Raw genomic sequence first — 288,358 nt, 5'->3', positions numbered from 1 at the left:
ATTAATATTATGGTGATTACACCGTATCCATAGATTAATTTTTTAAATATTGAACCCATCAGAAAAAAAATTTGCGGTCAGGTATGGTTTGTAACTGAAGGAGTATAAATGGAGACTTCCTTAGAAGAAACCTGATAGTTGTTCTTTGTCCCCAGTTGACCTCATCTCTTCCTCATCCTGCTGGCTGGGTAGTGGGTATAATGGCTGGAGCTGAAACTACCATCTTGGGCCATGAGCTAATCTGGAGAATGAAGGTCACTCATGGCAGAGAAATAAAAGTGAAGAAATGTGGCTCTTTGAGAGCTTGGTAGAGCACAGCTTGATTCATACGGGTTGACAGTGTGGTGGAGGGCTGTGACCTGGGCTTTTTGTTGTTTTGCCTTGGCCTGCCCACCCCCAGCCTGTTGCATGAGACAAAACTAATTTATATTATGCTTAAACTTCTCTTATCCGGGGCCTGTGTCACACAGCAGAACATAATCCTACCAATACTTTAAGTTCAATCTGCTTCCCATAAGTCATAAGAGCTGCCACATACACAGAGAGGCCACAAAATGAAATAAGAAAACAGTCTGTGTCTAGGGACCTAAAGGTCTTTGTTGTTCCCTTTTCAATATTTGGAGCTGAAAGGGGAGCCAGTGCAATCATTCCAGTTTGTCCTAACTGGGATTTCATTTCTCTCTTCCTTTTTCATCATTTTTTTAAATGTCACGATCCTTGATGAGGCAAAAACAACATGAAAAGAAGACTGAACTCAGGCTATAATGACATGTGTGACATGTGCAGAAGGAAGTGAACAGATCTAGATGAAAAGTACCAGTGGGTGGTGGTTCTGCATTGTGAAAGTCCAGGTGGACAGGCTAGCCCAGACCCCAGGTAAGACCCCAAGGCTAGCCCAGACCCCAGGCAAGGTGGAGTGAAGTGACATCAGAGACAGAAGCAGGGCAGCCTCACCTAAAAAGGGTTGAGCTCCTGTGCATGGAGGGAAAGAGAAAGAAAGATGAATCTTCAGAACAAAACCTCGATTCCTCCCGGCCCGTGGAAGTCCATGAGAACTGCTTTGTGTACTTTTTAATCCTAGTACCTCCTTAGAGGTGCTTTGTTTTGGAGAAGGAAAGACCATTCCACACTATGTTAAATTCATTTGGAATTCTAACCAGTTAATCCCAGCACACACATGAAAGGTGCTTAGACTTGGACCCGAGCAAATCGAGACACCTTTGTGACAGTGCAGGGTAGGGTATTGCTGACAGCCTGCCCAGCATCCCCTGCCTGTCTCCTCATTACCATGTGGCCCTTGAACTGTTCATTCAGGAATATCTTGCTCTCTTGTCCATCCCGTGAGCCTCAGGGAGGCTGACCCACCCCAGCTCATCTCTGCTCAAAGGGACTCCCATCTTCCTCACCTGTGATTGGGTTGAGTGTAGACATGTGACCCAACTGAGGCCAAGGACACTGTAAGAGGCATATTTCCTGGGGTTTATGAGCAATGTCCTCCTTGCTCCTCTGGGAGAGATTCCAGAAGTGACCCTGTTTCTCCTGGTAGACAGGAACAAAGTCTCCTCTCCTAGACTGTGGAGAGCAGAGCAGAGAGGAAAGAGCCTGGGGACTTCCTCAGATGGCTGAATCATCTGCTCCTGCAGCCCACTCTGCCTCTAGCCTTCCAGTTACACGAGCTCACAATGTGCTGCAGGTTAGCCTATGGGAAACTGGAGCAACGTCAGCTTGATTCATACGGGTTGACAATGTGGTGGAGGGCTGTGATCTGGGTTTTTTTTGTTTTGCTATTGCTGCAATTATCATCATTTGTATGTTTTTAAAACTACATGTACCAAGAATGCCCAGTATCATGTTTGACACGCGCCTGATACCCACCACCATGCATGTCATGCAAGAGAGAGCATTAAAAGGAGGTGATTCTTTAAGGATCACAAATGGGTTGGATTCTGAAAATATAATGCTGCTAAAAAATAATGTATAAAAATATTCATGAGTGCTTATCCTCAAGATGATAAACCACTAAGATGATTTTCACCCCAGACCACAGATTTCTCTGGCTCCATCACAGCTACTTACTTAAAATTATCTTTTTCTGTGACCTTTTCGAGTCAGTCCAGCCAACCACAACCTATAATAAAATTGTGAAAAGATAAAAGCTATGGTCACACTTTCAGTTTGATTGTGGTTGTTATGTACAACGCAAGTGCGCAAGGGATACTCAAGACACAGAATGAGAAAAGTGCAACTCACTTCTCCAAATTCACCATCTCCCAGGGTTTTTTTTAATGTTACCCTTCCGCTTGAGCTCCACTCCCTGTGTATGATGCCATGGAGACACAAAGAATATCATCGTTTGTTTTAGTTCTAAGATCCAGACGAGGAGAATTTTTGGGGAAAGTTTTAATGTTTAACATTTTGACTATATTCCTATTTCCCATAGATTGCCCAATATAATCCCTAATCTAATCCTTATGGATTTTTCTTAAAAGGGAAAAAATAAGAGTTTGGTGAGAATGCTGGTCTCGCCAATGTGTCCATGCACAGCAGCCGGGCGCTGGACTCACTCCAATAGAAGGAGAGAGACTGCATTCAACATAGATGCAAAGTGCTCCAGACACTCATGTTTATCTGTGCTTTGCATGAATAAGGACAGCAGCTTGCAAATGGTGGCAGAGAGGCCGCATCGCAGATCGGCTGCCACGGCACCAACACGCTCCCCTGAAGTCCCTGTGAAATATGCCTTCAGTCACTAATTTTACACTTGAGAGGCAGAGCTGTGAACAGCTCAGAGCACATAATTCTCTTGTTCGTAACAGTTTCCTTAACCTTCAGACCTATTACGTCTTTTTTTTTTTTTCTGGACATCTTTTCAAAATTAAAATGTTCAGTTCCATCAAGGTCAAGTACCGGGTTTGCTTTTACTTAATCATCTCTTTAATTTTATGATTTTACAAATAGCAGATATTTTCTTTTGCCTTCAGATCTTCTGCAAAGCTTTCTCTGGCTCTGTTGCATTTTTTAAACAGCAAAAGGAATCTCTGGCATGCTCTGCATTCATTATTCCCTCTCCTGCAGCTTTCTAAATAATGCAGTTACTTTGCATGCTTCTGCAGGGAGCATGGAATATATTTGAAATGCTCTGTTAAGATATGCTTTTCATCTCCCTTAAAATCATAAAATGAGTTTTCTTCTCTGGGTTTTGCAGACCTAAGAAATAATTTTCTTTTCTAGAATGAGTTGCAAGATGCAGGGGAGGGTCCTTTGGGACACAGGGGAGCTGAATCTAAGTTGACCAAACCAGTCAAATTGACAGATCATCAGGCGTTGCTCCAAAGAGGGGATCTTGTAAGAATTTTGATGGCCAGATTCAGAAATCCCAGACAGGTTTGTACCTGGGATTGGAGTCTGATTGCTCCTGGTATTGGCTGATGTGGTACTTTTCCATCAGTGACTCAGTTCAGGTGGGATGACTCTTCAGATCAGAGAATATTAAGATTGCATGGTTCCTTAGATACATTTAAAAGGTACCGGTTTGTTTCTGGTTTAAACTGGGTTGTTAGAATCCTTAAACAAGTCATTGTTCACATTCACATTCTATAGTGAGAATTCTAGAAGTGAGATGAGTTTGATATCAGAAAATTAATACCATTCATCCTAAACTTTAATTCCCAGAACAATTCTTTTCAGGCCTCAGAATGTGGTGAGCCTGGAGGTCCCTGGATGAAGACGGGAGCTTTGAGTTCTGTACTTGTTTCCTGTGGCTGTTACAAATCACCACAGACTGAGTGGCTTAAAACAATAGAAACTTAAGCTCTCGTGATTCTGGAGGCCAGAAGTCCAGAATCAAGGCGTTAGCAGGGTTGTGCTCCCTCCAGAGACTCCAGAAGAACATCTGTGCCCTGCCTCTTCCCACTTCTGGTGGCCACTGGCTTTCCTTGGCTTGCGATTGCCTTGCTTTAGCTCCCTTGAGGATTTTAGACCATTGCTCTCCTAAAACCTTGCACCTTGGTAATGGATCAGTTCTTCACTCATCAAGCACTTAACAAGCACCCGATATATACCAGCACCAAGAAGGAGAGAACAGTCAGGCTAGGTGGTAGGGAGAAGACTGGGGGTCTTCACAAAGCCGAAGCTCTGTTATTTCCAACAGCACCTCCAGACCATAAACATTCCCTGGCTCATACTAGGCACTCCTACTAGGAAATATTTGCTATTGAGACACCTCCAAGAGGTGTAGGGATTCAAACGCTGGAAACAATGACAATGCTGGTGGCTCTGAATGCATTGCACAGGGTGCTGTTTTTATTCTAAAGAGAAATTGGCTCCATCAGAGATCTGAATGTGGGTCAGAGCCCAGACTAGTTCTGAGGAAAATACCAATGACTAACCCTAGGTGAAGAAAGATGTTCAACATCATGGAAACAAACAAACAGGAAATGTGAGTCCAAGCAACAATAAATTCCTTTGTCAATGTTTGAAATGGAGCAACGTATACACTTTTGTTGAATTCAGATATTCTAATGGTACATATAAATCTGTGGGCAATCTTAATTTTTTAAAAAGTTACTAATAGTAGCAGCTAACATTTGTTGAAAATTAATAAAAGTAGTGCATTGTTTTATCAATTATGTATTACCTATGATTCATTTAACCTCCACAGGAAACCATCAATGTAAGTTTTATTATTATCCACACTGACTGATGAAGAAATTGGGGATCACTCTCCCTAAATCACTTACCTATTGAATGCCAAAGTGGAATTTGAACCTAGGCAGTCCACAACAAAATCTGAGCTCTTAACCACAGTGCTATGAAAGGTACCAAAATATAACAAAACTCTTAAGGAATTTAGCAGAAGTGGATACAAAGGAGAATGTCAACAAATAAATTGAAAACTCTAAAATACAGCTAAAAGGACATTTTAGAACCAAGAAATTCAGTGCCTGAAATCAGAATTTCTTTAATAAGCATAATAGGGGGGTCGAAATAGAAGCAGGATCACTGAACCTAAAGTCAGGTTGGTAGAAATTATTCACACTGAAGCAGAGAAAGAAAAAATTGAATTTTTTTCTAAAAAGAAGAGAGTCTATAAGGCTTGTGGAACAATATTAAACAGTCTAATATATGTGTCACTGAAGATTCAGAAGAAAAAGAAGCAATAGAGAAGAAGTGATATTGGCTGTTAGAATGGCTGAAATCTGCCTAGAATTGATTAAAGATAGGAAGCCACAGGGTCAAGAAATTCTGTGAACACCAGGTAGGATAAATATAAAGGAAATCATACCTAGGTACATTATAATCAAACTTGTAAAAATTAAAGGTAAAAAGAAAATATTAAAAACAGCTAAAGACAACATGATCTTCAGCAGAAAAATCAAAATGATGGCTGACATCTTTCAGAAACAATGGAAGTTGTAAGGCAAAGAATAATTTTTAAATGCTGGGAGTTAAAAACAACAACAAAATCACCAGCGTAGGTTTCTATACCCAGCAAGAACAGTCTTTAAAAATGAATACAAAAGAAAGACATTTTCAAACAAACATAAGCAGAGAGAACCTGTCACCAATAGACCTACAGTTCAAGTAATTATAAAGGAAGTGCTTCAGGCAAAATTATCCCATATAAAAGCACAAATCTAAGGAGAGGAATAAAGAGCAACAGGAGGATAAATATATCGGTAAATATAAAATACTACTTAAAATCAATTAAATATTGACAAAGTAATAATGTATTGTAAGATTTGTGACATATGTAGAAGAAATTATGACATTAACAACAGAATAGACAAGAGAGGTATGCGGAATTATATTGCTGTAAAGTTCTTATTTGGTACATGAATGAATATAAGACTAATTTAAGATTAATTGCAATACTAAGAATATATATTGTAGGCTGTAGAGCAACCACAAAAATATTATTTAAAAAGACAATAGAAGACACACAATGGAGTAAGAAAAACATTTGATTAATCAAAAGAAGACAGAAAAGGAGGACCGAAGGAACAAAGAATAGAGACAAACCAAATACTTCACCTAAAAAATAGAGATCAGACAATATTAAAATAAACCAACAAAAATCTAGTTCCAACTACAAGCTATTTATAAGAAACATACATTACTCAGAAATAAAAAGGAACAACTGATAAACCCAACATCAAAGAATCTCAAAGCCATGATGTTAGACAAAAGAGTACCTGTTTATGATTTCATTTATATGAACTTCAAGAGCTGGCAAAAAATTATCTTTGATCACACATTATCATAGAAGTCAGAAAGGTAGTAATCTGGGGGGATGTGACTGAATGTAAATGGTCACAAGGGACTTGAATGTTTAATAGTGAAGCAAGTGTGTATCTTGACCTGAGTGGGGGTTACAAAGATGACTATGTGTTTTAAAACTCAGCAAGCTGTATATTTAAAATCTGTGCACTTATTGTATGCAAATTTTACTTTATAAAATGTATATACATGCATATATGTGTGTGTGCACATACACACACACAAACCTTTCTCATCACTTTCACTGTACCACTGTCCCAGGACCCAGAGGCTGAGATGGGGGTTAGCCAGTAGGGTTTACTGGAGGAGTTTCCAGAATAGCACCTGTGAGGAAGGGAAGGCTGGAGGTTTGGGCTGCACTGAGAGGCGTCAGCATATCCCACTGCAGCCCTAGGGCTGGGATAGCTCTGGAGAGTTGTGCCCAGTTAAGGACGGGGAGTTGGGTCTTTGCACCCAAGTGAACCAACCAGTCATAAGATGTGGGCTACCTCTGGGCAGAGGGTGAAACCTAGTTCATGGCAACTTCTTTCAAATGAGGACAACTCCCAGGTATGAGCTGTCAGCAGCCAGCATTCCTGGCCATTCCTGGCCCCCAGAGGATGAGTGCTGTGGACCTGAAGGAGAGATGGGGAGGCATACTTCAGAGTCCACTGCAACCACGCTGGTCTCAGCCACCAGGCCTGCTTCCCTAAACAGATGCCCCAGCCCCTTGCCGGGCTCCAGGTGTCCCCTCTGGTCCTCATATGACTGTTCATCCTGCCAGGGATTGTTTAAGACGAGGTATCAACATGCCGTCAGATTTTATCCCCACTGGATTCCCTTCAATATCTGCCCATCACATCTAGAATGAAATTCTTTACTCTGGCTGCCATCTCTGCCTGGTCACTCCACTCCAGCCACACCCCAGCCTCATGGCTTTTGTGCAGAAGATGGTGACTGGCTCGTCCTGTTTGCCTGGGACATCCTGGCATTAGCACTGAAAGCCCCACATTCTGGGAATCTGCTCAGTCCCAGGCAAACTCATCCCAGTGATGTGCTCATCCCCGACCCGGGATGTTCGGTCATCAGGAGAGTTGCCGATGAGTTGGATGCGAGCACCGTGGCCTGGAGCAGGGGCGGGGGAGCCCCGACTGCCCTGAGGACACCCAAGGAGGAGCCGGCCCACCTGCCACAAAGCCCAGCCTCTGGCAGAAGTAGACCCAGAGCTTAACTCCCCCATTCCCAGGAGACTGCTCCCAGAAAGCCCAGGGCCTATAGGTGCAGGAAGGGGGATGTGTTCCTGTGGTCAGCGGTGATTAGAAAGGCATGCCGGGGTGTGACTGCGGATGATTTACCCAAAAGGTGTGTGGTTCCCTCTCTCCCGCAGTGCATTCCATTCCATTCCCCGAGGGCCTGGGGAGCCTGGATGTGTCAGAACTCGCTTCTCCTCAAGCCTAACCTGGCTAGCATGTCCAGGCCAGACGATTCTCTAAAACGTGCCTGCCAGCTGTCCCAGAGCCAGCTTTTCTGGGTGTGAGCCTTACAGCCTCTGATATTTGGAAAGAAAGAAAATGGGGTGGGGAGTTAGGGAGATGAGACAAATCCTCCTCTGACTTCTCTACTTCAAAGTAACTCCAAAACAGGAAGCCTCAGCCAGAGCATCTTAATAACAGGTTCTACTGGTATTTTGCACAGGGTAATTTTCACTGTGTGGAACTGTCAGAGATACTCTAGGGTATTTAGTGAATCTGGCTCACGTCCAATAGAGATCAGTCATTCTCCCCTTTCCTTAGCCTCTCTAACAACCCAAAACATCCCCACTCATTTCCACTTCCCCCAGTTTGCATGCAAATCTACACTCAGAGTGCCTTCAAACCTCGGTGGGGGTGTGGAGGGGGACACAGTCCCAGCGGCATTACTGTCTAGGGGAGGCTCTTTGCAGGGTGCCAAGCCATTTAGTTCTGAGTTCTGATGCCTGTCAGAGAGTCCCATTAAACCCTCACCATCTCTGCAAAGAGAACGGGATGCTATTTACTGAGCACTCAGCATCCCAAAATTAGACAGTTATAAGAAAATGTGAAGAAGGGAGAGAAGGATTCATGGTTTCCAGCCAGCAAGTATTCTCGGAGCGCTTACTCTGTGCCAGGCACAGTGCCCAGCGTGGGCAATGCAAAGAACAGAAGTCACGCCAGACTCAGGAAGCTCACGGTCTGGTCAACAGAGAAAAGTCACCCCCTGCGGCCACAGTCATGAGGGAGAGCCCTGTGACCACCATGTGGTGTTCCTAAATGTGCACGTTGGGGGACACTGTGGGTCCTTTCATCTAATGCATCTTGGACAGTCCCTTGATAATTGAATGGAAAGAATATTATTAGATAGTAAAGGTAGGAAGAATTCGTATTTTGTCTCAGACATATAAATATGAGTGTATATTGTCTTGTGATGTAAAAAATTTCATATTGTGGCTTACGGGCCAAAAAAAACCTTAGAAACACAAGGAAAAGAGCTGCAGTGTGACAGGCTACTTTTCCAGTAATTGATCTTAAAACAGGTATAAAAATGCATCATGAATCAGACACTCAAGCTCAGATTTTGGAAAAATTTGCAGGCATAGAGCAAAACTATACATGCCACATCTGCTTAGACGGTGCCCCAACAAGCCTGGGAGGTGGCAGGATGGGATTGTTCTTCACGTTGCAAAGATGAGGAAAGTGAAGACTTAGCCAGACTGAGAGCCTGTCTGGAGGTCACCCAGAGAGGACAGAGCCCCTGGACGAGGTCCCACAGCCCCTGACCTAGCAGGGTCCTGCCATACAAGCTGCCACGCGGGAATGAAGCTTCACCCACATTGCACCATCTTCAGGTCCCTCTGCAACAAGTCAGTGAAGAGGATTCTATCAAGCTTCAGAAAAGAGACCCCTCCGCCCCACCAAGATTTCATGGGCACAAACTCCCAGCACTCCTCTCACGCGAGAAAGTCTTCCTACTGCAACTGCCAACACTTTCCTTTAACGCTGTTGATGGCCAGCTCCCAAGACACCACCAGGTTTGAGCTCAGGATGTGACAGGGAAGCAAATCTTCCAGGTTTTTGTCCCACCACACCCTGTAGCCGATCAGTCTTCAGATTAAAGAGCCAAAAGAAAAAAGAAAGAAATGTTAGGATTCCTTCCAGAAAAGAAAAGCCAAATAAAATGAGTAGATGGAAATACCGTCCTGGCTAGGGGTGGTAAGCAGAGGCCCCCACTGTTATGTTCCATTCCCTGTATACAGGTATGTGTGGAAGGGGACCCTTTCCACACTGCCACCTCTCCTGTCAGTGTCCCTCTGGGACCACACGACCATGGCTTGTTGATTTGGGGCGTCTGCATTGAGTGGGTTCTGGGGGCTGAGCTGAGCCTTGGGCACAGATAACTTTGCTCTTGCTGGGAGGCCAACAGGCTCCACGACTGCCTGTGTCATGTGTGTCCATGGCGTGTGTGCGTGTGGCAGTGCACCTGGGTCAGGGGCACAGCTTCAGGGTCCCCCTCATTTCCTCTGTCAAACAAGCAGGTTGGACTAAGCAAGTTTAAAGATTCTCCCAGGGCACGGTGCTCATCCTGCAGGCATTGCTGAGCACATGCTCTGAGCCAGGCACGATCCAGGCCCTAGGGAGGCAGCTGTGATCCCAGTCCTGCCCCCACAGCCATTGAGCTTGTGGTGGGAGACAGACAATGAGCAGGAAATAAGGCAACACCCGAGATAAGTCCAAAGAGTGAACAGTGCTGGGAAGAAATGAAACCAGGCTAAAGTGACAGCGTATCAGGTGTGGGTGGGCTTGGATGGGCACAGGGGAATGAGGAGGGGACATTCGAACTGAGTCCCGAAGACGGAAAAGGAGCACATCGCAGGAGGGGTCAGGGAGGGGTGCCCAGCAGACGCAGCAGCGGGGTGGCATCCGAGTTAGAGCCAAGCCTGCCCTTCCCAGTGGGTGCTGCCTGACCCATGCACAACCATTCTTCTCCCTGTCCCCATACAAAGTCCCTGCAGCTGCAGCCAGGGGTCAGTTGGGGGACCGCATAGAATAGCAGCTAAGAGTGCCAACAGCTTGGCACCAAGCTGCCTGGGTTCAAATCTCAGCACTACCACTTACCAATTAACTTAATTCCTGCTCTGGGCCTGTTTCCCTAATTAGAAATGGGGATGGTAATAACAGAACTATTGAGAGGATCACATGAATAAACCTTCACACAGCCCTCGGCCCAGGGCCGGCACACAGCAGGATTTGAGTGGCTGGACACAGAGTCAGCGGATTGGGCACTTTTAAACTAGCCCACATTCAAACCAGGCCTCTGGAGCATCTTTCAGGATGAAACTGTTCCCTTTCATAATGAAATGGGCAGGGCAATTAGTGCTCAGACTTGCACACATCTGTATTCTGTCTTGACACCAAATGATCTTCCAGAAAGTCAGGGCTTGCCCTCAGACTGGGGACAGCTTGTCTTTGCTGGAGATATGGGTGGGCTATTACCATAATTATTTCCAGGATATGGGAAAGGGTCGATGGGCCACGGGACCTAACAACAAGAAGGACCTTTTGGGGACTGTCACAGTGGTTATAAGACAGGGCTCTGAGGCCAGACCTGAGTCACCACTTACCAGTTGTGTGACCTTGAGCAAGTTTCTTAATCTGGGTAAGCCTCAGTTTCTTCATCTGTAAAATGAGGATAATAATCATAGTGTTTGTGAGGAACAAGTCTCCAAATTCCATCCATTCAGATAACATATCACAGGAATGTGGGTTGTCATTGTCATTATCCAGGATGAGGACCGTCTGAAATCCTCAGTGCTGCTGAGGTTTGTAGAGAGGACCTCAGAGGCCGTAGAAGGACAGCGTGCTAATGGCAGTGATCACAGGGGCCCAGAGAGAAGCCACCAAACTACCACGTCCCCTACCCAATGCCCACAGCCAAGAAGGAGGCACATTTCCCTGCTCCGGTCACACAGCACTTTTGGGGGACTCGTGCCTGTTGCTGTGGTGGGGCCTCTCCACCTCACAGACTCCAGGGACTGCCCCCAGCCAGCTTCTTGCCTTGTCAGTCTTCTCTTTCATCGTGATCTCGTGTGCTCTGTCCTGCTGGAGTCCTCATCCCAAAGTTCCCAGTGCACGGTCCTCCGCAAACCTCAGGCTGTTCCCCTGCGGCCCTCAGAAAGTCGCCCTTTCCAGACGATCTGCACAGAAGCCCGGCAGTGTTGAGAGACTGCCAACTGAGTGCTGCCTTTGGTCCCTGCCACAAACTCTGGGATATACAGAAAAGCCCCCCAGATTGTGTGAGGATTCTACAGCAGCTGGAAAATACCCAGTGATTAAACCAAGATGTTAAAATCAATACGCAAGGGATGTGATTAAAAGACAAGCATAGTTGGTACCAGAACATCATTCTTAATTGAGCCTGTGCCTATACTTTTACATTCGACAAGGAAATTGATAACAATGTGATAAACCTTCAAGAAAAATTAATTACCCCAGCTGCTGGCCCCGCCCTGTGCTCTCTGTTTCACCTGCACTCTCCCGCTCCTCACCCACCTTTAGAGGGGTCCCCAAGCTGCCAATTACCCATGTGCGGGGCTGGAATGTCACAGGGTCGTCCGATCATGACACAGAAAGAGTCATCAGGACTCGAGGGAGGCTCTGAGAAAAAGCAATCAGTGGAAATACAGAGGTGGAGGTGAAGATCCATCAGCCGCTCTCCCACCCTGCTGCTGCCCTGCCCAGGACCCCCACCCCAACCTTCCTGCAGGAGGCAGACACCAGCCCTGGGAGCCAGCCTGGGCTGTCATGCTGCACGGACACCAAGAAGCAGGTGCAGAGGGAACAAGCATGGGGGTCAAAGGGGTGGGGAGAGGGCAGTGAGCAGGGAACACCGACGGGCCACCAGCAGGGCTGTGAGCATCCGTCTCTGCAGTGACCACAGGGCGACAATGTGACAGAAGTCAGCCTGTTGATGAGCATAGGCTCCCTCCTCAGAGATCTCCACAAGCAGTGGGTCTGAGCAGTGGGTCCAGGAAGCAGCAGGCCAGCTCCTGAGGCCACTTGGGGGCTTGGTCACCTGCTTCACAGCCCCTGCTGCCCTGGGACTCCACGGCTCCGTCCCCAGCACCAGCGCTCCCGCCTCTCCAGCTCCCCCTGCCCTTGCCTTGCGCCCTGTCTCCTGCAACCCCCACCCCAGCGCGGCCCTGTGCCCAGCCTCAGCCGGGCGCCCCTGGGGACTGGGGGCCCTCAGAGAAGGTGGTGCTTACATGAGCCCCCGCACCTGACCCCTGGGATCCCGGCCTGCAGGAGAGGGGACCTGGCGCTGCGCCCTCCCACCACAGCCACCTTCCCCTGCAGGAGGAGCAGCAGCAGGGAAGGCCCCAGGCTGGGCAGGGCGCTGCTGCTTCCCAAACATCCCCCACCCCCAGAGGAGCCGCCTGCCCTCAGCTGTGTCCACGCGGCTGAAAGCCGGCAGATAATAGACGCCTGTGAACTTGTTGCATCCTGCCCCGATTTCAGTCTTTAAAGGTAATTTGCAAGAAATAATTTGCCGGATTGAGTGGCTGCCAGGAATCCCGGCTGATGGGCGTTTCTCTTGGAAGCTGATTTCAGGCTCGGGAGGCAGACTGGGGCGGGGGGGGCTCCTTGGTCTCAGTGGGCCCGGCAGGCTGCAGGGAGCACAGGCCGGTTTAATGGATGTTTATGGAAGCCCGCAGGAGGCCGTAGCTGAGCATGCCCCTCCTAATTAAAGGACAGCGGCCAGTTGTTCCCAATCAGAGCTTACAAATCCCAGGGAGCATATGGGAGCAGGTCAGATGCCAAAATCTGGCACCTGCCACCTGGCATTCTTCAGAAATGACCCTTTAAGGAGGGACAGCCATTGTGAGGGAGATGGTTCCTGTGGGATCTCCTCCCACCTCCAGAGGGGTCAGTCCTGCCCGCAGGGGCCAGAGGACAATGTCCTGAACCTGCCCCTGCCCTGGCCCAGGGGAGCTGGGGGCTTGGCAAGGCGGGGAGGGGATGCCACAGATGCAAAGACTACTGGCCTGGGGGCTAGGGTGATGCCGGGGTTCTTGTTCACAAAGCTGAAGAATGAGCTTCACACTCAAGGTAGGAGAGCAAGGTACAGGCTTTTATTTAGAGATAAAGTGAGAGAATAGAGCTCCTGGCTCAAACCAGGAGGGGACAAGAGAGCCCGCGGTGGTGCGTTGTCTAGGGGTTTTATAGGCAGTTGAGGATTTTTCGAGAACATGGAAAAAACTTAGGGGTGTGGACTTGTTAAGTGGTCCCTGAATATTAAAGATTAACTTAATGTAATGAATTTCCTGCCTTGATTTCTCTCTGGGACACCAGCGCCTGGGTCTGGGAGCACATCAAAAGGCTGCCCGCCCAGCCCCCAAGGTGGGCTGAGGTATTGTCAACTTGCTAAAGAATCTTGCCTCTTGAACTTCCTGGGTGTTAAAATGCAATCTTATCTTTAAGATGGAATTCTTCCTGCCTTTCACCCTGTCGTCTACAGCTGGGTCTGCATGATAAGTTAGTTGCCCAGTTTGCAAAATCACCTCGTCTGATCTGAAGGAGGAAAGACAGCACATAGGCCTGGGCCTTTTAGTGCTAAAGTGAATCTTACACAGGGCTGCACATGCTTAGCATAATAAAACATGTGCTACTCTTCTTTATCTGGGGAACATTAACTGATCTCACTGAAGAATGATTCTACAACTTAATGTTTAACATAGAGTTTCAGTAGGGACTTCTTTGCCCATTGTTACATTGCTCTGACTGCAAATATGCTGCCTTGCTTTTTCCGGAGGCCCTCACCCTATTCTGTCTACATCCACGGTCCCTGTCTCAACGGGACTCCTGCAGAGGCAGGGAGGAGGGCTGGCCCACAGGAAGTGCTGTCTCCAGCCAGTGCAGGCCATGCGGAATATGGGCCCCGTGTTGCCCGATCTCCCAGCAGCCAGGGCAACTCCAGGAAAACAGAGGTTCTGCCCACCCCAGGGCTGTGAGCTGCGTCAGGCCTGGGCCACATCCTGTCACACCTCTGGAACTCCGCCTCCTCCCAGCCAGACAGCCCTCCTCAGCCCCCAGGTGGAGCAGAGTGAACTCCACCGCCTGAACAGCATTAGCCAGGGGGCAGTCAGTCACGTCTGTCCCGCTGCAGTGGGCCTAATTCTGGGGAGAAGCCCCCATCTCGTTGTGTCCGTAACCCCCACACCACCCAGCCCAGCACCACACAGGCTCTTGACGCTCACAGCATTCTAGGGTGATTGTTTCTCTCCATGGAACAGAGAGAAATAATGGACTCATGGCCCAAAAACAGTTAGCAGACATATCTTGTTCGCCCTTCTTGAAATTTCTTGAGAAATGTGAATCCAGTGTCAACATATAAAATCTTCAAAGAGATTTTACTTGAGAATCCAATTCCTTGATTCTCTTGAGGTCTCAGGAGATGGGGCCATTCAGGCCCACAATCTCTCATAGTAGCAGTTGGCGGGGCAAATTCATGGCTACCCAGTTAGCTGGGCTTGTGCTTGCGGCTTGCCGCAGTCTCCACCCCTCCCCACTGTCTCCCAACACAGAGGCCCAGGATCTGCCACCCAAACTCCTGTGCTGTGCTGTCCATATGCCATGTGCTGGCTGTGTGACCTGGGCAGGCTCCTCTCCCTCCCTGGGTGTTTCCCTTCTATGATGGAGGCGAATAAGCCCCACCTCACAGGGTGGGGATGGGCTGTCGATGTCCAGATCCTGCTTGGAGCACCTCTGGCCAGCAGCGGTCCCCCAGGAAGTGCTGGCTGGTGGCTGGTGGGGTCCACCCTCCTCACTCTTTGTTGCTTGCTAGGCCCAGCTGGGCATTGGGGTTTGAGATCCTGCCACGGATGGAGGAACCGAATTTGGCCATTCCCACCCAGCCTGTCTCAGCCTCCACCTCTTCCTCCCCAGCCTGCCACCCACTGCGTTCCACACCCAGAGGCCTGCCAGGCGGAGTCCGGGATTCCCACAATCCTGATCACCACCAGTCCCTGCAGACCCGGTGACGTGTTCTGTTTTTCTCCCGTGTTTTGTACCGGATGTTCATCCCCATTCCAGCAATTTCAGGACTGCCCGGGAGAGTTAATCACATTTGCAAGTGTGTTCTTGCCTCTTTCCCTCAGTGGGACAATTTAGAATTCACTAGACGTAACACACTTTGGGATTAATATACCATGTTAACTGGTCTGAAAGCAATCAGCGATTGTAATCCAATTACTATTGGCTGTATTTTTCATGATATTTTTGCCCCCAATCTCATCCCAGCTGTGTGTCAAACTCACCACACACACACACACACACACACACACACACACAGAGCAAGTGTAATTCCGTGCCTCACTGCCCCCCATCACAGTGGGTGTACGGAACAGTGAACAGTTGATCTGCATGAAATAATGGGAGAGACCCTGTGAGCCCCGGAGCTTTTAAACTCACAAACAGGTATCAGGCTGGTTGCCATGGAGAGCAGGTGGCCCGCCGCCAGGGCAGCCCTCAGCACTTGAGGCCTCCTCTGATTAGCAGGGTCACACAGGGCTCTGCGAGGAGGCAGAGGCATGGCCTGGCATTTTAATGGCACCTGACCTGCTGTGTCTGTGTGTAGGAGCCTGTGCCGCTGTGGGTGTGAGGGAGTGTATGGGGGTGTGTGCCTGTGTGCCTTTGTGTGTGAGTTTGCATGCACGTGTGTCCAGGCCCCACGTGCACGAATGGGATGAAAACTGCATGGCCAGGGACCCGCAGGACAAGGGGCATATTCCAACCGAGTCCTTAAGCTCAAGGGGCCACTGAAGGGACAGCTTGTGTTTCTGAGCCAGGCATCTGCTGACCCCCAGGAGGAAAGCTGCCCCTCCCGGCTCACAGATGTCACCTCCCTGCCCTTCCCTCCCGCCACAGTCACCCACCGCCTGCCCTCTCCTCCTTCCTCCCCCTCCAATGAATTGTGTCCCCCAAAAAGGCATGTTGTGTTCTTACTTCTTTCCATCAGTGGGAAGGAAATCTATCCTCTAGCACCTATAAATGTAACCTCATTTGAAAAAGGGGTCTTTGCAGAGGTAATCAAGTTAAGCAGTCACACCGGGTTCCAGTCGGTCCTAATCCAATGTGACTGGTGTCCTTAGAGGAAGAGGAAAGTCCAGACACACACACACAGAGCACACCTGAAGAAGGAGGCAGAGATGCGAGCGACGCTAGCCAGGGCAGGCCAAGGCTCCCTGGCTGCCACCGAAGCGAGAGGCATGGGCTGCTTTGCCTCAGAGCCTGCCAGAGAAACCACCCGGCCGGCCCCTTGACTTTGGACTTCAGACTTCAGACTTCCTGGACTGGGAGAAAATTAATTTCTGTTGTTTCAAACTGCTCAGTTTGTGCTTATTTGTTGCGGCAGCCACAGGAAACCAATACAAACCGGATGCCAAGATTTAAAAATCAGGAAATTCCCTATTAAAATGAGGGTTTTTTAGGCTTTCCCCATAAAGAAATACCTGTCCACAGTTGGCTTGTCTTCTCCAGTGAGTGAAATGAGCTGAATTGGGTCACTACAATGAGCTGCCCCTGTGGATGGGGCACCACCTTCCCATGTGCCACAGACCCCACCCAGCTTAAGAGTTCAGGTAAGGACTGGGGCCAAGCACCCTGCTCGGCATCAGGAGCTGGCAGTGAGGAAGATGGCTGTGTCCTCCGCCTCACAGACAACAAACAGATAAACAGATAAATGCGTGCTGTCCAGAATCACTTCACATTAAGGACTTGAGGGGATTAGAGCACATGGAAGGGCTGGGAAGTCAGGGGGAGGCACTCTATGAGATGCGGTAGTCAGGGAGGGCTGCTGGGAGGCAGAGAAATGTGTGCAGAGGGCTGAACACACTGAGTGACAGACCACACACACTACTAGAGGAAGAGGGTCCAGGTAGAGGAAATAGCAAGTGGAAGGGCCCAGCAGTGGGAATGACCAGTATGGCCAGAGTAGACAGACGTAGAACATAGAGCAAGAGAGAAGGAAGCCAGACAGTCACCGAGGCCCAGATCGCGTGGGCCCTTCCAGGCAGGGTGAGGAGTGCTGTTCCCTTCCGACCGGGAGAAGAAGCCCTTGGAAGATCCTGAGCAGGAGAGTGACGTGATCTGATTCACCTTTACCAAAAACACTCCCATGCCTCCCTCGTGATTTTTGGAATCGTTACGTTCCATCTGCATCCTCACCTACTCATAATTTACCTTTACCTCAGTTACTTTCTTAACTCAAATACATTTTTAAAGGAAATTTGATATTCCACTACTGCAAATAAAAAAGGACTGTCATTTGCCATAAATAGAGGAGAATCCATAAAAACTAATATAATGAAAAAGAACAGTGATATCACAACACTCTCTAGCTGCAGGCTGCTGAGGCTGGAAGCCTGTTCCCCCCTGTCTGACCAGGGGATGGTTGGAAGGCACTAAAGAGAACCGAGACTTTGTCACTGAACCATCAGAGGGACCGAGGGAGACTCCGGGAGGGGGTACAGGCTGCACTGACGGATCCCTGGTGGTAATGTCGGCTCAGGAGCCACCCCAAATCACCTCACCTGTCTTTGGAAGGCACCTCTCACTCTGGGGAAACACCACTCTGAAATATATTCTCAATTCAACATTTAAGATCATCAAGGGTCAAAATCATAAGGTGTTCGTCCTTGCTTCCTCAGCACCTGGCAGCACATGCTTCACAGCTAGTTGCTGATCCCCTTACTACAAAAGTCATAGAGACAATGTGTGCGGGTTTCGTTTTGTTTTCTTTGGGGTGATTTGGCTGTTTGGTTTTCTTTCTTGCATACTTCTCCAGGAGATAACTGTGGTCTACAGGAGGAGGACAGCAGTTCTGCATAGCTTTTACTTTTCCCAAAGACCCCAGGGTTATAATTGCTGCTGTAGCAGCCGCATCCCACTGCCCTGGTCCACACCTGCTCCCTTCAGTCAACTGTCCACCAGGCAGCCAGAGGAGTCTTTGTAAAGTATGAAGATTGTGTCCCTGCTCTGCTCAAACATCCGTGACACCCGTCACATTTAGAATAAAACCCACCCTCTCATCATAGCCCACAAAGCTGCTCCCTCGGCTGCCCTCTCCAATCTGTCCCATCTCTGTGCTCCAGCCACAGGGACCTTCTCTCTGACCTTTGAACTTGCCAGGCCCTTTTCTACCTCAGGGCATTTGCACTGTCAGTTCCCTTTGCTGTGAACACTCTTCCCAGATTTTTTACATAGTTCATTTCTTCTCATCCTTCAGGCCTCAAAGGTCAGCTCCTCAGAGAGGCCCCCTTCTGTGCATGATTTAAGTAGCCCCCACCAGGGTCACAGTCAACTCCATGCCCCATTTATTTCCTTCATGGCACATACCCCTGCCTGCAAGTGTCTTGTTCGTTTGCAAGCGCACATCTTGACTGTCACCTGCACTAGCATGTAAGCTCCGTAAGGATGGGTACATGTGTGTCTTGTGCCCTGACAAATCCCAGTGCCAAGCACAGTGCCTGGCATTGTACTCAAGCTGTGCTTCTTGAATATTCACTTTGGAGAAGGGAGCCAGTGCGGTCTGTCCAGGTTTTCTGGGTCACAGCCAGATGGGGCTTTGAAGGAAAACCTTTGGCAACAGGCAAGCAGACCCCAGGCATGGTGATTCTTCAAGGAGCTTAGACAGCAGCAGTGACCACTACCCAGAGGATCAGCCTGAGGGGGCCAAGTGTCCTGCAGGCCTTTTGCTCTCTGGACACCCCAAAAGAAACCAGCCCAGATTATAGGAACCTTTCCTCATTAGTTACAAATGTCCTCTTGTGAGATCCCATAAACTCCTCCACTACATATTCTGGAGGCACACACAACCACCCATCTGGCCAACGCTGTGGTGCCCACTCTGCGCCAGGCAGTGCCCTCAGCTCTGGGCTGCAGGGAGGTCCCTGGTGCCCTGGAGCTTCAAGTTCTATGGGAGAAGAGTATACCCAGAGGAATAAATATGAGCCGTAACACAATAATTTCCAAAGTATTAAACCTTCATCAATGTGCTCGAAGGTGTCACTGGGTAGCACCGGGTAGTCTGAGCTCTGGAGGGCAGGACGTGGTGCTGGGATCGGACAATGATGAAGGGAAAGCAAGCGTTAAAATGAGTTCAGGCGGGATGGGCTGGGAGTGACCTTCCGTAGCGGAGGTAGGAGGCTGCCGGGGGTGTGAGCGGTGACTGGGTAGAGCTACAGGAGACAAGGCCGGGCAGCTGACAGGACTCACCATGTCGGGTGACATCACCCACACTCAGGAAGCCAAGTTTTACCCAGCGTGTCCTGGGAGGATTTTAGTTCGGGAAACTTAAAGCATCCATCTGGCTACAGCATTGGGAAGTCACGCAGTGGGACACGAGAGGAATCCAGGGACCCGTGAGGAGACAGCAGCATCGACCAGGTGTGGCCTGGGCCAGGTGGTGACAGGGGAATGGCAGACAGAGAGGGCTGATCTTCGGGACTGTGTGCTACTCAGTTTGCAACCTTTGGCCCCATTTCATTTCTGCACTCAATGCCCTCTGGGACAGCCTATCATCAGCCTGGTGGCCACTATGAAACCTCCTCCTCTTCACCGTCTCTCCTGCAGACCAAATAGCACACACAAGTGAGTTATCATCACCTCTTTTAACAACGTAGCAGCCCTCTGCTGAGCTCTGAAAGGCTTTGAAATTGCAGATGCATTTAAATGCTTCACGCTTTCCTAAGCTTTGTTAATCACTGTTTTCCTCCGAAACATGAAATGGGGTTAGAAGGGGTGTTCACTTGAAATTGCCTGTGTGTAACAAATGTCAGAACATTTCTGAAGCTGCTCACTATAGAGAAATCTTTTTAGAAGGCACAGCCCAGTGACTGGCATTTAAGGAGGCGTGTTAGTTTTCCGTTAGGTGTAACAACTTACCACATACTTAGTGGCTTAAAACAACACATGGCTGTGATCAGTTTCTGTGAGCCAGGAACATGGGCATGGCTTAGCTGGCTCCTCTTTTCCAGGGTCTCTTCCAGGCTGGGGTCAGGGGCTCATCTGAAGGCTCAGCTGGGAAAGGGTTTGCCCCCAAGTTCACAGGGTTGCTTTCAGAAGTCATTTCCTTGCAGGCCTTAGACCGAGGGCCTCAGTTCCTAGCTGGCTATTGTACAGAGGTCACCTTCATTGACGCTAGTCTCTCCAGCATGACAGCTTGCTTCATCAAAACAAGGGAAAGAATCTGCTAGCAAGACAAAAGTCACACACCCATGGACATGACATCCCATTACATTTGCCATATTCTATTGTTCAGCATCAAGTCATAGGTCCCACCCACCCATGAGGGGAAGGTATTATCACACAGGGGCATGAATACCAGGAGACAGGGGTCACTGGAGGCCATCCTAGAGGTTGTCTGCCACAGTCCACTGTGGTAAGCACCTTGTAAGATGCCCCAGGAGATCCCCATCTGGTACTCACTGCCCTGAATAGCCCCTCCCCATCAGTCATAGTGCTTCTAACCAATGGAAAACCTCAACATTGATGGCATGTCAATTCATGATTAGGTCACATAACATAGTGACTTGCATCTTGCTGGCAGACTTTCTCCTTTACTAGATTTGATGAGGCAAGTTGCCGTGTTGGGAGGAACCCATGTGGCTAGGAACTGAGGGCAGCCTCCAGCCAGCAGCCAGCTAGGAACTAAGGCCCTGGCGAAATGACCCCAAAGGAGCCGAGTCCTGCCCAGAACCATGTGAGGAGCTTGGTAGTGGATCTTTCCCCTGTTGAGACTTCAGATGAGACCCAGTCCCGGCTGACCCCTTCCAAGAGACCCTGAGCAAAGGACCCAAAAAAGCAGTGCCCAGATTCCTGACACACAGAAACTGTGAAATAATGAAAAGGGTATTGTTTACGCTGCAAAGTTTATGAGACTTTGTTGCTGAGCAACAGATAACTAATAGACTGGGTACTCAATGATCATCACTGAATAACCGACTGAACACATAACTGAGCAGGAAATGCTGTGTGTGTTTGGTAAAGTGTGACCAGCAAAACACTAAGGTTGATTTCCCTCCTTGCTCCAGGGCCACTGAGCAGAGCCCTGTCATCTGAGATCACCCCAGACCCCTCAACCTGCCATGGCCAGAGCAGCCATGGACGAATCCAGAGCTTATGGGCCATAGTGTGGAACTCTCCAGAACTGCCCTCTCCACACACACACACAGTTCACTCAGGTTGAGCAGCAAAGGGACAGAGGATGGCCTGACCCACTCCCCTCCCCTGGGAGCGGCTAGCGTAAGGGGGCTTGCAGCCCACACAGGGTTAATGGTCCCAGCCTCCAAGACACCCTGAGGCCTCCTTGGCTGCTGGGTGGTCAGACCAGGCACCTGTAAGAAGGTGTGACTCATTTTCACTTAATTGAAAATCCACACCATCAAAGAGCCCTGATGCTCGGTGGCCCTTTCTTCCCTCACCAGTGACCATTAACCTTTAAAAGATACTTTATGAGCCATTTGCTGTCCTAGTTCTCTGAGATAACATGTAATGAGGCTTATAAATGGGCCAGTCTCAGGAGGAGGTGAACGTGAGAAGTGCCACAGATGAGAGGTCGGGCAGAGCAGGGCCTGGGCCACCCAGCCCCATGGAGAGGATGCATCAGCAGCCACCCTAGAGCCCAGCTCTCAGGCACGGGACTCTGGGCTGGCCAAGGCCAAGCCACTTGTTCAAGAAGTGAGTTCAACTGAGACAACAGTCACAGAAATAAATGAGATGCTGTCACTCCTGTGGTCAAAGTCCTCCACCACCCCTAACACAGAATAGAGGCCAAGTCCTTACAGTAGCCTAGGGGCTGCCTGACTCAGCCCCCCTCACTGCTCTGGTGCCCCTGGCCCTCTACCCCTCACTCTCCTCTCAGGCGGTACTGACCTCCTGGCTTTACCCAGAAATACCAAGTCCACATCCACATTCACCCCAGGGCCTTTGCACAGCCTTTCCCTTTGCTGGGAAGCCCCCACACAGAGCTCAGGGTGGCTCCCTCCTTGCTGCTTTCTCAGGGAGCCTCCCAGGTGCCACCTGCAAATCAGTGCCCCCACCACGTCCTCTACATTCACTGTCCACCTCCCTGCTTCCTTCCCACCAAAGCACTGACGGGGCCCCCACACACTGGTCCTTTCCTTATCTACACATCAGCCTTCATCTCCCTGCGTCAGGATGTGCGCTCCATGAGGCAGGGATCGTTCTGCTGTGTCCCCAGTACCTAGAAGGGTCCCGCACACAGCGGGTCCCACACACAGCGGGCACTGCGTAAATATCCGTGGAATGGGTGAGTGAGCGGACGGATGCACGAGTGAATGAGAGCGGACTGGAAGGACACCGCCCTGGGGCTTGGAAGAGCTTGCTCATTACGGGGCTGCAGTTCTAGAATCCACATCCCTCCATTTGCTGAAGGGAAAGGCCATCACAAACTATCAGGTGGGACAGCCCGGTGCCCAGGGCCTCATGGCAGCAAACTGGCTGCCTGACACCCCCCACCCCACCCCAGCCCCCAGGCAAAGGGCAGAGGCGGGAGGAGGGAAGGAGCATCCGAGAAGCCGCTGCTCACCCGGAAGCCGCGTGCGGCTGGCGGAGTTTGCGGGGGCATCTTGCTCGCTGTCGTCCTCACTCTGCCTGGAGTCCTCTCCCCACAGGCCTGCCCAGGGCCGCTCCTCCCGCATCTGGGGCTCAGCTCAAATGCCCCCTCCTCGGAGAACCCTCCCTGACCTCCAGACCCAGCGTGACCCCCTCCCTCACGCCGCTGTGGTTTATTTTCCTCCATGCTCTAAATCACCCTCCAAAATTCTCACACTCGCTCGTTTATTAACTTGCTTATTCTCCGTCAGCCCCAGGGAGGCCGTCAGCCCGGGGACGGGGACCTTGCCTGTCTTGGCCTCTGCTGAAGCCCCACGCCTAGTTCAGGATCCAACACACAGCAGGTGCTCGATAAACACTGTGGAATGGATGGTCCGGGGAAACCAAGTGTATGCACTCTCTGGGGATTTATAAAATATACTGGAAATTTTCATTCCTCTAAGAACTTGCAAGTGCCATTTGCCATCCTCTCAGGTAGGCTGGGTGTTGCCTGACATTAAATAGTTTTGCAGGCAGGAGGGTGGCCCAGTCAATCCACCAAACCTTCAGGCTTTCTGTTCTTCAATAAGCATGGTACATGTCTTTCTTTTGAACCTGTCCCCGGAGCCCTCAGTAAAGACGAAACACAGCAATCATTTGCCTTTTCTTTTTCCTCCATTAGCACACAACTGGATCTTCTTAAAAGAGGGTTCAGCATCTGAAGCCCCTCCTCCACCTTGGGAGGCATGTGGTGCTGCATTCAAGGGGCATGGGTCATCCAGGAGGCCCAAAGCCCAGGCCACCTACCCAGGTCACAGCACAGGCTCAGCCCTCGTGCCGCCAGCACCCCTGTGATGTAAGAAGGGTGATGAAGCGACCCCTGAGGTCCTCACCAGCTTTGGCCTTCCCTACTCATGCGGGTCCCAGATGGGGTTGGGGACGGGGAATTGTGCTGGGCAGCCTCCTGGAGTGGATGCTGGTGCTCTGGCCTCACCTACTCCTATGGACAAGGCCCAGCCCATCTCCTGGGAGTATTTAACTCACTCTGAGTCCCAGTGATCTACCCCCACAGCAAACCCTTCCCATGCACTCCAGCTGCCCAGGCCCCAAGGATGCCCAGGCTCCTGCACCTCCATGCCTCGTGCCCTGCCGCCCCATTTCCTGCTGGTCAGTTCCTCTCATCCTCACCTCACAATTCGCCATGGATTCTGTTGCTGCAACCTCAGAACCCCGAGTGACGGACTCCCGACCTTCCACCCAGGACAGCTCACCGAGTCTTCCTGGCAGGTCCTTCCTGGCATTTCATGGATGACAGCACATCTCCAGGTAACCACGGGACCTCAAAGCCCTGAGAAGCATCTGGATCTTCAGGAGGGAGCCCCCCAGGGGGACCCCGTGGAGCCCTGCGGGGACCCGAAGAACAGGCCAGGTCGGGTGTCACTCAGGCCTTGGCATGTTGATTAGGTTCATGGCTTACACTCCCCCTCCCTAAAATCTCCCGCCAACAGGCAGCCCCTGCCTCTGCCGTTCACGCCCTGGGTCATTCAGTTGTGACCAGAGAGCAGGCCAGGCTGGCCTCACGGCTCTGCACAGGAGCAAGTGTGGTAGGAAGGGGAGGGCACGTTGATGTGTATGTGATCCCGGGTGTGGAAAAGGTCAGGAGCTTGAGTCCCCTGGGGCTGACAACTGCGCCAGGAAAACCGTCCCTTGGAACATTAAATTAAACACTTACAGAACACTGTCCTCAGCAGGGATTGGATTCCCGTCGCTGGGGTCACTTCACGCATCAGCAGCACGAAATGAGTCAGATACACTCTGCTCCCCCCACTTTCTGAGCCTCATGCTCCTTGGCCAGATGTCCCCTGGGACCCTGGGACGTTGAGGGGCCAGCACAGAGCTTGACAGGGTTTGGGTGGTTTTAATCGGAGTGGTAAATTGCAAACGATCGAGGAACTGGGCTGTGTTGGGAGGCTGTGTTGGCCAAGTCCCTTGTGAATTAAATCATTCAACAGATGAAATGGGAAAATCCTCCTCATCCCCCTTTGGAATGAGCCATGAAATAGGCTCTGGGATCGGCCTACAGCGAGAAGCACTTGCCAGGGCTTGACGCCCATACCCTCTGAGGAGGTGTCCGAAGACGGGCACCAGTAAGACACGGTGCTTGGGACGACCCTTCACAATGCGCAGTAGGTGAGGCTGTGTCCAGAGGCACCCCAAACTCAGGAGGTTGGAAGGGGCAGTCTGCAAGCCTGTGGGTGCCCAATAACCACCTGATAACAGGGGCAGTGGCCCTACTTGGAGCCAAATTCCATAGCCCCCCCTTCAGGGAGCAGGTTTGGATTCTGGGACAGAGCAATGGGTCAGTTCTCCAGGTGAGCACTGGACCTTGTGAGACGGGGCAGCTGGGTACAGATGACCCCTGGTGGGATGGGGGCTGGTTTCCTCATTGACTTGAAGGCACATTCCAATCTTCCGTGAGAAGCTCGGACCCAGGGCTGGCTGGTCCCAGCAATGAATTCTCTGCAAATTGAAAGAACAACACAGCACATCGAACCAGATGTGCATGAACACACTTCAACATGTCCTACTCTGTGCCTGTGAGGTGAGGGTCTAGTGACATGGGCACGGCACACCCAGCAGGGGGGGTTTCAGGTGGGAAATGCCACCTCCCAAAATAAGGTCTGGGAGACAAAGCCAAGGGCCTTTGCTCTCAGGTGACAGACCCGCCCCTCCCTGACCGGATCCTCTGTGGGGTCAGGGCCACTCTATGTCTGGCTGCAGCTCTTCCCCAGAGTCGGCCAGGGAGGTACATGCTCATGTCTGCAGGCTTCATGTCTAACCCCCAGCTCTCCTTGAACCATGGAAAGTCGATTCACATTCCCTACTCACCAAAAATGCCCCCAATTATTGTAAGCTACTGATTAAAAATAATGAATATTTTAGAAATATTATTTTTATATGAGTTTCTTAATAAAAATGTGGACACTACTTGATCACCCAGTGGCCCATTATGCACCAGAGAGATGAATGGTACCCTGGGCTTCTCTCTTGTTCCTCTAAAGAACAAGTGATATAGAGTTAAAACTACATGAGCTTTGGAATCAGACTGCCATGGGTTCAAATCCCAGCTCTGACAGTTTCTGTGTGACTTTCAGCAAATTATTTAACTCATCTGGACTTTAGTCTCCTCATCCATAAAATGGGTGCAATACCTACCACATAGGTTGACACAATAGTAAAGGAAATGTACGGGTAGGACACCTCACGCTACACCTGGCACATACATTTTCTTCTTTCCCTGCACTTGGCAGGGACACCACCATACAGGCCTTCACAGCACACTAGGCAGCTGGTGATTCTGGTGATACCATCAGGCCTCTGAGGGAGGCATTAAAAGCCATCATCTTAGGTAATCTTCCTTTTCTCCTTTATTCCTAACACTGGTGATTTAGAGACAGCATAAATGGGGATGTTTGTTAGAGGTACTAAACACTGTCTGTCACAAGTTCCTGATGATTGAAATGGACATAAATCTTAACTATTCTCAGGGGGAAATATGTGATCAGATAGTGTTAGTGACAGATGACATTCATTGAGCACTTATGTGTGCTGCAGGGCACATACAGTAGCTCATTAATCCTCACAACCACACTTTGAGGTCAATATTATTATCAGACCCGTTTTACAGATGAAGAAACTAAGGTAGACCCTGAAGAACTTAGTGGAGATGGCAGAGCTGCACGTGGCAGAGCTGAGACCCGAGCCCATGTGCTCTGACTCCAGAGCCTGTGTATTTCATCTCTGAGCTCCGTGAAAGCAGCGCAGGAGCCACACTTCTGCAGAGCTGACCCAGCCCCCCAGCTGGTCTTCATTTCAGCCACACTAAAGTCACCCTCACGTGGGTCTCAAAGACTCTAAAGTGTTATCCCTGGAAATAGTCAGGAAGAGGGTGCCATGGCATGAAGGGCAAAGATCTGCCCATCAGGGGGCACTCAGAGAAGGGGTACTTGCAGGGAGTCTGATTAGGAGTCATGCTCCCCCAATACCGCATTCTCCACGAGCAAGTAGGGGATGAGCGCTGAGTCCTCCAGACCAGAAGGGGCACCACAGTCACACATCCCATGAATAACAAGGCTGGGGACATGCTGGGTTTGCTCACCAATACCTGTCACAGCTCCTGGGTCCTGATTCCAGCTTTGGAAAAGCCACCCCTCTCCAACTCTCCATCTCTGGGGTCTGGATGGACATGACCAGGCCTGGTCCATTGGGGTCTGCTTCTCTTGGCCATTGCAATTGATTCAAGGAGGAACACATGAGAATATGTGTCCAAACAAAACTCAATCAAAGGGTTGTTGGAACAAATGGAAAAGGGGCTCCCTTTCCACTGGGTCAGCAGGGCTGGGAGAAGGTAAGCCTGGGCTTCTGCCTGCAAATGAAACCAGCACCCAAGAAAATTAGACTTGAAAGGTGCAGAGAAAGGTCCTGATGACATTTTTTAAGCACCTGGATACAGCAATACCTGAAGTCAGTTGCCTCTGAACCCTTCAGTTATGTGAGCCTTTATATTCTTCTTGTTTTTTGTTTGTTTAAGCAGATTTGAATTGAGATTCTTTATTTACTACCCAGAGTCCTGACTAAATTCTTACATTATTAAGGGTTGGCCAGGCACATTGCATTTGAAAACTCTTGCTTAAATCAAATACAATTTGATTGGCTTGTGAAAGCAAAATCCTTCTGGAGGTTGGTCTGTGTGCTGCTTTTCCCACAAAAGCAAAATTAATAGCCTCTGACAAATATCATGTATCAGCTCCTACCATGAAAGGAGAATCTCTGCAGAGAGCATAAGCCCTGGGCGTCTCCTGAAAGAGACCACCTTCTACAAAGGTGGTGAGTTTTTCTCCCCCAACTAAGGATTGCAGAGTTTCAAAGGACAGATCTGCTAAGAGTTGACACAGAGGGTAACCATTTCTTCTGGCAGCAGGAGGGTGGGCTGAGGGGAGGGGGGTATCCTCAACAGATGGCCAGGCGGCCACAGTGCAACCAAAACTCTTGTCAGAGAGTGACAGACACCCTCCTGGGCACAGACACCGACTTGGGCACAGTGGGCTTCCTCAAGCCCCACAGACTGGATGAGATGGGGAGGATCGGGCAGGAACCGCAGGAATCCGTGGGGCCAAGAGACAGCATGTCACACTGGACTGGCTGATCAGGATGCTGCCCCGGGAGAAGGGACCTCCCTCCATGCCCCCTGCTTTCCTTCATTTGTTCAAAACAAAATCCATGAAAGAATGTGTGACAGACCAACCTTAGAGCAGTACCCACCCTCAGGAAAGCAGGGGGACAGAAGGAGGGACTCCCCCTCAGCTCTCCTGGCAGGAGGTGTCACCACGAATTGTCCCCAACGTTTCCCCACGGGGGAGAGGTGATTCCCAAAAGGAAGGCTGGCAGCGGAAGTAGGTCATGGGTAGCCAGAAACAACCCCTGTCCCCTATGTGGCACTTGGGATGGGACCACAGTGAGCCTTGAGTGCTGAACTAATGACTCAGCTTCTCTCTACAGGCAGGTGGGGCAGGAGACACATGGCGGATCTTAATGGAAAACGCAGCTCTCAGGATGCTGGATTCCTACTGAATTATTGCAGGGCTGTTCTCGTGGGACTGTTTATTTTTACAATGAATATTCATTACTTTCATAATAAAAATGATTTTTCATTTAGAAAAGAAAAAAGCTACAGTTTCTGAGTGTAGCAACCAGAAGTTGAGGCTAATGGGTACAAATGCCTCCAATCAAGTCACCTCCACTTTCTGTCCCCCCTGCGGCTCCAGCACCGTGCTCGGGGACCGGAGGGGTCGGCACAGTGGGTGTCATGGAAACACCGCCTGCAGGTGCCCAGCTGGGCTCTCTGGCTCACTGCCGACCGTCCCTTAAACTGCCCATAATGAGATCAGCTCAGGAGCGAGCGACATTTGCCCTGTGCAGACACAGTCAGCATGCACGTCTCGTGTCATTTGTCAGGTTGCCATTTCCCCCACAGCAGCCTCTACCTTCAGCCCATCAGGCTCTGTGCTGAGTGGCATGGTAGCAGGGCCTCCCCCAGTCCCTGAAGAACAGCACAAGCCGGTCAATGTGATCAGGCCGACTGTGCCCTCACCCTCCAGGGGCTCCTTCCCCCAGGGAGGGCGTGGTGGTGCCCCAGCTGTGTGCAGCGCCAGCCTCTATGGCCACCCTCTCCTCAGGTCCTCAGGAAACCCTTACCCGTCCTCGATGGTCAGCCCGGGAGGTACCGTGGGGACATGTGATCCTGGGCTTGCATCTCCATCCTCTGGGAGAACTTCACTCAGAGTGGCCTGGCCGTGCCCCCTGGCCTTGGGTTTCTTGAGACATCCCTGCACCCCATCACCCAGCAGAGCAAATCTCACAACTCCCAAAGCTGCACACAGCTGGGAAAATGCATCAATAGTGACAAGGTAAGGTTGTGTGTACTCATTCCTACTTGAAAACATTGGCCTGGGATTGAGGGGAGAAATGGGATGTGCTCAAGTGCTGGCTCAGAGGCAGCGGCTGTGACAGCCTCTCCCCGGGCTAAGTGCGGAGGGTGGGAGGAAGGAAGATGGGGAGGGAGAAGGGGGAGAGACTGTCCCCGTGCACCTGTCCACTCCACCCCAACAAGGGGGGGGCAACACACGGAGGAGGGTGAGAGGCTGCAGTTCAGTGAAGACCTGAAGGTTCTGCCTCCACATTGCCTTCCCCAAGGCCATAATAAAGACATGAAATTCCGGTAACTTTTCCTGCAAAGTCTAACATCAAGAATCATGTTCTCATCCTTCCCTAGCCAAGGTTGCTTTGTAACTGCATTAGTTTGTTCATTTATTCATGCCACAGATTTATTGAAAGTCTGTTGTGTGCTAGAAATCGTGCAAGTGCTTGAGATGCAGTCATGAAAAATAGAGCCCAAATGTCTGCCCTTAAGAGCATATTTTTTAGTAGAGGGAAATTGGCAAACAACAATGTAAACTGTAAGGGATGTGTTACCAGACGCATGTTACGTGTCATCAGATGTTTTTACTTCACCTGTCTCCCACTGCAGACACTGACTCCCTGTAAGTCCACAGGATTCCATTGAGTTCTGATCACATCCTATGCACCCCACCAGCAAGGGAGGGATCCCCCCAAAAACAGTACAAAATGGCTAAACACATGATACCTGACACTGGGCAGCTGAGATTGACAGTGGTTTATTAGTCACATATATCCAAAGCCCGGGGTGTCAGACACTTCACCTCATGCAGATCCACATGGGGGCTGCACTAGGGAACAGAATGAGCCATCAGGGGGAGTGGTAGGCAGGCTTGGTAGTAACGAAAGGATGAGGTGGCCCCTAGGTCCCAGGGGATGATGTGACTGTCTTGTTTGGATAATTCCACAGGCTTGTGGGAAAGTGAAAACGGTCAGGTTGAAGATCAGGTAGAGGAAATAGCCTCTGATAGGGGAACAGCCAGGTGGAAAGATTTCCCACTGGGTGGAGGGCATATCTGATAGCGCAGGGGACTCATGGTTAGGCCTCTGAGGCCCCATGAAGCTCCAAGGTGTCCAGGCAGTACTTAATAGGGCGCCTTCATTTCAGGGCTTACACCACACATTGTCTGAGACCAGCACCCCAAGTTTCTTGATCCTTCCACCAATTCTGGACTCAGATAAGGGGCCATAACAAGTGCGGGATCTGGCTTCCTCAACCACTGTGGGAGGAGCCAGGCAAAGGAAGCCGCGGTGATGGGCACAGTACGGCCCTGGAGATGGAACTCTGACCACCCAGGGACAGGGGAGAAGAGAGACCGGCAGTGACTGGCCTCTCCTTGCCTTCTTCTGGACTCCCTTGAGGAGCAGATCTCTGCACAGCTGGCCTGGAGAGAGTCCACGGGATAAGGTGACTGGCCGCGTCTCTGTGAGGCAGCCACCAGCTCGGTGATTGCTGCTCAGTCTCCCACACCTCACTTACCTCTTTCTCGCTCTTGATGTCCTGGGGCTGCACCTCCCACTAAAGCATTAGATCTCCAGGTTGGCCTCAGGCTCTTCTTTAGGAGCCCTGGACCAAAGTTCCCTCATCCTGGTCACTGGAGAAGACTGTGAGGCAGATAGGAATGAGGCAGTGGAGAAAAACAAAGCAGAGAAGTAGGGTTTCAGCCTCATTTCCCACTGAGTCACGTGACAACGGGAGTCCAGGGGACAAAGGATGCCCCAGGAGTCCTGGCTGCATGCAGAAACCAGCTTTAATGGGAATAGAAAGTATCACGCGATTAATTCTGAAGGTCTCAGGATAGAATATGGGGTGAGCTTGTATATTTAGGGAAAAGAGAGTAGAGATATTTCTAGGGTCACACAGAGTTGTGGGTCTTCCTACTGGCTTTTGTCAGTGGAGGTGTGGGCCAGGAAAGGGGTGGTCTTATCTGGAGGCCAAGGTGCTCCTAGATAACCTGTTGGCTCCTGCTAATGGGGATGTGAATTTGGAGAGAGGTAGTCCTTCTCAGAATGAAAATGTTTGCACCTACAGGGGCAGGTTTAGACCCCATAGAGGCCAGCTACTGTTGGTCACCTCCACAACAGCAAGGACATGGTGGTCTCCCGTTTCTGCTTTCTCTGCCTCGGTGAACTGACTGTGTCCTCAGCTTGTGCCCTCATACAAGGTGGCTGCAACATTGCTTGACTTCTCATCCTCTCCCTCATAACAATAGCAAAGAAAATATGAAAGAGAGAGTTACTTCTCACATGTCTCTTTAAGTAAGGGAACCCAGAACCCACCCACCAAAAAGACTCCCAACTTACATCTCATCAGCTAAACATGATTCAGGATGTCCCCCCAAACCAATCACTGGACAGGGAAATGAGATTGGCTTAGACATATTACAATTCATCCTCTGGTGCTTGAGAGCACATTTCTTCCCAACATCTGAGCAAAATCGGGGTTCTGTTTGAGAGGAAGAAAATACCTGGCTATTGGTGTCTGCACTTAGCCAATGAGCTGTGAATTACAATGGCTCAGCCAAGTGTCCCACGAACAAATGAGTAATGCAATTGCAAAAAAAACCATAAAGGTTCCATACATAATTCAGAGTCCTTTCTTTGGAATTTTTGGGCAGTTAAAAATTTGATGTTCCATTAAAGACTGTGATTCCTACCCAACTCATTTTTGAATTCAAGGCTTCATTCTCCCCAGGATACATATGGACATTCTGAGATCAAGACTCTCTTCTTGGAACACCAGCAGAAGCAGGTTCTCTCATTTCCATCTCTTTTATATTGCACTGGGCAACACCGAAGAACGTCAAAAGGAGTGTGTAGTTTATAGATGAGGAAACTGAGACCCAGGGAGGGCAGATGGTCTGCCCAGCCCACAGTGATAGCAGGGGTGGGGCATGAACACATGCTCTTTGGCTCAAGGAATTTCAATGATGCTTTTTCCACTAAGTGTTGGCATGGATCTTGGGGTTCATTCACAAGACAGGATGCAAAAACTACGGCGGGATCTACAAGCTGTGCCTGGGTATGATGCTTCCAAAAAGTGCCTTTTTAACCTGGATTGTCTGGAATATCGGCCCTGCCTTCTCTTTCGCAGTCTATGCTGGTTCTCAGGAACACCTGGGCATGGATTCACATCCGCATCAAAGCCCTCTGTTTGTTCTCTTCTCCTGTTGGAAGGAGAGCAAACCAGAGGATATTTAGTCACCTGTTTCCACTCTCTGGTTCCATGGTAGTAATTTGACTATACAGGGTATTTAATAGTTCACCATCACAAAGAGTCAATTTCATACATGAATGAGTCACTGTCAAATGACAGAAGGAGGGAGGGATACTGTGTTTTCCTGACACCTTTTAAATGTTCTCTTATTTCATACTTATACAGATCGGGGACCATAGATTATGCTGACAAGCTCATCAATTATCTGCTACTCACCAAAATATCAAGGTCTCGTTTCCTTGATGGGGTAGTTGATGCTGACTGCAGAAGATGTCCATGAACTTGAAATTGTTTCACTTGTTGTTTACCTACCAGGTACCTTGACCTTAAGACCTTCCTACTCCACACAGAGGAACAGATGACGTGCATAGTGGGAGTATTGTCGAGGCACATAAATTAGAGCAATCAGAGTGAGAAGGAGGGAAGGGAAGGAAGCATTACTAATTGGAGCATCATTACGGGGCTTGTGAGGAGCTGACACGGTGTCAACAGCAAAACCCCAGAAGTGACAGGCAGAAGTGACTGTATTTGGAGCCAGAGGTCATTAACATGGGCAATGGACGGGCTCTGTGACTGAGGGGAGGGAAATTTGCTCCGACATGCAGCAGCATGTTGAAGCGGGTCCTTTATTATTTTCCAGGAGCCGTAATTTCCAGATGATGACTCAGGGATCCTTTAAGGACGATAATTGATTACCTGACAAAGAATGTGTAGCATTTCCTCCTCACAATGGAAGAGGAAAAAACCAACCACCCAGCTCTTTTGAGCAGAAAAGGGGCATTTTTCAGAGAAAACATTGCAAAGTTTGTAACAATGAGAGCCTGAGGAAACACAAATACATCTCACCTTCTTGACAAATAAAGTTTAATTAAGAGGCTCTTCGTGCTAGAAAATGGTCTTGCCTGTGCCATGCAGGGCCAAGTGACGGCTGAGGAAGAGAGTATCATTGAAATACAGCTGTGTGTTGCTCCCTTGATTATTCATAAACGTCCCTGTGACAGAATTTCACTGCTTCACCTTTTTAATATAATTCTCTATTTTTCTCACTCCAAATGCTACTGTGTTACTTGAGAAATAGTTAATTCATCCCACAATAAGCACAGATGAAACAGAGAGGCCTGGGTTTATCCCCTCAAGGAATTTTAATAATTAAATATTTTTGCAGGGGTGCAAACAGTGAGCACTGAAGGTACTTGCAGAGACGCGCCTGTGTCTCCCAGTTCCCCACCTGCAGCCCTGGCGGAATCTGAACTTCCCAGGCACCTGGGGCGTGCCCACCAACACTCCCAAAGCCAGGTACTCCCATTCTGGCCCCTCCACCAGCCCCTCCATCGGCCCTGTGGCTCCGGACACGTCCTGAGCCCTCTCCGAGAAGCCCTGCCTCAGACTCGGTCCCCAGAACGAGACGCCCTTGCTGACCTGACTCTCAGACCCCTGCCGCCCAGGCTAGTGTTCCTTGGTGAATATTTCCTGACATCCTTTTTGACTTGCTCCTGTGGTGTGACCAAGGCCCTAAAACAGAAGTCTCCCGTGCCACCCAGGTTCTTAGCAATATGAAACAGGCTATGTAGAGAAGGAGAAGGAAAACAAAGAGGTCCAGACTAGGAGAACATCCATTATAACCAGGAACATCCAAAGACACAAATCTGATGCCCATCACACCCCTGCTTCAATCCTTCCAGAAGTTGCCCACAGCTCTTAGGATGGAACCCAAACTTCAGGGGTTCCCTGCCCTTCACTAGTCCCACTGCCCACCACTCACCCCTGTTTCTACTTGATCCTGGCCACACTGGCCTCTCCCCATACCAGGCTCCCAGCACCTCAGGGCCTTTGCACATGCTGTTCCCTCACCCTGCAATGTTTCCCCACTCCTCCACAATCCCTCACCGAGTCACCTGCAGCTCACCTATCAAGTCTCAGATAAAATATCACCTCCTTGGGAGACTCTTTTATGTCTCTCTTCACCCCCACACCCTGGCTGAGGGCTCAAGGCAGGTCCCCTACAGCCCCTCTCATGATACTACATGTCTTTCCTTTTCAGCAAAGACTGTATATTATGACACATGGTCTTCCTTACCTGTGGATGATTCAAACAGATAAAAAGGCAATTTGAGGCAAATCTAATTCAATTGGGTGCAAAGTTTCACAGAAAATGTTTGGGGATGTATTTAAAAAATATTTACCTGGGATTTACTTTAGGCCAGGCACCGACCTCAGTATGCTACATATACTAATTCAATCACTTGATCCTCTATACCATAGGTACAGTTGTTAGCCCCAACTTACAGATGATGATACTGAGGCACAGGAAGGTTACCCTGCTAGTGATTGACACAGAGTTCCTGGTCTCATCTACCTTTTCTGAATGAAAGGTTTTATCTAGAATGAAACTAAATTTGATGGAATATAAGTTATGTCATATTTAACAGATTTTAGGTTATAGTGGCAAATATGCCCTGATTCTTAGAGTAATCAAAGAATGAATCAAGTACTAATTTCCTGCATAATTTTCCTGACAAAATTGTAGCACAGTCCATGTTCTTCCTCCAGGTTTGATTTTTGCAGCCTGATCAAAGGAGAGTCATTTTATAAAAGCTGCAAGAGCTGCTGGAGCCTCCCCAGGGACCTCTCCTAATCTGTCAAAGTCCTCATTCTCTCATGAAGGTCCTGCCTCATCCTCTCCCTGCTGGTTTCCCTTCACCAGTGTTAATTGCTCTGAGTCCACCAGGTCCCCATTGTCTGTGACTTTGTGGGTGATTCATAGAATGCTCTCTGTTGTATGGCAAGGTGCACAAGCTCACCCACAATCCCCTGGCTCCCCCAACCAATGTCTGTTGTGAGACCCCCTGGTGGGGACCTGCCTGTCACTCACATGTAATGGGATGTGGAGGACAACCAGCTTTTAGAGAACGTTCCAGAATTTAACTAACTGGTATCTGGGAAACAGCCACAGTAGAGTTTACATCATGGAAATCAACAATTGCTAAAATCAGCGTTTATTTGTCTTTCTGAAGCCCAGTTTACCAACACGCCAGTGCAGTTACATCTCATGCACACCCTGAATTTGGGGAGGAAACTCTGTTATCAAATGTGGGGCACCCCTCCAATGGATCCATAGCCAGACCCCAGCTCTTTTCACCAGAAGGGGATCATGAGCCCTGAGGCTACCGTACGGAGACAATTTCCGCTCCTCAGCACACATCTACTAACAGTGCCACATGGCTTTGTTCTGGGACATACATTCACTCTTCACATGGATATCTGTGGGGCACTCACCACGTGGGAGGATCTGTCCTGGGTGCTGAAATGATTTGCCTCAGGAGCGTTAGGGTGCCCGGGTAATTCAAAGAGGTTAGGCATGTGATTCTGGCCAGGTACACCTAACCAGACGAAGAAAGGGGTGTTACAGTCTGTAATGAATTGGCCTATCCTTTGTGGGCCAGGCACACAGAAAAAGAGGAGAGTGAACAGTCAGTGCTCCACTCCAGCTCAAGCAAAACATCCCAAACCATTGGGTGCCCTCACTGTGGCAGAGAAATGGGTGTGGGTGCAGTTCTCTGGTCAATTGTCCCTTAAACTGTCCGCAGGAATGCACCCTCAGTCCCAGGTTCCCAGAGAGAGAACCACGTAACCACACACCAGTCAGCAGGGAGACTGGCAGGACCCTCTCCCCAGTTTTCCCCTCACTCCCTCATCCCCAGCACTGCCCCCAGCTTCCCAGTCCCTAGGACTGTCCACCCAGCCCAGAGGTGCCACCTCTTTTGTGTGGCCAAGTGGTCAGTCACTCCCACCCAGTCTGGGACCACCAGTGGCGTGGGAGGGGAGGACAGGAGCCCCTTGGGATGATGTCACCTCAGGAAGCAGCTTTGAAAAGTGGGTCCCATCCCCTTGTGAGGCTCCAGCTGTCAGCAAACCCTCAGCTGCCTCAGTCTGCTTTGCTCACTCCGTGTCCATCTCTGACCGACCTGTTACCTGAATCTTAAGAGATGCACCCCAGGAGATGTGAATGCAGGACTCAGATCTGTTACATCTGTCAGACAATTTGATTAATATCCCCTTGTTCCATGCTGCCCCCGATTTTTTCATCGGACCTGCAGCACGCCTAACACATCGTAGCCCTGAATAAACATTGTCCTTAAGGCACAGCAGAAACTGGTTCAGGAAGGGCTGCTGACTCTGACCTTGGAGTGGGAACCATCTCAGATGCTTAAAATAAGCAAGGTGATTCCTGCTTTCATTTTAATTCATTCATCAAAGATATTCTTTTCTTTCTGAGACATTGATTTGGTTCCTTTTTTAGTGTCTTAGTCCATGTGGGAAGCAAACAGTATGTTGCCTGAATGGGGAATGTAGTTAGCAGAGCCGCCTTAATTGGGTAATTTGCTGACATCCCTGCTGGAGTGCAATCAGAACGTGTCTTCACGAACTCGGCTTCAGTTAGCGACAGGGTCCTTTCCCTCACAGCTGCAGGTGGCATGGAGGGGCAGGGCTGTGAAGGGTGGTCGGTATCCCCGCCCATTCACACCAAGTAAAACATCCTGATTTTCAAGCACCAGCCTCTATGGCCACACAGAAGGAAGAAGCCTGCATGTGTCATAGGAGTCTCAGGAGCTTTTCAAATCGAGAAAGAAGCTCCTTAGTTTCTGCCCATGGAGTTTGAATCCCTTGGAGCACGGTTCAGAGGCTGTGCCCAGACCAGACCCACCACCCACTCATGGGCTCACCCCACAGGCCATGTCCCCAGAGGGCTCCCTTCCTGCTGTGATGCCAAGGGGTGGAGCCACCTGATGGGGAAGGGCCCACCGGGGCAGCGTCCTGGGCACGTGTACCAAGCAGAGGGGACGTTACCTGCTTTCTGGGACCTGCCCTCTGGAGTAGGGTCCAGCTGAGCAGAGAGGTCCACATGTCTCTACCGACATTTCAAACACAAAGGACACACCTCTTCATGCTGCTTTATATGAAAAACAGATAAACTGTGGTCAGGATTTAAAAAATCTCTATCTTAGAGTAGCTTTTGGCGCTCTCTTCTAACTTCTTACTATGGCAGTAGACAGAATGCTTGCATTGAGCTTTACCTCATGCCAGGCCCTTTGGAGACATGGAGACAGAACCTTGGCCTTCAAGGATAGAGACAATGCTCAGTAGTCTGTGTCCTTGAGAGTCTCAAGCATTTGGACAATCTGCAAATGATTACTGCAGATGATTGCAACGTCTACACCAAAGGGAAAAAAGAAAAATAGATATATTTGTTGTTTTCTTCTCCTGATCAAATCATGTGGTCTAATTTTAAAAAAATCTTTCGCTAAAGGGGTGCACTCAGGAGCAATTTGTGGGCTCTTGATCGTCCCATCAAGTGAGATGGCCGGGGTAATTGGGACTATTACTATCACAGCTGCCATCAGGATCCGTGGCTGAGACAACATCAAAGGGCATCTCTCTGGATGCCAAGCATCAGCCAAGCAGCCACTGAAAAGGAGCTTTCATCAGCACGTCTGAGCCCTCTGCAGTGCCATTGTGGTTGAGGAAACCAACTTGGCCACAAAGAGCAGCAGCAGCTTCAGAACTAGCCCCAAAAGCAGCAGGAGTCAGGTCTGCAAAACAGTGGAGTCAGATCACGTGGTCTCGAATTTGGGCTCTTTAAGGACTGTAAATATCCAGCTCAGCAGCCTAAGAGGTGGATCTCTAAGGTTTCATTCATTCATTCCACACATATGTCAGGAGGGCCAAGTATGTGCCAGGCACATTCAGATCCCTGGGGAAACAGCTAAGCACAGGACAGATAGGACCCTGGCTTTGGGAGCTCATGATCTACAGAGGGAGACAGATGACTGGTGACAGCCTAGGACAGTAAGTACAGCACACAGCCGGTGCCTCCTGCCCCCTCATTCCTCACCATTTTGCCCCAAGGTGGCTTCTTACTGCTCCTGAGGCTCTCCCTCAGGGGTCTCCAGCTGCAGGGGACTGCAGGGCTGGGAGTTGACATCCTGGGAAGCAGTCCTCAGAGAAGGCCAGAGGGGAGCTGGCAGAACATTCCCCAGCTGCCTCACCCCAGCACATCCCCTGTGAGGCTTGTCCCACACCCTCTCCCACAGGCCCCTATGGTGGACACCTGCTCAGTACCCCACCAGATCAGCCTGATGGTCCTTCTTCCTGTTTCCCTGCCTCCTCCTACCAGAGCTCCCTGGGATCAGCTCCAGATAAACCACTGAACTCACACCCCCACTCTCAGTTGGCTTCTGGAAGAATCCAGCCTAAGGCCCTATGTGAAGCATAAAGTGGTCAGATGGCAATGAGTGCCCTGCAGAAAGACAGAGACAGGAAGGGGCAGGGGTAGTCACGGAGGGCTGTGGTTGTACAGAGAGCAGTCAGAAGGGGCCCACTGAGGAGGTGATGGGGGAGCAAGTGCCCGGGAGGTGAGGGAGCAAGCTGGGTGAACATCTGGGAGAAAAACAGGGTGGGGGGAGCGGGGAGCAGAGCAAATGTGAAGACCCCAAGGAAGTGTCTGTCCTGTCCTGAGAAGAGCAAGAGGCCAGTGTGGGAGAAGCAGGCAGAGGGCGAACCACAAGCAAAAAACTCTCTTTACTAGATAAGTGGCCAAGTGCTTTTCAAGTATATCCACCCCATGGAATATTGCACAGCCATTATAAAGAATAACTCTAATTGAGAGCTATACAAGATGACTTTAAAGTATTTCTATTTATAAAGGAATTGAGTGACAAAATCAAGATGCAGAAAAATGTTAGTTGTAGGTTTATCAACATGTAATGGGTCTAGCTTGGTTACTTTTACTATTGATATCTGCTTTCTATTTCATCAACTTCAGCTCCTTATCTTAATTCTACTTATCTGGGGTTTCCTTTGATCTTTTTATCTAATGTCTTAAGGTGGAATCTTAGGTCATTGATTTTTGACCTTATTTAATTCTCACTTAATATATGCATTTAATGCTATAAATCTTCCTCTTTACACTGCTTTAGCTGAATCCCTCAATTTTTGAGGTTATACTTTCATTATCATCCAGCAAAATTTCCTTTTCAAATAAATTTATTTGGAAAAAATACTGAGTCTATTCAGAATAAAACAAAAAGTAAATAATAACTCAATTGGTAGATAAATATGTCCAAATGTATGATGGAAAAACGAAAACTACTGAGGCTTGGACACAATATTGTAGCATTAATTAGAAAAATATTTTTGCCTCAAAATTTGTTAAAGAAGTCAAAAAGCAACTAATCTCCATCTCTCAAAAGTAAAACCAAAAGCTAGTTGAGAATCCCAGTTAAGATACTGGGTGTTGTGGGTTTTTATTTGGCCACCTTCTTGTCTGTTTGCATTTACTAGCTGCCCAACCCCCTACACTTTTATCCACATACTTTTTCTTCCTTTAATAACAGAACTCCTGTTGTTAGCAGGCACATGACTGCCCAAAATTAGAACTACAGTTCCCAACCTCCTTGGCCAGGTGAGTAAGTGCTGCCCAATGGAATGTGAATACAGCTGAGGCGTGGCCCTATCAGGCTGTGCCCATGAAGGGAAGGGTGTGGCTTTTCCCTCTTCTCACTTTGAAATGCAGATGCATGTGGGACATCAGGACCCAGTGAATAAAGCCAATGGCCTAGGCAGAGAGGAGCAAAAACACAGAGGGAGCCTGGGCTCCTGACAGCTTCAAGGGCCAGAGCTGCCATACCAGCTTAGCTGCTTACATGAGTGAGAACTGAGCTTCTATTTTGTATAAGCCATGGTCTGTATCACAGTAGCCAAAACTAACTCCTAACCAATGCAAAGCCCATACACACTGGACTAAGACCTACAGACATTCTGATTCAGGCTGTCAAGAGTGGACCTGTCAGGACATTTTCCACAAAAAAACAAATTCAGGGAAGAACATGTTTTAAACATAACCTATGGCAAAAATAGAAGGAGCTGATTTTGTGGGTAGAAAAATTGAGTCCTAGACAGATGAAATAAATCATTCACCAAAGTTAGAAGCAAATTTTGCTACTAAAGTGTGCATGTTAGCTGTCTATCCCCGATGGTAAGGGACAGGCCACATCCAGTCAGGTTATATGTTGTGACCAGCCTATAACTCATTGGCCTGTAGAGCTGGTTTTCAACATTGAAAACGAGAAGGTTCCACAATCAATATGTGTATCAAATCATCACACTGAATACTTCAAATACCTTATGATTTTAGTTGTACTTCAATGAGGCTGAAAAAGAAAGATTTCACATAAAAATCTAGATTTCCAGTTTCCTCCAAAAAATAAAAAATACAGCAAACTGGATGTACCTTCCATTGGGTAACTTAACCTGAGCAAGTCCCAGCCACCCTCACTGGGCTAGGCTGTGAGGTTGAACTCGCCACATTTCTCAACATCCTCTGTTAGCCCTTGACAACGAAGCTGAGCCATCACTATTTATCATCTCTTAGACTGATGGGCTTTTTTTTCCAACATAAAAACAAATCTTTCTTCCCATCTCTCCACCAAAAACAACAGAACAAAAAGATAAAAAGAGCCAGATGCTTCATGAAAAATAACGCTTATTTCTTTGTAGAAATGGATTCCCTATGTATTAACTATACAAACAAATACAACTGTGTTTAAAAATGCACTCAACCCTCCTCCCTCACACCACTCCTACCTGGCCCTGCAGGCGAGAGAGTTATGACCCTGCTCATACAGTCCCTGGGTGCGACCTCTGTTCTCTCCTGTGCTGCCCTGAGAAGAGCAGGGTTCCGGGGGCCCCCTTCATTCAGGACCGACCCGCTCACATTGTCCAGATGACGTCATCGCTGCAGGAGCCCAGTCTCTATTCGGAGGTGTTTGCCTCTTCTCTGTTTTCTTCTTAGACCCAGGAGGCACCCCAAGCTATGTTTGCTTCCCCAACAAGTTCACACAAACAGCCTGTTTTGCAACTGCAGAGGCACATGCTACCTTAATTACGCGGTTGCTATTGAAACACTCGAGTGACAGACAAAACCCTTCATTGGGAGGAAAATTAATTGTACACAAACAAGAACACATTTCATCTTGAATTAAATTCCTCAACGCTCCCTGGGCGGAGAGCTCCGCCTGTTTCTGCCCTGGTCGGCGTCGTCCCCTCGGCCGTGGGAGGCCTCCCTGGCGGTGGGCCCGGCCTGAGGCCCCAGGCTCTCTCCGGAGCCGCCCCTCCCGGTCCTTGCCCTGCCCTCGTGGGGTTCCCGGGGGCTCCGGCCCGACGCCCGCCCGCCGCAGCCCCAGCGCGAAGCCTGCGGGTCACCCGACCCGCTCCTCCCGCGGGCGCATCCGAGGAGGCCGACGGCCGGCCGTGACCGTGGCGCAAGGCCGTGAGCGGGGCCCGAGGGGGCGAGTGCTCGCTGCAGCGCGGCGCCCAGGCCCCCCAGCTTCCCCGGCCCTAAAACAGGGACCCGCTGCGGCAGGTGCGACCCGGCGGGAGGAAAGTGCTGCCTGGTCCTACCCCGGGATGCGCCTGCGCCCGCTGCCCAGCTAACCCGCCCGACAGCCCGGGGGTTGTGCCCGGAGGACTACGTCCCGCGCTCGTCTGGAGGAGGAGGGGGTCACCAGCACCCAGACCCGCCCGCTGCGGGGAGATAGCCCCTGACCTCAAAACTCGCTGCTCACTTAGAACTTAAGCCACCGCCCTAGGGAGGAAAGAAGGTCCATCCGCCCAGGATTCCCCAGTCCCAGTCACGCTTAGGTGTTACAGACAGAAAACAACTCGATTTTCATCTCTGCACTGGAAACATCTCAGTAACACTCTCTCTTGAATCTGGGAGCGAAGTGCATTTCAAGGCTGCCAGAATTCAGGACACACTTCCAGAATGTTCTATCATCCTAATGACCCAACTATCAGGACATGCATCAGAGTCCCAGCATTAGTAGCAGAGGACAGCCCCCACCTCACCTCCACCATCCACAGGAGCCTGGGAAATGCAGGTTTTAGCTCTGGGGCCTCTGCAGCCCAGGATACCGGCTGGACAGGTGGGCAGGGAAGCGAGGGCCCACCCATGTTCATCATATACTCCACTGGGCTGGAACTTCCGCTGCCCTTGACACAGGCCAGGCTCACCCTGGTACAGTCATTAGGTGTGCAGTGTCTGGGCACAGCATCTTCACACAAGTCTTCTTCAGTCTTAGGATACAAGGAGAAGCCCTGAGGTCAACCACATGGCCAGGGGCGAGGACAGGTTAGCTGGACTCCTCCCTCCCGGCTTCCATGCCAAGGCCACCATCTCTCTTTTGATTGGTTTCCCATAGAGCTCAACATAAGATACTCCTTAACAGCAAGGGCTCGGGGTCTAAAACGAAGTTTGAAAATTACCAATCTACATCACCCTCTTAATAGAAAAGCTGCTTAGTTGCAGCACATGGTTTCTGAAACTACAGTAGGGTCCCCACAAAGTTGATTTGGGGCCCTTGAGACTTGATCCCTGTTGTTTTAAGACTATTTGATGTGTATTCGAAAAACTGAGCATATCAAATTCATAATTTCACTGATATTATTGCCTATGCTAAATAAAAGGAGTTTTTCCCCAAGCAAATTGATTTAAAAGAAAAACATTCCTACAATTTTTAGAGATAGTGTATGCAAATAATGCCTGGGAGCCCAGGGGCTGGGATGCACACCCTCCCGCTACCACTCACCAGCCATGTGACTTGGGCACACTGAAGGGCCTCTGGGCCCCGAGCTCCTCATGGTAACATTGGAGGCTGCGGTGGCTCTATGGTTCCTTCTCCCTCACGTCCAAACACAGGGTGGTTGGGTCATGGATTCCAGAGGCAGTGCCTGGACCAGGCTGCTCCATAGTTCCTGCTGCCCAGACCTCCTGGCGTGGCCCTGGAAGTGTCCTTTCCACACCTGGCCCCCCGCCCTCCCTGTGCCTGAGAGCACCCTGTAGTGCTGTCCCCCAAATCCCTGTTTGTGTTGAGTTGGACACCTGTCACTTCAAAAGCCTTAAGGGATATAAATGGCTCTGGAACATCCTCCTGGGTCCTTGTCCACATCAAGTTCCCCTGGCCCTGCTGGCTGTACCTGTGTATGTCCTCTTCCTCCTCCAACTGGGGTCTCCTCCCTCACTTTCCCTGCCCAGCCCAGCTCACCTGTGGGCTCCTCTCCGGAGACCTCCCTGAGCTCCATATTCTGGGCAGCCGCTCACCTGGGTAGGCACACCTGAGCAACTCTGTCCAGCTCGGACCTGCCTCCCCTCAGAGCTGACCGGCCGCATCAGTGCTCTGGATGCAGTCATTGCACCCAGTTCGGGGCTGGTGGGACACAAGATGATGCCCTCTACTGATGGGGACAGGGGAGCAGGCTAGACAGCCCACTGTGGCTCAGTCGGCCCCATATGCTCCATCTTCCTGTTACTAACATACTATTTTCCTGTTGATATGGACAGTCTTTGGGTTTGCAGCAGGTAGTTCGGGCATTTTCCAGCACATAAGTAGCCATGAGAAGACTTTCATGACACATGTTGGATATTAAAGCTCACATTTTATGGTTAGAGAGGTAAATATCAGAGCTCCTGCACTGCTGAGCTTTGTTTTCCACCATTAGAACATTCTAAAGAATGTCTGGAAGCTTAAAGAATCAGCAAATATATTCTTGATTGCAAATTAATTCATCATAAATCCTAATGTTTTGAGCGTATCTCCATAGGAACTATGGAGAATGACCTTGGATTTGTTCTTGACTCCTCTGTCCCTCCCACATCATTTTCAATTGATCAGCAAATCTTGCTCACTCTATTTTCAAAATATACCCTGAATCCAGCCCCTTCTGCTCCCCCTGTCCCAGCCTGGACCAGGCGCATTCTTCTCTCACCTGGATTCTTGTGCCACCTCCTCACTGGTCCCGTCTCCATCTGCCCCTACAGGCCGTTTTGCACATGCTAGCCCCAGGCTAGCTCATCCCACCACTCATCCTGTTAAAACCTTCTCTGGATCATGTCCCTCCTCTTCCCAAAGGCTCCAGCCACACTTTTGTCAAACCCAAGCCCCTCACTATGGCCTACAAAGCCCTGCACCTGGTCTGGAATCTTCTTAAATTTCTAACTGTATCCCTGGCCTCATTTTTCACTGCTCCTCCCCATGTTCACAGCCACTCAGGTCCTGTCCTTGCTTGGATGCTCTTCCCAGACGTCCCCATGACCTGCATCTTAGCTCAGCTGTGACTTTGTCACATCCCTCACTGTCTATCAGGGTGAGATTCATCACAGTTTTCCTAGAACATTCCCAGTTTTAGCCCTGGAAACCCTGCATCCCAGGAAAGCCCTCAGCCCTGCACAAACCAGAACCAAGGGTCACCTATGGTCTGTCTCCATCCTGCATGCTGCTCTCTTTCCCTTTGCCCCTCCAGGTCCTTGGTCCACCCTCTCAATCCTGCTTTGTACCCCTAAGGCTGACCTCTAGAACTGCCTCACCCAGGCTCACAGGGCCTCTGCCTTCCTCTGGAAATTTGGCTAATGGAAAAGACAGGCTGAAGGTCAGACGGCAGGGAAGCAGGTAAGCCAAGATGTCAATTTCCTGCGGTCCCACACTGCTGGCCTAGTTTCAGCAGTGGTCCTGCCCCCTTTAACCATCTATCCACGAAACTCTTCAATCACCTGCAGTTGGGCTATTTGTTTCCTGCCACTCATTCCCTGACTGATACACCTAGCTACTTTTTCTCTTCACTGCAGTTATCACTGCCTGAAACACTAGAGGACCTCATCAAATCTACAATGCCATCAGGTATAAGATGCACCACTATTTTACATACCACAAAGAAATAAAGCCCAGTGACAACTGAATTAACAGTTGTCACACAATGTTCCTAATAAGATACATTGACTATAGATATGAAAATGTGAAACCAAACCATGTGTTCCTGAGCTAACAAAATATATTACCAATTTATTTGCCTGCACTAGAGTGTAAGCTTTCTGAGGGCAGGGACGTCATCTCTTTTCTTCCCTGTTGCATTCCAAAGGCTCATGGCAGGGGCTCAGGAAAGGCTTTGGATCGAGGCATGACGCTTAGCCTCACCTTGGCACTCTTGTCCTTAGGATGTAAGCCTTGCACTAACCATGCTGAGCCCCTGGCCAAGCACTTACCACCCTCCTGCAGCAGTCGGGAAATGTCCTATCTCCCCTCCCCAGTGAGCCTTCCTCCCCAGCGTTTGCTCCAGGGGCCTGACTGAGGTGGGGGCTTTTCAGAGCTTGAGCCCAAGGTCACCTTGAGCTTTGCCCTTCCCCAGGCCCAGTGCTACTCCTGGTTAACTTTCCTGCAGACTAGGATCTATGAGGGCCAAAGACTCAGAGAAATGAGATGGAAATGTGTGAGGGGCCCACAGCGATTTGTGGAGGTGACATTCATTCCCATGACTTTATTAATGGGATTTTTCATATGGAGTCTCCTCCAGCTTGATGCGGAAGAACTTAGTCTTCTTCCTTCCATTTTCTTTGCCAGCCTGCAGAGAGACTGTGCGTAAGTCACACCAGCACATTGAACTGAGTGCCCATACCAAGGAGATGGCATCTCTTCCACGTCTGTCTGGTGGAGCTAAAGGCTATGCATGCAGTCTACAGACCTCCCCCACGCAAAACTTCAAGTAATGCTTTCCATAAAGGCATAATGATCATTATGTTATTTCACCTTAAAAATGCAAGATGGGGTCAAATAAGGCTTTTAATAGGAATGAAAAATATGGGGATGTCAGACAGAAAGGAGGCACAAGGCAAGGGAGGTGGGAAGATGGGGAGCTCTGAGCAGAGCTGAGGATGGGAAGGGTTGGGGATGAGGTCCGGGGTGCGGGCCAGTGAGGAGGAAGCCCAGCACCACTAAGAGAATTAAGATTGCCCCATGCCAGGAGACATGCAAGGCATTTTTCAAGGACCCAAGGAGCAAGAGATCCTTAAGTTACCAGAGCCTCTAAGACACAGTGGGAATAATTTCATGAGAGGCCCTGATACAGCATAAAGTCTAAACTACTACTTTATGTGGCTGTTCACAGTGGGGAGGATGAGGAAGTGGTTGCCCAAAATAGAAGATAACCAAAATATGTGGCCTTTTTTAACAGAGGAAAAATATGTGTGTCTATGTGTGTAGATAATGAAAGAGCAAGAACAAGAAAAATACAGAAGCGGAGGAATGAGGAAACAAAGGACCACAGTGAGCTGGAATTTAGGGGATTCGTCTCCTGTTCATCACTGGAGTTTCCAACAGTTAAGCTCGAAAAGCCATCTTGGGCCTGCGCTTGGGGCAGCCGTTACCTACCTGCAGGTCCCAGCACATGCTCTCAGGGAGCCAGTGCGAGGCCATCTGTGCTGTCCTCTGTCCTGCAGTCCCCACTGGCTGCAGAAAATCCCCCCAACCACTGCTCCAGGATGGGTGCAAGGCTTCCTATGCCCTGCCCAGCTCTCTTCTACTTCAGAGCTTCAAAAACTTCAGCGCTGAGATCACTTCACAAGACAAACAGAGGTGGCATCGAGGAACGTTGCATCCTATACTGATTCTGTTTCAGTTCCTCTGATTACCCCAAGGACCACATCTTGATTCGGTGCTGATATGCCCTTAGCGCCTCTCTAAGCCTCGCTTATTATCCTCTGCAACACAGAAAGAACCGGCCCCCCGCTTAGTGCAGAATGCAACACCTCTGTTTAGGTTTATTGTCTTTATGTCTATGCTTACCACCCTTTTGCAGCAAGACATGCTTGTTTTCCAACTACTCTGCTGATATAGTTTTCCTTTCAAATACAAGTTTTTTAGTGAAAACAAAAAATGGGTTTGTTTAAAGAAAAATATTGAGTGAGTCAGAGATCAGCAAACTACAGCCTGCAGGCTGACTACCTGTTATTGTGAATCCAGTTTTACGCACATATTGCCATGCTGATTTCCATCTGTATTGTGTCTGGCTGAGCTGCTTTCTCCATACAGTGGCAAAGTGGAGAAGCTGCAACAGAAACCACATGCTCACAGAACCTAACAGAGTTCCTCTCTGGACCTTCACAGAAAACATTTGCCCACACCTGATATAAGAGATTGTCCTGGTGGTGTGTGGCCATGGGAAAGCAGAGACAGTGGCCTGCGAATGATTTAAACCATGAACAGTGAGCAATGGGAAGGAGCCTAGACCCCAGGGTGAGAGCACCCGTGAATCCTAACTCCCTAGCTTACCATGAAGTCTCTTCTCCGGAACCAGCCTCAGCTTCTCCATCTGTAAAATGGGAAAACAGGCCCACAGAATGGGGCCCTTGTGCAGAGTAATGAGATACGTGGAAAAGACACAGGCCACATGCCTGGCATAGAGCAGAGAGGGGGTGGGCATGACCATTATTACCCATGTAGGTGGGGAGAAAACAGATCAATCAGATGCCAGCTGGAATCACAGTTGGTAAGGACAAGAACATCCATAAAGTGGGGAAATTATGCCAAGAAGTCACTCGGGCTTAGAAAATGTGGATCAAAACTTGAAAAAAGGCAACAAAGGAATAGCTACTCAGACATAAACCAGAACATGGCAGTGTGACCTGGAGGGAGGAGGCAGTCGGTGGGGTCGCTAAGCAACACCTCCTGAAGCTGGAGTTGGCAGAAATGGCCAGAGACCAGGGCATCAACACAAACAACTCCCTGTGTCGCTCCAGCATCACCATTAAAATGTGACCATCAGAGCTGCACCCGGATGGGGAATTTAGGGGAGCGAGGACAAGGAGGAGCCTCTGGCTGCGTGGACGAAGGACTCCTGCAGAAGTGAGAGGAGCGTGGACGGCAGGCAGGGTGCAGACCTGGGGCTCAACAGCGGCCGAAGGGAGGGCGGGAGGAGCTGGAAATCACCAGCTCCGTGATGGGGGACATCCTGGGGGTGGCCTTGGACGTCCACAGACTCAGGACTCCAGCACATCTACCAGCTGACACCTGTCACCCTACAGGGTGATTCTGTGGTCCTTTCAAGCCAGAATTGTTTGTACCTTAACAAACATACTGTGAAAACAGCAGGCATGGGTGAGACAGTCCAGTCCCCCAGGCCCAGGGTAAACAGACAGGGGAGCATTTCCAGCATCCATGAGTTTTCAGAGCCAAGGATGCTCTGACCACACCATCCACCTCCCACCAATCTGGTGTGTTCCTCAGGCTTTGCCAAGGTCAAGCCTATCTTTGTCAGCGTGACCACCACCAGAGAGACCACCTGGAGTGTGCCATAAAAGTAAGAGATAATTATTTGGAACCCCAGATGGAGTAAATATGTGTCTTGTTTAACCTCCCCTTGGCTCCTACTTCTTCCTAAATCAAATTCTGAGGCAGCTCTTTCTGGAAACTTTCACTTGTCTGAGCCAATAAATCCCTTTGTGCCTTGGCCTGTGGAGTTGGGTTTTCTGTCCTTTGGCAAATGAAAAAATTCCTAATTTATAGAAACCAGAGGACGTAGGTACAGTTACATATCAATTGTACAAATAAGGGAACAGGGTCCTTCTACCTTACAACCTGCATCCCTGTTCTTTTCCAACTGATGGAGAGAGAGAGAGATGGTGCTCACACCCGCACCAGCCACTTTTTGGCCACAAGGGCACCTGGGAAATGCAGTCTGTATTTTAGGCACCAGCTTCCCTCCCACTAAAGAGAAATGGGGAGGGATACCGGGGCTCCCAGTCTCTGCTGCAGCTCTGCAACCCCCCACCTCCCCACCCCATCCCCCGGCAGGACAGCCATGGGTGGGGACAGATGATGGGAAATCCCTACACCAACGCAACAGGGCACCTTGATCACGCTAGCCCGGCCATGTCCCCATAGGAGGCCGGCACTTACATCTGGGCAGGATCAAGCCCTCTGCAAACAGACAGGTGGCAGGGGCAGAGAGCAATGGTGGGGATCAACACCCACGATGGCCTCCCCACCTCCCTGGCACCCCAGGGACCCCAGGGTCTTCCCTCGTGTGGCTGGCTCCTTCCCACACCGGACACCAGGGACAGGTGCTGAGGCAAGGGGACCCTCTGAGCAGTCATTCTGTGTTGGGCTGGAAACTCCACCCTTTGAACAAGATGCTAATTTTAACAGCCCCCTCGCGTGCTGTCTGCCACCTGCTAAAAACAGGCTGCTGTGTGTTCTCTCCATAGGTGCAGCTGAGTTGGGGAAAACAACACCGTTTTTAGCACTAATGTGGGTAGCAAACGACTGACTCCTAGACCCTCATGAACCAGGTCCGTCTGCAGGGGTGACCGACAGACAGGGGGCCAATTAGAAGAGGTTCTGCAACCCCACGAGCCCGGGGGAGTGAGCCGAGGGCAGGAGAGAGTCTGCCTGGATCAGCCTCGCACTTGGAGGCGGCCTGTAGAGCTGGGAGCGCCAGTACTTGGCAGCCCAGAGCAGGAAGCCTCAGCTCCCAAGGCTGAGAGACATTTTAGAATGAGATGTCACCTGCAGGCCCCTCCCAGCACCCACGGAGATGCACCATGCAAGGAGATGCACCCCGGCCCCATACCCCTGTGTGCAAGCACCCCTTCGTCCATCACATGGAATAAGCCCTAAAGGCAGGTAAGTCTCAGCACCACACCTGGGCTTCTGAGGGTCTGACCTCTGACGTATGATGTCATGATGGAGCAGCAGGGGCCACAGTTAAAAGTTCCACAGAATGTCAAGGAGGACCCAGCTCTCCTGCAAGCTCAGTCTCTGGGCACTGCTTCAGGGCTCTATGCGGCCAGCAGGGTTTCTCCTCCTGTGTAGACCCGCAGTGTAGACACTGCCCCGCAGACTGCAAAGTCCAAGCAGCAGGATTCTGATCAGCAAAAAGCACCACGACTCAGGGTTCGCCTGGCGTGAGTATTTAATCGCCTGATCCCTGGAAATTGTGTTTCCACCCTAATTACTCACAGACTGAATCACTGCCCAGCTCCTCGGGTCACAGGCATGCGGTTCTGGTAAGCGGGTCAGGGACAAGCCTCAGAGCTGGTTCCAGCCCCGCTGGGGGCAGGTCCTTCTCCACAGCACAGAATGTCTGGCGCATGTTCAGTTACTATCTGGCTCCCTGGAAAGAGCCATCTTTGCTATAACCCCACCTTTATGGTCTCATAAAGAGGAGAAATCTCTCAGTCCAGGAGTTATAGCACAAAGCCCCTCATTTTCCCTGCTGCGGGTGGACCCCAGTGAGGAACATGCACCTGAGCACAACCCATCTCAGGTCGTGAAGCCACAGATCCCCATTCCCTCCAGGGGGGCCCAGACCCCCACCCAGCAGTTCCCCAGCCCTTCTTCCAAGTACCTGGGGAACCAGTCCTTGTCTGTTCTCAGCAGCAGCTGTGCGTTAAAGTCAGAGCAGACGGTGGGAGGTCACAGAGGGGAGGGTGGAGTCCAGACAAGAGCAAGCACCTGGGTATTTTCATTTTGCCTTTTTGGAAGCCAGATGTTGGAAAGCCGAGAAATTTCACCTGAGAAGGTCAGAGTGAACCTGCTCATGAGGTTCATGTGCCAGGGTATCTATGCTGTAGACAGAACACCACAGCCATCAGCATGTTGAGAGGCCGGATTCTGCAGACTCTCTGCATTCAAATCCCAGCCCACCACTTACTGGGCAAGTTATTTGCCTTCTCTGTGCCCGTTTTCCTCATCTGAAAACAAGGAGTGACAGTCCCTGTTGCACAGAACCAGTAGGCAGATTAGAGCAGAAAGTGTCGGTAAATTCCTCAGCAGCGTTGCCCATGGGAGCAAGTTTGAGATGTTACCACCACCACCATCGTCACCAGGATTTCACCTGATGGCACTCTGGTGACCCTCCTCCAAGGCCTCATCAGTTCCCTGTGTTTTCTATGCTGGGATCAGACGTTCCCTGCAGAAATGAGGCTGAGCAGGATGCTCTGAGGTCGTCCCCCTCATTGTCATCACCACCAACAGCCTCGGATGTCACTGAGCCCCGGAGGTGCTAGCCCGTCGTCCCTCGGAAGGGCAGCACTCTACTGTTTATAGGGAACGGGCCTCCTCATTTCACTTCCCCAGCACCAGCTGACCCTGGATGCTGGCCTTCCTGCCTCCCCTCCTGCTCACAAGCCACCCCTACCCCACATGGAGGCCATTCGAGGGACCCTTTCAAGGCCTGAGTCAGATCACAGCGTCTCTACAAACAACCCTCCAGGGCTCCCTCTCTGGGGCCTGTAGTCAGGCCCTGCCTCTCCAATCCCACCTGTGCCCACATTGCCCCGCCCATCACTGCTGTGTCCTGTGTCCCCAAGCTTGTCCCACTTCAGGTGCCTCCCTAAATATGCCTGCCCTCCAGTGCCTCCTTCCCATCAGCTAAGGCCTCCCAGCTCCCCTAACGCCGCCACCCCTCACACACGCCAGGTCACTGCTCCCTTCCTTCACAGGACTCCTCGTGGTCTGATGTCGCCCTGCATTTATCTTGTTTATTCATCTACCCCCCGCTCAAATGTAAGTTCCAGGAAGACAGGGACACTGGGACAACTGCTTCCTTTATGGGACAAATGATGAACCACAGGGGTCTGGGTTTGGGGGCTGCAGTGTGCCTTTATTACAATGGACAGAAATCACAACCCCCTTGTGTTTACAACCCGCCTGCAGGTACTTAAGCATCTGTCATCGCGGGAAGAGAAAGAAACACAAATCGACACACTTAGCCAGACAAGGGAGGGAAGAGGAGGAGATTTAAGAATGAGCAAGGGATGCGTTCTCCAGTGTTGAGCAAGAGCACATGTTTCTTCCTGGTCTCAAGATAAAAGAAGACACCAAAGGAAAAGAACCTTGAAAACATCAGCGCTTTTTCCTAACGATGAGCCCGCAGCAGAGTGGCAGGGAATCTGCAGTAATAGAGGCTTTGGGATATAATTTCTTTTTTAATTAAGAAGCAGAAGAAGAAAAAGCAGCAGGCCCTGAGGCCGGAGCTGTTGAACGGCTGTTGGCGTCCGGCCACCTGCCAGCAGCTGGCACAGTGGCGGCACCTCGGGCAGCGAGGCCACCTCTCCTCCCACCGCCCTTTCTCCCCTTGGTTTATGGATAATCAACTGTTTATGGTTTGTCCCTCAAGAGTGACTGGAAGCAAAGCTGCCAGCTACAGGCTAAATCTCAAAGTGTTTCCACAGAAATCTCTCTTCCTAAACCCAAAACTCAGAGTCCAGGGTGGCCTCTTGACCTGATTCACCTGTGACCCTGATGGGTGCCCCGCTGACAACCATGGGCACTGGCCGGTGCTGAGGCTGGGGTTCTGAGACCCCGTGGCACTATCTGGCCTAATCCCCACCTGGGCGCCGTCACACGGCCCTCTCGGGAGCCATGTGCCACAGAGGAGCAGATTCAGGCTGGGCAGGGTGGACACTCCCTGGAGCCCATGGCTGTAAGGTCTCCGAGCCGGAGTCTAGGCCACACTGTTGACACTGAAACCAGACCCCTGGCTGAGCACTGACTGTGCCCTCGCTGGGGGAAGAGGGGCCTCGGCCACAGCCCCAGACACCAGTATTACTCTAGATGCCTCTTTCCAGGAAAAAAATCCCTCTCTCCTGAGACAATGAATCCAGTGCAATGGGACATTGACCAAGACCTTGCTAGGGACTTCAAAGTTTGGCTGAAGTTCCAAAGCTGGAGGTGTGGGAACCTACTCACTCTAAAGAGAGTGCTGAAAACATCCATGTGAGCCAGTGACCACCATCCCCACATGAGAGATGGGGGACATTTGGCAGGAGATTTCTGGAGGGAATTCACAGCAGAAGATGCCCTTTGGCCCAAAGCAGTTGAAACCCTGAAGAGGCCAGGCTGCTGCCAGGAACAGATGCACAGCTTCCTCCCCTCTGGGCACTCCCAGGGCTGCAGGAAACCTGCGCTGAGGGAGGCCTCCCAAGAGCCTAGCCTGGGTTCCCTACAGATTGGAGGGAGGCTAAATCATCCCAGATCCCTGGGGATACCGCACAGCTGCAGAATCAACCCACCCTGAAGTCCACCTGATGGTCTTTGTCAGGAGGTGGGGAGGGGAGAGGGGGGAGGGGGGAGGGGGGAGAGGGGATAACAAATTCCCTCACGGTGTGAGACAGAGTCATTAAGGGTTTCTCTTGCTCACAGACAAAAGCAAGCTAATGGATACCCCATCCCTTCCAAAATCCTTCTCTGACCCCCAGCACCCAGCAAGCCCTCTCCTCTCTGACCCTCAGGGCCTTTCTCACCGCACTAACCCACTGCTCCCTGCGTGCTGTTTATGTCCCTGTTCACGTCCCCCACCGGCCATGGGCCCACTGAGAACAAGATCTGATGCATCCCTGTCCTCCTTAGCCCAGAGTCCTGAGCTTAGTAGGTGCTTTGTAAATTTTATTGTACAAATAAATGAATAATTCAAAGCTGTGCATCTCCATTTTTGTTTTTATTTTAGGAGCTAGGTAGATTTTTCTTGTTTTTGTTTTTAAAGAACACATCATCCCATAATCTGCTCTTTCAGACCCCACAGCAATATTCTGCTGCCAATAGCAGTGGATATTAACATGTTTTACTATAACAAACTTTATGTTCATAAAAGCTCCTCTCTCATATTTCCCAGGTGGGATTTCCTTCCAGCGAGGATCCCTTTAACAGATGTAGCACATTCCAACAAACACATCTGGACAGGTGGCTGCCCAGACAAACCTCCACAGTGGGCCCAGGGGACTCCAGACTGCCAGATTTTCAACAATTCATCCCCTTGTTAACTGAGAGAGCTGTTCTTCCTTATCAGGGGTGGAATTCAGCCTCCAGGATGCTATCCAGGCTGGGCCTTTCAAAGTGTAAATGTAAACTCCCCCGGCACCTGGGAGATGGGATTTCAGAAAGGGGTAGATGGTCATGTTGTGAAACCAGAGTAGACATGCCAGAACTTGTTGTACAGATGGAAAGAGGCTTGGGAACCAAGGCTGGGGACAGCCCACGACCTCAGGCCCACGAGGCGCACTGCAGGTTTCTGAAGCCCCCCTCCAGGTGAGGAAACTGCCAGCGGTGACTAGGAGACAGGCACACAGGGCCCTGGGAGCAGAGCCAGCCAAGACCCACTTCCAGCCCAGGGCACCTTCCTAATGGAAGTTTCCGGTTGCTGTGGCCCTGATCCCTTCTCTCACCACTCCTTGAGTCAGTGGGATGGAATTACTAAGAGCCCAACTTGGCAAATGAGGAAACCGAGGCACAGCCCAGGTAAGTGACTCACCCTTCTTCAAAGGGCTCATTACCAGGCAGCCCGTAGCCGGGTGGTTGTGGCGTGGGCCTGAGCCGGCAGCCTGGGCGGGGTCCTGGCTCAGCCACTTTCAAGCCAGAAGTTAGAATGCCTGTGTGCCTTAGTTTCTCCATCTGTAAGATGGGCAATAAATATAATTGACTCAGGGATTTTCATGAGCATGATGAAACTCAGGCATTATCATGGGAAGGAGCCCAACTCTGGAACCAGACTGCTGGTCAACCCACCAGCCCCTCCACCCACTCCAGGACTCTAGGACGGTGGAGGAGTCACCAACTTTCCCTCTGCAAATGGAACAATTGGTTCCTGGGGGAAGGAAACAATCAAATATTCTGCTCTGTGCTTACTTCCATGTTCCCAGGCCCCCAAGAGACTAACCTACTCCCCCTAAATTCCTTCTTTGATTCAATGATTCTGAGAATAGGTCAGGATGGACAGAGACCGGCCAAATCACAAGGAAGTTCCTTCCTGTCAGGCTGTAACCGGCTCCCACCCAGCTTGGGCTGGCACTCTGCCGGTTTTGTCTCTTCCCTTTGCACCGCCTAGCTCCCTGTGTTTGGAGAGGGGCTCCCTTTGCGGAGTTTCAACAACCATTCCATTGCAGTCGGAGTCTCAAGGAGTTTTTGAAAGTTCTATGTGGATCCCCAAAAGGCAGATTTCTATTAGCAAGAAGGAGGGAGACTAGATATTGGTAAAGGACCAGTAATTGCTTCCACAAACTCCTTGTGCTCACTTGTTACATCTATCTTACCCAATAGACTTTAACCCAGTGGTTCTCAGTCAGGGACAACTGATCCTCTAGGAAGCATTTGGCAATATTTGGAGTCGTTCTGGGTTGCTCCAGCTGTGGAATGGTGCTACCAGCATCTAGTGGGTAGAGAGCAGGGATGCTGTTCAACATCCTAGAACACACAGGGCCGCCCCCATTTATCTGGCCCCAAATGTCAATAGTGTCGAGGTTGAGAAACTCTGATCTAATCCCTTGGGAGCAGGACAGGGTTGACAGATTTAGCAGAGGACATACTTGTATTTATACCAAAAAATTATTCGTTGTTTACCTGAAGTTCAAATTTAACTGGGTGTCCTGTAGTCTATCTGCCAACTCTAGAAGTGGATCATACACCACACCCCAGTGTTTGCTGTGGCACAGTACTTAGCAACTTACACAAAATAAACATTTGTCAAAGGAATGGAGAAGTGAGCATCTCACCAAAGAAGGGCAAGGCTGCCCGTGCTCTGATAACCCAGCTCAAAGCACCTTCCTCCGCAGCTCCAAGGCTCCCGCCCAGCCCCTCCCGCACTGGACTCAGCAGCTCAGCTGCCCCTAGGCAGCTCAGGTGGCTTCCCTCTCAATGTCTCCTCCAAGTGGAGGCCTGGCTTCCTGCTCTGAAGTGCACTGCAGGATCAGAACTGGCCCTGTGGATAAGCCAAGAACAGCACGTACTGGGGCGGGGGGACAGGGTCTTCGCTGCTGCCGACATCCAGGCCAAGGCAGACTGTGGCCACTGGTCCCAAATAGTGCCTGTTCGTGGCTCACAGGGGTGTGGTCTCTGCCCAAGGCAAAGAAATAAGCCCTCAATCCATTTGTTGCCTAAACAGACATCCCCAGGAGCTCCTATTGCCTAGCTTATGATTGCTGATGAACCTGAGTAAATTCAGCTGCAAACAGGCCTGTGGAAGCCTTTGTCCACAGGGGTAGCCTTTAGAAGGTTGATGGTAAGGGAACAAGATTCATGAGGACCAACTGCCCTGGATTTTCACAGTCCAGGTTTGCAGACAATGGAGGAGTCACTCCTGGGGCCCATGTGTTTCCAATTCTGATCCGATGAATGACCACCATGCACCTTCCATGAGCCAGGTGCCCTGTGTGCATTTTATCTAAATTCATCTCACTCCACATGACAACCTGTAACGTCCCCACTATTATTCCCATTCTTACGATGAGCAACTGAGGCCTGAGCCAGTCTACTAAGGAGTCACCAGCCAGTGGCGGCAGAACCCAAGTAAATCAGAACCTCTCCCGTGGGGCCTCTGCTCTGCTTTTATTAAATCACCACCAGAATTAACCAGCTCACTAGTGAATTTCCTGGGAGGGGCACTGCCAAGGGAGACTAAATTGAATTGCAGTCCTGGTCAAAGGGACGCTGCTTTTCCCCTTTAGAAAACCATCATCCATCAGAGACCTGCAAGCTCTGCCTTGTGCACAGAGATTTGTCTCTGTGCTGTCGGGAGCCACGTCACTCATTTTAATACTCAATTACGTGTGGACTAACTTTGCAAGCTTTTCTTTCCCCGCAACCCCCAGGGTTTTTTTTTTTTTTTTGCTCAAGCTTTTCATCACACAGGAAAAACTCATGTGTTTAATCTTTCTTGTCTACTTATCCAAAAGAGATCTATTGGTGGAGGGTTAAGCAACTAGACATATTGTCACTGGCATCTGTGTTCTTAGAACAGTGTCTAAACTGGAGGACGCCCAACTGACTTCCACTGGTAAGAAGTCTGATTTAATCTCTTGGTCTTCAGCCCCCAGCAGACTGCAATTACACACTTTCTACTTTTCCCATCTCCCAAACTAACCATTTATTCCTGAACACACACTTTGAGGCATCAGGCATTAGTATAAATTACTATAAATTACACTTCACAATTATTTGTAATTAAGGGAGAAAATGTGCGCTGTGCTGCAGAAGATGAGGCCTGTTTTGCTGAAGTAAATCATGTGCATGCCGGCGCGCTGGCCCAGGGAGGCCGCAGGCAACACAATTAACTTTCTTCTGACTTAATGGGAGTTTATGTTGCTGTTTTTCATAATCATAATATCTCAAGACATATAAACCGTTTTTCTCTAGTGTAATTGCATTTCTACCAACAAGACAGCTTGGGTTTAACTGAAAACTGGGGCAGAATTAACCGCAAGAGTGTATTATATGGAGGATGTTGGGATTTGGCTGTAAAACCCATACACGACCATCCCCGCTCCAGAGCTGAGAAGCGTGACCACCAGCCCCTGAGGGAAGCAGCCTCTTCCACTCTTCTAGAAATAAGTTTCAGCGCCTAAGCTGTGGAAGCCACCTGTGCCCCAGTTCTGTGCCCTTGCGCTCTGGAGCCTCCAAATATCCCAGGTCCAGTCATTTTCCCTAGTTTTAACACATGGATTTGCTTGAGGCACAGTAAAGCTTGACTTTTACAATCCTCATAAAATCCCATCTGCTCCAAACTCCAATTCATACTCAGCCAGAAAGCACTCAGACAGAAACAGTTCAGATTCCCTCTTGATGGGAAGATACACGCAAGCAGCAGCCATCACTCTGTCACTAGGTCTAGGTCAGGTCCATAAAATGCTTCCAAGGAACCGACAGGGGGTAACAAGGCTTTTATAGGCATCAGGAGAGATGAGCCCTAGAGGCTAAAACGCCAAGGCGGGTGGGTCACGTGTGGGGTGAGGAGCCTGAAAAGCCGTTATCAGACTGGACAGTTGTGGTGAGAAACTCCGGCAGGGTGACGAGGGACAGGAGAGGAGAAAGGCTGTCCCAGACCGTGGGGCTGGAGATGGGTGGGCTAGAGAATCAGGAGGCCAGGAGGTCCTGAGAGTCTGCTGAGGGCCCACCAGGCCCGCGCCCAGTTGTGGCTGAGTAACATTCCAGGCTGGGGGACACCTGGGCCTTCCACCTCCCAGGCTCCCAGGAGTCCCCATCTGCCTGGAAGGAACCTAGAAAACTTAGGCTGAGGCCTTGGACCCCAAAGACCATGGAGTTTGCTGTGAATTATGGAAGTGTGGCCAGAGGTCGCTTAGCAGACGCTCTGACCCTGTGTCTGAGCTGGTGAGTTAAGTCCCGGCCTGAAACCTGACCCACAGCACCTGCCTACAGTGAATACACACACATGCAGGCACTCACATGCAAACACATACGTGTACACAGGCATACACATAGGTGCACACAGCCACCCACAAACGAGATCTGTCCTCTCCTCCCTAACAAAGGATAAGGGACCAAACACAGACATCACCTGTTTGAACAGCAACAGTGGTGGAAAGAATCAAGTCATCAAGTGATGCCAACTCAGCCCCGTCCATGGCCCCTGCTTCTATTGTGAGTCTGTTTCCCAACCTCCATTATTGTGTTTCCTTGGTGGCAAGAAAGAGTTGGAGCAGAAAACTGTGGGCAGGCCTCTGCCTGGGAAGAGAGGCTACAGGGACCTGAGGCCTGAAGGCAGGCAGTGTGTGATAATACTGTGATTTTCAAAACTTTTTTGCCCCTATGCACACACATACACAGGTTTGCCAGATTTAGGAGGGAAATTGCATTTCAGATAACGAATAATCTTTTAGTAAAAGTACATACCAAATGTTACATGAGACATTATATTAAAAAATTATTTGGTGTTTATCTGAAATCCACATTCAACTAGGATTCCTGCATTTTATCTGGCAACTGTTCCCCTCCCCTCCTGCCTGCCACACACACACTCTAACACCCACATACTTTCCTCCCAGTGAAATCTCATCTAGGACCCAATAAAAAAGTCAGACCCTACCCCTGGGCCCCCTGCCCCAACCTCCATGGACAAGGCACCTCCAAGGACTCTGAGGGCTCCCTTAGAGGGGTCACTGATGCCATGGAAAGGGTTTGTGCCCAAAACCAGGAAGGATTTCACCTGGGCTCAAACCCCATGTGCCAACCTCACGACCTTGGGCGAGACCCTTTCCTTCAGTTTGCTCATAAGATTCAGCTTACATTTGAATCTGGGCATTTGCACATCTGTGCATGTCGGGACACCCGCCCTCTCACCCCTTCATCTGTCCCCTGCCCCTTTCCCACAGTGCCCCCTCCCTCCCTTTGGGGCAGAGGAGGGAGGCTGCTCCTGAGCAGTTTCTCCGGGGAGATAAGCAGGCAGGATGGGCATTCCCTGGAGGACACTTGGCATCTTTCCCCACGGCAGGAAGAGTTACTCTCATCTCTTAATATGATGATTTCTCACTGCATCTCTGCTGCCCATTACAGAGCTCCCCTGGGAGGGTTTTAATTAAAGCAAAGCTGTTCATCACATGAGAAAGGTGGGGAGGAGGACTGAAGCCCACTCGCCTAGTAAGGGAGGTTCCCCAGCTTTGCCGGTCCCCCATCATGCAGGAGAGAGCACTCATCCAGAGAGCCTGTCGGGTGTGTGATTCATGTTCTAATAAGCAGCTCCAAGGGCGATGGTGGTGGGCTTGGGTGCTGGCAAGCTGGGTATTTGCACGTGCAGGATCTTCCTTGGGCCAAGTTTATGGATGTACCACAGCTGAGGAGTGGGTGTGAGGTTTAGCCTTCTGGTATATTTGCTGTTTTTTTGTTTTTTAATTTATGAATTCTCCTAAAACATGAATAACATGTGAACTTCCCAAACTTACTGGTTGAGTGATGAGTTAACTATAAAAAGCCTGGCTTGGAGGATGACAGGGTGTCTTACATGTGTGTCCATCTGTCTGCCAACATGTGGCTCATATCCACTGAGCCTGAAGATGCAGTTCATGTATTTATAAAGGCATTTTGACATGTGGAGTTCATTCACCTTGATTTAGGGGTGGCTTTTCTCTCCTTTGGTCTGGAGTTTAAGTGTTGAGCCCTGCATCACAGGGATGGTTTCCAGTTTCTTAATTAAGTCAGGGGGTTTATTCCCAGCCCATTCTTTTCAAAGGCAGACATTAGCTGTTCTTAGACATCATCTCCCTCAGAAGCAGGGAATTCTCTCTGCCTAAAGACCACTCCCTGTTGAACACTTCATGCTCTCTTAACGTAACTTTGAAACTTGACTCCGCATCACCCAGTGGCCCTGGCTTCTGACCTCTAACTTCATCTTATGAAAACCTGGGCCATAGCTTCACACACCTCCAACCCTGCTTGAGACTTAGCTAAATTCTGCCCCAGCCCCAGAAGCATTTTATGAACTTTTCTCATGTGTGTGAGCTGATGGGTGAGGCCATTCCCCAGGGACCATGAGCAGGGCCCAAAACGTCTGACCAGGTGGAAGCCAGCTGTGCTAAGAGAACGTTGCCAAGAGCCTTCTTCACTGGCTCATAGTCAGGGCTCCAGGAGGTAACCTGGCCCACTTAAGTGCCTCAAGAGGGAAGCTTTTTGGCTAAAAAGTTGAGAAAACTATTCATGCACAGAAGCTCAGGAGAGGCTCACACTCTGGTGAAAATCAGCTCACCCACAAAGCCCTGTGTGGCCTGATCTAAAGCTGGACACTGTCCAGAAGACACCAAATCTGTGAAAACAGCATATCTGGCTATTTCAGAGAGCAGGGAACCTTTGATGGGCTAGGATTCCTAGTGCCTGGGAGTCCTATTTGAACATGAATCAGAATTTGTTCAGCTGCAAGGAGTTAGAGTAAATAATTAATGGTGCTTTAGTCGGTGCTTCCCAAACTTTAATGTGCATACAAGCCACCTGTTCAACAGCAGCTTCTAGTTCATCAGGCCTAAGCTGACAGCTATAACAGCCCCCCAGGTGAAGCCCATGCTTCCAGTCCAGGGACCACACTTTGAGTAGCAAGGGGTGTATACTGCATTCACCTGGAGAACTTAAAAACCAAATGTCTGAGTTCTAACCTCCGAAATTCTGACTTAATTGCAGTGGAGTACGGCATTGGCCCTGGCATACTTGAAATCTCCCTGAGGGCTTCTAATATGTAGCCAAGATTGAGAACCACTGGCTTAAGCAAGAGAGACATTTAATTACCACACATAGTAATAAATGCAGAGAGGGGTATTCCTGAGGCTGGAATTGGAATTACAATGATGTAATTAAGGAGCCAGAATCTTTCCATCTTTCTGTTCATACACCTTCATCATGTCCTCAAACTAAATGCCTAATGGTCTCAAGACGGCTGCACAATTCCAGACATCACATCCTCACAGAATAGAAATAAATGGCAGTACTCAATAATCTCTCTCAGAAGCAGGGTGTCTTTCCAGTGGGTTTCAGCCCCGGGCAAGTTCACTATGGATTCAATGAGACTGAAAAATGACAATGGAGTGTTCTTGGAGTGAAAGGGTTTATACCCAACTTTATTCCCACAGTGGCAATCACTAGAATCACTAGAATCCTGTCCACTCGGAGTAAGTCTGCACGTAGCAAGCTAGTCTCTGCCTCTGGCCTCTTTACCCCAACAGTGGTCTCAGTCTCTGTCCTCTATCCCTGCTGTCACCATTCCAATCTCTTCTACACTCTCCTGCAGCGTGCCCCCAAGTTGCCCAGAGCACTGGGTGAGCTCTTTATATAGAGTCAATAACAACGTATTGCCCACACGTGTGTAGTGAGCCAGCCAGTCAGGGCCAGGTGAGAATCCTGGCCACAGGAACCTTCACTCTATCCACACTCCATCCCTCCAGGATTCTTGCCTCTCAATCTTTGTGTCTTCAATCCTCTGCAATGGTCCCTGTGAGAGGAAGCTGGAACATTGTAACCAAATTCCGTAACATAACAACAACAGAGGTTATGACAACATACAAATAACAAAAATTACAACAAATTATAATAACCCTCAAGCCTGAAGAGATCCATTGCCACCAAGTGGTCATCCTGGCTGTATTTAAACCAGTTCCACTCAAATGAGTTAACCAAAAGGACCACGGGTGGGCCTTACAGGACCCACCCTCTCCAGCCTCTCCAGCAGAAAGTCTCCCAGACCCACAGGCCGATCTTGTTGCTGTGTCTCTGGCTTCTGCTTCGTCCTCAGCGGCCGGAACTGTTGCTCTGGTTTCAGTTGTTGCCACAGCTCCAGTAAGAGCCTATTTGACTTTCCATCCAGTTTCTGTCAGCTCCTGCCTTTATCAAATCAACCCACACCCGGGTCCTTGTGACCTTCACGAGGCCCTTTAAATTCTTCCTTCGGGTAGCACACCGTATTTCCTTCTGTGCTCTCATTGCTTGAGCCTGAGGACAGAAGCAGAGCCTGGAGCGCTCCACGACCTGGGGCGGGGGCTGCACCTCTCCTGGAGGAACCCGCAGTTGCCAAGTCTTTATTTTCTTTTGGGCTTTCCATCAACTTTCAACTGGGTGGAGTTTCAACCGAGAAGAGGCTGATGCCTCCCCCCAAACCTCCGCTCCTCCATCCCTGGGGCTGACGGCGCCACTACATCCTTCACCCGTGGCACCTGGCCAGTCCGCACGCACGTGCTCCTTCTCAGGAGGCTGCTTCTCCGGCTGCTGCTCCTTCTCGGGCTGCTTCCTCTCGGGCTTCCACGACATCCTTTACCATTTCCACAGCACCTCGTAGTGATGCCATTTGAGTCAAAAACAAATTTTTTGCCTCCTCAGTGGCACCTCACAGCTCACATTCTTGTGCTGGCTCTTCTCGCGCTTCCTACAGCCTCAGGGGCACTCTGTTTCTCTTAGGAATTCCCTATTTTGCTGAGGGCCAACTTTACTGCCTCAGGTGTCACCTCCACCCCTTCCCAGTCTTGGGGTGGGGCCCAGTCCTCCAGGAGGCAAGCCACCTCGGACCACATGTCCACTGGGGGACACTCGAATGTCTCCCCATCCATAGGTGCAGCCCGCTGAAACACTCCTCCCATGAGGGCAGCCTGTTCTGTTCCTTGGTCAACCATGAATCCTGCCAACTGTCGCCAGTTATCTTGCCAATGGGTTTCAACCCTGGGCAAATTCACTATGAATTCAGTGACACCAAAAAATGACAATGGAATGTTCTTGGGGTGAAAGGGTTTATACCCAACTTTATTCCCACAGAGGCAGGTCAGTCACTAGAATCCTGTCCACTCAGAGCGAGTCTGCACGCAGCAGGCCGGTCTCTGCCTCTGGGCCTCTGCCCTTGGCACTGTCACCATTCCAGCCTCTGCTCTTCTGCAGTCTTGCAGCCATGCCACTGCGTCACCCAGAGCACTGGGCAGGGTTCTTTATATAGAGTCAATGTTGCCCACACGTGTGTAGTGAGCCAGCCAGCCAGGGCCAGGTGGGAATCCTGGCCACAGGAACCTTCACTCTATCCACACAGGGATCCAAGTCTTTGGTGGAATCCAGCTGCTACTGCCTCGCCAATACCCCCTTGGACACCCCCTTATGACTTTTTTGGCCCAGAGTGGGTCATATATGGGATTGCCAAATTTAGCAAATAAATATGCAGGCTGCTCTGAATTTAAATTGGTACATACTTGTACTAAAAAATGATTCCTTGTTTATCTGAAATTCACATTTAACTAGGCCCTCTGTACTGTATCTGGTCCTAGTTACATACCCATACATAGACCAATCATGGACTATCACCCTTGGTTTACCCTCCAGTCCCCCAAATTGACCCATCCCCATATCCTTTACCCAGGCTGGGTGCCTCCCTCTAATTGGCCAGATCTGGGTCACATGTTTGTCCCTGAGGCAATTGCGGAGCTAGAGGAATGGAGAGTGCTGATTGGCTTAGCCTGGGTCACTTGTTTCAGTCTCCAGTCAACCTTCATAAAGGGGAATAAAGCGGAAGCAGTACCCCCAAAGCACAGATGGAGCACTATCACCAGGAGAAAGGGGTACTAACCTCGTCTTATTTTCTGATGCTTTGATACCTGGCCCTTGCTGACCCCTCCCACGTTCCTTCCCACAAAACCACAATAAAGGCTCTTGCTACAGCTCCCCCCTCCCTCTGCGTCTGCCCCCCATGGGGGACTTCCCTGTGTAGTCCCCTGGGGTGCAGCATGCTTCTCTAGGAACTGAATAACAAACAACCTCTTCAATGCCATTTATTTCCTCATCTGTTGGCCTTACCATACCTCAAATTTTCCATTAATACATTGTACTCTAAAACAGAAGATAAGAATTTTTTCCCATTCAATACATATATTTGAGCACCTACTGTATGCCAGGCACTATTTCAGTGCTGGGGATATAGCCATGAACAAATCCCACATAATGCTCCTGAGACAGACATTCTAATGAGGTAAGATGAACAAACACATAAAATATGTATCATGTCTCATAGTGATAAGTGCTGTCAAGAAGGACAGGGTGGGAAGGAGGCTACAATTTCAGAGTGGCCAAGGAGTGCTTTACTGAGGTGACATTTGAGGAAAGACATGAAGGCGGTGAGGGAGGGAGCCATGCAGACAATTGGGGGAAGAGCAGTCCAGGCACAGGGAACAGTAAGTGCAAAGGCCCTGAGGTCAGATAGGATTTTAGTTGGCTCCCCCTGCTGTTGGTTGGAGAAATGGATTGTAAGACAGGAAGACGACAGTGGTTGTCCAGGTAGGAACCTGCCCTTCCCAGCACCCAGTGCTGTGCCTGGTACATAACTGGCCATCAATAAATACTTGTAAAGTGAAGAAAGACACAGTGATGGGGCCCACTCACCTCCTCGGGAGGGTCCTCACCTCTGCGGCAGGGTCTCTGGCCCCAGCACGTGGAGCATCTCCACACTCCCCTCCCACTGCCGCAATTTCCTTTCTTCATGCCCCTTATGGGAGTCTCACTGCAGAACAGCTCACTTGCTCTGCCTCTGGCCACTTTTCCCTCTTGCCAAATGCCTCTTTGCTCCTCTTGTCAGATTTCAGTATCCTCAGAGAGAAACAGCCATCGGGGTCTTTCTGGCTAGACCTGAGTGAGGCCCTGAGCATTTCTCCCCAGCTGTCCAGGCTCGTCAGTCACCCTGAGACCCATTCCCCTGCAGATCAGCAGAAGAATCCAGAAACAAGAGTGGTGTTTCTGAACACTCCAAGCTGATTAGGTGTGTTCAGAGACAGTTTCCTGGGCTGGAAGACTTTGCCAAAATGAAGGACAAAGAAGAGGCACCCAGCGGTGTGACCGTGAAACAGGGCATGGGACTGAGAGGGGTTTCCGAGCTGTCCACAAAGAGTGTCAGGTCAGCTGTGCACCTGAGACTCTCTTGGTTCAGCCACTTTAAATCTTTGGCTGAGAAGAAAAAAAGTTGTTGTAAAGGGAGCAGGAACCCTCATGTCATTTTTATCTGACATTTTATTTTGAAATTTTTCAACAAAAAAATATTACAGTGAGCATACAAACCACCTAGATTCTGCGGCTAACATTTTACTATAATTGACTATAATTCTACTATAATGACAGTGTTAAACACAGATTTAAATCAGACGGTGGGTTTACTGACTCCAGCCTCATTATTCTCACTCTCCCGGTCTCCCTCCCTCTGCTTTCCCAAAGAGTTCCTGCCCTCACGTAATCTGACTCTCTATACTTTAAAGATAGCACCACCTTAGTTCTCTGTCATGCATGGTGCTCTTGGGTCACCTGTCAGGGGCCGCAGGATTGGGCTGGAGGGGTCACTGTGTGATTCTGCTCTGCCAGTGAAGCAGCTTTCCTGGGCTCAAGTCTCTGGCCTGATGAATCAGGTCTCCACCATCCAATAGCAAATGCCAAGTCCCAATAAACAGAGATTGGTTGGACCTAGCCCTTTAGAACAAGGAGCTAATTCAGCATTCCTGAAAGTGGGTGACCTGTAGTGACACTGGAGTACACAAGATAATTTTACATGTCATGCCCATAAATGTTATTTATTTTCAAGGTATGTACTAATTATAATGTATATTAGAAAAAAATAGAAAACATGGATATGAGCTCCATGATTTTACAGCCATAATTGCATTGCCTGAGGTTTATTTAAAAGATTGAGTGCATTTAGAGAGGACTATTAACTAGCAGTACGGTTGATGCACTGACATGACCCAGAACTACAATTGTCAGGAGTCTGCAATGGGCTCCACCGAACACTCACTGAGTTCCTGGCAGGCCAGTTGTCTGAGCACTGGAGTTTAACTCCCGCTGTTCTGGGGCACCCCTTCCCCAGTGGAGTCACAGAAAGGTGCTAGGGTGCCTTCCCAGTCTGGTGGGAAGGTTTGGTCATAGAAAGAAATTGAGTCTATGTTTCTCCACACATTCCCCGGCTAATGTAGGAGAAAACAAGGTTTGGTTGGCTGGCCTGGCTTCACTTAAAATATTTAACACGGGGGTATTTTTTTGCCCTTCATAATGATGTCTTTAGAATTCTTACCTCCCATCCAAGCTGCCTGTCTTCATCAGGGCTGGGCTGCAGAGGGAGTTTAGAGCATGTGTTTTTGTAAAAGAGATGCTGATTTATAGAGCCTCTTCATTATGGCTGTTTTAATGAAGCAGGTTACTGTCCTCAAGGGGAGGCTTAACGTGTAGTACTACTTACGCATAGATGCTGCCGTCATTTAAAGGGATTGTTAAAATTGTACTTTAAGAGTGAGTTGACATAAATCTTTGACTGGCTGATTTGGGCAGGGATGAGAGCATCTAACAAGTAAATGTGTGAGGGAGCTTACAGGCAAAAGCACCCAACAGCTAATTGCCTCTAAAATTAGTAGGATGGAAACATACGCACTCAAGACCCTGCTTTGATGCCTGGTAAAAATAAGAAAGGGTTCTGCAGGCCGCTTGCTTTTTGCCAACACAGCACCTGGAGCTGCAGGCTGCCAGGGAATTATTCCCCAGGTGGCAGCTTCCCCTGCATTTAGGGAGAAGGGTCTGACAGGGAGTAGGTTGATGGGCAGCCAGTTTTTGCTCCTTTTTGCTTGTAAAACAGTCTCCAGAGACTCAGAGAGGACAAGCTCTCATTATCAACGGCTTCATCACGTTTATGAGAGCAAAGGACTGATTCTGCCTGGAGTGCCCTGGATTCTGGATTTATGTGCTCAACAAATATTTATTAAGCATCTACTATTTGGCAAGTGCTGTACTTGACAGAGCCACTAAGGGGCTTTTTGTGCAGAGAAAACATGGACTGAAATACCCCCCTGGCTACAGAGGGCCCCTGGGAGATGGAGGGGTAGAGTGAACGGTTGTGACTGCTGAATTTTCCAGGGAATAGCTAACGTTTAGATCACTTTCACTGGGCCCCGCACCTCATGGTAGGTGAGGTATGGTTCTAAGCCCTCTATCTATATGAATCACTTTATTGAACCCTCACAACCCAAGAAGGGCATAGCATTACTAATCCCATTTTATAGGCAAGGAAACTGAGTCACACCGAGGTTAAGTAATCTAACCCAGTGAGAAAATTGCAGTTCATAGAACTTCACAGTCTCTGTTTTAATCACTCTGCTGTCTTGCCTCTCCTCCAAAGAACAGCACTGGCTTAAAATAAAAAACAGATACTGAGCCCTAAAATTCAACACTTGGGACTCTGGCAGGGCTTTGCCTGTCTAGGATGACCGAAAGGCGACAGAGGCTGGTTGCTAAGCAACCTTCTTGTCAATGAGCGACTCCTGGAGCAGAACTGGGTCAATGGTAGGCCCAGGTTATCATGTGATGGAGATATGACCAATCAGAGCACCCCTATTGTCCTGACTGCGGTGATTGGCTCAGGATGTGATCCAAGCTGTTTCAGATGCAATTCACCTGAAACTTTCTGAGTTGGGAAAGAGGTGTCCTCTATCGGCTGAGTGGCTGAGCCAGGAAGGTGTTAGTCCAGAGCTTCTGGGGGGATCTTCCCTGCTGCCCCCAGGGCAAGGCTGCCATAGAGTAAAGCCACCATGGAGATAGAGTACAAACGACGTTCTCAGCATGAGGATTAATCTAAACTTTACATGAGCCAGTAATTCCCTGTGTGCTTTGTTTTGCCCACCACTTGTAACTGAAAGTGTCAAGACAAATACTGTGGGGCAAGGTTAGTGCCCCTATTTGGCAGGCGATAAAACTGAGGTTCCAAGCAAAAGACAAGAAAAGGCAAGGAACTAATAGTTATTTGTTACCGCTTGCAGTTCACTGTATCTGTTGCTTTATTTCGTGTGATTGAGGTTGGTTCCAAGCCCTAGTGTGAAACTAACTCACAGTGAGATATTGCAAGTCACATTGTTCCAAGCCTCAGTTCCCCCATCTATGCAATGACTGAGCTGCGTTACATCAGCTTCTTTCCAAGGATGTTCCTTGTGGTTGTAGTAAAGCTCTGCTACAGACAGGGTCCCTGGCCAGTGGGCTCAGGAAATGCCACACACTCCGGCTTCTTCTCTGGAGCATTAGCATGTTAGGCTCTATTTTCCTTAAGCCACTACCACCCTATTTTGATTACTGTAGCTTTATAGTAAGTCTTGAAATCTGACAGTAATAGTGCTCTTTGTTATTTTAAAATTTGACTATTACAGGTCCTTTGCATTTTCCTGTAAATCGTACAATAAGCTCGTCAATTTCTAAAAATGCCTCCTGGAACTTTGGTTGGGATTGTATTGAATCTATGGATCGGTTTGGGGAGGACTGCCATCTTCATGATAATATTCAGTCTTTTAATCCAGGAACCTGGTACATCCTTCCACTTATTTTGGTGTTTCATTTCTGCCAGCACTGTTTTGTAGTTTCTAGAGTACAAGTCATGTGTATATTGGGTTAAATGTATCCCTAATTATTTTGATGTTCTTTGAGGTTCTTGAAAGTGGCATTTCAGAATTTCATTTCCCAGTTGTTTACTGTTAGTGTAGGGAAGTTAAGTTGATATTTTCCATTGATCTTCCATCCTGTAATCTTTTTAACTCACTTATTGCTGCCTGTCGGTTATTTTGTTGATTCTTTATGACAAATGTTTCTTTCATCCAATCTCCATCCCCTTCCTAGAAGTAGCCACTGTGATCTATTGAGTGTATCTTTCTTGATTCTTTTTCATAGAGGTTCCCCTCATACATATGGGCCCATAAAGGCATAATATTTTATCTTATTTCATGCAAATATTATCAAACTGTGTTATTATTCTTCAGCTTACTTTCATTCAACACCATCTCTTGAAGATATTTCCAAGACACTAATAAGATCTACAAATCCCTTTGTATATCTCTACACTATCCTCTAGTTTGGAGAAAACCCTATTTGTTAACAGAAAACCCTTCTCTTAAGGGACGTTTAGGTTACTTCCAGGATTTTGCTGTAATAAGCATGACTGCAGGGAGCATCCTCAGACATAGCTCCTGGCCCATGTGGGTAAAATTTTTCCCAGAACAAACTGTGACTAAGGGCGAGTTAACTGGTTCATGGCTATGTACACCTGACATCTTCAGGAATGATGAACTCCGTCCGCCCGGGGATTCTAGTGAGACTCACGTATGCGGGGCATTGTGCTGAATCCAAGAGGGAGGGGATGAATAAGTTGCCTCCGCAGGGGAAATGAAGGACGTGCATGTACACTTGCTTACACATTGGGGGACGAGGTGCGGGTTTGCTTCAGGCATGGTGAAGGGGACCCCAGGGCCCCCACAGAGCTCTGAGGGAAGCTTCCATCCTCCTGGCAGCCTCCCTCCCTTCCCATCTCCTTTCCCTCCTCCCCACACCTCTCAGCCCTGCGGCTCTCCTCCCCGTCCTCTCCCGCTATGTCACTGCAGGTCCTCTCTGTCGGTGGGGGAAAGCAGCCTGATGGATGAGTCTGCAGTAGATGCTGCTCATTTGTGTTTCCCAAGCTGGGGGTGTGCAGCCCCAGTGGGGGTCAGCAGCCCCATGGAAAGGCAGCGGGGAGAGAAGGGCTAACTGGGGATGCTCATATTTCACAGGCTGCTTTTCAGGGTGCACGTATGAGGTTTGCCCAATGGAGACAAGGGGTGTGGTTCTGGAAAGAGGCCTCCAGTCATGACCCAGGGCCTCCTGCAAACTGCCTGGGTGTTTGGATGGAAAAGATTGGAAACGCCACTCCCCCAGGAGCTGCTTGTGAAGCCTGGGCTGAAAACTGTCCTCTGGCTGGTTGGAGCTTCGGGACCTTAACTAAGGCACATCCACCTGTCAGACTTACTCTCCTGCTCTGGGACAAGGCACTGCAGACATCCTTGACTTCTGTCTCTCTGTGTCCATCCCTGTCCACCTCTGATTTCACACTGAGGACACAGCCCTTCCTCACACTGAGTCCACTGTGTAGACTGGGAAGTGCTTACCCCAACCCCCAACACCAGGGGTGAGCTGTAACCCAGGTGTGGCCAAGCAAGCCATCCATCCTCTTCATCCCTGATTGGCTTTGGGATGGACATGTGACCTGAAGTGGGCCAATGAGAGCCTCCCATGGACTTCTGCTGGATCTGGTGGGAAGAGATTCTGCACTGGGGCTTCTGGGGTGGGTGGGACAGAAGCTGTGAGCTGCTGGTGTCATCCTGGTCACCCCATGGGGACAGCCTGTTGGAGAGTGAAGCCAGCCCAGAGGAAGGCAGAGCCCAGAGATGGAAGGAGGCTGAGTCATGGTTCAATAGTTGGAGTCCCTGGATCCAGCTGGGGCCACACTGAATTTTAATTACATGAGCTGGTACATTTTCTTTTTTCATTTAAGTCTGTATGAATTGAGCTTCTCTCACTTGCAACCAAAGAATTCTGACGAATAGAGCCCACAGTTTGCACAGGACATGTAAGTGGTGGGACGAGGCAGACCCAGGGAAGGGGGGCTGCCTTAGGCAGGTTGTGTCCTCCATATCTGGGGTCGAGGCATACTGAGGGACTCTTCCAGGAGGGGCAGGGCTGTCCCCCCACCCCAGAATGGCCCTGGGCTCCCAGTACCATGGGAGCCCCAGCACCCGCTCACAGCCCCTCCTTCCATGGATCTCACAGGTCCTGCCCAGTGAGCTCAGCCAGGCCCAGCCAGGGGTGTTTAGAACAAGGAGCGTCAGCAGCAGCTTCCTAGAGGGCATAGAACCTGAGTGGGATGAAGGAGGAGAACCATATAGGACATATACCACCTTGAAAAATAGAGTATGTGCCCATTTACCCAGTATCAGCCCCACCCAATCTGGCCTGGATCATAAGCTCCATGAGGGCAGGGAGGGTGGCTGGTCAGTTCACTACCTATAAGAGGAATCACCTCTCAGAATCTAAGTCAGATCCTGTCCCTCTATTCAAACGCTGCAGTGGCTCCTACCCCACCCAGAGTAAAAGCCAAAGTCCTCAAAATGACCTACAAAATGACCTACAAAATGACCTAGTTCATTGGTCCCACCCTGAGCAATCTTTCACCTCAGGGCCTTTGCACATCCTTTTCTTCTTCCAGGAATGTTCCCCCACCCACCCCCCTGCACAGGCACATAACTCACCTCTTGGAATTTTGACTTAAACACCACCATCAGGAGGCCTTCCCCAGCCACCCCATCTGATGTGACATGCCCTGTTCTCCTGTCCTGCTTTATTTTTCTCCATAGCACTATCATAATGATTATCATATAACCAATAAATTCATTGATTTTTATTTCATCTGTTCTCCCAAACTAGACTGTAAGTTCCATGATGGAAGGGTCTCTCACCCCACTGTCTTCACTTCACAATGCCTGTCACATAGGGGCTACTTGATAAAGTACTTGTTAAGTGAATGAATTCTCCCTTTAGCTCATGTGCTATGAGTAGAGTGGACCCCGTGGACCCAGCTCCATGTGAAGAACATCATCCAGGCCTGGCAATCAGCATATCTAGGACCACTTGGGTATACCTGGGCAGGTCGTGTCTGCATAAAAGACTGAAATTTTGCCCACCAAGTCTGTGTCCTGGCACAGGGCTGCTTCTCCCAAGAGGAGGGGGCACCTTTTGTAACTGACACCACAGTGCCATGGGAGTAGTTGTGGCCATGAGCAACTCCCACCACTTTGACCCCAGTGTTCAAGGCAAAGATAGGCGTGTGACCAGGTTGGTCTAGCCAGGTGAATCCTAGGCAGTCCTCAGCTGCCACAAGGGAGCAAAGGTCTCTCCCTCCAGGACTATTGCACAGGCACATGGCATCTCCCCCTGTGAGGCAAGAGGAAGAGAGTGGCGCTGTGGGGAGGGGAGAAACTGACTGGAGTCCCTGGATGCAGCCATACCTGAGGCCCACACCACCCTCGGGCCTGCTCAGTTCTATGAACCCGTCGCTACCTTCCCTCTTTGCTTAAGTCTGTTAGAAATGGGTTTTCCATCCCTGACAACTACTGGACCCCTGCACACCCAGGTGGTGGGGTAATGACACCCTGCAGGGCAGCTGTAAAGTTAATAGAGACCCTGCCCTTGAAAAGCACTTTGTCTCTTTTAAACACTTCATGCATGTGAAGGGCTGCTGCAGGCGCTGGCGGCTCTGACCTCATCGCCCTCCTTCCTCTCGCTTGCTCCCCTTAGGGGTCCAGCCCCTTCTCCTGGGTGGCCTCTGCCCCCTCCCCAAAGGGGATTTCAGCTACTCACAGGTCCTTCTCTTTCAGCTGACTGATTTTCTTCTATGCCATTTTGTCATCTCGAAAGATGGCAAATGGAAGCACTTAATTTTCCTCCTCCAACCCAATTAATACAAAAGTGCCCGGCACTGACGTGCAGCAGCGAAAGGCAGGTCATTCATATCACTTAGCAAAAATAAACATGAGTTTAGTGAAAACTCACAATGAAGACCGGCCTTAGAAACATGAAGCCTAGTGGGTGGCCCAGGGAATAAGGCCCATGGAGCCTCTTGGAGGAAGTGTGGATTTGGTGGTACTGTTAGAATTGCATCTCTTACTCTCTCCTTCCCACGAGGTCCCAAGGAAGGTCTATCTAGGAATCAAGAGAGTTTCCAGGCAAAGCCACACCTCACTGTTCCCAAATTTCCACTCAGCCAAGCTGGAATGCTGAGCCTATCTCCAAAAGGGTGTCCCAGGTCCACCCACGTTTCTCTACCACCACTGCCTTCCTGGGCTGAACCTCATCACCCACCATGGTTCTCCTGGATAACTGTAACAGCCTCACCATTGTCTCCTGGCTTCCACACTGGCCCCTGTTTATTCAACACACATTACAGCCAAAGTGAACTTTACAAATGTAAGTCAAATCATGTTGCCCTCTGCTCTGAAATTTTCAATGGCTCCACATAGCTCTGAAAATAAAATCTAACCTCCCCCTCAAGGTCCTGCATGGTCTGGCCACCTCTCAGATTCATCTGCTCTCACTCTCCCCCAGCTCACTCTGTTCCAGCCACACAGGCCTCCTCGATGCTCCTATAACTTACCAAGCTCATTCCTGCCCCAGGCCCTTTGCACTTGCTGTTTCTATAACTTTCCCTATTTGCTCTTTCTTATCTTTCATGTCTCAGCTCAAATGTGACTCCCCAGACCCAGACTAATGTCACTGTTATTTACCCTCTTCACATCCATTCAATCCACAAACATCTGTTGAACATCTCCTGCATACCATGCCAGTCACATCTGGGCCCTGAAGACACAGCAATAATCAAAACAAATGTGTCCTGTAATCCCCATCCCATGGGAGCTGCCTTCTAGTCAGGGTGGTTGGGGGGGAGGAGTAGAAAAACAGCCAACAGCGTGAAAAAGACAAAGAAGATGACAAGTGCTGTGAGAGAAATGAAGAAGGGAGGTGAGCAAGCCTACTTACTAATTAGAGACCGGGTGGTAGGGTGGGCTTCACAAAGAGTGGTGCTGGAGCAAAGCCCTGAGGGAGGTGATGGAGGGAGCCATGTACGTAGCTGAGAGAAGAGTCTCCACACAGAGGGAACAGTAAGTGCAAAGGGCCTGGGGCAGGAATGTGCTGGTGCATCTAAGGAGCAGCAAGGAGGCCAGTGTGCCTGGGGCAGAGTGAGTGAGGGGAGGGGTGGGGGATGATGAGGGTGGGGCAGGGGTAGGTGACATAGGGCCATAGAGGCTGTGGTGAGGACTCTGGCTTTTGACCTGAGTGCAGTGGAAGCTGAGGGAGGGTCCCCAGCAGAGGAGGTTTAAACAGAATGTCTCTGTGAGAACAGTTAGGGATCTCCCAAACTGGTCTAGAAGAGCACTGGGTCCAGGAGCAAGGACTGTCTGTGGAGCAGAAGGAGGCTTCCCATTCACTCATTCATTCACTCTAGAATTCATTCATTCATTCCAGACCTAGAAGATGCTCCGTATCCAGATGGATCTGGGTTCAGTCCCTGGCTCCATCACTTCCTAGCAGGGTGACTTTGCACAAGGACCTTAACCTCTCTGGGTATGTTTTCTCACCTACACAGTGGGGGTCAAACAAGCCTAACAGTGCAGCCATGCACTGAGCTTTCACAGAACCGGGGTACCAGCCGCTGAACACAGGGCCTGGCGCTCGGCACATGCTCCGTAGCTCTGTGCCGCCCATCTCTCTTCCTTCCTTCCTTCTCTGCGTCCCTCCTTCATTCCTTTCCCCTCATGACACTGTAAGCTCCATGACGGCAGTGACTTTACCTGTTCTGTTCACTATCCTATCCCCAGGGCCCAGGATCTTTCTTGACACAGAGCAGGTGCTCCACACATATTTATTAAACTAGTGAGTCCCCTGAGTCCTGAGCAAATGGAAAGCACTGTGTCAGCGTCAGGGTTAAGTGGAGAGGAGAGTGAGGTAAACTCCAAATTCCAGATCAAAGACAGGGGGTGACAGACATTATCTACAGGGAGTTGGATCACCCAGCAGAAAGTGACAGGTGTCACCAAACTTTGTTCTAAATTCTAAGAGGGCAAACAAATGAGCATTAATGAAATGTTTGCTGTCTGCACTAGCTCATGTACAAGTTGTAGGTCAAGTTTATGGCCCATAGCGGGCTGTATTTTAAAGTGCTGTATGGACATGTTTTATTACATTATGGTCCAAACATGTTTTATTAAGTCCCAGTGCATGTATTCATTGTTTTAACTGTCAGTGAGGGTGTAGTGTAGAGTCTCTGCCTGGAGAAATCAGCAGAGCCTGGGGGGTTAGGGGTGCACCCTTGTGTAGCCAAGTAACTATGAAGACTTCTGATTTAATGAGCACCTACTACACTCCAGATCCCATTTCAGCTGTTCACCTGTGTGATTTCATTGAATCCTCAGGAAGATGACATTCAGGAAAGTCCTGTTATTATTTCCCTTTTTCAGATGAGAGAACTGAAGAGCAGAGGAGTCTGGCATTTCCCCAAGTTCACACAGCTCTTAAGCAGCAGAGTTGGGACTTAAGCCCAGGGATATTCTGATTTACCCAAAGCGAGGGTCATCAACTTGTCCCAGTTTGCCCTGGACTGTCCCAGTTTGAAAACTGAAAGTCCCACATCCTGAGTCTCAGACAAACCAGGACCCTTGGTCACACTATTCGAGACCCATGCTTTGAGCCACACGGTTACATGGCCTATCTGGGGAAAGCACAGAGGGGATAGTGGGGTTTTTCCAGGAGGTGTACACTCGTGGAGAGGAACGAGAATCTCAGAAAGGGAAGAGAATTCTTGAAGAATGGAAAGTAACCATATTTCACTGGAATTTTTATATTTTAATTCTAAAATAATCACAGACTCACAAGAAGCTGCAAACAGTATTACATAGAGTCCTATGTACCCTTCCTCCCATCTTCCCCCCTAGTGACATCTTATATAGCTGTACTTCCATATCAGAGCCAGGAAACTGACCTTGATGTAAACAATACTGTTAACAAACTACAGACCTTACTCACTTCCATCATTATTTACATGCACTCTCTTTTGTGCATGTATGTGTGTGTGTGTGTGTGTGTGTGTGTGTGTGTGTGTGTTTGCACGTGCACCTGCATATAGTCCTTCATTTCATGCAACCAACAAATCCTAGTCTCATTCCATTGTGTATTGGTCTCAAAGTCGCCTTAGGTAATTTCTGCTGCAGGGTCATTCTGGGCTACTCCTGGTTCCCCCCTTCCTAAGTCTACTTCTCAGCCTTCTCTGATCATCTGAACATCCTTTTTGTATCCAGTAAATTCCCATTTGCCTTCATTAGCCAGATTCGGTTTCTGTTGCTAGAAGCCAAGTGGATAGCCCACACACTTAGTCCGCGTGTGTTCGGGTGGGGATAGCTCCTACACCCTACACCGGGGGGGGGGCATGCAACCTAAGCCAGGCCAATCAGAGTGGCCAGTCTGTTAGCCAGGGCGAGTGATTCTCACTTTAGTCCAGTGAGAATCAGTGTCGGGTATTGCTGGAACTCTCACAAAGGAGCAGGTATCTTTATACTGGGGCTGAGGAACTGGTAAGATAGCAGACTAGAGCTAACGGAGACCATCTCTAACACTGTGAGGGAACAGCCTTCCAGGGAATGAAGCCAACACTGAGGAATCAGGAGTGAGAGATGGAGACAAAGATTTTGGAGTAACATTTGAGCTCCTGGATCCAGCCCCTCCTGAAACCCCCAGACTTGCCCATTTCTGGGCCAATAACTTTCCATCTTGTCTTATGTCAGGTTACATCCTTTGCCATCAAAGAAAACTTCTGTTTAACACAAAGAATGAACACTCTAAAGTGACTGCCAATCTCCATGTTTCTTCATGGACAGATGGCTTCATAGACAAACATTATAGCTGAATGTGAGAACACAGCACAGTAGGGCATCCATATTTGTTACTCACCTCCCACCTTCCAGGTGGGCTCACACACAACCTTGCCAGCAAGAAGAAAAGGAGGAAGGCTGTAGACTATATTTTTTAAACCAATATTCCAAGGTCAGCAACAGGGACTTTACATTCCCCTGCTTGCCCAACTCATACACCTCCTCACATCAGCTTTTTACCACAGCCTTGGGCCACCCAAATTATTCCAAAATAGACATCCTAAATTCTAATAAGACAAGCTAAGCTAGTATTAATTAAATGTTTAATGCCTGTTACAGCTCATATGTTGGTTTTACATCAAATTTATGGGCCTGGAGAGGTACATTTATAATGCATGATGTATATGTTTTTATTACATTCGAGGACCCACATACAACCAACATGGACTAGAGATATATGGCCATCTTTATAAGACTTGGAGCATAATTTCATTACTTTTCAATATTTACAGAGGTTCAAAGCTATAGCTTTGCTTTTATGGCATATTGTGACATCACATGGTCCTATCTGTGACTTGTTTGATGCTATGACTTTGGTTAAGAAGCAACCCCTCAGGGAACCTTGGGCCTCTGGGGGATGTGAGCAGCATTCTGATGACCCCAGGAGGAGGTGGTGTCCAAGGGCAGGGCCCAGGGCGGAGGGAGGACAAAAATTAAGGGCTTCTTGGGCTCAGAGACCTATCCTGTCTGTGCACCTGGAAGCGCAGAGATGACCTCGGGGCAGAGGCCCAACCGGTTGGGCCTTGCAGGGCAGGTGGGGCCCCATAGACTGAGTTGCTGGGCACAGAGGTTTCCCAAGGGAAACCAGGTGGCAGTATCCATGTGACAGTTGCCATCGTGGAAAGTGTCCTTCCCTCCAAAGATGCTGTGGCAGGCATCCCCAGGCTCTAAGACACTCAGGTTTCATTCTGTTTTGTCTTCCACAAATCTCCCCCAGACACTCTTGGAGCAGAGAAATGCAAAGGACAGTGCCTAAATCCACAGAGGTTTGGTTATTCTCTGCGCCCAGAGGAGGGGGAGTCTCAGTAAACATCTCGTTCTGGCTGTGTGGCTGTCAGTGGGACCCGCAGGTGGGCACCGATTACAGTGCGGATCAGTATGTAGCTCCCTCCAAGCGGTCTGGGAGATGTCATCAGACGGAAGAGGTCCTCCCAGTGGTTTCCACAGTAAGGAAAAGAGACTAGGGTGTGTATGTGCAAGAGTGTGTGTGTGTGCACGCACGCATACACACGCACATGCATGAATTAGGAGTAATTCAGGTACAAGTGACAGCAAACCTATTTTAAAAGTGCCTTAGGTGAAACACAAGATTATTTCCATCTTTGGTAAACAAAATCCTGAAGTAAGCAGCCAGGGCTGATGGGATAACTCTACTCTGATCAAAGATTCAGGCTCCTTATAACTTACTGTTCTGTCAACCACAACACATGGCTTCCACCTCATGACAAGGTGGCTGCTTGAGCTCCAACCATCACACTCACATTTTAGTCAGCAGTGAGGAAGAAGGTATGAAGACTTATGTCCCTTTTTCTTTAAGACACTTTTGGGAAATTACACACGGCACTCTTCATATTCCATTGACAATGACTTAATTCCATAGCCAAATCTAACTGCAAGAGAAGCCGAGAGCTGTAGTCATTATTTTGGGCAGTTATGTGCCAGCTAAATTCTTTCCTCCCTGAGGGGGAAAGTGAAAACCATATTGGAGGAGTAGTCAACAGTCTCTTCCATATTGTGCGTGCATGTTTGCACACATGTAAGCCCCTAGGTATATTATGCGGGTGTATGTAAATATGTCCATGCTAGTGTTTATAACAGTGCTTACCATTGGTTAGTTATTAAGCACACATTCATAAATACTGCTGAATGAATGAAGACTGAGTATGGCCATGTACATCTACAGAGATGTGTATAGATGTGCATGAACAGATGGGATATATGTGTGCATGGGTGTGTATGATCATGCACATGTATTCAATAATTAACTTATTCATTCAGCCTACTGAGCATGAACAATGTGCCTGGGACTGTGCTATGTAAGTGTGAATCAGCAAGTTAACATGGCAGTTGAGGCTGCTGCCCTCATGAAATTATATGGAAGAGATGGATTAAACTCAAGTACATTAAGAAACAAGAAAGAAAATATTATGACATCAGTGTGATGAAGAAAATAAGCAGTGTGACTCTTCAGTGATCAATGGGGAAAAAACAAGGATACCTGATAAGGACAGGAGGGCTGTGGAGGGTGTCCCTGAGGAGGTGGCACTGAAGGAAACACATCAACCCATGCACCCCTGGACATCTGCCTCCAACTCAGACCTCTCCTCATAGCTCTAGGTTCTGAGCTCCAGACTCAACCCAACATCTCCCCTGCGGTCCATTCTGCCCCCAGGTCCATGTGGCGAAGGAAGGCTCCTGTTTCTCTGACCCACACCTGCCCTTCCTGCCCTCAGTCTTTCCCAGCTCAGTCCATGGCTGCACTTTTTATTAAACAATAGAAGGAGCCACTGTGGAAAGAAGCAGGGAAGGAGGATTCCAGATAGAGGGAGCAGCAAGTGCAAAGGTCCTGGGGTGGGAAAAATCCCCTTGTAGTGAAAGAATAGAAAGGAGGCTGGAGCACACCCCAACAACACCCTCCCCGTCTTGCCAACCTCCTGCAGGTTCACCCCACAGGCAGCACCAGACCTAAAGCCCTGTGGTATGGAACACCTCAATCAGCCTTGTGGGTAACAGGAAAGGAAGGCAGGGAGAGTAGATGTGGAGGACAAAGGTGACACAGGCCTGCAGCTGAGGCCAGCACTTTGCCATTTATTCTGAGGTAGGTTGGGGGCCGTGGGGGGTGATGAACAGAGAGGTGCCAAGATGCAGTTGACACATTTAAAGTGTTGCATCAGAGAGTGGGCTGTGGAGGCCCCATGGTGGGTGTGGGCAGCCAGGGGGGAGGTGTCTGCAGGGATCCAGGGAGAGGTGACAGCAGTTCTGGCTAAGTGGGGGGCAGAGGAGGGGTACAAAGGAGTCAAACCAGAAAAACCACACTAAGGGATTCCAGGTGGCATAAGGACCAGGAGGGCCTCTCGGGTTTGGCCTGAACAAACAAGTGGCGGCTCTGTGTAGAGAGACGGCCCGAACGCCTGAGCACGTAGGGGATTTCAGACTACGTGAGACCACGACTTAGAGCTGGGACCGTGAGCGAGAGCCTCCCCCACCCATGCCCTCTGAAAGGTCCACCTCTGGCCTCAGAAGAGCAGACAGCGGGAATGGGTGAGGCACCCCAGGGTGGCCCTGTGCCAGGCAGAAACTGTTGTCACATTTTCTTTTCCACCATCCATTAGGAGGAAATGCTCTGGGCCACAGCAGGCGTCCTGCTGAAAAATCAATGGCTCGTTAGAGTTCACCTGTGTATCCTGCCCCCGCCCTGAGTCCATTAAAACTGGCTGGGACAGGACTCCACATATGAAGGGACCACAAGCTGCGCCCAAGTCCTCCCCGCAGGGGCCACCCCAACTCAGTACCAACTCGGTACCAGCTCGGGCCCCAGGGCCCTGGCAGCCTCGCTGAAGGCCTGGCCCCACCCAGCCCTCCTGGAGACGTGCTGCCAAGCGTACTGGAGCAGACACTACCTACCTGAACCCTGGGTTCAAGCCCCTGCTCCCCCACCTGCCAGCTGTGTGGCCCAGGGGAGGCATCTCCCCTTTCTGGGACCCAGGCTTCCCATCTGTAAAATGTCGCTTTGCTGTCAGAGTATCAGAGCCCCCATGGCAAACCAGACGCTCCGCTGCAGCTGGTTGCAGCAGAGAAAGGAGTGGATTACAGGGTGATCAGGCTCTGGAACACTGCGAGGACCAGACAGGCAGGTTTGGAGGTTGCACAGGCGGCACAACGTCCCACTTCCCTGGCAGGACAGCTCCCTGGGAGCCAGCGCTGCCGCCCGTGGGCACAGACACCCCAGTGTGCACCCTGACACCTGGCCTCCCCCTCCCCACTCTCAGCCCATGTGGCTCAATCCCCTCATCTGCGTGGGGTAGTCATGTGACCTAGATCTGGCCAATGAGCATCATCCCGGGGCTTTGCCGGACTCCCTGGAAGGGGATGCCTGGTTTGCACTGAGGCTTCCGAGCTGGTGGATGGAGGCCTGGAGCTGCTGGTGAGCAGCTTGCCCCCACCTGGAAAGGCCTGTCCGAGAATGTCACCAACACAGAGGGAGGCAGGGCCGGCGGATGGAGAGAGGCAGCATCTCGGTGACATGGTAGGAGCCCCTGGATGCAGCCATGTCTGAAGCAATCTTATCAATGTATAAAAGTGAGCCAAGTCCTCTACAGGGGCCCAGTGTCCTTGGTGAGTCCAGTGGAGTTACAAGGAGGGGGACCCCAAAATACTACCCTCACATCTCAGCACCACCTTCTCTTAGCCAACTGCTCTTCGGGGGACAAGCCTGGCCTTGTGGAATCTTTTATGACACATGGACTTTTTAGGAAATATCTTCCATTGGGGGAATACCATCCACTGTGTAGAACACCCACCACAGGATTTTGTGGTGTCAGGTCCTGAGAAGGACACCAGTGTCAGTCTGCATCTGCGACCATCAGAGTCACTGTCCTGTGTTTCTGTGTGAACACCTGATGGCTTCTTTCCAGGGTGGTCACGCCCAAAGGTTCACATATGAGAAACACTTCATCAGATGGTAGAAACTTACCCTCAGGTACCTTGGTGCTGACCTTTCCCCTTTACTGAGGATTTGCCTGGTTCTAGGTGACTGCGGGATCAACATGGTCCTCAGGTACCAATTCTCTGGGCCAGCACTCATGAGGCATCCACCCTTCAGCCTGGGTCCTCAGTTTTGGCTCAAGTGGTTGCCATAGAGGTGCCCCCTGTGCCTGTCCCTCCGAGCCTCACCGTTCACACTGCTATCTCCATGACACCAGGGCACTTGGGAGTCATCCCACAGCTCTGGCACCGGGATGGACACACACTCTCTGACATCCTCCAAGGCTTGACTGCTCAGGGCAAAGTTCTCAAATGCAGATGCCTGGAGGGATGGGCTAGTGAATGGCTGGTGAGGGTATGCAAGAGGGCTTGTGTTCTGTGTATGGGGTAGCTGCTCCTCAGCTCTGCCAAGTTGTTGTGGAAGGTAAGTGGGGCCCTGTGCAACTTACTTTTCTGGTTTTGAATAAAGCCATGTTTTTTTTTTATGCAAAATGAACTGTTTGTAGTCTTTTTTTAATATCATCAAAAATACAGTTTTAAAAAGGAGCATGTGAAAGCATGAATAAAAGGCATACAGATTGGAAAAGGAGAAATAAAACTGCTTATTTGCATTCACATGATTACTTATATAGACAATCCCAAAGAAGGCAAAAAAAGAAAAAGAAAAGAAAAACCTCCTAGAAGTTAATAATGAGATTAGGAAAGTCAGCACATAAAAATCTATTATATTTCTATACAATGTCTATATACAACTAGAAAAACAATTTCAAATACCATTTATAAAAGCTCTTCAAAAATGAGACAATGAGGTACAAATCTAACAAACACATATAAGATTTTATGTTTTAAACTACGAAACACTGATGAAAGATACCAAAGAAGGCCTCATAGAAAGACATACCATGTTCATGGATTTGAGGACTCAACATAGTAAAGATGTCAATTCTCCACCTACTTACAGATTTAACAATATATCAATCAATGCCTGCAGAAATGTTCATACCTATAGATGAGCTAGTTGTAAAATGTTTGGCAAAGGAACTAGAGTAGCTAATTAATTTGTAAAAAGAATAATAAGGTTTGAAGAATCACTACCCCATTTTAAGACTAACTATAATCGACAGTGTGTCACTGATGAAGGAATGGACCCATAAACTAATGAAAGAGAACAGAATTCAGAACAGACCCACACAAATACAGCCCATGGATATTTGACTAAGTACAAAAAGCAAGTCAGTGGAGAAGAGACAGCACACCTGTAACCACACAAGGAGCCCACTTCGGATGAAGGCCCTGAGACTTCTCATTAACAAAGGGCAGCCTGAGTCCCTTAATCATGGCCCAGAGTGTGGCAATTAGACTGGCTAGTTAGAGATTAAAGGAAACGGGAGTTTGCAAACCAAGGTAAAGCAAACCGAACAGACACAGGACTCTTAGTTCCCCCTCAAGGCTATAGGTAAACTCGTGACTCATGTATCCTTGAGATGTTTTACAGGAACTTAGACCCCCACCAGATGGGCCTTCTCCTGACAACAAGCACGCAGACCCGAGACTGGGTGGAGCCAGAAGACTGATAGCAGATTTCTGAAACAGTCCCCTGTCATCTCACCACTCACCAATCAGAATGTGCATGAACCGATCACCCACCCTGCAACCCAGTCCCATAATTTTGCCCTGAAAAATCCATGCTTAAAAAAAAAAAGTCCTACAGGGAATTCAGAACCTTAAGCATTAGCTACCAGCTTTCCCTGCCTGGTTCCCTGCAATAAAAGCCCACTTTCTTCCACTACATCCTGATGTCAGCGTTTGGCTTTGCTGTGCCTCAGGTGAGTGGATCCAGGTTTGTCTGGTTTGGTTTCACACTCAGCAAATGGTGTTGGGACCACTGCTCATGGATCAAAAAAACAATAATGACTTCTACCTAAACCTCACACCTTGTATAAAAATTCACTCAAAATGGACTATAGATCTGAATATAAAGCAGAAAACTATAAAACTCCCTTCTTCCAGTGGGATGGTGTCGTGGAATAAGAAATTAAATGGAGGGGGAGAGAGGAGTAGGATGGATTTAGTCTCCAGTCTGACTTCTGCTCACACTTGCAGGACTGGGATGTCCCGAGGATGGGCGTGGGTCTGTTTCCTCCCTGCATCCCCAGCACCTAGCACAGCCCTGGCCCAGAGCAAATATGCCCTGCTTCTGTGTGGCATTGCCAGGTGAGGGGTCTGCAGGCTGCATCCCCCCCACAAGGCTGGGAGCTGGAGCAACCCCTACCCCCCAACACTCCCCACACCCCACAGCCCACACCCCGCCCCCACCCTAGCAGCCTGGGGCCCAACAGCTGCTGGGTAATTCCTCAGCCCAGACGTGTGTCTGCCCAGACTCCATAACCCCTGACCTTTGGGGGCTCAAGTGTCAGTTGTGCCTGATGAAAGAGGGAGGGAGGGGGATGGGCAGAGTGGGAAAGAGAAGACAAGCAAATGGGAAACACTCAGAGGCCCTGGAAAACGCGTCCTCCACCTGCCAGCAGCCGTCAGGGCCCATGAGGTACTGTGCCGGCCTAATCAGGCTCGGTTTCTACCACCACTTTAACATATATTTTCCGAGTGCCCCCTGCAGGGTCACAGCCGGGCATCTTGGGTCAAACCCATCCCACAGGTGTGTGCAAGGGGTGGAGGGGCTGCACACTTCCACAATGGGTAAGTCAGGATAGATAGCAGTCTTGAATAAGTGGCACTGCCAGCAGGTACTCACCTAGAAGTACCTGCTTTGGCATATGCCCTGTGGTCCTATTCTCCTTTGCCTGCAGATCCTAGGACCTTCTGGCTGTGATTGATGAGGCCCTTGTCACAGCCACTTTCAGAGACCTGCATCCACCACCAGTCAGGGCACCAAGGAAGCCAGGTCCCCTCATCCCTGCTCATCACAGCCCTTGTCCTAAGAGCCCAGTTCTGGGAACCAGTCCCCTGAGGAAGCTTCAGCTGATGGGGTATTGATCAGATTATTGGTCAACGGGAGCCATGAGCTACACAGGCTTCCTGCCAGGCCTGTGATCCTGGCTGCAGGAGCCCACGGTCCCTGGGCGGCTGTGATGGCTGCCGAGGAGGGATGCCTCCCCCTTCCTCCTGGGGCCTTCTCTCCTCCACCTTCCCGATTTCCTAACAAGCAGGGAGAAAAGGCATTGTATGGCACAGCTAGGATTCTTTCAATATTAATTCTGGAACCTCATTTTCAGTGGATAATTAAATTACTTTTTAATTACAAGTAGAGTATCTATGAACTCCCTCTGAGCACAGATGGAGGAGAAAAATGGAGACAGCTATGTAGGAATGGACCGCCTGGCCTACCTGTTCAGTTCTGGCTGGTCAGAACCAGTGCTGGCCACATGCTGGGGCCCAGCACAGTGGTCCCCTCCTTTGTCACTTGTCATGTCTGAGGGTTGTGAGCATGTGTCCAGGTGACCCTGCTGCCCTGTCACCAGACAAACCCCTGCAGGTGTCCCTATCGGTTCTGCTCCATGCGGGCAGCATTTCCTGCCCCTCAGTGCACCTTGTCTCCAACCCCCCAAAAACTGCTCCAAAATGGATGACATGCCAAGTTTCTGCTAAAAGAAAAAGGAATCACTTTGAGATCACTGTCACATGGGCCTCGGGGTCAGGCTGCAGAGAGGCAGGTACAGGGAGGCAGCGGGGGGTCCTGACCCAGGGCTTCTGCACCCCATGGAGAGCCCTCCTCCGAGCACATGGTCCCACATAAAGAGATGACCCAGACCCTTCCCTTCCTGGAGACACGGGTGGGCAGCGCACTGTCAGGGGACGGTGACCCGGCCGGTCCTGCTGGCTCCCAGGAGAGCCCGTCCTGTGTCCTCGTCCTGGGCACACTGGCTGGAGGATCCAGGCGTCCAGGCCAGGAGGGTCAGCACCGTAGGGAGCCTCCGGGGGGGCAGACTCCTGGCCACCGAGCAGGTGCAGCTGGGGGACCATCCCCCACACCCTGGCCACTGAGTGATTGCGGGGTCAGCCCGGTGGGAGCTGGAGGGAACTGGTTCAGATCCTGGCTCTGTGGCTGCCAGCTGAGGAGGGCGGAGCACCCCTGCACAGGGGCAGCCTGGCCCTGGGAACAGGGGTGCCTCTGAGCTGGGCTGAGCCCAGAACCACGTGGAGGGACGGCACAGATGGCGACAGCAGCCCAGCACGGCCCTGCCTCAGAGCCGTCCCTCTGCATGAGCGCCTTCTGCTGTTTCCTTCCTCTCCTCGACCCTCTGCGCAGAGCCGCCCCTCCGCCCTTGTTGCGGGACATGTGGCTCTCAGCACAGTGCGCTCCCAGGAGCAGATGGCAGCCTCCAGTCCCCCGTGTCATGTCCCGCCTGCTTTTCACATGAAAATGGGGGGCCAGCCAGACAGATGTCCACCAAGCCGGCCTGACCAGGCAGCGTGGCCTCAAGGCCACGTCCACACCAGGTGACCTGGAGCAAACCCGACAAACAGCCTCTGGTCAGCGCCTCTCCCTGCTGTGGCCTCCGTCCCTCTGAGTCCATCCATCCTTCCATCCATAAAAATCACATCTGCTTATCTGCTTTCTCCCCTCCCCACAGGCCTTCTGAGGTCACAAGGACGGGAACACCCAGCGGGCTGGACTGTGCCTCGGCCTGGTGAGTGTGAGCAGGGCCTCTCACTTTAAAGTGACGCCCAGCCCCCAGGGTGAAGGGCAGAGCGGGGCATCGCTACTGGACCAAGAAGTGGCAGCCCCAGAGGGAGCGACTCCTGCCTGGGCACATCACAAGCCCCGAATCCGCATCCTCACAAGACCCCGGAGCGGCGGAGAAAGGGGTCACCCACCGTTCACTCATCCTTCATTTGTTCATCCATTTATTCATTCAACAAACGCTGTGGAGGCTCCCCAGTCAGAAGGGGGCGTTGACAACAGCACCCGCTCAGGGGTACTTGGAGATGACTGTGACGTGCTGGGCGTACCCGGCTCGGCCGGTCACTAGCGTGTCCTCTCAGGCCTGCGCTCTCCTGGAAGCCAATGGCGATTGCATTTCCCTGCCCACCTTTTCTGTCTCGCCACTCTGTTCTGTCTCCTTATCACTCTCTGAAATTACCGTAATTATTGGTTCACTTGCTTATTCTCTATTTTCCCACCAGAAAGTGAGCCCCGTGAGGGCAGGGGCCTTGCCTGTCCTTCTGCTGCTGATTTCCAGGGTCTAGAACAGCAAGTCCTAGCACACAGTCAGTCTAAAAAAGTATCTGTTGAATGATTAGATCAGGCAGATGGATGAATGGAGACATGGGCTTGATCGTGGCCGTGGCCCTGCTCCTGTCGGGACTCACGCCAACCTTCTCCCGTCACTGCCCCCCGTTTCAGGACTGCCCAGAACACTTGCTCTTCCTGCTCCTGGACCACTGCTCCCCAGGTAGAGCTCACCACTAACCTCCTTCAGGTGCCTGTATAAACGCCACCTTCTCAGGCCCTCTCTGACCCCCTAATACTGCCAACCATCCCCAACTCCTGGCATGTCCTATCCTCCCACCCCTCTTCGGCTTTCCCTTCTCCATCACCTTCTAATGCAGTAGTAACGTCTCTGTTTTGCTCCTCAACTAAAACATCAGCTCCAAGAGGAAAGGGATTTTTGTCTGTTTTACTTGCTGATCTATCGCATGCTCTGAGAACAGTGAGTGCCTGGCACATAGTAGATGGTCAGTAACTACTTACTGAATGAGAGACCACGAGGTTGGAAGAGGAGCTGGGGTAAGTGGGCTGGGTAAGCAGAGAGGACTTCCTGGAGGAAGGGGGCTGAGTTGGCACTGATGGAATTAAGAGGGGCACAAAGCTGATGGAAGAAAATTCCAGGTAACATAAAGGATTCAAAGCCATGCAGGCTGTGAACCAGGGTCTGGAGCTGGAATATCACAAGTACAGTCTTCCTTTTTGTTCCCCAGCAAACGCTTAGATCTTCTGCTGTCTGACAATGGTTCTTTGAAAATTTATTCAATGTTTTATTCATCCTTAAATTCTTTAAAGCTGCAAATCAGTCACTGGGTGCTTTGCTAACCACTAGTTCCAGGCTCCTGTATTGCAAATAACTGTGCTCTTTTGCATACCAAGCAGACCTTTCTCTGTCCCAGGAAAATGAATTTCTCCTGGTGTTCATTGCTCTAATTGCATCTACAGTGAGACAGAGCAAACATCTTCCCTTCCTGATTTGCATTATGCAAAACCTTAATCTCCTCAAGTTTCTGAAAGCACTGTGAATGATTCACACTCTTCTGACGCCAGGAAATGCACTGCCTGAACTGCCAGTCCATATAAATTAGATTTAGTGGAGGAAATAAAGGAGCCTTGATACTATAAACTATTGGGAAATAATCACCCATGAGCGTCGATGTCCCGTAAATTTGCTTCTTAGGAAAAAAAACCAGGGCAGCTGACCACACACATATTGCTGGATTTATGCCCTTCAATTATCAAAATGAAGAGGACAGTGGACTTCTGTCTCATGCAAACTCCTCTGCCATCTGGAGCGGGACTAGCCCTCTGTGAACTGGGGGCAAACTGGTAAAAAGGGCCCCGGATGGCGAGGCAGGAAAGCAGGCCACTCAGGGTTGTAGAACACACCCAACAGCACAGGATAGATCCGGCTCTGAGGCCCCGCTGCGCACATCCATTGCTTTGTGACACCAGGCAGGTTGCTTAACCCTCCTCTCGTTTGCTTTAGCTTCCTGCCGTTGGGGATAACAAGGCCTGCCAGACCAGGTGACTGAGGATTAATGGAATCTCCATTGGGTACGTTCTGTATCAGGCCCCAGTCTAGGCTCTGGGAAAATTGTGGAGACCAAGACAGACAAGTGCCCTGACCTCAGCCTGCTTAGGGAGAGCCGACAAGGGAAGAAATTGTTGCTTGGGTGAGCTCAGACAATGATGAGCTCTGTGAAGTGAGTGAACAGGGGCTGTGACACTGACTGGGAGAGGGACAGTAACATTAGCTAAATAACACCGTCAGACCCAACACTGTGACAGTGAGTATGGGTGAGAACAGCCCCCTCACTTGCTGGCACAGGTTGTTAGAGCCAGTTAGTCATAAACCCATGCAGATCTGGGCACTAGCTGCCACCAGCCATGGGTGTACTGGGTTCTGTTGTTGGGTGTCAGGACTGAATGCAACCAAATATATTCACTAACAGAAGTATTATTATTATTGTTGTTATTGTCATTACTACTATTTTCATTCCATTTTACAGATGAGGAAACTGAGTCTTACCATGGAATCTGCAATCCATAAAGCATCCCTCTTTGATATGCACCCTGCCTTCCATCTCTGAAGTCATTTACCTGGAGAGGAATGGGAAAGGAACACCCTGCTCCTTTTAGCAGTCAGTCCTTAAGCTACTGTTTTCCCAGCTGGAAACCCACCCTTTTATGTGCCACTTTGTGCTACCAAGGCTGCCTCCATAAGCCACGTTTTGGCTTTGCTAGCACTTTGCAAATAGGGGGCTCAAGAGGGAGGCATGGAGACTGGAGTCGGAAGAAAGGATTTGCTCTTCCCTGTCTTCTTCCTGTCCGTTTTGCTTCTGCTTCCTGTTTATTCTCCTATCATTGTCACCTTAGTGCCCTCTGACATCCCAGCACCAACCAGCCAGTGCTAGATGGCTTTCATCTGCACAGTTTCAGTTCTGCAAGGTCCCTCTTCCAAGCTTCTGTTTTAATGATTGTAACCTTTACTTCCCAGCCCTAAGGTGGTAGCTGATTTCTGCAGTTGCCACCTCTATGACAGACACTTTAGTGCAGGGGTCAGCAAATTTTTCTCAAAGGGCCACATTGTTTTGGCTTGCAAGTGGTATGATCTCTGTTGCAGCTACTGAACTTTGCCCTTGTAGTGTGAAAGCAGCTATAGAAAACATATAGACAAATGGGCATGGCTGTGTGCCAACAAAACTTTATTTACAAAGACAGTCCAGTAGTGAAGAACAATTTGTTTATCCCTGCCTTAGTGTTCTCTCTTTGCAGTTCAACTCTTCAAGTTAATAATTACATATATATTATTTTTATTATTAAAATAACTAGCATGGTTTCTGTCTCCTGACTGGACTCTAACTCATATAGAAATTGGAACCAAGATAAGGGTACACTCTGACTTACTAAATAAGGTATTTAATATACTTGCTACATTTGCCCATTGGGTACAAACAGCAAAATGTCAACAATGTAGCAGACCAGTGTGATGTCTGGTACAATGAAAAGGTGATCAAGAATTCCTGTATTATGACTGTATTCTGACAAAGTGCAGAGTTGGCATAGACCTGAGGCAAGATTGCGAATGTGAGAATGTGCACTGTTGATTCTGAGGGGTAAAAGCAAACTGCTTGTTCTAGTCTTTGCCAATTGGTCTAGAAAAAATAAGGCATCTTCCAGGTCCCCAGATGCATGAGGTGTCGGAAAGTTGTTAATATTCTCAAGCAAAGATAATATGCCTGGAACAGCAGCTGCAATTGAAGCCATCACCTGATTAGGTTTATAGTGATCCACACATTGTCCAAGAACCATCTGCTTCTATATAGGCCAATCAGGCAAGTTAAATGGTGACGTGATTGGAGTCCCACCTCTGCATCTTTCATGCCTTTGAGAGTGGCACCAACCTCTGCAATTCACCCAAAAATGCTTTTCTTGTTAGGAAGGAAATTACCAAAGGGTTCCACTTGGGTCTTTCCACTATAATGGGTTTTACTCCGTAAGTCCTCCTCTTTGCCAAGGACCTTGGGAAATAATATAGGGCAGCTCTGCAAGCCTACAGAATCCATTGTGATTCGAACTTGAGTCAAAATTCCATTTAGAACCTGATTCCGTTTTTAAAAAATCAGACAAGAGGCCATGACACTCCACTTTCTGGCCACCAGAGCTTTTTCTATTATACAGATCAAATAACATTTGACACACTGCCCATCTATTTCATTTCTAAGGACACCACGATGAATAAGCCAGGCAAAAATTTACCAAGACATTCTCATTACCGCTTCTTTTCTTCTGGAAGATATGTGAAGTGTGCCCATCCTGTCTCTGTCCTTGTCTCATCCTCATCACTGCTGATACCTCCCACCTGGTGTCTCCCTCTGGGATGTCCATTACACCTGCCTGCCGAGAAGAGCCGCACAGATTCCCAAGGGTGCAGTACTGCCTCACTCACAGCCTCAGTGGACACAGCATAGCCACCAGATCCTTCTGGGGCATGCAGTGGTTTAGGGGGAGTGGTTGTGCATATCATTCATGATAAAGTCACTCCAACATTCTTATACCTTACATCCCTATATTACACACACACACACACGTATATGTGGATTTCTTCCTTTACATTGTGCAAAGAACATTCTCTTATACCAAACTCATTAAACGAGGTTCATGATGGAGATCAAAGGTGGTCACCAACCAAGTAGAGAGCCGCTTCCAGCTGCATGAGCTAACCATTAAATTTCAGTGCGCACGTATCAATAAGTCACCTTAGTCCAAAGTTATATGCTGCCCTCCTTAAGTCTAACACTCTTATAATGTATTCCTACACATATCCCCTGGATTTTTAATGAATTCCTACATATACTCCAGTGTAAATCAGCAAAATCTTGCCATCACTTTGGTAAAGGTACTATTTCCTCCCAGGTCAGGCTTTGTGCTTGTCCCCCTGGAACTGCTGACACTTGACCCTCGTTTAATAGTAACACGGGTGGGGCTTGAGGGGAATAGGTAGCTCCTTGCAAGGAAACCTTGTAGGAAGAACTCTTGGTTCCTGTTTCTTTTCTCTGTGAGCTTTCCAGCACTTGCTATGAAGGCAGACATGCACTTACTAGGGGCACAATAAATATTTCTTGGATCTTGTGTTTATTAATCCTATTAAAAACAGGTTAAGGGTAAGGGCCAAGCATTTGAGATCCTATTTTATTTTTTCATTTACAAATCAATAAAGCAACTGTCAGAAATTAGCCTTTTCTTCTAGTTAAACCTCCTTTGAACAGAACTCCCACCTGTCCGGCTCTTCACAAGCCCTACCCCTTGCTAACAGGAGGTCCCTAGAGGGCAGGCTCAGGACAGGTGCCTCCCAAACCATCACATCCAAAACATGATTCTTGGTGTCCAAAGATATTCAGTAAATCTTAGCTGGATGGCTAGGTGAATGAACGTGGGGGACTGTGTCCAGCAGCCTCTTCCAGAACCGTCCATTTCAGTTGGGCACACCTTACCCACCATCTGTCTTCTCCAGGTCACACTCAAAAGAGAGAAACCAATCTTTTATTCCCATCAGTAAATTCCCTCCCAGATGTACACTGATGCCATTCTATGACCAGGAGCTGGCAAGCCATGCGTGCAGCCAGTTTCCACTGTGAGGTCTCGGGGCTAAATGCAAACCCAGCCCTGCCTCCATGACCTTCTGGGTGACCTCAGACCTCTCTGTGGAGCTCCACGGAGCTCTTTCCTGGACCTCCACTGGGACTCGGGGGCAGCTGAGGGGCTGTACATGAGTGATATGTTTGACATCGTGGTGCCAAACCTGCCCCCCTAGCTTGACTCTGACATGGTCCAGGTCTCAGGAAGCCATGAGTTTCAGAAGGCAGCTCCCCCCAAGCCCCAGGATGTGGCTGTTGCTGGATTCAAGCCTGAAGGCCTCAACCCTGGCGGGCCCAGTGACCTCCCAAGGAAGAGATGTACTTAATGACCTCTCTCCTGCCCTGAAATCAAAGTCATAAATGATTAACCTATAACATCACACGTACTTAAAAATCCATTATAATGCTCTAAGTGGAGTATAAAAAAGAAATAAAGGCAAAATAATGTAATAAAATAAATCATATTTCAGTATGCAAATGAGCAGCCACAGAAATACAGGGAAACATGATGAATAGTTAGATCCTTGCCGGCATCTGGAGAGTAGGGTTGTTAGCGTGAGAAATAAGATGAGGAGTCGCCCCCTCAACAGAAGGGCAGAAAAATGAAAGAGATACTTGAATATCAGTAATGTATTTTATATACATAAAAATCTTGCAAAAATATTTTGTTTTGACTTAAAGTTGACAAAGGTTCTGGACTGAGGTGATTAAAATGGCTCTTCACATTTGTGAATGAGCAGTGTGCCTTGTGTAGACACTGCTACACATTGTAGAACATCTAGCATTCCTGGTCCACCCGCCTACTAAATGCCAACATCACCAATCATTGGGACAAGACTAAATACCCCCTATTTCTAAAATGTCCCCAGAAAGTGTACCTTTCTGGTGGAAAACCACCAGCCAATCATGACCAGTCCATTTCCTCTGCCAGCAACAGGTCCAGGAATAAGCATGGGGTACAATTTTGGCCAAAATGACATGAGAGAAATCGGCTGGGGGCTTCTGGGAAAGGTTTCTTGGGTCTGGTAAAGAGGCACTAGGAAGAAACATACATTTTTCTTTTCTACCTCTGGACATTGTTGCCCTGAGGATATGCTACCTGGAGCTGTGGAACCTTCTCGCAATAATCCGGTGAGAGCCTGAGCGTCAGGGCAATTTGGGGAAGATGGCACAGCAGAAAGCTGGGAGGAACTCGGGTCTTGGCTAAGCCTCTGAGCCTGCCAGACCCAGAGCTGCCTGGAATACCTGCTGGGTTCCTTGGCTCAAGTAATGATAACTTGTCCTTACTATTTAATTTAGCTACTTGTTTTGGGGTTTTCTGTTTCTTGAAGCCAAAAACATCCCATCCCAGGTAGGGCCAAATTTGCTCACTACTCTACCCCCTTCTGTTTGGTGAACGGCGATGTTGTAATTTGCAGAGCACAAGAACTATGCACAAATCATCAGAACTGGGCACCCCTGTGAGGTGTGGGTGATGATCCCCATCACAGATAGGAACACTGAGGCCAAGGTGAGGGGGAGGGCCTCACCCAGGATCAGGCACACCGGCAGTGGCTGAGCTGGGACCCAGCCCTGGCCCCGAGCTGACTCCCGCTGCACAGCCCCCTGCGGCCCCACACCGCCTCCAGGAGGCCCTCTCAGTTCTGTGATTCGCTGCCTCTTCCCAGCCTCCAGGCCCGAAATATCCACACCCCTCACCACCATTTTACATTCTCATTATTGGGGTGACATTCCTGAATTAAAAACACAAGACTCTGGATATTCCTTATTAAATATGGATATCTGGTCTTGAAAGAACTAATACATATTCATTAGTACAAATAGGTTATTCATTAGCTCTCAGATGAGGCTTGGAAAGAAATGAAATGGGACATGACACAGGTGAGTCTTGAGCCAAGCCCAGTCCTGGTTCCAGGGTCAGCTTCCATTCATTCCTTCCTCCCTCCCTTCCTGCCTGCACTCACTCACCCAGCGAGGACTTGCCAGGGGCGCCCTGCCTGTGGGTGCCAGGCTGTGTCCTGGAGGCCCAGCTGCGGGCTCGCCACAGTCCCCACCCCACGGAGCTGGCTTCCTAAAGGTAGAGACAGTTGGTAATCACATGAATCGGAAGGTCACAGATTTGATGAACCCCAGGACGGAATCAGAAGAACCTCAGGGAATCAAAAGTGGCTTCACAGGAGACAGGGGCTACCTTAGAAGGGGTCAGTGAAGGCCCCCAGGTGGAGGGGCTAAGACCCACCCAATGGGACAGGTCCCTCCCAACATGGGCCTCCTCAGCGCAGGCCTCCCCTTGAGCCAGGGAGCCTGGAGTGGGGAATGGGTGGTGACAGAGGGGGAAGCTGGAGAAAAGGTCTGAGGCAAGAGACACACCCGCTGTTTGCACATCTGTGGGGGGCTTGAGATGTGGGAGCCTGTCAGACCAGGCTGCAGCACCAGGGTAGCAGAGCCAGGCCAACCCTACGTGCCCTGGAATTTTCTCTGCCCAAGCAGCTGTTCCCTGCAGAATGGGCACCAGAGAGCTCACTGTCCAAAGTGAGCAGGAATAAGAAACACTGTCCCCACGGGGCTCCTTTACCAGGTCTGTTCTCGGGGGTCCTGCGTCTATTTAATCAGGCCTCTGAGGGCCAGTGGCACTGATGGGGACGTTTGTGTGAGCTTGGAAGACCTGAGAAAGTCTCACACACACACACACCTGTACATGCATACACATACACACACACACACATACGTACACACACACAAACTCATATACACACACTACCCACAAACACGCACACACATACACTCACACACCCATAGTGAGACCATTATCTGTTAATTGCTGTAGTTAACACGGAAGCCCTTTCCGGAACAAACATTTCTCTTTGGGAATTGAAATGTAGACAGAAGCACGGTTCCTGCAGAATCAAACGGATGCTGTTTCTACCTCCTTCCGAGGTCGGTGTTGTGATATTAAAGGGATTATCCAGGACAGGCGATCTGAGGGACGTTCAGCTACAAGCCAGGCTGTTCTCCGCTGAGACGTGATTCACCTGATTCCCGAATGAGGGGAACGGATTCATGGGAGAGCCCCCAGACCTCCCTCACCGCGGGCTCTGATGGACCACGATCGCATCGGCGCTGCTGAAGGCACTTACCGGGCGCTCCTCTCCGGGAATCTCTGAAGTCCTGGGTGGTGTCCCCACTGCGGAGCACACAGGGCTGCACTTCCTGGCCCCCTGTGACGCTAGGCCATGTGACCTGTTCTGGCCAATGAGCTGTGGGCACAGTAATGGCTTTGCTCACAAGCTGGGGTACTTGACTGCCAGTGTGAGAACCCCTCCCACAAGTGCACCTGCTTTCTTCCACAGCAGTGGTGACATAGGAGACGGGGCTGCTCCCACCCCCTGGGTCACAAAGGAGGAGACTGAGCACAGCTCCCAGCCGCCCCTCTGTGGCCCTGTGGCTTCAGCGAGAATCAGCCATCAGCGCAGGGCTTGGAGCTTGGGGGGCTGTTTGTTATGCAGCACCGTCCAGCCTCCCTGACTGTGTGCACAGTGACCCACCCCCGGGAGGAGAACCGCTGCCACTCCCTGAGGGCTCCCATGCTCCAGGCAGTGGGCTCTTCTGTACAGCACACAGAAGGGGTGTGATAAATCAGCGGGTGTAGTGATCACTACTCTACATTTAACAAAGGAGCAAACAGCTAGCATCCATGAGTCTGTAAAATGTGGCAGGCATTTGCTAAGCACTGGCACATGGCAACTAACTTCTTCAAGCCTCACAATAACCCTGGGAAGAAAGAGCTTTTATGATTCCATTTTACAGATGAGGAAACTGAGGTTCACAGTGGTTGTACATATACCTGGGACCACAGAGCCAGCAAGCGGCAAAACTGGAATTTGAAGCAAGGACCATGTGACTCCTGATCTGGGGTTCACGCTGAAGCCACCTGGGGCACTGGTGGTGACCCTGAGGGCTGGGGCAGATGCCCAGGGCCTTTGTGCTCTCTGACGGCTGCCACATCCAACCCTGAGGGTGTGCGGGGAGAGCAAGTGTCAGAGCTCCTGGCGAGTGTGGGGAGATGCCACCCATGGGCACAGGTGCAGCGTAGTCAGGAAAACCTTCACCCACTTTGCATTCAGCTAAGAGGCATCAGCCTTTAACCTCCAGGCCTCTGTCTGGAATGGGCCCCTCTTTGGAATAAACCACATTGATTCCACCTAACTAGCTCCCCAGATGAAATCCTGGTTACTAGGGAGCCACATCCTCACCAACCGTGAGTGAGGAACACACTTCTCTATAAAATAAATGGATGCAATTCATCCCCAGGGCCTGGGCCTATCACAGGTCTGGGCCTCACTTTCACAAAAGGCCTGAATCTTAGACTTTGGGTGTTGCCTCCAAGAGGCTGCGTGGAGTCCAGGAGAAACCGCGGCCAGTGAGACCCAATGCCCAGAGCAGCATCCTGAGCACTTCCTGCGGCCACTCTGATCCGGGCTTTCCCTGCACTCACGCATCCAGCCCCACAGCAGCCCAGGGAGGTCATGCTACTGGGAGCCCATGTGACAGACAGGGAAACTGAGGCACAGAGAAGTCGAGGGACTTGACCAGGAATTTGACCCCAGGAAGCTTGGCCACAAAGCTTGTGCACTTAACCACGAGGCCCATCCTCCATCTGCCCCTCCCACCATCTGGGTCCTCAGGCCTGAGCACACCTGGAATTAGCACATTAGCCCCTTAATTCTGTGACCCTGGGTGAGTACCTCTGCCCCTCCACCTCCTTCTCCTCCCCAGTGGGAGGTGGGCGGAAACGTGTCCCTCATAGGACTGTGTGGGAATCGGTGATAAGTTCATGTGAGCACCATCCTGGCACACAGTAGGTGTTCAGTTCACAGGGCATACCATGTTGACTCCTCAGTCCCACATGAGCACTGGAGCCCTGTCACCTTCCCTGGGAGGAGGGAGGCTGACCCAGTTGGAGGAGGGGGCGTGGTGGGAGTGGCAGGGTGCACCTGGCCCCTTCTCACAGCTGAATCTCTGCAAACAGGACACAGACACGGCAGCCCCTTCCACAGACCCCCGCCAAGGCAACAGGACCCCTGACAGCTCCCTGACAGTGTATGTGGTGATGCATGGAGGGGCAGCCCTACCCCCCATGCCCCCAGCCCCCCGCCTCCTGATGGGCTGTTCCCCAGCAGCCTGGAGCTCCATCATCCTCCATGTCGGCCGCACACCATGGCAACAAGTCCCGCCTGCCAGGGCCATTCCGTGTTCTTTTCCAAAGGGCTGCTTAAGCCAGAAACCAGAAAAGAGAGCGCTAAGTCTGTGCGGCCCCCACAGGGCTGGCCTTCCTCCAGCAGACTGGCCTCCAGTGTTCCTGCCCCTGGGGCAGCTCACTCTCTCCCCAGTCATGGGGTATGAAAAGCCCCCACTGGCCACCCCAGAAGCTCTAGGGGGGCTCTGGTGAAGCACAAAAGGTAACTGGGGGGCATCTCCCCATTACTCATTGGCTCCATGGTGCTATGATGCATGTGGCCCTCAGCAGGAAGCAGGGCCAGAGGGTAGGGGTCAGAGGGTGGGCAGGTGTTGACTGGAGAGAGGGTGACATGGCAGGAAGGATCTGAAAGATCTGGAGGCTGACCTCAGGGCAGCAGGGACAGGCTGCATGGTGGGGACACTAGGGGCAGCCCTGCACTGGGACCCTGAGCCTGGAAGGTGCTAGAAGGGAAAATGCAGGGAGGGCAGCAGGAGGACATGGCAGTGCCTCCCCGCATGCTGGGCAGAGGCTGGCCAAGGCCCATCCAGGAGGGGACTGAGCTGTGGGACTGGACCCTATGCTGAAGCCCCCAGAACTTCTGTGCCAGAAGGCAGGATAGCTGAGCACCACTGCAGGGACCTGGGGAGAGAAGCTGAGCTCTGTGCCTCCAACCACCCCTACCTCCATGTTCCTGGGGACCTGCCCTGGGCCCCACCACACACACCAGAACCCTGGGCACAGGGTCCAAAGCCAGACGGCCTGGGCTCAGGTCCCAGCCCCTGTCCCTGTGAGGATTTCAGCTGCAAGAACGGGAGATGCAGCCCAGGCTGGCACCGACCCCTGGGCACTTCCCTATATCCCTCAGGGAGGATCCTGGAGCGGAAGGCCCGGGTGGGCAGGGTCTGAGCCGAGGCACCAGGTCCCCAGCAGGCCCCTCCTTCGGCTCCCCAGGCCTGGTGTGGCCCCTGACGCACCCCTCGTGATCATACATTGTCACAGCCCCCTCTGTCCATTCACTCCCTTAGCCGGTCAGTATTTAGTGAGGCGGCTACGTGCCTGGCACCACCCTCATGGAGCCCTTCTGGCTGGGCGGGACAGACATTAAACCTAGTAACTCAGAATGTTACACGTATGTTAATTAGGAAAATCACACAGGGAAGGGTACTCACAGGACATGGGAGGGTTACAATTTTAGAGAAGGGTGTCAGGGAGTCCTTGCTGAGCCACAGAGACCTGGAGATGGGGGTGTGGTGGGAAAGCCATGGGGATTCCTGGGGAAGAGCATTCCCAGGACAGGGAGCAGCTCATGCAAAGGCCCTGAGACAGCCACCTGGTGACTGTGAGGAACAGTGAGGCCAGAGTGGTTGGGACAGAATGAGGGAGGGGGAGAAGCAGGGCAGAAAGTCAGGAAAGAGGTGGGACAGGGACCAAGCCGGATCTTGGGGGCGGGGAAGGTTTGGGCTTTTGCTCAGACTGGGATTCCCATCTCACTAGGGAGATTCCTGTCTCACAAGGAGGGACATGGTCTGACTTCAATTCTAACAAGATCTCTCTGGCTGAAATAAGGGGGTGAGGGTGGGTGCAGGGAGACCAGCAAGAAGACAGGAATTTCTGTGGCAAACCAAGATGGCCTGGATCAGGGTGGACGCAGAGGGTGTGGAGAGAAGTATGCAAGTGTCCAATACCCATAGCAGGAAGGAGTAGCATGGGGAGAAGAGAAATGTCCTTAGGATCCTTCTGTTTTTAGGAGAAAAGATTTTCCCAGAATCCCCCAGAGCATGACCCTTGTACCTCACTGGTCAGAAGGGAGTCAACATCCACCAATCACAGGCAAAGGGGCAGGATCCCATGATTGGCTTACATATCCTCATGCAAGATCACCTTCATAATCTGTGGGGCCCAGTACATAATAAAAATAGAGAACCCTTTGTTCAAAAATTCTTAAGAATTTCAAGATGGTAACAGTAGAGCCTTGAGCCAATGCCAGGGTCCTTCTGAGCACAGGTCCCTCTGTGACTGCACAGGTTACACACCCATGAAGGCAGCTCTGTGCCATGATTCAGCCCCTGGGCTGAGCATGGGGCCACCCAAACAGACTGCAGAGAGAGGATGTCAGCCTATGTGCATGGCCACAGCATCAGCAGCATGAGATACAGGTACGTGACTTACTGTGCCTGGGTTTGCTGGTGCCTGCAGGGGATAATAGCCCAGGGGGCTGCCGGGAAGACGACACATGCCCAGTGCTTAGAACAGTGTTACTTGTTATTATTCTCAGCACCTCTAGGGACCAGATCCACCTCTTCCCCACCCTGTGGGTGTCATACATTTGTAAGCCAAGGACTCAGGAGCACTTCTCTTCCCTGTCTCCCCCACCCATTTTAATGCCTGCAACTCCCCCATCCATCACATACCTTGTCTTCAGAAGAACTTGAAGTCTCTGCTTTGGAGTCCATGAGAGAGGCGGCTATGGAGAATAGAGAGAAATATAATTACATGCCATCATAATGCTATAAATTTCATAAAACACAATGGGAAAAGTACAATATATTATAGAAATAAAACATTGTAACACCACTTCACTCTGGAGGGTACTCCCAGCTTAGTTTTGAAAGTACTCAAATGGGCAGACCTGGTGGGCGGGGAGCCGTGATTGCTGTTTTACAGATAAGAAAACTGTTCGCCCTTTGCTCAAAGCCTGCCAGTGGCTTCCCGGTTCTAGGCATTGATCGGCATCCCCGCTGCCACCCCACCCCGCTCACTCACTGATTCATTCCACTAAAGCCAACAAGCGCTGATCGTGCATCTCCTAAGCACCATCACTGTGCTAGGAACTGGGGACAGGTGGGAGCAGGGCAGGCCTGGGCCCCCTTCATGGGACCCACTGTCTGCTTGGAGTACACAACATGAGTTAACAAATGCAAAGGAACTAAATAAAAATTGGTGTCTGTACCATGGCAGAAGGAAACTTCATGCTGTGTTAGAGAGGCCGTAAGTGATAATATCTTCACTTAATCAGGAAGGCCTCTCGGGGGAGGTGACATCCAAACAGATCTGAATGACAGAAAGGAGCCAGCCGTGGGAAGAGTCAGGTGGGGACATGGTTCAGGCAGAGAACAGCAAGTGCAAAGCTCCTGAGGTGGGAACAAGGAATTCAATTAGAGAGCTTGAGGAGCAGAAAGAAGCCCCTGGTGGCTACAGGGCAGCAAGCCAGCGAGGCAGGGTGTGGGGGAGACTGGGAAGGTCGGAGCTCCCTGCTGCCTGTCTGCTTGCCCGGGAGGCCCTGGTGCTGTTGAAACAACTGGCATGTTAGAGTCAGATGTGCTCAGTTCAAACTCCAAGCTGTGTGACCTCAGGCAGGTCACTTAACACTTCCAGCCTCTGTTTTCTCATCTGTAAAATGGGACTAATAATTGTCTTCTTCTCACAGTCACTGTAAGATTTGGTGGGGACTAGTGATCAGAACCCTCATCATCGGGGATGGGCTGCCCCCCTCCACATCACTCATTCATTGATCATTCCACTGAAGTCAACAAGTGTTGATTGAGAGCATACAATATGAAGAATTCCAGGACTGTGACAAGGCTCTGATCACTTAACTCTACAAACTGTGAGGACCTGCAACAAATATTGACTGAGCGCTACACTAACGTGCCGAGCACAGTACCAGGCATAGCAGGTACTGGAGGCACAGCTGCTGTGGGTGTCTGTGGTGTTTCCCACTCCACAGGGGCCGCCTTCCTACACATCTGGGCCCACCAGGCCCCAAGTGGGCTTCTTCTCCCTCTGACTTGGCACCAGGTAAATCACTTGGACACAAGGTAGAAGCAGTCGGGAGCCAGAGTGGCCAGATTCTCCCGTGGTGCACCTGGGTGGAGAGTCCACAAAACCAGTGGCCCCTGGTTTCCCACTTGCTGAATGTGATGTTGCTACCAGAGACCTGGAACAATGACAGGCTTGGCCAGAGTTCCTGAGCTGTGTGACCATGGCTAAGTCACTCAAAATGTGTGAGCCCATTTCCTCTTCCATAAAGCAGGCTTTCATAGTAGCCACCTTGAAGGGCTGGTAAAGGGGGCACACAGGCGATGGCACTCAAGCTGCCCAGCAAAGTGCCCAATGGCTACTAAGTGCTCAGTGCAGGTGAGAGATTCCGAGCGATGCTATTGGTTCTCCAGAGAAGTATGGGAGAGGCCAGGCTGGCCGGAGGATAAGTCCCTTTTGAGTGAGTTGTTTGCACTCTGGTCACAAGCGGAGGTAGAGGGCAGCAGAGACGGCTATGCCCCACCCAAGGTCACACAGCACACCAAGGAACTCTAATTTGGGCTCCGCTGCTAAGTCCGCCTCATCCCTACAGCCCTCTCCTGGCCACCCCGGACCCTCCAGGGGAAGTTCCTAGTGCCCAGAGAGGGGAGGCTTTCGGCTAGACTTGCTGACTCACCTCCCAGCAAGATCCCAAAGCTCCAGAGACTAACGACAGTCCCCCAGCTGCTCCCGGAGGCTCAGCCAGGACAGTCTGGCCCACAGTGCCACCTGGCGGTCAGCGCCAACATATGGGTCACGGTTCAGGGCCGGGGTGGGGTGCACGTCAGTAATTGCGGGTTCCTGGTCACAGGTCTCACGAGCACCTCACCTCACAGTTTACAAGGGTCTTTCACATCCTTCTCTTACACCCCATTCATTGCAAGGACAGGAAAAGGGCAAAGAAGGAAAAGCACAAAAGAAAAAAAAAGAATATGAAAATAGAGTCTACACAGACATATATCATGGGACAAAGAAAAATAGAAAAGCCAGGAAAGAAAGGAATGGAGGGGAAAGAGACAAGAATAATCAAGAAAGAGAAGAAATCAAGAAATACGGGGGGGTGGGGGGGGGTTGAGAAAAAGAAAATATCCATGCCAAGTCAGACCAAGCACAGCCCAGAGGGCAGAAGCCAATGCCCATCGCCCAGACAGTCCCGGCCCCTGCCTCCAGGCTGTCTCTGTCCCAAACGTGGGCACCCAGGAGCCAGCGTTTGGGTTGGAAGCCCATACGCAAGACCTGGCAAAACTAGAGCCCAGGTAACGGCAACCTCTGGGCACTACACGGTCCCTGGCGCCACCTGCTGGACAGACAGGACACCATATTTATCCACGGGAAGTTAAGTCTGGGCACCCTGGAGACTGTATCAGTCACCAGCAACGCAGCCAGGTAGGTGTCAATGTTTCCACTTCTTGGAGAAGGAAACTGAGGGTTTGTGAGAAACAAATGGTGACTTCCTGAGAGATGGCCATTCAGCAAATACAGAAGCCTGCCAGGTCCAGGGACAGGCGAGGGTGTCTGACCTCAAAGGTCTCAGCCCAGCCCTCACAGCCCAAACAATCAGGCCCAGGCAGCCCCAGAACAAAGCCAGGTGCAGAGCCCACAGTCAGAGGCATGAGCTTTGGCCACAGACAGCTGCAGCGTGGCTCCTGGCTGACAGTTGTGATCTTTCTTTTGGCCACGGTTCAGATGCCCACCACCAGGCTGGACTTTGGGGACACAACAGACAGGATGGACGTGGCTGCTGTTCTCAGGATGCTCTTACTGATGGGAAGGAGGGTGAGGTTCTGTGGAACAGCGACACCTGGTCACCAGGTCCCCCTCAGCCCACTTCACCATCTGTGAACACTCCAGAGCTGAGGATATGGACAGTCAAGAGGCTGGCACTGGCCAGGCTTGCCAGGCAGGGCCATCCTGGAGCCGTGCAGTCAGGTAAAGGAGGGCTGGGCCAGCGGGTGCTGTGAAGAGCTGGAGAACTGGCGCCTTCCACAATGGCAGGGGCCACTCGCCCTCCAGCCAACACTGTGGCCAGGCAGGGATGTGGGCCAGCAGCACCAGGGCTTCTGAATTTTCCAGAGAAACCAAAATGCAGAATTTGGAGGTGAAATCTGCTGGTTCATCAGTATAAGCACCTAATTCAAAATTATAAAAACACCATACTGAGAAACATAAGACAAAACCCACATCTGTTTCCAAGATTCAGCCTGCAGGTTGCCAGTTTAAGACCTCCCGCCTCCCATAAATGCCCTTCATGCTCCATTTTGGACAGTGAAAAAGGTCTTCCTGAGAAAGGAGGAGATCAGGGCTTTCACCCCAAGTTTGCAGATGCAGCTCTATATCTGAGAAGCAATGTGACTTGCTCAAGGCTACCGAGACCCCACTTCTTAGCTCTAAACCAAACCTGGCCTTGTCCAACACTACAGGAGAATTCACTTTTCTCATTGCAGGCCCCGAGGATACATAGCTGGAAGAAATTGCTGTTCTCTATAAGCATCTGCCCGAAGGAAGGCAGCAAATCCTCCCTGTTGACCCCAAATATAGACTGAGTTGACAGCTTTCCTCTTAGAGTGATTTTCCCTTGACCCAAGCACTGGCCTCAGAAAACCCCAAATAATCTGTCCATCACCTCATCTAAAATCCCACCAGAAATCACCTTCATCTATTATAGGAAGAACCGAGTCTCTGATATCTGTAACTGAAAGACACAAGGCTCTCTCAGGGGGGGCCTCAGTCTGGGCCTTGAGAGAGTGGGGCTCCGAGACAGGCTAGTTTGGGAAGAAAAGAGATGAAAAAAGAAGAGGCTCCAGTCTGGAATGGCAGGACGGGGCGAGAGTATCATGGCTCTGGGGGGGGGGGGGTTCCCAAGTGTGGCCATAATGGGGGTGGGGCATACTTCAAGAGGAGGGCACCCCAAGGGTGCTTTTCATAGATATCAGTGTTTCCCAGAGTGTGGGAAAGAAAGGAAGGAGAGAAGAAGGAAGAGACAAAGGGAGGCAGGGAGGGAGGGAAATGGGGGCAGGCATAGGGCAAGTCAAGAAAAAGGGGAAGCAGGTCAAATGTGGCCCTGAGGAAGGTTTCTCTGGCTGTGCAGATGGATCCTGGCAGCTTCAAAAAGACTGCCCAGGCCCAGGCTGGGGAGAACCAGCTCACATCCCAGGCCCTAGACCACAGGTCCAGGCATGCGTGCAATGTGCCTGTGCCCGTGTCTATTCTGAAGGGTTGGTTTGCGGCCAGCGTTCTGATTGGCCAGGAACCAGCCCAAACACGTGTTGAGTATTCGGAGCTCCACTCCCACCTGATCACAGATCCCAGACCAGAATGGGTCTTGTAGGCGAGGGCAGAAGCCAGGTCACTAGCATCCCTTGGGCCTACACTGACCCCTGGGTACATGTAAGATCAAGAACCCTGGCATGTTCCAGGGAATGCCTGGAAAAATACACTTTCCCCACACTGCAATGAAATGGTAGCTCAGAATCCAAACTAAAAGTGAAATACAATGTAAAGACCATTATTTCCCTGGAACCCTGGAGGCACAGCCCTGCCGTGCCATCTCGGGCAGTCCTCACCACTGCCCGGCAAGGAAAGTACATCCTGATTTTAGAGGAAAGAGGCTCAGAGTGGTGATGTCTGTGAGTAGGGGTCTCTGCCTCAAGAACCCTAATGGTATCAGTGGGAACCGTCCTCCATGGGCTCTGAAGCTGAGGCCCACTCCTCCCGTGGTGCTGGCCACACCAGGTTGACCCCAAAGGAACCCACCACAGATCAGGATCTTTGTATTATAAACTGACTTTAATAATAATATAAAAAATCTATCATGGACTTAATGAGAAGATCTGTACATTTTAAAGTAAACCAGTGCACTCAGGAGCTCCTGTCCTGTCCATTCCTGCCAGCGGCCTAACACAGGTCCTTGTGTCTAACAGTATTACCCGTTTCCAGCAACAAGCTCGCCCCTTGCAATCTAGTGACAGGTGGGCACAAAAAGAAGGTTTCTGGGGTCCAAGGAGGTCAAGATACTGGCATGGCTTCAAGCCTCAGGAGCTGTGGAAACCACACCTGCTCTCACCCACCAGCCAAGGGCGGAAGGACAGTCCCTCCCTTCTGCCTCACCTATGACATTTCCCTGCTGGCGTACAGGAACTGGAGGGGACAAACTGCGAAGGGGATCTCAGATGGGTCCCTGTGCCCAGAAGGTAGCAGGCAAGCTGGCTTCCTGTCTCTCAGGCTGGCTGAGAAGTACCGAACACCCTACGCTGAGCTGATGCCAAGAAAATAAATTACGGAAGCCACCACCCATTGTTTCCCAGTGGCCCTCCTACCTGCAGACAGACATCTGTGCGGAACAGCATCCCAGGTGGTGGTTCCACCCCAGCCCTGACCCAGCCGCCTCTCCAACCCTTGTTGGCAGGAATTCAAAGACAGCAAAGTAATTCATTCTAATCCTGACCAACGGCTGGAGCACTGAGGGTGGCCGGGGGAGAGAATCATAGACAATACCTGAAAGTGATACCTTATGATCCTGATAGTAAAAATGATGAAATATTGACATTTTTTGACTTTTCAATAATTTAGTTTTCCTTTTTTTCTTTCTTTTCTTTTTTTTTTTTTAGTAGAACTGGGAAAAGGTGTCCATACTACCTTATGTTGGTCCCCTGTTAGACAATATACTTCTCTTTGAAATTTAAAATGTCAAATATATAGTCACAACCTGGAAAAAAAAGATCCTGACAACATCAACAAACATTAAGACCCCAAAATAAACCATAGAGATTTCACGCCATATAAATAAAGCCGGAGCAAATCTTGTGCCCCGCGCTGAATGCTCAGGTTCCAGTGGCCAGGATGTCGGAAGCTGGTGTCACTTTTGAGTGTCCTCTTGCTAACACGTTGTGCCCTGTCTCTCTGTCTTTCCTGACAGAAGCCCAGCTTTTCGGAGTCCACCAAGCAGGTTAGTACAAGGTTAGGGGTGAACCTGGAAGCTAAGGTGAGGAGGAGGAGACACGAGTGTCGCCTGGAATGTGGATGTTGAAGGAAACCAGGGGTTTCAAAAGTGCAGGTTGAGCCATCCAGGGGGAGCTGGGTCTGTGGGCCTCCAGCTGCTGTGCCCGTGACTTCTCCCCTATGTCCTGGGGACTTGTGGGCAGGAGCCCAGGCCCTGGCTGCACCCTTCCGTTCTGTGGGTCCCCAGTACCCTTCGGGCATCTGGCAGAATTCAGAGAATGTGCAGGCCGCGGGCCAATCAGCCAGCTTGTCCCAAGAGTGTGGGCACCACTTGTCCTCAAAGGAGGTGATGGAGCAGGTGGGAGCAGAGGCCTCGGACCAGCTCTGGGGAAGGCCGACCGACATGGCCCTGTGTCCTCCCAAATCCCAGCTCCAGAGGACGCAGTCGACTCCGGGCACTGCAGCGTTTAGAGGTCTCCATCCACCGGCGGCTGGCAGAGGCGGTAGAGCCTAGCAAATGAAGGTGAAGAGAATTGAGGAGCAGTCAGGTGGGCCAAGGCCTATTGTAATTATTTCCATTTTTATTTGAACATGTAATCCATGCCCAAAAAACAAAACTTGAATGGTATAAAATCACGCAGAGGAAAAAATGTTCATGCTGCTTGCACTCCGGTCCCCTCCCTGCAGGCAGTCTCTGCTCCCTCCAGACTCGCAAGGGATTTACAAACACAGTCCCACCCACCTGTGCAAGTTTGGGTGTTCGGATATATGTGTGGGTGTGTTTACACATTTAAGAGGGTGTGCACTTTCCACACGAATGGTGACAAACCAGAGGTAGCGCTCTGCAACTTGAGTTTTTTCATTCAGTGTATCTTGGGGGTCTCTCCTGCAGCCCACAGAGAGCTGACTTGGTTTAACGCCTGCGCTAGGAGGATGCTGAGCTGCATCTTTGAGTAAGAAGGAGCCACTAATGGGTTTCAAGCAGAAGTGACAGTCGGTTCTGCTGTGGGGGGAACGATGGCAGGGGGACCGGACAGGAGGCTACTGCAGTGACCAGGCAAGACAGAGAAGCACGGCAGCACAGGGGCTCAGAGCTCAGCTTCCAGACCTATACTGCCTGGGTGCAGAATCCCAGCTCTGCCATTTACTAGCTGTGTGACCTCAGACAAGATACTTTACATCTCTGTGCCTCAGTGTCCCACCTGCCAGCTGGGGATAACAGTACCTGACTCACAGGGTTGTTTGGAATAAATGAGGTAATACAGGTAAAGAGATTGGAGCAGTGCCTAGAGCAGGGCAAGTAACATATGAAAGTGTTAAAAAGAAATGAGGGCTAAAAGGGAGCATGCAAAAAATGGTAAAACACAAACTGATCTGTACGTGAGTCCCTGCATCGCAGAGGCCATTTCCTGGTTTTGACAATGTCCTGTGGCTGCATGAAGCATTATCACTGGGGGTTGGGTGAAGGGCACCTAGGGCTCCAAGATGGGAACTGTGTACTATTTCGGCAACTTCTTGTGAGTCAAACTATTTCAAAATAAAAAGTTATTTAAAATTGCAGGCAGATATTGATAGCAAACAGGGGCAGTGTGGCTGGAGAGAGCAGACAGACCACAATTGGTTAACACTGGGATAGGAGACAACACAAGGTGCCATGGGGAGGTCTGAAAGCGCAGTGGACAGTCGACTGGGTCGTGGGGACAGGAAGCAGCAGCTGCCTGAGGGGAGCAGGCTGCGTGGAGAGGTGGATGGGCCAGTGGGTCACTCCAAATCGTTGTCCTATGGCTCACTCGGGGGCCCTTGTCTCATCTTCCCAGCCAAAGTAGGGGCTCCTTTGGGAAGGAACCAACTGAATTGTATTCGTTGCTCCCAGAGTGGGGTCCCCATAAGTGAGAGGTGAAGCCCCCATCTGAACACTAGGAGTCTGCCTAAGGTAAGTCTAGGTGGGAGTTTGATGCCAGGCCCGACAGGAGGGGAGGGGAGGGGAGGGGACAGGAGGGGACGGGAGGGGAGAGGGACAGCCACTCACCTTGGTGCACCCTGGGGCATCTGATCCTTGACTCTGAGGTTTTTGGCCAGAATCTCCACCCTGGGGCCCTGGGAAGAAAGAACCTTGAGCCCTGGGACCTGCCTGTGGGGGATGGGGGAGGAATAGGAGGCCCAGAAGCCAAAATCCAGGGCCCCCTCCAATTGGGGAGGAGGTCCACGCATGGAGCTAATGGCCACCCCAGGCGGACCCCCATCCCACCCCAGTTGAGAATGCACTGCTCCCAGGCCGGGGCGCCCCGGCACACAGGCTGCCTCACCTGCTTGCGCATGATGTCCGTGGCCTGCATGATGCACTTGGGCAGCAGCCCGTGGCTCCGCGCCAAGATGGCCGCTTGCTCCAAGGAGACGCTCAGGGTGCTCCTGCGGGCAGGCAGGGGCGGCGGGTGACCATAATGGGCAACTTCCCACCCCCCACAGCTTCTGCCACCGAGACCCTCTACCTCCCGGACCTTGAGGGCCAGAGGCCTGGGTCCCTCTCTCCAGGCAAGTGAGCACCTGCCCCGGGGCTGGGAACTGCCTCTCCTCCCCAGAGGCAACTGCTGCGCCCGCCCCCTACCCTCGAGTGTCATCTCTCTGAGATGCCCTGAAGCCCTGCCCGCCTTGTCCCCTCCCCATCTGACCATTCTTCCTCTTAGTAGCCACACTCCGGCTCACAGCAGAGGCTTCACCACTTTACCACAGGCACCGCCTTAGCATGTGGGCGGCAGGCAGAGGCACTTCGCCTGTTTCCTTCCTGGGATGTTCCCAGGGCCCAGCTCGGAGGCCCACGGTAAGTACTTGCTGAAACAAGCAAGGGAGTGACTCCCGTAATGCCTCACGACCTATCAGCAAGGCTTGATATGGACACTTCTGTTTCCTCCTCACATCTGTTCTGAACAATTCTAGAACAGGCTCTGATTCAATCCCACCCATGTGATTACTCTGTAAGCGTAAGAGGACCTCTCCAGGGCTTGGTTTCCTTAACTGGAAGACAGGGATAAATTTAGTGCGCCCTGACATTTCCACGAGGCAGGGGTAGGGGAGCGTCCCATGCTTCATAAGATGTTTAGTAGCATCCCTGGCTTCTCACCACCGATACCAGCAGCACCTATGTCCCCCTAGTCGTGAACCAAAACCGCGGCCCCCCAACTAAGCAAAATCACCCTCAGCTGAGAAGCCCTGGAACAGGCCCTGCTGGGCTGGCGCCCTGCAAGGAAGAGATGAGTTAACCCATGGGGAACGTTAATGAGGCTGCCCAGTACACAGTGAGCACTGCCAACAGATGTGTACCGAGCACCTGCTGTGGGCCAGGCACTGTTCTAGGTGCTGCAGTACAGCAGGGGACAAAACAGGACCCTGCCCTTAGCTGGCCTGCAGAGGGGTGGCCGGGAACGATACACAAAGTACTTTGGACGTGGGGTGGTAACGAGGACAGAGCCGGGGAAGGTGCTGAGACAGGGGAGGGGTGCAGTTTTAAATACAAAGGTCAGGTAAGGCCTCAGAGCAAAGGTGACATCTATCCCCCTGGAATGAGCAGCAGGGACAAAGGACAGAAAGTGGGGGGTGTCCAAGGAGGTACGGAGGCCAGTTTGCCCCAGTAAAGATGAGCAGTCATTGTTAATGTTGAATGAATGTTCAAGCAGAACCACACTGCACAGATTCTCATGCACACAAGCCACAGAGTTGGAGACACAGAAAGTTTCCCAGCTCTCCTAGGACCATGTACTCCTGGGGTCCCATTTCACAAACTGAGAAACTGAGGCTGAGAGAGGGCCAAGCCCTTATCTGCGGTCACAGGCAGTGGCAGAACCAGGATTCAAACACAGTCTCTGCTTCCTTGTCCTGGGCCCCTGAACTGCCCAGAGGCCGACCCAGGCCCCTCCCCAACCCCCCGTATCTGGGCTTGGGGCAGCTCACCTCTGCATGCCCGTGCCGCACATGGCGATCTGGCAAGCACCCAGGCGGTAGCAGAGCTCGGAGGAGATGGGAATGAGGCCGGCGCCCACGCTCCCTCCAGCACCAGGTTTGGGGTGGACAAAGGACTTCATGAGGCGGCAGAGCTCGTCCAGGGCATTGATGGGGCGTATCAGCTGGGGGACACACCCACACCAGGACGGTCAGAAGTTCCCCACCAGCCCTCCTGCCCATCATCTCCCTCCAGTCCTGCTCTGCTACGCAGCTACTTCCTGGCTCAGCTCAGGGAGTTAAAGGCCGATTCACTTCTGTGACCCCTGCTCAAGGACCATCTGTGGCTCCCCACTGCCCCTCAAGCTGGTATGCAGTGTTCATGATGTAACATTCCGATCTAATTCTCTTCACCTGCTCACGTGTGCCCTCCTCTGCCCTCTCCAAACGGCAGCCCCACCCCCACTACACACACACCCAGGAAGTTTTCCTCCCCTACAGCTTTCCTTCATCACCTTGTGAAGGCACAAAATGGGGCTCCACCAATTCTTTCTGTGTCACCTTAATATCCTGCCAGTCGGACTACACACTCCCAAAGGAGTGCCCTCCACTTCTCCTGGAGCCCCCAGTCTCACAGGCCAGTCCCTGCCAAACACTGTCAGATTCAAGGCCCGCCTGAGCCTGGGAAGCGGGGAGAGGCCTGGCACGTGTGCCCTCAGGAAGCCAGTCGTGACACGTGGGAATGTGCGCCTGGGACAGCCAGATGTTTCCATTTCTCAGGAAAAGCTGGGAGCCTCCATTTCTTGGGAAATCTTTTGATTTTTAAATGCTGGCAATAAATTCAAATAAACAAACAAAAAGAACAGCACACAGCCACATGTGGTGTGGGCTCAAGCCTCAGGGAAAGGCTGCAGTGAACAAGGGCATGAGGGAGGTCCAGGTGGGTGGGTGCCAGCGACAAGTCACCCTAGGACTTTGAAGCTGCAATTTCTAGAATGGGGAGGGACCAATCCCAGGGAGGCTGGGCCCAGAGGAGGGATGGCAGGGGCTTCAGGATGCTGGCTGCTGGGCAACCCTGGGCCCTGTCTGCTGAGTCTGGACCCCGGGAGACCCCAGCTCTGCCCAAACTCCAAGTGGGTCAGGGGAGAGTGGACATACCTGGTCTATTTTCACCGCCGTGGTGCTGGCATCCGTGGGCAGGTTAGACCGTTCCAGGTAAAACGCCCTGAGAAAGATGGGGGTGAGGGTGGGGCTGCTGCATCCCCATCCACCCAGCCCCTACCCCACTGCAGCCACAGCCCCTTTGCCATCCTCGACTCGCACAACAAGAGTGTCCTCCAGAGCTCTGCATGCCAGCAGCCACCTATTCCTCTGGCAGTCCGGGCAGGAAGCCAGAGGGGCCTCCCAGACACTCCTCAAATGCCACCTCTGCCCGCCTGCTGTCTGAAGCAGCACCCAGCGCCCTGCGGATACCCCCTCGTCCTGCTGAATCCCGCCTGTGGGCGCTTCTCACCACTTGACAGGTTACACTGCTCTTTGTTGATGGGTTTATTATGCATATCCCCCCTCTAGAACAGGGCTCAGCCAACTTTCTCTGTACAGGGCCAAACAGTAAATATTTTAGGCTGTGTGGAGCAGCAGTCTGTATAGAGTTGCTACTCAATGCTGCTGTCGTAGCACAAGGGCAGCCACAGATGATACACACATAAATGAGTTCGGCTGTGCACTAATAAAACTTTATTGACAAAACAGGGGCCAGACCTTGAAGAACGGGCTTTGTCTGGTCACTGCTGACTCCCAAGAGAGTTCCCAGAACAGAGCCTGACCCATGGTAGCTCCCGATTAATGTGTGCTCAATGAAGGAAGAGATGCCTGAGTGGTCACAGAGGCAATATTGAAAATATTCAACAAATGGCACAGAACAAATTGATGGCATCGATCAATCCAAAAAGATGCCAGTTTTAATAATATAGCTGGATGTTTGTTTTGCCTGAACAAATGAATGAAAGCATTGTTCTCCCATTTCCAAGGGCCCCAAGACAATAAAGGCCTTACCCACACCCTGAAACCCAGTCTTGCAATTCCCAGCCGCCCTTTTCCACAGAAGGTGATGAGACAGAAGCAGGAAGGGGCTGGCTGAGGGTGGTGGAGTGGAGCTGCTTCCCTGGACCTGACGCTCCTCCCGGCAGATGCGGCCCCTGCTCTCCCTTGCTCTCTGGGGGCCAGCCCCGGGGGCCACACCCCTTACTTGCAGGCCCCCTGCCCTGGGTCCCATCCCCACACAAAATGAACAGGCAGCTTCTTGCAGTTGCAAGGACCTGTTTTGAAGCCAAACAGAGTTCAAAGCTCAGCTCAGCCACAGTCTGGCTGTGTGATCTTGGGCAATCTGGGTATGCCCTCTGGGCCTTAGTTTCCTCATCTGCAAAGTGGGTTAGAATGGCCTACCCTGACTAGGGAGACTCTGACAAGTGTGTGCAGGCAGAGGCCTCACACAGAGTGGGTGTGCTCCCACACGGGGGCCCATCTGGTGCCTTATGTCCCACTCCCCATGGCAGTGTCCGGACCCCTGGCCCCCATGGGCGGCCCCGCAGATACCTGAGTTTGCGGTAATACTGCTGAACCTTCTCCAGGGACTGGGCATTGATCTCCTGCTGCAGCTCTTCTGCAGCCTGGCTGCCCGGAGGAGGCGGCCCCTCCACATTCTCCAGAGCTGTGAAGGAAAGGAGGGAGGGCAGCTGGCTGGTGAGCTCACAGCCTTGGCCACTCCTGTGGGCCCTGCCCAGCACCCCACAGCTCACCTCGCGTGAAGAGCACAGTATGCAGCCTCAGGCTGGCCCCGCTCTCCAGCCGGGAGGGCAGCTTGGAGAAGTGGTAGCTGTCGAGGTAGAAGATGACCTTCAGCGCCTGCCGGCTGCCCTCAATATGATAGAAGACATTGGCATCTGTGGGAGGACATGGTAGGGCAGGGCAGCTCACCAATGAGGCCAGAGTGGGGCAGCTCTTTGGGGTGGCGTCCTGGGTCCTCAAAGGGGTAGCCTCAGAATCCCCTGCCCTCCCACCTCTAGGGGTAGCTTCAGACAGCCCATCCCCCCACCCTGGGAAGAACAGCCTCTGACCTCCCTTTTCATCTCCTTCAACAGCTCCTAGTTGGCACTGCTTAAGTCCTAGCCCTGACACTGATTCTGCCCATCTGGAGGTTGTCGGCATTTATCTTCAGAGCCTCACCAATGCTCCTTGTAGCCTTTGCCTGGTAGCCCAGGGTCTCTACCTGGCAAAAGCTGCCATCAAACAAGACCTGCATCTTATCTATACCCATAAGGAAGGGCTTCTGGCAGGGGTGGCAAAATTATGGCACTCACACCCAAACTGCACTCATGGCAGACATCACTAATCAATCAGTAGTTCTCCCTGAACCCAACTTGGCCTACAGTCAGGCAGCTACTGCCGACAGATTCCAACTGGTACCCAAAAAGAAACCCACTGTCCCTCTAGCCTTTAGTCTATGCATTCTCAACAGGATGCAATCAACCCCAAGGAGGTAAAAATTGGTTCTTGGGGGGAGGGCAGAAAAAAATTACTTTTAATGTATAAAGCATAGATACATATATAGTACATTAATGGGTATGCAGCATATCTATGGTATTATAATTTCATGGGAGTATGGCAATCAGGAAAAAATTGTCTAAAAAGGCTCTTTGTGGGTGATAATGAAAAAAAAGTTAAGAAACACCAATCTAGAGCAGTGGTTCTCAAACCAGTGTGCTTCAGAATCACCTGGAGGGCTTGTCAACACACAGATTTCTGGGCTCTATTTCCAGAGTTGCAGATTTAATAGGTCCAGGGTGGGAACTGAGACTTGGCCTGTCTAACAGGCTTCCAGGTGCTGTTGGCTCAGGGACCACATTTGGAGAGACATGGCTCTGAAAAGCAAGCCCAGTGGTTCTCAGTTCTGGCTGTGCATCAAAGTCACCTGGAAAGCTTTCCTAGAACCCCAATGCCCAGGATCTACCCCACAGATGAATCCCAACTGGGGCTGGAACTGGGGCATTAGTGTCTTTGAAAAGCTCCCAGATGATTCCAGTACATCCAGGGCTGAGACCCACTGGGCTAGACTGTTAAGGGCCAGGACAGCAGGCACCATGGGATTATTTCTCACCACGGTGGCCCCAGAACCTAAAACTGTGCCTCACATGCTCAGAATTGTGGATGTGTGGATGGCTGGACGGGTGGGTAGCAAGTGGAAATATGTGCAGAAGGGAGAAAGGAAAGAAGAAAATTATGATGTAAGACATTAGAAGATCTTACCAAGTCTTCAACCCAGAGAAGGATGTCTCTAGGGCGGAATTTTAACGAGTACCGGGTACTGTTTGTTATTCCCCTTTAAGAGCTGTTGGAGACAGCTGGGTTTATACTACAAGAAACCTCTCTTTTCCCATATGTGTCCCAGAGTTCAGCCTTGAGACTCGTGTTGGGAGCTTGGGGCTTGAAAGCAGGGTGGCCGCAGAGCAAGCCCCTTCCACCCAGAGCCCCAACTCCCACGGTAGGAGTGGGGAGAATCACTCACTGGCCACGTAGTTCTCATCCAGCTGCTTGAAGGAGAAGGTGACATTGTCCAGCTCTGACAGGGTCACCCAGACGTCCTCCAGCATGGTCCGCTCCTCCTTCTGCAGGAGAAAAGACAGGGTAGGGGGGTATCAGGTGCCACCCCTATCCCGGCGTTCACTTCAAGATGCCGTGATTCAACCCCAGTCAACACACCATTTGTGGGCCTACCCAGAGCAAGGTCCTGGGCTGGGCGCTCCAGGGCTGGACATGAAATCATGTTTGCTCTAGGCTTGTCCTGTGTCTCCCAAGGTCAGAAACCATGTCTGCTTGAAAGTGCTGGGTGGCCTCTTACCTGGACCATCCCACCGACCCAGCTGTTTCAAACCTAACACACCCAGATCAAAGTCCTCATCTCCTCCTCAGCCTCCTTCAGGAGGCCACATGTCAGCAAAGCACCCAGTGTCCACCCAGCCGCCCAAGCCCCAAGCCTTCAGGGGTCCTCACTTGCCTCCCCTCCCTCCATGCACAGTCCATCACCCGTCCTAATGGGTCACCACCCAGAGCCACCCCCGCCCTCCACCCTCCCCACCTCCCCAGTACAAGGACTACACCAGCCTCATCACAGGTCTCCCTCTGCCCCCTAACCCCCAAACAAGGCACAGACGGGGAGAACTGGAGATGCAGGGAGAGTAGGGCAGCCTCATGGTTACCAGGCCTACAGTCAGACTCCCAGGGCTCTCCTCTGACTACAAGGGACACTTAATTCAAATTATATTACTTACCTGCCTCAAAGCCTCTCAACCCTCCCTCTTCTCCCAGAACAAAGTCCCAAGCCCTGCAGATGTGACATTACTGACCTCATCCCCAGATCTCCTGGGCACGCTGCTCCTGCCGCACAGGCCTCCCTGTGCCCAGCACACTCTTCCCTAGACCATCTACCTTGGCGGCTGTCCTGGCATGCAGGTCTCAGCCCAGACAGCACCTCCTCAGAGAGGCCAGCCCTGGCACTCCAAAGAGACTCAGTCCCTTCCAATTCTGCTGCACAACCCACCTTCCCTGCCTCTCCCTTCTTCCTCTACCCTTTCTTCTTCCCAATCTGCTGCCCCCCAAGTAGAAAGCGAGCTTCAGACCCCCCAGCACCCAGCTCAGAGCCAAGGCCAAGCACATCGTGGTGACTGGTGAATTCATGCTGCGGCCCCAGAGTCCTCAACTGAGAAGGTGAGTGAGGGCTGGGTTTTCTTGGGTGGTGCTTTCTGGGAACCTGGGAGAGAAGATCCCTGACCGGGGACAGCCGGCTGTGTGCAATGCCAGCCAGCAGAGGGCACACTAAGGCTGCACCTTCCCATCCAGGCAGCAGCTGTGGCATCCAGCCTGGCTTGGGAAAATGTCTAGGGGGCTCAGGGCTGAGGTGTGGGGAGCTCCAGCCTGGGCACAGAGTGGGGAGAGCAAACAGCACAGAGTAAGCGAGGCTGCAGGCTGCATTTCTGGGGAATGTTGATTCTGGGTACCAGCACCCCTAAACACTAAGACCTTGGCTCTGCATCCTTGGGGCTGGCAGAGGGACCCACCCTGATTCTGAGCACTGAGGGGATGGGCAGGGCAAGAAGGGAGGTGTAGACAAAACGGGGCAGCCCAAGGGTTATCAGAGTCCCGGGATTCGAACCTGGCTCCCTAGGCCCCGGTGTGGCAAAGGACCTGCAGCGGGGCTATCACAAGGATTAGACAATGTGCCGCATGCACCATTGCAGTGCACCTGGCTTATTTTAAAAGCACCCTCACTGGTCTCCCAGCTTCTGCTCTTGCCCTTCTATAGTTTTCCCCACCCAGTGGCCTGAGTGATTCCTTAAGTGTCAAAGTTAGATCCTGTCTCTCCTCTGCTCAAAACCCTCCCATGGCTCACACCCACTCACAGCAGTGGCCAAAGTCCTTACAACAGCCTGCAAGGCCCTGCATGGTCTGACTCCAGTCAATTCTCAGGACTCATCTCCCCCAGCTCACTCTGCTCCAGCCACACTGGGCACCTTGTTTCTCAAACACTGAAGGCAATGCTCCTGCCTCAGGGCCTTTGCACCTACCAATCCCACTTTCCAGAAGTGGTTCCTCCCCAATATCCTCATGGCTCACTCCCTCTCTGCCTTCAGTTTTTAGGTCAGGTGTCACCATCTTGGTGAGACCTTCACTGGCCACCTTACCAAAACTTTCAACTGTCACCACCCCAGACCTTCCTGCCCAATTCCTGCTATACTTTCCTCTTTAGCCTTTATCACCACATACAAGAGTTTCTCAAATGCAGCACTATTTACATTGGGGACCAAATAATCTTCTGTTGGGGGTGGGAGATGATCCTGTGTGGTAAGATGTTTAGCAGCATCCCTGCCTCTACTGGACACCAGTAGTACCCCTCAACTCCCCTCAACTATGACAACCTAAAAAGTCTCCAGACTTTGTCAAGTGTCCCCAAGGGAATAAAATGCCCTGGTTGAAAAGGTTGAAAATCATTTATTTTACCTATTTGTTGTTTACATCTGTCTCCCCCAACTAGAATATAAGATCCCTGAGTACACGGACTCTGCTTTTTCACTGCCGGATCGCCAGTGCCTATAACAGCTGCATAGACTAGGTGCTCAATAAATAACTGCTGGATGAATGAATGACCAAGTGTGTGAGAGCTCCAGGGAGGAAGCAAGAGCTCTCCTGTCCCATGCTCCCCCCACCCCCGCCACCCCCTCCCTCCTCCCTCCCTCACTCACCAGGGCAGCCGGAGAGAGCAGGGACTGGCAGTGCAGGAGGACCCCGGTGGCCGCCACCTGCTCCAGCCACTTGCGGCTGGCATCCCGGCTGCTCTCCTCGTACTCGCCGTTGTTGTTGTAGCGGTAGCTGAGGGCTGCCAGCAGCTGCTCAGAGAAGGTGCACACAGCGGCCACCAGGGCTTGGCAGAAGATGGCATCCCTCCGCAGCTGCAGCTCTGTGTCTACAGGCAGGGGCAGGAAGGGAGGGCGCTCTTGTGCCATCGGTAGGGCCCCTGCCCCAAAGCCAGACCTCCCCCCCAGACCACCCATCAGAGGCCAACTTGCCAAAAAGTAATTAAGTCCAGCGACCAAAAGCCAACTCCATAAAAATCAATTCTCCAAAAGTAAGCCATTTGCCAAAAAACTCAATTCTCTCAATGACCCATCTGCCTATTTAGAAAAAAAAACACTTTGTGATTTTCCTAAAGCTTCCCCCAAACCTTTACCCTCAGCTGTTTCTCCATTTGTTAGGGGATCTCTTGGCCTGGACTGAGAACGACAGTGATGTCAAGCATTTTTGCCAAGCTCCATGTTCTAAGAAATGCAGTTTGCCGTTTTCTCTACTTCTGAGAATTACGCCTTCTACCAGCTCTCCCCACCTTTGCTCAACCCTGCTCGTGACATTTTGGTTTGCGGAACGGGCCAATTTCAGGTAATCGATCCTGCAGGGTTCCTGTTTCCCGGAAGGGATTATTTTTGATGACTGGCTTCTGCCAGCTGGTTTTTAGTGACCAATGCTCTCTAGACCCTGTATTGGCTGCCCCTTGGCGAGAACTTCTGGAGAGCAAGGAGGGACAGAAAACAGCTCCAAGCTTCCCCTAGCCTCCCAACAGCCTCTTCCTCCTCCCCCCGCTCTACTGGGTAGGAAGACCCAGGCTGGGGCTGAGGGCCCGAGCAGCAAAGAGCCTCCATAATCACTGGTCCTCTGTCTTGCGTCCTCGTCAAGATCCTTCCAGACCTGAAGTGCTAAGAGACAGGGTTCCCTGCCCCAGGACCCTGAGACTGGTCCCCTGGACACAAGAGGAGAATGCAAGATCTAAGTAGTTTTCTTGGAGATGCGCGAGGCATGGAGTTACCAGCCACCCCCAGCCCCCGCCCTGTGCAGGCCCTGATGACCTCGGGAAAGTCAACCTTGGCCAGCAGAAGAGGCCTTCCCTGGGAAGCAGTCACAAGCACTCCTGCCAGGATGGCCTCTCCTAGACATACCTTGGCATGTGCAAATCACAAGCAGTTGCCCCTTCCATGCCCTCACCTGTGCATTTCAGCAAGGCCAGGAGCAGCTGGTTCTTCCCATCTGGAAAGAGAAGGGGTCACGAAAGGAGGACGGGCTGAGGGGAGTTAGCAGATGGTACAGCAGAGCTGGGCCCCTCTCCACAGCCCGAGCGCTCTGAACCTTTAGTAACGAGGCTCTGGCTTATGCACTGAAGAAGGTTTCATTGAATGTTGGGTAGATTCCAGAAACCCCTGGACATCCAGAGGATGGAATCCCAACTGTTGGCTGCATCTGTTTACATGTGATCACCAAACACAGACCAAATCCAGCCCTCTAACTCCTGGGCCAGAGCTCCTGCCCATGCCCTGTACCCATGTGTGGGCACACTGACATGTGCACACATGCACGCATGCACACACGCAGATACACACACACAGATGGGATACTCAGGGACTTACACACAGCCTACACATGTATAGACAGAGCTCAGACCTTCCAGAGACAGGCCAAACAGTCTGGTCTCTTTCCTTCAAAAAGAGGCTCTTAGGCCCAGAAGGAGCTTAAAAGAAAAATCAGAAAAGCCTTAAAGTTGTCCTCTTGAGATACTTTTTGTCCTGACAGGCACTAAGATGCAGGGCTGGGTGTGTTAATAGTGACAGCGCCTGTAGCAGCAGGGGACCCTAGCTGAGGACTTACTGTATGCCAGGCACAGTACCAGGTGCTATATTTGCACCGAGTCATTTAATCCTCACAACACTATGAACCCATTTCACACATGAAGAAACTGAGGCACAGAGAAGTCAAAGAACTTGCAAAGATCACAGAGCCCAGAGTGGCAGAGCTGGGGTTCCAGCACTGGCAATCTGGCCCCAGAGTCCATGCCTCCAGCCAATTACAGTTGGAAACAGAACAGCTCAGGGCCAACAGAGACATCCAACTCAGAGGCTACTGTTCCTGGGGGAGCAGCCCTGACACCGCACACCTTCTGCTGTTCTGGTAAAATGTGTCCCTGGCCTGGGGTTCTTCTACCGCGGGAGTCCCAGACTCAAATGCTGCCCAGGGCCAGGCAAGTAATGTAAGATGACTTGACACAAACACCAGGCCACAGGGAGTGCTGGGGACTGTGGTGGACTGGCAGTCACCCTCTGCCACTCATCTCCACCCCAGCCAAGTGTGATGTGGACTACAGGCCTGGTCTCACCAGAGCCTCTGATTATTCAAGAATAGCAAGAAATCTAGCTGTTTATATGAGATTTTGGATTTTAAATACTGACAGTGGATTCACATTTTTTTAATGCGATCACATCAAAAATTATCTGTGGGCCCAAGTCTGATCAGGGGCACCCAGCTTGTGACCTTGAAAATAAATAAAAGGAATTGAACTAAATCTACAGTTGTGGAAATTGAGAAGGAACAAGTTCAGCTTTCTTGGCCTCCTGAGACTGCAAGGAAGCCCCAGGCACCCAAAAGCGCAGTTCTCTGATCAAGGGTGTACAGTCCCAGGCCCTGCCTACAGCAGGATGCTCGGCTGAGAAAGGGGCGCCTGCTCTCCTTTCCTCTGCTGGGCATGAAGAGAAATAGGCCTTGGAGATGGACCCATTTCTGATCCTTTATTCCATATGAAGAACCAAAGGCCACAAAACCCCCATGTTACAGCCTTCTCTGCCCAACTAACCTTCCACATATCTCTGAATGTTGTCCACCAGGGTCTTGATGGAGTTGGGAAGGTTCCAGGGGTCCTCCTGGATGCTAATCTGGATCAAGCTCCGGCCACGGATTGTACACTCTTCTTTCTGTTTGAACTCTGGGGCAGGAAAGTGACATGAGGGCAGGAAAGAGACAGAGGTAGCTCTGGAGAACAGTGACACAAAGGTCTATGTTCTATTACAAGACTCCAAAGCTCAGAATCCCAGGTCAAGGATGCTGGCAGGACTCTTGGGTGTTATCTGGTCCACAGAGGGCAAATACATGGTAAGTGTGCTACTGATTCACAGTACCACACACATGACAGACATCACTAATCAATATCCGCACTCCTTCCTCCTACTCTGAGGCTGTTAGCCGCCATAGCTCCAACCAATCCATGATAAGACATCACAAATCAATCACTGCATTCTTTTCTCCTAAGCCTGGACATAGACACAGAAGGATTTGCAGGTACTACCTCCTCATAGCCACAACCCGTCAAGCTGGCACATGAGTTATCGCCTAGTCTAACCTATTCCCTATACGGAGGAGGAAGCCCAGGTACATAGTGAGAGAGTGACTTGCCTAAAGTCACACTGCTGGGTAATGACAGAGCTGGGACTTGAACCTGGCCCCCGTAGGACCATTCAAAGGCCAGGCAGACACAGGCCCCTGTTCCTTGAGCCTCTTCCCTCCTACAAGATCCCAGGTTTCTGAGATATGTGGTTTCACTCCTCTGGGTTTGAGATTTCTGCCTTTTGAGGTCTATCCTTGGGGAAATGATCCTGAGACAGCAGGGGAGGCAGTTGAGCTAGGGCACTCCAGTTCTACCCTTACTTAAAAGCAACTGCTTGTTTCTTTTCCCATCTCATGTACCCAACTGGGAGCTTCTTGAGGTCAGGAGTAGTGGCACATTCATTTCAGGGTCCCCAGTGCCCAGCATTAGGGGTGGCCCAAGAGGGTTCTTGGGAATTACCTACTAGATGTGTGGATGCATGGGTGGGGAGTGGGCAAGTGCATGCACAGACGGATGGTGAGTGGGTGGGCAGGGAGGTCAGTGGGTAAATGGGACAAAAGGTAGGGGGAGGACATAAATGTCAATTCTTTTTCTCTCATCATTCCAGGAAGTCTTAATTTGGTGCTGTTAAATCCTGAACACTGCTTTAACTCACTAATCCCCCATGAATAAAGAGCAAAGACCTAACTACAGCACAATGACATCTTTGTTATTGTTTCCATTGGATTGCTTATTCTGGCCATTATTCTATGGCACGTTGTACTGCTATTCTATATACAGGGAGTTTAATGAGCTCCTTTCCAAATTAAATTTTTAAAAGGGAGGCACTTTTTCAAAAAAGTTATGTCAATAATAATACAGGCAGCAAATGAATATGGATCTAAAAAATTTAAAGATGTAGGGAGATTCTGTGAATATAGTGACAATGACGATGGGGGACGGGGAGTCTGAGATTTGGCAAACTGCTCCAGCCCTTCACCTCATGCCACCGATGGGCAGACGGAGGCCCAGAAAGGCTGGGAGGCCAGCCCAGGCGTCCACACACCTTTTCTGTAGAGAGCCAGATAGGAACTGTTTAAGGTTTTGCAGGGCATATAGTCTGTCACATATTTTTTCTTTCTTTTTGTTTTTATAACTCTTTCTAGAAGAAAAAAATCATTCTCAGCTCACAGACTGCACAGAAACAGGCTGTGGGCTGGATCTGGCCCCTGGACTGCACCTGCTGACCCCTGGACTAGCCCATAGCCCTTGGGCAGGAGAGGGGCAAAGGGGGGAGAGAGTGGCCTGGGGGTCCTGCCTCCATCTAGCACACATTCCTCACCACAGGCTGTCTCCTTACTAGATGCTGGATGCCATTCCCAGCCCTCCCTCGAGACTCCCCTGGGCTCACCTTGCAAGCTGTGGTCCATGGGGAAATGCTTGGTCTCTTCAAAAGCCCTGCTCATGACTGGCCCCTTGAGGAGTGTGTGGATGGAGTCCACCTGGGTAGCAGGGAGCTCTGGGTTAGTTGGGCCCCTGTAGCCCTCCGGGTTGCAGGGACCCATGACCTGCAGCCCTGCTCCGGCTTCTGGCCTATGGGTTCTCACCAGGAGTGATGGGAGGAACCTGAGGTCAGGCGGGGGGTGGGACAAAGGTCCTACCTGGTTAAAGAGATGCTCCAGGCAGCCGTGAAGCTTGTCCTGCTTGTCTGATGGGATCCGCATGTCACAGGGCAGCTCGTCCCCTGGCAGAAAGCAGCAGCCATGGCCATCAACTATTCCAGCCCCATCCCACGCCTTCCCGACCTCTTTTCCAAAAAGCCTACAGAGCTACAGAGCTCCAAAACCCACAGCCGATTTGGAGTCTGGCCAACTCAGATCTTGGCTGTGTGGCAGTGGGCAAATCACCTGACCACTCTGAGCCTTGTCTCTTCATGCAAAATGGACAACAGGAACTAAAGCATTATGTAGCTGTGGTCATTGTTAATATTTCCATTCTGCAATTGAGGAGACTGAGAACCAGAGAGAAGACAGTGAACCTCGTTTCCCGATTCAACCCTCAGCTGTTGCAGTTAAATCAGCTGCAGCACACAGCCTCCTTCCTAAAGCCCCCCAGAGACATTTTTTGCAGCTGAGTATCTTATGTGATGAAATATTTATCTAAAGTTCAACAATATCTGCAATTTTACTTGAGCTTCTCTTTCTTCTGTTACGTTGAAGTCTAATTAAAATTAAATTTTTCAGTGCAGACTACCTCTGGAAAGACACATGAGGCAGTAAGGCAGCAGGCGCCCAGGACTGGGAGGGTGGCGCCCAGGACTGGGAGGGTGGGGCCCATGAGAAGGAGTGGAGGCTCGTGACCATTCACCCTCTTGCCCCTTATGAATTATGAACCACAAGGATGTATGACCTACTCACAAAATAAAACATGTAAAGCTTGCAATCAATGAAACTAAAATAAAAAACAAATTTCAAGTCTTTCAGCAAAAATTCAAAGTACAGTATAATTTAAAATATTCATTGTATCTGTCCATCCAGCCATCCACCCACATGTCCATCTGGGCAGAAATCTGCACTCACCAGTGGGCTCCAGATATGACCAATGGTCGTTTCTGAGGGAGGGGATGATACTCTGACTGACTTTCATGTACTTTTGAGCTTTTCTGCGACATCTCAATTTTTGATTTGCGCATGTGTCATTTTTATGGAAACCATCAGGTCACCCTACTTTGATGACGTCAGAGCACTGATCACAGTCCGTACTGCATCATGTATGTTTTTATCCATCCCGTGCCCATGACATGCATGGAGAATGGCAGCTCCATAAGGACCAGGAGCCCTTTTAATTCGCTACTATGGTCTCAGCACCTAAAAAATGCTTCATAAATTTTGGCTGAATGAGTGACGGAAAGGAAATACACTACCATACTACGTGGACTAACACAAAACACTGTAACACAGAATAAAGCATTATAAAATAAAAACCACATGAAATCTCGCTGCAGGGACCCCTCTTCTCGAGCACAAAGCCCCTGCACTCACCAGACCCCATCTCATCGCTGCCCAGGTAGGAGCTGTTACTTCTCACGCTGGTGTAGGACAGGACGGAATCCCGATTACTGTTACACTCGCTGCAAAGGGGCAGACAGGAGGGAGGAGTCACCCTCTGCCTCCCACCCTCTGGTCGCGGCACCCAGAACCCACTTTCTGGAGTGTAGACAGAACCCCTGGCCCCTGGCCTCTGGACAACCAGTCCAGAGAGGGCACTGCGGGCCATACACTGGTGCCGGAGGTGGAGGCCGTCCTGGTTGGCTTTGCATGTCTGACAGTAGGGGAACACTTCCAGACCCCAGCACAGAAACGCAGGAACAGCAGGACAGTGAATTCTTTTAATCCGGGTAACTTCTGTCACTCCCCTCATGGGACAGCCGGTCCTGGACACACCCGCTCTAGCCACTCTCACCCATATGGCTCCGCGTTCTGTCTCCTCAGCCTGCCTGGAAACCTCTTGAGGACAGGGACTATGTTTAATAAGCTTGTGTCCCAGTAACTCAGAGGGTTATGGGAATCAAAAACTACAATCCTGAAATCCTTCTCTTCACCTTCTTAAAAATAAAGGGAAAAATCAGAGGACCCAAAAATATAAGAATGGAAACCGTGAGAGATGGAGAAATCCTGGACTATGGACACAAGTCTCCAAGGGCACCCAGCACCCAGCTAGTCAGCACATATCATTGAACGAACACCGAGCCAGAAACATGGACCAGTCGGATCTCTTGAAGACCACTGGGAGGACCATAGTGAAGGTCATTCTTGTCAAATTCTATCGGTTCTGTGTTGTGCCCACAAACAACTGGGGTACCCACTCTAAGGTCCTACTTTAACCACGATAGCCAAATGTCACATAATCTTACACTGGAGACACAGTGCTTATTTATTCATAGTAAGAAATCCCATTTACCCACTGTATCATTTATTACAGGAAATTGAGGTTTTAGTCTATTTAACCCACTAATTAGGAGGACTTCACTGATTTTTGTTGTAATTAACTTAATCAGTAGAGAAACAGTTCAGATCCTCTCAGAGTAAGGAAGAAAAAAAATGTCTTTCTCCTTGAATCAAGTAAAAATAAACAGTGTTTGTTGCAGAAACCATATGCCTTACATTGTATTTTAAAACACCCCGCTGAGCTTGACTTTCTTGGTCATTCTATCAGTTTGTGTGGAGCCAAATGAAGGCAGAAGGGACGGATGGTGCCCACAGGGCACAGGCCCTGGAACACTAGCCTTGGGGTGGGGGAACCAAAGGGGGAATCTTGGATGTGCTTCAGGGGTTTCAGATAACCCCCCAGAACCACATGTTGTAACAACAGCGTCCGAGCCCACTGCTTCCTGGGAAATGTCCCACTGATACCAACTTTTCCACAGGTCAACAGACTCAACTGTCCCACTCGCCATCCACATCAAACCCCAACCAACAACCCCCGCCCCTCTCCAGGCTGCCCCCTACCTGTAGGAGTCACGGTAGCTCATGGTGTCATGACCCGAGTCCTCCTGATCCTCCTCAGACACCTTGAAGCACACCTTCTTGATGCCCCCATGGTCCGTCCTGTCCATATCACTCTCTTCGCTGACCAGCGGCGGGGACGAGGCCTCCTCGGCCAAGGGTGGATCACGGGACCCTCCAGAGGTGGGCTCTGTGATAGTGGACAGCAGCCTGTAGGAGCAAAGATTATGAACTTAAAGAGGCCCATGGCTTCACTCACCTTCATGGAGGCCCCAGGCAAGGCCCTGACCTCAGGCCTCACCTTTGACCCTAAGCAAAGTGAGCCATCAAATGCTTTGCATCTCTTCCCTGAAAATCCTCCCAGCAGTTCAGCAGATACACATACACTGTCCCTCCTGTAGGGGTTTGAGATATGGAGGTTCTTTATTTCATGGCCAAGCTACACAAGGCTCAAGAGCATAAAACATGACTGGGAAACTTTGAAAAGGCTCAGAGAGCAAGCCTTCCCAGCTTTGCAAGGCCGTACAATCTGTTACAACTACTCCACTCTGCTGCTGTAGTGTGAACGCACCAAAGATAATTTATAAACAAATGGGTATGGCTGCGGGCCAGTAACATTTTATTTAGAAAAACAGGCAGTCGGCTGGTTTGGCCCACAGGCCATCATTTGTCCATCCATGAGGGACATCGTGTTCGGCTGCCTCTCTTTCTGCAATTGTGAAGTTCCCCAAAAATCTTTGGCCAAATAATTTTTTCTCTACCGATGATCACTGCTTACATCCACCATTTCATTAGAGCAGTGGTTCTCAGTCGGGAGATTTTGCTCCCAGGGGGCATCAGGCAATATATGCGGACATTCCGGGTTATCACCATGGGATAAGAGACCATTGGTGTCAGGTGCACAGAGACCAGGGGAGTACTGCCAAGTAGCCTACAATATGCAGGACAGCCCCCACTACAAAGAATTACCCTACCCAAACAGTTGATACTGATGAAGTTGAGGAATCCTGACACTAACAGGCCCCTGCCATTCCCTCCCGGGCGAGGGCTCACCTGTTGATCTGAGTGACATATTGCTTCATCTCCTTCAGGGCCACATCCAGTTTGGTAAAGAGCTGCAGGTAGGCATCTTGGATCTCACGGTCCTCCTGCTTGAGTAGAAAGCTCAGGCCCCGGTCCTCCTGGCCAAGGGCTCCATTGGCTGGCCCAAAGCTGCTGTTGTTGGGACCCTGGTGTTGGAGGTCCCCATCCGCAGCAGGCAGGCACTTCCAGGAAGGGGCAGCCATGGTGGTGATGCAGTGTTGGGTATAGGACATTGGATTCAGATGGCCCACTGTAGCGGGAGAGAGAACTCACTTGGAAACAGTTCCCAGACACCAACAAGCCCCTTAGACAGAAATATACAAACCCATTTCAATGATACCAATGAATGAGAAAATTTTCCTTTTATTCTTTTAATCCATTAGGTTACTTCAAGAAGAAAGTGGCAGTTTGGTGCTAATATGCTTTTAACTATTGTGATTGTTTCCTGTTTGGAATGCAGACATGACAACTAGTACTCCAGCAGCCATTCTATACCATGAGGCATCCTTCAGAATGGAAGGTACATCTAGAGATGATGGTACAGAAAGATAAAAGGAGCCTGGGTCCCTGATGACTGTGGACCTGTCAGTCCAGCCAAACTACTGGCCTCCTGACATGTTTCTGTTTAGGTATCTGGAGTGTGAGATCCAAATACAATTTCTAATACACACACAGTTACCTTGTTCTGGGTCAAGGCCAATAAGGGATGGTTTGCGACCAAAGCGGATGCTGAAGGACCTGCCAATCGAAGGTGTGGTCTTGGGGTAAGACACTTCCATGAGGTTGACATGGCAATTGGTTGGGCAGAAGTCCAGGTCACATAGTGGATGGGGTTCCAGGGATGCTTGTTTGAAGGGTGGGCTGACCCTGTTCTTCAGCTGGGCTGCAAACTGAGAAAAATGGGGTACAGGGGGTCTTAATTCAAGGCTCTGGGAATTCTAGCCCACTCCAGTACCCACTTTACCCTGGCCTAGGCCAGCTATTCCAAAATCAGACAAAATGCCAATAGCTTCAAATGAAAAAGTAGATTCCTCTGCACTGCCCTTTACTAGATCCAGATTTCAGGGAAGGCTTGAAGAAATCTGAGTCCTCTGAGTACCTACTCACATTCATTTCTCTATCTTAGCAGCACCTGAGCTGTTCCTGAAGAACCATCTCTCCCCAACCCACAGTCCATGAGGTTCAGGTAAGGCAGCCTCTGCATCACTGCGGTGACTGGTACAGGGGTAGGCAAGGAACCCTAGCCCAGCCAATAAGAGCTCTCATCAAATTCCTTTTCCACTGGGAAAAGGAGAAAGCTTTTCAAATAGCTAAAGCTAGAGCCACTGGGGGCCATTTTGTCACCACATGGGAAAGACTTGCCTGAGAATGAAGCCAACAAAGGAAAACAAGGTGAAGAGGAGAGAGGCCATGTTCTAATGGTAGTGTGATACCTGTTTGAGCGCCTGGATACAACCATGCCTGAAGTTCACCTCTGGACTTTTCAGTAATATAAATCAATAAATTCTCCTGATTGTTTAAGCTAAATTGGGTTGGGTTTTGACATTTACAGTCTACTATCCCAGGCTGAAACCCCATAGGGTGCAGGTACCTCCTGGTAGCAGGCAATTCTCTGGCCAATGCTCTCCAGCTTGGTGTCGCAGATGTTGCGGAATTCATAGTGAGACATGGTCCTGATGTTGTTGCTCAGGGCCATGAGCCGCCCACAGTTCTGCACAAAGACACTGTCATCAGCAGCAAAGGCCTTGAGGATCTGCAGAAACATGAACAGCTACTGAGCACTCACTATGCACCAAGGGAGGGTTTTGGCAGTTTATCTGCAGTGACTCCTGCTTGCCTCATAATACTCCTGGAGGTCAGGTCTATTACTGGCCCACTTTGCAAAGAACTAAACTGAGGCTAAAGAGATAACAAATTAATCTCCTAAGCCCCATAGCTATCAAATGGGACTAAAATTCAGGGCTTCAGGCTAATTCTGAGAAAACGGGAATCAAGCTGCTCCACCCGTCCCCCATGGCAGGGCAGCACCCAGAGAGACCTTGGCAGTGAGGCCAAAGCAGCCACGGGGCTCCACGATCTTCTCTAGCACATGGCACTTGACACCTGCTGTGCTCACATACTCATACACCACGCCGTGCTCCAGGTGGACGTTGTCCACGGTCGTGCTGACCACAGGGCTGTCCTCATGCAGACTCAGCTGGGGACCCAGGGACAGCAGAGGGGAGGCTGGAAGCCAAACAGACAAGCAACCCTGAGGAGGAGCACCAGCCCTCACCCAGCACCACAGATGGTTCATGCTGGACAGACGGGGAGACTGAAGTGCAGCTCTGTTCATTTTTACCAGCCCACTCCCATTCACCCCTTGTCCTAGAACATTTTCCTTCAAGGAATAAAACCCTTGTGCACCATTCTCAGTCCATGTGTCTCAGAAGAGGGGACCGCAGCCCACACTCTTCCCCAGAGGAACAGGCCTGGCCAATCAGCATAGTAAATGTCCCCTGTTCATGGTGATTGGTTCAGGGGTGAGCATGTGACCCAAGCTGGGCCCCTGAGAGTCAAGTCTGGGACTTTTGTTTTTTAGTCCTTAGGAGGGGAGGGGAGGTAGGTCAGGGAGATCTGTCCTGGGGAGAAACAGTGGTTTGGACCAGGCAGTGACGGAGGTGGGGCACGTGGTCAGATTCTGGATGCATGAGGAAGGCAGGGGCAACGAGGTATGCTTCTGGAATCACAGTGGAGGGACAGAGGAGAAAGAGAACGAACAGTCAAGGAGGATTCCAAGGTTTGCGGCCTGAGAATCTGGAAGGATGGAGATGGGACACCAAGGGGACGAGCAGGTTTCAGGGGAAGGTCAGGAGCTCAGCTGGGCCAAGCTAAAGGTCCCCAGACCCTGTAGGCATGCTATGTTGCATGACAAGGGGAATCTGGTAGCAAATGGAATTAAACTTGCTAATCAGCTGACTTTAAGGAGAGCATCCTGGACTATCTAGGTGAACCGGTGTGACCGCAAGGGTCCTTAAATGGGGAAAAGTAAAGGCAAGAAGAGTCAGAATTAGAAAATGGCAGTGTGGGAAGGACTCGGGCCAACACTGTTGGCTCTGAAGACAGAGGAAGGGGCTGTAAGCCAGAAATGCAGGCAGATTCTGGAGACTGAAACAGGCAAGTAAATGGATTGTCCCCAGAAAGGAATGTTATAGCCCAGTGAGACTTATTTCAGACTTCTGACCTCCAGAACTATATGATAATAAATGTGTACTGTTTTAAGCCACCAGGTTTGTGGTACTTTGTTACAGCAGCAATCAGAAACTAATAGAGAACGATGGCATGGAGATGGCCTGGATGGGATCGGGGAGGAGTGTGACACACAAGAGGACCCAGCCCCTCTAAGGTCTCTATCACACTGCCCGCCTGTCCAGTTACCTGAGTCAGGCTGGTCTTCCTCCTGGGTCCCCTCACCATTAGGGTCCTCTCCAGGGGACTCCTGGCTGGCTCGAGCCTCCTGGGCATCCTCGTGGGTGTGGTAGACCCACTGGTATAGACCCTGTGAGGAGAGCAGAGTAAGAGGGGGTGGCCAGGACGCCAGGAGCCCAGGGAGGAAGGGAAGAGGCCAAGGTGCAAACTGACTCCAAAGCTCAAGCTTTCGACCTATTGGTGACACTATCTTTGGAGATGCTCCCAAGACTCCATTCTGGAACCTTCCTCGGAGACCTCCGGTCATGCTGAGCCCTCACTTCCTATAGTCTATGCTCCACACAGACTCCAGGGAAAGGGGGGAGCCTTTGAAAATACATGTCAGACCCATAGGAGCAGAAACCTTGCCTCTCCTGTGGCCCCAGAGCCAGAAACACAGCAGGTGCTCAATAAGCTTACAGAATGCGCCAGTATCCCCCCCACCCACAGAACCTCAGCCCCCAACCCAAGTGCATCAGTCTTCACCAGCAACACGACTCTTTGCCCATGGCGCCTATGGGCCAGAGGGTCTCATCACCTCCATTTCACAGCTGTGAAAACCAGGAGGTATCATGGCCCAGCTCCTCTGGGTCAGAAGCACAGAGCCCAAGGCCGGCTCAGCCCTGCCAGGCAGGCAGCCCCACCCCACCTGAAATGCTGTGTGCCTTCATGCTTCTCCCCAGAGAAGGGAGGGTGGCCCTCAGCCACCCACTGAGCAGGGCTTCTCTGATCCCTTTGGCTGTGAGACGGCTCACCAGGGCCTCTTCTCGGTGGCTCCGGAATGCCTGGAAGTGCTCTAGGACCTGTGGGGCGCCATCACTCATCACGTTGTTGCCATTGACCTTCAGGATGCACTGGCCAGCACAGAGCCCTGCAGCCGCAGCCTCTGAGCCTAAGGGGGATGGGAGGGCTTGAGGCTGGACCCAGGGGAACAGGGCCTGAAGGGCAAGTAACCAGATGAACACCCCCCTGGACCACCCACCACCCCAGCCCCCAACACGCACCCAAATACTCCACCTTCATCCCTCCCACCCTGGAGCCACTCTCCAACCCACTGCAGGGGGCAAGACAGGGACTGGCACTCCCACTGTGCAGAAGAAGAAACTGAGGCTCAGAGAAGTAGCAGCAAGCCCAATGCCACACAGCTAGGAGAAGCCAGGATTTGATCTACCAGGCTCCAAGTGCATGTTTTCTCAGCTACCCATGATTCCCAAACTGTAGGTCTTGGACTCCAAGGTTTTGTGTGGTTAATATGAAAGGTCTAGAAACACAAATGAATGCCAAGCGTTGTCTGTACATGGGAGACTACCGGGCCTGTACAGTGTGATGGTGTGGAGTATGGGACCGGACCCAGGGGCTTCGGCTTAAACCCTGCTCTGCCACTGACCAACTGTGTGACCTTCAGCAAGTTCCTCAATCTCTCTGTGCCTTGGCTTCCTCATCTGTAAAATGAAAACACTAATAATGTCTGCTCACAGGCTGATTGAGAGATTTGGTGATTTAAAACATGTAAAGCACTTAGCCCCACGCCCAGCTCTCAGTAAATGCTTAAGAAGTATCAGCTGTTTTACTATTTTTACTTGGTTGTCCTATTAACACCTATTCTCCTCTGCAGATGCTCTAAGGCAGGGTTTTCCACCCCAGCACTGCTGACCCTTTGGCCTGGCTGATGCTCTGTTGTGGGGCTGCCCTGTGCACTAGGGGATATTTAGCAGCATCCCCACATCCCAGTTGTGACAAGCAATCACATCTTTGCTCACTGTCCAGAGACACTGATACATGCTCTCTGGGGAGTGAAATTGCCCCAGATGAGAACAACTGCTTTAAGGATAGATAAAATCAAAACCTACTTTAAAATATTAATAAATTCCTAGTATCTTTGCCATGACATGTATTTTCTTAATCAATATGTATTAAAAGTACAACTAGGACCACCAAAGTGGACAATTAACATTTAAACTTTAAAAGTGGGGCCTTTAGATGCAAAAAGGAGTGGGAGCCATTTGATTTCAGTCACTGGGACCATTCGATTTCATCTCTGAGAGAGCATAACCCCTTAAACAGCCTGCAAGGAGAAGAAAACACAGAAAGCAGAGGTCTCGAACTGTTGGCCCATGGGCTAGATGTGGCCTTAGAAGTGTGGCCAAAATTCATGTTTCTGGTAATAATCCTGCCTGGCTAATAATGAGCTTGAGCTGAAGAAGAACTGCCCTTTTGAGAAAGAACATGCATTCTTCACCTTGCCATAGTCCTCACCACTCCCTACTGTCTTCCTCTCTGTCACCCATTTGAAACTGCCTGTCTCACACAGGCATTTGTGTTTGCAAGCCTTGGCTTCAACCAAAGAAAGTAAGCAGTAATGGTGCACCATGAGGCATAAGCCTGGCAGTAGCGACGTGGACAGCTCTGAACTGCCACACACAGACAACCATCTCCCATAGCTCCCCTCCCCGTCGGGCTGCTGCTCACCTCTCCCCACAGCGTAGACATACGGTGGGGCAGTTCCACGGATCTGGAAGCACAGAGCCTCTGGATGGTCCGGGACTTTGATGACCCTGCACCCGGCAGAAGCAGCCATTAGGAAAAGCAGCATCACTCCCAATAGCCCAGGGGGCCTCCCTGGGGAAACCCTGCCCCCCAGGCTTTTGGGAAATCCAGTCCCTGATAGTAGCAGTGCCAGGCTTTCCAGCTTCCAAATATATGAGAAACCTCATTTAACCAGAGCCCACCACACCACAGAATATCAATTAATCAGAACCACCTGGTCTGCCCTTGAAACTCAATCCATGCACAGAGATTCCAAATCACACTTGTACACTTTTTCACCATTCTTCTAGTGAGAGTAGGCTTCTTGGTAGCCAGACCAGCATGGCCGCCAGTGAATATTTTAGCCAACAATCACAGATGGGGCAGTGAGAAGTGACCCAGCACATCTGGGTGCTGACTCCAGAAATGCCCACACACATTCCCTAAAGAGCATGGTTTGAAAGCCTAAGTCTTGGCCATTCTGTGCATGGAACACCAGAGCAGAGCAGGCGGCACCTGCCCAGGGTCAGGCAGTGGATGGCGCTGATCCAGAGGCTTCAGTGCAGTTGTCTGCATCCCTCTTGAGGGCATGTTCCCCACAGTGGGCCTCAGGATTGTCCCTCCTATCCCCACCTGCCAAACAAAGCCATTTGGGGAGCCTGTTCTCAAACCCAGATGTTGCGTGAACTTTAAGCAGGCACATTCCTCCTTGGGATTTCCACTGCTTCCACATACCAACCAAACTATCAATCATTTTGCCTTAATAGGCTTGCCTTTTTATTGAAATAATCATATTCAAAACATTCCATCACTCCCATCAATAAAACACCAGAAGCACTTGCCTTAAATAGAAGACAGAAGTGAAAACCAAATGCACACTTTTTAAAGTAGGAAATGCTTCTCCCGCCTACATCTGGTATCCGACTACATCTCACCCCGCTGCAGGCTGGGCCTCCAGCCTCCTTGCCACTCCCCATTTCCACTTTGCCCCGACAATCAGGTCTCCACCACAGCCAGAAGGATTCTGCTAGAGCCCACATCGGATCATGCCTCACCCCTGCTCCAAAACTTCCAGGGGCTCCACAGTCCTCACCGTGGGTACAGGGTCCCACCGGGCCTGGCCTCCATGTCTGGCTGACCTCATTGCCCAACCCTCCCTCTCGGTCACTCGGCTCCAGCCCCATCAGCTTCCTCACTGTTCCTCAAAGGCGCCAGTCACAGCTCCACCCCAGGGTCTTTGCACGGTTGTTTCCTCTGCCTGGAACTTCCTTCCTGCCCTTGACTCCCTCCCTTACCTCTTTCAGATCTTCACTTCAGTTCACAGCGGCATCTCCCTGATCACCATCCCCCCACTCAGCCCATCTCCTTTCCCAGCTTTATATACTGGTCCACACTTACCACCACCTCGGTCAGTATGTCCCTTACTTCCCTACTTTATGTTCTTTTGTCTGTCTCCTGCTCTACCTTCCAACTAGACTGAGCTCTATGAAGGGCAGAAATACATCCAGCCAGACGGGGCTGGATCCCCATAGCCTGAATCACCACTAAGCACAGGCGGGTGCTCAGACAGCATCTGTTACATGAATGAAGGTAGCAGCTTTGTGTCATGGGCCTGCAGAATGAGCCCCATCCACGGGGAAGCAGGACAGCTTGGGACCCCTGCCACCACCCCTAGCCCCTCAGGCAACTCCTCAACCTGAGAGGAAAGTCAGCCAGACACCCTGCCTCTGGGGTCACTCACTCCTTGGCCTTGGTGGCTACCAGGAGGCGCAGGGGGCGGCGGGAGCAGAAAGACTGGTTGAGAATGGACTCCACCTCAGCAAAGGGCCTCAGGAACACCAGGTCCTCGTTGATGGAGTAGATCTTCCTCCCCACCTGCAGGCCAGCCATCTTGGTGGGAGGCAGTGGGGTGGGGGGAGACAGGGGAGACATGCACACCAGGTTACTAGCCTCCCTTCCTCCTCACTGAGGAACCATGAGTGCCTTCAGGCAGCACAGAGCCGGCCCCAGGGACCAAGTGTTACCACGGTGAGTCCACCAGAGCAACCCACTCCCCTCCAAGGTCAGCAGGTAAGGCGCTGGCAAGACCAGTTCTGGCCAACGAGCAATGAAGGGAAGCCTGCCAAAGGCGCTACCGGGAAAGACATTTTTCCTTGAGGAGAGCCTGCCCTGGGCCTGCCCCTGCTTCCCTCCCTGCCATGTGAGGACACACGACATCAAACTGGGGTGGCCACCTGGTGACTGAGGGCTTGTCCAGGAGAGTTGAAGAGATATTGGCCCTGATCCAAGCCTCCCAACTGCCTCCTTCTAACCACTTACAGCAGGAAATGAAGCCCTAGGGCTCCAGCCTCTGTGGAGCGGGCACGTAGCTACCCGGCAGGCAAAAGCATCCCTAAGTGCTACTAGGAAGCGAGCAGAGGGCTGGGACAACTGGCAGGCGCCTCCCCCGCCCACTTCCACACCTCCAGGGAGCAGCCACGAGGACCTGGGGCTGTATCCTTGGCTCAGACTTGCTCTCCCTCCTCCTCCAGATGTTGTAACCGTGACAGAGCAACAAACTTGTCCTGCTCAAGCCACGGGTCGTTGGTTTCTTCTATTACCACAGCTGATTCAGAAAACCACCTGATTCAGAAGCCTGCTTTTTCTTGCACATCCCCACAGGGCCAGGAGAGGGCGCTGGCAGCACACACAAACTGGGTGAACAACCCCAGGCAGGGGGCTCTATCCTGACTCCCCCAGACTCTAGGTAAGAAGGCCCTGAACTCAGTTTCCCCTACACGGGCCATGAGCAAGGAGGAACCACTGACATTCCGGGATCTGCTGAGCTGGCCTTCCTCAAGGGAACTGGAGAGAGACTCTCCCTCTGAGAGGCCTCACCTCAGCCAGGGAACCCCTCTGGACAGACTTCACCACCACGGCCTTGTTCTTCTCCTCGATGTCGAAGCCGTAGTCCTCCTCCTGAGGCAGGATCTGAGGGCCCGAGGCAGGAGAGACGAGTGAGGCAGAGAGGGGAGCTGGGGCCGGCCCCACCTTGGTTCTCAAGGGACCGTGAGCCTGCTGCCCCAGTCACACAGGGGGCAGGGTGGGGGCACTGCGGGAGGGCAGGAGGATGGATGGAATGAAACCAACAGCACCCGGCACCCAATAGGTATGCAGTACATGCCTGTCAAATGAAGACACGTCACCTGGCCCACACCTCAACCTGGCACTGACGGTGCATTCACCTTTCATCGCCATTCCCCCTGTCCCCCTCCCAACCTGAGGACGGAGTCTCTCTGTAATGAGCCGCTGTCTCCCCATCTGCTGGCATACTACAGGCACTCGGTAAAAATGTACTTAAAGAACAAAATAGATCCAAAGGTGTCCAGCTGCCAAGACCTTGGGGATAGGAAGGGAGGTCAGGGAGGAGCAGACCCTTCCCATTGCAGGATGGCGGGCAGGTTGGGAGGTTCTGGGGTTCGGTGGGGGGGGTGGGGGATACAGGGAAATGAAGTTATTCATTCAATAGATACCTGCCGAGCTGCTGCCTAGCATGTGGGCCAGGTGCTTTACTGGGCACTGAAAACAGTATTGACAAAGAGCGCTCCTGCCCTTGTGGAGCTGACAGTCTGATGGGGAAGACAGGCTACAAACAAATACAGAATGTGATGCAGCGAGTGTATGTAGTTTGAAGTTTTAAAAAGCCCGTAAAGGGACAGAACACGGCAGAGAAGAGATGCCAGACGAGGAATCTTCTGAGCTGAGACCTGAGTTAAGAGAGGAACAGAACTTTATAAAGAGTGGAGAAGTGCTCCAGGGAGCAGGCACAGCATGTGCAAAGGCCCTGTATCAGGCCCACAAGGTACGAGAGGATAAGAAAGGAGATCAGAGCGGCTGTGAGGAAGGGGAGAACACAGGAGATGAAGCTGGAGAGGCAAGAATCTTGTAGATCATGACAAGAGACTGCATTTTATCCTAAGAGTGATGGAGGGCAGCAGGAGAAATGGGAATTGGAAGGAACGGCAGCCCCCTACTCTGGCTGGAGCAAAAGACCTAACCTCTGAGCTTCTCTCTTGATTGCCTACTATGGGCCAGGCATTAAAATGGAGGCAGAGAAAGAGGACTGGGTGGGCTAGGCTGATTAAATATCTGAACAGGCTGGTCGATGGTCTACCTTAGCTGCAGGGATATTTACAGCAACTGAGCGTGGACAGGGTGCCAGTCCAGGAGGCCGAAGGCTTTGTACGCAGGCTGAGTCATTTCAGAAGGCCATCCTCTCTGCCCAGCATAGGCTGGGATGTCAGGTGGACAAAGGGGGATGGAAAGGAAAAGGAAGGGAGCCCAGCAAGCCCAGTCTCTTTTGTAGAGGGTAGTCTTGCCCAGTGAAGGGACCTGGATTCTTGGCAGTGTTGCCAGCCACCACCTAGAACCCCATAGTCTTTAGTGCTCAAAGTTGAGCCCAACTTCTCTAGCATAATCTGAAGGTCGCCCAGGTCCTAGGCCTGCAAATGGGGCTGGGAAGGAAGATGCAGCAACTCAGTTCTGCTCCTACCAGCAGGCGCTTGGCCAGAATGTTCTCCACCAGCTTGAAGTCATTGCGCAGCTGTTTGTTCCTGCCGCTGGTTCCCTCCATCTCCTCGTCAGCGTGGAAACGGAAATACTGGGACTCGTCCTTGAACTCGCTCTTCTCCAGCACTGAAACCCACAGGCACGCAGCACGCGGTTAGGCTCATGGGAAGGTCTCAACAGCATTGCTAACTGGCAGCCACAGGCCGAAACCAGACCCTGGACAAGTTTGGTTTGGCTAACACAGGGTTTTATTACATGGAATCATGTGCCAACACTAATCTATTAGGATATGTCACATAAAAGTCTGGCTTTCTGACGTCTCTTGAAAAATCTGAACTTGTCCCCACCTGCTATAAAGACATATTACAAACCTATAGTAACAAAAGAGTGTGGAACTACAGCAGAAACAGATAGAGGACCAGGGGAAGGGAATAGAAATCACACGAGACGACTATGTGTTTATGGGAACTTAGTATATGACAGATGATGAATGAACACATGGGCCATTTTGCAGATGGTGCAGGGAAAACTGACTCAGGGGAAAAAAATTAATTGGATCCCTACCTCACATCATATACAACAATGAACACCTGATGGATTAAAGACCTAAATATGAACAGGAAAACTAAAGCTCACCAAATAAAATGCAAGAGAATATCTCTGTCCTAGGGTAGGAAAGGAGTTCATGTACAAGACTCCCCAGAGAACACTATCATAAAGAAAAAGACCTCTGTTCAATAACAAGAAAATAACCAGATGGCAGTTTCAAAAATAACTCTAAATATCTAAAAAAAAAAAACAACAAAGAATAAATATCTAGAATATATAAGAAACTCCAACAAATCAACCAGAGAAAGCTGAGAAACTCAGAGATAAATGGGCAAAGATATGAATGGACAATTAACAGATGGGGAAACCCAAGTGGGCAGCAAATAATGTGAAAAGGGGCTGAACCTCACTAATAGTCAGGAACAGACGATGACGAGAACACTTTGGACCAGGGGTTGGCAAAGCCAGGTCCTGTGAGCCAAGTCCGGCCCACTGCCTCTTTTTATAAACCTCGTTTTACTGGAACACAGCCACACCCATTTATTTATGTATTGTCTGGGGCTGCTTTTGTGTCACAATGACAGAGTTAAATAATTGCAAGAGATTGTATGGCCACAAAGCCTAAAATATTTATTATCTGGGCCTTTACAGGAAAAGTTTTCTGACCTCTGTTCTAAGGCAAGCCAGGAAAATGAATAAAAATAAACAATAACAACTAGTGTGTGATCTGGTCCCTGTGGATGACAGTTTGACTAAGTACCTACTAGTGCCAGGCACTTGGTGGGCACAGGCTTAGGTTCATTTACTCCTCAGACAAGGAAGGATTTGCTGCACCCCTTTTACAGATGGGGAGACAAAGGCCCGGAGGAGCTAAACAAACTGCCCGAGGTCACAGAGCCTAAGCAGGCTCCTCCACGGAGGCAGGGATGAATCCCATAAAGCAGGGCCACCCAGGCTCGGTTCGGTAAAGGCAGTTGTCTGCATTCACTGGGTGCCTGAAAGAAGCGACACCAGCTGTCTGAGCTTCGCGACAACCTGCCATCCCTGAAGACAGGCTGTTTACCCACTTAGTGACCAAATAAAGAGGCAAGAGTCCTTCTCTTCTTTTTCCTCCCTGGCCCAGGGCGTCTAGATGGTGAGCATCTTTCCTGGCCACCCCTAGTACTCTTTGGAAAGAACAGACACATAAATTGCTGCTTTCCCCAGAGCTGGGGAGCCAGGCTGGCATTACCTCCCTGTAAACATCAGGCTAAAAGACTTGGAGAGTGGGGAGGTGGGGGGCACCACGTTGTGTCTGGGCTGAAATGTTTGAGGAAACAGCTGGGACACCCAAGTCCGGGTCCAACCACTCCCACCTTTCAGTAGAGGCCACTGGCAGCTTCAAATCCCTGAGGCTCCCTTCCAACCTTCATACCCTTTTAGATTCTCTGTGCCTCCGTTTCCTCATCTACAGGAATAACAATAGCACCAATTTCCTGGGATGGCTGCAAGGATTAAACAGTGAGCCTCAGTTTCCCTGTATGTGCCTAAAGTGAGAGGCCAGACCACCAGCCTCATGGGCCCCTCCCTGAGGAAACCTCAGGGCCCCGTGAGCCCAGGTCAGATGCCGCAGAGGCGTCATCAGGCCCCTTGCCCCCTAATACCTCTGTTCCAGAACATGTAATTTGCAGCAGCCACAACACGAGGATTTGGCCCTTGCCTATTTTAGCCTATTTCTGAGTTCGTGGCAGGCACAAGGGGAGCAGAGGCTGCGCCCTGCGGTCTGTCTCCCTGAGGGCCTGAGGGCATCGGTGCTGCCTGGGAGTCACCCCCCCACAGAACGTCCTCAGCCTGCAGCCTTCCCAGAACAGCAGCTGGGGTGGACCCCTCATTACTCTCACCCACAAATGAGAGGCTCTACCCAGATGACTGGCAGGAGGGATGGAGGAGCTGTCAGAGGGCCCCACGGAGAACAGAGCAGCTTCTGGGAATGAGGGACTTTGGTGAGGTGGACCAATGGGCAGGAACGACCAAGGCTGCCCTGGCAGGACCCAACCTGTCCACCCAGGCCGGGCAAACAGTCAGCCGGGGAGGAGCCACGGCCTTGCCGAGCTCAAAGCGGGGAGGGGGCAGCAAGGCCTCCAGCAGAAAGATGGAGACACCAAGGCCCAGAGAGGGGCACGGCTTGCTGGAAGTCAGCTATTTCAGGCCTAGAAGCAGGCCTGCCAACTACGAGGCAGAAGCCAGACCTGATAAGCTTTCATCTCACTGGCATCTCCACCCTGATGAAGGGACAGCAAATCCAGCAGCCAGACCAGGGGTAGGAAACTATGGCCCACCACCTCTGTTTTTCTAAATAAAGTTTTATTGGCACACAGCCACACCCACTTGTTTATGGACTGCCTGTAGCTGCTTTTATGCAGTAATGTTAGGCTGTGACAGAGACCCTGTGGCCTGCAAAGCCTAAAATACTTACTGTCTGCTCCTTTGCAGGGTGTGCTGACCTCTGAGTTACAGCGTGAAACAGAGCTGGGAGGAGGAACAACCAAAGGCCTGCAGTCACCCTCTCCCTGCCCACCAGGGGCAAGCCACATTGTCCTTCGTCTGGACTGTCACGGGCGCCTCACGGCCCCCCTGCTTTTGCCATCATCCTCAGACACCCCCCACAGGCAGCCAGAAGGATCCTGTGAGGACCTAAATCAGGCATGGCCCTCCTCTGCTCAGGACCCTCCCGGACGCCCCCCTCAATGAAGTGAAAGCCAAAGTCCTCCTCGCACGGCCGTGATATTCTGGGAGACATACTCATTACGTTGTCGACTGACTCACATGTGCACGAGCACGCGCAGGTGCACACTAGGCTGAGTTCCCGGAGTAGGACCCGTATCTGTCTTGTTCAGCTCCGGCCCTGGGGCCCAGCCAGTGCTGCACACAGCAGGCACCGCTGGGTACAGCAGAAGGAACAAAGGCAGAAGGGAAGCATGGAGGCAGTCTGACAGGAAGCAAGTGGCTCCCTGAAGAAAAGGGAATCAAACAGTGCAGAGAGCAATGAGCAAGAGGAACCGTTTCAGCCACGGTGGTCAGTGAGGCCTTGCCAGGGAGGGGTGAACTGAGGCAGAGACACTCAACAAATGAGGGGGGAAGGCAGCTACGGAAGGGCACCCCAGGCAAGGGACAGGGCAGTGCCAAGGCCAGGGAGTGTTCTAGAAACAGGAGAAAGGCTCCATGGTGGGGGCTCAAAGTCTACCTGTCCTGCAGAAAGGGTAGGAGACTCGGCACTCCCCCAGGGCCCGTGAGGGCAAAGGCCACGGAGCTGTGTGGCCGAGCATGTGGCCATGAAGCCAGTCCACCTGGATTCCAATCCTGGCTCCTATTTGCTCTGTGACCTTGAGCATCTTAACTGTCTGGGCTTCTATTTTCTCATTTGTAAGCAAGGATGATATTAATACCAATATCAAAGGACAATTACAAGGATTAAACTAATTAGCATATAGAAAGGCTTAGAAACAGGCCAGGCACACAGAGTATTAGCTTCTGTTTTCATTTAAAATGGTGCCAGTGGAGCCATTTTCTCCCCCTTCTTCCCCAGCTTCCCACCTCTGGATTATGTCAGGACCATCCACGTCTCTACCTCTCTCACATGCTTCTCCCATGGAGAGAGCGACTTATCTGAGGGGTAAGGCACCTGCCTACATGGGAAGGGCCCTGCAGGCCTGGCCTCCTCTCAGGCTCGTGACCTGCCTGCCCCATCTCCACAAAGCCCTCTCCTGTCCTCTCCATGGAAGCCCTGGGCCAGGCCTGCATCATCTGGCCTCACTGTCCACCTGGGAGGCCACCTCCCATCCTGGAGGGAGGGCACAGGAAGTTCATGCATTTGATTTCAAATCCAGTCCATTTTCCAGCCAAGTTCAACCAATACCTTGGTCCCCACTGGACACCCGAAGTGACCTCTCAGTCATAGCAGAACAGGGGAAAGGAAGGGTGGGCCCCCAGTGGTCTACACAGTCCCAGACCCAGCATCTAGCCTGGGCTCACCCACCAGCATGCTGAGCAGCCTCCAGCCCACAGCTTGCTCTCTCTGGGCCTCAGTTTCCCCTCCCTGTAAAATGCAACAGGACAAGCATCCCTGCAGCTACTCTATTCTAGGGCAGACCCCCGGGAGATGGGCTAAGGGGAATGGGTGGGTTACCATGGTGCATGAAGCTGTTGTTACATAGGCCCACGCCAAGCGCCACTGCCTCCTCCCGCGTCTGGCAATCACCCTGGAACAGAACAGAAAGGGAAGGGTGTTAGGTCCACTGGCACCTGACTGAGGTGTGCCCACCACCAGCCCCAGAATGGAAGCCCTATCAGGGCAGGGCTGTGTCTGCTTTGTTTCCTGTGGTGTCCCTCAAATGTATTTGTGATTGTTTTTAATAAAGCCCAGATAAGAAAATTATTTAATTGTATTTGTGATAGTACATCACATATCATTAGATAAACACCACAAAGGAGAAATGGAGATTTCATGTGGCAACACTGCTGGTTGCCTAGCAACGACCATTTCCCCAATCCTGCCCTAGACTGAAACCCTCACTGTTGCAGACAACAATGCATCCATCTAGATAACCACAAATCCCAGCCTTCCTTGCAGCTAAAGGCGGTCAATGAGATATATGCAGAAATCACTGGTAAAGAACTCTGTCCAAACTGTCTTTGTTTTTGTCCTCTCCTTTCTTCTCCTCCTGCCTGGAACAAAGATGTGATTGCTGGAGCTCCTGCAGCCATCCTAGAGCACAGTTTGACCTCGAGGACAGAAACACATTATGAATGGCAAAGCAGTAAAAAACTCAGAGTGTGGTCCCCAAAGACATCATGAGGCTGCCCTAGCTTTCTGGACTACCACCCTCTAGGCTTCTCTCATACTAAAGAAAAATAAACCCCTAATTTCTTTCAGCCTCTGTAGTTGGATTTTTGGAACTGAAACTTCACGGACCTGGCTCTAGACAGTGAGACATCTGCAGAAGCCTACCAGAGCATTCTGGGAAATACCCTCCCTGCCTGGGAGGAGGCCAGGTGAGAAAGTGACAGGTGGGGCTTCTGAGCTATCTTGTTACCAAGGTGGCAGACACTGCTGAGGATGGTGGAGCGAAGGAAGGAGGGTTCTTGAAATGTGGCACGACTGGTATGCAGCATGAGTGTCTGCTCAGGCCACTGCTGAGTCAAGTTTTTTGTCCTTGCAACTGAAAACACCCCTAAATGGGACACTTTACACCAGGGGCATCTGGTTCATCTCAGGGTCTCCCCTAGGAAGTGACATCACCCCAAAACTGAAGAATGAGCAGGCATGGATGGAGTGGGCCCCCCTTTAGGGCTAACTCCCCCATGTGGACTGCCATTTTGGTGAGACAGTCCCTCAAGGCTGCCACCCCCAGGCTGGGTGAGGACACAAGACTCACGCAATGCCAATGAGATGCTGCTCCCTCCCCGGGAATGTGACCTGTGAGTGGAGGACCCCAAGGACTGTGAACTGCTGGTGCTGATTCTCCCCAAGAGCAGTGCCCTAAAGACGGTGCCCCTCAGCTCCTGAACCCGAGAAGCTGGACGTTTCCTGGTGCCAGCTCTTTCTAAGGCCTGGCTCCTGGGTCTTCCCCTGATCCTGGGTATGCCACAGCCTGCCAATAAGCCATCGTCATCTTTTTCTTTCCTGAAGTTAGCCAGAATTCATTTCTGTTTCATGCACCAAAAACCACAGTACATCCAGGTAAACTGTGTAAGCTGTGTTTGTGTCCATGGGAAGGGGGTGTGACAGGCAGAGGAAACAGCACAAAGGTCCAGCGGCAGAGCAAAGCTTGGACACAAAGGGCAGCGTGGCTGGCAAGGAGAGGGTGAGTGAAGTATGAGCTCCATAAGGGCAAGGCGTGTGATCTGTCATGTTCTCTGCTGAAACCTAAGTGCTTAGAACAGGGCCTGGCATATAGCAGGTGCTCAATAAATAACTGTTTATTAAATAAAGACATTGTCAGCAGGGGCCAAATCACGCAGGAGCTTGTTGTAGCCAGTCAATGAGCTTCAACTACGTTCAGACAGCCTCTCATTTAAACAACTTCCAAAGTGAGCCGTTGTTCTGAGAGGCACTTGCCCAATACAGGCAGGCCAAGGCTTTGACTGTCCCCCTCTCAGCAGCAGCAGAGGGGCCACAGAGGGAATTTCCCAGCTAAAGGAGAAATGAATGCCAGAGACCGTGGGACTCAAGCTGTCAAGGCTGGGGCTCAGCCCCAGTGCAGAGGGCTGGGTGGGCCGCTGGCTTCAGTATTTTGCTGCACTGGCTGCCCCAAACTGACTGGAGGAAGACAAATCTCTCCTGTGGGACCCCAAGCCCGTGGCTGGAGGGCCGGCCTGCTCAGAGCCCTGCCAGGGCGGGCAGCCATCCACGAGATAGATGTATCCGGAGCAGCCGCCCGCCAGCTGCGAGGGGCCAGCAGGGGAGGCACAGCCTGCTCCAGGTGGCAGGCAGGAGGAGCTCTGCAGCCAGAAGGCCCGGGCAGGCGTCTGGAGCCCACCTGGCTTCTGGGGCACTCACAGTCTGAGCTCCCAGACCATTCCAGCCTATCTCTATACCTCCTACTACCCAAAGGGCCCTGGAGTGACCACAGGGAGTCTCCTAAAGTTAGAACAGCAGCGAGATTCTCAGGTTAACAGTGAAACACGCTGACCCTGGATGAGCCCGCCACCTGAGAAATAAACCCCCAGCCCACATCCCACCAGCTGCAGGGAAACCTCAAGTTGCCAAGTCACCGCTGTCTCCCCTCCTGGAGGAAGGCACAGGCACACACAGCCCTGTGCCATCTCAGAGCCACACCTCCCTCCCATCTCCCCTCCTTGCCCCCTATGCTGGGGTCTCTAGCCACACTGGCCTCCGGGCTGCTCCTTCCACATACAAACATGACTTGCCTCAGAGCCTTTGCACTTGCTCTTTCCTCGCCCAGAATGCCCTGCCCTGGCGTTTCAGGTCTCAGGACTCATGGCCCTCCTTGAAGCGGCCTTTCCCTACCCACCCTAAGCAGCCCCCTGCCCCTCCACCGCACATCCCACTACGCTCTCGTCACCTTGTCTAACAGCTGCACTGCACCTGTCCCAATCTGAAATGAACTCATCCTTTCAGGGCCCTGCTCTCCAGCAGAATCAGCACCTCCATTCCCTTTAAGGTGTGTCTTCCTCTAGAATGTCAGCTCCAGCAGGCAGCGACAGTGCCTGTCATGGTTACCGCATGTCCCCGCCTTGAAGCATGCACAGTATCTAGCACTTAATGAGGCACAAAAAAATGCCTGTAGAATGAATGAATGAATGAATGAATGAATGGCAAACCCAATTTGGAAACTGATCCTGAATTCCCCTCTACCTGCCTCGATTTCCATGTCCCTAAAATGGTGGGAAATAATCATGTCCACACTACAGAGTTCTTCTGAGGGTCAAATTAGATGCTCTATGCAGACTCGTGGCCCAACCTCTGGCATGGAGGGAACAAGGGATCGATGTGAGCTCTTCCTGCTTAGCTGTTTCTCATTAGGGAGAACCACCCAGGCCAAGGTGGCAGAGGCAAAGCAGGACTGGGAGAAGGAACTCAGTGGGGGGCAACTCACATAGGGCATCAGGAGGCCCCTCTGCCCATGAATTCTGAAACCCCATGACAGGGCCCAAGGATGCCTCTCACTGACCCCGTGCAGGCCAAGGGCTGCACAATCTCACTCAATCTTGATGGTCAACCCAGAGGCAATCACTCTGATTAACCCACATGACAGATGAACAAACTGAGGCACAGACAGGCTTGGCACTTGCCCAAGGTCACACCATGAGAATGGAACCCATTCAGAACTGGACCCTCCCCCTACCATCATGCTACAGATAAGGAGACTGAGGCTCCGAGACGTTAGATGCCCAGGGTCATGACCAGGGCTCCTGCCCTGTCCCTGTTTATGCCTTGCTTGCTCCGTCAGTGCCTCGAGCTGCCAGCCTGGCCCTTTGCCTGTTCCCACTATGGCCCCTTCCCTTATGCTACACCTGCTGCAGCTGTCAGCACCTGCCGTCTGCCTCGTGGTGGCGGTCAAAGTGGAGGGTACTGTGGGCACATTTCTGTGGAGCCTGTCCAGGAGCTGGCAGACTTGAGCGTGCCTGCCCTTGGCTCTGGGCCCAGCCCAATGACTCCCTGCCTTCCATTTGACAGCCACAGCCTGGGGCATCCTGGAGCCCTGGCAGCACAGACCAAAAGCCCTGGAGCAGAGAGGTGATGGGAGCGAACTCCAGAGCTGGACCCCCAGGCTCACGCCCTTGCTTGACCCAGGTGACCAGAGGCAATTCCTCAGCCTTAGCTGCATTTCCCCATTTTTTATTTTTAATTCCCAGATTTGCCCTTGATTTCCCAGGGCTTCTGTCACTCCTGAGTGGCACTCCCTGCTCAGATTCTATAGGATAGGCTATAATCAATACAGAGGGCTATTATTATTGGTATTATTATTGACTATTATGGCATGATAACAGCCCCCAAAACATACAATCTTATAGGAGTTCCCCAGTTCTGTGTGTCCTGAGGCAAGTTATATAACCTGAGCCTCAGTGCCTTCATCAGTAAAATGAGGATAACAGTGTTTTCCTCAGGTTGCTCAGAGGATTGAATGCACAGAGGGGATCAGAACTGATACAGAGCACAGGTTACCTATCAGAGAAATAATACCCTCCCACCCCAACTTGTCCTCAGAGTTAAAAGAACTGATTCATTCAAGTGGTGGGTAGGGAGCCCCTCTCCCAGTCTCAAGGCATGAATTCTGAAGAACTCTAAGCCATTCTCAGCAATCCCTGTTTCTTCCCCAAGGAGTGGTTTAGGGGTACATGTGGGACCCATCTGGCCAATTTAAAGGGAGGACCACTGGGGAGGGGAGGAAGTTTCCACCCCCAATAAACAGAGTAAGAAAGTTATTTCCAAATGTCCCTGCTGCCTGCCTTTGGCCATACGTCTACAAAGATGTGATGCCTGGAGTTGTGGTAGCCATCTTTTGACTATGAGGCATCTAGCAAGAAGACAGCAGAACAGAAAGATGCAAAGAGCCTGGGTGTAGATGGCATTGTTGAACTCTAGGATCATGAACTCTGGATGCCTAGCTATGTGAGAGAAAAATGTGTTTACCGCATAAGTCAGGTTTCCTATTACATGCAGCCAAAAGCAATTCTAGCTGATCCAGTGGATGTCAATCAACATTTTGTTTCAAGGATCAGAATAATCTGGAAGTTAGGAATGAAGACATGTTCAAAGCAAAATAGCCCTCCTAAACTACACAATTATATGCTTGTAGTTTCCTGCCAAGGCACAAGGTGGGGATAACTCTTAAAATCAAGACTGACTGCAATTAGTCTTCAAGGTCACATCCTCATCACCAACCTCTCCCCCACTGACAGACCCACACATACCCTCCTCCCCCTTTCCCTGACGCAGAACCAGATGCCAGTTGTCTTTTGGTCAATCTCATGGAAGTCATCATCCTGCAAATGAGATTCCCTGTGTGCTCAGACTCAGCCAAGCCGTGGCAGGTCTGCTGAGGTGGACAGACACATTCTGTGGTCAGCTGCAACCTTCACTCCACCATCCTCCCCCTGCTCCATTTGCAACAGGATGCTGGTGGGGGATGCAGGCGTCCTCAGGACTGACAATGACTCAGGCTACTCCAGGGGGCCTTCAGCCAGCACCACAGCTTCCCTGGCAGCACTGGCCACCAGCAGGCCCCGCCATGCCCGACACCAATCACCAGAGAGAAACCAATGCTGGCGATTGCTTTAGCTGGGTCTCTTCCTTGCCGGGTGCTCCAGGGCACAGTCCTGGGCCTCCCCAGCTCAGCCAAGGACTTTGGAGTAGTTCAAGACCCCTCTCTGTCTCTCACCTCTCACACTCCTCCACCCACCTATCTCTGATAGGTCTGCCTTCAAAATATCCAGAATGTGACCACCTTCCCCACAGCCATGCGGTTCCCGGCTGCCATGCTCCCCTCCTGGAGTTCTGAAGCTGCCTCCTTCCTGGTCTCCCATCTGCCAGCCTCATTCCCCCAACCATCCGGGCTCCACGCACAACTGGAGGGATCTTACCCACCAAGTCACACAGTCCCTTCTGTGCTCAGAGCCCTGCAGCGGCCCGAGCCCTCCCAGTCGCCCACAAGGCCCCATGTGACTGGCCGCCCGCCTGCTGGCTTCCCCGACACCCCTCCCTCTCACTCAGGCCTCTCCAGCCACGCACTCCAGGCCTTCATGCTGCTCTCAGACACCCAGAACCACCCCATTCAGAGGCTCCGAGGTGATGCCCCTCGGAAAAGGCTGCACCCCAGACGGCCCCCTGGCTTGCTCCCCACCTCTCTCAGGTGTCTTCAAATGACCCCACTCAATACACATTACATGATTCCTTCAGTGAACCCTGAAAATAATCCAAAGGGGAAGCTATGGGTTTCAGTTGCATTGTACAGGTGTGGAAAATCAGGCAGAGATTGTTTAATTAGCTTGTCCAAGACCCGCAGGTAGGAAGCAGCAGAGCTGGGATTTGAACCCAGGTCTGCCTCACTATAAATAAAGCACATGCTCTGAGCTGGTTTCACAGGATCCTAGGGAGAGGGCAGGGCAACACAGCAGTGAGATGCTCTGTGCTGCTCCCATGTGCACATCTAAATTCAAATCCAGGGTTGTTTCAAGACTCCTGGGCCTTAGGGTCCCACATCACAGCAAACATATTAAAATGCACCCACATCCTATGTTAAATATGCTTTTCTGACTTGAAAAAAGTGTTTTTCAAGGATTTTTCTAAACTTGCTTTTAAAGTTATTTGGGGCCAAGAAACATTTACTTTACAGATTGGCTATGATTTCTAGGCAATCATCGGGAATTTGTGTGACATGAGAAAATCCAGCCAGCAAATTGTTTTCGAACGGAATGAGGTTCTCATGAACGCTAAATTTAACAGTTAATGAGGCTGACATAAAGTTGTGCTCTGTAAATGTTTAAACATTTATCCATTTCGATTTCACAGTTGTTTCGTTGTCTTTGGAGCCAACATGCTCTTTCCACAGACTGCAAATGAACATTCTATGAGCTCCCTGAAAAGTTCACGAGCCGAGGCATCAGTGGGGAACAGGCCCACCCAAGTCCCAGCTTTGCCACTGCAAGGCTATGTATCCTTGGACCAGGCACTCAGCCTCTCTGGGCCCCAGTTCCCCATCTGTTGGTGGGTTGGAGGACTCAACAAGATAATGAGCAAAGCCCAGTTAGGGCCCAGCCCAGAGTAATCACCCCATGAATGACAGCCAGAAAGGACCAGGTGCAGCAGACAGGAATATCCACGGCATGGTGATGGAACAAACGTCTTTGGGAAGTTGCAGCAAAATTGATGAACAGATTTTCCAAGCCCCCAGTTTCAGTTTTGCAAGATGCCAAGAGCCTTGGAGAAGGACGGTGGTGATGGCTGCAGCAAATGCAAGTGTACTTAATGCCACTGAACTGTGTACTTAATGCCACTGAACTGTGTACTTAATGCCACTGAACCATTCTTATGGTGAGGACAGTGTTATGAATGTTTTACCGCAAGCAAAAAATAATGAAAAATGTAAAACAAAATGATAAAAATTCAAAGGCCACATCCTGGTTAGCCCCTTGGTCCTGGGCAGAGCGAGCCAGCTGGTCACACTAGTTCAAGGGGGTCCTCACCTGAGCCAGCAGCCAGTCCACCAGCTTGCTCCCAGGCAGCACCGACTTGTATGTCTTCAGGTGGTAATCACGGTCTCTGCAGAGGAGGAAGCCCACCATGAGTGGACGGGCAGCAGGGAGGGGAGGGCAGTCCCAGTCTCCCGGCTGGACCACATGCTCAGGATCCAAGCCACAGGGGGAGGGGGAGGGCAGGGGAGAGCACTGGGCAGGGAGTCTTGGCCCAGACACCACACCTAACTCACAGTGTGACCCAGGGCAGGTGTGTCCCAGCCCAGGACCCCATTCTCACCTACACTGAGAGGGCAGGAGCTAATGGCTCTGTAAACTCTCCTCTCCCTACCCCAGAGGGTCTCAAAAAGAGGCGACTCTGCCCACAAAGGAATACTTGGCTGTGTCTAGAGACATTTTTGGCTGTCATGGCCTGGCAGGCGGCCTCTAGCAGGTAGAGACCGAGGATGCCACTAAATATCCAAAAATGCCCAGAACAGCCCCTGAAAGAATTAGCCAGCCCCAAATGGCAATAGCCTAAAGCTACAGAAACCTGCTTTACTCTGAGTAGGGAGAAAACCCTCTCAATTCTTTCCTCCCTTTTGTCTTATTGTTAACGTTCATGTGTTCAAAGGTAATGAAACTATTCCAGCATGGAAATGCCTGTCTGTGGGCTGGTGTGGGGCATCAGGACTGGGCATGGGCGAGGGACTGTGACATTCCTAGTTCCTTCCTGAAGTAAATGCTCTGACCTGTGTGGGATCTAAATTCTGGGTGAGTCTTGTACAAAGGGCTGTGCTGAACTTACAGCTGAATTGCAACAATTTCTCAGCCTTTGATACTGACAAAAATGAGTTCACACGGCCAGCCCATGCCAAGGCTGATAAAGTCCTGGGGAGTTTTTCTCTGGCTCTTAGGAACTAGGGAATCCAGCAAGCCACACGTACACTAAGCAGAGACCCGCTAACGGCCCCTGCCACCTCCTTCTTCAGGGGCTGATGGAGAGGACTTTCCTGCAAGGGCGAAGGCTGGACCAAGGCAGCCCGCCTGCCTTCTGGGACTGGCACAAAGGCCGCAGGGGAGGTGGAGGTGGGTCTGGACGTGCAAATGGTCCCCAGGGCCTGACCTCCAACGAGGCCAGCGAATGCCAGGAAAAGGCCCTTCCTCTCTGCTCCTCTGAGAACTGTCAGGACAGGAAGGCAGAGGAATCTGCAGCAGGATTAAGAATCAGGTCACCTTCTCTGTCCCTTCATCCATAGCCATTAGCTTCACGGTAAAGAGAACAACCAATTGCTGACATTTATGTAGCACTCACTCCTACGTGCCAGGTGCCATTCAAATTTAATCCTCATGACACCCAAGTGATGGGAGCTATTCTTATGCCCGTTCCACAGATGCAGAAACAGAGGTAAAAGAGGTTAATTACTTTCCAATATTCACTCTACAAACATTTACTGGGTGGTACTTTTACCCTAGGCCTGCACTCTTCAGTATGTAGCCATTTTTCAAACGATTCATATTAAATCAAACTTAAAATCACATTCCTTGGTCTCAAGGGTGTGAAAGCCACATGTAACTAACTGGTGGCTATGCTATTGGGCAGCACAGACTTAAAGCATTTTTACCAGTGTGGACAGGTCTACTGGAATAGTGCCACTCGAGGTGCTGTTCAAGAGTCAGGCAAACAGCAGTGAGTAAACTCCCCTCCATTGGTGAGTTCACAATTCAGTGGGGAGGAAAGACAGTACACAGATAAAGAAATGAATATATAATATGTCAACTTTCAAGAAGAAAACCAAAGTGAAGTAAGGAAGACAGTGGGTACCAGATGGTGGGTGATACTTTAGAAAGGGGGTCAGGGAAGCCCCTTCAGACTTGGAGACATTTGAAGGAAGTAAAGGAGCAAATATGCAGATATGTAGGGGAAGAGCATTTCAGGCAGAGGGGACAGCAAGTGCAAAGGTTCTGGGGTCAATCCTGTTATTATCACCATTCCAAGGAAAAGTTGAGGTGCCAGGAAGTCAATTAATTCTGCCCAAGATCACTCAGCAGGTAACTAGCAGGCTGAGATTCAAACTGGCACCCTTTGCCACCATACTGGTGTTTCCCACAAATTAACTCACTTACCCCTAAGGACAAACCTACAGAGTAGGTGCAATTATTAGCCCCATTTGATGGAGAGGCAGACTGAGGCTCAGAGATTAAGTTATTGGCCCAAGGCTACACAGCTAAGAAGAGGCAGAGGTGAACCTAGAGCTTGGAGAGAGTAACTTACTTGATCACGGGGGTGTAGAGGCTGTGTAGACGGCAGTAAAGCCTCACACCCTGAAAGAAAAAAAGGGGGAGTCTGGGATCAGGCCACATCCTCCAGGGGCCTCCAAATCCAGGCTGCTGGGAGAGATGGCTCCCAGGAGAGAGCAGGCTAGAGAGGGCGGGGACTGGTGGGGGCAGTGGGGGAGAACAGGCTGCCAGGACACACTCCTGCTCCACGGTGACCGTGGGGTCGGGGAGGAGGGGTCCCTACCTTGGACATGATGTCCTCCAGCTCACTCCGGGCCTTGTAGGTGCCATCATCATAGCGGAAACGGTACATCACCTGCTCGTTCTTGAACTGGTGCTTGTCAGAGACTGATGGGATCCAGGGGGCCAGTGAGGCTGGGCACAGCCCCGCCCCTCAGCCCCTCCCAACCAACACCCACCATCACCACCCTTTCCTTGGCCAAGCTCTGCGCCAGGCCAGCTTCAGTGAACCCCCCGCCCAGGCTCTGATGTGGGAACCATGTCCTCCTGCTACATCCAGGGCCCTGCTGAGACTTGCAGCCCGGGGTGGGGCACCTGCAGGCCCCGTGAGAGGCCCAGAAATGCCCCTGACTCAGCCTGCATTGGGACCCACCTGGCCCAGCATCATTCTTGGAGCTAAATCACCAAAAGCACGTGTTGGGACCGAGTGTGCTGCGATCTGAGAGACGCTGTCAGGATTTATGGGACTGTCTCCTCATTGGCCGTGAGCGGGCCTCGGGGCTTCCCTCCCTGACGCACCACTCTGACTGCACCAGCAAACCCAAGAACCAGACTACATGCCCACCCTGGTCCGAGTCACCTTCCTCTCCCGCCTGAAATATCACAGCTGCCCCCTTACAGGGCACCCTGCTGCCACCTTTAGCACGAGAGTTCACTCTCTACTTGGCATAGAGGGATCCTATTAAAATCTGAGTCTAAGCAACTATTTGCTCTACTGAAAACTCAGCGGTGGCTTCCTATCTCCTTCAGGGTAAAATCCAAAGACCGAACAGTCCTCTACAAGGCCCTGGATGGCACCCCTTAACCACTCCACCTTGACCCCATGCCCTCTGACCTCATCTCCTAACACTCCCCCTGCCCACTCCAGGCATCCACACTGGCTTCCTTGCCGTTCCCTGAACAAACCGCTTACACTCTTGTCCTGGAGATGGTGAGCAGGCTGTTCCCTCAGCCTGGAACCCCAGGGCCTACCTGGCTCCCTCACTCTCTCAGGACTTAGTTCCTTCTCAAGGAGGCCTTCCCACCTCCTCTATTCAAAACCGAACTCCCTGCTCTCTCCCTGCCTAGCACTTACTGCCCCCTGTATAAATACAGCTTACTCATCTCATTTCTTATCTTCCCCCTCCAACTAGATGTCAGCCCCATGAGGGTAAGCATTTCAGCCGAGCCATTCCCTGTTGTGAGGACTGTGACTGGCACATAATAGGCATTCAATAAATATCTGTTGAGTGACTAAAATGGGTCTTGCCTTTTTTGAAGGGACAGAAAGTTCTACTGCCCTGCCCCTAACTTTTTGAGACCTATCTACTTTTCTGGTGTCTCCAGTGAGTGCTGGGTTTTCTAGCCCTTTGAGCAGCTTTATAAGGGGATATTCATGTTCCTGGGGCCATAATGTACCCAGGGTATAGGGGCGGCTGCACAGAAGTGCAGAGACAGCCACTGTGTTAGCAGAAACATGGCATTGTTCTGAGGTCGGCCCTGTTCCCAGCCCCTGACCCACCGAGCCCAGGCCCCACTCACCATGGTGGATTATTCCATTCTCCAACAAGGCCTGGCCCAAGTTGACTCCTTCTTCGGTCTTGCTGATTTCACCAATCTCCAGGAGCCAGGCAACAAACTCGCTGCCAGGAATATAAGATGCAGATGACAAGACCTCCCGGCCCTGGGACCTCAGGGACCAGCACTAAACTGGCCTGGTCCCACCCACTCCCAGAAATGACAGCTAGGACTTCCCACATGGAAGCAAAGTTTAGGACCCCACAGCCCTGGGGGTTGTACTGAGACCTGGTGCTTTACCCCATGACCAGTGGCAGACAAGTGGGTGTGGCCAGACCCAAGGCCCTGCCTCAGGCTCAGTGGATGGATGGGCTGGAAGGATCCAGAGCACAGCCGGACGGAGGAAGGAGGATGGACAGACGTGTAAGTGAGTAGGCAAATGAGTGGAAAGTGAGTAGATGAATGGATGCATGGGTGACCTGACAGATAAATGACTTGGTAGCTGGAAAGACTGGTGGGCAGGTGGGTGTAGGGGAGCACGAGTGGATGGGCAGATGACAGGTGGAAAGACAACTGGGCAGATGGGTGGGCAAATGGGTGATGAATGGCTACCTGGATGAATGGATGAGCAGAAGTAATGAAGAAACAAGCAGAAAGAAATAGGGCTTAGAAAGATGACTGTGGAGAGTCAGGGGAGCTAATGGTGATTAAATCATGTCATCTCCTACTTCACCCCTCCAATGAACCCCCTGTTACTCTTAGAAAAAAATCCAAACTCTGCTCGATTGATGACATGAACGTGTGAACAGCCCCACCCTCACTGATCTCAATTCCTGTACCTTTCACCTTTCATGCTTTAGCCACACCCACCATCTTCCCCTTCTTAAAAAAATGCCAGATTGTCATCCACCTCGGGGCCTTTGCACTTGCTGTTCCCTCTGCCAGGAATCCCCCTTCCCAGCTCTTCACATAACCCTTCCTTTCCATCCTTCAAGACTCACCTCAGAAAAGCCTTCCCTAACTACCTTACCAACAGCAGTCCCCCCACTTCCAAATAATCTATCATGTCTCTCGTTTTGCCTCCCTTTTAGCACTTTCACTGCCTGGAGTTGTGCTGTCTACAGATTTATTTGTGTTTACCAGCCATCTCCCCCAACCAGAATGTAAACCCATAGACATGGATTTTTGTCTTATTCACAGTCACCCCCAGCACCTAGAAGAAAATCTAAAGCACAGTGGGACTCAATAATCATTTTTTGAGCAAATGAAGGAATGAACCATCAAATAAGAAGGGATGATCAGGGGTCAGCAGGAAGGTCGCAAAGAGAAAGAAGGGCTCACAAGTCAGGGGACATCAGGAAAATTCAATGTGACCACCCAGTGGGGTAGAGGCTTAGCCAGACCCCAGGTCCTGGGTCTCAGAGGTGCGCTCAAGCTCGGTGAAGAACTCAACCCACTTGAAGTCAGCAGGAAAGGGTAGAGCCAGGAACAGGACTGTTTCCACCCAGGCAATCTGTGTTCAATGAAAGCAGGTGGCAGCTGGCCAAAGCACAGAGCTCCCTGCTTATCGAAACCAGCTGTCCCGCCTCCAATTACAGGCCAGAGGGGGGCAGGGCTATTTTTAGCTTCCCAGTGTTTGGCTGAGCAAAGACCTGCCTTGTGTGTAGGTGGTAGTGTGTGCTGAGGCATTCAGAGGGCCCCTGGTGCAGGCCAAAGGGGCTGCAGGAGAAATGGATCTGTTCTGGGGAGTGGGGGCCCCAGGTGGGGAAGAGGTTGTTCTGGGTCCTCAACCCCCAGTCCAATTCCCAAAGTCCCAAAAATCAGAGACAGGGAGAAAGTTGCCAGCAGCTGGGAGAGGGGAACAGATGTTATGTGCCCACTCTCGGAAGCTGGGGACTCGGCATTTGGCTGCCCACCAGCGGTCCCATTGGGGGCCGCCTATGGCACCGACCAGCAGCTCTATGGCCAGGGCAGGGGGACGGGAAGTGTCCCCACAGCAGCTGGTGCAGAAGAAGGCAGCCCAGAGGCAAACAACTGTGACCTAGGTTTCTGCCCTGAGCTCAGTCTTGCCCCTTTTAGAGGATCAAGGAGGGTTTATGGCTTGCTGGGCAAATTTGGGCAAGCCGTTGTCCCTCTCTGGGCCTCAACAGGGTCCATCTGACAAATGGCTTGCTCAGGGGCCTTCTGGGTTTAGTGGATAAACTTTCTAATCATATGCAGTCTTAAGGTGGGATCCAGTGTGAAAAATCAGATAAAATTCACCCTAACACAGGGACCTCAAATCATCGTGAATGAGCAAAAGGGGCCAGGTGGACACTGCGCTGAGCCAGCCAGTGCTGCTGCTTCTGAAGCCGGCAGCCAGTCCTCGGCGCAGTGGCCGTTCCCACATGGGAAGACGAAAGCATCGTACAACTTTTCAAGGGAAGCCGGAAATCCAGCACTTCCTGTGAAATCACTCGACTGTTAAATGTTGGTATTTAATCCAAATTTTCTGAAAGCACCAGGCAGCTGACAGAAAACACATCTGTGAACTGCACTAGGTCAGTGGGGCACCATTCACCACCACTGGGGTGCAAGGAAGAGTGTTCCAGGCAGAGGGATCAGCATACACAAAGGCCCTGAATGAGAAGTAAATTTAAGAAACCAATGATCTGCCAGTTGCTGGAGGTCAGGGCAAAGAGCAGCAAGATCCAGCCTTCAAGAAAAGCATGACTCAGAGCAGTAAGCTGGGTCCACAGCGAGAAGGTCATTCTCGGTTGGTGGGGACTCTGAGATTCAGAGGATGGGGATGAGTTGAGAATTAGCATGTGTCCAGTTTCCATCCTTCCTTCCTGTTCCCCAGAACCATTCACCCAGTGAGCTTTATTTGACTGACTATATGTCAAGCCCAGTGCTGGGCACAGGGGATACATAGGTATATCTGCAGTTTTCCTAGGGAAGTCCCCTGAACTCAGTCCAAAACACACACTGTCCACTACAAAAGTCCCCTTTTACATTCCTGTCTCCTCCAGGGCCTCAAGCTCCATAAAAAACTCTCATGACTAGGAGTTTTTTATTCATCCCTATAACTCTACCTACAGATACTTCCTGAAGATGCCTGTGGCTGACAAATCATTATGATCAGCTATTACACAGTAATATATTCTGCCCCTGTGCACACAGGTGGACGAGCCAGGGAGGCATCTTCCACCTCAGAGCTTCTATTCTGGCAGAATCAAGAATGAATGACACCTAACCTCTGTCAAAGGTGAAACCAAAGGCCTTGTCCTTCCCGGAAGCCTTCCCTGACTGCCCTGCCCAGACACGCCTTCACACCTTGTCCCCATGAGCCCTCACAGCTCTGACAGTGCCTGCATTCAGGGCTTATGGGCTGAGTTCATCTTCACCTCACTCTCCTGCTTAGACTCTCTTAATGGCGTCCCAGGGCACTTAGAATAAAATCTGAGCCCCTTACCTCTTACCTGCCTGATTTAGCCCCCCCGCCCCCCGCCAGCCCCTGTGGCCTTGTCTCCCACCCCTCAGCCAATTGCTCCCTCCAGCCATATCAGCCTCCCCACTATTCCTCAATTACTTACTCAAAACGCATTCTGGCCTTGGGGATTTACACCTGCTATTCCCCCTGCCAAGAATGCTGTTCCCCAGATCTTAGAGCTAGCTCTTGCTTATCATCTAGATCTTGGCTAAAGTGTCACCCCCCTGAGAGGACCTTCCTGACCACCCTGGTTGAAAGAGCACCCGATTTCTTTGCCTTCTTATATCAACCTTATTTCCTTACATCCATCAACTTGCTAAAATTTGTCTAATTGTCTATTTTCTGATTCCCCACTGGATGTAGCTCCATGAGGGCAGGGATGTCATCTGTCTTGTTCATGCTGGCACATAGTAAGAGGTCAGTAAACACTGAATGAGTGGGATGGATGAGTGAATGAATCAATTTTTTGTCCCCAGCTGATCAGAGGCCAAGGCCATGTCCCCGTGCGATGCGTCCAGAAAAATAAATCTTGCTCCTTGGTTCTCTCCCCTGACATCTGTAAGTTTTGCCTCTGAGTAGGGCAGAAACAGGCCATGCCTTAAGCCCAATCAATACACATTTCTATTCCTCTTGCCAGCACTGTGCTGTGTGACATGTTTTCTCACAGAACCCTCCAACAATCCTATGAGGCACGTTTTATTATCTCGCATTAATAGACCATCTACTGAGGCTCAGAGAGGTTAAGAAACTTACCTGAAGGCACACAGCTAGAAGGTAGGGAAACCAGGGCTAGAGTCCAAGTCTGACTCAAGGCCCAAACCTTGAAAGTTATTAAGATAAGTCAGACACTTTTCATATTCATGGAGTTCCCCATCTAGTAGTGGAGACAGATATGGAGAAAGTAGCTATCAAGGAAAAATGAAATGTGCTGAATAGAGATTTAGGAAAAAAAGGCTAAATGCAGCAGAATGTGCTGGGAGAGTCCTCAGTTAAAATCCCAGCCCCCACTGCGTGACCTGGTGCAGGACCTCTCCCTCTCTGTGCCTCAGTTTCCTCACCCTTAAAATGGGGATAATAGTGTAACCTGCCTCATGGTGTTAAAATGCACGGCCACATGTCAGTGCCGGGAGCAGAGGAGGGCTTACTAGCGAGTCTCTGTGGTGGCTGGGTCCTTCCCCCCAGGGGACCAGGGATGTTCCTGGGGGAGAAGACTTGGGAACTGGGCTCCGGGGGCGAGGAAGAAGATCAGGAGCCCCAGGGCTGGGGGCAGAGCAAGGCCGTCTGGGGAGAAGTTTTATTAAAACAGCCTCCTGCAGGAAGTCTGGTCCTTACAGCCCGAGTGATTACAAAACAAGCTCCAATCCTGGCCCTGTTCCAAGCAGGCAGTAAAAGAAACTTCTAATCCTTCCTGAGGAGACAGAACGCTCTGCTGAGGCTCTAATCACAGACAGGTTATCCCTTCCGGCTGGACTGAGTAAGCTTTCTGTGGGGTTTGGCAGGAGGCGGGAAGGTCCTCTGACCCTGGGGGGCCGGAAGTAAACCCCTCCTGAGGAAAACAATCTCGTTTCTGCCCAGGGATTAGGGATTAGCTGATGGAGATGGGCCCGGCTGCCCCTTCCCCATGGCCCAGGTGCCTGGGGCCCACCCTCCCCTGGAGCTCAGAGCTGGGGTCGCTGACCTCTGAGGGCCACAGGGCAGCCCAACCCCAAGGCATCCTGGCCATCCCTTGCAGGCCCAACCACACCCACAAATCCCTACCTGCTGCCCCTCTATCCGCAGGCTTGTGGCCACAACCCGTCAGCTCCGCCCAGCTCCCCACTAGGTCTCCAAAGCCCACCCAACACTCATACCTGAACATATACCATGCATTTCAACCTTAAAGCATCTAAACCTGAGCTCCTGTACCCCACCGTTCCTGCCTCCCACCTCTCTGCCGGCTCCCTCGGGCTCCCTTGCTGGTCCCACCTCCAAACACTGGTGGACCCCAGGGCCCAGTCCCCGCCCCGTCTCTCTCCGCACATTCCCTTGGAGATTTCATTCAGTCTCGTGGTTTTAAAGATCACCTAAATGCCCACATCTCCTGCATTCAGGTCTCCAACCCAGACTTTTCTCCCCATGTCAAGATTTATATCCAACTAACAAGTCAACATCTCCATCTGGGTGTCTAATGGTCTCAATGTAACCCATCCAAAGCGAGCCTCTGAGCCTCTGAGCTGGACTCCCACCCCGGAACCTGCTACTCCCTCCACCGCCTTCCCCTTCTCAATGAGCAGCACCTTCTGCCCCGCAGGGGCCAAAGACCCTTAACTCTTTTTTCTCACCACATCACAAATGCTGTCACCTTCAAAATGACCCAGAATGCAACCACTTCCCTGTCCCCACTGTGACTACCTTTGTCCATGTCACCTCCCACCTGGTCTATGGCACTATAATGACACAGTGCATTTTATCCAAGGCCTCACCAAAAGCTTTTGGGATGTGGGCGGGGCATAGGTTAATACAGTCTAAATCCAGTCCCTGCCTCCTGGGCCACTTCTCTCCCTGGCTGGGCCACAGGCCTCGTGAGGTTGGGAGCCCCTGGCATTTTTTGGCCCTCTCCAGAGTGTCGACCACCACATCTAACACACAGTAGGCCTGCAAACAATGCAACAATTTTACTGGGATTTTCTTCTGCGTCTCCCAATCCCCAGTTGCATCCTCCAAGCAAAACAGCATATGCTTGATTTTAAGGTGAATGAGATTTAAACCTGGGTTTAAGATCCAATCCCAGGAAACCTGTGTTCTGACCCCTTTGATCCTTAGTGATGAAATGGGGAAGGAGTGACATGTTTTATTATTAGGAAATAATACATTTTTCAAGCAGAGAAATTGGAGGCTGTAAATACTGAAAAGCTTACAGGACCCTCTCCACCCCATCCTTTGTAACCCAGACAGGGATGCCTCTGCAGACCCCCAACCCTGCCGACATCTTGATCTCAGACTTCTAGCCTCTAGAACTGTGAAATGATAAGTTTTTGTTTGAGCCACCCGGCTGCAGTACTTTGTAGGGCAGCCCTAGCACCCTGATACAAGAGCCTACATTTACTCTTCCAACACCTTTGAAATCAACTTCCTGTGTTAAATACCTCTCTGCTTGAAACAGCTATAGTGGCTTCTCTTTTCTCAAGGGTTAGAGCACTGTTTTTCAATCCATGGTGGGCAACCCATTTGTGAAATCAGTTTCATGCATCTTGCTCAGTGTTATTTTTGAAATGAATAAAGAAATGAACAGAATAGAAAGGACAGGATGGGAAAGGACATAAACAGAACAGATATTGTCAAAGGGCATCAAGCACAGCAAGTTTTGTGCAACTTTGGCTTCAATGGTATACTACATCATGTGTGTACCAGGTCACAACATAAAACTTCTGTTCTGCAGTGAGTTGTGGTCAAAAACAATTCAAAACCTGATATGAGGACCCCACTATCCTTTGGGACCACCACGGTCTGTTACACAAGGATTCAGATGCTTTTATGGCTCTGCCCAGCAGGGCTCCTGTGGGAAAGGGCAGGGCTAAGAAGAGCCAGGTGGGTACAGATGGTCTATGCCGCCTCCCACCTATAGCCAAGACACAGGGATGCAGCAGAGGCTGTGGGGGGGCCACTCACTTGCCAAGGAAGCACTTGGGGACCGTGCTCAGCTTTCTCCGACGGTCCTTGATCAGGTTCACCTTCTTGCTCATCATCATGTGGTAAAGCTTCTCCCCCTTCTCTGCAATCATGACGTAGGCATCCCGCTCCATGCCCAGCTTCAGGCCTGCCAAGGGGCATGGTCAGCACTGGGGAGCAGAGGGGCAGGCCTGCCCTCCTGACAGCCTGTCTTCCAGCTGCCCCGACTACGGCCACAGCCCGCAGTCACCTACAGAGCATGACTGCACGACCGCCACTGCCCTGGGCACCTGCCAGTGACTCCTCACAAGAACCTTGCGAGGGAGGGTGGCTAATCTCCCCTATTTTACAGATGGCAAAGCTGAGGCCCAGACAGGTTAAATCATACAGTAATAAGCAGCTGAGCTTATTCAACCCTTCAACGCAAGGATGGGTTTCCAAATTGAGAGGTTATTAGAAAGCCTGTTAAGATCTTCCTTCCACCCAGGGCTGGAAATTTGCCCATTTCTCAAGATAATACACACAGCACCTTGACCTGTATCACGGCCCCAAATTTTCTACTTGGACTCTGTCCACTCCTGAGGTGATACAATGAGTCATAAGAAATACATATTCGGTCATTCATATGACCAAATAAATATTTCCCAGGTACACTTGGTTTTCATCCACAGTTCCTGAAAACTCTGCAGAGTCTTAAAAGTGAAATGGGTGTTTTGTCACGTTGGTGAGAGACTTTTGCACCACCGCCTCCCCCATGGAGGTTGAATCAGCCAATGGCCAATAATTAGTCAATCGTGACTATGCAGTGAAGCCCTCGCAAAACCCCCTACGAACAGCTTATTGCTCTCTGCTCTCTTAGACCCTGCTTCTCAGTTGGGGAGAGCTTATTCACTTGGAGAACAAGAATGTTCCCACGTGCCACCGAGCCAGGCCCCAAGCTCCACGAGGATAGAAGCTCCTTTATTTGAGACCTTGCCCTGTGTCTCTCCCCATCTGGCTGTTACTTGTATCCTTTACAGCATCCTTTATTAAACTGGTAAACATAAGTGTTTTCCTGAGTTCTGTGAGCCACTCTAGAAAATTAATCAAACCCAAGGGGGAGGTTGTGGGAGCCTCCAGCCTGTAGCCAGTAGATCAGAAGCACAGGGAACTGCCTGGGGCTTGTGACTGGCATCTGGAGTGGGGGGTGAAGGGCAGTCTTGTAGGACGGAGCCCCTAATCTGGGGAATCTAGTGCTGTCTCCCAGCAGGTAGCATCAGAATTGAGTTCTCGGACACCTACTGGTTTTTGAGAATTGCTTGGTGTTATGTGTGGGAAGACCCCCTTCCACACACTTACAGACTGGAATCAGGTCCTGGAACCCGAACGGAGTTATACTAGTATTACTGCTGTGTTTAATACTATTGTTGTTGTATACATACGTAGGAAAAGACAACGTAACACCTGACAACAACAGCATTGAAAGATAATAATAGCATATGCTTCAAGCATCAACTATATGGCACTTAAGCCTCAAGAAACCTGCAAGGCAAGTACCATTATCCCATTTTACAGATGAAGAAACCAAGGCCTGGAGGAATTAAGTTCTCTGTCCAAGGTTGCCCAACAAGAAGCTGTGGAACCAGGATTTAGACCCAGGAAGTCTGGCTCCAGATCAACACGCACCACCCCTGTGAACCCAGCCCTGAGGTCAGGGGTTGGGCAGTGCCCCAGTTCAAACGACCGAGGTCCACTCATGTCACACCCACTTGTGATCACACACAGCGCTCAGGTTTAACCACAAAAATACTGATCAGCCACATCCAGGCCAAGCCACGCCCCTGAATCCCACCCTCATCCTGGCCACACCCCCAGCCCTGATCAGTTTCAGAGATCGCAGGCTTGACCAACCAAGGGCCAAGGTTAGCATTTATTCACATTAAGATACAGATGTCTAGATTCTCTAGGAAAAAAGAAAGAAAATCAATGGATCTAGCCATGCTGGGCCCATATTCCTGAGCCATGATGACATGGAAGTAGGAAGAAGAGAGAAGTGGACAAACTTGGCCTATATGTGAAAGGCAGAATTAAAGGGACTTGATCTACTAAATTTAGAGAGCAGGCAGAAATCAGGGATGATACCGGGGGTTTGAACTGGAGCTCCTAGGCGAATGGAAGAGCCATTTACTGAGATGGGGAAGTCAGGGGACCGGCATGTTTGGGGCAGAAGATAGGACAAATTTTAGGAGTTCTGATTAGACATGGTTAAGTATGAGACATCCAAGTGGTGCTTTCAAGAGGGCAGGCTATGATATGGGGGAGACTGGGCCTCAGTTTTCTCGTCCATAAACTGGGAGCAGGGTAGTGTTTTAGGATCATGCATCAAATCGCCAAGTATGGTCAAATTCAAACCACACATGCAACATTACAGCCCTCTGCAGCAGGCACTTTCAGCCCCACTTACCAGACAATGTCTCTGAGGTCTGGGAAACCACGCCTCCCTTTTCCCAGGTTGGTGGTCTCTGCACAGCAGTCCAGTGCCCACCCCAGACTCCACCCAACCCTCACACCCAGCCCTGCACTACCTTATGCAAGCTGCCTCGGAGGGACCTAGGCCCAGAGAAATTCGTGCCCACAGTGCCCACAGACCCTCCTCCCAGATGCCCTCCATGAATCTCAAACACCAAGAACCCCAGGCATACAGGGAGCATCTTGGCTAGAAACCCTCAAGGAGGAAGGGTGCCAAGAATCTTAGGACCACCAACCATCTTGACTTGACCTTGGGCAATCCCTTCCATTGGGCCTCAGTTTCACCATCTGTCTAGTGGGCTAAACCAGATGACCTTGAGTGATCCAAGACACCACGGTATAACAGTCCCAGAGCTCTCTGTCCCTTCAAACTCCTGCTTCTTGTAGCTCTGACCTTCCAGAAGAGGACCCTTTGTCCCTTCCCTAGACACACACACACTCCACAGAAGTGACCAGCTGAAGGAAGCCGTACACATCGCAGGGATCCCGGGGAAGCCCCGCAAAGCCCCCACCGTCTGGAGGGCCAGGAGGAGGCCCACTCACTTTCGCGCTGCTCCCTCTCGCGGATGATGGCATCCAGCCACTTCTGCTTCTCTTCCGCCGTCTTGGCCATGCAGACAAACCATTTGTTCTTGGCAGTGTTGTGGATCTTCCAGCCATTGGTGACAGTGTACCCATTGCTGTGATAATCCGCTGGCAGGGACAGGAGGCAAAGGGGGGTCAGCACAGATTCAGCCATACATCTCTGAACATCTCGCACTGCATGCCTGGGAGTGAGGTCACAGGACAAGCCCTTCCGGCTCCAGAAAACGGGGTGGCAGAGACATAGGGTCAGGATTTGGGAGTTGAACTTTCAACCCTTCAAATGCTTACTTCATCTCCCATATGTTCTCTGGTGGGCGAGGAATATCTGCAAAGACCCCTCCCGGCCCCTCAATTACAGGGGCTTAAAGACCTCAAAGGCTGGGCACAAATAAAGGAGTCCCAGACCCAGGGAATGTGTCCCAGCCTCCTTGACTACTTCAAATACGAGTGCCAGCCCAACCATGCCAAGGCGTGGGCCCTTCGCCTTGGCTAGAATGGGGATTGGCAAACTAGAATGGGGATTGGCAAACCTCTTTGAAAACAGAGAAGCTGAAGCCAGCCGTACCCTGAATCTGAGGAGGGGTCCAGAGGTTTTGCAAGATTGCCAAAGACGCCTGTGTCTCAGAACCCCTCAGAACCCCTGCCGTAGACAAGCTCAAGGACACAAGAGTGCTCACAGCATTTGTTCATAACAATGACCAGCAGAAACAGCCAAAATGTCTGTCACCAAAGGACTGGATAAAGCATGGGGTGGTCATGCTATGGAATATTATACAGTCAGGGACACCAACAAGCTTCAGAGCTACATGAAGAAACATGGATGAATCGCGCCCACATGGGACTGAGCGAAAGAAGCAAGATGAAAAGGAATACACAGAATTTATGACACATACATACGTAAAGCTATTTAACTGTATATCATATAACCATTTAAATAATGTTTTAAAACAGAAATTTCAATTAAAATGCTTAGTAATGCATACTTAGGAGGTAAAAACATTTTTAAATAGCAAGAAGAGGATTGTCACAAAATCCAGACAGTGGTCACTTGCAGAGGAAGGAGACACTGTGGCGGGGCATGGGTGGGGGGTGGTGTGAGGGGCTTCCAGGCATAGGCAGTATTTTACTTGTTAACGTGAACGGTGATGACCCTGGTGCTCACTTTATGTGCATATGCTTTAGGCACTTTTCTGCAGGTAGGTTACATCTCAAACGAAAGAACAAACTAACTGAGATGGAGATCGTGCCATGGAGCAGGCAGGGCTGGGGGGTCAGGCCTACCTGTCCCATCTTCCACGTTCTCCACCTCCATGACTTCTGTGTTGATTCGACCCCTGAAGATGTAGAGGGAGCCATTGATGGATTTGGTCCTCTTGGTGGATTTCTTGCTCCCGGTGACCCTGGAAGACAGCGGGACGTGCCCATCCCGTGTGCCTCAACCACCTTCAGCAGAGCAAAGGGAAGACGAGCAGTAGCACTGAAGGATGCAACTCCTACGAGCTCCCAAGGCCGGGAGGTGCACCGCACCAGCTCAGGGCATTTGGCTGGTGGCTGGTGATGTGAGCAAGTCACTGCTCCGCCCCCAGCCTGTTCCCTCCTCTGGAAAACGGCCTGCTGGCCATGCTGACCTCACAGAGCTACTTTTCAGCTAACAGGAGACGTGGATGAGAAACTAGCAAGAATTCACAGAAATCCATTCTTCTTGACCAGAAAATGGGTAGAGACTCTCCAGGTGTTGAACAGATACTTCCTAGAATGAGGCCAGAGTGGAAGCAGCAGCCCAACGAACAGCAGTCTGTCTATCCATCCACATCCACCTACCCACCGTTCACTCATTCATTCACATGAATTCTATCACACACCCATTCAGTCACTCAGTGAACATCTGACCAGGGCTGCCTATGGCAAGGATATCGATTTGAGACCAAGGGGAGATGCTCACCACGCATTCAATTAAAGAACACCTACTGGGTGCGAGGCACTCTTCTAGTGTTGGGCTGCAGCAGTGGGCAAAACATGAAGTGTCTGAGAATTCATCTTCCAGTTGGGGGAGTGGGGTGGGCAGGGGGCATAGAGACAGATGCCAAGTGGAGAAGTCACACACACATTGTGTCAGGAATGCTAAATGCTGAGGTTAAAACAGGGCACAGAATGAACTCTCAGAGCTTGAAGGCCACCCTGTGTTCGCACAGGCCCTCTGCTCCACCAGCTGGGGGATGTTCACCAAGATCCAGATGTGTTTGTTCCCAACCTATTTCCTGATGTGCACCTGTCCCTGTAAGTACATAAATTCCATATGGCATAAGTGAGGGCATATGAACATGGGAAAAGAACTGTCTCTCTAAAAATTAACTTGAATGTTTCAGAAAGACTTGATAAAGGTGAGTCATTTTTATGTGAAGAGTGAACATCTCCTCCAAGAAGAGGCCTTGGCCCCATCTGAAAAGAATGCTTAACCAATGCAATGTATACATTTTTTATTAAAATATTTAAGGTTTGTAAAAAAAATAATAATAAAGCAAAAAGATGAATGGGGGTGTGTGGTTATAAGGGGGGTTGGAGGAGGTGGGGACGGGAGGCATCAGTGAAGAGGTGGCCTAGGAGCAAAGGCACAGGGACGGTGACAGAGGAAACTAGCAGGACATCTGGGGAGGCACATTCCAGGAGGACACAGGCCCCGTGGCCTGCCGTGTTACAAGGAGCAGGGAGAAGGGAGGAGGCAGGTGTGGCTGCAGCTGAGTGGATGGGGGGGAGAGTGGGGAAAGGGGCCTGACCCAGCAGGCTCCTGTGGCCCTGGCGAAGATGGGCTTCTCCTGTGTGTGTGAGGGAGCCACGGAGGGTCTGAGCAGAGGAGTAACATGGTCTGAGCTTTGAAAGATTTCCCTCTGGCTGCCTGTGGGGAACAGACCATAGGTGGGGCCAGTGGAAAGCACGGAGAACCAGGGAAGAGGCCACTGAGAGCAGATGATGGCCTGTGTGCGTGTATCTATACACACCTTTATAGATGTGTGTCTGCATTCAAATGTTTTTACAAACTTTTTATTAAAGTATAAAATCCAAAGAAGTATGTGGCTCCATTAACTTTTACCAAGTGAACACACCTGTGTAAACATTATTGACACCTAAAAGCTCCCGCCACCACCCTCACTGTGACCCCTTCCCGTCACTACTCCCATCCTGACGTATAAACCTGTGGATTCACTTTGCCCGTTTTAGAACTTCACACTCGTGCAGTCACCAAGAGTGATGGCGGCAGGCATTTGGGCTGCTTCCAGTTTGGTACTGTTGTGAATGTTCTGGCACATGTCTTAAGAACATACGTGCACATCACTTTGGGTTACCTGCCGTAGGAGTTGAATTGCTGAGTTATAAAGAATGCACACCATCAGCTTTACTAGATCCTGCCAAGCTGTTTTCCCAAGTAACTGAGCCAATTCTCCTACCCCGAGCAGAGCAGCAACACTGCAGTTGCTCCACATCGTCCACAGTGGGTGTTTGATTTCCCTTCTGGCCATTCTGACGGGCATATAGTAGTGTTCCAGCAAACATTTCACTTGCATTTCCCTGATGAGTAATGAAGCCAAGCACCTTCCCCTCTTTCCTGGCCATCTGGGATCTCCTTCTCTGAAATAACTGTCCCTTGACCATTTTTTCCTGCTGGGTTGTCTTACCTTGCTGTTAATGATTTACAGCAGGAGTCAGCAAACTTTTTCTGAAAAGGGTCAGCTAGTAAGCATTTCTGGTTTTTTGGGCCCTATGGCCTCTGTGTCAACTACTCAACTCTGCCCCTATGACATGAAAGCATCCACAGGCAATACAAAAATGAATGGGCATGGCCGGGTGCCAATACAACTTCAATAGGCAGAGGGCTGGACTGGGCTTACAGGACATCCTTAGGTGATGTGAATATGAGTCCTTGTCAGTTATGTGATCCACCTTAAATTGATTCTCGCGTATTGTGTGAGGTAAGAGTCAAGACTTGTGTTTTCCTCCCACTGGATGTCAAACTGACCAAGCACCATTTATTGAACTTGTGCTGAAATTCAAATGACCGCTTACCTGTGGGTCTACTTCTGGGCTCTCAACTCTATTCCACTCATCTGTTTGTCTGTTTTTACACCAATGCCACATCATCTACTGCAGCTTTACTGTAAGCCTTGGTGTCCATAATACGAGTCTTCCGCTTTGCCATCCTGCAAAACTGTCTTAGCTATTTTTGTGTTTCCATGCCAATTTTACAATCATTTACATAAGCACACACATAACCTCCCTCCTGGAGTTTTTACTGGAATTACATTGAAGTTCTGGCCAAAGTCTGGTGACAGAATGAAAAGAATTTGTTGATGAAGCAGGTGTGGGGGTAAAGCAAGTCAGAATCAGGGACAACAAGATTCTGGCCTGAGCTCCTGGATAAACGGCGGTGCCATTTAGTAGGAATCAGGACAACTTGGGGAGGAAAATATTTGGAGCAGGGGTTGTGATGAAAATGAAGCATCTTATTTTAGATACAATTTAAGTGTGGGCTGTGTGTGAAACACCAAATATTTATATAGAAAGTGATATTTCTTTTACTTTACCTGCCATGTGCCAGGCATTATTATATGTTTTCATCTTACCTAACCAATAAAAACAGCCCCATGAAATGAGGACAACTTTTATTTCCTATTACCAGATAGGAGAACAGAGGCACGAGTTAGTATAACTTGCCCAAGGCCACACAGCTAGTAGGGAGCAGGGCCCCTACATCCTTAACCATACATCCTGTTGTCACCTGTATGGCACTAAGCAGCCAGGTGAGATATAAGAGATTTAGCTCTAGTGTGCCTCTCCTTCCCCTTCTGAATAGGGAGGTGAGCTTTTAAAATATATCCTTCCATCTCAGACATCTAAGGAGCCTCTACTTTAGCATTAGACCAGAACAACTCTGAGTCAGAGACCTTCCCTGACCCACGCCCCGGATGGGCAGTGCCCTGTGTGACCCAGGCCAAGATAAAACAATCAGCAGACACCTAGCAGCACCAGGCACTTCTTATGACCACGTCAGAGTCAGGCTGGGACTTCCATCTGCCATTGCCCAATCCCTCTGGGACCTCTTGGAGCCCAATCCTCTGGCTCCCAATCCAGAGGCAGGAATGCTGGCTACCTGCCACATTCTCTCAAGAGACAGATGTGGCCTTTCCCTCCAGCCAGCCTGTTTCACTTGAATCCCTGAGGCAGGAAACAGCCTTAATAAGCTCATGGCAGCCACAGGGCAAGTCCTTCAAGGCCCACCTGGAATCCAGTCCCATCAGAATCCGCTGCTGTCACTGTCACAGGTATGCCCACACCAACAGAGAAAAGGCCAAGCAAACCCAGTCAAAGCTGGGAGCAGGTCTCAGGGACCTGAAGGGACATTCTGTTTTCTAAACCTCAGTGTTCTGGGAAAAGTGCCTGCTTTGGACAGCCCGGAGCGAGCGGCGGGAGAGGCTGGAAAGTAGGCATTGCCAAAGCCACTCTCAGGATGGCCCCAGGGAGGCCAGGCAGGAAGCAAGCAGGAAGGAGAAGGGGCGTTGATGGGGGAGAGGACAGGAGACAGACCCAGACAGACCCACTGGAGTGGGCAGGAGTAAAACAGCAGTGAGAAAGACACACACTAAACCAGCCACCGCCAGATGTGAAAGAGGGAGACCAAGGTCTTCAACAAGAAGGACCACGCCCCAGAACAGGCAGGCGAGGGCAGAGGGGCAGGGACCTGTGTTTGAAGTACCTACTATGTGCCACATGCTGCACCCATGGGGAACCCAACACATGTGGAGATAAGTTTGCGGGGACAGTCATAGAAGTTAACCCTGATTTTGTGCATTACTATGTCCCAAGCAACTTAACACATCTGTTCTTCGGTGATTCCTTGAGGTACATACAATAATTCATCCAGTTTTACAGACAAGGGAATTGAGGTAGAGCGGCAACGTCACAGAGCTAGAGAAATGGCTGAACAGGTTCAATGCATGAGCCTGGCTCTAAAGCAAACATTACTGTGAGAAGGAGTTTATCATCCCCATTTTACAGAAAAGAAAACTGAGGCTCAGAGAGATCACACTGGAAGAGGAACACAATGAGAAGCCCATACACATGCATGGAACACCCACCATTCATCCTGTGGAAAGGTTCCTCACCATGACCTTAGGAGGCCAGCAGAAACAGACAGAGAAAATGAGGTTCAGAGACAGTAGGGGACAGGGGAAGTTGGAGGTAATGCTGACAGTAGGGCCCAAGGTCTGGACCACCCCTCAGCCTTAGCCTTTACTCAATAAAGGAGTAAAGAAGCTTCTTGAAAGCTACTGTTTCATACCTAAGACAGAACGGGAAGAACTCAAAAAAGGTTGTCTTGGTCAGTTGAGACCATCTTCTACCTGCTGAGCAAGAAAACTGAAAGGCAGGAACCTCTGTCTGCCATCTTACTCACCCACCCACCCATCCAACCGTCCTCATGCCCCCACCCCTCCATCTCCTAACTGTTTCTCTCTCCAACCCTCCATCTATCCATGCACTCAGTCATCCCATTATCCAAACTTCCATACTAGAGTCCAACCACCCTGGTAACTATCAACCATCCAACCATCTGCCCACTAATCTCCAAACCTCCACCCACCTTCCCAATTTTATAACCTTCTATTCATCTCTCCATCCAGCATCTTCTACACCTCCAACTACCCAACCATTCACTCATTCATCTACTCACTCATCCAATCACAAATCATCTCATCCATCCATCCACAATCTCTCCTCCCTGGCTCCCTTCATCCACCATCCATTCATCACCCAAACCTCCAACTATCCATCTGTATCCCTCCTCCCATTTGCCTACACATCCTGTCACTCACACTTTCAAACATACATACATCTGGGTCTGTCTTCCTCTCACCCACACACCCATCTTCTCCTAGACTCTATAAAATGCAAGAAGCTCCAGTGAAACATATAAAGATGACAAAGATACTATCCTTCCCATCAAAAAGCTTAACAGTACAAGAGCCCTATGCCCTCAAACCCTCCATCTTTGAGTCTCAGAATCATACGATGTTAGTGTCATAAAGAATCTCCAAACCTCCATGGTCCTCTAGACCTACACTGGCCAATACGGCAGCCATAAACCACATGGGCTATTGAGCACTTAAAACGTGGCTAGTATGAGTTGAGATGTGCTATAAAATACACACCAAATTTTGAAGATTTAGTATAAAAAATGCAAAATATCTTCTTAATAATTTTTAAAAACTGGTTACACATTAAAATCATAACATTTGAGGATATATTGAGATAAATAAAATATATTATTTAAATTCATCCACCTGTCTTTTACTTCTTTTAATGTGGCTACTGGAAATTTTTAATAACATATGTGGCTCACATTGTATTTCTATTGGACGGTGCTCATCTAGAATAAACCCCTCACCTCAGAAGAGAAAGGGGGGCCCAGGTAGGGAAGTCTAAGGTATCACCATGCAAAACTCTGGTTTCTATCCAATCCCTGCCTCATGGCTCACATCGGGATGGCCCCACCCCCAGACTTCCCAGCAACCTACCTGGATTTCCGCTTGCAATAAACAAGGAGGTTGTCGAAGAGGAAGAAGGCCCTTTCCTGGATGTTGCCTGCAGAGATTTTTAACAAAGTGCCTTGCAAGAGAAGCTGGGTGCAGATGTCCGTGAGGTTGGAGCCCTGGAAGAGTGACAGGGGCACAGGGATGAGGGCAAATCCAGGAAAACACTTGGGGATATCCCTTTCCTTCCCAGAGACAACCCAAAATCGAAACGTACTGCTCTAGCAAATCTGTCAGCTGACAGAAAACCGATACACTCTGATCAATGGCTTCCATCTGTTGAGCACGGCAGAACAATGCTGGGAAGAGCATATCATAATGACCATTTCACAGAAGGGGACCTGAGGCTCAGAGAGGTGAAATGACTCACCCAGCCCTAGGTGGCATCTGGTTTTATTTTGATTCAGTCTTTGTTTTGGTTTGGGGTTGGTTTTATTTGCTTGCTTGCTGGCCTTCCTCCTTATTAATTTATGTGTTGGCTTATTATTCTCTCTCCCCCACTAGAATGCCACTTCCGTAAGGACAGGAATCACTATCAAGCATTTATTTTGCCACTGTATTCCCAGCACCTATACTAATGTCTGGCACAGAGTAGGTGCTCAGTAAATTCTTGTAGAACAGCTGATGAGCACAGTGTGAACATCATCAGGGGCAGGGTTCTCAGAGCACTCATTCTAGCTCTGGGTATGTGTAGATGGGAACAGTTCCCAAACTCTACCTGGGCATCTATGCTAAGTGACGGGGGTTGGCTAAGGCACTAAGTGTGCATGAAGTTCACTGAATATCCAGGAGGTTCAGGGTGGTGTGGTCAGGAAAAGCAATCAAGAAAGAGCAGGCTGGGCCTGGGAGGAAGGCGGAGATAAAGAGGCCAAAGGTAAGGACGTGGAAGGTCCTTGCTGGGGGAGTCCAGAACCAGGACCACACAGGTAGGTCTGTCTGAAGCCCTGGGAGGACCAAGGTGGGGCAGAGGGGTCCCAGAGCGTGAAAGGCGAGGATGCCAGAAACAGACCGGGCAGGATACAGAATGCCAGATAAGGCAGCGCCCAGCTGTCCCCCATATCCAAGCTCCTCTCTGTCACAGGAATGGAGTTTCAGCTGGCAATTGGCTGCCCAACCACAAGCTCCATTTTCCAGCATGTTTTGTATCAGCTGTGGTAAAGTGGCTAAATTATGGTCAGAGCGCCCCGTTTTCTCAGCATTTCCTTAAAAGAAAATTGCTTCCCCTCTGCTTCCTCCCTTCCTTCTTGCCACAGGCTGGAAGGCAGCCCCAGGGGCAGGATGAACTATAGCAGAAAGAGCTGGAAGGGACCTGCGTCTGAAGGGAGCAGGGTGACCCTGCCCCCAGCCTGCACTGCTCCTGAGAAATAAACTTTTATCACATGGAAGCCATTGTCTCTCCTCTTACAGCAGCCAACCATGTACTTTAACTAATATATCCAGATACGAATTTGGCCCCAACAATAGTAGCAATGGGGTGCCTCTGACACTGGGGCCCGAGGGGTATTATGCAACAGCAGTGTTTATGTTTAGAGGAAATTCAGTGGACAGGCCTGCAGATGACAGTAAAGGGAGAAAGAAAGACACGATGCTGCTCTGCCTGGAAATGAACACTTGGGGAGGAAAGAGGGAACACCGTGCACAGAATCTCCTTCCCCAAACACTCAACACCCAAAACCAGCCAGAGTTCATACCCACAGTGACATTCACTGGCTCTATTTCTGAGATCCAATGAGGGGAACTGGTCTTGGCAACTCAGAAATCAGGCTGTTGGCTAAATGCCCACCATGTCTCCCCAACTGCTGTCAGAGCTGGTTTGCTCTATGCCCACAGCCCAGCTAGGCACAGCAAATCCAGCTGCCCACAGTGCTGAGACCCACTGGGGGTTCTGGGAAACGAGCTTCCCTGCGGTCAGGGGCTGAGCCACCCCAACAGGAGCACGCACTCATTAACAGAAATCACAGCGGGGACTCTCGAACCTGCAAGCAGGTGTCTGACCCCCACACACAGCAACCCAGTGATGTAGTGAGCCCACTGCACCAGGCCTCGGGCTCCCAGGACAAGAACCCCCTGGACCGCTGCGATCCTCCAAAACAGGGCAAGCGTGACTCCATGGGGGATGTGGCTCCACCATGGGCCAGCTCAGCACAGACAGCAGTTCAGCAGTTCCTCAAGGCCACAGCCTCCCTGTCTCCTCCCCTTGCCTCATTCAGCCCACCAACCAGTTCTTCCAGCTCCCAAGGGGGAGTTTAGCTGCATGTATATAAATCTGGGACCTGGGCTAGCTGCAGAGCCCAGAATCCCAAGATCACACAGGCCTAGATCTGACCTCTCTGTCAAGGTTAGAGGACCACAGAGAGGAAGTGCACCCAGCCTGGGAAAGTGCGTCTCCAGCCTTGGCCAAGGACCACCCAGCAAACTGCAGCTGAAATGCCAAGGACACTACAGGAGGATGCCCCTTCCACCCCTGCCCTGCCGAGAAGCCCAGCCGGCCACCAGTCTCTCGAGAATCCCTGAACCCAGGTCGGGGACAGTGCTAAGGACCAGATACACAGGGAAGAGGCTGAGCACCAAGGTGTCTCCCAGTCAGGGCTGGAGACCTCCTGCAGACAGTGCCGATGTGATCAAACAACAGTAGTAACATTTGGAGAAGATGGCAAGCTAGTGCATGCAGGGGGCTTGCCACATGCCGCTACTGTTCTAAGTGTCTTACACCAACTCAATTATTCCTTACAACAGCTCTCACTTTACAAATGAGGAAACTGAGGCACAGAGCAGTGAAGTGACTTGTTCAAGGTCACACAGCTCATCAGTGAGCAAGCTGGGAACTGAACCCAGACCTGCTGGCCTCAATCCCCTACTCACTACCTTCTGTTCTGCCGGGCTGCCTCTTAGAAGGTGACACGAAGGGCTTTGATGCATTTGTTAGTTTAGACCAGGGTCTTCAGAGGGGAGGGACCACATCACCCAGAAGCACAAGGCGCCCCGGGAAGGGTGGGAAGAACATGTGAGAACTTCTATTTATGGTCCTTCTTTATAACAATTCTATGTCTCCTCACTCCAGTTCCTTCCATCCCCCATGGGTGAGTGAGTAGTTGATGACCCCTCAAACCAGGGCTTCCAGAGCCTGCAGGAGGAGGGTGCCCTTTATCTTTCTTATTAAGAAGATGCATTTCATTTTATTACTGTGAGCTTCACACAAAAGTCCATGAGGCTTGCATCCAGAGTGTCTCTGCTGGAGGGGCAGCCCACACTGGGTGTGAGCTCTAGCGGAAGTTGCATGATGCTTTTTCACCAAAATAAAATAAGAAAGAAATCCTGCTTTGCTACCGCAGCTCCTCTTGATGCTTACTGAGTGTCTACTCTGAGCCAACAACGACAGCCCTGTTCTGAGTGTTTTGCATGCATCCACTCCCCAAATCCTCAAGTGACCTGTGGTGGGTACTGCCATTACCCAGACTTTTCAGATGAGAAAATGGAGGCCAAGGAACCCCTCCACACAGAGGGCACTGGCTCCTTCACTCCCTTCCACAGTTCTGAGACATACTGCCATTTCCTTGTGCTCAGTGAAGTGGATTTATGGATTACCTTATCTGGTTTTAACTAAACCAGTCTCACGACTAATAAGGCCAAGTAGCTTACAAAGGATCAAGCAAAAAAAAAAAAGGAAGATAATAAAAACCACTGACCAGAGATCAACCTAATAATGCAAGCCCAAGCACTGAGCAAGAAAGCGGCCAAGAAGACTCCCCATTCTCCAAAAGCAAGTCCCTTGCCAGTCATATTCCAAGAGAAAGATGATAGCCATCTAATCAGATCAGCAGGAAGTCAAACAGAAAGACTGGAATCAAGAAGAGTATCAGAAATAAGGATTTGCAGCCACCATCATTCACTGGCAGCCATACCCTAAGGCATACTGTCCGCTGAGGTTGTAAGTCCTGATAGCATAAGCACTGGAAAAAGCTTAAGTGTTAAACATTATTTTTATTAGCTAGAACATATTTTCATAGTATGGCCTTAAGGATCAAATAAAATGTTTAAAAACATTTCAATTGCACAGAAAACCATTTCACATTTCCAAAGAACATTCATATTCCACACCTCCCTTTATTCTCAAAAAGATACCAGGAGATAACTTCAGGGATACTATTACTAACATTAGACAGCTAGGAGGAAATGAGGCCCAGAGAGCAGGATAAAGTTGCCTGGGGCAGGGCAGTCTGGAAGTTAGAGGGCTGGGCCTCAAAACCAAGTTCCTGTGCCTCAGAACCCAGTGGGGATAGTAACAGCATCTCCCTTCTAGTAGTAGAAACATGCAACAGTTGCTCCATAATAGCTGGTGATTTTTATTCTGGGCCACTTTGCTTCCTACTGTACCCAGTGACAGTGATTGAAATAAGGGCCACTCTCAAATTGTAGATTTTTCAGGATCAAAAAGAGCCCCAAAGACCCTTAGTTCCTATTTCTCTAGGCCCTTACTAGAGGAAGGCATCAGAAATCACTTCTGCTCAGGCTGTCAAACTGCTTGCTCAATACCCTCTCCACAGGGGTCCATGTGAGAAATTTCTTTTTTAGCTGGTTTCCAGGAAACTCTCTGTCTCCCAGAAGAACTACTCTGCTTCTTCCTTTTTTGACAATGACTATTAAGTAACTTGTATGTCCTGCTCTTTTCACCTTGGCTGCCAGGAAACTCGAAGCCCAAATAGGCAGATGCTTAAATGCATCCCCTCTAGTTGCTCTTTAGGTTAGCATGTTGGCAGTAAGTGGCCATGTGACCCTCTGGTTAATGAGATGAAAGGGGAAGTCTCTCTGGGGCTTCTGGGAAAGTTTTCCTCCACAGGGGAGAAGAGCTCCCTCTCACTGCCCTGGCCATGCCCCTGTCTCCTCCGGCTTTGGAACACATGCGGCCGGGAGCTGCTGCTGTCACATAACCATGAGAGGAAGTCCAGAGAACTGCATGAGACCAAAGTGGACTCTGATGTCATGGGGCTGAAACAAGAGTCCTTAGGGAAGACCTCCTAACTGACATACCTAGAGCCAGGTAACTTTCAGTTGTAGTAAACAGAAACCAAGATATGAATTTTAAGCAGAAAGAAATGAGGGGCTTACTCAATCACTGGAGAGTCTAAAGAAGCAGGAATCCAGGCCAGGGTTCCCAGAAAACCAACAACACAGCATAACTGGCCCAGCAGGAGAACCTCTGCTCTACCGCATTTGGGAAAAGGGATAAACAAACACTGCCTGCCTGAAAACACTTCCTGCCACCCAGGAAAACACCGTCCAGGCTGCATCAGGGCCTGACTACCAACTGCAAAGCCATCCCCTGCATACTAGATTCACGCCACTACCAGCAGAACAGGTGCCCCATGCCCTGCCTCTTGACACCCAGGAAGCTAGAACCTAGAACCCCTGGTAACACCACCACAGACGCTATGCTTTCTGTAAAAACAACACAGCAATGGCCTCCATCCTACCCTCGTCTTCCAAATCTCAAGCAGCTGGTTCTGATCTTGGCCAGTCACATCCTAAACCAGAGCTGCGACAGGGTCTGAGAAATGCAGCAGTGAGCTGTCCAGCCTCAGCCAGGCAGGAAGGCCCAGGGGAAGGACAGTGGGTGCACGGCAGGTGCTGATCCACAACACCCACCTCCTTCCTAAACACAGTGCCCTCTCCTTTGCAGCCAAACCCTCAACCTCATAGTGAAATGGAGTCACATTTAGGGCTCCTGGTGCAGGGAAAAGAAGTAGAAATCCCAAACCTAGCCAAGTGCCAGAAAATCCAAAGAACTTAAGGCAAAGGATACCGAGAACAATCTGTGCCTGAGTCTTTCATCGTTGCTCTTAATCTCCCATTCCAGCTGTATTTACTCTGATACTGACTTTTTTGTTTATTCAGATTTTCCCATTTCCTTCAACAGATTTGTAGGAAATTTTTGATAATCTAAGGAACACATGGAGGTTTAAACAAACATATTATGCACGAGAAGGTTCCAAGAATCCCATCCCTGGTCATCGTGATGACAGGGACTTTGTATCTACCATTTATTGAGAACCTACTGTACCGGGGAGAGATGAGGAACAGAAGCTCAGGGAAGTTAGGACATTTGCCTAAAGTCACCCTCAAGCGAGTGTCAATGCCAGAATTCTGTCCTGGAGTGGACCCTTAAACACTACCCTTGATCTTGGCATCTAAAGCTCAAAGGCCTGTGGACACCAGACAGATAAGACAACAGGTGAAAGAGAATGACAGGGGACTGATGGGGGTGGTGGGGAAAACTGGAGGCTCCAGGGGCTGTTACTGTAGAAAATGAGAGCCAGTGGTACCAATTTTTCAAGAGAAACTTGAAATTCAGACTTTAACGTGGACTTAATTTTCAGAAAATAATTAAACAATTTTCTTTGGGAAGACCATGTAGGCCAAACAGAATACACTGCAGGCGGAATCTGGTACCCAGACTATAGTCTGAACCTGCAGCTCTGCAGCCCCGGGCCCTCTCCAGGCCGGAAGGCCTCCTGCGCCAGACACACCTCCCAGCCTTCGATGTGGGACTGCAGCTGCTCCAGGGCCTCCAGCTTCTCCATCTGCCGCTTGGTCTCATTGATGTTGGAGCAGACAGTCTTCATGGCCTGCAGAGCGCTCTGGACTGCAGGGTGGTCCGGGTGCTTGCCGGGGGTCCTCTTGGCCAGCTCCTAGGGTAGAGGTGGGGTAGCAAGGAGAGACATCAACCCAGAGGGGACCAAACACAGCCTCCAGATCACCTGCCCTGAGCCAAGTCCAGCCTGTTATGTACAAACTATGATCTGGGGCTGGGAACATCGCTCATTCATTCATTCATTCACTGATTCAATAAATGTCCCCTGAGCACCTCCGCCATGGCAGGTAGTGTTCTAGGGTCTGGGGATAAATCTGCTAATAAAACAGAGAGAAATGCCTCACCTGGTGGACATTTCATTCTACTACATGAGCCAAAATAAAGGAAAACCAAGTACATAATACAATCTCAGGCAGTGACAAATACAGTGAAGATAAATCAATGAGAGGCCAGAAGGTCTTGGGAAGGGAGGTGTCCTTTCAAACAGGGAGGCCCGAGGAGGCCTCTCTCAGGAGCTGACATCTGAACAGAGACTCTGGATAAAGCAAGGGAGGGAGTCCTGAAAAGAGCTTGGGGAAAAGTGTGCCACGTAGAGGGGAAAGTTCAAAGGGCCTGAGGTGGGAGCGCACGTGGTACACGGCAGGAACAGTGAGGAGGAGGTGCGGCTGGAGGGGAATAAACGAGAGCAAGAGCAGCAGAGAGATTCAGATGTCAGAGAGGAGGCCACAAATGCTGGCCCCCCTCAGCCTTGGTGTACTCATTTGTAAAGTAGGTATAAAAACACCATGCCTTCACAGGGACAAGGCCAGAACAGTGGGGGAGGCTCCTAGTCCACAGCCCTCAGCCCACCACCCCTCAGCCCTCCCCACAAGCACAAGCTGGGACATTCCAAAGGCCGGGCCCACCTTAACCAAAAGGCTTCAGCCCCACAGTGAGTGTGATGGAGAGGAACTGAGGAAGAAGGGACCAGCTGGGCCTCAATTTCAGAAGGGAAGATTTTCAGGCCAAATCATTCAATCGACAGGACCGTGCCGGCAGAGTTAAGTTTCCTTAATCATCTGAGCCAGACATGCCCAACAATTCCTGTATGTCCCCCATCTTTCTGCTCCCTGGAAAATCACAGATGTGACACTCTGATGTGTGCTGGCTCCTAGCACAGCTGCATGTGGGTGCCAGGGCTGGATCTGCCCTCGGCAGCCAGGTGACCTTGGGCCAGTCACCCTCAACACTGCTCGTCAGCTTCACCATCTGAAAACCAGTGATGGTGAGGAAAGTGGTGATGACGGCAGCAGTTAGGCCAGTGGGCCTCTACTCTGTGCTTGTGAGGCAGGCTCTGTTACTACCCCACTTAACAGAGGAGGAGACTGAGGCACAGCGGATCACTCAAGGCCTCCAAGTAGTAAGAGGAAGAATCCTGATTTGAACCTGGCTATCTGGTTCTGCCTGTGGTCATGGTGAGGGGTAGATCGGACACTGTAGGAAAAATACCTCCATGGCAAATACACACCGGGTGAGCACACAGTCTATGCTGTCCATTGTCATTCTGGTTGTGTGACAGTGCGTGTTCGCTGGGACACTGAGAGGCGATCTGCCATGCCTGGGTGTTGCTCTGAGAATTCCCTGAGATAAACCAACTCCAAAGACATCCCTTCTCTATTGACTTCACTTCTGCTCTGCCTGAAAACAATCTCTTTCCTGGAGAGCAGGTCCTAATGGTCCTGGGACCCAGATATTCTGCAACATCAGGACCCCAAGGGTTTACTAAGCACCTGCCATGTTCCCCAGGATTCACCAGAGAAGCAAGACAGAGATGCAGCCTCTCTGTGGGGCCAGCAATCAGCCTTGAGCTGGGAAAGGTGCTCCCATGGGCAAAGTGGGGACAGATAATAGCCTCAAGTGGTGAATACACTCATGGTAAGGGAAGGACAGTGTGACAGGAAGCTGTGAAAGGAAGAGGTGAGAGCAGGTCTCCCAAACTGAAGGGAGGGCGCCTCGGCTGTCGAGCACCCCCCAGCTCTTGCTGCTCACCACACAGGAAGGAGCCCAAACGGGGGCTGATGCAGGCTGGGAGCTGGTGCCGCTGTGGGCAGGGTGTCAGCGCTCAGCCCGAGAGGCAGGAGATGGGGCGGGCACCGTGGCTGGGCAAGGACAGGAGCCAGGGCAGAGGGAGCCACAGTTAGGAGACCTCTGACTTCCTGTGCCTTCTCAGCAGGATGCTGATGACAGGAACCTGGCAGAAGAGGAGTTCATCTCCTAACATCAGAGTCAGTCATGACCTCCGAGAGATGACCCATGGGGTCCAGAACAACACAGGAAGAGCTCTGGCAAATCAATACGAGAGACAACTAGCCACGAGGAAGTGGGCAAATGACATGAAGAGGCAATTCTCATAAAATGCCCCCCCTGCCACTGCCCTGGCCCAGCCGTCTCCTACCTGGGCCACTGAAGTCAACTGCCTGGTCTCTCCACCTCCACTTGCAGCACCCAGAGTCCATTCTCCAGACAGCCAGAGGGACCCCATCAGCACGAAGTGACACCCTGCCCCTCCTCTGCTCAGAGCCTTCCTGTGGTGCCCACCTCACTGAGAAGACAAAGACCCCACAGGCCCTGCCTAATCTGCCCCCTCACCTCCCATTACTCCCCACTTGCTCTCACATCCTCCTTCCCAGTCACACTGGCCTCCTTGCTGCTCCTCAGACATATTCCTGCCTCAGGGCCTTTGCACTGGCTATTCCCTCTAACTGGAAGATACCTGTGTGGCCTCCTTCAGGTCTTTGCTCAAATGTCACCTTCTCTGTCCACCACTCCTAGCCCATAGCCTGATGTAGTTTTTCCACAGCACCTACCCACATATATGAGCATATACATTTATTATTCACTCATTTGTTGCCTTGTCTCCCCATCCCCCAATAGAATCTCAATTCTACTAAGGTAGGGATTTGGGCAGTTTTCACTGAGCACCTTCAGCACATAGTACAATGCCTGACACATAATAGCTGCTCAATAAATGATTGGTGAATGAATGAAGGGCTTCAGAAACCCTAGACATGGCAGCGGTGACCATGCCTCTCTCCTGCAGCTACTCAGGAAGACTGAAAGGGATTTGCTAAGAAAGTAATGGTGTCACTGAGCAACACACTGCTTTTCAGGGTTGGCCTCTCCCCTTCCCCACCAGCCACCACCCATGAAGTTTTCTCATGTGCCACCAAAACCCTTTGGAGAGCTCTGAGACAGTACATATCGCACACTCTGGGGAACACTGCACCACCCTCAGCCCTCCCCTTGCACCAAGAATTGATACCCATCAAGCACGGTCCACCCCCAGGGATGTCACCCTCCCGACTGCCAAGGAGACAGAGGTTAACACCTGAGCGTCAAGGTCCTCACAGTGTGGGCGACAGCTGAGCTACCCACAGACAGATGTGGGAGGTGTGGGAGCCACGGGAGGCTATGCAGGGCCCCAAGGCTGTGCACCGAGCAGCCGCTCTGTAGGAAGCATTCTGGGCAGAAGCCTGCTAGAGCAGCTCTCCCAGCCACACTAGTCCCAGGACGCACCCTGTCTGGCCCAGGAGGTTTAACAAGTTTTGAATCAAATTGACATTTGGAAATCAGGGATTTTCACATAAAAGTCCCAATTTCATGATCCAGAAACAGTGGGCAAGACCCGTGTGGCATTTTTCCATAGTCATTCAATGAATAATTGGAAGGTGCCTACCATGTGCCAGGCACCATTCTGGTCACTGGGAAACAGCAACACACTTTAGAGCCACATCCCGGTTCTGGCAGAGCTGACATCCCAACAAGGGAGATGGAGAAGCGACCCGTACACCTGAGTTACAGACAGAACGTGAGCTTGCAAGAGGTGCTGCGAAGTGAAGTAAAAGCAGGGTGAGGGGACAGAGATGGCAAAGGCAGTGGTTCTATAGCTGGGAGGTCAGGACAGGCCTCTCCAAAGTGGGGACATCTGAGCAGCAGAGGCCTGACAAGACTAGGCAATGAGTCTCAGGATACCTGGGGTAAGGATGCCCCAGGCAGAGGAAACAGCAAGTGCAAAGGTCCTGGGAAACCTGTTCGTTGTGTTCAAAGAACAGCAAGGAGGCAAGTGCAGCCAGAGCAGAGCGAGGGACAGGGAGAGGAGAGGAGGTCAGAGAGGACACAGAGATTAGATGGGAAGCATCTTCCAGGTGGCAGCAGAGAGGTGAGGAATGTGGGTTTGATCTGAGGGACCGGGAAGCTGCTGGAGGGTTCTGAGTGAAGAAGTGACGTGAACTGACTTGAGTTTAGCTGCTGAGCTGAGAAGAGACTGCACAGGACCAGGGAGAGGCAGGGAGACCCACTGGGCGCTGCAGCAGTGGCCCAGGAGCAAGGTGGGCTCTGGATAGGTTCGGAGGATAGAGCCAGTGGGGCCTCCAGCAGACTGGATGTGGGCATGAGCCAGAGGCAAGCCCCAGGTTTGGCCTAAATGACCAGAGAGAAGGGGAGGCCATTTATGGAGACGGAAACGAGGAGGTGGAGGAGACGCGGGGAGACGCAAGGCAGACCTGGGGGACAGGAAGAGCCAAGCATCTGGTTTTGGACACGTTAGGTAAGAGTGGCTGCTTAGAGATCCAAGTGCAGACGCCGAGGGGGCAGGGGAGCAAGTCCGGAGCTTAGAGGAGAGCGCCACAGCCATCGGCACAGAGATGGGGGCTCAAAGCTGAGGAATTAGCCTCATGACTACTCGTACATGGAGGGGCACCGCAGCATTATACCTCACAGCCCGAAAGTGGAAACAACCCGCACGTCCATCACCCGATAAGGGACAACCAAAACGTGATCTATCCATACAACGGAAAGCTGCTCAGCCATATAAAGGAATGAGGGTGTGAGACACGCTACCACATGGATAAGCCTTGAAGGCGCTGTGCTAAGTGGAAGAAGCCGGACACAAAGGCTGCATGTTAGACGATTCCATTGATATGAAATGTCCGGAATGAACAAATTCACATAGATGGGAAGTAGATGAGTGGTTGCTAGGAGCTGGCAGGGGGTGGGAGGGAAAAGGGAAGTGACTGCTAATGGGTCCAGAGTTTCCTGTGGGAGTGATGAAAATATTCTAAAATTATTATGGTGACTGTTGCACAACTTTTGAATACACTGGCCATGGGCTGGATCTGGCTCACAGGCCACAGTTTTGTCAACCCCTGCCCTAAACCACTATAGAACACTACCTCTTAAATGCTGGCAACTAATTCAGGTTTGGAAGACCCACCAAACCTGGGAGTGGGGGGGGCGCCACAGAGTGGATGAGGCCACCACAAGAGCAAGTCTAGGCACAGAAAATGTCCAACGACTGAGACCTGGGGCCTGCCTGCATTTAGGAGTCTGGAAGGTGAGGACCAGCAAGGGAGACTGGGAAGGGGCCGGGGAGGTAGGAGGCAAAGGGAACAGGGGGCTGGAGTGGCAGCTGCCGCCTTTAGACAGACGCCCCTCCACTTTGCCCCCCATCGCCTCAACCTGCTTCTGTTCTGTACCCGGCCCTCCAGGGGCCCAGGCCAGGACAGGAAGCCCTGAGGGGCAGGGACTAAGCCTGTCTTGCCATGGCTGTGGGGCCTGAGCCGAGCCAGCAGCTGGTGCCCCAGTAAGTTCTACGCGTCACCAGGAAAACAAAGAAAAGGGTCAGTGACAGTCCGTCTCCCCGAGGGCCCCTGCCCTTTGAGTACCAGGGGCATTACCCCAAACCTGAATCATTTCCCTGGAAACATGAATGGAAAACTCAACAAAGTCTGAAAATGCCAACTGTCTATCCCAAGCCTGGGCTGAAGGCTGAAATAGAATGTTCCGGCTATTCTTAGTCAGTGTTCAAGTTCAGCTTTTTGGGGCTGTTCCCAAAGAGGCTTTCATTCTTGCCTCTTCCCTCATCGCGCCCAGGCTCCTCCACCCTGTCCGCCTACGGCATTCATAGTTCAGCTTGAACAAGGGGGCTAAGAGGGCCAGGGGGACATCTGCTAGGATGTCGGAGCTGGAAGGGCAGGAGCGGGAGGAGGTCGGAGGGTTTGGGCTCAGCTGCCCTAAGCTCATGAGACCGCCTTTTAAAATCCACTGGAAAATGTGACAGAAAGGAGGAACTCAGGAGGGGTAGAAGAGGTGCCCTCAGTCCCAGCTGTTTTCTGATGCAAACATTCCAGCTGTGAGTGCCAAAGACCAGGACACTCTGAGCACTTCGCTCGGGCAGGGAGCATGGCATGCCCCCCACAGGAATCTAAGGCCTTGCTGGCTGGTCCCCCAGTGTTCTCTGAGCCCCCAGTAACCACAGCTGGGGGTGGAGGAAACGGGGCATGTAAACAGCATTTGGTCGGGAGAGCAAAGCCATAGGCCAGCTTCATCATCGTTTCCTGTGGGCAGTTATTGCTTCACTGGTTACCAGCCAGTTCTGTCCCTCTTTCTCTGTTCTACTGGGGACCCAGAACCCAAGAATCCCTCTGGAGCAAAGCGTGGCACTGGGGCTATGCAGGCCTCAGAAACCTCTGGGCCTCTCATGTCAAGAGCTTAGAGTCCACCTGTACACACAGGTCCAGCCCCACTGGTTGTGAAAATACATTACAGAAGCCGCCACTCTGAGTACCTGCTGAGACCCCAGACTTTTCCAAGATCCAGAAACTAAAGACTTAATACCAAAGGAGCCCTTGGCTGGGTTCTGAGGCTAGAGCTAGAGGTTCTTCTCTTGGGCCAGATGTTCAAGGTTTTGAAATCCAGGGGGAAAAGGAGCAGACCGGCCACTGAGCCACAAAACACAAGGCCACCAGCACCTAGGGAACTGAGGGGTCAGCACCCCAACACCCAAGTGCTTTGGCAGTTTAACTCTGCACAGTGCTTCTCAACAAGGCGGGGAAGTGTAATGGTTAGCGGGCAGCCCTGCCCAGGCTCAGTCCTGGTCCCCGCCACGTACCTCAACGTGTGGCCTTGAACAGGTCACCCCTTCATCTGTGCCTCAGCTGCCTCTCTCTAAAATGGGGCTGATCACAGAGCCTATCTCATCCATTTGCTCTAAGAAGTAAATGAATAAATGTTCAGTCATTCATAACCCTGTCAGTACTATCAAGACAAACCCTGGATTACAGGTGAGAGACTAGGGCCTGGGGAAGTGACTTGCCCAAGGCAGTACAGCTAGTACATGGCAGAGCTAGAATTCAAACACTGGCAGCCTATGGCTGCAAAGCATGGCTCGAATCCAGGGGTCAGCAACCTTTTTCTTAAAGCGCCAGACAGTAAATATTTCAGGCTTTGCTGGCCACATCCGGGCTCTGTCACATATTCTTCTTTGTTCTTGGGGTTTTGATGACCCTTTAAAAAACACCAACACCATGCTTAGTTTATGGGTTATACAAAAACAGGCCATGGGCTGGATCTGGCTCACGGGCCACAGTTTTGTCAACCCCTGCCCTAAACCGCTACAGAACGCTACCTCTTAAATGCTGGCAACGAATTCAGGTTTGGAAGACACACCAAACAGATCAAATGGAGCACATCTGCAGGTCCAGCTCAATCCACAGGCTGCCAATTCCCAAATTCTACCTGGAGCTTCCTCTGCCCCGAGGTGAAGAGCTAGCTGCACAGGGCATTTCAGCACCTGTTTAGGGACCAAAGCAGTGGCAAGAACAAGTGCAAAAGGGCCTTTTGAGACCCCTGGGGGACAGAAAGAGCAGCAGGGTGGAGGAGGGGCAGGGAGAGTGGGGCCCCTCTGCCAAGGCCGCACACATGGCACACATCGAAGGCCTGCATGCACAGGCAGAGCTGATGGCCCACGGACCATCCATCTCCAAGGCTCAAAATCCATTCACTGTCTCCAGAAGAAAGTCAAGATCAAGAATTCTCAAGTACTCTTCCCCTCCCGTCTCCCTTCCAGTCCATGGAGCAAGGAGCCATGCGGCCCAGTGGGCAGGAGTGGGAATGAAGCATGACCAACCAAATCAACCACCAGCAGGCTCCCAGGGAACAGCCATCAGATGCAAGACCTTCAGGATAGAGGCAGGGCACACCCGGGCCGACGGCCACCCTTTCCAAGGACTGAAAACCCTGGGATGAGAGCAGCGAATGATTGGCAGAGCTATCCACCCAGCTGAGGATCTACCCAGAAGCTGGCTCTGGAGCTGAGAATTCAAGACTTCTTGGGTGGCCATATAAACAGCAAATCGTCCCCTGGTCTGCTTGACCAAGACTACGTCAGAGGCAGCTGAACGATGAAGGGGAGAGCAGGTGTGTGGATGGTTGTGGTTTGTCCACCCAGCACCTCCTGCCTCCTTCCACAGACAGCTCAGATTGTGCCTGTAACTACACGCACCAGCTTGTGGCTTGGCGATTGGCTAGAGGCTGGAGCACGTGACACAAGTCTGCACCAATGAGGGCTCATTTGCTCAGGCTTGGAGGACGTGACCCTGATCTCAGCCAGTCAGAGCCCAACACTGCCCAGCTCACAGGGACTGAGGTAAAGCCAAGTCTAACTATATAGGGAGAGTATAAATGGCACGAGCAAAAGTTTCATGTAATTGGTTCAAATGAAGTTACCTGACTCAGGTCCAAACCATTCAGAATATCACCTTCTCTTGTCCATGACTTATGTCAGAGCTACTAGCAGAGAAATTCATTCTTTCCCACTGTCCTTGAACTTCAGAGGGTATGAGGCCAGAGTAAACTACAGCCATATGTTACCACACTAAAAATAAAGCTGAACAGCAGAACTTCACAAGGGGGAAAGAGGTAGGATCCAGCCCCCACAAAGCCAACACTGCCCCTAGACTTCTCAGCTGCTTGAACTAACAAGGTTTATTTTTTAATTAAGCCAGTCAGAGCTGGGCTTTCTGTCACTTCAAATACACGGAAAGGGAGTTGGGAGAATGTCTCACCTTAAGGAGCAAGGGGTATTTGCAGATCCTCTGAATCGGGGACAGCAGATAGCCCTCCAAGGGGATGTCCGTGGTCTTCCGGCCTCCCAGAAGCATGCAGCTCTGCAAAGGGACAGGACACCTTCATGAACACATGCCCAGGATGGCACAGGGACTTGGCCACCCTCAAACAGCCACGGAAGCACTCGCAAAACACAACGACAGACTTTGGAAGCAATTTAGCAATACTTAGGACAGATGGAAATGTGCATATTCTACAACCCAGCACAAACCCAGGGGTTGCCAAACTGTGGCCCATGGGCCAAATCTTGCCCCCTCCCCATTTTGGTAATTAAAGTTTTATTGGCGCACAGCCACATCCATTTGTTTATGTATTGTATACGGCTGCCTCCAAGCTGTCACGGCAGAGCTGAGCCGTTGTAACAGAAACCATCTAGTCACAAAACCTAAAATTTATACCATCTGGCCTCTTATGGAAAAGTTTGTTAACCCTGGTCTACAGTAACTTTCACATATTCACACTAGGACACAGGATCACGGACATTAAAAACTGCTTTCTTTGGAATAACAAAAAAATGGGATGCAACCTAAGTATCCATCAACTAAAGAATGGAAAAATATGTTTGCAGTAAATTTCTATGATGCCACACTACACAGCAGTGAAAAGGGGAAAAGTAAAGCTATGCATAGCAACACATGTGAACTTCAAGCATACTCAAGCAAAAAAAAAAAAAAGAAACGGGTATGAATGAAAAAGGATATGTATGGTATCAACCCACTTATACACAGCTTTTAAAGACATGCAAAACAGAAGTAGGCATTGTTTGAGAAGAACACAGCTATAGTAAAATAGAATGACATGTATGGGAAAGAAAGAAAACAAATTCTAGTGGGGGTTACCTCTGTAGAGGGAGGGGAGCAGGATTTAGAAAGTGAACTGGGTCCCCCACCATGCGCCTCACCATGCACCCAGGGAGGCATGACCGAATGAACAAACTGGCAGCACACGCAGAAATGAAGGGGTCTCAACCTTCCTCCTCAACACCATGCTAGCAGACTGGAAACAAAACAGGACTCTTGGGAAGAGGGATTCCCTCTGTCATTCATTCATTCTACAAATACATACTGTGTGCTTACTACGTGCTGGGCACAGTTCCAAGCCCTGGCAAAACTGCCCATCACAGCAGACAGTGAAAATAATACCAGAGAACATTTATCATGTGCTTACCATCCCCTAGGCACTGTGCTCACACTTCACCTATACGTAAAGTTCAATGTCACAGCCCTAAGATAAGCATGGACCATCATCTCCCTGTTACACATGGAGACCTGGCCCAGAGAGCCGCAAGGACTGGTCCAAGACTCAGAGCAACTGCCTTCCAGGGACCTTACTGTGCCCTCTCCTTGGAGAAGCAGAACCCAGGCACCCTGGGGCCCTGCTCTGGCAGGAGCTGCATGGCTCCCCACCACTGCCCCCCACCCATGTCTACCCCTGGCACAGATGGGGGATCAGGCCACGGCAGCTGGGAGATGCCAGGCCCCACAATGCTCACACTCAGACCTTTGTCCGCCGAGCCAGCGCTCACCACAAGCTGCCCTGGTGATGTCAGCTCTGGGCAGAAAAAGGGGAGCCTGGGGGTAGGGGACTGATTTCCAGAAGCCCCCAGGGCTTGGCAGGAGAAGGGACCATCTTTTGGTCTAGGACTAAGGAGTTTTCACAGAACTGTTACAGCCACCAGCTATACTTCTCTCCAAACACTCTAGACTATTGTTTCCCTTTATTTTCATTTTTTGAAAAAATCAAACACACAAAGACCTGCCATTCACTATTCTAGTAAGATTACACTCCAGGCATTATGGGAGGAACTTGTGAGAATTATCTCTTTAAACATCCTAATTCACAGACTTGATTCAGTTGAGGTGTCACTCTGTGAGTCACATTTACTACACATACACTATACTGCAATAAAAAAGCCTGTAACAAATCTCAGATCCTGTCCGTTGTCTACATGCACCTTCACTATGTGGCCTCAATCTTTCTGATCTCATTTCTTCCACTTTTCCTCTCATACTCTCTATTCTAGCCACCCTGCCTTCTTGCTATTCCTCAAACACACTCCTACCTCAGGACCTTTGCACTTACAGTTCCTCTACCTAGAATGCTTTCTTCACAGATACACCATGCCTTTTTCTCTTACTTTTACCCAAGTTTCTGCTTAAATGTCACCTAAGACACAGTTTTCCCAAAGACCAAGCTAAAATAGCAGCCACTACCCTAACTTCCTCAAAACATCCTGTCATCTTTAACTTGCTTTAATTCCAGAGAACTTAGTGTCACATGACATATCTTGTCAGTCACCCCTACTAGAATGGCCACTCTAGGAGAGCATGGGCCTTTTCTTGCATTGGCCACTGTTGTATCCCCAGTACTTAGAACCATCCCTACCATATTAGGTAGGTGCTCAATAAGAAACTGTTGCATGAATAAATGAGCCCCATTTTACAGACAAGAAAACTGAGTCACAGAATGATGAAGCTGCCACCCAATCTCTCAGCACATCATGAATGGAAAGCCAGAATCCATCTGTTCCCAGTGGCTTAACATCCCATAACAGACTCCAGTCAGTCTTCTGCTGGTGGCCCAAAGCTGGAAGACACCAGTGTGGAGGGAGAAAGATGGCACACGTGCTGGCACTCCACACATCCTCTCCCCATGCAATCCAGTCCCACTCTGCTGCTGCTAGGAAAACGGCCATTTAGCCCAGGAAGGCTGGAGAGAGGAAAGCAGGGAAGAAAAACTGCGACTGAGGCCCTTCCCTTACCACACCTGTGCAAATGCCTTCCTGGCCTCTTCCTGATTCCCAATACCCAGCTGAGCCAAAGGGGACACCCCCCAGAGGGAGGGGCCCTCAGTGGGGAAGCCTCGAGCCTGGGCAGCAGGACTACCACAGAGGGTCGCTGCAGAAAGGTCAACATCGCAGAAACATGGCCATGTGCGTGGTCTTATGCCATCTGACTTTCTCTTTGCTTGTTTGCCCGGACTCTTATGAATATATAAGTGTGAAACGGGGGTAAAGATGCAGATACCAGCAACAAAAAAAACAGCACCTCAAACGTTTAGGACAGCTCAAATGGACGTGGAAGTTGGTCAACCACTCTGCCCTTCTCAGATGCTCGTTGGAACTGGGCCAAGCAACAAGAACGCACCAGGGCAGAAAACAAACATTTTGAATCAAAATTCTGAAACTACTTTGTTGGAAGCTGTGCTTTAGGGAGAAGTATAATTAAGAATTTTATTATGGAGTGCAGCTCTCTGAGCACATCGTTAGTACCTCTTATGCTCTGTCAGTTAACTGTTCTACTTCTGTGTGCGAAATTCATTATGTGCTGTCGGGAAATAAAACAGTACGGGGTTGGGGAGGGAGGTGTTGGTCTTTGACTGAATGAGCAGGGGACTTAGAGGTAAAAGATCAGGATTAAAACCCATGAGCAGCACAATCACTTTTCGAGAGTGTACTCTCAAGACAGTCACTTCATATTTTAGAGTCATCAGAATCACCTGCGGCAAAGGCTGTATGGTGTCCCCTAATGTATTCTTCCATAGCAGCAGAATTTCCAGCTGGGCATACAGCTGCTCGGAATAAAGCCTACATTTCCCAGCTGCCCTTGCAGCTAGGCACAGTCATGTGATTAAATTCTGGGCGTGAGTAGAAGAGATGTGTGCAGCTTCCTGCTATGCCCCTAGAAAGAGAAGAGCAGGCCCTCTTTCTCACTCTTCTTGCACCCCACTACCTGGAACGTGGGAATGGCGAGAGGTCATCTTAGACCATGTTGATGAGGGCACACACAAGGGCCATGGCCCCTGACATGAGATAAAGCCTCTATTCCAGCCCCAGACTGTCTACATCCACCTTGTCACATGAGGGGAATAAAAGTCTGCCTTATTTAAACCACTGTTATTTGGGATGTCTGCAAAGCAGACGAATGTGTATCTTGAATCATACACAATGGTTAGTGGTGGGCAAAGTTCCAAAGAAATCACAAATAAGAACCTTTTTATACAGAAGTGAAGCTCTGCAATTGTAGAGAAGACCGTCATGGATGTCTACTATTTTGCCTGAGAGGGTGCGTCCCCAGCTTGCTTCCCCAGTGCAATCCCACTGTCCTTCAGGGATCCACCCCACCCCTAACAGCCTGTGGTACAGGTGGAGTTGGCCCCGCCCTCCAGCTCCAGGGTGGCCAATCAAAGCACCAACCAAACCCTCTATAGCAGTTGGTTCAGGGATAGGGTCTTGAGCTCAGCTAACCCAATGAGCATCAGATCCAGGACTTCTGCTGTTACCATTCAATAAGAGGAGATCTCTTCATCCTGGAGTTGCTCAGATTTGAGAGGTATAAGCCTGGAGCTGCTGGAGGCCATGTTGCCACCACTTGGGGACAGCTGTTCTGGGAATGGAGCCAAAGCAGAGAAAAGCAGACAGAGCCAAGAGACACATGCTCAATGACGCTATTTGAATACCCAGATTCTGCTGTGCCTGAAGCCCTCTGAGGTCTTAAATTTCCTAGAAGAGTAAACCAGTGAATTCTCTTTTTTTTTTTGGCTGATCCAAGCCTTACCCCAGCTGAGGCAGGGATCAGGCAGCCTGGGTCAGCATGAAGCTCTCTTGGGCCCAGGAACTCACAAAGCTGAAGCCAAGTAGGAGGAGAGGCAGCAGTGACAAATAAACTTACCAACAGGAAGGCACGCACGGTGGGGATCTTGTTCAGTTCCACAAGCAGCCGCAGGGCCTTCTCATGGTTGCTGCAATATTCCTCATACACGCAGAACTTATCCTTCTGCAAGACAAGGACAGAGCCTGTGGCAGACAGGTCATGGCAGGAAGGTGGACACTCAACAGCCAGCCCAGCAGGCCTGGGAGGAAAGGGCTACCCCAGACCCCAAGAGACTACACAGCAGCAGGGATTTCAGGTAAAGGAGCTCCCACTTGCTACGGGGCCCTCAGCCTCCACTCCTGCCTCAGTCCTGCACCTAGCAGTGACCTTTCAGGAAGCAGCAAGGCCCAGGGTCAAGTGCACAGACTCAAACCAACCACCCTGGGCTTGAATCCTGGATCTGCATTTCCAGGTTTGAACCTGGGCAAGTTACCCAACCTCTCTGTGCCTTGGTTTCCTCATATGTAAGGTAGAGTTAATAATAGTCCCTAACTCACAGGGTTGTTATGAGGATTAAAACACGAGGTTCCAGCATAAAGTGTTTAATAAATGTCTATCTCTAGTAATAAAACATGTCAACCCCCTGTTTAAAACCCTCTAATAACATTCTATTACATGAAGAATGAAATCCAATGCTTTGTTATGACCTTCAAGGGCCAAATAATGTGATCCAGCCCTTCTCTAGCCTCGTCTCACTGGCCTCCTATCCATTCCTTGAATTTGCCAAGCCTGTTCCTACCTCAGGGCCTTTGCATTTACCATTCCCTCTACTTGTAATGCCTCTCCCTCAGACCTGGCTCCTCCCCACCATTCAGGTCTCAACTCAAATGCCACCTCCTCAAATCATACCAGGACTACCCTAGCTAAAGTAGCCAACCAGGTGTTCTCTATCACACATGTCCTCCTGTATTCATTTTCTTTACACTGTTCTCACAGTCTGGAATTATCCAGATTATTTGTTTATCACCTATCTTTTCCCACTTGGCAGGTGGCTCCCTGACGACCACATCCATCTAATTCACTGCAGTATCTCCAGATCTTAGCACAATGCCTGGCACACAGTAGGCACCCAATGAATACTTGTTAAATGAATGGACTTTATACACTACTATGTGTGTATATGTGTCCTGTATACATCAACCAGAAGAGTCTAGATAAGCTCTGGAATTTGGAGGAACAAGTAGATCTCTGGTTGCTGCCCCACAGCAGTGCCAGACCTGAGGCAGGGGGATAGCTCTAACAACCTCCAGATGCCCCTGAGCCCAAAGCTGGACTCCTTCCAGCTAGAGGTCACCTGTGGGTCACCAGGTCTGTGACCATCAGTCAGGATTTCCGGGACCGAAGCCTTCTTAGCAGGAAGCTCTCCCCTGACATTCTCAGTTCCGACATAGAACACTACCTCCCAACTCACCCAAACAAGGATGTCCTGGGTAAGGCTACTGGAGAGGAAAGAGCTGAAGGGAAGTGACCTCGGGCTGGGGGGATGGGCAGGGGAACCCCCAAGAAGCTAAGGAAGGAAGAGGTGGGTCTGCAAAGCAAACAGCTCATCTTGTTTCTAAACAAGCCCCCAGTTATTCCTGCTGATGCAGGAAAGAGGAAACCAAAGAGGAGAGAGAATGGGTTTGAGAATCAATAAGCCACCCCAACCTGCCCCAGCTCACTGTGGGGACTCTGTGTGCACCATATGAGCAGACACCCTGAACAGCAGAGTGCCCACGGCCAGAGCCAGTAGCCCATGCAGAGTGTGTATGGAGCATTTAGTACATGCCACATTCTGCTCTCTTGGGATGAGGGTAAACGCATTCACTCCTCACGTGGCAATTACTATATTCAACCCATTCACACATGAGAAAACCAAGGAAAAGTGAAGAGCCCAGGATCCCACATCTACAGAAGGAGGAACCAGGATTCAACCTCTCTTAACCCCCACTCCAATGTCCAGCTCAAGGTCACAGCACAGGAAGTGGGAGAAAAACACAGGGTACAAATCTCAACCAGATATCTACAAACTAAGCTCTGAGGAGGACTGCCGAAAATGACGGAAGTGCACAGAGCAACTCTAGAGCCAAACCACCTGGGCTGGAAACCCAGCTCCATGCTCCCTGTAGTGGTGACCCTGGGCGAGCTGCTACAATCCTTGTGCCTCAGTTTCCTCATCTATAAAATGAATATAATAACAGACTCCTACTACTTGGGCTGCTGGAAGGTTAAATAACTTTCATATATGTAAAAAGACTAAAAGTGCCTGGTACACAATGAACATTATATAATATTTCAAAATACTCTTAAAAGTATTAGTTATAAATACAAACACAATCAATAAACATGAGTAAATAGGGAAAAATACCAAAATAAACAATGTCACAATTATCCAAGGTGTACACACACACATACACACACCGTGGGACAAACAACCCTGATCCACACTCCAAGGAACTACTGAACAACCTGAAGCATTACAAAACACAAGCAACATGCTCCTAACAACACCACCAATATCCATATACACAGATTAAACACTGAGTCACTAATTACAATCTCCCCATCAGCCTACTGAGACACTAACACACACATGCGCACAAGGATAGGAAAGGAGAAGAAGGGACCTCAGCCCCCACACCACCCAAGCAAAGCTTTTTCTATTTCCACTTGTCTCCAATGAACCCAGGGGCTCACCAAGGCCAATGGAGATGGGTAAGAAGTCTGGACTGCAGGGGTTCCCCAGGCACAGATAAAAAGCTGTGAGGGAGGCTGCCTGACACACCTGCCACATCTGGAACCAGGGCCTCAGCTGCAGATCATGGTGAGGCTGACTGCAGAGAAAAGGAAGACCACCTGTCTTACTGTAGTGATAGGCATTGGCCTACGCCTGGGACCCATTCCTGCAGAGAAGGCGAGAAGGCCCGTAGGGCTGGAGAAGGAGGACTGGGTTCTGAATGCAGGCACATGAACAAAAAAGTACAAGGTCCCAACCATATGTATGGAGATCTAGGGGGAAAAAAAAACTGCTCGCAGCCAAGAGTCTGGGCTTTCTCTGGGCCTATGGACCCTGCTGTTAGTACTGTTCAGAGATAAGACACCAGAAGCCCCTATGATCACTATCAGCATTAACCTTGTAAGTATAACTATAAGTTCTGCAGCCAGACCACCCAGTTCACAGCCCAACTTTCCAGGTCACCAGTTCTATGACTTTGGGCAAGGACCATAATGTTTCAGAGCCTCTGCATTCTTCTCTATAGATTACGGACAATAATGGTCTCTCCTTCATAAGGTTGTTATGAAAATTATCAGGTGAATTCATAGTAACTGCTTAAAATGGTGCATAATAAGTATTCATTAAACATTAGCTAGCATTACTGTTATTGCTGCTGCTATTACTCCCATCATCACGATTTCAGCAAATTCATTATCCCAGTGGTGAACAGGTCTATGACAGGATGGGACAGTGAATGAGTAGGTTTTGATGGCAAAAAAGGAAACAGGCAGAGTCAGGAGGAAGCTGGACAGATCTGTATGTCTGGGGAAGGCCACCAGGGGAAGGTACCAGCCAGATTTTGAGAAATATGGTGGGCGTTGACTCCCTGTATGTCTCTCTTCTCATTTGTGCACTGTCCATCTCCCCCTGTCCACCCCTGTAATGTGAGCTGCATGGGGACAAGATTTGCATCTGCTAAGGTCACTGCTATGGTGCCAGTGGGGACTGAGTCCCTGGCAAAGAGCAGGCATCATGATAATTGATGAATAAGAGCAAGAAAGCAGAGGGAGGAACTGAAAGTAGCCCAACAGCCCTCAGACCAGACCCACACCTTTTCCATATGACCTGGTCCTCACAGCCTCTGCCGCGGCTCTTCGTTGGAGCATGTGTTATTTACCTACCCAGCATCCATTCCCCCTTATTCTGGTCCTGGCCCACAGTTCCAGGGAAATCACCTCCTATACTCTGAGCCCATGGACCCCACTCCACTCCCAGGCACCACAGGTGGGTATATGATCCAGGCCAAACCAATCACAGAGCTCCCTGTCCTGCCAACAGTGACCCAAACTGGGCCCTCAAGGACTCAAGCTGGAATTATTGTGAAGAGAGAATTTCTTAGAACTGTTATTGCTGAGCTGGCAGAGTATCAGCCTGAAACTGTTGAGGGTCACCTCTGCCACCATGTGAGGCATACTCCCCCTCCCACCCCTCAAGAATGAAACCAACACAGAGGAAAGCAGACCCTAGAGATACAGACCAAGCCCTGAAAACATCATATTGGGGTCCTGGATCCAGCTATGCCTACAGCCAACCCACCCTTGAACATTTCATTTGTATGAGCCATGAAGTCTTTTTTTAAAACCTATTTGAGTTGTTGTTTTTGTCTTTGTAGTAAAGACCATTCTAATAGGTGGACACTCTGGAAAGGGGAAGAAAATAATAAATGAACACAACCCTTGTGAGGTGACAGTCTCCCTGCCTATCTCCATCTGTACCATGAAGAAGTTAGACCAGAAAGCGAGGCAAATCTGTTCGGTCTCACATGCCAACCCTAGTCAATGCGTAGTGCTGGCTGGAACACTGGTGAGAAGAATTTTGGAACCCCCCCCCTCGCCAAGGAGCACAGAGGCAGAATGCTGTGATTGATTAGCGATGTCTGCCACAGATGCAGGACTGGGGAATGAATTATAAAATCGCTGCAGGTTTGTCATTCCTCATGTCCTGAGCCCCTTCTCTAACACTCTTCAAGGTCATCCTCTCCTTCAACCTGTGAAAAAGGCTGAGGCCCAAGACTTGAAGTTTGGAGAAGTTAAATTTAACAAATGGCAACACCCCCTCTTCAGAACCATGCCCAGTGTATCACTCCCGTGCCCTTTCACTGAGCCTAACCCCAGCTGCATCTCAGGCCCAAGACCCTGCAAATAGGGAAATGCTGCTTCTGACAGCTCAAGAGTCCAAGTGCTCAGTTTCCTCCTAGGCACCCCACATGAGGTTTTGATTGCTTTGCCAGGAAGAAATGGACAAACAGTTGTGTACACACAGATGTGGTGGGTGGGGAACGTGTAGCTGTGGGGCTGGGCTGTGAAGGAGAGGTGGACAGCTACCAGCTGCAACAGCTGGAGGAGAGGGTCCGGCCCCCAGGGAAGGCTCGAGGGCTGTCAGAGGCGGTGGCTGCTGTCTGCAGTACCCAGGGAGTGGCACTGGCTCCACGGAGACCATCTGTTCCAAACCACTCACTTTATACCCAAAAAGACTGAGACTCAGAGAAGGGAAGGAGCTGGCCATGTAGACATCTCCACTGGGGAGGGAAGCAGGAGACCAACGTCTCACTTGTGCAAGGGTCTCCCCAACCTGTCATCCACCTCGCCACACAGTTGCAGGGAGAAGGGGTTAAACATAACCCAGACCAAACTCCTTCCCTCCAAAAACCTGTAACTCTTAGAATAAAATCTCTATGCCATCTGGCCCCCTATGATACCTCTAAACTGCCATCACTCACTCTGTGCCCCAGTTTCCCAGTCTGAAAAATGGGGAAAGTGAAACCCACCTACAAGTACCAGCACTTGGTATGTTAGTTAAGTACTGGGGAAGAGTTCACTCCCTTGGACTATGTACACGCTTGTTTGTGTGGCCCAGCACTCTCTGGCACCTCCCAGGGCTCTCTGGGCACTTGGGGATCTGTCAGACCCTGCCAGGCGCTGCCTGTTCCCAGGGCCTCACTCCCACCACTCCGACCTCCTCACTGTCTGGAACACACGGAACCTACCCCACCCCAGGCCTCTGAGTGCACTGGACGCCTGGCCCGCTTCCCTAGGACACCTCTGCAGTCTCTCCCTCACTTCCTGGGTGTCTTCACGGAGATGCCCCCTTCTCCATGAACCCTCTCACACCCACCCTGTTTAAAATCATAACTCTCCCACCCTTCTGTGTGGCTTTTACCACCATCTGACATACTGGATTTTGCTCCTTTCCTGTTTACTGTCTGTCCTGCCCACCAGGCCCCTGACGCCCTCTGCTGAGGCTACAAAGGAGGGCCCCAGGCATGTAGAAGGAGCGGGTATGGAGAAGAGGTCACCTCCTGCACCCCAAACCACCACTGCCCGTGCTCCCCTTTCTTTGCATCCCCAAGCAAGTTAGGAATCCCATAGAGAGAGTGAGGTGGAGCCCCACGGGGGACTCAGGATCCGGGGACCCTCACTGACCAATGAGCTAAACCTTCTTACTACCCTCCATGGCTCAGGCAGAGAAGCCAGGGAAACCAGGGGGCCTGGGGTCATCAGCAAGTGGGTAATGTACCTGGAGGACCCCTTCTGCACTGTGGCTGAAGTACAGACTATCCTACTCTAGGCTCAGATGTCATCCCTTCACGGCCAGTCCCCAGGAATGCCACCTCCCCACAAAAGCCTTCCCTGGCACCCCGGCTGTCATGATAACCCAGGGCCGACATTCACACAACACCAGCTGTGTGCCGAGCCGGGTCTAAATGCTTCACCACACAAACGACGTCATCCTCCAGACAGCACCAACGGCGGCTTCTCTCATTCCTCCATTTTACAGAGCTGGGGACTGAGGCCCAGAGAAGGAAGTGACTTGCCCAAGGTCATTCGGCTGGAACAGGGATTTGACCCTAAGCAGTCTGACTCCAGAGGAATGAGGGCTCCCTGTTTCCTCTGAACCCAAAGGGATGACTGTCCCTCCATTCTGTTTATTTTCCTATTCAAGAACATTTAGTGAACCCCTATTGCCGCTTGCCCCTTCTCGCCACCTCCATGGCCTCCACCCTGCTCTGGGGCACCACCACCATCTGTCTTGGCTGGCAACCTCCTCCCAGTCTCGTGGCTTCCCCACATCCCCTCTATAGAGTCCTGTCCCTCAGAGCAGCCATAGGACTTCTTCAAACCCAAGGCAGATCCTGTCTCTCCTCGGCTTGACGCCTTCTGTGAGGGCCCAGAGCACCTGCACCCCACCTTGCTCTCGTACTTGTCCTCTTCCAAGCATGGAGGCATGGTGACCACGTAAACAGGACAGCAGCCGACATTACTGAGCACGGCTGTGTGCCAGGGGCTGTTCTGACTCCCCTTGCCTTATCTCAGTCCTGAACATCATGGGCTAGGTCTAGTTGTTACCCATTTTACAGGCGAGGTCACTAAGGCATTTTACTCTAGAGTAACAGCCTGTGAGCAGCTTGGCAGCCTGACCGGGGGCGCTGTCCTTCTAACAATGCAGACGGTCACTTCCGTGGGGCCGTACTGAGGGCTCGGCCATCCCAGACTCTGCCCACCTAGGTGTGAGCCCTCAGGGAGGGAGTGATGACAACTGAAATAAGTGTTTACTATCACCAAGGTCCCCCAGGGTCAGCCCTGCTGACATCTGAGGTGAGTCCACCCACCGGAAGCCAGTAGCACCCCCACCCCCACAACCAGAGTGTGACAAACAAAAGTGCCAAATGTCCCCTGTGGCAAAATCAGCCCCTAGCCGGAAGCCCCTGCTGCCCCCACAGAGTTTATTGCTTCATCTCCTAGGGTCTTCGGGGTCTTCCCATCAACCCGAAGAGGTAAGCATGCTTATCCCTACTTCACAATCAGAGGAGGAAACCGAGGCTCGGAGAGGGCAGGTGCTGGCCCCGAGCCTCACGCGCACGACGCCAGTGCAGGCATCCCCCTGGCGAGGAGGGTCCTGGGCAGCGCAGGAAGACAGGGGCTGCGGAAGCAGTTGCTCCATGTGCGCAGAGCTCCCCATGCCCTCCTTCCTCCGCGTGTCCCCTAGTGACTCCAGGCAAACAAAGAGAGGCTAGCCCAGCAGCATCGGCCTCTCGGACCAGCAGTCCCAGTAGCCACCCATGGGTCAGACACCCTCCCCAGGAGGTGGGGAGCTGAGCCTGGACTCAAACCCAGGTGTGCGTGACCCGAGTCGCCCCTCTCAGCCACTGGCTGCCTCTGTTGGCCATTCTGCGGCAGAAGGGCCCTGCCGGGCCAGGAGGTCATGGGAACCCCAGGACGCAGTCACTCAGCAAGAAGCCCTGAGGAAAAGGGGGGCCATACTCTACATGAGGCTGCAGGGGAGGAGAGCCAACTAAGACTCCCCCAGGTCTGCTGGGCCTGCCGCTTCCCACTGTTCCCGGGGTGGAGGCAGGGCCCACCCGCTCCCTGTCTCTCCATCTCCCAGGGAGGCCTGCAGGGGAAGCTGGCCAAACTTGGGTGGGGCAGGGGCCTGGAAGAGAAGCCCACCTCCCAAGAGCTGCCAGCTCCAACAGGGGCTGGGGCATCACACTCACAAATCTTAAGAAAACATTCCCAAGTTCATGCTGAGACTGAGGCTCTGGACGTAAACAATACTCCAAGGCAGCCAAGAAATCCTTATGAACTTCCAGGATGTCTTCAATGTTCGAGAACAGGATCTGTGAGGAAAAGTAAGGTCCAAGGATAGGGTTAATCAAGGCACAGAGAGAGCAAAATCAAGCATAAAAAAATATGTAACCCCTGGGGCAGGTGCAGGTGGGGTGAAATAAACACTCTCAAACCCTAGAGCCAGATTACTGGTAAAAAAATAAGGATAATAACAAAAATTTACATTTTTGTTATTAACATTTTGTTATTAACAAAAAGTCAACATTTACTGAGCAGTATTAAGGCCTAATCTTGTAACTTTATATGTATTTATGCCATCTAATCCTCACTAGAACTCCATGAGGTAAAAACAATTATTATCCCCATTTACAGATGAAGAATGGAGGCTCAATGGAAATAATTAACATTCTCAAGATCACACAGCCCAGTAAGTAGCAGAACTGACTTCACACTCAACATCCAAATAATTATGTATTAAACATTCATTACAACGTTCCTCATGGCCAGGCACAACTTGATAGTCCACTCATGAGACTGATTTTTAAGATGACAAGGGCACTTCCATGCACCCAGGGAAATGGTATGATAGAAGAAAACACAATAAGGAAGGCTGTTCAAATTCTGTTTAAACTTTCACAAACAATATATAAGGGTACCTGTTTCCCCATATAAATCTGTAAAGTTTGAAATGCACAGACCACCTGATCCAGCAATTGTACATCTCAGAATTTAACCTTTTAATCAGCTGTTTCCAACTTGGGGTGATTTTGTCCCCCAGGGGACATTTGACAATGTCTAGGGACATCTGTGGTCATCACAAACTGGGGGAAGGATGCTACTGGCATCTTAGGGGTTGGGGCCAGAGATGCCACCAAACATCCTGCAGTTCACAGAAGAGCCTCCCCACAGCAAAGAGTTGCCCAGCCCAAAGGTTTTATAATGACAAGGCAGAGAACCTGGTGGGTAGCCAAGGACTTACACTACAGCCTTATTTGTAGGAGCACAAGATTGGAAAGAGCCAAATGTCTATTAACGGGGACTCATCAAATAGTTAAATAAACTGGACTGGTTACAATTAGATAAATACATGTGCTGAAATACTGTGCAGCCTAGAAAAAGAATCTGCAGATCTGTGTAAACGGATATGGAATCCTGGAACCATCCTCAACTGTTAAAGGGGAGGAATCATGGTGCTAAACAAGATTCCAATACGGGCCCATTTATTTAAAAAGGCCCCTCCTCTCTATGCTGATAAAAGCAAAAGCTATCTACACAAAGACACAAGTCGGTAACTGCAGAGGCCTCTGGGAAACAGAACTAGGGGTTTACGTTAGGTCCTTATGAAATGCACAAATTCCATTTTCCTTTTTTAAAAAAACAAGTACCCTTTTCAATTTAATTTTGAAGAAGGTACTCACATGGTTCAAAAATTAAAACACAGTAAAATGAAAACAGTGCTGGGTCCCCACCTCCCCACTCATCCCACTGCGACTCAAAGCAAGGGCAACCAGTGTTACCACTGGTTTATGGTTCCTTTCAGTTTCTTACACATTCATTCATTCAGCAAGTACTGGCTGAGTTCCTGCTGTGTGCCAGGCACTGTTAGAGGTCCTGGGGATACAGCAGGGAACAGATGAGTGCCACCCCCATGGGGGTGACATTCTAGTGGAAGGGAACAGACAACACATAATGCAAATAGAGTTTTCTAGGGGGTATGAAACAGAAAAGATAAAAATAAAACAGGAAGTCCCAGGGTGGGACAAAAGGCCAGGGACAGCTACTCTGAGAAGGTGGCGTTTGAATCAAGTCCCAAAGGAACAAAGACCAACACACAGACCCTTGGAATGCAGCAGAAAGTCCGCAGAGAGAGATGGCCTGAGAGTGGGCAGGGAAGGCTGAGGGGCTGGAAACCACTCCCCAGGCGCTGCCATCTGAGAGCCAGGGACCCTCTTTCTCCTCCACCTTGATCAGGGGGACACTCATCATGTGAAGATGTGAAGTGGCTGGAAGAACCACTTGCACTATTTGGTTATTTTCCTTTCATTCTGTGTGGCTCACGTGGTTGAATCTACTTATCTTCAAGACACATGTGATAGATCCTATTATGATACTTCAAGGAATGGCTGCAAAATTTCAAAATAAGTATCTGTTTAGTGAGTACATTCCCAAAAGAAATGAGAGCCTGTGTCCACCAAAAGACATATACAAAAATGGTCCTAAAAGCCAAAAACTAGGAATAACTCAAATGTGCATCCACAGGAGAATGGGTGAGTAAACTATATGGTACAGTTCACTGTGGAACAGCACACAGCAATGAAGGAGAATGAACCATGGCTACACAGCAACATGGGCAAATCTCACAGACCGAACAGTGAGTAAAAGCTGCCAGACACAAAAGAGCTCACTTTTATAGAAAGTTCAAGAACAAGCAAAACTAGTCGATGGTACTAGAAGACAGTGGTTACCTTTGGGGAGGGAGCATGGGGTCATTTAGTAGGAGGGGGACACAGAGGAACCTGCTGAGACAAGAAATATTCTCTGCCTTCACTTGGGTCATAATTACAAAGGTAAGAAAAAGCATCACGTTTGACACTTAAGATCAATGTATGTGAATTACATCTCATCTAAAAGGTAATTTTTTTAATGATAATAAATTGTAATTTTAAATTATAACAAATGATTACAAAATTGTAATAGATTGTAATAAACAGTAGGTGCTCAGTAAGTATCTGCTGAATGAACGAGTGAGTGAATGAATAAATGAATACATGCATAATAAGCTTAGACCCCAGTGCTACCAGCAACCAGCCATGCAACGACCCTAAGCAGGTCTCATTACATCTCTAAGCTTCGGCTTTCTTATCCAAAAAACTAGGCTCACAATTGTCAACTGCAAAGTGGCTGTCCAGATTAACCAGGACATGGTGGGGGACAGAGGTGACCTGCTTGACCAAGTCCTTTGTGTGCCATACATGTTGAGCACCTCTGACACCTACTCCTTCCCCTCCCACCCCCTCGCCTTGGATCAGGACCCTGGAGCCCCAAGGGCTGAAAACAGCTTCCCAGAGAGTGAGGTCACACTAGAAAGCCAGGCCTGGGGAGCACTGGGCCTCCCCCATGCACACAGAGGGCCTATTGATGTCTTCCCCAGACCCACCGCCAAGACGAAGCCCAGACCCAATTACTCAGCTGCCCTGCCTCGACACTCAGTGCCCAGTACAGGGGCACAGGATGGGGCTGCCAGGAGGGCTGGAGGTGCCAGGCTCCCAGGGATGCTTGGGAAGGGATTTGCTGCTGGCTCCATGCCAGGGATCTTGGCACGAGGAGCCTGGAAGACAGGATGGTCTGGTGACCAAGGACAGAAACTCAAGTCGGGAGGAAGGGCTGCTGAGCCCTCCTGGTGCAAGCCAAGCAGTCTGCTCACAGGCCCCAGAGGCCTCTAGGGGCGCAGGGAGCCCACTGTGAGAAGGCAAAGCCAGCTGCTGGCAGGGCAGGTGCACCTGCCACTCTGCACCCTCTGAGCACCGCCCGGGAGGAGCAAGGCACACAGCAGCAGGGACGGCCTGGAAAGGGGCTGGCCAGGTGTGCGCACCTTGACGTTCTCCTCTGTGAGGCCCTTCTCCACGGAGTCCGCCACATTCTGCCGGATGCGGTGTAGGAAGGCCTGGAGAAGAGAAGAAGGGAGAGGTGAGCAGCCACGCCTCTGCTCTTCAGGGGCGGCCCAAAAATGGGTCACAGGTTAAAATGCCAAATAGGACCCGGGAGGTGCCAGGGACAAGGGCAGGGAGTAAGGAGAAACCTGCCCTGCTTATGGGTTCAACACCCTGCAAGACCCCTCACTCCCATTCAGTCAATAAAACCTGAGCTTCTGCCACACCGGGCCAGGTACACCAAAGCCCTGCCATCTGGATACACTAGCATCTGCTTCCTCACCCCAGGCCCCCTTCAGACTACAATTCATTTCCCTTTATTTTTTCAAAAATTTAACTTCTAAATAATAATACATTCACATGGCTTAAAAATCAAAAACATACAAAGTCAAAAATACGAAAAGTGTATCTCCTGTACCTCAGGCCCCATCCATCTAGTCCCTCTCCACCCCTCATGGGAACCAACGGCTACTAGTTCCTTGTGAATCCTTCCAAAGAATCTTTTTATCTCTATACAAAAATAACAAACAAATACATACACATACCCACACAAACATGTATTCTAATTTTTCCCCTTTTTACATACCAAAAAATAGTGGCACACATGGGATGTGCTGCACCCCCTTTTTCCACTTAATATTGCTTCCAGATCTTTCCTTGTCACTACACAGGGAGCAGCCACATTTCTTTCCGGCTGCCCGCAATCCTACTGTACGGATGGACCAGTCATTCTGCCACTTCTCTCAGGGGCTCAGAACAGAGAAATCGTTCCTGTGATGTGACAGACAATGGGGGGGACTGTGGGGAGCGACGGGCACATGCTCCCCGAGGGGGTGCCGCTGGCCCCTCCAAGTGTTCCAGAAGGAAGGCAGTGGCCGCCAAATGTTTTTTTGAAGGGATCTTTTTCGAGAGAAGCCAGAAATCAGAATTGTTTTTTTTCAGTAATGTCTCCCGGTTTTTAAGTATTGGCAAAGGAGCCCTCCGTTTTTGTGAGCAATCAGATTTTCGAGATTGAGCACGAAAGTGAGGGCACCAGGAAGGGGGGTGCAGCCATGCCATCAAGCAGTGGCGTGGCGTAGCCCTGGTGTGGCTGGGACACAGCTGGCAGAGAAGAAGGACCAGCAGGTCCCAGGGACGTGGGAGAGGGGAGGCAGCCCCTGAGGAGACCACACAGCAAACTGCCTGGTTCACCTGCCTCCTGGACTTGGCCCCATGTTGACCTGGCAGCAGCCACGTGGAGCCCTGCAAAAACGACTTCATGGTCCTGCCACAGCCACAGGGCCACGATGAGCTGTGCTGGCCCATCAGTCACCCTCCCTGCCTCAGCTGAGTACAGCACGGGGGCTCTGGGAAGGAGGCCTGGCTGAGTACACGGCGTCCTTGTCACAGAGCCCTGTTGCAGGTTAATGAAGAGCATGTCTCATGCAGCCATGCTTGCCTGGGGAGATCTCAGAGGGGCGGGGAGATGGAGGGGAGCGGGTGCAGGTGGGCAGAGAGGAGGCTGGCCCTCCACAGATGGCTGTCGGATCCTTTCCCATCACCCAAGGGACGTCCGTGGCTGTCACAGGCAGCCAAATGCCCACCGCCTCAGGTCTCCTAGGTGCACACTGATGCTCCACAAAGCAGGTCATGGAGAAGAAAGTCAGGGACGCAGAGCCAGACAGCCCTGCGTCTGTCCACACTCACTGCGGGGCAGTCCCAACCAGGCCCCTCAGCCCTCGTTTATACCCCCAGCCTAGACTTCGCCCCTGAAATCCAGACCTTTGTTCCAGACACAACATCTACACCTGGATGTCCCAGGGGGGTGTTGAACTTAACTGGTGCAAACCCTAGTTCCTGATCCTCCCTCCAAACCCACACCACACAAACTCTCCGCAGGCTGATCATTGAATGGCACCTGTGCCTTGCAAGGGCCCCGGCTCAAAGCCCCCATGTCACCCTCTCTCTCTGACACTCCATTTCCATCCATAAGCAGAGGCTCTCAGCCTCACCTGCAGCATGTGTTACACATCCAGCACTCCTCCACGCCGCCACAGCCAGCCCCCCGGTCCCAGCCGCCGTCATCTGCTGCCCGGACTGAGGCAGTCACCGCCTTCTTGTTCCTTCCCAACACCCCACAAGTCTTTTCTTTTGGGGCTCCTTTTAACTATATAAATTTAAACAGCCAGAGGGATCCTTTTAAACATATAAATCAGATCCTGTCAATCCACAGCTTAAAACAACTCTCCCTGGCTTTCTACTATACTTAAAGTTAAACATCCAAATCCTTCCACAGTCCAAAAGGCCCCCATGATCTTGTCCTAGTTCATCTCTCTGACCTCACCTTCCAGCCGTCCATCAACCCACGGCTTAACAATCATCAGCCCCACCATTGTGCTCTTGATTCCTTCCACCTGCGAGGCACATTCCTACTGCAAGACCTTTGCACCTGCCACCCCTACTAACAACATATTCCCTGCAAGCTCAACCATGAACCAGCTCCCTCTCATCCATCAGGTCTTCGCTCAAATATCACCTCCCCCGAGAGGCCCCCCTTGTCTTCATGTACTTCCCACCTTCTCATCCTGCATTAAGAGCCCATCTGACAGGTGAAAAGACTGAGGTGAAGCAATTTACATGAGCTCCTAAGGGAAAGGCCAGGATAAGGGAGCATGCTGAACGAAACCTCTACTTTGATCCAACAACACAAGCCAGGTTCAGAAACTGATGGTTTGGGTTTAAACCACAGATCCTCCTCCTGCCTGTTACGTGACCTCGGGAAAGTACATCGGCCTCTCCCAGTCTCCCAAATATGGGAATTGTAGTAATGCTGTCCTATCTTTCAGAATGCAATAGGATAAAGTGAATAGAAGTTCAGTGAGGGCAGGGACCTTGCCGCTCTTGTGCCAGCTGTGTCCCCAGGCCTGGAGGAGTGCCTGGCACCCAGTAAGCATTCACAACTCTGAGCTGGAATGTGCCTGGCACGGTGCCCGACACACAGCAGGAGCCTCGACGGGCTGCTGGAAGCTTGCTGATCTTTCCTTTTAGAGGACAACAGGTACAAGGGACAGGGGACAGGAGTACCCAGAGGATGTTTTAACAGGGGCTATGGTCTCAGTAGGCAGTCCAACCTCCAGCCTCCCTAGACTCAGGGGGACAAAGGCCTCCTCGCCCAGAACAGCTGGGGAGAGCAGGAAGCTGGGCGCACAGCATGCCGGCCTACATCAGAGCTTCCTGCCCTGGTTTCTTCACACAAGCTGGGCCACCGCTATTGTGCCGGGACAATGAGAGGCTCCGGCCACCCACAGAGAGGCCACAAACAGGCTGGTGTGACGGGCACAGTGGGAAGCTCGTGACCTGGAAAGAATGGGCAGGCAGGGGCTCTGGGCCCAGCCTTCACGCTGCCCAAGGCACGACCGACCAGCTTTTCCGGGCAGTGCCGATGTCCACAGTGCAGGCAGGGTGGTTAAAGGGACCTTCCGTGGCGAGCGCCTGTCCCAGCCTAGCAGCTCTGCAGCACTCAGCCAACTGCGGCTCTCCTCTCAGAAACCACCCAGAGGCAAGCCCATCCTCAGCACTGCCAGGGCTGCTGGGAAGCCTGCCTTGGCCCCAGAACCACTGTCCACACAGCGTGCCTGCCACACCCCTGCCTAGGCCACGTCCCGTCCCCTGCATCTGCCCAAGTCCTCCTCTCCTTTCTGATGGGAGGATGGAATCTTTGTGGATGATGGTAAGGAAATATGTAAAGGATCCAGGAAAGAATAGAGAAAAATGTTAACAAACACACCCACAAACCCATCACCCCCCGGTTTTGGCAAACCTTAGCATTACGCCAAATTTGCTCAAAACATTTTCAAAAAGAAACTCGTCAAGTTGGGGGGAGGCGCAGACTGGGGAGTGGCAAAGGGAGCCCTCGGGGGCACCAGCAACGTCTACCTCTTGATCTGAGCAGTGGTTACACAGGTGGCTGCATACACAGAGCCTCACCAGCACCCACCCAGGATTAGTTCCCTTTCCATAGACTGTGTGAACTTCAAACCTCAATGTAGGAACAGGAAGAAAGAAATCGTTACAGGGAGAGGTGAGCCACCCATGCACCCGCCCTCCTTGCAAGGCACCGCCTACCATGGATATGGAACTCATCCCCACACATGCCTTTGCCCGTCTACCACACATGTGGGAACCAAGAAGCACTCAGGGGACTGTTTTACCTGTTGACAACATTTCTATACATGACCTGCTTTCTGCAACTTACTTTTCTCACTCAATATCACATCTTCCACATGTATCCATGTTGATATGTGGGCCTGGCAGCACCTGCCATCAGGAGCCCACCCACATCCCTTGGTCCTTACCCTGGGGTGCATGCCAGTACCACTTCCAGCTGCCAGCACCCACACCCCTGGCCTGAGGGCCCTCTCTCATGTGCAAGACAGGCCAGGAATCTGAAGAAGTACGGCCCCCTGACGAACTTAGTGTGCAGACAGATGAGGAAACTGAGGCACGTGACCAATGTTTGCTTCCCTGAGCGCCCCTGTGGTGCAGAGGGGCAACTTGCTTGACACACCATTCTTGGCTGGCTTCACTCCCCTAATTCACTCCCTCATTCTGCAATGGGTACTTTCGGGGTGAACTCCCAAATAAACCACTTGCCCTTGAATCAGCCTCCGATCTGCTCCTGGGCAGCCCTCCGCTAGGACCTCGTCCCTTACAGTTATCATGCTGCAGACGTTTAGGCTGTTTCAAATGCCCTTACTGTAAACGGTGACTAGGCCTGCGGACCCAGGTGTTCCAGACCCTCCAGGTGTATACCTGGGTCACCTGAGGTCCAAGTCGGCCAGTCCCTCCAGGTGTATACTTATGTGTGGACCGGTTGGCCACAGATTAGAGGTATGTTCCACTCGAGCACTTAATGCCACATAGCCTTCCAGCGTGACGGCACCCAAACACACTCCACGCAGCAGTGGATGACAGCCCCCACCGCTCCACGTCCACAACAAGATCCGCATGCTTCATTTCTTCCATGCAACAAACATCAGCAGACACCTGTGCAGTCCATCATAAGTCCAAGTCAACCCCACAATCAGCTTTCACACTACGCATTTTGGTCCCATTCAACAGGTGAAAAATCTGAGGCCCAGAGGGTGAGTGACCTAACAGAAGGCATCTAGCCGGTAACCGACAGAGCTGAACCTGAGACCAGGACTGTTTGACTCCTGCTTGCTGTTCAGAGTGGGGGAACCAGGGAGGCTGCTCACTGGGCTCCACACCTGAGTGTCTCCACGGTCCCTGGAGCTCTGGGATGAGCAGGAAGACACAGCATGATTGATTGGCGATGCCTGCCGAGGCTGTGGAGAGGAAGGGAGTAGGGTTGTGTGCTTGCCACCTCCAGCAAGCTCCTCCTGGACCAAGGAACCCAGTGCGTGTGAGAGATGCAGGTCTGAGATCAAACAAGAAGTCGGTGATAAATGCAGCTCAGGACCAGGTCTCCTGATGCCAGCCTTGCCCCTGCCCCACCTTGCCTCAGAGCAGTGGTTCTCGACCTGGGGGTGATCTTACCCCCCCCAGAAGAGACTTGGCAATGTCTGGAGACATGCTTGGTTGTCATAACTGGGGACAAGAGTTGTCACAGCTGGCGTTCATGGGTAGAGGTCAAGGGTGCTCCTGAACACCCTACAATGCCAGGACGGCCCCCACAAAGATGCCCCCAACCCCAAATATCAATAGTGTCACATAGAGAAATCCTTGCCTTAGAAGGGGCTCTTACTAAAACCTAGGTAAAAATGCAACCCTTTCCACAGCCCCCGAGGATGAGGGCTCCTCCCAGCCAGCGCACGCTCTCATCCAGCCGCCGCCTTGCTGGTCTTTCACACGCAGGACCGGCCCCTCCCAGGTCTCTGCCAGTTCTGCTCTCTGCCTAGGAGGCTTTCCTCCCCAGTGCTCAGCTGGCAGGAGGGACCTCTCCTCAGAGAGCTTTCTAACGGACCTCAAGTAAAGGGGGTCTCACCACACTCGCCACAGCCATCTGAACCCTGGCCCTTCACAGACTTTACCTCTGTGGGCCGTGCCCTTGTCAGTCATGGGTAAACGTGCCTGCTTGGCATCACCTCCCCACAGAGCCCCAGCCCCTCGGGGCCGACTGCCGCTCTGCTTTGCTCGCTGCTGTGTCCCCAGCACCAGGAACAACGGCTGGCGCATAGTAAGTGCTCCAGGAAGGTATGGAGGAAAGTGGGGGTGGAGAGAGAAACTGAGGGAGGGGACCCCGAAGAGGCTCCACAAGTAACTGGTTTAGAGTGGGGAGTGCTAGAACAGCAGTAATAATAATAATACATTTACTATCTTCTGCTCATACCTTTGGGCCTTATTATGTGTCAGGTGCTACTCTATGTATTTTGATCCTCCAATGATCCTAGGAGGTTGGTACTATTATTACTGTGCCCATTTTATAGAGGAGAGCAATGAGGCCCAGCACAATAAAGAGCTTACCCAAAGCCACACAGCTAGGAAGTGGCAGAGCTGGGCCTTGAACCCAGGCAGTCTGGCCTGGTGATGAGTTCCCGACCTACATCATCGATGACTGGCTGTGTACAACAAACCACATAAGCATAAAGCAGGTAGCAGCTGCCCTTTGAGGGGCCTCTGGGGAGCTGCCATCTGTCTGGAACCTGCCTCCACAGCCTTGGGAGGAGAAATCTCTCCCTGGAGATAAAAAGGACAGAAAGATGTCATGAAGTCGCTTTCTAAGACCAATGCCAGCAACGTGATCACTGAGGGGAGGGGACCCAGCTGTCCCCAAGGGCATCCCTGCCTTAGCCAGGGTGACCTCACCAAACATATGGTGAAACCTGAGAGGCCCAGGGGACCAGCTAGAAGTGTGTGTGTGTGTGTGTGCGTGTGTGTGTGTGTGTGTGTGTGTCCAGGGGGTGGGTGCAGGCTGGGACCATAGCAAGTGCAGAGGAGAGGGGGTGGCCTGAGGACACCACCCCCCAGCACAGTCTAGGTGGCCCATGGTCCATGGAAGCAGAGTGTCAAAAGAGAGCAGGGGCTTGAATCCAAGTAATAATAATAAGATGGGAATAACAACAGCAGAGTGAGTGTTTATACCACCTGCTCTGAGCAGCCCCAGCCCCACACAGGCCAGAGTTTGGGGAGGGCCTCCAAATGCCTAATGACTCCTTCAAATGCCCAAATTCTATGCTCTGTCTGTTCAAGTTCTAGACATTCATCTTATGGGGAAAAGTAAATCTTACATATGGCATCAAGATTTAACTTCAGTGTCTGATTTATAATTCTATCACCCAGGGTTTAGTTAAATAATTTGTCCATCTCAGCAAATGATGATCATGCTAAAAATGGTCTGCAGAAGTCCACTTAATGATATGGAAAAAGGTTACTGATGTATCCCTAACAGTGGGAAAAATAAAAAAGCTACAGAAATATACATAAGATATAATCTCATGTTTTATTTAATAAAGTATCTACATAAACATAGGAAGAAAGAAATGTGGAAGGAAATACCATAAACTTGTGTGAGAATATGGCCAAGATTAATAGCTGTCTCCCAATATCTGGTCTTGCCTTTTCCTTTAGAAAAGATTTAGAACCCAAGATTTTAGAATAAAGACTTTATTTTCCAGCTTCCTTTATAGCTAGATATGGCCATTTGACTAAGTTTGGGCTAGTGGGTTATAAGTTTACGCATTATGGACAACATCTTGGAAGTATCCTTGAGGATGAGGGAAGGAATAGGCAGGGATTTTCTTCTGCTATGCCTCCTTCCTACTGACTGGATAGCCAGCATGATGCCTGGAGGTCAAGCAGCTATATTGTACCATGAAGTGAAAGCCATGTGCTTTGGAAGATGAAGCAACAATAGAAAAGGAGCCTATGACAGTGGAGCCAATGTACCTGCCCTGGGCTGCCAATGATTCCATAAAAAACAAAGGAACTTCCATCTCATCTAAGGCACTGTCGTTAGAGTTTTATCACTAGCCATGGAACTTAATTCTGAGAGTGAAATTAGAAGTGATTTCGATTTTCTTCTGTTTTTCTGTTTTTTTCCCTCAAATACCTAAAATGAACATTATACTTTTAAATCAAAGTTACTTTTTAACATAAATGTATGTTTTTCATTTTTTGGACAGGAGAGGCTACTAAACAAACCAGGCTCTCTTGCCCACCCCAATTACCACCTCCTCAGCAGCGAGAAGGCTAGCCAGCATGCTCCTCCCGGAGGGCATGTCCCTGTGTAGAGAAGGCAGTGCCCACCCACCAGAGGCGACAAGAGCAGGAGCCAGGCAAATACGAGATGAGAAGGCTTTCCTCTTGCAGTGGGGCCTCCGAGGTGCCCACCCCTCCTTCTCTGTGTTGACTCTGGAAACCGCAAGTTCCCCCAGGGAAGATGTCCAACCTGGCCGGACCCCAGGGCTAGCCTGGCACTTCCACAGCCCGGGGCAGAACAGGAGGGACCTTCCACCACCCACAGCCCCACCACCCAGACTGAGATCAAAAACCTTTCCACTCCATCTAAGCAAGCACCCCCTTTTGTCGGGCCTGTGCCAGGAGCAGAGAGCCAATGGCCCCGAACTCGCTTTCCCAAAGGAACCGAATTCCAGATTGCAAACGTCAACTCCAAGGAAGGTTACATAGTCAGTGGCACATGCACCTGATAGGACTGAGAGAAGATACCATTCCTTTCACAACTTCAAACTTACTTCTTTGCGTCATATCTCATATAACACATTACAAATGACACACACACACATATATATGTATATGTGTATATATGTATATAATTCATGTATATAATTCATATATATGTATATGTGTATATATATATATATAATTCATGTCATTAGATGGCAAAAGCATGAATAAACTGCATTGTACAGTCTCTTTAATAGACCAATTTCTTCTTGTAAGCAGTAAACTAAATAATTGAGGCCTCCATGCTGTTGCATGAATATTCCAGGCCCCATCCTACCTCAGGGCCTTTGCACTTGCTGTTCCCTTTGCCTGGAAGATGCTCTCCAGTCATCTACAGGATCCCTCCTGCATTTCGTTACCATCTAGAATCAAGTGTCACTTCTGAGAGGCCTTCACCCTCCCCACCACTTAAAGCAGAGGCTCACCCCTGCCCTCCATTCTTTCCCTTACATCCACCTACACATACCTATTTCTTTGCTCGTCACCCAGTTTCCTGCTGAAAAGTCAGCATCAGGAGAGCAGTGACTTGTCTGGGTAGCAACCACCCCTGGCTCTAGACCAGTACCTGGCACAGAGCAGATGCCCAGTGAGTTGAGCAGATGACTGACAGCCAGCTCGTCTATCCTTTGTAACAGTCCCATGAGGTGTGCTGAGTATCCTCATTTTAGGAAAGAGGGAGCCAGGGCAGAGATCACCACATGGGGCTCTGGAGTCAGACAGCAAGGCCTTGTCCTGGGTCACAGGGCCTCACCTGGCAAGGTGCTGTTGTGCCACAACACTACATGTTAACAGCAAAGCCCCTCTGTGTTTCCCTCCAGCCCATGCTGGGAGCCCCCCAGTTGCCAAGCTCACAGGAGGACAGAAGGTGTCCAATAAGTGCTCAATAAACAACCATGGAAGGGGCAGCACGCACTTTTAATTCCACGTTAACCCTAAACAAGAGTAGGCCCCTTTCCCCTGGGCTCTGGGCATAGGAAGCACCATTTCCTGGGACCTACAAGAACACTGGAGGCCTTAAAAAATATGAGTGTTGGCTCCAAATACAAAAAGAAACTTGTGCTGTCAAAATGAATAAACCTTGATTTAAATGCCTGCAAAGCATGACCTATGTCAGTGCGTCACAAATCAACAGCTCTACTCACAGCGCATGTACAGAGAGCACAGTGAGTGTGGCCTGCAGGCACATTTTAGCAGGTTTACCAAGAGAGGAGCCTTGGGCTGGGTCCCTGCAAGCAGACTCTAAGGAAAGGATTTGAGTGCAAGTAGTTGATTTGAGAGGTGACCTCAGCAAACACAGGCAGGGGACGGGAGAAGTGGGCCCAGGAAGGGAGGGCAGTCAATATAGCGTATGAGATCAAGCAAGGGGCCAGCATGGGCAATGGGGTGGTTAGCAAGGGAGCTACGTCAATTATTCACCAATCCTGTGGGCTGTAGGATAGATGGTGGGGGGTGATAATTTCTGGGTGCTTCCAGTCTTCCCTATCGGTGCCTTAGCAGCTCTCTGGCCAGACAAAGCCACCAGGCAAAGGACTGCAGGTGCTGGCAATAGGAAGCCTGGCTGGTGTGCCCTGATGTGGCCGGGGTACTGAAATGGAGTGGACGAGGGTCTAGGGCCCCTCAAGGGCAAGGGGAACAGCTGGAGAGGCTGTGTCTGCTCCAGGGCACTGGGCAAGCCTTTGAAGAATCATGGCCACACAGCTGGTTATCTTCGCAGAGGCACTTCCAGGTCAGACTGACGTTCCCCTGGTCTGAACCAGAACGGCCTTCCTGGTTGTTTGTTAAGACACCAAAACACTTGAGTGATTGGTAACATCTCTGACTGTGCAGGGGCTGAGGTCAGAGGTGGCGGCTGAGGAGCCACAGGCAGGCCCCCATCAGACCTGCAGGCAGTTGTACACGGAGGCTGCATCATTGCAGGGAACCTACGCACACACTCCTGTGAGGCCACACACACAGCCAGCATCCCAAGCTCCCCTCTGGCCTCCCACCTCTTTCAAAAGCCTCCTCCACGCTTGGAAACCTGCCCATCTCAAACGCTAGACAGGTCCTGCATCTCTTAAGGAAGCAGTGTAAGAGTGACTGAGGCTCAGAGGTTGGAACCGGCTGCCTGATTCAGATCCTGCCTTTCCCACCTCCTCCTAGACCACTGTCCTCACCGCTCTGTGCCTCATCTGTAACATGGATGGGGATAATAAACTTACTGACACCAGAGGCTATGGCAAGGCTAAAATGAAATACTGCAGACAAAGCGCTTAGGTAAGCTGGTTCAAATCCCAGCTCTACCACGTACAAACCTAGCCTCTCTCTGCCTCAGTCTCCTCCTCTATAAAGTGGGGATAAAATGAGTACACAGGACTACAATGAGGATTACAGAAGCTAACATATTTAACAAGCATGCTGAAGAGTGCCTAGTACATAGTAAGTGCTCAATCAGGCACGAGCTAGGAGTATGTCCACAGCCCCACCCTGAGTTTAGAGAGTATTCAGGGAGCCCAAGCCCTGGTGTAGACAGACATGAATCCACTGTGTTTCCTAAGGGAACTTCTGGAAGTGGATCAACTCCCTTTATAGAGCTATTATACATCAGAGACTCTTAAACTTATCCTACATTATTTTTATTTATCATAAGTTATTTGACTTTTCCATCCTAAGAACAGTTCTGTTTTGAACTGCCTGCTTCCGAGTCTTCTGGGATGAGATGAGGAGGGGAAGGCTTTACAAACTGTAGTGTGCCACCACATCCTTGTCACCACCAGCATCTGTCTGCCCTGTGCCAGCTGACTGCGAACTGCATGACCTCAGTGAGTCACTGAACTTCTCTGCATCTATTTCCTCATTGAAAAGAAGAGGCATTTGTTGAGGTTTAGGCAAAATGATGCAGGTAAAGACTCTGTAACTACAAAGACTTCCTGGAAGAAGTGGCAGAGGGCTGGGCCAGGAGAGGTGGGCTGGACTGCAAACAGAAACCAGAAATTGCTTATGATTATATTCTCGGGTGAGAAAGCCAGCACCAAGTACCATCCATGCCAATGAGCATTACCTGGGGGCCTACTATGTGCCAGGCATGGAGCTGGGCCCTGGAGACAGACACAAGACATGACCCTGTTGTAGGCATATCTGTTCATTCCTGTAGTTATTTGGTTAGTCAACACTCACTGCACACCTACTATGTGCCAGGCAGGCATTATGCATAGCAGGGATAAATAAATCAGACCAAATTTCTGCCCTCATGGAGCAGTGGCAAGACAGACTATAAATACATTTTAAAATACAATGGCAGGTAGGGATGGATGCTATGAAAAACAATAAAGCAGGATGAGCAGAGAGGCCGGGGGCCAGGGAGCTATGTCACAGAGATGCCAGGGAAGCCTCTGAGGAGATGGCATTGAGCATGCACTCCAGAACCAAGGGGAGGGAACAGCACTGCACGTGTCTGAGGGAAGGGAATTCTAGGTAGAGGGAACTGCCAGTGCAAAGGCCCTGAGGTACATTCAACCCTTTCAAGACTACCCTAACTAAAATATCTGTCGCTGCTCCTGCCCAGTCTTCTTCACAGCTCCTATCACTGTGACATTGTGCACGTCCCTCATCAGTCTGTTTTCCCTCTAGCCACCAGAACGTCAGTTCCAGGGAGGCAATGATGTTTGTCTGTCTAGTCACTGTTGTAGCCCCAGAGCCTAAGATCGGACCCAGCACACAGTAGATCCTCAATAAATGTGTTTAGTTGGTAATCAGTCATCTGAAAAAGACTCCCCTAACCCCGCATCCAGTTTCTGGGCCTGAAGAAAGTGCCTAATTCTTACCCAGCCCCACCCAGTCTCGGCCACAGAGGAAGTTAAAGCAAAAACTGACTAGCTACAACCTACTGTGAACAGGGTTGATGCAATAATGGGGGAGGGAGACCCAACCCTTTTCCCCACACAGACGCCACCCCAGGGGGCTGAGGCCCAGCCTGCAATCTCCCTGAACTCCCTGACAACCCACTCCTTCAGCAGAGGCATTCAGACAGTTCAGCAGAGATTCATGCAGTGCCTGTTCCATGCCATCCAGATATACTTCACCCTCATGTGGCAAACTGGTGACCCACAGGCATGTTTACTCTGACCAACCATGGGCTTTGAGAAAATTCAGGCCTAGGTTTGAGTTTGATATCAGATTTTTCGTCAAAATCTCAGCTCCTAGCTTCTTTTGAAAGGGCTGACCACAGATCTCAAATGCCCAAAGAGCTGCAGCTGGCTACAGTAGTGTGGTAGTTACCCAGGGTAGGTACTGCCGTTTTCTGCTACCCAATCAGCTGTTACACTCATCTTTCTACCTCGCCCTGTGGGCATTTGAATGTGAGATCCCCACCCTAGACACAGGCCCAGCAAGCATGAAACCTGCCCATTTTTCCCATACCCTCACCCAGGGCAGACATCACCAATGGAGCACAGATCTCCTTCCTGCTAAGTCTCCTCTACACTGTTAAGAATTTCTCTCCCCTCATTGCTACCTACACCCATATGTGGTCTGAGATCCTTCTTATTCTAACCTGAATGAATCCCCACTCCTTTGGAGCCCCTCAGCTTTTTTTCCTGAAGAATGGGCTCATTAAAGTGGGATCACAGCAGGGCTTCTCAACCTTGATACCACTGCTTTTTAAGCAAATGACTTTTTGTTGCAGGGACTGTACTGTGTGTTATAGGATATTTAGCAGCATCCCTGGCCTCTACCCTCTAGATGCCAGTATCCCTCAGTTGTGACTAAACATTGCCCAATATTCCCTGGGGGACAAAAGCTCCCCAAGTTGTGAACCACTGCATTACATCATAGTTAAAATGTCTCTGGAGCCAAATATTTTGGATATAAATACTGGCTCAGTCATTTACTGGCTGTGTGACTGTGTGTGTGCGTAGCCTCTCTGTCTCAGTTTCTTTCTCTGTGAAGTGGAGATATAAAAATGGTATCTGGCTGCAAATGTGTACAGAATTTCTCTTGGGGGTGATGAACATGTCCTTACATTAGATGGCAGTGAAAGTTGCACAACTCTATGAATATACTAAAAACTGAATTATTCAGTTTAAGTGGGTAAGTTGTATGGTATGTGAATTCCATTTCAATAAGCTGTTACACACACACACACACACAAAGATACCTGCCTCCCAGGGGTACTGTGAGAATTTAATGAGTTAGGATACACTTTATCTGAGTAGGCACCAAGTGAGTCTTAGCCCTTATGACCAGCATCAGCCCACGCTGACCCGGGGCCTGATCTGGGGCTGATCTGGGGCTGATCTGATAGGCAGGCAGCTGGGAGGAAAAGCCTGAAATGACTGAGACGGTGGCGGCTGGGAAAAGGCTCCGCTTTGGGTGGTATTTCCCGCCGGAACATCCCAGACAAAGCAAACCAAGCCAGGCAGGGCCCCAGGATGCTGGGCGGGGCGGCTGGAGTCCTGGGGCCCCGTGCCTGTCTGTGGTGGGACAATAGGTGGCATGTGGTCTCCTCTCCATGGGGCCGACACTTGACATCTGAAGACAATGACTTTCAAGAGGTTTTGTTTTTTCCTGGCCCAACTTTTTTTCCACCTCCCCAAACAATTGTTCCTGGGGCTGGTGGGGGAGCGGTTCCCCCCTTAGCTTGTGAAAGATTGTGTCTGGGGAGTTAGGAAACAATGTACAAAAGTGAGAGAATGTAAAAATAGTGACACTCAGGGACTGGCCAGGGAGGGGGGCTCAGTGCAGAGGTTCCCTCTGGTTTATTTTTCCCAGCCTGCTCAGGCCCCAGGGTGGGAATTCAGGCACGCTAAGAGGCTGCTGGTCTCGGGAGCACACACATTTGTTGCTCAGATGCAATTTGGGGTCTTAATTTAGAGAATATCAGCTGTGTTCCCACTGCTTCCCACACATTGCCTCACTGCTGACAACTTTACCCATTTTACAGAAAAGGAGACTAAAGTTCTCAGTGGATGAAGCACCAGCCCCCGAGCAAACGCTAAGGGGACAGAGCTAGGATCTGATCTGGGCCACCGGAGTCCAAATACTGACTTTCTGCTGCATCCACTATGAACTAGTCTTGTGCTCTCAGCTTTCCATCAACATCCCCCTAGTGACTGGCCACTTCACTGAAATCCCCGCCACCCTGTTCCACAAGGTCACGCACATTTGTCCCCATGGTCCAGCACGCTATTTGCCCTCCAGGCCCAGGAGGTGAAGACAGGGAGACCTTGCAAGAGGAGCGTGCAGATGCCTGCAATAATAACAGTGCCAACTTCAAGACACAAGAACCAGCTGCAACATGCAACATGTATGAAGTGCTTACTGTATGTCACGTGGCAGAGAGGCTCCACCTGCCCTTGACCACTGTGATCCGCTGCATAACAGTCTCCCAGAGATGTCCACCTCCTAATCCTTGGTGAGTATGTGAATGAATATGTGACCCTTACATGCCAAAGGGGACTTTGAAGATGCGATTAAATTAATGATCTTGAGCTGGGGGATTATCAGTGATTATCCAGGTGAGCCCAGTGTTACTACAAGGGTCCTTAAACACTGGAAGAGGGAGGCAGGGCAGCATCACACTGCTGTAGCATTGGAGGGTTCTATTGGTTACTGTTGGGAATTGCTGGATATTACTGGGTATTACTGGTTTTGACGATGGAAGGGGACCAGGAGCCAAAGAATGCAGGTAGTGTCTGCAAACTGGAAAGGCAAGTAACTGGATTCTCCCCCAGAACCTCCAGAGGGAACACAGTCATGCCCACAACCTGATTTTAGCCCTCCTACGTCCCAGTTCAGACTTCTGACCTCCAGAAACCTAAGATAATAAATCTGTGTTAAGTCACCACGTTTGTGGCAATTTGTTACAGCAGCAAAAGGAAACTAATACAACCACCTAGCTTGAGACATGTACAGGAAAGAAAATTAAACCACCATTGCATCTCCATTAACAGTCAAACACCATCTTTGTACTCCACTGTCAGTTACCATCAATACATACTGGATATTATTATATAGTATAGCTATATAGTTTATACACTATTTATTAGTCTTATAATGAGTAAGCTGTGAAATGTCTTCTTTCCCCACTATTAATGTTATCTTAATATTCATTCAGGATATATGGACTTATAACAATAATTACTGTAATAATATATAAATTATCCTTCACTACCCAGCTCTATTCAGTTCCTGAGTTTAGAAAGAAGCAGCCATGTAACAAGATCAGATGAGGGAAACCTCAGGCCACCAAGGCATCTGAACACATGATGCCTGCACTTCCAATGGAGTTCAGACACAAGAACCAGCTGCAACATGCAACATGTATTAAGTGCTTACTGCACCTCAATGCCAAAGGTTTATGAAAAGGTGACTGCAGTATCTCTGTTCCACAGACAAGGTCAAGGTCATGCAGGTAGAGAAGGACAAGGCCAGGACTAAGCTCAGACTCAAGGGGCTCCAAAGTCAAGTCAAGTCTCTTTCCAGTGGGACTATATTGCCTCTTGGGTTCAAAAGTTGGAAGAAGTTAGCTGTAGGTGGGAGAGTAGTGTGGCCTGGTAGGATGACGAGGAGCTGGGAGCCCTAGGTCATTTAGAGATCCCTGGCCGCAGTGGTTCTAGGCAAGTCACAAGGGAATCTTTACAAAATGCAAATATGGTCACCCACTGCCCTGCCACGCCCACTAATGGCTCCCCACTGCTCTGAAAAAAGCACGAAAAAGGCCATGAGGACCTGGCCACATCGCCACCACCAAGCTGTTCTGCTGCCAGCCTAGCCTTTAGGCTATTCCAAAAACATGCTGAGCTTGCTCCTGCCCCCGGGCCTTTGCTCATGCTATTCCCTCCATCAGCAACACCCACCTTCCTCCCTTCACCTGGTTAACACTGATTCACCTTCCCCACCCGCCCAACAGACCAGAGCCCATGTTCAGGCTCCAGGAACTCTGTGCACCCTTCCCAATACCACCACAGCTCTAACTTACCCTTGACTCACAGGATTCTTCAATTAACGGCTGTTTTCCTCACCAGACTAGAGAGTTCTCAGACATCTTGCTCAGTCACAATTTTATTCCTGTTTTATTCATAGTTTTAGCCCCAGTTCTTGGCACCATGGTGAACAGCATTCAATATACTTTTGAGAGAAGGAAGGAAGGAAGTGGGGGAGGGAGAGAGGAAAGGAGAACCCTTTATCTGGGGCTCAGTTTTTGCATCTGTAAAACAGGAATAATAATAGTGCCAACTTCAAGGATCACTGTATTACAAGAAATAATGCACACTAGCTAGGGATTTGGGGAGACTGTCTCTTCCTCTCTGGGCCTTGGTTTCACCCTCTGCGCAATGGGTACAACACAGTGTCTACTGTTCAGAACATGAGGACTTGTTCTCCAAATGAAGCGCAGTCACGGACTCGCTGTGTGACCCGGGAGAAGCCACTCCCACACTCCATCCTCTAGTCCCTCCTCTGTGAAACAGGGGTGGCAGGGGCCCATTGACAGGATCCACAAGGGCCTGCGGTCTGGCGCTGGGGCATCAGGCTCACATGCTCTAATCACTCCTACCCCTGCCCTCCAGCCTGACCAGTAACAGACTGACAGGTCATCACAGAAATTTTGCAAGTGAGCCTTCTGATATAGCCTCTTCCCCAAGGGACTCAGCCACTGTCTAGGGACCCCAAGGAGGAAGGAAAGAGGAGGACAAGGGAGGCCCAGGTTCAAGTCCGCACCTACTGGAGGAGCAAAGCACAAGAGTGTAAACCTCAGTTTCTACCCCGTAAATGGAGATTCAAACACCTACCTCAGAAGATGGGACAGACGATGAATTTCAACTTCAGCATCGTGCAGAGTGAGGCCTCACGAAATGCCAGCCTTACTGTCACCATCGCTGATACTACTTTAATCTGTCAGTGCATATAAAAGAAACCAGCGCCCCCCACATACAGACCACACTGTATTTTCCTGTCATTTCCCCAAAACTGAGTCTCACTCCACTTGAGCAACACTGGAGTCTGCCTTTTTCTAGGACACACAAGGCTTATTCCCACCTCGGGGCCTTTGCACATGCTATTCCCTCAGCTTGGAAGACTTTTCCTCCAGGTCATTATAGCACAAGTGAAATGCTACCTCCTCAGAAAGTCTAGACTGACCATCTTGGCCCAAGTGGCCTCCCTCAACCCCTTACCCAGTCACTCTCTACCACAACACCCTGTTTCCATCTCCCATAAAGCAATCATCACAAGCTATGTAGTATTGTGTGCACTGACTCATTGTCCTTCCATGAGGGCAGAGATTTCTGTTTGTCTGGCTCACGGCTGTATCGACAGCACTTAGAATGGGGTGAGGCTCATACAAGATGCTCAAAATACTGGTTAGGAGAAGAAAGGACAGGAAATTACATAAGCCTCTGAGCCTCCATTTCACATCTGTAATATAGGATAAATAAAAGCCTCCATCTCTTAGGGTTCTTTTGAGGATTAAGGGACACATTACGTGTAACATAAAATGCTTTTAAAGGGAAAAGAAAACCATAAAAACTTAAATTTTAAAAAAATCAACAGGAGAATGACGAAACAAACTGTGATGTCTTCACACAATGGAATACAATTCAGCAATCAAAAGAAAACTGCTGACACACGCAACAACATGCATGTGTCCTAAAGACATTACCCGAGCAAAAGAACACAGGCACGAAAGGGTGCGTGTGTCCTGTCGGATTCCACGTCTACAAAATCCAAAAGCTGGCAAAAGGCATCTTTGATGACAGAGTTACGAAAGTCATTACTTTTCTAACCAAAAAATCCAAAGTCATTACTTTTTCTTGCCAGGTACTGACTGGCAAGGGACATGAGGAGACCTACGGGGGCCAGGAAATGTTCCAGACCTTTGGCTGGTGGAGGGTATGTGTGGACAGAGCCCTGGAGATACACACTTTATTATATGTAATTGCAAAGCAATAAAAATTAGTCCAAACATTTTTTTTCCACAAAGTGACAGAAAGGAGATTGTCCCCATTCAGCCTGGTTCATCCACCTGCTCTCACAAGAGGGTCCCAAGCCCTGACAGCTAACACAGCCCTCTGGCTTTAGGCAGACCTGCCCCATGCCGCCCCCCCCACCCCCACCCCCACACACACAGCCCTGGCTTCTGTGGGGTCCGCTGCCAAAGAGACAAGCCACCCCCCACAGATGCCCCCTCGCTGCCTCCCCCCACCTGAGCCCAGCTTCCGAGAAGATGTGAGAACAGGAAGACTGTGTCTACTCTGAGGTTCCAAAGCAAAAAGGTCAAGGGTGGTGGTGCAGGGAACGGAAGACAGAAGGGGGCTCCCCGCTAAATAAGATGTGCCTTTACTACTGCAGGGAGATCCTATCTGTGTTTGATGGGTGTCCCCCACCCACCATAGGCCCCAGGACACCTAAAAACGTTCTCCCCGCAATTGTCGATGGGGTGTCTCCAGGAGCCCCAGCACCAGGCATGCCCTCCCTGTACATCATAGGCCAACACAGCCCTGCATGGTGCTTCCTGCTTAAAACCCTCTAAAAGCGGCTACCACTCTCAGAATAAAACCACTCTCCTTACCACAGCTCTCAAGGCTTACACAACTTCGTTTCCTATCCCCTCTGGCTCCTCTCCCACAGTAGCCCCTTTAATGTTCCACAAACACACCCAGCAGGCTCTTGTCACAGGGCCTTTGCACTGGCTATCCCCTCTAACTGGAACACCTGTCCCCCAGCATCCACACAACTCATTTCCTCCCTTCCTTCAGGTCTTTGCTCAAACATCACCTCCTCAGCACCCTGACCACTCTACTTAAAACCGCCACATCTTCCCAGTACCCCCTTACCCTCACCTTCGTTTTTTCTACAGCACTTAGCATCCAGTAACATTATAAACTTCTCTTCTTCAGTATCTTCATTGTCTATTTTTGTTGTAAACTCAATGAGGGCAAAGGTTTTTGTCTGTCTGAGGCATTTGCTGCATCCCCAGTACCTGGTACATAGGACCGTGCTCAATAAATTACTTGCAGATCCAAGAAAGTAAACCAGAGCTTATCACGGGATCAACTTTCCTATAATTTTCTACATCATTTCAATTCACTGAGACAAGTATATGTTATCTTTACAACTTAAATGGCACAATTAGAATCTAGTTTGAAAAGGCAGGTGGGAGCCATTTCTAGGTCAGTGGGTCTGACATCCAAAAGGTGGGCATAAAGATGACCTGGGGAGCTTTTCAAAAGACATGTTTGCCAGGAGGCACACCAGAAGTTCTAATCTGATGCAAGAGGTCTGGGGAAAGCCAGGGAACTCGTGTCTGGGGGGTAAAGGCCCCCAGATAACCCTGAAGGGCTCGAGGGAGCCTGGGGAGAGAGCACGGGGAACTCGAGAGCAGGCTAGGAGTCAGGGAGGGCTGCGTGGGAGGTCAGACAAGGTCCTGACAAAGAGCCAAGATCAAGCTAGGCTGATTCCTGGGCCCTGGATTACGCAGAGGCTCTAATTCAGTGGAATGGGAGAGACTCAGGCATCTTCCTTTTTTGAAACCCTTGCCCAGGTGCCTCTGAAGGGCACTGAGGTTTAGGGAGCAGTGGCTGAGTCTGATCTTGCTCACATTTGAATGTGTACAGTTGCCTTCTTTCATTGAGAAAATAAAATCACAGTGAGAAAACTGTGAAGCACTCATTCCAACAGCACCCACGGTTAGGACTGTGGCATGTCACCTTCAGTGTTTTCTCCTGCACCCTTTGGAAGATACAGCTGTCATTACAGATTGCACATCATTTGGCGTGTCACCTTCCCCGGGTCCGCAGCAGCTGGAGAAGCACACAGCCCGTTTACCTCGCCATTTCCCCATTTCGGGTCATTTCGGTTGTTTCCAATGTTGAGATCTCACACGCAGTATTCTGATGAAGATCTGGGAACATACAAGTATCTGGGCCCATGGCCCCCATACTTGTAATTTTTCTCAGGGTGGGATCCTGGGGTTCCAGGGACATGGTGCTTGGAAGGTCCCCGCTAAGTCTGCTAAACGTTTCACCAAAAGGTTTGCGCCCATCTACTGCCCCAAAATGATGCCAAAGGCAACGAGTTTGAGCCTGATCAGAGGTGAAGCCCCACCACCTCTCAGGGGAGGAACCGAAGCCCGGACAGTGAACCCTTCGTGACTGGTGCTCGCTGAGGATTTCCTCGATGCTAGGTGCTGTTCTGAGTGCCTTATGGACATGAACACATGCGATCCTTGCCAGGGCCGTGTGAGCCGGGGCTAGTGCCCACACACCTGCATGGGGTGGGCACCCAGCAAGCAGGCTTCACTTTTGTTATTACCTGTGTTTGATCTCCTTGTAAACATGATTTGTCCAACCACATCACTGAGCAAAATCAGGGCTCCGGAAAGCTGCTCAGGCTCACAGGAACGGCCCGGCAGGGTGCCCACAGCCCCAAGAAGATAAGATAGGCCATCAGCCTACACTCTGTGGCTGAGCCATTCCTGGCAATAAGGCCTGCCTTGGTTCCTGTGACAGTTGGTGACACATATCCCAATGTCACCTCTGCATGCTGTCTGCTGGAGAGACAGCCCAGAGCATGGCCCAGAGCTGGAGCTGAGCCCCTGGGAATGAGGGGAAGAACTAATGACTGAACGGAGGTGTGACTCCATGGACATATCAGTAGGTAAGGTGATGCCATAGGGGGACAGCAGTCCAGTGCCCCAAATCTCACCACCAACCATGAGACAAAGACCCAGAACTCTGTACTCAGCTCCAAACTCAAGTCCCAGTTCCCTTTTTCTCTTCACAGAACATCCCGCCACGTCAAGCTGAATAGGAAGTTGGCAACCCAGGCAGAGGAACGGTGACGGCAACACAAATCATTCCACGCCTGCTGCAGAAAGAGGAAGAGGCAGCTTGGGCTGGGCTAGGACTTATCTGCCCACTGCTGTCCAGCCAGGGATGGCCACGCAGCAGTGTGCTGCGCCAAGGCAGACGGAGAAGTTTCTGGAGAAATCAAACGAGCCGACTCAGCAACTGTGTATCCATGGGCAAGTCACTACCTTCCCAAGCCTTGGTTTTATTCATCTGTAAAGTGGACAAAACGAAACCTACCTCGAGGGCTACTACAGTGATTTAAATCAGAGAAACCTTAGAAAGCCCTTAGTGGCACAGGGCCCAGCATATAGTATGTGTTCCATAAATGTCCCGAACAATTATCAGGTTTAAGCTTTCCATCCTGGCACCTGGCTTCCACATCCTGCCTCTTCCTGGGCTGAGGCCCTGCCCACTGGCTTTCAAGAGCCCTGCACTAACCCTTTTTCTGATCACCACTAATCACACAAAGCCCCAGCAAAGTGCCAGCCAAAGAAAAGCGAAGTAACTTGCTTGGGACAGAATCTCCGTCCACTCATTCGGCACGTATTTACTGAGGGGGTGACATACAGGCTGAGACATATACTAAGTGGGGGTGTAAGCTGTGAAGACCATCTGGCTGTGTATGGAGAATGGACTGTGGTGGCGGGTGGGGTGGGCACAGGAGCCCAGAGGGGGGCTCCTGCAACCGCCCAGGAGAGAACTGGTCAGGGGAGTGGCACAGTGATGGGAGAAACAGATTCTAGATACTCTGAAGGCAGAAACCATGGGATCTGCTGAAGGACTGGCTGTGGGAGTGAGAGAGAGGAGTGGAGGCTAACTCCCTGGTGTCTTGCCTGAGACACAGGCAGGACGGAGGTCACTTTTACTGAGACAGGAAAGACTGTGGTCTGGGGGGAGGGGTAGAGTGACAGTTCAGTTTGGGATGTTTTAAGTCTCTGCCCTCATGCAAACCAGTCTGGCACGGCAGACAGATGGACAGCAAATCATTGCACAATGTGGATTCTACTGCAATCATACTGAGCACTAGGAAGCAGGACTGGGAAAGGTGACCCAGGCATGGGGCATTCAGGGAAGGCTGCCTGGAGGAAGCATACCTGAGCTGAGGCAAAGAGCAAGGGAAATGACGAAAGCTGGTACCGCTGTGTGCTCTCCACTTTTCTCATCAATTCCCCTCCCACTTCACACCCAGGAGGCATAGAGCCCATGAATAAAAGCAGTGTGGCTTCCGTGGTTGAGCTGTGAGGTCAGACAGAGCAAGGTTCATTCAAATCCCAGACCCACCTCTTTCTTGCTGTGTGGCCTTGAGCTTGCAACTCTACCCCTCCATGCCTCAGTTTCCTTATCTATAAAAGGGGTGATTATGCCAACTTTATGGAGTGGTGTGAAGCTCTGGAAGCCCAAAGGGCAATGGCACCTTCCTCTCCAGGGTGTCCTGCCTCCTGGAGCCTCAGAGAAAGCTGCTTTGTCAGGGAGGCTGCGACAAGACAGGCGGGAAGAAGCTGGACCCCCATGGCTAAAACCACAGGCCAGGAACACCAGCGCCAGGAGATCCTCCAGCCCCCTGCTGCCTGGCCATCCCTGCTGGGATTTTCCATTGGTTTAAAACAGGAACTCTGAAAATACACAGCCAACTATTCTGCCATGGGGCACGGGTGTTTTTCCACAGTGCAGCCAAATTTAGTCTTAAACGACTATGCACAGCGACAGTACCCTTGGAGAAAGAGGAGAGGGGACTGGGCAGCAGGCAACAAGAAGCCAATTTCTCCTTGGCTGTGGGGAGACAGGGTGCCTGCTGGCCAACTCCCTATAAGCCAGTCACTGCAATCTTGCTCACACCGTTTCCACTGCCCAGAACACACTGCTTCTGCATGCTTGATAATGCTAATAATTCCTTCATTCTCACTAACCAGCCAACAACAACAAATCAGCACCTACTAAGGGCCATGCACTCTTCTAGGCTCTGGGGACACAATGATGAACAAAAGAGGTGGACCTCCCACCCTCGTGGAGCTGATGGGCAAGGCACAGGCAATAAACAAAACTATCGTAGATACCTTTTGAAGAAAATCAAGCAGGAAAGGAGACAGACATGGGGGGGCGGTGCTATTTGAACGCAGTAGCCAGGGAAGGCCTCTGCCATGGGACGTCCAGCTGACACCCAGACGAAAGGAGGGAAGGAGCCATGGGATACCAGGGAGAGTGTGACCCAAGCAGCAGGAACAGCCAGAGCAAAGGGCCTGAGGCAGGGGCCTGGCTGGTGCGTCTGAGGAGCAGCACGGAGACCACTATGGTTGGAGCAGAGCAAACAGATGAACAGCCGGACTGAGCAAGGTGAACCCGGCGGGGAGCTTGACACACTCCAGCAGAAAGGTACACAGGAGCCAGATCTCACAGGCTCAGGAGGCGGGCTCTGTTCTAAGCACAGCGGGCAAGGCCCTGAGGAAGGAGGACCTTCAGCAGCTCCAACAGGCAGGGGAAGATCCGAGGCCTCAGTGTTGCAGGGTGGGCTCAGAACCATTTCCCCCAGGGCAGTGGGGGGCTCCGTAGTCCCGCACTGGACCCCCCTCACCTCCCTGGGCCTCCTTTGTCCCCATCTGTAAACTGGAGACTAGAGCCTGGCCCAGCCTCCTGTGAGGGTCCAGTGGGGAAGGGGTGGGACTGAGGCTGGAGGCTGGGCCTTCACAGACCTCAGCCTCAGCGCTATTCTGACCCCTCTGCCTCCAGGCAACAAACCTCCCAGGTTCCAAAGTCTGCTGGGCCCCCAGGGACCCTGCCCCCCTCAGACAGCCCAGAACAGGCTCTCTGAGAGCCAAGGTGTCTGAGGAGGTGGTGCCTGGCAACCAGATGCCTGCCTAGCAACAGCGGGGTGGGATGGCAGCCGGACTCCATGGCAACTGGCAGCTGGGGCCCCAAGGCCAGGCACTGACTTGGAGGGGGAGTCACTGGGGGGCTGGAAGGGGGCATGTTTCCCAGGCTCCTCTCTGAAGCCGTGAGACTTGTGGTCCCTTAGAAACTCCAGCAGTTGCCACTTGCAGGACTGGAGGCCCAGGCTTCGTTTTCCTGCCCCGCTGGGCACCTGAGTGGCTCACTTTGCTTCTCTGGGCACTCGGTCTCCTCTCCAGAAAGGGAGGCCAGTGCCCACACCATGGGACACATGAAAATTATAATACATAAAGATGAGAACAGCAAGCATGTATAGGGGGCACTGACTTTGTGCCAGGCTCTGTGCTATGTATTTTATGTGCCATTGTCTCATGTCATTCTCCTGAGGTGGGTGGCATTACTTATTAATCCCATTTCACAGATGAGAAAGCTGAGGCACTGAGAGGTAAAGCATCACAGGCCAGAGAGGCTGACCGTGTACACGCCAGGCCTCCTGACCACACCATGATCCCATCCCTGGCAGCCAGCTTCTCTCACCTGTTGGCCCATCGGCAAGTTTTTCTATACTATTAATAAAAATGACAATAAAGCTGCTAATATTGACTGGGTGTACAGTATGGGGCAGGCCCTGTTCTAAGCACTGCATGGCACTGGCTCAACTCTGTAAGTTAGCCAACATGAATATAGAGCAGCCTATGAGGCGCAGGGAGGGGAAGCAACTTGCCTAAGAAGGTACACTGGGAAGTGGTGAAACTACAGGCCAAACGCACACCCTCTGACACCACAGCAGCCACACCACCCCAGGCATCAGGTGTTTGATCACCACAACCTGAGGCTGACTTTGGAAACACCTCTGAGTCTCCAATTCTCCAACTCTCCAGCCCCAAGTCTGAGGCCTGGGGGCCCCCCAGCCACACCCCACCATTCTCCTGAGGGTGTGACAGTTTTCACTGGAATCCCACCCTCCGGCAGCCACGCAGAAGGCTATAAACTGCAGTGTCCCTCAGGATAGCCAGTAGGCTGGACATTACTCCCATCCCCACCACCGGGAATATCTACAGAGAGATACTGCAAGGAAATTAATGGCTCCTTCACATCACATCGCAAATATGCAAGAACAACCCCTGACACTGTAGAACCAGTGGGAGGTGAGAATCTGAAATGCTGACAGGTTCTCTGCCGTCAGTCTGCAGGCAGCCAGAACCACATACAATGGACTCTGATATAACAAAGGCCTTGGGGTCACAGCAAAGCTGAGCTGCATGACCTGGGACCAGCAGCTTCACCTCTCCGAGACTCAGCTTCCACATCAGTGAAATGGGCATAATGAGAGTAGTGTCCTGAGGCGGCAAAGATTCAAGGAGAGATCACAGACGAGAATCAGGACTAAGAATAGCACCAAAACCATACCTTAGACTGGAACTGTTGTTCCTACGTTATCATCGTCAGGATTACCAGTATTTCAGATCCCACAGCCAGACAGGCCTGAGAAGTCTACGCCACAAGCTGCAAATACCAATGCCTACAGGGTGAAAGAGTGAAGCTGGCTGGGTGTAGTACAAGACGGACAGGGTGAGAACTGTGGCGAACCGCAGAGCAGATGCTCATCTCGCTGCCCGGCTCCAATCTCTAATCAGCTGTCACCAGGCAGAAATATGGCCAGTAGCACTGTTTTCCAAGTGAAATTGGAAAATCTAGATTTTTGTGACAGTTCTTTCAACTTTTAAAACCTTGTGGTCGCTAATTCTAAAATGTACGTGAAAAGGCAAAGAAGCTAGAATAGACAACACATTTTGAAAATGAAGACCAATATTAGGGGGTTCATAATTTTGAGAAATTACTCCAGAGTTACAGTAATCAAGACAGTATGGTAACGGCACAAGGTCAGGCACATAGATCAAAGGAACAGGAAAAAGAATCCAAAAATAGACCCACACAAATATGGCCATTTGGGTTTTGACAAAGGAGCAAAAGAAATTCAATAGAGAAAGAATTGGCTCTTCAACAGATGATGCTGGGGGCTGCTGACATCATATGCAAATTAATGAACCTCAACCTAAGTTACACACTTTATATAAAAAGTAACTCAAAATAGATCATACATCTAGATGTAAAACTATAAAAGTTTTAGGAAAAAACAGGAGAAAAATCTCTGTGACCTGAGGTTAAGTGAAAAGTTCCTAGACATGACATGAAAAGCAGGATCCCAAAGAGGAAAATAAGTGATAAATTAAAATATACAACTTTTACTTTCCAAAAGATACTGTTAGAAGAATGAAAGGACTAGCTACAGACTGGGAGAAAATATTTGCAAATGACATATCTGACAAAAGATCTGTATCCAGAATTTAACTCTAAGTTCAGTGGCAAGAAAATAAACAACCCAATTTAAAAAATGGGTACAAAACCTGAACATACACTTCGCCAAAGAGGATAATGGATGGTAAAAATGCACAATGAAAAGATATTCAACATCATTAGCCATTGGGGAAACACAAGGTAAAACCATAAGGAGATGCCACTATTCTCTATTTGCATGGCTTTAAGAAAAAAAACCTGACAACAGCAAGTGTTGACGGGGATGTGAAACCACATATATTGCCAGTGGGAATGTGAAATGGTGGGGCAACTTTGGAAAACAGTTTGGCAGTTCCTCATAAAGTTAAACATCCACTTAGCACATGGCCCAGCAATTCCACTCCTGGGCATTTCCCCTTAGAGAAACTAAAACTTATGTGCACACAAAAACCTATACACAGGTACACAACTCCATAGCAACTCTGTTTATAATTGCCAAAAACGGGAAACAATTTATTTTCATTTCAATGAATTAATTAAACCATTAACATTGTTGCCCAACAACAAAGTGGCCCTCAGCAATAAAAAGGAACAAACTGTGGGTACACACTATGACATGGATGAATTGCAAAGCCCTCCAGCTGAGAGAAAGAAGCCACTCTGAAAAGGCTGCATGCTACATGATTCCATTCATGTGGAACACATATATATGTTCTGGAAAAGGCAAAACTACAGAGACAGAAACCAGGTGAGTGTTGTCAGGGGACACACGTGGGGATGGTTTGACCTCTCAGTGGCAGCACAAGTGTTCTGGGGTGACGGAGATGTTCTATATCCGGACTGCAGTGTAGAAACATGACTCCATACATGTGTTCAAATTCCTAAGACTCTATACTCGAAAAAGTCATTTTTATTGTATAGAAATTTTAAAAATTAAATCTTAAAAATCTCATTCTGGGTATGGATACGGACTCAGGTTTGTTTCTTTTTTAATATATACACAGAGAGAATGATATACATAAATACAGATGTGTGTGCATGAATTAGTATACATGTATTTCCTAGCTCTCTCCACTGAGAGGGCCTAGGAGCAACGACATGCAGTGGCACATACCCAGCACCCAGATCTAGGTTTCTACATATCATTCTTCAATGAAGACCAGAGTTCTTTGGACAAGTGGTTGATTTCAGGGTTAGGACAAGGAAAATACAAAGTGAACCTGGAATATCATGTGATGCTAGCAAGTAAAGAAATGCTCAAAAGAAAGAGACAGAAAAAATGTTTAAAGGGCAGAGGCATGTCAAAGGGCACTGGGGTCACCTTGAAAGAACTCCCAATGGCCAGAGTTAGGATAACCTGAACCAGAAAATAAATAATGATAGCACTGGTTTATGAATCCATACTAATACAAATAAATGAACGAATCAATAAGTAAATGGGGGAGAATTCTTCCTTGCAGAAGAGTTCCAGCTGAGAAAAGTAGAAGAATGGAGAAAATATAAAGTCACCATTAGAATGCCGCAAGCAAGATAAACCTAAAATTAGTGGGTGAAAATATCAGCAAAAACATTTCCATAGTCTCAAAAAGTCTCCCTCAAAACATCTAGCAATTACAAAGGAAAAAAAGTGTGACTTTAGTATGGAGAGTCCTGCTTTCACCATCTTAGCCAGGTGATCAAGTTAACATCATCCATAGTGAATATTGACACCATGAGTCCCTGATCATGATGTAAAGGACACATCCCTACCAATAATGCATAACCCCAGACTCAGATAATGGACAATTTGTAAAATACCTGACCACTACTTCTCAAAAGTGCCAAGGTCATGAAAGACAAGGAAAGAGCTAGAAATTGTCAAAGATTAGCAGAGGCCAAGGAGACATGATATCTACATGCAACATGGTAGACTAGATGGGATTCTGGAAAGATAAAAGACATTAGTGGGAAAACTAGTGTAATGCAAATAAATACTGTAGTTTAGCCAACAGTATATCAAGACTAATTTCTTCTGATCATTGTACTACTTTTATATAAAATGTTCACACAGGGGAAGCTGGGTGAACAATATACAGGAACTCTGTACTATATTTGCAACTTTTCTGCAAGTCTAAAATTATCAGGGAGTTGGAAGTCTAAAACCTTGGGCTGACCAAGCTAAATCATCTACTAGCCAAACACCACTTATCTACACAACAATTGTTGCCCACAGGCCACAGGTTTACAATCCTAGTTGTTTTGGACTGAATGTGTCTCATCCCAAATCCATATGATGAAGTCCTAATCCCAAATGCAATGGTATCTAGAGGTAGAGCATTTGGGAGGTAATAAGGTTAATGTGAGGGAATGAGGGAGGGGCCCCCAAAGTAGGATTAGCGCCTTTATAAGAGAAAGGGACACCAGAGCTTCCTCTCTGCCATGAAAGGACACTACCTGAAGGTGGCTGTCTACAAAGCAGGAATAAATCCCTCACCAAGAATCAAATCTGTGCACACCTTGATCTTGGACTTCCCAGAGTCCAGACTGTACAAAGACATGTCTTATTTAAGATACCCAGCCTGTGGTGTTTTGTTATATAGCAGCCTGAGCAGCTGACACCCCGATTCTTCCCCAGGGTGACCCAAGAAAGAACTCTCTGAACTTGTGCAGAGAAGAGTCCCCAGGTCAGGCACCCCAGCCCCATCATCTCAATCAGCTTTTCACGGCCACACCTAGAGTCTACAGCAGAAAGGGCACAGGGCTACAGATAAGACCCAGGTTCAAACCCAGACCCTGCTACAAACTCACTGTGAACCCTGAGTAAGGGACTCCTCCTCTTCTTCCAAAAACGGGGCCAGGGTCAACCTTCAGTGCTTATCATGAAGCCCAGATGAGAGTGCCTTGCCAGGAAGTTACTATGGAAGCTACCAAGACCTGGTGTTAAGTGTTATTTTCTCATTGTGACAACACAAACAGAAGGACAGAAGCATTTCACCCTGCGCTTTATGAGTGAAAAAGGAAATTCAAGTTGCACGCAGCCATACTCGCTTTGTCTGCAGCACTTTCAATGAGCATCACAACTCTGTGAGGCAGGCAGGGCAGGGAAATGATCTGCTGACCAGTGAAGGCCCCCCTACCAGTTACAGGCCCAGGGGACATCCTCATACACAAGCACAGAAATTTTGCTACCAGGATATTAACTGCAGAACAGTTTTAAAAATTCTAAGCAAATCATGGTTCATTTAAGACATGGAAGACTATGCAACTGTGAAAGACTGAGGAAGCTCATTATGTATTATAAGAGAACAGGCTCCAAGAGAAATCAGTAAAAGGAAAATAAGTGAGGGGACCTCACAGCCCAGCCTCTCCTCTCCTGCGGCACATATGCACCAGGAGATGTTTCAACAAGGTTCCAAGCAATGTTACTCAAAAGAGCCATGTGGTTAGCAGCCCCTGAGATGGGCTCCAACTAGGACTAGGAACCCATCATCCTAGTACCACCACACCTGGTACATGTGTGATGTCATCCTGTTGATTCAGGCTTGATCTGTGTGACCAAGAGGCTAAAACAGAGCAGAATAGCTGGTATAGCACTTCCAAAGGATAGGTCATAAAAACTATTTTAACTTTTACCTGCAACTCTTTTGGTCATTCACTCTGGGGAAAGCCACCTATCCTCACCTCTGGAGAGGCCCCCAGGGCAAGGAAGTGAGACCTCCAGCCAACAGCCATGTGGGGGCACCACCTTGAAGCAAACCCTGCAGCCCTGGTCAAGCCTTCAGATGAGACTGCAGCCCCAGCTGACAGTATTTCCACAATCTCATGAAAGACTCTGAGCCAGAAGAATTAACTAACTAAGAGGCTCTCAAATTCCTGACCCACAGAAACTGCATGAGATATGAATGTTTATTAAGCCATTAACTTTTAGGGCAACAAATACAGCTAATATGGCCCAGGGTCTCTCATGAGGTTGCAGGCAAACTGTAGTCAGGACTACAGTTATCTGGAACCCGGAGGATCCCCTGACATGGTTTTGGGCAGGTCTCAGTTCTTGCGGCTCCTAGCTACAGACTTCTGCTCCTTGCCACATGGGGCTCTCCACACAGTTGCTTGAGCATCCTCACAACATGGCAGCTGGCTTCCCTAGACAAAGTGATTCAAGAGAGAGAAAAATCCTTTTATGATCTATAGTCTAAGTCACTTCCTCCTCCTCCTTATTCCATTCACTAGAAGCAAGTCATTAAGTCCAGCCCACACTCAAGGGGAGAGAAAGATAGGGTGTGAGTAATAGGAGGTGGGGATTTGGAAGCCATCTCAGAGGCTGCCTATCACAGAGACCAAATCCCCAAAGGGATATTAAGTTTGTTGTTGCAACAAAATAACAAAATTAATAGTTACTGATCCTTACCATGTTTGGGGGTCTTACATGCATGAACACATCAATCCCCAAAGCAATCCTGTGAGGTGAGAGGTGCAACTCTTACTCCCAGGTTCCACCACTTCTTCCATGCTTGCTCTGTAACTTTTGGTGTGTTTCTAGCCTTTAGGAAGAGCTAAGATCCAGAGATAAGTCAAAGCCATTCTCTTAGTCTTCTCTGAGGAGGTGCTACTTGGGCTCTGACCTTGAAGATGAGAAGGAAACAGACAAGTGACAATCTAAAGAACACTCCAGCAGTGGAAACAGCAGGTGCAAAGGCCCTGAGGCAGGAGTGAGCATCCTTTGTTGGAGGTCTAAAGACTTCCACATGCTGGGAAGGAGCAAGGTAAGACAGGTGGTGAGAAAGGCAGACAGTGAACACAGCCTATGTTGAGGAGTTAAATCTCCTAAGTGGCATAAGGAGTGAGAGACCTAGGTTCCAGAGAATAAAAGACAGTGAGGTTCACCACCAGCCTTGGAGAAATCTCCTGAGCCCTGGACACCTGGGAGACCCCCAAAGGCAAGAGGGATCTACTCCTGTGGTTGTCAAGGGCACCAGAAGAAGACAGGGACAGGAACCCCTCATCTGTGATGACAGAACCGCCTCTCCTATCTCAGGCAGATCCCTGGGAACAAGCCTGCCCCCTTTGCCAAGGCCAAGCCCACCCTCATATCCCAGCCACAGGTCCATGAAGCCTCTTCCCCACTTCCCACACTCCTGGTGCCAGAAACCCAGCCACTTGCCAGGAGGCCCCAGCTCCCAGGACCCTTCTACTTTGAGGTTAGCTTCAAAAGGGGAAGGCCCACTCTGCTAGTCTCCCCTGGAAGACTGAGCAGCCTACGGGTGGTCTGCCTGCCAGCACAGGGGCTGCTGATCTGCTCACTGCTGGGCTACAGAGCCCAACAACTACAAGTCGGCAAACCCCTAGGGCTCAGTTTCCCCTACAAAACGGGAATGACCACGTCTGTGCTGGACTTGGCAAAAGGAAGTCCTGAAGATCAAAATGTGCCCTGACAAATGGCACACATAAAAGTCTAGTCTAGAAATAACGATGATGATGACAATTAACATTTACTGAGAAGTTATTATATATTGGATGTTGTTCTAAAGGCTTTACAGAAATTGCTACACATAATCCTCTCAACAATCCTGCAATCTGGGGTTTTTTCTCTTTTTTACAGATGAGGAAATTGAAACTCAGAGAAGTAAAGTGACTTATCTAATGGCACATGGCCAACATGTGATGCTACATGTTGTAGAATTATAATTCTAGTAAAATTACACTTAGATCAGAGCCTGTGCAGTTCACTTGATTAATACACTTTTCACAATATCCCACTGGTAGGTACCATTTTTATCCACATTTTACAGATGAGAAAACTGAGGCCCAGAGAGTGCAAATGACCTACCCAATCTCAGATGGTGATGAATCCATACTATACAAAGGCCAAGAGGGTAAGAGCGCGGGACCTGGGCTCTAGGCCCATCTGTGCCTCGACCTGGGCACACAGCCGCTGGCAAACGCATTCCCTGCTGAGTCTCAGCCTCCCCATAGATCATTCAGGCAACAATCCGCAAAGAAAAAAAGGAAGTTTCAGTCCCTGTGTCCACCTCTAGAGCCTATTAAAATGGGTACAAAGACTCTCAACATATCTAGAGGTGTGTCTGGGATGATCTGACTTAAAATAGCGCTGGTCAGGGAAGGTCCTCAGAGGAGGTGACACTGGAGTAGAGAACTGAAGAGGGGTGAGCACATGCATTCGGGGTGTCCGAGGAAAGGGCTTTCCAGGCAGAGGGAACTGCATGGACAAGAGGTGAGAGGCAGGACCACGTCCAAGGGGTCTGTGGAGCAGCAGGCTCAGTAAAAGACTTTGGCTTTTACCCCCAAGTGTGATGAGGAGCCCCTTGTGGGGTCACAGGGCATAGTGAGTAGATGGTGTCCGGGTCTGACTTGAGTTTAAACCAGATCCCTCTGTAGACAGGCTGCTGGGGAGAAAAAGGACTGTAGGGGTGACAGGATGACAGCAATAACTTAAGCAAAAGATAAGAAAAAGTTTAGACCAGTGTGTCAGTTAATGCATGGAGCCAGGTGGTGTGGGTTCAAATCTCAGCCCTGCCACTTACAGGCTGTGTGACCTTGGGCAAGGGGCTTAATCTCTCTGGACTTCAATGTCCTCACTTATAAAATGAAGATTAGAAGAATACAAATCTGATAGGGTTTTATGAAGATTAAAGGAGACATTATTTGTAAAGGGCATGAAAGAGATAACACTATACTGGTGAGTAGAAAGGCCACAAGTGTTAACAAGGTGATGCAATAAGGAGGGTTGTAAGAGTTTAAGGTTTTGAAGGTAGACCAGTGGAATTTGCCACTGGATTGGATGCTGGCAGGGGGCTGCAGCAGAGGATCCAGGCTGACTCCCGAGTTTTTGGCCTTAGCAACTGGAAGGATGGAGCTGACAGACTGGGATGGGACAGACAGAAGGGGGACAGTTTTAGAGGCAAGATAAGGGACTTGGTTGAGCACATGATTAGTCTGAGGTGTCATCAGACATCCATGTGGTGATGCCAAGGAGGCAGTGGCCACACAAGTGTGAAATCCAGAGAAGGGGTGAGCTCACAGGGAAGAGGAGTCCGCGGGCATGAGCCTAGCACAGCCCACCAATCAGAGGCCAGGAGGAGGAGAAGCAGGATGCAGCAGAGGAGCCTGGGCAGAGGAAAGCCAGGAGCCCCAGTGTCCCGGCACCACTCCTGAACCGTCCTCTGCTTGTTTCAGGAGAGAGGCTAGCCTCTGACTACTCTGCAGCTTCGCGAGAACAGAGACACACTCTGCTGCCCGTTAAGCAAGTACCCCAGGGAGAAAAGCCATCATGTCTTTAAAATAATTCAAACAAGCAGGCCACTTGTACAATCACTGCCCCGACAGCTTGCCCTGCTGAACATCCCTTCCTCGCCTGCGGCTCTGGCTCTCTTGAATGTGCCACGGTCATAATATGAGCGCAGTGAAAGCAAGTCGATTGCAAAGTGAAACTGCAAGTCTTGTAAAAGATGGTAGATGTCATGACATTCATGAAAGTGATGCTGGAAAACAACAGCCGGTACCAGGCAAAGCTATAAACACAGGAAGACCTGGCAGCTACACCAGTGTGCATTCACAGAGAAAATAGCCAAAGAAGACAAGATAGGAGACGTCCAGGAGATGATCTGACCATCAAGAGGCACACGTGAGAGCCGTACACAGGCTCTAATGTTTTTGCAAAGTGACTCTTCAGCATCAACTGTAAAGGGCAACCTTATATGAATGACATCATATCATGCCATCATTTAATTTTACCACAAAAATTATGCACTCCAAAATGGCAAAAAAGTCAACACTTGATTCCCTCTTCGTTGATTCAAAGAATTTGTGCCAAGTTGCTACTGTATCCTAAATACTAATTAATGCCTAATAAATGCCCTAATTAATGAAAGGATGAAATTCAACTTATTTTTAGAATTCTGGTTTTCTTCTCCAAGGTGAAGTCTCATTCACCCCCTCCCCACCTCACACCCAATATTGCTGTGTTAGGGCCCATTTTCAATGGATTCTCAGCCATCGGCCTTTTTTTGACCTTTCAATCATTCTGAGACAGTGAGGTTGTCCTGTATCTGTAGGTTGCTGGGCCCTCCTGGACCTAAAGCCTTCCCCACCTTCCCTGAAGAAACCTCTTCACTGGGGGCAAGAAGTTGATTTGCCCATAGGAACCACAAACCCAGCAGAAGAGAAAGCCAAGTGGACCGCTGGGAGGGAAGCCTCGGGTGGGAAGCACCCACCACCTCTCCTGAGCCCACCTGACCCCACAGCAGCCTCTTCCCACCCCACTGGCTGGGTGGGAGGCAGCCATCAACATCCCCGCCTGTGGCCAAGGAGCCCACCTTTGTGAAATCACATAAAAGCATTGGCTTTAAATGGATCCATTTTATTTTACATAAATTATACCTTAATAAAGTTTCTTTTGAAGAAGTGTTCATCTGCCTGTGAGTACCCTGCCCAGGGTCTCCTCTAAAAGGCCCTTTAGAGGACAGCACATGGTAGGCTGCCCAACACCCACCAGTAATTGGTGGGTGCCAACACCAGGCCAGAGAGCACCATGAAGATCTGCTCATAAAATACGCATAGGTCGTCAAGAGCCGCTGGTGCCCCTCTGGAGCTCCTCCCTCGGTGCTGCTCAGGCTTGACTCCAGCCACTGCGCCAGCCCAACTCCCCCAAAACCTCTTGCAGGGGGCCTGGCATCAGGACAGCACTGCTGTCCCAGCCAGTTTCAAGCTCAGGCATCGCTGCTGATGTGCACACCCTGGAGACCCCCTTCAGGATGTGCCTGGAAGGGACCCTCAGCACCTCGGCAGCCGCAAGGACTCATCCCGACTAGCCAGCCTCTCTGGGCCTTTACAGCCAACCTTCAAGATTTTACCTCCCCTGATAATCAGGCCCCAGCCAATGGCCCCTATTCTTTCCCTCTTTAAGCCTGTGCACTGCCAAATATTTCTCTTTTTTAATCTCCCAATGCCCCAGCAGGAAAAAAAAATTTGAGCACATACCCCCAGATTTGTTCCACAAATATTTATGGGCCAGGCAATAGAGATGCAGGAACAGTTGAGACTAGAGCTTCTTCTAGAAAAGAGAGACAGATCATCGACAAGCAAACACAGACTGGCCTCAGGAAGGGAGAGGTGCTGGGAAGGCCTCCCTGAGAAGGGTATCCGACGGGAGAGAGGCCTAGCAGGGGCAGGGCAGGTGGGTACCAGCCAAGAGGGTCCCTAAGGGGAAGAGAAGAGGCAGGACAGTGCCTGGGTGTTCGAGGAGCTGCAGGGGGACAGTCAGGGTCCAGACAGAGGAAGTGGGAGGATGGGGAGGTGAGCCGGCAACGTGGCAGACTCAACAGCACCTAGGTTTGCACAGCTCTCTGGGAAGGTGGAAGGGCAAGTGGTAAGACACCTTTGCAGGACAAATGAGCAGTGACTACCAAAATCTAAAATCCACGCATCCTCAGAGGAAGCAATCCAGTCCCCTTCTGGATTCGGTCCAGCAGAGACACCAGTACCCGTGGCCCAAAACATTACATGCAAAGTAGACAGAGAGCAGAGTGGCAAAGAGCAAGGATTCAGCAGGCAGAGTGCCAGAGTCAGGGAGTGCTGGGACGGGCAAGGGGTCCCTGGAATGGGTCAGAGCATCTCTGGCCAATGACCTATGACCCTCCAGCCTCCCCTCCCCCACCCACCCTCTGAGAACTCCCAGAAGACCCCTCGAGCACAGCATGCTGATGACCCTCTGGGGCTCACTCTCTGGCCTCACTGGTGGCTGGCAAGTCCAGCGAAGCTGAGTGGAAGGCCTTTTGGGACACCCTCCTTCCCCCCCGACCCAGGCCCTCCCTGAAGGGGACAGCAAGAATTCTTTTAACCCTGACAACACCAACACCTGCGTCTGCATGCCCAGGCCACAGGGTACCTGTCACCTCTGAACAGACCAATCTCATAATAAGGTGAAAGCTGGTCCCAAATGTCCAAGGAGTTCTGCTAAAAGGTATCATAAAGGTCCTTTATTTAAAAAAAAAAAAGATTGATTCTAAAACATCACACATAACAAGTGTTTGAAGAGGCAGTGATACCTGAAGGCCCTTGGCAGCAGAGAGCCCCTAGCCAACCAGGGTCCACAGAGAGAATGTCCCAAAGGCCGGAGCACTTTCTAGCTCATTGCCTCTTCGTGCTGTTCACAACATTATAAATTTACATAAAGGCCAAAAAAAAAAAAGAAAGAAGAACCCATTTTTGCAAGGGATTTTATACGCAGATCTGGAGGGTAGAAAAAAGACTAAGGACACCCCTAAAGGAGCCTGGTTGCAAAATGTTTCAAAAAGAAAAATACACTTAACACAGAAACACCCAACAATACATTTTTAAAGGCCAATTTTGAAAAACGATCAAAACACTTCTTTTTCTCAAACATCCCAAATTACAAGTGGCCACCAGATGCTGGGGTCTGGAAATATGACTGTGGTTTGTTTTATTTTCTTTGTTTTCAAGAAAACTAAAAATTAGGGAAGTCACAAATATCCAGGGAAAGAAAAACTAAGAAAACCACCCATGTGGTGGTGACTTAACTTGCCGACTGCCAGAGGCTTTGCAATGAACGCACCCAGAAACCAAACATCTAACTGGAGTAGGGGACACCAGAGCACGTGTGCAACCCCAAATGGAACTTGTAATTCACCTGATTTATTTAAAGGGCCCACGGGAAGTGTTCGTGAGCTGTGAACATTTTACTGTAAACAGCATCCTCCATGGAACCTGCTGTCCGCCACCCAAGGAACAGGCTGCCAGTGTCCTAGGCCTTTTGCAGAACGGAGAGCAGATGTTTGGGGAGATGATGTCACCTGGGTGAAGTGAATTCATCCAAGAGTGAGTCATGAAAGCAGCCCTCAAATGGCCTTCAGAAATCTCATCTCAAACAGGAAGCCCCCTCTGCAAAGCAGCTCTGCCGCCTGCTGCAGTGGCACGTATCTTGCCTTTTGCCATCAGCTTCTATTTCCCCTTTTTGTAGTAAAAGACCCCAGTGCTGCTTGAAGGGTGTCATCTATCCCTTGAGCCACACAGGCACAAGAATGAAGCCAAAGGGAAGGGCCCTGGAATTGAGCCCCTAGACAGACCTGTACCTGAAGCTGTTGCCCTAGCTTCATGACTGTTACAGTCCCTCTCTGGTTTAAGTCAGTTTGGTTTGGGTTTTCAGTTACACACACAGACAGTCTACCATCCAAGGATTAAAGAAAACCATGACTTTAGCTAGGAGCTTAGAAGCCCACTACAGCCACACCTTCCAAACAAGCACCAATTCAGAGTGGAACAAGTCTTTTAGGTGTCACGGATGAGGGCAAATTACAAGGACCCACCATCACCCAGCCACACGATGAGATCGGGCATCTGCTACCTCAATTTTTCCATCTACCTTCACTGCCAGGACAGCCTGACAACCGGCTGAGCCTTCGGCCCTGACCCCTGTCCTCACCACAGAGCTTTTCTGGAGGAGGACAAGGAGGAGAATGGGGAGTAAAGAGAGGAGAGAAAGGAGGGGAAGGTGGAGGAGTGAACAGCAGCAGGAAGCTCCCCCTGGAGTTAGGGACGGGCCGGCGAGCCCCGCTCTGCAACTCGGGCGGTATCTCATTTAATCCTCTCGGCAGCCTCAGAGGCTGGTATTCCTATCCTCGTGCTACAGATGAGGAAGCCGAGCTGCAGAGGGATAAGCCGCTTGCCCAGGGTCACACGCCTGCCTGTGGCAGAGCCAGGCTATCAGCCAGCCCCCACACAGCCGCCGGTAACCGTGACCTGTCCACTGCAGCGTGCCGGGAGTCGCACACATCGCGCCTTCCTAGCTACACACCTGGATGGAGCACTCCAGACCTCAGGAAACTCGGTCCCGCTGTCCCTCCCACAGCCCTCATCAGTTACATCTTCTCTGCTGTCTAGTCAAGCCGCCTCAGCCTCTGAGTTGTGAACCAGAGCTCCTATGGCTCCAGTGGCCTCCATCCACTGAGAATAAAGGCCAAAGCTGTCACCATGGCCCACAGGCCACCTCGGACCCCACTTCCTCCCACTCTCCTCGCCAGCTGCTCCAGCCACACTGGCCTCCACACTGTATCTCCAACCATGGGCAGGACACCCCGCCCCGGGGCCCTTTCAATCACTGTTCCCTCTGCATGGATGCTTCCCCCAGATGTCAGCATGGCTCCACCACCGGTTTTGAGCTTCTTAAAGTCCTATGTCCAAATATCACTGTCTCCATGAGGCCATCCCTGCTCAGCCTAAGAGCAACTCACTGCCACACCTGTGCTCTCTGTCCCCATCCCTGTCTTCCCTCCCTAGCATTTACCACCCTGCTGGCTTATTGGTTCATTGTCTGCCCTCCTGCCTACCCAAATGCCAGCTGCATAAGGACGGGGCCTCTCCGTCTTGTTCCATCATAGCACCAAGAGACCACAGCACCTAGCACAGCAGGCAGTGCTCAAAAATGTCCTTGAATGAGTGGATGAAGTCCTGAGCAGGTCTGCAGTCTCACAAGGCATTTCAGGCTACCCAAAGCTCAGCCTCTCTCATGCACGGATCAGTCACAGTGAGACAACTCTCGTCTGTGAGGGAAGGAATAGCCACAACATCTGTCCACAGATGAACGGAAGGAGGCGGCTCCCACGAAGACCCTCTTGGGTGTTGCGCGGAGGAGGGACGGGGTCCTGGGCCTGCTGGTCAGAACCACAGATGCTTTGTGATTCCCCCCTCACTAAGCTATAGCAGAAGAGCCTTCTCCCTCTTGAAGTCTGCAACCCAGACGGTCAGGCCAAAAACCCAGGAGCCGTCCTCAGGGCAGCTACAGGCGAGAGGACGGAGTGGGAAGGGTGCTTCCCCTCACGGCCCTTCCAGCCCCAGAGAGGAGCCCCTCCCCTGCGTCACCCTGGTCCCCCACCACACTGCCTCCTGGTCTCCCCACACAGCCAGCCAGCAGCAAATCCAGTCGGCCCTACCTTCTAAATCTCTCTCTTCTCGGCCACCTTCTCCGGCCACATCATCTCCCACCTGGGCTACTGCAGAGCCTCCTCCGGGTCCACCTGCTGCTCCTCCTGCCCCCATTCTGCAGCAACAGAGGGAATTCTCCAAAATAAAATTCACTCCCGTTCCTCTCCTGCTTTCAGCCTTCCAATATCTGGCTCCCTGTGCACCTAGAAAAAAATCCCAATTCCTCACCTTGACAGAAAGATCTGCCCCACACACACCTCCCCACTCACTCACTGCTCCTCACACCCACCTCACACCTCAGGACCTTTGCACTTGTTATTCCTTTCGCCAAAACAACTCTTTCCAAGAACTCTACATGGCTGCTCCTTCCCATCGCTCCATGACAATGCCACCTTCTTGCCAGGCCTTCTCTGCCTGCCCCTCCAGCTAACACGGCCCATTCAGACCCACCCCTGACACTATCAACCCCACCGCCTGCTCTACCGTCTGCATAGCCCTGACCACGGTCTGAAGTGATGGCGCCTCATGCCGTTGGCTTCTCTCCCACTCACCCACCAGCTCAAATGTCACCTCTCCCTGACGCTCCAGCCAGCAGTGATCTCTGGTGACCTCCCAGAGTTCTTCAACACAGCACAGGCACTTCCCCCACTGCTTGCCAGCTGTTAAGTTCTTGTCTGACCTTCTCCATTCCAGTAAAAGCTACTGGTGGAAAACCCGTGTCTCAGACTCTCCAGTCACCCTGGGCCTGGTGTGGAACTGGGAACTTTATGCTGGCCTCTGATGGGTTTCCCCCAGTCTCCTGGGCAATGCTGGGACAGGCGCTCAGGGACAGTGCGCACGACTACTTTCTATTTTTCTATTAGTAACTGCAGCTATCGTATCAAATCCATGGCTCATGAACACTATTGCTTAAATAAGACACAAGTTTTTTAAAAGGAAGAGAGTCCGGTTAAGTAAAAATATTATACAATGTTACACATAGTATATGAGTATGGCCAAAATCATGAGGCTGATGCTAGAATGCGTGAGTGTTAGGAACCACTAATTGGAAGGATGGATGGATGGATGGATGAAAAGGACAGCGAGAAGGAGGAGAAAAAGAATAAAGTGAAAGGGAGGAAAGGAGAAAAATAGGCCTAGCACATCGTAAGTGCTCAGTAAATACACTGAATTAACCCATTAGCAAAAGGAACAGTCCAGTGGCAGGAAAGGAGCCCCGCCCTGGAGCCACACTGCTGGTTCGCATCCTGGTTCAGCCTTTCCTCACTGTGGTACCCTAGGCATGTGACATAACCTCTCTGTACCTCAGTTTTTTCATCTGTAAAATGGAACAATAAGAGTGCCTTCATTGAAGCTGTTGGAAGGAATAAACGAGTTTGTGTATGTAGAAGGCTCAGGACACAGCCTGATACATCCTAAGTGCTTGATGTATGTCAGCTAGAAACACAAAGGATAAATTACCGACCCCATCCTGGGACCGGGACAGGACAAAGACCCAAATCTAACCACCTCACTCCTTCCCTAAGAGCCTGAAGCTCCACTGGTTCCCCAAAAACTTTTCCAGGAATGAAAGACAAAAGGTAGGAGCAAGAGGCCCCACTCCTCACAAGCTCAAAGGAAATATGAGGCTGGGGGGCTGCAGGGTAATTTAAGAAATTAAATAGGAAAAAAAGAAAATGAGTGGGGAAAAAAAAGATAAATTCAGTAGCCCAGACTGCCTCTCCAGATAGCTAGATTCTGTTATGCTAATTCTGCTTGCTTCAGCTTTTCTTAGCCTCCAAGGAGCTTTTGCTTAAATTAGCACCTGCAATATGCTGAGAAGTTTAAGAAAGAGAAGGTGAAGAGGCACGGTGAGGCTGGGCATGCCCCAGAGGAAGGGGGGTCTGTTCCACCCAAACAAGGGCTGAATAACCGGAGGGAGAACGTGGGCTCCCAGAGCCTCTCCTCAAGGCAGACCCAGCAGCTGGGGCCACCCCAAGCCCCATAGCCTGGTCCTCGGTGCACCCAGCATCTTCCCTGCCACATCCCGACCTCCTTAGCAGCAAGCCCTCAGTTCCTCCATCCACCCACCCCAGTGCCCACCCGCCCCAGTCAACTGGAACATGACTGGCTGCTCAGATGGCAGAGTTCACCGCCCAAGAACCGCGATGTGTATTTATTTCTGGGAATGTGCCTGAGAGAGAGCGGCGCATGCACACACCCTCATAATATATACACTCTATTAATGCAGGGCGATACATGTGCAGAAAATAGCACCCCAGCTAGCTGGCTCAGGACTGTGCAGATTCATGTGCGCACACACATTAGCATCACTCCCTGCAGTAAACACATAGAGATACGCACACAGAAATAAACAGTCGCCTTAGTGCTGCTTCTGCCAGATGGCAGAGCCTTGGCAATCACTGGGTGTGTCTGCACGTCTGTGCATTTGTATGTATATAATAATAACTACAACCAACATTACTGACTTCTTATCATGCGTCAGGCACTCTCCCATTTGCGAGGTTAATCCCTGATAGAGGTATTATTATTATCCCTATCTGACAGGTAAGGAAACTGAGGTACAGGGCTGAAGTCAATTGCCCCAAGGTTACATTATTGGTAAGTGGCAGACCTGGGATTCAAACCCAGGCAGTCTGGCTCCTAATCCTGCACTCTATGCCACCATTTTATACTGCAACAGCACAGCCAGCTGACCACAAGGCTACACTCCCTGTGCACACTGCCCACAATTTAATATTAATCACAAAAATAATGTATCAGCCCCATTCTGCAGATGTAACATGAGAAAACTGAGGCACCAAGAGGTTACATAACTTACCCAAGGTCACAGCTTGGGAGTGGCAGGGCTGGGGTTTGAACCAGGGATTGAGACCCTAGATACTCGGCTCTGATTTCCAGCTATGGAAAGGTAATTAATTCCTAATATCAAAGGCAAGGACTATACAGTGAGCACCCAACATGAGCAAGCCATGGATTTATGACCCGGGCGTAAGTGGGAGGTCATAAAACCATGGTGCTGCTAGACTTAAACAAACTGGCACAGACACGAGCCAGAAACCCCCAAGGAAGGGGGTGCCCAATGCCCAGAACTGCACACAGTCAACGCTGATGCCCAGCAATGAACACCACCTCCAACAAGCTGCCCTTGGGGAAGAGTGTGCAAACTGGCGACCCATGGGTTTGGGCCACAGATGTGTTTTGTTTGGCCAATGCAGTGTTTGTTAAAAATGTGACTGTTGCCAACTTTTACAAATCGAGTGATTTCATACCAAAACTCCACATTTCCGGCTGTTGGAAAAAGTCTTTTAAAAAGCCCAGAGATTTAGCAATACTGGGCTTGTGTTCTCGCATGGGAACTTCTGCACGGGGTTGAGACACAGCTTCCCATTTTATACAGGACATGGGACACATGCTCTCCTGTCCTCCGTAAAGGTGCGGGGGTCAGGGGCATGGCCTCTGCAGCCAGGCCTCTGAGGTTTGCTTGTGTCTGGGCTTGGCCATATCCTTGTTGTGTGATATTGGGGCAAATTAATGTTTCTATGCCTCAGTGTCCTCATAAGTAAAAGAGTAGCCCTCCATAGGACTGGTGCCTGGCACCCAGTGAGCATTCAATAAGTGTTAAATAACATTGCTGTCCCCCCAATAACAAGGTCAAGGGCTTAAGGCATTGTTTTGGAATAATAAGAGCTAGCACATGTCTAGTACCTGCTATTGCCTGGCATTGTTCTAATTGTGCTTCTATGGATTCATTTGCTCTTCCTAAGAAGCCCATGAGACCACATCTAGATATATACTCAAGAGAAATTAAAACCTGTGTTCACACAGTATAAAAACAAAGCAAAACTGAAGGAACAAAATAGCAGCAGACTCACCGACTCCAAGAAGGGACTAGTGGTTACCAAAGGGGAGGGGTTGGGGAAGATGGATGGTGGAGAGGGAGAAGGGGATTAAGGGGCATTATAATTAGCAAGCACAATATAGGTAGGTCACAGGAACGGCGGTACAGCACGGAGAAGACAAGTAATGACTCTAGCATCTTACTACGCTGATGGACAGTGACTGCAATAGGGGGATGAGGGCTTGATAATACGGGTAAATATTGAAACCATAATGTAGTTCATGTGAAACCTTCATAAGATTGTATATCAATGAAACTGTAATTTTAAAAAAACCTGTGTCCACACAACAACTTGTAATGAATGTTCATAACAGCATTATTCATAGTAACCACCGGAAAACAACAGAACATCTATCAACAGATGAATGGATAAACAAATGTGATACTCCATACAACAGAATATTATTCAACCATAAAAAAAGGAATGAACCTCTGACACTTGCTACCACAAGGATGAACTTCAAAAACACTACGTTAAGCCAAAGAAGCCAGACACAAAAGGCCACATATATGATTGAATTTATATGAAATGTCCAAATCTACAGAGACAGAAAATGCATAAGCGGGGGCCAAGGTTGGGGGTGGAAAGAACAGGGAGTGACTGCTGATGTGTTCCGCATTTCTTTGGGGTTGTGGGGGATGAGAATGTTCTGAAATTAGAAAGCAGTGATGTACCCAACCTTGTGAATACACTTAAAGCCACTGGAGTGGACTCCTTAGGGCGAATATTTTGCTATTTGAATTGTATCTCATTTTTTTAAACTTTTTACAAAAGAAACACCTATGAGACAGATGTTCTTACTACCTTACAGAAAGACTGAAAAGAGAGGAATAGTTCTCTGTATCCATGTTGATGCTGAAAGTGGGGAAACAAAAGGCACTGGGCCAGTGACGTGGCTCCTCACACCTGGCTGCCTTGCTTGGCAGAGCCCTGGGCATCTGGGTTTGCAAGCCTTGCCCAGGCAAATAATTTCCTTTCTCTGGGCTCCAAAGGCCAGGCTGGGGTGACGTTTATCTAGATGGCTCAAAGGTCCTCAAGGATCCTAGGAATCTAGGGCACTGCAGTGAAGCATTATTTATTCATATCTGTAGGGACAGCTGTGGTCATTAAGAAATAATGACTTCAGTGACCCACAGTGGGACATGGCCCTCTCCCAGGTGCATGCAAAGAAAACATCCTGGGTTTTCCAAGCCCAACCTCCTCACGTGGCTGGCTCAGATGCCAAAGCAAAGGGGGCTCAGCAGCCTACCCCCTCACACAAGGGTCCGACCAGGACTGTCTCATTAGGCAGGAGGATGTCTTATTCACCAGACAGGAAAATTGCCTCACTCACTGGACCAGAGGAACCCCCTCCCTCACCAGGAGGAGTCCCCAGGGGAACACAGGACCCTGGCCCTTATGGGAGGACCTCTTTGTGGACACCCCCCTGTTCTGGGACAGCAGGATCTCACTGGGCTGGGGGAGACTGGGGCTGCAGCTTTACTGCAAACAAGCCCCTACAAAGTGTGTTCCTTTCTCTGAGCATGGAAGGGCCATCAAGGGTGCTCTGCAGCAGGGGGCTCCGAGCCAGCACCATTCTCAGATGCAAGACTGACCTGCAAATGATGCATTAGAAGCCAAATAGAGAGAGGAAGAGACAGGGAAAGAAAGAAAGGCACAAACAGAATAAAAAAAGGCAGAAAAGCATGAAGGGACAGGAAGGGACAGACCCAGGCTGACAAAGGGCCCAGAAGGAGGCTGGAGGCAGAGCTGGGGAGAGAAAGTAAATGGGAAGAATCAGGACAAGAGCACTCCCAGCCAGAACCACAGAAGCCAGGAAGCAGAGAGGAGACGACCCGGCAGGGGCCTTCGTTCGGGGTCCTTCCCACACGACAGGGCACTACCAGCCCTGCCCAGGAGCCCCGTCAGTGGGAGGTGGGGGTGGCTTCCCAGCCAGGCAGGAGCCTGCCAGCAGAGGAGGAAGCGGGCTGCTCAGGCTGGGGGCTGGGCCTGGGAGTGCCAAGCGTCCAGCCAAGTTGCCATGGCCACGGAGACAAAGAGAGGGGCTGATGAGAGGCCCAGACTGTTCCCCAGGAGGGGCCCCGGCTACCCACAGCCCCCAAGGAAGCCTAGCCTCTCTCTAGGACTTGCTTAACCAGGGCTCCAGGCTGTTGGCCAACCACACCTCCACGGAGAGGCCTGCAGGTCAGGGCCTATCCAGCTGCCTGGGCTGGAAAGAGCAGGGAAAATCATGCCCCAAGCACGGTCAGCTAAGAGAAGGCCTCCCAAGCATCTAGATCCTTCCAACTAACCTTCAGTACCTAACCTGCCTGGGTCTCAATTTCTTCATCCATTAAATGGGAAGAAGATTCCTTAACTCCTCCTAGCTCCCAGAGGCAAGTTGCTTATACAGAAAAAAACAAATGTCAGAATAACAGATTCATAATAAAGTTCACATTTACTGAGGACTTGTTCTAAGCCAGAGTATGCTCTTAGCACTGTCCCCATCCTAACGTAGTGTTCCTCCAATTACGTAGGGAAAAACTATTTTTCTCTTTAATTTCTAATCCATATGCAACTTAGGCTTTATGAAATGCAATAAAAATGAATTATTAGAAAAACAAGTAAAAAGTAAAAAGACAGACTACAAGCCTAATTTTCTTCATATTGGACTAAACTGGTGTAAAATTACTCTGCCAAACTGCCATGAAAGTTTAAACGTTTATTCAGTTTCTGTCTGTATCTCCCCACAAACCACACTCAGGAGTCTTAGCCCAGGTGACCCTCAGGACCACCCAGGAAGTAGGTACTGGGAGGGCCTGGTGGGTGGGGCTGCAGAGGGGTTCATAAGAGTTCTAGCAGCCCAGGTCCTAGTGCCAGCTCAGCCACTTCCTAGCCAAGGACTTCAACCCTCTTTGCCTCAGTTCCCCACCTGCAATAGGGGAATAACACTTAAGAGTATCTCATAGGGTTTTTTGGTGGGAATTCAATGAGTTAATCATATGAAACTCTTTAGAACAGTAACTGACATACTGAAATCATTTCTACACATCGGTTATTACTGTAAAATGTCATCGAACATCAGGTGACACTGTTCTCATACTCCTTTATCTCCTTACCCTTACCACCAACCACCTCCTGATGTGTCAGGTGTCCACTGGATGACTAGCTTACTGTCTGTTGCTCCCACAAGAATACCAGATCTATGAGGGCAGGGACTTGAGTCTCTTCTCTCACCCACTCAACACCCAGCTCAGCCTAGAACTGGGCCTGGCACTTGGTGGGTATTTGAAAAATGGGAAGAAGCATGAGTCCAAATCCTGGTTCTGCCATGTATTTGCTGTGCGGCCTCAAGCAAATTACCAGACCTCTCTGGGCCTACTTCCCTATCTGTGGAATGGGAATACAATAATGATGACCGTGCCTGCATGACAGGCTTGGAGAAAGATGTTCCTGGCAGCACAGCTCAGCACTACATGTGACAACGTCTGGAGACATTTTTGGCTGTCACAGCTTGGGAGGAGGGTGTCACTGGCAGCTGGTGGGTAGAAGACAGGGGTGCTGCTGAGTACCCTACAATGCATGGTTCAGCCCTCCACTTCAAAGAATTATGCACCTCAAACTGTCATAGGGCTAAGGTTGAGAACTCCTGATACAGGAGAAAAAGAAAAACCTAGCTGCCCATCAAGAGGGGAGTAGATATATAAACTCCAGTATAATCATCCCACAAAATAGTAGGTGGAAGTTAGAAGGAATGAGCTGGAGCTGTGTAACACAACATAAAAAGATTGCCCAGATGTATACATGAGATGATCACAGTGAGCAGCTGAATGCTAGGTGACCACAGCAGTTTATAGTCAGAGCAGGTAAGAACAGAGCTGGGATTCAAACCCAGGAGCCTGGCTGCAAAGCCTACAGCTTTAACCACCTACCTCAGGGCCTCCATTTGATGTCTTTTATTTAAACAAATGCACACACTTTAAAGCATGCCCTGTCACTTTCACAGGTTCCTATTTATGAATGTTGACAACATGAACACATGGGGAAAGATCTGGAAGGCTGCACAGCAGATGAGTAACAAGAGAAACTGGAGGTGGGGGCAACCAGGAATAGGAAGGGGAGGGTTACCTCATCTGCAATGGTTTAATTTTCTATAAGGAGGCTGCATTTATATCTGTCATGTAATTAAAGGTGAATGAAAAATTATAAATATATCTGCCCTTTAATCCAGAAATTCCATCCCTAGAAATGAAGTGTTCTGTGTCCGCTGTACGTCATTTGTAATGGCAAACGATGGGAACAACCTCAGTGTCCATCAAGAGGGGACTAACTTAAAAAAGAAAAAAAACCACAGTACATCCATCCAGTGGAATTCTATGTCCTGTATGGACAACCTCCATGACATAGGGCGAAAAGAGAAAGGAAACAAGCTAAGTGCAGAAATGTGAGTACAGTGAGCCACAACCTGTCAACAAAAGGGGCATGTCCAGGCTGTCCAAAGGGCCATATGAAACCAGGGCCAGTTGCTGGCTTTGGGGAGGGAACTAGGAGGCTGTATTTTTTTTCAGGATGATGTTTTTATAGAGCAGCTTTAGGTGCACAACAAAAATGAGCAGAAGATACAGAAATTTCCCTTATATGCCCTGTCCACACATGTGTACAGCCTCTTGTGCTGTCAACATCCCCCTGCCAAAGTGGTACAGCTGTTACCACTGATGAACCTGTCCTCACACATCTTTACTACCTAGAGTTCAGAGTTTACATTACAGTTCACTCTTGGTGGTGTACATTCTATAGGTTAGGCCAGATGCATATGGACGTGTGCCATCATTATGCTGTCATACAGAGCCGCTTCACTGTCCCAAAATTCCTCTGTGTACTACCTTTCTCTCTCCCCTCCAATCCCTGGCAACCACTGACCTTATGCTGTTCTATAGTTTTCGGAGGCTGACTTTTCACTCTGCATTATTTATGCCTTTTTAATTTGAACCACAGTAATGATTACATATAATATACATGGTACATATATAGCTTTATGTACACCCTTACATACATATATAGCTACATACACATGTATAGTTATAGTATTTTAAAAATTAATTTAAAAGATACAAAAGAGCATATACTGTATGATTCCATTTTACAAAACGTTCAAAAACAGGCAAAACTAATCTTTGATGATAGAAATCAGAACAGGGGTTTCTTTGGGGAACACTGACTGGGAGGGAATACTCTCTGGGTGCTGGTACTATTGACCAGCTGATATGGGTGATGCTTATACAGATAAGTCATCTGCACAAATTTACCAAGCCATACACTTACAATATTGTGCATTCTATATACAAGATGAGCCTTAAAAAGTTTTAATTAGAAATTTTTCTTGTGGAAAAAAAAGGGTTCAATCATGGTGACAGGGAATACTTCTAAAGAGCCCCCAAATCTATCACCCCCATTCCCAGAGGGAGCTCTTTGCTTGGGGCCCTGGGAGGGGGCTCAAGCTGGGGTCAAGGCCCCCCACTTCTTCCCCCAGAAGAAGCCAAATGGGAATCAAGCTGGTCTTTGTGGCTGGGTCCAGCAGAGCAGGACAAAGGGCCAAAAGCCAGTCCCCGGCCCCCCGGCCCCCCCAGGACACTGAAACCCATTCATGTTGGAGGCTGGCCATTTCCCCAGAGCTCCAGCCGCCCTCCTCTCCGGAGCTGGGAACAATATCCCCTTTTACCGCCCCCTTGTCTCCCACTTCCGCATTTAATTGCAAGTTCATGGGTATTAAGTGGCCCATACAGCTGACCTAGCTGTCTCTCCCTACCCCACCCCCAAAAAAGAGGCCCACAGCGCTGTCTCTGTTCGCTGCCCCTCTGGGTGCCTGCTCCTCCTCCATGATCTCCCCAGAGAGAAAAGAGAAAGGGCCCCCTACATCTCTTTTGTCGCCTTCCTCAAACAACTCCGTTCTCACCCAGAAAATGCCGCCTTGCAAAGCAAGCCACTCTTGGCCACGGCACAGAGGCGTCAGGCCCTGGAATGGCACCCTCTGTTCTGGCTTGCCAGGCTACTGGCACGCTCACGTGTGCCTCACAGTGACCCCACTTGATGCCTAAGGAAACTGAGGCCCAGGGAGGGTCAGTTGACGGGCCTGCCACCCAGTCAGGGCCAGTGCTAAGAGCCTCAGCTCTCCTCTGCCTGCATGTCTTGACTGTCCCTAGGCTGCCTTCTTGCCCCCCACTCAAGGGAGTGGCCCATACCTTTGACCCTTAATCTTTTCTCTAGCTTCAAAACCCCAGGGACAACTGTGAGCTCATCCAGTGGCTTTCAAGGGTTGGAAAGAGGTCAAAGAAGCCAATCTCCTGCCCTTCACATGAACTCACTTTTGCTCTCACTCCTGAGAACATCCCCAAGCCTGGGAGGTGGGAGAGAAAAGAGAGCCCCCCTAAACCCACCATGTCACCTTCCTCAAACAACTCCATTCTCACCCAGAAAATACCACCTTGCAAACCAAGCTGCTCTTGGCCCTGGCACAGAGGTGTTAGTCCCTGGAATGGCACCCTCTGTTCTGGCTCACCAGTTCACTGGCATGCTCCTGTTGTGCCTCACTGTGACCCAAGAGGAATGGCATGCCTATCCTGAAAGTCTCCACCTCCTGCAGGAAGCCTTCCAGATTAGGCCAGTCAAGATCTAACTTCCCCTCCACTGCAAAGCCTCACCTCCCACAGTCCTCTGCCACCAACTGAAGTCTGAGCCAGCTCTATGACCATCCTAAATCTGTGGTCTTCTCTCCATGCCACCTCCTGGTCCCAGCTACCACCACCCTTGGGCCAGTCATTGCCACCTAACCAGTCCTGCGGCTCCACACTCTGACCTGACCATCCCCTTACACACTGAACACCAGGCCACTCTTCTGCCTTGCTTACAGTCCTCCGGCGCTGCCCACTTGCACTAGGAGAAAGTCCCCGCTCCTCACCTGCCAGGCCCTGCATGAGGTGCCCATTACCTTCCTCACCCCCTGGCCTGCCCTCCCTCCACTTTGGCACCTGCTGCACATCAAACTCGCCAAGTTCTCTCTCACCTCCCAGCCTCTGCACTCGCCATCTCCCCCAGGCTACCACATACCTGGCTCCAGGGCGACACTCATGGCTTCGCTTCCCTTCCTGACCGCTCAATGAAGCGGCAGAACCTCCTCCCCTCCTGCCCGGCCCTCTTCATCACAGCCTCCCTTGTTCCCTTCCCAGCAGCAGTAGAGCCTGTAATGGTCCTGTTCGTTGTGTATTTATTATTCCTCCGCTGTCCCTGTTAGAACATCAGCTAAGAGAACCAGAGTAGGGAGGTTTCTCCGTTTTGGTCACTCCCGTGTCCCCAGCACCTAACACAGCACCTGGCACACAGGAGGTGCTCCATAGAGACTGGGGGACTTGATTAATTAGTGAAAGATGGCTCCTCTTCTTTTTTTTAACTTAGTCTAATTCAAGAGCTGGCCCATCCCCCGTTACGGTAAGCAGGTGCTATGAACCAGTTGCTACTGATGGGCTCTTGGGCTACTAACTGGACCAACTAAGACTGCCCAGCTCTCTGTCTCCCCAGCAGTATGGGAAGGATCTGCCATTTCATGGTTCCGGCGCAGCTCCTGAAGCTGGAGCAGAGAGGAGGAGTGGGGGCCTTCCACCATCTCTTGAGTACCCACATATTTTCTTCCATTTAATTCTCAAGACTGCCCTGCAAGCTGGGCTGGGAGTGGTAGGGGCTTGTTGCATGGAGACCTTTCACAACCACCAAATGAGGTGCCCCTGCATGAGGACAAGCAGGCAGGGCAGAGAGGAAGGTGTTCGGAAGCTGCACCCTCCCGAGCAGCCTGTCTGCAGCATTCTAACACAGGGCACATCCTACAAACCCCATATCCCTGCTGAGCAGCAAGGTCCTCCTGCCCTGGTGCCTGCACGTGTTCAAAGTGTTGGCCTGGGCAAAGGCGCATGTCTCAAGCACCACCACCCGGGGTCCCAGTTTTGTCCCCCATGTGTTCTATTAATACAGTCCAAGACTAGGGGACCTTCTCGTGTACCCCGTGGAGAGGCTCAGCTGCACCATTCAGAGAGAGGGAAATGAGGCACAAAGAGGAGGTTGGCCAGCCTGTCCAGGGTCCCACTGGTGTGAGCGCTTCTGTCCACCCACAAGAGGACCTTCGAGGGGCCAGCTGGTCAAACCCCAAGAGAGTCTGCGAAGTGTGGGAAAGGCAGGGGCTGCTGGCAAAGGGTCCCCCAGCCATGCTGGGCACCTCCAACCTTCCAGATAGGATCTTGCTCTAATATGCCTCTGCGCCAGGGGCCCAGCAGACCCTGCCATAAAGGGGGCCAGGGAGCTTTGATGTGGTGGAGGATGGAGCCAGCTGGACTCAGAAGCCAGCTGTGGGGGAGGGGAGGGCCTCTGCTGCCCTAGACCCTGCCTTCAGAATGGGGTTAACTTCCTTCCAGTCCACGTGGGCCCCCAGACAATTTGGACACAACTATTTCACCCAACCCTTTATATTTTACTACCTCATTTAAGCCTCACAAAAAACCTATGAGACAGGTACAATAATCACTCCCCCACTTTGCAGATGGGCAAACTGAGGCAAAGAGAGGCTAAGTAACCTGCTCAAGGTCACACAGCAGTAAGTGGCAGAGCTGAATTCAATTCTAAACTTAGCTGACACCAGGGTCTAAACTTCTTTATAAGCCCTTTATTAGTGAGTGAACCAACCATCCCAGTTCACCCGGGACTGAGGGGTTCCCTGGGGTGCGGGAGTTTTAGTTTTAAAACCTGGATGGTCCTAGGCAAACCAGGGCAGTTGACCACTCTATTTACCACTCTACCCACCAATAGGAATAAAGATATTAACAGCAGTAATAGTAACAGCAGCTAACAACCATGGAGCACTTACATGTGCCAGGTTCCATGCAAACACCTCGAGCTCATTCTCCACAGAGTCCTCACCACACAGTCCTGTGAGGCAGGGGCTTTGTTCTCCTCTCCTCCCCCATTTGACAGATAAGGAAACCGAGGACCAGGGAGGCTGCAGACTTGGCCACGGTCAGCACTAAGGAGAAAGAGTGCAGCCCCTCTGAGGGCAGAGGTGGCCAGGCTCTCCAGGTCCTGACGTTCTCAGAAAGGGGACCAACAGGGCCGTGAGACCCCCGATGCTCTCTGCACACTGACCCTTACAAGATCCACACCTTTAACATTATTGACATGCAGCCAAACTGCTGTAGATGCAGTCATGGGATTTCTAAAAATACGTTAGCTTAAAATTTGCCATGTAACTGGGTGGCCTTGGGGCAAGTTCCTACACTTCTCAGGACCTCAATTTCTCTCATCTATAGAAAGGGGACAGTAAGAGCGTCCCCACACAGGATTACTATGAGCCTCCCATGGGGTCACTCACCTACAGGGCGGAGTACGTGGTCCAGCCTGTACAAAGGGAACACTCCCTGAGTATCAGCTGTCATTACCAAAGGTGCTGGCAGTACTGGGAGTAGTATTTAAAACTGGCATCATAAGCAGCGTCATCTTTTAGAAACTGTGTAATTGGGGTACGGGACATCTCTTCTTCCAGCAACTACCCATGCCTGAATGGACAGATGCCATGAAAGGCCTAATTCTGAGAGGCCAGGCCCTGCTAACGGGCTCTCCCTGTTCAACAGCAAGCTCTGAGGACGTGAGACCCCCAGCTGCCCACCCAGCATCACCCAACTCCTCATAAGCAAGTCCAGGCCCACCACCAGCAGCATCCAGAGGCTCCTAAAACCAGAAATGTGGCCCTGCCGTAGGTGACAGCCAAGACTATGGTGTCAGCTCCATGGAAACTGGATTTTTGCTCAGAAACCACCTGCCTCTCCTTCTCCCCACCCCAGACTACCTCCCTTACAGCACAGCTCCTGACGCTGGAGCAGAGAGGAGGAGCAGGGGCCTTCCACCATCTCTTGAGTACCCACATATTTTCTTCCATTTAATTATCAAGACTGTCCTGCAAGCTGGGCTCTTGCAATGAAAGCGCAGACCCTCACCTTGGCCCTGGGTGAAGTGGCGCCCACAGCACTGCTCAGGCCTCCTCTCCCACCCACTGTGCCCTCACTCACCTGTCCCTGCCACACCATCTTCCTTGCTGATCCTGAAACTGGCCAAGCTCATCCCTGCCTCAGGGCCTTCGGATGGGCTGTTCCTCTGCCTGGAACACAGTTCCTCCTGTCTTTCCTCCCATGGGTGGCTTCTCAGCATCCAGGTCCCAGCTTGAAAGGCTCCACCTCATCAGGCCTCTGGTCTCAAACCCAAAACAATTCCAACATCCTTTCATTCCTATTATCATATTCATAGCACTTGTCACTCGCAGTATTTTTCCTGGGTATTGTCCATCCCTGCACGTAAATGTCAGACCTGGGAGAGCAGGGTTTTGTCTGTTTTTTGTTTACTGCTGCTTTCTCAGTGCTGGCACATAGTAGGACCTTAATCAATCTGTGCTGACCGTATGAAAACAGCAGGAATCAAGATTCCTGGAGCTTAAAGTGTGTCTATCACAGTGTGCCAATCACCCGTTTCCTTTGGGGCAAGGAATATGAGAAGATGGCAGTTCTGAGAGCTTGTGAAGGGAGATCTGAACCTGGCTGAGGAGTGGGCAGGGGACAAGCCAAGGAGGGATTTCCCGAGAAGGTGCTTCTGACCCTCGTCATCCTGTGTGGTCCCTAGACCAGCAGCATGGCCTGGGAGAGCGTTAGAAATGCATGATCTCAGGCCCCACACCAGACCTACTGATCCAGAACATGCATTTTAACTAGGTTCCCAGCGTATGAACCCAGATGCTCAATGAAGTTTGAGGTGCCCTGGTTTAGATCCCAGGATGAATGGGCAACCACAGGCCAGTCTGGTTCAAGGTGTCCCTGGGAGCAGAAAGGCCCAGAACAAGCCTATGAGGTCACACTCATTTAAAACATGGCTTGCCAACATCACAAGCCATAAAGAGCCCACAGCCCATCCAGGGACCCTGAACATCCTTCCTCCCTCACAAAACAGGTCCAAGAAGCCCAGAGCCAGCATATGTGGGAGGTGGGGGAGAAGGGGAATATGAACCCAACAGATTTGTGTGGCAGACTCCCTGAGAGCCGCACCATCTGGAGCCCCTTTGTAATACCGGGAAGGGAGGATGGCGGGGAGGCAGACAGCCAGGAGTATTTAGGAAGCACGGGCGATGGGGCAAAGGAGGTGTGTGAGGGGAGAGGCAGGGGGCCACCTGTCACCAGGAAACCTGCAGCACTCACCCTCTGCCTCCCAACCACTTCTGACAGACAAGGCTACACACCCCCAAAATCACTTCGAATCCATGTGAAATCTACTTTCAGCAGCTTCCGGAAATGTGTCCTCCGTAAAGTCAAGCCCTGAGTCCTGCTCTTGGTACATGTGGTTGTGATACCTCACCTCCATCTACGATGACAAGCATGTGACCCAGACCTGACCAATCAGAGTTCAAGGCCCCTGGATGGGCAATACATGGTTCATGGGTGGGTATATGACCTAAGGGTCAGGCCAGGGAGTACGTGGATCCAACAGTGCCTGAAGCCATTACTCCTGAGTCAAGGGAGCCTATAAAAGCCTTTTTTTTATTTGCTTTATGCTTGAGACCCTTTGAGTTGGGGTTTCTGACATTTACAACCAGAAAGTCCTGACTGATGTCTGTTCCAGTGCTTGCCACCCTGCAGTGCCATTACTTGTGTGTCCATTCTCTCCCCTGGACTGGAGCTCCTTGAGGACACACACCACTGCTTGATTCAGCTCTGTCCCTGACGTCTAGGAGGCCTGATATGTAACATCATCTCAGGAGATAAGTGACAACAAATGGTTGGCTCTTCCTTTCTTCACTCTACACATATTCACTGAGCACCCGCTATGTTCCAGTTACTGTTCTAGGCCTGGGTACAGCAGGGAGTGGGGGAGAGAAAGCTCCCTACCCTCCAGGAGCTTAAATCCTGGTGAGGGGACAGTAAACAATAATCAAACAAGTGAGTAAATAAATGCAAAGAAAGGGGAGAGGAACATGGGGAGGAGGTGCAATTTTTAGATGGGGAGCTCAGGGGAGGCTGCCCTGAGAAAGGTGTTTGGACAGTAACCTGAAGAGGTAACAAACCACATGGATACCTGAGGAGTGTTCTAGACCAAGCAGACAGCAAGTGCAAAGGCCCTGAAGCAGGGATGTGTCAGGTATGTTTAGAGATGAGGTCAGAGCGGTGAACCTGGGGAGTGGGAAGGCCAGATCCTAAAGGGTATCTAAGTCCTCCTCAGGGCCTTAGCATTTGCACTCGTGAGGTGGGAGCCACGGGAGGGCTTTGAGCAGAGGAGGAATGTGGTGTGACTTACACAGGACATGTATGGAGAACTTCCTGTCCGGGGGCAGGGGTAGAAGCCAGAAACCAGGGAGCAGGTAGAACAGTCCCAGCAGAAGATGATGGTGGCTGAGCCCAGGGTAGCAGCCATGGAGGGCTGAGGAGCAGTGAGATTCTGGCTACTTGTTGAACGTGGAGCCAACAGGATGTTCTGATTGTTTGGATGTAAGACAAAAGAGGAAGAGCATGAGTGAGACGGTGCCAAGGGCATGCCCAAGCAAGTGAGGGGTGGAGGAGACACTACCTAGACGTGAGGGGGCTACGGGCAGCGCCTGCTGGAGAAAACGGTCAGTCTGTGATGCCCACCAGACACCCAAGTAGGAATGCGCCGTCCCCGTGTGGATATATACAGATGCCTGGAGGTCAGGCAGAGGTCAGTGCAAGAAATACAAATTTGGGAAACGGCTGCACAAGGATGGCATTGAAAGTGATTGAACAGTATGAAGTCCACCTCAGAATGATGACACATGACGGAGGGACAGAGAAGGGATCATCCCCATCTCCTGGCCACCAAGCTTCCATCCCCACCGGCCTCCCTGACCATGTGCTGGGGAAAGGGCGTGATGAAGGTCACAAGGGCATCAGCTCCTCCTTCCAGAATGCATTGCTGTGGACAAGGGAGGTCCACATCTATCAGCTCACCTGCTCCTGCTCCCGAGAAGCCCATAGGGCAGGAATCAGCACTCCCCTCCCCACCCGTCACCCAGGTGAGAAACTGAGTTTCAGAGAGAGACAAGACGGATGCAAGGTGATCTGATGGTCATCAGCTGGCAGAGCCGCCTGGCCAGGCTGCAGACACAATGCTGCTCCCAAACACAGCTTTTTATGAGCAGAAATAGAGACCCCCTCCAGCCCCCCCAGCACCCCCACCCCACCCTACCTTCTGTGGCTGCCAGCAGGCAGGACGTGATAAAGACCTGACACATGGGAAGGGGACTGAGAACATGTCTTGGCCCGAGGCAGCACGGTGACTGGCAGGCAGTGCTGGCACCAAGCTAGGAAGCCAGCTGGGAGGGGCAGCCAGCACCAGACTCAGGACTGGGTCTCCCCAGCATCAGGGTCTTCCCTCTTCCCGGACCTGCATGCCAGCCCAAACCAGAACTCCACCTCCCTGTGCTCAGGGACAGGGCATCCTGCTCTTGCCTGGGTGTGACACCTCTCCAAGCCTTGGTTTCCTTGCTGGAAGACGAGTGGCAAATGCAGAGACACTCATGTAGTCATTTCATCAGAGCAGCTAGTATTGGCTGAGTTCTTACCATGTGCCAGACGCTGCTCCAGCCCAGGGCTCTCAAACTCGGTCCTACTGACATCTAGGGCCAGATGATTGGTGTGAGTGTGGCACTGCAGGATGTTTAACCACATCCCTGGATTCTACCCAGTAGATGCCAGGAGCACCCTTACCCCCCAGTTATGACAACCAAAAATGTCTGCAGACATTGCCATATGTTCCCCGGGGGACAAAAATTACCCTGTTTTGAGAATCACTGTTCTAGGAACAGCTCTCCACCGACATGATGGCAACCCCATGAGGACAAAGATCTTTGTCCATTTGTCAAAACCAGGGCCCAGATTTAACTCAAGGGGTCTGGTTGCAGATTCTTGCTCAACTACCTTGCTGTCCCGATTCTCAAAGGACCATGAGAAAGTTTATATGACCCAACGTTACATGCAGGTCTGCCATATAGTGGGAAGCCAGCAACTGTCTTCTTTTAAACTATTAGTTTATCTTCATTTGAAAAATAGTGTGTTAATTATAACCAGTGAAGCAATGTAAAAATAAAAAAACAAAGATAAATAAAATATCTTTGTCTACACCCCTCCCCATTCTCAGCCCAAGGCCACTAAAGTTAATATGCTGGTGTGCATCCTGCGGTGCTTTTCTCAACATTTATAAATTCCCACCAAGAGAGCCTTTTTGTTGTTATTTTTTCTACAAAATTGGGATCACACTCTACATTTGACTCACAACTTAACCTTTCTTGCTTAGCAGGACAGCAAGTACAGCCCTTCACTGTCAAGAGAAAAGATCAAGCTTATTCTTTTAAACAGCTGCCTGGTATCCCAACACATGGATAAACAACAATTTCAGTCAGTCTTTTCCTGTTAATGAATACCCATGTGATTTTCTGTTTTTTATTTTTTTTTTGCCATTATAAACAAAACTAGGATAAACATCTTTATAAGTTGGATCTCTATTACACTTTTTTCTTGGCTCTGTAGGGGAGATTCCCAAAGAACTGGATCAAAGAGTATTGTGGGTTTTTATTTTTAAAGACATTGACAGACTATTTTTCCCAAAAGATAGCAGTTATGAACACTCCCACCAGCATCATATGGAATTGCCTGTTTCCCAGCAGCCATGCCAGCACTAGATATTTTCACATATTGTGTGTGTGAGAGACAGTAATGCTATGGAAGGTGATGTTAACCAATGTGGTTACTCAGCAGAAATGTGGCTCCACATAGTTCTCATTCCACACGATAATACCAATTCAAGAGCATTCTGGACCCAAATAAGGATAGAGGGTACTGGAGAGTAGGCAGCTCACCTATAGAGCCCTGAGATATCTTCCTCTCAGCCCCTCCCCATCCTCGCAAGCTGACTCCTGAACCTGCACCATCCTTATTTCTGTAATGGATTTCACACCCAGGCATAACAAAGATGCCTTTGTCACTAGGAAAGAGGGAGCGACTGTTGCCAGAACATTCTGGGTTCTGTCCATTCAAATCTCGGTGTGTGGGGAGGAGGAGGGGAGAGTCGGGGAAGACCAGGATGCTTCCCACTCCGGGGCTGACTTCAGGGGTAGACGCCTCAGGCAGAACTGGAGCAGCCCCAAACTCTCTGTTGTTCACACACTGGTTCATTCTACAAACATTTGCTGAGCGCTCATGACGTACCAGGTGCTCCGGGAAGCACTTTCACTTACCACATCATGAAATTAATCCCCACAGCCTGATTAAGAGAGGGAACATCGTTAACTCCATATTACAGATGAAAAAACTGAGACTCAATAAGCCAGGACCCAAGGTCACACAGCTGATAAATAACACAAGAGCACAACAGAGGGACAATTAATAAGTTCTAACCACCTGTAGAACACGCAGACCCCAGGTGCCATGTTCCACCTGGGCTACCAGAACAGCCTCCTCTCTCTCCCCCACCATGCCCCTCAACTGTCCATTCCCCACTGGCAGCCAGAGGGATCCTGAGAAAACTAAGTCAGATTCCATTCCTTCCCTGTTCAAAAGCCCTTAGAGCTCCCATCTCACAGGGAGTACAATGCCAAGTCCTTGCAATGGCCCACGAGGCCCTACACAATCTGCCCACCAGCCTCCCCACACCTACTGGCTTACCTTCCTGACTTCACCTCCCATTTGCTCTCTACCTGACTCACTCTGCACCAGCCATCTTGGCCTCCTTGATGTTCCTAAAACATGTTCCTGCCTCAGGACCTTTGCACCTGCTGTTCCCTGTGCCTGGAATGCTCTTCTCCCAAATACAGAGGTTAAGTCATTTTCCTCAGGTGACACACTTAGGAGGGGTAGAGCCTGGATTCAAACGCAGGCTGTGAGGCCTCAGAGAAGATAAAATGCACTCAATGGAGTCTCCAATAAAAGAGAATGATGCAGTGTGACCCTAGGCAGGTTACTGAATCTTTCTGAGCCTCTGTTTCCTCATCTGTAAAATAGGCAATGTAGGAAGACCTTCTCCATCAGGTTCCTGTACTGTCTGGGACATGCCCACTGAGCACAACACCACACACATTGGATGCTGGTGTTATGATAGATCTAGAATGGTGAGGGAAGGCCTCTGAAGAGGCAGGATATGGGCAGAGCTTTGAAGGTAGGAAATGGGAAAGTTATGAGGCCCTGCGGGCAGGCCAGGTGATAATAGGATTCCCTTAGACTTGGAAGAAGGCTAGGATGGAGGTACTAACACAAGAGAGGAGAGAACCTTCCACCTGGCACCCCTGCCTTCTTCAGGCCCCAGGAGCCTGGGGTCTTCCTCCCAGCCACCACTGTTCACCCACTGTCATGTGGCACAGGTGGGCCCCTCACCCAGGCCAGTCTGAATCTCAGTGACTAGTTCAGAGACGGACGCCCAACCCAAGGCAGCCGACATAAGCCCACCCAGGACAACAGGCAGACCCTCACAAACACGAGCCAAGCAATTCCCACCTCCGCTAAGGTGCTTTGAGCTGCGTTTCCTGTCACTTATAACCAAAGACTGCTGCCAACCCACGCTTGCCGATCACATCAGTGACAGCAGCGTTATTCTTGTTACTGTGGTTATTATTATTTCAAAACCTTCTAGATTGGAGAGAAACAAGGTAGGAGGGGCAGTCTCCGTTAGGCTGCACAAGCACAGGCAGACGCCAGGCCCAACTGGGATGGTATCGGGGTCCTGCAGTCCCAGAGGAGGACCCAGACAGCAGGTGGGGGCCCCTCACACACCCGCAGCTTCCTCTCTGGGGTCTGCACCCCAGGGTCCCCCAAAGAAGAATAAATACAGAACAAGATTCAGGAAGTAGAACAGAGGAATGTGGGAACCTCAGTTGAACAGCTGATGTTGCAAAAAAGAAAAAAGAGTGCCCACAGGCCACAGGAAGTGGAAGTTGGGGTAACAGAAGCACCTCTCAGGGAGAACCGCCTTCTCCCCCTCTATTCACCTCAGAGAACTAAAAGGACCACCCACAGAATACACGTGTCAAAACTCATCAAGCTGTACACCAAGACGTGGCATTTTATTTTATATACCTCAATATAAAAAATAAAAATAAAAAACAAAATAAAAGGACACCCACAAACTGGAACATGCATCTCAAACTCAAATACCTACAGGGCCCAGGCAGGTGATGCTGGGTTGGGGAAGGGGTTAATGGATGGGTGTCCTCATAATGGTAATGGAAGTTGTACCCTTTTCACAGAAAAGTGCATTTTTGCTTATTAAACACATTTTTGTCCCAAAGAGAAACCTGCCACCTCCCACTTTTCTTAAAACATGTGACCCTCTTGGTCTGGCTTTCAGTTTTCCATTTGATAGAAACAAGGTTAGAAGAAATGTTTCATCATCTTCTTAACTCTGCTAACGAAAGAAAAAAAGAAAAGAAAAAACAGCAGGGTAAGAGCAATGATAAATGACAACCAACATTTGGTTTCAATGTCAGGGGATGTTAGGGAAGAGTGGAGACTATGGCAAACTGAAGCCTGCAAGCCTAGTCTAAAGGGAGCAGCTGCTGCTAGTCGGCTCCAGCCAAGTGCTGCCTGTATGTAGGACTGCAAGCTTGGTGTGGATAGATCTTCTGATTATTTATGATGCCCAAAATATGGATTTTTGTATGAAACGTCTGGATTTTTTTCAATGTTGGCAACTAATAAAAATGTTTAAAATTCTGTAACAAGCCCGACAAAACCTATACATGGGCCTGATCTGGCCTGAGGACCCCACTTTTGGAACCCACGGTTCTATGGACCCGGGGACCATGAGTGAGAGTAAAAGGCTTTGCTTTAATCACATGTCCTCAGCAGCCAGCGCGGGACCTGGGCCCTTAAGATCGCTAAGCCACAGAATCAGATAGTGCCGTTTCCCAGAGACTCTTCATCCAGCTCATCTCGATGCAGCTTAAACCTTCCTCTGTCCTCCACGGTGTCTGAGTGGCTGAACACAGCAGAATAATCACAGGACAGGAGTCAGGAAACCTGCGTTCAACTCCCATCAGCCACAGACTCACTGGGTAAGCCTGGGCCAGGTTGTTGAATGGCTCTGAGCCTCAGTTTCCCCTTTTGGAAAAATGAGATGAATAGGTGAGAGGGCGTCTTGGTCTCTTCCGGCTCTCACATCCTGATTCTAGGATTCTAGTTATCGGTGATTTATTTGGGTTAGAAAAGATCAAAAGTACAAAACCAACGTTACTTCAGCCCTCAGTTACTAAACTGATAAAAGAATGGGCAGCTTGAATAAAAATGTACAGGCCTATCTATAACTTTAAAAACTAAAAACTCTGTAAATGTCCAATATAGGACAAATGGCTAAATATAAATAATAACTATATTAGTATGATATATTATATATTAATTATTAATAATAATAGCTCATATATATGGAGCACTACTATGTGCCAGGCATTGTTCTGAGAGCTTTGCAGATTTTGACTCATCTAATTTGCTCATCAATCTAAGAGGTAGGCACTATTTTCAGAAATAAGGAAACTGAGGCACACAGGTAAAGCAGTTTTCCCATGATCACACAGTAAGCAAGTAGCCAGGATTTGACCTGGGCAGTGGGGACCCAGAACCGCCATGTCTCACTATACAGCCATCAAAGGTCTGGTGATGAACAGTGCTTAGAAAGAACGGGAGAAGTACACAGAAGGGACAAGAGAAGGAAGATGCGCTGTGTGTGCAGTGTGATCACACTTAGGCTAAAACAAAATGTAAGAACCAGGAGGAAATGTAACAAAAGGTGACACAGCTGTTTGGGAGGGTGAGATCTTTTTACTAGTCTTTATTTTCCAAATGTTCTACAATGAACACAGGACAGCAAACAGAGCCCATGAGGGTGGGCGTCCCTGGGAGCCAGCACCATGCGCAGCCCCTACTGCATCACCAGACCTAACCCTCTCCCCTCGGGGGCCACAAGAGTGGAAGCCCCCCAAGGGCACAGATGTTCACCTGTCCTGCAACCGCTGTATCCATAACATCCACAACAGGACCAGGCACACAACGGGTGCTCAGTAAATGTACAGAAGAGGAAAACAAGCCTATCGGGTAGGAACACAGATTTCCACATTTTACAACTAAGTAAACGGGGTCCAAGAGTCAACTGCAGAAGGTCACAGAACTAGTAAGTAGTGGCCCAGCACAAGCACGGGCAGAGCCACATCTCAGTGGAGGGTTTCTACCACCTGCACAAGGGGTAAAAATGGCATGCAGTCAGAATCACCGAGACAAGGTGACTAAATATGATATGTGATCCTGAGGGAGACCCTAGACTGGGGATGAGAATAGCAGGGTAGGGTAGGTATGAAGGATATTTTTGGGAAGATGGGTGAAATTTGAATATAGATTGTGGACTGTAGAATTAGTATTGATGTTATATTTCCTAATTTTGGTTAGGGTACTGTGGTTATAGAAGAGAATGTCTCTGTTATTAGGAGGTTTAGGCCGTTATTTAGGGGCACCATGTATGCAATTACTCTCAAAGGGATCAAAGTAACAATAATAATAATGTGTGTGTGTGTGTAAGTACATATGTTTATATGCGGGGGAGGGGAAAGGGGAAGAATTATAAGCAAATACAGCCAACAGCTAACTGGTGAATCTGGGTGAACGGTGTACAGGGGTGCTCCTGGTATGCTTGAAATGTCAAAATTAAAAGTTGCCAAAAAATTAACTTTGAAAAAATGTATTAAATTGTTCATGAATATAGCATACTGGGATTTTGTGTCTAGACCCCTGTCTGTATGTAGAAATGTATAATACAAACAGCCTAGTACAGACACAAAACATTTTACCATACTTGGGTCCCTAAGAGAGTACTTGTAGCTGAACAGACATAAGGGAATGTGCTTTTCACACACACACACACACACACACACACACACACACACTGTAATTATTACCTTTGTGATGGAAGGAAATAAGTCTTAAAAACCACCCAATGGGCAGCCTAGCCAGTTACCAGCTGGTGGCTGGGACCACACAGAGCTTCCTCTGCTCTCCTGGTGAGGTAAGAACCAGAGGCCAAGGACACCAGTCTGCAGCCACTCCCCACACTGGTGCCCACACTCCCCAAAGTCAAAGCCACTCATTAAGAGAGTGGCAGGAACTAGGAAGGCCTCAGTCACAGAGTAGGCCCCACGCAATCCCTTTTACTCACTCATTCACTCCTTTGACCAATAATAACTGAGCCTCCATTATGGGCCAGGTACCAGGAACTTGTCAGTGAACAAGCAGACCAGGGCTTCATGTGACACATTCTAATGGGAGAGACAGACACTAAGCAAGTACATAGACAAGATAATCGCAAGGAGTGATAGGTACCAAGACGAAAATAGGTGTGACGTACAGAAAATGTCTGGAAGGTTCACTGAGGAAGGGACACTGGAGCCAGCGCTGAACAACAGGCCAGGCCAAGGCACAGTTAAAGGTGCTGCAGGAAAGAGGAACAGCAAAGGAGAAGGCTCAGAGTACACAGCTCAAGAGCAGAAAGAAAGCTGGTGGGGCCAGGGCATAAGAAACGCAGGGGGAAGTGAGGTATGGCCTGGTAAGCAGAGTCCAGATCACAGAAGACCTTGTACGCCACAGTAACAAGTTTGGATTCAACTATGAACCCCGATTTTCTGCTCCCCCTACCTCCAGCACAATGCAGACGGGAGAGAAAGGAGAGCCCTATGGTTGTTATTGCCACACCAAACAAACCAGAATGAAATGGCAAGATGTTGGACCCAAACCCAACCCTGTCAATAATTACATTAACTGTATACGAACTAAATACTCTAAAAGGCAGAGATGGTCTGAATGGATAAAAAAGCAAGACCCAACTATATATTGCCTATGAGGTATGCACTTGGAATGTAAAGCTACAAGAGGCTAAAAGGAAAAAAGATGGAACACAGAAAAAAGAGAGCTGGCACGGCTGTATTAATATCAAACTAAAGAGACTTCAAGACAAGGAGCATGACTGGGGTGAAGAGGAATATTCCGTAATGATAAAGGCGGCAGTTCATCAGAAGGCGCAATCATAAATGTGCATATTCCAGCAAAAGGACTTTAAAGTACACAACATAAAACTGACCGAATTCAAGGGAGAGAGACACAGATCTACCACCTTGACCTAAATGATATTTGTAGAATATTCCACTCAACAACAGCAAAACTCATGTTCTTTTCCAGTGCACATGGAATGATCACTAAGGCAGACCATATGCTGAACCCTAAATCAAGCTCAATACATTTCAAAGGGCTGGAAACTCATAGAGTATATTCTCTGAGCACAACAGAATTTAAATAGAAATCACTAAATAGTAAGTTATCTGGAAAAGCCCCAATATTTGGATGTCAACACCAACCAGCTTGGCTTCCTCACTCTCCACCCCACCTTCAGGGTAACGACATCTCAAAGGAGGGAGCCGTCTCCTGTCAAGCATCTGTCCCGTGCATGGGCAGGTCTGAGCCCACACCCCCACGTGGAAGGGGAAGAGACTGAGCTGGAGGAGACCAAAGGGGACAGATGCTCTGGGCTCATCCACAGCCCCATCAGTGAATCACTACAGGCCAAGCCAGAAGTCAGCTAGGTCCTCTCAGGGGGGAAAAGGCAACCCACCACATATCCCACTTCCCTGTCTCACTCAAGAGGAACCCATGGACTCCACCAGCCAATCAACCTGCCTCACTCCACCAGCCAATCAACCTGCCTCACTCAGGGGCCGTCCTGGGCAGGGCCAGAGAGGAAGTAAGTAACACACAGTGGTCAGAGCATGGACTTTGGAATCTGACAATCCTGAGTTCAGATGAGATGGTGGCAGGCAGAATTCCGAGATGGCTCCCGAGAGTCCTGCCCCCTTGTCTACCTGCCCTGAAGGATCTGCTCTCCTTTGGAGTAGATGGGACTGTGCCTATGCAGTCATTCTTGTGATTACGTTATGGTATTTCACAGAGGAGGGGATTTTGCAGATGTAATGAAGGTCCCAAATCAGTGACACCAACTGGGTCTGACCTAACCAGGTGAGTCCTTAAAATAGGACTATAAAAAATAGGTTGGGTGTTTTGAGAGAAATCTTCTGCATCCATGGATGTCTTGTTGCCCTTGTCTAGCTTGGATTAATACTTAGCCCATAGGCACACACCTGATCATCTACATGTGCCCTCTTACAGTACTAAATTATGTTTTCTACCTTTATCTTGCATCTACCTACCACCTCAGCATTTAAAAAAATAATAATAATAATAAGGGAGAAATGTGGGATTCATATATAAATCAAGTATAAAAATCAAATGAATAATCATATCTGACTTGATTGTTTATAGTTCATGATGCATGATCAAAACTGAAAGTTTCTGTGATATGACTGCCCTGGCACTGTTCACCATGTAAGAACTTATTCACTGTGTAAGAACTTGTTCACCATGTAAGAACTTGTTCGTTATGCTTCAGAAGATTGGAGACTGTTGAGAATTAGGCTTGGGGTGGATTAATGATTGTGCATTGAGTCCCCTATACAGAATTTTATTGTTGTTAACAACCATTTGATCAATAAATATGAGAGATGCCCTCTCAAAAAAAAAAATAGTTTGGGGGCTTAGAGGGTGGGACTGGCCCTTCCCAAGGGAGAGGGATTCTCCTGCTTGCTACAAAAGGGCCATGTTTCAAGAAAGCCATGTAACAAAGACCTGAGGATGACCTCTAGGAGGTGAGAGCCATCATCAGCCAATAGCCAGCAAGAAAATGGTAGTCCTACAACCACAAGGAACTGAACTCAGCCAACAACCTATGCAGAGGCCTCCAAGCCTCAGATGACACGGTGGCCCTGGCCAACACCTTGACTGCAGCCTCGTGACCCCGAGCAGAAAACCTAGTTATACCATATCCAGACTTCTCATCCACAGAAACTGCAAGGTAATAAACAAGTGCTGTTTCAAATCACACTGGTGATAATTTATTATGCAGCAATAGCTAACTCATACACCATCTCTGTGCTCTCAGGCAAGTGACCTTGCCTCTCTGGGCCTCAGTTTCTTAAACTGCACAATTGTGAGGATGCAAATGAAGTAGGATACGTAACACCTTTCCCCAGCAACTGGGGAGCAGTTTATTCTGCACCCTTTCATACCCAAGGAGGGATTTCACAGTGCAGAAATGGGAGGAGCTTTGATGTATTTTTGAGAAATTGACCATTTGCTTCAATCTTTGGGGAGGTTCTCTGGGGAAGAGGGTGAACATCCTCTTCTGACTCCAAATTACACTCATCCCACAGATGCTATTGCTCCCAACTACATTCAGAGTTCAGAGACCAAGAGTCCAGAGCAAGGAGCCACTTGGTTAAAACAAATTCAGTTGCTTATTTCAAGCCCCAGAAAGGATCTGAGGTAGTTTGTTCAGGATGACACCCAGTAATTGTCCTTAGACAAAAAGTAGGAAAATACTAAGCATAATAATAATACATAATCTAAATATGTATATTTACATATTTAGATCTAAATCTAAAACATAATAATAATTTTTTGAAAAAGAACCATTACCACTGACTGGAGCCTGACATGTGTCAGATACTAAGCAAAGTGTCCCAACCCATTTCACAGATGAGGAAAACCAAGGCCCAGAGAGGGAAGTTCCCTGGCCAGGGCCCCACAGGCACTGAGGGGCAGAGAAATGATTGAGACCCTAATAGTCCTGGGCACTTGAGCATGATGCCACACTACAGAAAATTTTCCTGTGCCAAATACCCTCAGCCTGTGCACACCCACCTACTTTTGGTATGTTAGAGAATATCAGACTATCTCAGTTCCAGGTCCCCAGAAGTCTATACAAAAGCATTTAGCAGTTATATAAATCAAGACAATCAGATTATGTAAGAAAACATAAACAGGTATACAAAGGAGAAGCAAATTTTTTTCATTCACCAATGAGCACCTCCTATGTGCCAAGCATTGCTTTTGTGCCAAAGAGACAAAGTGAATGCCCCATCAGCATGGAGCTGACATTCAGGTGAGGGAGACAGACAATAAACAGTAAATAAATGTCTAGTGTCAGCGAGCAGAAAAAAATCACACAGGAAAGGGAAAGGAGATAAGTGGTGAGGTGTGGATGGAGCACAGTTTTGAATGTGGGGTGGAGGGTGAGTAAGAGAAGACCTGTGGAGAACATGCCATTTGAGCAAAGGCCCGAAAGAGTGAGCCAGAGGGGTCCTGGGGGGTAGAGTGTTCCGGAAAGAACAAGTGAGAAGACCCCGAGGCAGGAGCATGCCAGGTGCATCTGGACAGGGCAAATGTGGCTGGGGGTGGGGGCAGGGGATGCCAGGGGAGAGCAAAGGGATTCTGGAATTAGATGGTGGTGATGATTGTACAACTTTGTGAATATACTCAAAACCACAGAACCATACACTTTGAAGGGGTGAGGTTTATGGTATGTGAATCACATCTCAATTTTTTTTTTAAATGTAGGAAAAAATTAGGAGAAAAAATAAAAGGAGAACAGGAGAGGAGATGGAAGAAGGAGCAGGGGCAGACCTTGCAGGACCTTCTAGGCCATCCTAAGGACCTTGCTTTCACTCTGAGGGAGCCTGAGCCTCCAGGGGGCTTTGAGCAGGGCAGGGGTGTGAGTGAACTGCCTGAAGTTCCGCCTGGATCCCTCTGCCGCATACAGAAAACAGAGCCCGGAGGGCAGGGTGAGAGCAGAGAAGGCCCTGCAGTTGCCCTGGCCATTCCTCCCTTCACCCTCTGTTGTGGAGTGTTGTGAAGATGGCTGGGGGTGCAGGGTGGAGGTGCTACCCAACAGTTTTTAATCATGCAAATTAGTTTCCTGAACAGAAAACAAGCGGAGCCTTCCTCCCTCTCAGGAAGAAGGGACGAATATTACACCAACAGCCCTCCCAACCACGGCCACCCGCACAGCCAGGCCACGCCCTGGCCACAAACAGGGGCCCAAACTCCTCTCTGGGTGTGGTCGGATCAGACCCAGACCCAGCCAGAGGCCAACCCTGACAGGGGATAGAAACAGCAGCCTGGACGCAGATGGGGGATCTGCCTGCAGGGGGCAAGTGTGGCCCTCCCTCCTGTATGGGTGCCTAGGCCAGAGGCAGGAGGTGGCTGCTGAGACCTTGGAAAGATCACTGTACAGTCTGATTTTCAGACCCTCTATTAGACCATGCCACACCCCTGCTGAAAACTGTCCAGGGGCTTCTCACCCCACTGAGAATAAAACCCAACTGTTCACCATGCATATGAGGCCCAAGCCACCCAGCCCTTGCCACTCACACCAACCTCGTCTCCCCCACTGGCCCCTCCAGCCACCTTGTCCTCTTGCTGGTCCTCAAACAAGCCAAGCATGGTCCTGCCTCAGGGTCTTTGCACATGCTGCTCCCTTGACCTGGAACACACTTCTCTCAACTCTTCCCACAGCTGGCTCCTTCTCCTCTACAGAACTCAACTCAGATGCCACCTCTCCAGAGAGACCTTCCTTGACCACCCTTTTCAAGTAGATGTCACCATCGCCATCACCAACATATCCCCATCTTATTTCCTTCTCAGTGAATCCTCTCCCCTACTGGGTGGACTTGAGCAAGTTACTCAACCTCTCTGGGCCTTAGTTTCCCCATCTGCAAAACAGGTATAATGATAATAGTTAACCTCAGAGGGCTGTTGCAAGGACTCAAAGGGATAATTCATATAAAGCACTTGGCACAGTATCTGGCACAAGTAGGGCCTTAGTGGATGTTATCATTACATCCGTTGTCACTTTCTCACATGACCTTTTTGTATTGTCTGAAAGTTCCATGAGGCAGGGACCCAGTCCATCTTGTTCTGGCCACATACAAGCACCTAGCTCAGTGTCTGGCACATAGTAGATGCTTAATGTCCATTTATTGAATGAATAAGTAAATTAATGAGTGGAAGTACTGACTGCCCACAGTATGCTCTAGCTCGGGGCTCGCTCCTCCTGACAGCAACTTGTCACAGAAGCCACCCACCCTCCCCTGCAAAGAGAAAGTACAAGACCCCAGATTCTGGTAGCCATGGCCACCTGTCCACCAGCTTTAGGTGGCCCTAGTCCCGCCAGCCTGAAATAGCCTTGCCTCCCGGGCCCAGATTCAAGGGATCGTCTGTCAGTTCCACCTTGGGGAAGCAATCGGGCAAGTAAACACAGATTGAGTGTCTGACCACAAGACAAAAGAGGGGTGGGCAGGACCCCTTCTGCTCTTCCAGGAGCTAAGAAAATTAAAATGAGCCTAGAAATCCAAAGGGAGCTGGGAGGCTGCACAGGACAGAAGGACCTGCAGCAGGCACCAGGGCCCTGACCTCGCTTCAGCGCTCAGCCGTGCCAGGCGCTTCCCATGGCTGACGGCACTCACCCCACCTTGCGGCAACCCCAATAAGGCTGCAATCACCTCTGTTTTGCAGATGGGGAAACCAGGCCTAAAGAGAGAGGCAAAAGGACTTGCCCAAGTCACAGAGGGGCAGAGCCGGAATTCCAACCCAGCTGTTTGGCTCTGGAGTCCGAACTCTTAACCATGAAACCGACACACACTGCTGGGTGAAAAGAACAACCCTATCATGCTCCTTAGGCAAACACACACACATCAGTTCAGACACATCAATTCCATATATTCCTACTACTCATGTAAATACCCTAGAATGGTCTGAAAGCAGAGCTGGGGTCAAAGGAGATTTTAGCCCAGTGGGTTCTTGGCCAGGGGCTACTTTGCACCCCCCACCCCCACCCCAGCGGGACATGCAGCAATGTCTGGAGACATTTTTGGATTGTCCCAGCAGGGTAAAGGGGATGCTACTGGCATCTTGTGGGCAGAGGTCAGGTATGCTATTAGATACCCTACAATGCACAGGATGCCCCATAGCACAGAATGGTCCCACCGCCAATAGTGCAAAGAGAGGGTCAAAAGATGGAGGGATTCACCCCAGATGAGCTGCTCAGGTTCTGGAACCTCTTTGAAAGGAACATTTGATCCTGGCTAAAACACAATTCCCCAGAGGAGGACACAGGCCACCCAAGCCCTCTTCCCAGAGCTCCTGGGATGGAACCCTGACCAGCTGCAGGGCCACCACCCTTGACCAGAGCTCATCCCTCTTGGGGGCCATAATTTTTGCAGGGGGTTTTTCTGGGGGGTCTCACCTCCAAAGCAAGGAGATTCAGATCCCTCTAGCTAGTTCTCAAGTTCTGTGTCTTCAAAACTCTGGGGCAAGAACCAGCTCTGACCCCACCCTGCCTGGGGAACAAGGCCCATGGAACACAGAACACTAGTTAGGGATCAGCACACCCTGATGACCTCCCGCCCACCAGGATTCCAGCCAGATACCCTGTGCCTGTTGGAAAAAGAAAAGAAATCACAAAAACTGGCAAGTTTACGTTCTTCTGCAGCCAGGCATGACCTACTTCAAAGACTTAACCCTTACAAAAGCTGAAAGTGTGTGTGTGTGTGTGTGTGTCTCAAGGAGGATGTCAGTTTCTTGATTTGAGGGAGTGGCTTGATAAAAGGGGACACTCTCTAATAAAGGGGTACCTTGAAGCCTCCAAAAGTCAGAGACACCAACTCCATCCATCTCTTCTTTAAGAGACAGATAAATGGTCTGAAGGCAGAAATGGGCCTGGTCGAGAATGGGCATCCAGTATGCTGATTTGAAGAACAAGCTCATTCAAATGCACGAGAGCTCTAGCATCTCTATGGGGTTGTAATTCTCATTAGGAAAGGCACCACATTTGCCCTGTTGATGGCTACATTTCTCTAAGCTCGAACACCACCCACATTATACAGCAAGTGCTCCAAAAATCCCTGCACGCTGAGAAAAAAACAATCTAATTTCCTTATGGTTTTACCTATATGTAGCTCTGTTTGCCATATGCAAAAAATGGGTCTCTTATAACTCCTGTTGACACATAGATTAGCATCATCAAAAGATTTTCACTGACTTCCTGGTGATGTTGAGCTCAATACAAAGGAGTCTGGTCCAGGCTCACTGGTATCCTAAAGCTCAGATAATGTGGACCATTGGGCTTGACTCTTGCCCACCTGGGCAGCCCAGACATCTCACAAACAACTAATTTTGGTCACAAATATAGTATCATGCTGGGCAGTTCAAAGTAGTGGTAAAATGTAGCCACACTATCCGGGTTTGCATCCCAGCTCAGTCAGGCTGTGTGACCTTGGGAAACTGACTTAGCTTCTCTGTGCCCTTTTCCATTTGTAAAATGGGAAACACCACAACACCCAGAACTGAGTTGATACACAGAGAATTTTTTACACAGGGCTTGCAAACATTGAACACTATATAAGTGCTAGCAAGTTATTCCTATTGCTATTGCATTAACCTAACAATCATGCTGAAAATACAATTCTTTCAGTTGGGAGTTTTGTAAAAAATACACTCACACACATATGCATGATTTTATGTGAAAAATGTATTACAAACAGGATTTCTTAGTACGTTTTTCCCTTTTTTATCATCCTGCTTGTCTTTCTCCAGAAGACACATGTCCTTCCATCCTTTTCTCCATGTCCCTATAATGTTATATACACAATATACATGTGTATTATGGTTAATGTTTATTTTCCCAAAGTGGAATCATGTTATACACACATCTCAGCATCCTACTTTTCACAGCACAACCTCATGAAAATTGCCAAAGTCATTGGGTGTGTCATTCTGTTTCAATGACTGCAGAATTTAAATGTGTCCTTCACCCCCACCCCCACCCCTGGTGTTTCTCCCTACTGTGAGACCAGAGTACAGAATCTTAAAAAAAAAAAAAAAAAAAAACATAGTGACAACACAAAACCACAGTTTCTTGTTTGGCAAGCAGAGCTCCAACGAGAAGAAAAGCTTTGGTCTCCTACCCTAAAAAAGCAGAACCACAGAAAGCATTCTGGGAGCTTTCTACCCACATCCCCTGATCCTCAGGGACCTCAGGTCCAGCCAGTTGGGTGGACCCTCTGGGTGCCTAGCAGTGACAGGTCTCTGTCCTCAGCCAAGGGGAGTCCTTCAGGGGCTGCTGACCAGCCCCACCTGGGGGCCTCTCTGCCCATCCATCTAGGCTCCTGCCCCCTTTCTTCCCACCACTGCCCAGCTGACAAATCCATCACAGGGCCCATTGGCATCTACCCCAGAGGTCTCCCCCCATGCAGGCTGAGCCCCCAAACCAATCTAACCAAGAGGCAGGTGGGGCCGAGGCTCACTTGGCCTCCTCCTTAAGGGGGGAGACTTGGAGCCCCAAACAGACCTCATCTGTCTCCCACTGTTTCACATTCCCAACATAGCCACCAAAGCATCCTGAGCACCTACTACGTGCATGGTACAGTTCTAAGAGTTTTAATATCAGGCTCATTGAAGCTTCACAACACCCCCTATGACACAGGTACTATACACTATGCCCACTGTACAGATGGGGGAACTGAGGCACAGAGCAGGTTGGTACTTAGGGCCACCTACAGTCAGTGCGGGGTAAAGCCAGGATTTGAACACCAGCAGCCTGGCTTCAGAGCCCCACGCTCAACCCTTACTTCATGAACAGACACAGAACACAGAGGAGGAAGCCAGCAGCCTGCCATTTCCATTCTGCTACAGTGCAGCCTTCTGCAGCAGGAAGAGAAGTCACCAAGGGAAAGTAACCAGAGGAAGCACAGCAGAAGAGCAGGCTCACACACACCTGGGTTCCTACCTCAGTTCTGCCACCTTAATAAATCATGCCAAGCACCTTTTAAGCCGGAGACTACGTGCAAGGTGGGCATGAATTCTGGAGTCGGCAGCCTGGGATCAAATCCCGGCCCTACTGTCCACATGACCCCAGGCAGCTCACTTAAACTACCTTCTGCCTCAATTTCCTCACCTGTCGTGGGGATAACAATAGCACTCCCTTCACAGGGCTGTTGGAAAGAGCAAATGAATTGATATATGCAAAGTGCTTAGAATGGGTACATGATGAATTGGTGTCAGCTTCTACACAGTACTGTCATTGTTACTTTCATTATTAACACTACCCAAGAGCACACAGAAGCACCCAAGACAGATGAGGGTTCTCAATGCTGAAATTCAAGATTCAAAGTCAAAACCTGGGGCATTTTCTCCCACAACCTCTGTGGTGTCCTCCAAAGGAGATCCAGGATCTCTATGAGAGGGCTGTCCTTGCCTTTCCACGACTCTTAAACACACACAAAACACAGCACCAGGGTCACTGGGCTCCCTTGGAGATGTGGGAGGGGGTGCAATCCAACTCCTGAGGGATTTAGGAAAGACAGTGAGATTCTGGAGGAACCACAGAGTCCCAGAATCGGAAACAAAAAAAACACTGGTTCTGGAGTTTAGAGGTCAAAAATAAATTCACTCAGAGTCCCTGTCCTCCTTTCAATGCTGATTCAGACCTCACTTCCTCCAGGCAGCCTGCCCTGACTACTCTTGCTCACTGGATGCTGGAATCCTATAACCTGAATCATCTGAATTATTTGTTTAATCATCATATAGTAATTAGTGATAATAATATTTATAAGCCTTATGATCTGACAGGCACTGTTCTGAGTGCTTTATATATATTTATATAACTCACTTATCCTCTTAAAAACCCTGTAAGATAAGCTCTATATCATTCCCCATTTTACAGATGAGAAAAAGTGAGTCTCAGAAAGGTTAAGCCACTTGCCTAAAGCCACATAGCCCAAGCCCTTGCCAGCAAGCAGTCTGGCTCCAGAGACCAGCCTCCTAATTGGATTTCTGCAAACACCATTTTGAAGCCCTTCACTGGACTAACCCCTCCTTGAGGGCAGGAACCTAGACCTGGCTTTTCTGCATCTCCCGCAATGCTCAGTCTACCACAAAGGCTTCATTTCTCCTGGTAATGGGACCTTAAAACCAGGGACACAAAGTGGCCAGGGCAGCCCTTCGAGACCTGCCACTGTCACATGGAATTGAAAGCAGAAGGGATTACAGAGCATTCTTCCAAGCGGGAACAATCCCTTAGCAAGTATAAAGCCTGGGAAGAGAGAGTGGGAAGATAGAAGAGAATCACAACCTGCAGGCTGCCAGCCTTGGTGGCATGGAAAGCCTTTGTAATCAGCAGTTCCTGAAGCTCCAAGCCCTGGGTTTTCAAAACTGAAAAGCCTTGGGTTGTCTAGGGGCCATTTCTGATGGAGCAAAACAAGGGAGGGCTCCTTGCAGCTCACAGACAAGGTACGGCCGGTCAGGTTACACACTCAGTCCCTGTCTGGCACCAGCTTGGGGACACCCTAAAGGACAAGGCAAAAAGGAAGCCTGGATTCCCCTCCCCTTATTTTACAGGTGGGGAAGGAAACTGAGGCCAGGACAGGTGTTATGATTGGTCTGAGATGTCAAAAGTCTCATCTCAGACTGACAGATTTTTTTTAACTGATGAACTCAACAAATTTAAAGTGCCAAAGAGATAATGTGAAAGTAGAGAAATCTTTGTTTTTCCTGTATCTTTAATAATACGAATGGTTGATTCCAATCAATTTCCATTTTTCCAGCTTCCTCAGACTTCACACATGCACAATTTAAACCCACAGTTAATCCAGACTCAATCTGTATCTGTTCTGAAATGCACCACACCATCTCGGCAAGTGCATAGGAGAAAGAGGTATCTTTGCTTTCCCGTTAATATAAAAATTGGATTGTTTTCCTATTTCCCTTCCAGACTGAGGAGCACGGAGTGGCTCTGAAGGAGAAGTGAGAAGTTGCCTAGAATCTGACATTGCTCAGAGATACCAAGGCTGTCTACATCTTTAATTCAGAAACTGCCAGCTTCTAATTGAGCAGTCTTTTTTTTAACTGTGAGAGAGGGAGAGATGGAAAAGAAATGCCAACCCTGCCTTATTCTCACAGGCCTTTCTGGAAGGGTCCTTCAGCCAAATGGTTCTCTGCACAACTTCCCCCCACCTCCACCCCACACACCTCTTTGCACAGAGAAAAGAGCTGTCTCCTCCCTGGGCTGGAAGTGGGACCTCACACAGCCTCAGCTGCACCCCCAAGCCACAGAGTTGGGGGGGTTGAGGGCAGAGGATACCAGAGTCTCCCGCTTTCCCCCAGAGACCGCAGAGCCTGGCTCTGGGGTCCCTGAAGGAACCACTACTGCCCCAACCAGCCCTTCTTGAACTAGAATTGAAAGACTTCCTGGAGCAGAGAAGGGAGGTAATGAGGTCCCAGCAGGAGGCATGGAGATTAAAGCCCTCGGAGTCGCCTAACTTCCAGCCAGCTCGGCCGCAGTCCCACCCCCTAGCCACTTTTCTCACTTCCTAGGAGAGTAGGGAAGTGGCCCCTTCCTCCCTCTCATAGGAAAAAAGAAGAGAAAATGCAGCATAGAAACAGGGTTTAGAGCACCGGCTGGAACTGCCCTAGTTCAAAATCTGTACAATTAAACCAGCTGTGTGATGCTGGGCTAGAGACCCAGCTTCTCTGAAGTTAAACTCTCCCGTCTAAAAACTGGGGGAACTGCTCTTCCCTACTTCACAAGCCATTTGTTAAGGTTAAACCTAATGACACATCTTGGCGCCTGCCACATAGGCAACGCTCCGCTGTTGTTTCAGAGTCTGACACTGCGGTTTTGCAATTTGGGGATGGGAATGGGGCCGGAACTGCCCAGTCGTGAATTCAAAACCTTCTTCTCCAAGCTCCAGCAAAACGGGGTGCGGTGGGAAGGCGACGTCCCACGAGGGTCCCACCCTGGGGTTTTGTGGATCTCCGTCCCTCCTCCAGGCTTTGGGTTTTATCCTACTCTACTCGGCAAGGACAGACGCTGGGCTCTAGGTTGCCTTGAGTCCGCCCGAGATGAGTAGTGGATGGTGCCCTAAGCGGAGAAGAAATCCCCGGGGAAAAAACACTGGATCGAAAGCTCCCAGCGCCAGGGTCCCAGAGCCCCAGCCTCGTGAATCTAACTAATTTTAAAACTATCTGAAAGGCGGGGAGGGAAAAAGAAAAAGACAAAAGGGCAGCGGGCAGCGGGGAAACGGCGTGTGGGAGATCCGGGTCTGGCTGGACCGCAGGCCGGCCAAGGGGGCTGCAGCCCAGTCTGGAGGAGCCCTGACTGCCTTTCCCTGCACGCCCCACGGGACGGACGCCCCTGGGGACCGCGGCCACAGGTTGTGGAGACCGCCCGGGGCCGGAGGCCCCTGCCCTCCGCTGCGGGGCTGGCCGGGGCAGAGGCTGTCCCCGCGCTCCCCAGGCGACGCTCACCGACTGCAAGAAGCGCAAGGTGCCCACGTAGTCCCTCTCGGTGCCCAAGATCTCGTTGAGGACGCAGAGGCGGAGGCGCAGCTGGCGCTCCGACTCCCGGGCGGCTGCGCACGGGCCGGAGCTGGGAGCAGCGGCGCCGGGGACCCGGGGGTCGGCGTGGGCACTGTCCCCAGCCCCGTCGCCGCGGGGATCGCTGCCGCCGGATACCTCCATTCTACCGCGGCCGCGCGCCGCCCGCTCCTTCCCCCGCGCGGAGGTCGCGCCGAACGGCGACTCAGGCGTCCAGGCGCCCCATCCCGGACGGGGCGCGCCGGCTGGCCGGGCTCAGCGGCGGGCCCGGCGCCTGGCGCGGCGGGCGGGCGGGACCGGGGGCGGGCGGCCCGGGCCGGGGGCGGAGGCAGCGGAGGAGGCGGGATGAGGGGCGGGGAGGGGCTGGCCCTCGGGGCTCCCAGACGGCGGGCCCCGCTGCCGCCACCGCCCCCTCGCCAAGGGAGCGTCTGCCAAGTGGCACGCCGCGCTGAAGCCGCAGAGGCGCTCCGCGCGCACTAGGTCCCCGGGAGAGGTGCCGGGGCGCTCGGCGACTACGTCGCTAGCCCAGCGCGGCCGGAGCCGGGGCGCCCGGGAAGCTCGGGCGGGAGCCCTCCTGAAGGAGCCCCGCGGAGGCTTGAGGGCCGGAGGTGCACGCCGCGACCGGCGCACCAACTCCTCTCCTGGCCGCGTGGCGCCCGGCCCCCTCCGCCGCTGGCTACGCCACTCCCAGCCTGGCACCCGCGACAGCCACCGCGCGGAGGCGCACATGCAGGTCCGGCCGCCGCGGCCACTGCTCGCGCTGAATGGCACCCGGTTGGAAAAGCTCGTACCCGAGCGGCTCGGGAGCAAGCCCGCCCCGGCACACGCGACCCCGTCAGCCAGGGACGAGAGAGGGGCGGCCCCAGCCCGGACTGTGCCAGCCCCTGGAACACCCGGGCCTTTGGGTGCCCTCGGGCGCTGCCGCGACCTTGGGAGAAAGACGCGCGGCTCTCTCTCCTCCCTCTTTTTTCTGGCCCTTTCCTTTTATTTTTTTCCCCCCTTCTTTCCTTTCCTTTTCTTTCTGAACTTGTTTGCCTGCATGAGACGACCCGGCTCTCTCCACCTTTCCCAGAAGAAATAATCTTCTCTCGAGTTACTAATCAAGTGGCAGCTGCACAGCCCGCGCCATCCTCCCGTACACCCACCACCTGGGATGAGGCCTTGGGAAACCAGGCTGCTCTGTGTGCCCTGGATCATCCCTGAAACCGCTTGACAAATGTCCTCACCTGGCCCACAGGAAGGTCATGGAGAGGTGAACGAGCTCTGCGGCCTCGAGTCAGCTGCTCAGGTTCGAATTCCAGCTTCATCACTTGCTAGCTGGGTGACCTTGGGCAGGTTTCCTTGCCTCAAGAGCCTCAGTGTTTTCATCAATACAGTGGGAATAATATTGGAACCTAGCTCATGGGGTCCTGCTCAGAGTAATGTACTGATCCTCAGAAAGTACTAGGAACAGTGCCCAGCACCTAGAAAGTTCTCTATAAATACTTGTTCTTATAATTGCATGTGCAAAATGCCTTCTTGTCCTGGCCTCATTCTCCAAATTGCCCCCATAATCCCTAACTTGCCCCTATTCACCTGCGGGAGATTGTATTGTTTCTACAGTGGAGTAACTGACTGATGTACTATCCCCCCTCTGGACTGTAATCATCAGTTAGTTAGGACCATTATCATTCATTTATCTTCTGTTCCATACACCCAGGATTGTTCTCGCTGCAGCCTCTGCGTAAGTAGTGCAAGTGCCTAAGGACACAGGGAGAATGAGGGGTGACTTCTGTGCTCTCAGCTCTGTTTTTTGGGGCTCATGGACAAGGCAGCATTTGATCTGGGCCTCGGGTGAGTGAAGTTCTCCTGGGCAAGGAGTAAAGGGTGTGAGATAGTTGAGGCTGCCAGGTTTGAGTAGTGGAGTCAATTGCATCCAAAAGGTGGCTGCTTCTGAGGTTCTCAGAAAATTGTAGAGGTCTCTGGTGCAACTCTGCTGTGTGACCTTAAACTAGTTGTCTCCTCTGAGCAACAGTTGAGCCTCAGTTGCCTGCTGTTTAAATTAATCCTGTCCACCACAAGGGGAGAGCATAATGGGAGCATCATGGCTGTGGGGTGAGACTGGCTTGCATTTTATCCCAGCTTCAAATCTAGTGGGCTGGGTGACCTTGGCCAAGACATGGTACCTCTCTGAGCCTCACTTGCCTAATTTGTAAAATGGTGACTTTGTAAGACAAAAAAAAAAGTATGTCAGAACTGTTGACACTGGGGCCAGATAATTCTTAGTTGTGCAGAGCCATCCTGTGCTTTGTAGGGCACTTAGCAGCAGACTGTCCCCTTAGATGCCAGGAACGCTCTCTCCCCAGGTGTGACAACCAAAAACATCTCCAGACATTGCCAAATGTTCCCTGAGGGGACAAAATCAGAATCACTGATACAAAGTAGCTGATAAAGATAAGTGGCACATAGTAGGTGCTCAACAAATGTTAGTCCCCTTCCCAGCTGTGACCATGGAAGATTAGCTTCAACTTCAGATGTATTTGTTCCTCAGACACACACATACACACAGATCCCATGCCTCACCCAAGAATTGGCCCACACTGCCAAAAACACTGTCCAAACATTTCTGTATTTGTGGATGGAGCCCATCCCTAGCCTACCCTCACCTCCACTGCATTCTGTCACTCCCTCAGATTCCTCTGGGATATTTTTCTCCCACCATCCCATCCTTAGTGAAAGGTGATAACAATTTTTAATAAATTACTTAAGCTTGCTGTGCCTCATTTTCCTCCACTGTGAACTGAGGATGCCTCTGTCATAAGGTTGCTGCAAAGATTCCTGGGTTCATACAGGGAAAGTGCTTAGAGCAGTTAGTAAGCCTTCAATAAATGAAGGAAGTTATTTATTTAACTCATGGATTGAGTGCTGAACCCATTCAGATGCATTTGGCTTCTAGGAGAAGAAAAGTGGGCTACTGATGGACTAAAACCTGAGGACACTGTATCTTTAACGAGAGGTCCAGAGGAGGTTAGTTCATCCCAGTGGTTCAGGCTTTGGTGATGTCAAGGACCAGGGCACGTAGGAGCCTGCTACCATCATCACGGTGGCTTTTCTCCCAAGGTTTGGGGCCTTGTAAGATGGTGGCTGCAGTGACACCATTACCAGTTAACACATCAGCACCAAAGCAGGAAAGAAAAGAAAAGGATAAAGGGGGCTCTCCTCTGTGTATCTCTCCTATCAGAGAACTTTCCCAAAAGCCCCCAGCAGCCAGACTGGGTCATGTGGCCACCCTTCACTAGATCCTAAGACCAGGGTTGTCACCATCAACTTAGGACAATCCTGATCGATCTCCTAGGACATGGCTGCCTGAACAAATTGGGGTTCTGTTGTCAAAAGAGAGGTGTCTGCCACAAGCACCTACTATGTGCTGGGCAATGGGTGAGGTGCTGGGACACAGAGAACAAGACCAACAACTTTCAGACCCTCTAGGAGCTGACCTTATTCCAGCAGGAGGAACAATGCTGAATTAAACAAAGAAACACAGCAAGTTCCACCCATCATTCATTTAAATGTTTATTGAGGGCCTACTATGGGCCAGGCTGGGATACAGCAGTGAACACAGCAGCTAAGTTTCCTGTCTTCTGGTGCTTCAAGCCCAGAGTGGCGGAAAACAATAACATAATTTACAATCAGTAAACAAACAAGAAATCCTTTCACTTCTCCCAAGTGGTTGGTGGCACCTCCGGGCCTCTGCCTCGGGTCACCGCATACCCCAGGTCTCGTGACCGAGAGAGGGAGCTCAGCACTGGTGTGATCAGTGGGGACTCCCTTGGTCCAAGGCCTGGCGGCCTCCCAACTCATCCTGGCACAGAGCGACTCCCTGAACCAAACATGACGAAGCTGGCGGAAATTTCCTTTTCCTCTCCCTGTTTCAGCCTTGACCTCTCCTCCCTTTCTCACCTCCACCCGTCCCTCCGGGATCTCCAGCCAGGAGCCCTTAGATCACTTCGTACCTCCAAGGCAACACCTAGAATAGGCTATAGCTGGGGACATTCACCAAAAGAAGAGAGAGAAAAGAGGGGGAAAAAAAGTCTAGCTCAAGGGGGGAAAAAAAAAAGCAATGATAATGGTAGGGAAATTCTCTTCTTCAAGGGCAGTTTTAGAGGTTCTGTTGCCCTGTGCTTTTTGCAATAGTGGGAAATACCATTTCGTTTCTGTTGCATAAGTTTCACAGTTGCTGTTAATGCCTCTTGGAAACTTTAGATAGTTCCTTGTTGCCTGATGCGACTCTCAGATTCTGCAGGCTCAGGATTTGAAGGCCCCCTTCGCAAGCTCTGCTTAAAAGAAAAAATAATTAAGATAAAGCACAAAAAAACAAGGGGTGCTTTCTTTCCGTTCCAAGTGGAACAAACCAGTGAGAAGTGAACTATCCGACTGCCAGGATTGCCAGTCGTTTCTCAGATGCAAATGAGTTCTCAGGAAGTCAGGCCAGCTGCCCAGTCTTTTCCCCATTCCGAGCATCAAGAGCAGCTTTCTGAGAAGACTGGTAGCGGCATCTCCACCCTTGGCATTGAGCAGAACAGCTAGACATTCTCATTTCCTCAGACCAAAGTACAGTTTTCTTCCCAACTGAGCCACCCTTAAGGGCCCAGGTCAAAACTTCTCTGAAGGAAGTCTTGCTGTTAGACACAGATGGCTCCAGAGGGCTCTGATTCCAGGCTGATTTGACTGTAATAGATATCGGGTTAAGTCAGGGCTCCAGAGCTTGGTCAAATCATATTTCTGCCAGAACCCACTGGAAGCATAGCTGGGAGGAAATAGAAAGGAAAACCCTTAGGTTCGAATCCCAGCTCTGCTAATGCCACATGTGCCTTCTTCTTTTCCAGCCCTCGGACGTTGTTGTAGCTCTAGAGTCCAGGTGCCTGTGTTCAGATCCCAGCCCCACCACTCACTAACTGTATGAGTTTTGCAAGGGACTTAATCTCCCTGGGCTTTGATGTATCTATCTGTAAAATGGGACCAATAAGAGTTCTTACCTCATGGGGTTGTTGTGCAGATTGAAATATTTAATAGATCCAAAATACTTAGAATGTTGTCTAACACTCAGTTGAGTGTTTGGTATAATTGGGTGAAGCCATGACATTTGGAGGTGTGGCAGCCATCTTGACACCAAGAGGGAGAACACGGCTGACAAACTGAAGATGGCCAAGTGACTGATGGAAAGAACCTGGATCTTTGATGTCACTGAGCTCCTGAATTAACTAACTGTGGGAGCCCAGCCTCTGGACTTCTTGTACTATAAGATAATAAAATCTCCTTATTGCTTAAGTCAGTTGAGTCAAGTTCTTTTTTTACCTGTAGCCAAAAGCCTCTTGAGGTACCTCCCTTCCCCTAGATTTCTCCCTACTTAGACAGATTCCTCCATTGATAGGATGACCAAGCATGGCAGTTTGCATGAGACAATCCCAATTTGTACCTGTTGTCTCAGAATAATTATTAGTAACAAGCCAGTGTGGATAATTATGGTAACTCTCTACTTTGAAACAAACATTGCCCTCTTCCTACTTCTTTCTTAAATTGCAGATGCCCCAGACGGTTGCTGCTCTTCACCAACCATATTGTTTTCCCAATGAAGCAAAGTCTAAGGTTTGTAACATAAAGCCTAGAGTAGGGGTAAAATTTAAGATAATAATTCAGAAAGAGATGAGTGCGTAAAAGGTAAATTCCACAACTTAGTCAAGGCCAGAGATTGACCTAGATGATGTATCTTGATATTTTGCAGCCAGGGATGCCAGATGGTTTCAACAGACATACTGGACACACATTTATATGTCTGGGTTTTTTCATTTTTTTCCCCCTCAGTTTGTTTCCTGGACTGAAAGCTCAAAAATAGAGCTGCCCAGTCCAATCCAGACACCTGGCAATCCCACTGGTAACTTTTACTGAGCACGGACCGTTTCCTCTTTAGCCAGCAGAAACACAAGCAGCCACGCCCTCTCCAAATGCCATGTATGCTGCAGCCTGCTTTCCGAATTTCCTGGGCAAATTCCATTCCTGGAGACTTTCTTGAAAGGGGGAAAGTTCTAATAACAAACTGTTACCGCTTTTTGAGTTCTCCATCTGTACTAGGCACTTTTAAGATATGAAATCAAATTGTCACAACTGCCCTTCCTGGTGAGTATTCTTATTATTGTCCCTTTTTCACAGAAGAGAAAACTGAGGCTCAGAAAGGAACACAATCGATGTCACTGTATTAGTTAGACTAAAGACAGCCCTTGTGATGAGACCCGAATAGCAATAAACTTTTCTAAGTAGAGCTTATTTCTCTCTCCATGTTATCGTCCAGGCACAAACAACCCAAGGCAGGTACTGGAGCCCAGGCTCCTTCCAACCTGTGGCTCCACCATCCTTACCACGTGGTGTTCACTGGGCACCCCAAAGATGGCTGCTCAGCACCGTATCTCTATCAGCAGAAAGAGAAAGGGGGAATGGATGCGGATGCCGGGTCCTTCTGAGAGCCAGCGTAGAAGTGTCATCCATCACTTCCACCCAGTTGGCCAGAGCTTTGCCACCCAGGTGTGTCTAAATCCGTGCCAAGCCACCTCTCAGGTGTCGCTTGTGGACTATGAGAATCTTGTCTCCCCCATCACAGAACAGTGCCAAGCATACCTAAATATTAATTGAATGAATGAATATCTCCAATATTCATCTTGGACTCCCAGATGGGAGAGACCTCACTTGTGAGTGCCCAGCACTGTTCCAGGCACTAGAACAGTGAACAGGACAGACAGGGGTCTTTGCCCTCTTGGGGATGACATGCTGCTGGCAGCAGAGAGGGCCACTAAGGTCTGTATGGAGAAAAACAAAGCAAGGAAGGTGGCAGGGAATGCTGGGCCAGCGCACCTCCGGGGCATGAGAGGAGGCCTCCGAGAGGAGGTGATATTTTGCAAAGATCTAAGTAGGTGAGGGAGCAGACCCTGCATGTGCTCCAGGCAGAGGAAACAACAAGTGCAAGGGCTCAGTGGCAGAACCAGCCAGGAGTGGAGAAAGCAAGGGGAAAGGTGGTAGTAGGAGACGCAATTAGAGGGGAGAGGGAAGCGGGAGGTAGGAACTGTGTAGGTGGTGGTAAGGACTTTGGCTTTTTGTCTGGGTGAGTGGGAGCCATGGTAAGTTCTGAACAAAGGAAAGATATTATCTGACCGGTTCTAACAGCACCCTCTGGCCGCTCCATGGGAAGAGACTATCAGGGGGTGAGGCCAGAATCAGTGAGCCTGGTGACGATACTGCAATACTCCAGGTAAGAGATGCTGACAGCTTGCACCAGGAGAGATGGGAGATGAGGAGAAAACGTCTATTCAGATATTTCCTAAAGATAGATCCTATAGGATCTGTTAAAGTGCTACGGGTGACAGAGAGAAACTTAAACATGACTCCCAGGTTTTTGTCTTGAATAAAACTGAAGGGAAGGGGTTGGAATCAACCCGAATGGGGCCGACTGTGGGAGGGATAGGTTTGTGGGAGAAGATGGAAAATTTGATTTTGAATTCATGAGATGTGAAATTCAACAGCCAAGTAGAGCTGTGGGCAGTCAGAGACGCAATTCCAGAGTCCAGCGGGGAGGCCAGCCTGGAGATAAGAATGCAGGCATTGTCAGCACATAAGTGATAAGTAAAGCCACAGGATTGGGTGAGATCACCCAGGGAAGGCATATGGATGGAAAAGAGGACAAGGACAGAGGCCTGGGCCACACCAGCGTTCAGAGCTGGGGCAGCCAGTGAGTGGACACCAAGATAGATGTTAGCAAGAGTCCATTTCCAGTGTTTTGAGCTTCCTTGGCTTCCTTAGGAAAACGGGACATAGCGTTGGAGTCTCGGAGGAACTCGTTTTCTCTTGTGAAAGGGGCAGAGGGCAAAATTCCCAGTCTTGGCTTGGAGATTTCTTTCATGGCCCTGAGCCTTGGTTTCCTATCTGTTAAGTAGGGACATTAAGAATCCTGCTCTGCCAGCTCTCCCAGGGAATGTAAGAATGTGAGATCTTACAGACCCCATAAAATGCTTGAAAAAAATGAGCATCCTGAGCAAATGCAAGGGGTTTCTTCCCCTACTGCCCAACTTTCAGTGCCCAGGAATGTGACACTGAAGCAGAAAAAAAACACAGACTCAGAGAAAACAAAAGACAAGTTGTGATGGAGAAAGAACTCCATTTGCTCTATACAACAACGTGGATGAATTTTTAAAAATGTGATGTTGAGCCAACAAAGCCATATATAAAAGAGCACACTATGTATGCTTCCATTTATATAGTGCTCAGAAGCAGATGATATTAAACTACAGGGCTTAGCGGTGCACACTTGGATGGTGAAACTGCAGAGGAAAGAGTGTAGCATTCACCAAAAAAGTCAGGGCAGTGGTTCTTTCCCAGGTTGGGGAGCAAGGGTATAGGATTTGGATGAGCTGAACTTCATCAGAG

The 288,358-nt window shown here is 50.3% G+C and overlaps 1 protein-coding gene and 2 long non-coding RNA genes across 8 annotated transcripts; all 3 read right to left on the bottom strand.

Annotated features, from left to right (window-relative positions):
- Positions 1-30,114: 30,114 nt before the first annotated feature.
- Positions 30,115-36,286, bottom strand: LOC108406678 (uncharacterized). Of its 5 annotated transcripts, XR_001855509.3 has the most exons (5): positions 35,893-36,286; positions 31,704-32,566; positions 31,474-31,599; positions 30,880-31,004; positions 30,115-30,784 (listed from the first exon to the last, which is right to left on the bottom strand). It is a non-coding gene; the product is annotated as an uncharacterized lncRNA (long non-coding RNA). The 5 variants fall into 5 exon arrangements; XR_012131293.1 differs by having other exon boundaries at positions 31,474-32,566; XR_012131291.1 differs by having other exon boundaries at positions 30,880-31,599.
- Positions 36,287-50,203: 13,917 nt separating this feature from the next.
- LOC140849749 (uncharacterized) lies at positions 50,204-51,400 on the bottom strand. Of its 2 annotated transcripts, none has more exons than XR_012131931.1 (3): positions 51,154-51,400; positions 50,848-51,067; positions 50,204-50,613 (listed from the first exon to the last, which is right to left on the bottom strand). It is a non-coding gene; the product is annotated as an uncharacterized lncRNA (long non-coding RNA). The 2 variants fall into 2 exon arrangements; XR_012131932.1 differs by having other exon boundaries at positions 50,848-51,013.
- A 53,486-nt stretch (positions 51,401-104,886) lies between these two features.
- On the bottom strand, positions 104,887-280,207 carry PREX1 (phosphatidylinositol-3,4,5-trisphosphate dependent Rac exchange factor 1). Its single transcript, XM_037006253.2, has 40 exons — positions 279,842-280,207; positions 202,975-203,046; positions 199,310-199,432; positions 191,079-191,183; positions 186,348-186,449; positions 177,401-177,562; positions 170,862-170,995; positions 164,578-164,696; positions 163,255-163,404; positions 160,204-160,351; positions 153,108-153,208; positions 151,591-151,694; positions 151,342-151,391; positions 149,079-149,154; positions 141,556-141,628; positions 136,825-136,967; positions 135,171-135,263; positions 134,035-134,183; positions 132,237-132,322; positions 130,523-130,659; positions 129,738-129,858; positions 128,359-128,546; positions 127,912-128,073; positions 127,000-127,210; positions 126,291-126,570; positions 125,241-125,447; positions 123,774-123,862; positions 122,394-122,476; positions 122,144-122,234; positions 120,226-120,354; positions 118,590-118,631; positions 117,299-117,519; positions 114,568-114,667; positions 112,802-112,945; positions 112,599-112,713; positions 111,162-111,228; positions 110,016-110,188; positions 108,377-108,479; positions 108,100-108,167; positions 104,887-106,580 (listed from the first exon to the last, which is right to left on the bottom strand). The coding sequence occupies exons 1-40, from the start codon at positions 280,052-280,054 to the stop codon at positions 106,538-106,540; spliced, it is 4,977 nt and encodes a 1,658-aa protein (XP_036862148.1). The 5' UTR covers positions 280,055-280,207; the 3' UTR covers positions 104,887-106,537.
- Positions 280,208-288,358: the final 8,151 nt, after the last annotated feature.

This window comes from Manis javanica, chromosome 5 (assembly GCF_040802235.1).
Source record: "Manis javanica isolate MJ-LG chromosome 5, MJ_LKY, whole genome shotgun sequence".
In the NCBI taxonomy this organism is placed as follows: Eukaryota; Metazoa; Chordata; class Mammalia; order Pholidota; family Manidae; genus Manis; species Manis javanica.
The sequence above is the reverse complement of the archived record's forward strand: the minus strand, read 5'-3'. Positions and strand labels throughout refer to the sequence as shown.

Bases quoted from the DNA above. Each gene is read 5' to 3' on its own strand.
- PREX1 (XM_037006253.2), bottom strand. From the start codon at position 280,054: ATGGAGGTATCCGGCGGCAGCGATCCCCGCGGCGACGGGGCTGGGGAC. The intron at 135,264-136,824 runs GTAGGAGCAGAA...TCGGGCCCTCAG, and splicing joins TTCTGGCCAAGCGCCTGCTG to ATCCTGCCTCAGGAGGAGGA. The intron at 117,520-118,589 runs GTGAGGGCATGG...CCCTGCCTGTAG, and splicing joins GGCCTTGCTGAAATGCACAG to ACACAGAGCTGCAGCTGCGG.